This window comes from Ochotona princeps, chromosome 28 (genome assembly GCF_030435755.1).
Source record: "Ochotona princeps isolate mOchPri1 chromosome 28, mOchPri1.hap1, whole genome shotgun sequence".
NCBI classification, from domain to species: Eukaryota; Metazoa; Chordata; class Mammalia; order Lagomorpha; family Ochotonidae; genus Ochotona; species Ochotona princeps.
In genome coordinates this window covers 13,825,862-14,114,219 of record NC_080859.1, presented here as the reverse complement: position 1 = coordinate 14,114,219, position 288,358 = coordinate 13,825,862, and the positions used below count along the sequence as shown (strand labels likewise).

The 288,358-nt window shown below is 37.6% G+C and overlaps 1 protein-coding gene and 1 long non-coding RNA gene across 2 annotated transcripts; one reads left to right on the top strand and one right to left on the bottom strand.

Annotated features, from left to right (window-relative positions):
- Positions 1-76,478: 76,478 nt before the first annotated feature.
- On the bottom strand, positions 76,479-101,143 carry FAM174A (family with sequence similarity 174 member A). The gene is made up of 3 exons (XM_058656280.1): positions 100,628-101,143; positions 86,694-86,828; positions 76,479-77,005 (listed from the first exon to the last, which is right to left on the bottom strand). Exons 1-3 carry the CDS (start codon positions 101,002-101,004, stop codon positions 77,002-77,004), a joined length of 516 nt encoding a protein of 171 aa, XP_058512263.1. The 5' UTR covers positions 101,005-101,143; the 3' UTR covers positions 76,479-77,001.
- LOC105941880 (uncharacterized) lies at positions 101,132-274,730 on the top strand. The gene is made up of 3 exons (XR_009244339.1): positions 101,132-101,334; positions 104,660-104,776; positions 274,623-274,730. It is a non-coding gene; the product is annotated as an uncharacterized LOC105941880 (long non-coding RNA).
- The last annotated feature ends 13,628 nt before the right edge of the window (positions 274,731-288,358 follow it).

Genomic DNA, 288,358 nt, shown 5'->3' with positions numbered 1-288,358 from the left:
TACAAAATCTGCATGCAAACCAGAATGACATAACTTCACACCATCAATACTGCTGAGAGAGAAGTAAAAAAAAAAAATCTTACCCTGATAACTACAAAAATAGAATAGTAGGAATAAATTTAAAGTGATAGGTATCTACAATGAAAACTATAAATATTTGATGGAAGTAATCAAGATCACACAAAAATTAGATATTGCATACTTACAGATTAATCAAATTAAATCTGTTAAGAAGTCTGTAATATCTAAAAAACATCTACTAGAATCAGTAAAATCCTTATCAAAATATTAATGAAAATCTCTACAGAATTGGAAAGAAAGCCATTAAAATTCTTACAGACTCACAAAAGACCAAAGATAATAAAATTGATCTTCAGAAAAAACCATCAAGCTGTAGGCATCAGAAATACCTGATTTTAAAGCATATTATAAAGCTACAGTAATTAGAACAGCAGGGCACTGCTATGAACACCACAGCAGCAATCAGTAGCAGAGAATAGATAGACCACATACTAATATACATGCATACAACCACCTTCTTTTGGCAAAGTGCCAAAAACGTGCACCTGTGAATGCGTAGTCTTTTTAGTAAATCCATACTGACTGAACTAAATGCATGTGTGTAGAGAATGAAATTAGACCCTTATTTTTCTCCATATAACAAGTCATATCAAGATTTATCATACAAGAAAGAGCCTGCTGCTGTATCCTAGTGGCTAAAGTCCTCACCTTGCACGCGCCAGGATCCAATATGGGAGCCAGTTCATATCCCGGCAGCCCTGCTCCTCATTCAGCTTCCTGCTTGTGGTCTGAGAAAGCAGTTGAGGATGACCCAAAGCTTTGGGACCCTGCACCCATGTGGGAGACCTAGAAGAGGCTCCTTGCTCCTGGCTTTGAATCAGCAGTTACAGATGCTTGGGGGTGAGTCATCGGAGGAAAGATCTCCCTCTCTGTCTCTCCTCTTCTCTGTATATCTGACTTTCCAATAAAAACTAAAAGAAAAAAATAAATTTTTATCATTCAAGAAATATAAGATTAGAACCTATAAAATCGCTAGGAAAAAAACATAGGCTAAACAATTGAAGACACTGTAGGTGTAGGTACAGTAGAATTGAAAAAAGGGGGGGCACCCGACCTAACTAGAAGGAAGTAAGAAGAAATGCAAATGGTTATCAAATATATGAAAGATGCACAGTATCACACTAGGCATAAGGAAAATGCAAATCCAAAGCACGATGAGCTAGCACCTGATTCCTGGCAGAACGGTTATAGTCCAAACACAAAGAACGACAAATGCTGGTGGAAGGGAGCGCTTCATGCAGTGTTGGTGAGAATGTAAATCGCTACAACGATTGTATAAAAGGCTATGCACATTTCTTTTATAAAATAGATGTGGAACTGCCATATGGTCCAGAAATCTCACTACTGAGTATACACACCCAAAAGATGTGAACTCATCATATGAAAGAGGTTAACTTCTTCACCATGTTTCTAGAAGTACTGTTCGCAACAACTAAAAATTGAAAACGTGCATCTTGAGATGAGTTGATAAAGAAGTATGATACGTACATGGTGACATACTATTGGGCTATAAAAAAAGAATGAAACTGTTATTTGCAACAAACTAGAGAGTAGTGGATATCACAGTAATAAACAAAAAAAATTAAATTGATATAGTACAGGTTGTTAGTTACATCTGGGAGCTAAAAATAGTAGAAAATAAATTTTAATCTAAACATAGAATGCTAATTATTAGAAGTGGGGTCAGCAGGAGGGATAGAATGTACTTGGACTAAGAAAATAAGAACATGCATGTGATTAACTGTAAAGCATAATATGAGATAAAGGACATATCATATTACAATCTCCCAGTTTATTTTTTCTAAATTTAAAATAATGATTTAAAAAATTCTTAACATCAGCACAGTACACTTTCATTTATATACAAAAATGTGCACCTGTTTTTAATATTTTTGAGCACTTGCCACATAGCATGTTGATTGAAAGTAATGGTGATTTGGATATTTTTAAAAATCTCATATTTTATAATCCAGACACGGCATAAAATCTATTTGCACAGTCCACATATGCTGGACAAGCTATATGCATGGCTCCTCTCCTTTCAGGAGCCTAGGCAAGTGTCCGGCTCTCAGTCTTCGACCGAGCTGGATTCAGGGCAGCTTGGTCACTGTCTTGCATCAACTCTATTCTCTGTATCCGAAGCCATTATTATTCCCACCACACTGTGTGTCTGCCATAGGCTCACCTCTCTACCCCCATGAGTACTTCTTGAGCTTGTTTAAGTCAGTAGATTAACTGGTTCAACTCTCTGTATCCTGGTAACCCAAATAGGGTTTGATTTATAACACAGACTTAAATTCTTCCTGAATGAATGGATGGTTGAATACTGAGATATGCTTCTGAAATTCTGTAATCACATTGGGATATACTTCTGACAAGAACATGAAAGTGTGGAGCACCAATCCTAGCATAATAGAATGCATCACCCAGGAGAAGACTTCCAACTTGGATTTTGTAAGATAAGAGGATGTATCCTGGTATGCATTGAGACAGAGATCAAAGGGCTTCTAAGATGATTCTGAATTCCATCAGCTAAACGGCCTGGAGTGTCCAACCACAACTTACAGACAACATGTGAAGATAGAGCACACTGCTTAGAGAAATAGGCTCAAACAAGAGCATTCATTTTTCAACAAAGTAAGAATTTGGGGGGAAGTAAGCTAAGAGAAGTAGTAGACACAAACTTTTCCGTGAACATCATACTTGTGGCTTTCCAGTTGTTTCTGTTTTCAAGGTACACAGCTGGAATTTACGTGACAAGATTCATCATGCTTTGCGTTCTCACAGGGCACTTGTCTCTGACTCTTAAATTTCTTTCCCTTCTACAATTTTTCCAGATATTTCCATGCTGAGAGCCAAATGATGTGTGAGGAAATATTGCCTAAAAATAGGAGAGAGGCATATTAGAACATTATTATGGGCAATTTGACTTGGGTGATGCAAGAAAACAAGCTCTCCAGTGAAATAAGCTGAAATCACAGATTTATTGCACTTAATGGGAGCTTCATAATGATGAGAGTTGGTGGGTGTCTTGACACATACCAAATCTATGTTCTCTAAGTTAGCTCACATGTTTTGTATATCATAAATGTAATGGCTCTTGTAAATCTCCCTTATATTTCCCGGTTGCAAGAAATTCGGACTAATTTTAGTGGTGATCATTATAGGCCTGTGTACAGTCATATTTGATTCTCAAGCTGCATTATACCTTTAAAGAAAACGTTGCATCAGGTAAGCCACAGAAAGAGCACCTGTCAGTAGTCTTTTAGTGCCCACTTGCAGCATGGGTAGGAATCTGCCCGTACTCTTTGAGTTCCAACCACAGCTGAATTAGGTGTTTTTCAGTTACAGCTGCGATATTTTTAAAGGATTGAGGATCTAACACAGTGGGCACATAACAGGACAGCTACAAGTGAGACATATCTGAAAATCAAGACAGACAAGGACAGATACAGTAACTAGCTGGAGTTATCAAGTCTAGACAAACATAACTATGAGGACGGCAACTGTTGTCATGCGTGGAAGGAAACAATTCTTTCTGTGTTTTTTGTTCTGTTGTGGAAAAGTGGTATTGTATGACAAAAGGTGGAAGTTACAGAAGAATAGATTTCATTTCAAAGTGTATGGAACAGGTGTCAAGAGACTGTTTCATAGTAGGGATGTTTCCCCAGAGAGTATCCAAAAGGCTTTTTACATGTATTGATCTACAAGAGATATCTGAGCATCAGAGAGAAATTTTGTCCTGATGGCTTTGTAATCCCTTTGTACACAATTATAAAATTGACCAACCAGATCATTAGACAGATTAGTCATATTAATAAATACAGTATGGCATTGGGCAGGACTATACCATAGTTCAGTCAAATTGAAAAGACAGCACACAAGTAGAACATGAAACTATGCAAACTTAATTTACAATAAAGAAGCCCTACAGATAAATGAACAAAAATAAATTTTATAATATATTTTGTTAGAAAGGGTAGTTTGCTTTATGAAAAAGGTTACTTAATGGCATATGAAACAGAGAATTACATCAACATTAAATACTATAGCAATTCTATAAGAATAACAGACTGAAATATTGTAACATACCTTCATGATAATGGACTCTCAACAGCAAAAGCATTAAGTAAATCACCTACTTAATCAGATTACTTGAAATCAAGATGGCGTTTTCATAATAGACTCTGAATAAAACTAATATATATATAATAGACAAGGAAGAGAAACCAGAAGTGCATAAATGTCAGGGAAATTGAAGGTAGAATTCTTAAAAATCCACAAATGAGTCTAAATAGCAAATCTGATGAAGGAGATAAATAAAAATTTACAGTAAAAGAAAAGCTTAGGAGATCTATAAGGAAGTACTCACAATCATTGGCATACAGAGAACTACAAACTTGACAGCAATAAGAAATTATGTTACAATATTGGATGGCGAAATAATTAGAAAACTGATTAGTACAAAGTGTTGACATGGATGGTATATATGCTAAGTTCTGTGTGCTGCTGCTGAGAACACTAATTGTAATACACATTAGTGAAAACGGTTTCATTTCCTAATAAAGCAAAACTATGATTGCTTTATAGTCTAGGAATTTTACTCCATGGTATGCCATTCTAAAAAAATCGCATATAAGATACTAAAGAGGCATATATGTTCTCTGCAGCAATGCATTTTCCCAATTGTGTTTATTTTTTATTGAGGGGGGAGAGAGAGAGAGAGAGAGAGAGAGAGAGGCTCTCTTGCGTTGACTCATTTCCCAAATGTCTGGAGCATCTTAACCATTAAATCAAACTGCAGTCCTGTTGTAGCAATATTTTCTGGAATGGGCAGCTGGAGACTACCAGGGAATCCATTGCTAAGAAAGCAATAAATAAATAAATAAATAAATGAATAAATAAATAAATAAAATTATGTGGATTCACATCATAAAATGATGTGCCAAGTGTTGAGGCAACAGACTAGAGATCCAAAAAGAGGCATGAATGTTTTGAGAACATGACAGATAGACAGACAGACATAAAGGTAGACATATGAACAATACACAATAAAACACCATTTAAGTGCCTCCAAATACACAGGCAAAAAGTTGAAACATATGTGCCAAAATACATATGCAGAATAGATGCTTGACCATTTAGACTATTGACTATATGAATGGAATATGAGGATAAATAAACTAAGAATCAAGAGAAATACTTTGCATAGATCATAATGTCCCTTGAATTAGCACCTGAGAAGAAGAATATAAAATAAAATAATATGTATTGTGGGAACCTAAAGATTGAAGACTTACTAGTACACTGTATTGCACGTTTTAACTGTTATTAGTTCATATCTTTGCTCTCCATCTCTGGGGTGGTAAGGGCTTCACTTTAACATCATGGAAGGTCTCCATTTTTGCCTGTAAATATAAAATACAGGTCTGGTTAAGGATTCTCTTCCAGCTGAATGAAACAGCAGAAGAATTATCTGATTTTTTTCACATTGAAGTAGTTCTGAATTGTGTAGTAAAATATTTCAATCACTTTTAAAGGTTTCAATTTTTAATGCAAGAAAAGTTTAATTTGAAGATAATATGGAACTTCTATAATAGCTTATTAAGCATAAAAGATAAAAGAACTACCAAAGCTTCAAGCAGCAAACAAAAGAGCTGGTGTATGTCTAATGCATTTATTTAGTGTCTTCTAGTGCTGTCATGATAATATTTAAAAAAATTACCTGCAAATTCAAGTTATTCTTATGATTGGGATTTCTTTCTCCGCTCATTGTCAATGTCCTGCTTTAATCCCTGAATTTGAATCATCCGCAGCAGTAAACAATACGGTCAGAATATCAGACACCTGCAGACACTGTTGGCCACAAACTGACCCACTTCCTTACAGGAAAGCACACAGGTCTGAGTGGCTATCAGAGAATGCCAGTGGCCAGATGTGGTTGCCATCTCATCACGAAAAGAGAGGTCACAGTAACAATGTAGCTGTTCTCCAAATAGAGAGGATCTGCCCTGTTCCCATGGCTCCAAGCACGTCTGTGGGATCAGTAGAGTGATAGTTCCTTGACTTTACAATAGAGGATGCTTGGCATGTAAAGCCCTTTTTGTAAACATGCAGAAAGCCACACCGTTGTTCTGATGTGTGATTTAAATGCGGATTCACTGGTCCTGAATCAAAATCATTTTCTAAGATGATTTACCACATCTATCAGGACATAAACAACTTCTACAAGTTATTTTCTGGTTTGAATCTGAAGCCACACCTTTGCTGCATTAGGGAAACAGACAACGTCTACCAGGAGAAGGCAGGGAAGTTCAACGGAAATACAAAAACTTGGGACATGTATGATTTCAGTGTTAGTTCTCAGAGGGAACTGATATTGACTCGGTTGTCTTTTAGTATTCCTGGAGAAAAAAAAATATTTAAATATAAACTTAGTCTTAAACGAAGTATAAAATACAACATCGATAGGTTTATTAGTTCATACACTGCCTTGTTCTTACGTTGTTTATGTATCCCTTTCGGATGAGAGTGTAGAGTAGAAACAAATAAAAAATGAAGACTGAATAATCACTAAAGAAAATAGAATTGTAGCGTTGGATCCCTCTACAAATTAGGACAGCGTTTTCCATATCATAGTTTTGTTAAACAAGAACAAGGATTTATCAATAAAAGTCCACTGGTTGCAGACTTGTTTGTGGACGGGCAATTCTGGGTCTGTAAAAGCAGAATGTAAAGATCTGAAATTCTTTCATTAAGAAGAGTCTCAGAAATCTCTATTCAGAATGAAAAGAAAAAAAAAACCCTCTTATACACTTATCATCATTTATTGTTAATTTGTCTAATGGTCCTTCTCAGTAACTCCAAATTTCCCAGGGTGTCAGAAAGCCCTTTTAGAGAACATTCACAGCTTGGTGCTAATCATTTTAATTAAATTTAATCAAATTAAAGGTTTTTACCAATGGTTAATACTGGCCCACAAATGAGACTCCATGATCTTTTTTAAAGTAAAATTGAGGGACAATGCACGAAATAGAAAACTGATCCGTGGATTGCAAATGATATATCTGCAATCTGATCTGTGACATGTTGGTTTCAGTTATTTCCTGTGGAAATTTTTGTTTCTGCTTCGCATATAAAATGTACTTGTCATGTCTCCAAAATTTTCAAAGCTGTGGAGTCAGTGAACTTCCTGCAGACAACCCCAGAGATATTGGTGAAGGTGGCAAGGAAAAAAGGAAGTGACAGATGCAGTTGGTTTCTTTGAAGCTTGTAACTTGTGAAGACTGTGAGGACTGGGGACTCTGAAGACCTAAGGTGAAGAAAATTGGGTAAAAGAAATCTGGATTAGTTACTAAAGCTGAATAGTGTCTCCCAGTTTAGCTAATTCTCTACATTCTAGGTGTGCTATCCATGATCTGTTGTAAAGACAACATGGCATCATATGTATGAAGGGTCTTTTGAAAGGTTCATGGAAAATAGATTCTACAGAATCACCATGTGTATACTTTGAAATTTCCTCTCTACCAGTTATCTTTGAGAGATGGAGAAAGCTTCTGTCTGGGGGATGAGTCCTTCAGGCAGAATCCAGGAGCCAGGAACTTCTTGGAGGTACTCCACATGAGCGGCAGGGGACCAGACACCTAGGCCATCTTCCACTTTGTTTCCCATGCCATTAACGTGCCGGGTGGGAAGTGGAGCAACACGAGCCCGTACCAGGACACGTTTATTATGCCAGCATTACAGGCAGTGGCTTTACCCACAATTCCACAACCCCAGTCTTGAGCTAATATAATTTCTGTTGTGAGTATAAATGGTTCAAAGTGTACCTAATACACTTAGAATTTGCCAAATCTTTTACATTCCTAATCTGACCCACATCCTATTTATCAGGCTATAACAACTGTGGATGATAGCAAATCCAAGATGCTGCTGGAAAGGCTAAACCTCTCCCATTAATAATGCAGCAGCTGAACATTAAAACACTGTCACTGTAGTAGTTTATGATGTGATAAAAGTGCTAAAAGAACATTACTATGTAGCTGCATGGGTACAGTTGATCATCAACTGTGTTTTAAATACTGACAGGGAACTGAAATAAAATAAGGAGCAAGACAACTTTCATGAAAGCAAAAACAGCATGAAATGTTCTATCAGGTTGAATCTATAATGTGTCTGTGCATGGCCAGGTGTATAAATCTGAATGTGAATGTTCCAGGCCTTTGCTGAGTTCACCTGTATTTGTGTATGCTTAGACATGCACTCATGTTTGTGTGTGTGCCTTTACATGTTAATGTGGTTAAGAGTATTTACACTCATGCAGGGAGGTATATTTGTGTGTGCATGTGTATATCTATGTATGGATGGATGTGGATGTGTAGGCCTATATGAATATGTACAGGTGTTGCCTAAGCTTCCTGATTTGCAGATGAAAGGGCTTACCAGAGGGAGTCAATGCACAGAGGGAAGTTGTGAGAGGAAATGTACTCACTGCATGAGTACTTCCAGCAGCAAAGCACAGCAGCAAACCTCAATGTCCGATGTTATCAAGGAACTCCAATGTCTAGAAGTCTAGATTATTTGTAACACAGCACTGACTTAGAGAATATATATAATGCAAACATTTTATATAGCTGTGTATCTATACATAGATGTGTGTGATGTTGGGGAGGTCTATTCTTTTGGTGTTGCATGTTAATCTTCTGTCTCTAACACCAGCATCCCATATGGGTGCCGGTTTGAGTTTCTATTTAGTTCCTTACTAATGCTTCTGGGAAAGTAGGAGACAATGGCCCAAGAACTTCATCCACATGGGACATCCTGAATATGTTCCAGTCTCTGGCTTCAGCCTGGCCCAGTCCTGGCTATCACAGCCATTTGTGGAGTAATCAGTAGATGGACTGTTGTTTCTTTCTGTTTCTGCACCTCTGCCTTTTGAATGAATGAAAATCAATCTTAAAAACATTAAGTAGGGCCCGGCGGCGTGGCCTAGCGGCTAAAGTCCTCGCCTTGAAAGCCCCGGGATCCCATATGGGCGCCGGTTCTAATCCCGGCAGCTCCACTTCCCATCCAGCTCCCTGCTTGTGGCCTGGGAAAGCAGTTGAGGACGGCCCAATGCATTGGGACACTGCACCCGCGTGGGAGACCCGGAAGAGGTTCCAGGTTCCCGGCTTCGGATCGGCGCGCATCGGCCCGTTGCGGCTCACTTGGGGAGTGAAACATCGGACGGAAGATCTTCCTCTCTGTCTCTCCTCCTCTCTGTATATCTGACTTTGTAATAAAAATAAAATCTTTAAAAAAAAAAAAAAAAAAAAAAAAAACATTAAGTAAATAAAAGAATGATGTCTAACTAGTAACTGAGTTAGCTTTCTTTTACAAGAGAAGCAACCACCATAGTTGCTTTGATAAAATGGCCCATTTGTCACCTCACTATTGTGTCGCAAACTGCCTTCAAAGTCTTGGTCAGTCTGTCTGCAATCTAATGGGCCTCTTAGGAAGTAATTTTCTTCCAAACATATTGAGTTACTTGGCAAATTAACTCCTACCCACTGCATGACTTGTGGCAGTCACTGGCCATGGGATTCCCCAAATCTGTTGCCAAATGGCCTTCACCAAACTCACAGATTGGCTTATTTTTTTTTTTCAGGTTAGAGGTGGGAATCTATGTAACCTCTTGATCATCCCAGCTGCTCATTTAAGAGCTTTCATTTGATTAATCAGGTTCAGCAAGAGTAGTTTTTTTTCTGCTGATTAAATTAAAATAGTTTGATTGACCTAGAAACAACAGTAATTTCATTTGCAAAATCCATTTATCGTCCCCCTTCATCACAGGTAAGTCAGAGCAGCGATGACCGTCACATTCACACCTAAGATTGACGTCATACAGGGCACAGGCATGACAAACTCCAGAAGCAGAAATCTGATGTTTGGACTGCTCAGTGCCCAATCCAGTCTCTCATTGTTTATCTTTACTTAATCTCCTCCTCTAATTACTGAGGACACTTCCCCCCGCTCCCAGGAAATGATTTCAGATTTCACATTTTATACATTCTTTCTTTCAGTTTTATTTATTCCACTGCTTCATTTCCTGAATTTTTACTCCTAATGTTCCATGGCCGATACAATGGACAAACTTTAATGCGGAACTATTGGCCATGGCTTAGTGATTTCAGACAACCCTTTCACTAGTTGTGAAGTTTGTGCCACATAGATGAAGTATGGAGGAAAACAGACACAGAAAATGTGTTTGAATTCTGTTTCTCTTAGAATTTAGTCATAGAATTCCCTTTGTATTATAGGTTGAAGGGAAAACCATATAATACACACATTACTACACTGACAATATGACATACAAGGGGTCAAAACATGAAGATGTCTTGCCCAAGCCCTCATTTATGTTGGTTCTAGACCTTGCACTTCTCAGGCTTGGCATAATCACAACTTCTGTTTAGTGATAGTGGTTTCCTCTAGACCACATGTTAAGGGGGTTATTCAAAATCGTCTCATTTGATACTCTGCTTTTGGGGTCACAGACTCTGTATCGTATCTGCTATATTCTGTGTGATTCTGACCAGATTATTTGTATTTGAGGTACACCTCACTCAGGTAATCCAAGGGTAATCACTTCAAGTCAAGATACTTGATTTGATTCCATAAATAGAAATTAACTCTTTTTTTTTTCCAAATAAGGAACTTTTCACAACTTCCAGGGGTTGAAGATAAGAACACATCTTTTCAAAGGATGATCCTTCAGTGTATGATCCATAACAATTTACATAAGTGCTGCAATTATTTAAATTTCATTAAAGGAGTGTCATGTTTCAGAAGTTTATACTTACCATCTCTTGGCGATTAAAGGTAGGGAAGAACGGCTGCACACAAACACACTTTGCCTCCAAGATTGTGCCCTTAAACCTGTGGTGCGTTCCTCTCTGATACGGCCCACCAAATCAGCACTCAGGGAATCTCACCTTGGAGGACGCACCCATCAAGCAACAAAGAAAGTGTGACTCTTTTTTCCCCTGGTATGAGCTTAACTTGACTTTCTGAAACTGTCAAAAGTATATCTTTCAGTTAAAAATTAAACTAAATGTGGGAAGCAAATTTGAATTGCTTTCAATTTGAAGATGTCAAAGTGAGGGTCGAGTAGATGCCTTATCTTTTTTCCTTAATTAGAAGAACTCAAAGTTCTTTACTAAGAATAAAATGCAGGTTAAATCGCTTTACCTTCTTACTGTGAACTGTGCTTTCCTGCTGACCCAGCTCACCATACAGTGATGATTTAGAGGAAACATGTCTGGAAATTTGGAAGAAGTACATGTCTGCCATTCTTTTCCACCCCATATTTGCCTGTTTTCCAAACTACTTCTGCCTTCTCTAATCAGCATAAATAACTTTATACAAGCAACTATTACCAGAGCATCTAATAACAGCCATTCACAGTTAGAAGTCATGCATATAGAGTTGTACTTATCATTCATTTATATAATTGAAACTGTGTCATCTGTACTAGTTTCAAGGGAGAGACAAGATATTACCAGGTCTGAATCTCCAAGTCTTCCAACAATACCTTCAAGTGTACTTTTACTCCATATACTAGAACTAACTCCCTGAATTGGGGGATTTAGTACTGGCCCAATAATATTCTATACGCAATAGGATCAGAATCTGTCTCTGCAGTGATAAATATCTTGATGACCAGTACTGTCTCAAAGGGTTTCTTTTATGTGCGGTTTGGTGGGGTGTTATTTCTGGCCCAGGGAGAAAGTAACTACCGAACATGGTATTGTTGTCCAAATAGCAAAGATCAAAGCATTGCTGATCAAAAAGGATCTTGAAAACGTGCCTCTCATCTCAACTGCAAATAATGAAAATCTTCCCCTATAATCCCTCAATTAGCTCCGGAATTAGCCTAGCTCCTTGCTCTGGGCTTTTCCGTATATAGCTCCCTTGTTCTCCCACTCAAATACTGGTGACAAGACAATGGATCACACCCGAGAGCTTCCATGGCTACCTCTCCAGTTTTGGAGGATATTCTACATTGCAACTGTAGAAACCAGTGCACAAGAAGATGAACATTTTATTGGAAAGTCTTGGACTGGCCTAGCAAGCTGTGCCCTACTTTTTGGTTGCCAATGATTAACTGTGTGACCACACCTAAAGAACAAGATGACTTTGTACCTTCCTTGTTTGCAAGACGGAGAATTACTACTTCCTGATTCAAAGGACTTCTGTAAGACAAAATACTCAGAATATAGCAGTGTGCTAACTTCAAGACAAAAAGTGCAACAGAACACAAAGGGGATGGAAACAATCGAAATAAGCTGAAATCTGTGTAAATATTTGGCACTTTTCCTACATCAATGGCTTTTTGGAAGTTTTTGCCATCTGTTATAACCCTTGGCACTCCTGGTTCACCAAATTGGGATTAAGATTTCAGGGGTATTTTAACGTTGCTAATGAAATGTAAATTTGATCCCACTCTCCTAATAGAGACTTTGTGAATTCCAAAACAATGCCTTCGGATGTGCATTTATACTGTAGCCTCCCTTCTTCCCTTCTCCTGAATTTCCAGATGTGTTAGAATGCTTCCTGCATTTGAAAGCTCATCCACTCTCTCCAGGGAGCTTTCTTTCCTAGGCATTTACTTAAACCTAAGTGGCTAACTAGTAACCAAGTGTGTAGTCCTTTCTGAGAAGGTTAAGATGCTTGTAGTGAGAATGCAAGGCAGTTGAAAAGTATTTAAAATGGAATGATTTAGTGTGGTTGTCCAGGGACCAAAGGGACCCATGGTTAGTGAGTAGGAAAAAGATTGATCTGCTGTTTTCCACAGATAGCAGGCACTTAAAGCATAAAGTAATGAAGTGTTTTAATTCTGATCCCCCTGGTGCCTCTCCTTTCCACAGCACAGCAGGGAGAGTGAACTTAATTGGCACCATTTGGAAGGTTGAGTGCCTAAGGTTGTAGCAAGTCTTTGTTTGTACTTGAAAAATGACATTTGGGCTTCATATCCTGTTATAGCTTTCTCTATCCATTCCTATTCTAATTATCAAGCAAAAAGTTTTTAAAGTGCACGTTCAAAAAATCTTTCTCAAATCTTCAACAGCAAGAGAAAAGAGGATGCCATCTTTGAGATGACCCCTGTGTGACCCTGGCAGAAAACAAGGTGGGCATTTGTTTATTTTGTATAACATTCACATTCCAACAGGGCTAAGACAGGACTCTGCATTATTTCCATGTTTATAGTTTAACACATAATGTACAGATTGCAGCTATGCTCAGTTACCAGGAGTCACGTAATAACAGAGCGGATCCAGGGCTGTTGTTGTAGTTCAGGGTCTTAAACCAGCATCCTATATGCGAGTGAGTCCAGGCTGCTCAGCTTATGATCCAGCTACTTGTGAATGTGCTTCGGTTAGCAGCCAATAGAGCTCTACTTGCTTAGGCATGGTTCTAGCTGAACTGACTAAACACTTACTTATTAAACTGTACTAAAACCTGGGATTACTTGTTATATGATACTTTTTCATGTCATTGTATTAAAATGAGGAATGCCTTAAGTTTTCTTTAGTTTTTATGAATTCTGTAGTAGTAGTGATAGTAGTAGTAGTAGTGGTAGTATTAAGTGCGTTTCAGCTATGATTGTATCATGCATTTATTACATTTATTTTGTTCTCATCTATAAAATCCATTGTGATCTTATATAGCTATACTAATTAATGCCAACAAGACATGTGTCATATGAGTCTACAGACATGCAGACATAGAACTGGGTTCCACAATAACAAATCTCTAGCTCATAGGGTGTTAGGTCTGTAACCTCAGCTCAAGCTTAGAAATTTTTCAGTTTTTATCTATTATCTCATGATGAGTAAGCATTTCCATATAAGATATATTATGCATCACATAATTTCCTCAGTATATATGCAAATTATTGTGTGTTACAAAATAAGAAGACATAGAAGCCACCATTCACTGCTTTTACTCAAAATGGTGTAAAAGTCGTAGCTAGAGCAATAAAGCAAGAAAAAGAATAAGAAGCATCTGGATCAGAAAAGAGGAAGCAAAATTGTCTCTGCTTTCAGTTGATGTGTTTCTAGAGAAATTTTTCAACTTTAACAAATAGCAATTTTAACCTAAAAATTCAGTAAAGTTTCAAGATACTTAGCCAGTGTGCCAAAACAACCATGGTTTATGTTCATTTCCCACGACTATGTTGTTATACCTCATACTTATCTCCGTTTCTTATATGCTAGTATAGTGAATATGGAATCATTTCAAAATGTGGGAGGTTCTGAAACCCCAGCGTCTGTGCAATTAATTTTATAACATCATGCTTGTTACTTCCGTGACATAAAAATACTCAGAGGATAGATCTTAGTTATTTGAAGAATTTTATATATGTGACTATTTCAGATCATTTCTCTGTATATATTAAAACAAAAATAAGAAATGCCAGAGATTTGGTTGTCAATCATCTCTTTATTTTCCAGAATCAATGACAGCAAGAGTACTGGTGCCCAGCGTTACAAAGTCTTTATCAAATTCATAACTTCTTGGCAGGACAAGTCATTAATAAAACGATCATCTCCCCTTTGTCGCTACAGTTCAGCTTACACTAGGAGGAAACAAAATGGTTTAATTACAGAAATACTGTGTGCATACTTCTGAAAGAAACATAATGTATGGCCTGCAGTACGCGGCTCACAATTGTGTTGTTTTCTCCATTGTGGGCAGGATGTGTTTTATTAAACAACCACATGAGGTGTAAGATCGTTGAAGAGCAACCCTGTACGATTTTTTTTTTTCACAGCTGAAACGTTTGCCGGTCTGCTGAATGAGGAAGGAAATTGGGTAACAGTTTGTGTTCTTAAAAGCCATCAGCTCTGAACAGATATTATCCTCAAGAAACAGAAGTTACATCTATGAAACTCACGCTGAACCCTGTTCTGTTTCTCATTGCATGGGTGTCCTTCCTCACACAAGGAGGCTACAAAGAAACCCAAGTCTTCTTTTTGCATTGTCTATGAGACAGGCTTGTTGCAGTCTCTAAAAACTGGCACGTACAGAATTTCCTTAATGACAAATCATTTTTCTCAGCAGTTACATGTAGACAACGGTTGATTTGAAAGCACATCCTAACAGTACATGAAAGCAACCGACACATTAGGAGAATAATACCTATGCAGCAGAGAAAGGTCTACTGACGGATAACGTGATAAATCACAAGTGTAGAAGAAATGCAGTCCTGGTTTCTGTCAGATGATAATTCATCTGGGCCCTTAACAAATTCATTGACTGCATTCTCTCAGAGCCGAGTTAAGCACCCAAAAGTTAATACAATGCGTTCTTAGTAATGCTTAGAAATGATAATACCAATTTCAACAAGCTACCCAACTAAACTGAATAGGTCTAGTCAAAAGGAGAGAAAGTGGCCAGAGCAAAGCACAGTGACTTAAGCCACTGCCTGTAGTGTCTGTATCCTGTATAGACATGAGTTTAAGTCCATGTTATCTCACCTCGCATGAAATGTCCTGATGATGTGCCAGGAAAGCAGCAGAAGATGACCTAAGTGCTTGGGCTCCTACACCTACATGGGAGACGAGAATGAAGCTCCAGGCTCCTGGCTTCGACCTCGCCCACCTTCTGGTATTGTGGGCATTTGAGGAGTAAATCGACAGGTGGAAGGAATCTTTTTCTCTGTATTTTTTCTCTGTAACTTTGCCTTTCAAATAAGCAGTAGTTTTTTTGATTTGTTTTGTTTTGTTGCTAAACTAGAGCATATTTATACTAAAATACCCAATTTAATAAGTGCTTTCAAAGTCATTTTCTTTCATTATAAATATGGACTTATTGAATCTCAAATAATAAAAACCTCTCTCTGTATCAGCTAAGTGTATGCTCTGTATATTTGCACACCGAGTTTTCATCGTATTCTCTGATCTGCCATCTTAACTATTAAAGTTGCAAAGGCTATTATTTGCTGTAAATCAAGGCTTGAGCCAAGATCATCTCACCATTCATCTCTTCCCTCATGTATCACTGACACTACTTAAGGTCAGCTAATGCACTATGAGTCTCAAATGTCAACCACACAGAACCATTACTGGTACATTCTGAAGGAGGTTTTAGGTATGACATTATCAATACATCCCAGGTAAATTATCTTGTCAAATTCATCTTGTTTGCTGTTGTTGTTTTTAGCAGTTGTTATTTCTGAAAAGAACTCAGAGAGACAGACACAGGAAGAGAACAACTTTTCTTCATTAGTTCACTCCCCAAATTCCCACAGCAGCTAGTGCAAGGCCAGACATGAGTCAGGAGCCGGGAGCTCAGCGTGTAGTGTTCCGTGCAGTGGGATGCACCCCCGTGCTTGAGCCGACATCACCTGCGGCATCCCGGAACGTTCATCAGAGGAAACCAGAATTCGAACCAAGACAATGTTGAGTTTTTTCTTTTTTGTGTTGATATTTTTCATCTGAGTAGCAATATACTTATAATGTATTATAATAGCATCTCATTATTTAATGAAGTTGTCTGCAATCCTTTGTCACAGTAATTCCTGGAAAGCATTGTTGTTGAAGAATAAATTTGCAGTAACCTAGGTACATAGCCATAGAAAATTCCATTGCAACTGCTTCAATATCCTCAGGGGACTAATGTGTAGCTTTACTGTCTTCGGTCATTCAGGCAGCAAAGATAATGTTTAACCTAAAGCCACATAGTCCATTTGCAAACCTGCTGCTTTGTGATAAGTTATCGAACATTGACTAAACCCTGTCAAACTTCATGTGGCATATTCAAATGAAGAAAGGGATATTGGTTTAAGATCCTTGGAATTAAAACTCTCTGTTAGTCCCCAAAATGGACAATTTAGGGTTCATAGTTAGGCTCTAAATGAGTCACATAAGGATGATTACACTTTATGTGAAGCCAAGAAACAAACTCATAGGTAAACTGAGAGATAAATGTGAATTCCTTCCACAAGGAATTGACTAATATGATTGAGTCAATTGATTAGATATTTCAATACTGCCTGGGAGTCATTCAGAAGTTCCCCAATATGGGTTGGTTGGAAGGACTTACGGAGTTCATGGATATCATCAGATTATGCTAATGTCCTGAGTAACTAAAATGTATTTGATACATTCAAAGTGTGTGGAAGGGATGTCATGAATATATTATGATGCCTTTTTAAGACAAAAACCAGGAAATCACAACATAGCATTCGTTTTAATGATAGAATATTCTTCATTTACGTAGTCTTCAAGAAAAAATATTTAAAATTCATTTATGTGGACCTGTAGTCATTTCTGTCAGCATACTCAGTTGCTCACTAAAGATGCTACATAAATTTACTCAACAACATAAACACGCTGCCTCAGAGTGCTCTCATGAATTAAATAGCTTGCTTCCTGCAGAGGGAAAGACATATAGCACAAAATTAATAGTACAGCTACTGTATCTCAATGGGAAACTACCCTGAAGCCCAAATCATTGCAGAATTGAAGTTAACAGAGCTGATTTTAGTGAGCATGAGCAAGAAAAAGCAAGAGAACCCAAGAGAGAGGAGTGGGAGAGTTGATTTGGTAACATGTTGTTAATTAGCTAACTTAACAGAAATGAAAGTCATGTAAAAAGCCAATTTAGTGAAATTGATGTGCAGGATCTCCGTCCTCATTTTGAACACAGCCGATGCAATCTGTGAGCCAGGGACTCCAGCTCCACAGAATAGGTTTCCACGGACTGCATACTGATAAGAAGGGTTGATTTCAGCTGTTCTTATAGGTATTCCTTTCATGTGCTGGTGGTTAGCCAAGTCCAGCCATCCATGTCAATCCTGTCTTGAGAGACACCTGCTTTTTCGAAGATTGCCAGTCACATTAAATGTGTGAAAAACTTGATGCTGGTCTCATCTCTAATCATAACTCCCAGTTCTGTTTCAGAAAATGCTGTGAGCTACCATTGTACCCAAGACTGAAAAATCTAGACTAAAAATATTAGTATTGTGCTACAAAAAAAAAAATTATCCAAAGGTCTTCTTATTGAATTAAACCAGAATTCTATTCATTTAATCTCACGCATTTGAAAGGCATGTCTGAATGTTTATTTAAATGTCTCTAATTCAACAAATGTATGCGCTGGTATTCCATAAGGGTGCGGGTTCATGTCCTGACTGCTCCACTTCCCTTCCAGTTCCCTGTTTTTGGCCTGGGAAAGCAGTTCAGGATGGCTGAAAGCCTTGGGACATTATGCCCATGTGGGAAACCTGGAAGAAGCTCCTGGCTTCGTAACAGCTCAGCTCTGGCCATTGCAGCCACTTGGGGAGTGAACCAACAAACAGAGGATCTTTCTCTCTCATCCCCTTCTTTCTATAAATTTACCTTTCCAACAGAAGTGAATAAATCTTTAAAATACTTGCTATTTGTATCCTAAAGGTGGAACACAAGCTACTTTTGTAATCTTCATTTCTAAATGTTTGAAAATTCATTCTCTATTTTATTAGCTTTAACTTATTTTTATACTTTCACTGTTAAGCTAAATAATAATCAAAATGTCTTCTAATAAGTCATGTTCTATACAACTTGCAAGTGTTAGCCTAGTCAACTGTTTAGCAAATGGAAGGGAAGCACATAACGATTTTTTTTTTAATGAGGGGCGAAGAACTCTTCAGGACAAGAGGTCACCCTAAGGGGACAGCTGACAGCATGCCCGGTGAGAAATATACTCTGGAGGTGAAAGTGAGGGCAATTTAACTACAGAGGGATATCTGTCATTGAAATTTACCCTCTGACCCACTGTTATGGAGTTGGAATTGAATTTCAGAAATAGTTTAACTGACATAAAATGTCTGCTAAATATATTCGTTCAGTAAGATATTAAGGGTACCTGTTTTGAGCCACAATGATAAGCTTTGGCCCAGTATAGCTGCTGTAAAAATGATGTACAGGTGTGTAGAGATGCCAGGACAAAATGAGAGGATGAACTTGTCATAACAGCAAAAAAAATCAATAGATAGGCAGGAATCAGTTGACTCAGTGGGTAAAGGGGAAATTAAGGCTTAGGATGTCCAGAGCTGGCTGCTTGGCAGCAGAAGGAATCCTTGTCAACGGTCACGGTGGGCCCAGCAACTTTGTAATTTCACAGGACCCTTTCGCATGAGAAGGTTCTTCATGGTGAGTACTGAAAACAGATTTTCCTGTCCACATGCAAATTGTCTCTCGATAGGGTAGACTTTCCCCAAGATGAGAGGGATTGAGTAGGGATAACTTTATGATCAAAGTCAATAATTATAAAACATGGGAATATTATTCATTTTTTGTTATCCAGATAATGAAAACTGCACAGATACCTCTGGAGGAAAATAAAATGTAACTACTGATGTTCTTTTTGAAAATTAAAGATAATGGTGCTCCTGGTTCCAACTTGTAAAACCTAGACTAAAGTATATTAGGCATTGGTGGAATAAATAGGACATAGTCTACACACAGTAGCACATCCCTTTCTACTCAGATACTTTATTCATGGCTATCTGCTTAATCATGTGTCTTGTTTTATTATTGTTCTTTGATACAGTTTAGTTGACACTGGGGTCTCCCTTCTCCCTTCCCCGAGTTCCTTCCCTTCCCTTAACTCCTCCCTTGCAGTTGTACAATGGGTGTCTTACGTGAATTTTTCCTAAGTCCATCACGCTACCGCTAGGGTGTCTCCCAACCATGTAGGAGACTGTCAGTCATTTGGTTGTGAGTCCATTCTTGTATCCCAGGGTTCTAATGAAGATACAATGAGGAATAGATCTTCGTTATTTATTTGTCATAGCAATAACTCTGTTGAAAGACTATACAATTTCTTTTACGATTCAGGCACAGAAATTTTCTTATCTCACATTTGATGCTGCATATTATGGTCCATGCATACCATGAGATCAGCTCAAACTCAAGGAGAAAGGGAATAGATGCTACTTCTTGAGGAACAGAATCACAAGTGAACTGCGTAAAGGGAGAAAGTGCATGAAGGAGAGAATCTTGAACATTTTTGTTTGATCTGCCAATCTGTCTACAGCAAAATCCAATAATAGAGATATTAGATAGGGTGATGGAAAAAGTGAAATCCAAGAGGGCTTCACCGTAATGTGGAAGGTTGACAGCTCCAAGTCTCTAATCCCCAAATATGAAATCATACAAAGGGCCTTGAATAGAGGATTGAGATCTGCCATTGTTTCTGTGCACAGTAAGGTATATGAGACTCAAGGTTTCTGCATGTGCTATGGGAGATAAGGATGTGATCATCTTGATAATGTTTGCACTTTGAGACATGCTGTGCAATCACACAGCTAGGACAAAGTCATAGAATTGGGGGAGGTGGGAATACAACGAAACAAGGGTCATTTGGAGAATGTTACTGACACACAGAGAAGTTTGCAGCATTAAGAGGTAAGAAGGCACAACTTAACCCCGACTTGATGAAAAATAGATTTTGTGATCTCTACCTCGAAGATCTGCAAAAAACATTGAAGTGGAGGCTAAAAGAGACTACAGAAGCAATACACAGATTTTATCATTCTGCCTTCTCCTTCACACACTCTTCAAGGTTAAATGCACTACTCTACAGTTGCTGCGGAAGAGAAAGATATCCATCTTGTGGTTAAGTACTGTCAAAGTGGAAGACGAACAGTGGAGACCTAATATTCACTCAAGAGAGATTGAGTGTGTATGAAAAGCAGACAAATGCATCACAAGAGATGGAACTATCACTATGAACTTGAATTCTTATTATTCAGATCAGATTTATAACATAAACTATTTTTTAAAGAATTGAGTTGTTTGATATGGTAAGGGATGTTCTCACATCTAGCTTTGATTCTTGTCAAAAGAAATCAACGGAAGTATTATAGAAGCATGTCCTAGTAGCCCCACTTCCATACAGCTCCCTGCTTGTTGCCTGGGAAAGCAGTTGAGGATGGATGGCCCAAAGCCCTGGGACTCTGCAGCTTGTTGGAAACCCGGAAGAAGTTCCTGGCTCCTGGCTTCGGATGGGCTCAGTTCTGGTTGTTGCGGTTGCTTGGGGAGTGAATCAGCAGACAGAAGATCTTCCTCTATGTATCACCTCCTCTCTGTATATCTGAATTTCTCCTACTAGGCCTGCTTTGAACCTAGGATCTTGTGCCTGCCATCGGGTACTATGGCTCAGCCTAACATGACTTGCATCTGGTATTTGACTTACATCCAATATTGCCAGCTGGCGCTATTGCCTAAATCTATATTCTTTGAATAACAAAATCCCATCATTCTGAGAGACACACTTGGGAAATGCTGGTCTCTGGTTCTTGAAGCTTTAACAGAATATAGTGAGCACAGTACCTTCTCCAAATATCTAATCCTTGTTCTGAGGATTTCTGGATAGTGATATTTCTCCTCTGCCATCACCCCTACTATCCAGTTCTGCCCCCATGAGTACAGTCACTGCTTTGGAATGGCCCCAGTTCTCCAGATGGATGAGTCAATGTGCAGGTCATTGTTTGGTATCTGCTCTGATCATCTCCCTGAAGTACAATTCCTCCTCCTGTGTTCAGATCTTGTATGGATGGGTCTGATACAGCCCATTTCTCACAGTCTACAGCATCCAATGGCTCTTCTCAAGCTCTGGTTTAAAAGCAAGAAGACAGTTACCCTCCCACACCACTTCCATTCACTACCACCTTTCTCCAACATTACAACACAGTATCTCCATCCGTGAAGACACAAAGAACCAGCCCTTGGGTGACTGTCCCTAAGTTCACTTTACTTCTCAAGGGGGCACAATTGACTGGATTTTTATCCACATTAAACATTCTACTGCATGTGGCCTTAATGCTCTCTTAAAATCTAAACCTCTCATTCACTAGATTTTTCTTAGAAAAGTGCTATTAATTGGGTATCTTAATTTTCTTTCACAGTTTGGAATGTTTCTGTATAGAGAAAAGGATGAGCTTAATTTTATTAAAATCCTCTGGTCGACTTTTCAGAGTGGTGAGAAGATGCAGAACTATAAAATGCAACCATGACATTCACACAAACATACTTAGACACACACAGTTTATGAAATTGAAAATAAACATGAAATAATTATAAACATTCCACTGAGCAAGCCAAAAGTGAGACTGTCAACCTTACATGCATTATCTTCCGGAGGCTCCCAGTCCTACATTCTCCATGTGCTCTGTTTCATGAGCTATACTATGCTGTGTCAGTTTGATTGGCATTTAGGATAGAATATTTATCCCCAAGTAGCATATCCATAGGCTGTGAGATGGGCAAAGAGTTCGTGAAACCCTGTTCTTTACCATTGAGATACAGGGAAATGCTGGAGCTAAGGCCAGAAGGATAATCATGAGTTAGAATTAGAGCTGTGAGGGGTTCCAGGATAAGGCAGACACAGGAGCAACAGAAAGATATGAGGCAGAGAATTCACACAGGTTAGAAAAGGTGGAAATCTGGTCTCCGTGAGAAGAAGGCACAAGAGGCCAGAATCACAGGAGAAAGGGGCGTGGCGAGTGCCCCAGTCTGAGTACTTTCACTCCTAAACGCCTGTACTTTCTACCCCCATTTCTCGGAGAGCAATTCCACTTCCATTCAGAAATACCTGCTGCCATTGTTACTCTCCATCTGTTGTTTCATAACCACCTATTCTCTTACATGTGGTGCTTTGATTGAATTGCAGTTCTGTATAAGTGAAAGAACCAATCCAAAGAACTTACTACTGAAAGATTCTCTGCTTGACTAAATGATCCTCACTGGGAGGTTCTTCGGAAAAAAGAAAATATGCCTTCCTGATACAGTGAGATGTTACCTCAGAAATCTATTTGCCATGTCCAGGAATAATTGCTGAAAGTGAGGCAAGTAGCAATGTCTTCTTTTAAGTGAGTTTTTAGATTGCTACCAGAATTCTGAAGAAGAAAACACATACCCTAAAACTCTACTAGTCTCTCCCTGATGCAAACTGGACAGCAATAGCTATAGGCTGAAGGTTGTTATGCACTGGAGACAAATAAACACAGATTGCCTTTCCCATTGGGTAAGTCCATGAGAGTAAAAATGACTACTTCCTATATGTGAAATAGGGCTATTAATTGACTCATCCACTTATTACTAAATAAACATTCACTCTATTTCTAAGTTACAAAATAGCATGAAATGCTCATTTCAGGAAAAGCATCAAAATATTTCCAAAGAAACCTTTTTGTATATATGAATTTAACTCAGGCTTAGCATCTTGGTGGTACTGTCCTCTATGAACCCACAATTATATTCTGCAAATGAGTTGTAAAATCCTCTAGCATTGTTGTTTCCTGGAAGTAAAATGGGAATGTGCTAAGGTCACAGAGTTGAGCAGCAGAGCAAAGCCGCTGACACACTGCTCGGAGTCAGCTCGAATATGAGCCTGGAGGCGGGGGTTCTGTTCCCCTAATTGACCTGCCAGCTTGAAATTGTGCTTTGGTAACTGCTGCTTCCTACAGAGTTGAAAACACCATCCATCTTGAGCTCAGATAGCACATCGAGCCTGAAATGATGCAGTGTTCTGAATAAATCCCTTTTTGAAAGAGGAAATATTTTTTTAATAAAGGAAAAATAATAGCAGTAGATTGAAAACAAAGGATTCAGTATATATTCCCAAATAGTTGAATTGTTGTCGCCAAGAAAATGTTATTAATTGCATGCTATCTAAGAAAGTTTTTATTTCTATAACAATTATCCATGCTTACTGAATTTGTCATAAGTTAATGAGCAAATATGTTAATACAGCAAAAATTTAAAAGTCACAAAACAGATCTATTTTGTTTCTGAGTGCAATCATCCACGCTGACTCCATTAAACATCCTGACAGATAGCACTCTTTTCTTATTATATATTTGGCAACCACACTCCTGCTGCAACGCATGTAGTTGGCTGGTGACCGGCTGTTTGGGACTCCTGTCTTATCCTATCGCTGCCCGTGTGTGAACTCTCCTGTCTCTTTGGAGGAGCATTTCAGTCCTTCATGTCCTTTCTTCATGAAAGAGTATGATTTATAAAAGCAAACAGTTCCTTGTGAATGTTAGACACTCCTAGGCTAGGCTAGCCTAGGCTGCATTGTGATTTACAGGGGTTGAGATGCCCCCTGTGACATTGGCATCCCATGGAGTGGCGGTTCAAGTCCCCGCTGCTCCACATCCCATCCAGTCCCCTGCTCCCCCACCAGGGAAAACAGCAAAAGGAGACCAAGGTACCTGGGCCTCTGTTAGCCATTTGGGTGATTCAATGGAGCTTCAGGCTTCTAGCTTCAGTCAAGAACGTTCTCCTTCGTGTGTGTGTGTGTGTGTGTGTGTGTGTGTGTGTGTCCCTTTCTCTAACTACATTATTTCAATATTTCTTTAAAAATGAAATAATACTATATAGCAAAACCACAGGCATTTTTTAATTTGCTTTATATGCTAGTCCTCTACCTGCAGCCATACAAAAAACAGGTTTCTTATCCTAGTCATGGTGGTCTGTCTTTCTTTTATCCTCTCCTTTGGGTATCTTTTGTCTTTCCTCTAGTGATGCTTCTCAAGGTTTCTAGCATAATGACTACCAATGTCTCTGCCCAGGCCCCACGCTCTTCAGTAGCTCTGGGAGTGCCAGGCACTAGAGAGCTTCTCCAAGAGCAGCAGTTAGAACAAGAGTTTCCAATAATAATAAGAGTTTCATGGGACTTTCTAGCAATATCCATGGCTTTCATCATTTCTCTGTCTAGAGTTGGAAGAGAGAGAGAAAGAGAGAGAGAGAGAGAGAGAGAGAGAGAGAGAGACTTGGAGTTTCTGGAGCATCCCTCAAAATATGTATTGATATTCTAAAATGTCCCTTCTCCACAAGTCTAGGGCCCCAAACTAGACCTTCAAATAAGACTTAAAGGTCACCTAATTGGTAAACCATGAGTTCCTGTTTTAAAGGTCACTACTGACCAATAGATGAAAAGTAGATTATAAGGCCAAAGTGTCTGCGTCCTTCAAGTAGAGACTTCAAACAGGGATGGTACTACTGGAAGAAGGAGGGGAGGGAAGCAGGGAACCACAGTTTTTTTCCTCCATAACCTTAGGAAAGGCTGTAAGCATGTATGTAGCAAGTTCTTAGACCTCATGTCTTCATCGCTCCACCAATTCATGGCTGTGATTGGTCAGAGCTACTTCCTGCGCCCACTGAGGATGGAGCTTACTCTTCATCCTTCATGGCCGCAGATAAATCTCTTTGATTTTTCTCTGAGGGCATTCATGAAAACCCATAAATCTCTGAGTTGCGAAAGAAACTACCACAAACACTTGTCGCTGGACTTTTAAGGAAATTGTGGAATCTAGGATCAGTTCTAAAATTTTGGAAAAGGAGTAAAAAGAGAACATCTGGCGTTGTGCCCAGAATTGTAAATTGGACTTAGAGTCAGTGTCCTTAGTTGGGGGATACAGACAACGTAGCATTTATTTGGTCAAATGGTGGCAAGAAATGCATAATTCTATTTAATATGCTCCACACACAGTGGAGATTAAACTAGCAACAGTTACAAAGGAAACCCAGGGTTACCAACATCTCAGTAATGCCAGAGAGTCACACATTAGGTTATGTCACAAGTAGGAGAAGGCTTTGCCACTGTTACTTAGCCCTGGACCCATTGTCTCTGATTTCCACTGTCATTCTTGAACATGTGCACCACCAGCAGCACTGAGTCTCAGAGTAATTTCTAAAAAATAAACAAAAATGAATAGATTGTATACTTATTTAACATTAATGGCTTCACATACAGAAAAATTATAATCATCTGAAATAAATACAATTACGTTTATTATGCAAAAGGTTTTGTGCGGGACTTTGGGTCCATGTCACCCACATAGCAGAACTGGATTAAGACTTTTGTTCCCAACTTTCGGTCCATTTGCAGCCACTGTGGGCATTTGAGGGAGATTATCAACAAAGGAGGACTTTCTTTCTCTCTTCCCACTTCTCAAGTAACAGAAATATAGTACACGGACAAGTATGACATTGATTGTTTTTTAAAAATGAGAGGAATTAATTGTTCAGTTAAGTGGACTTGTATTATTCACAGCCCTATGATGTGCAAGATACTTTGCTATGTACTTTTAGGGCAGAAAAAACATGCTTAAGAGCCCATATGACTTTGCCCACTTAGTAGAGTGGTAAAGGTCATATCTAGCATTTGAGAGGAGGAGCAGTGACGCATATGACTTTTCAGGACTAAGAATATCCTTAGCCTCTAAGGCTTTTGAACATCTAACTGGAAATGGAGCTCGGAACTCTATCTATACTTAAAGGAGCCTCAAACTGTTTACATATGTATGCAAAGTACATTTGCACAGAGTTCACTTATATTGGATTTTCTACTTTAATATAGACTCAAAGGAAGACAACATTTTCATTTCTTGAACTTTACGAAGAATTATTTATCTTTCAAGAAATAACAATTCTGAAGGCAAATGCAGTATTAGAGCTGGCAAAATAGTCCCCACGTATGACTGTCGTATTTTCAAAATATGCACTTGAAAGTGTCCAATATTCTAAACAACTGAGGAGTTCTTAGAATATTAGACATTCTGTTTCGTAGTGCTGCCCATAAATTAAACCTACAGTTCCTCTGCCAAGATTATTGTTTTCTTAACACAAACAAAAATCACCAAAGTTAAGTGACAATTTAGTGATGAAATTTCTCGAAGTCACAGAACTCCTCATTTTTTCCAGTTCAGCAGCTTGTGATTTTTTTTGCTCTGTTTAGTGTTTATCCAAATCAGATTAGTTTTCAATTTTCTATATTTTATCTTAGGCTATCTGCCTGATCGATAACTACGTATCTTAACATTTATTTTTGTATTGGAATCTTAAAGTAGCTCTCCCCATCAATTTTTTATGTAGCTTTTGTACAGAATGGCTTCTTTATTTTCGGAACTCAAAACAGCTATTTTAACAACAAAAATTACTTAAGCTGCTTGTGGTGGTAATGTCTAAATGTAAATGAATTACTTCACTCGGTTCCATTTTTTTTTTTATCTTTAAACAGGAGAATGCCCTGATTAATTAGGCCTGCAAGTTTATAGCTTATTCTGTGAATTCAGCTTTGGGTTGCCACCGAGGCTTCACATAAAGAATTCCTTGAAGTTAACAGGCCAATGATAAGGCATATGCAAAATGTGTAACAGTAATTAACACATAACATGAAATAAATAAATATGAAAAAAATCTCAGGAGATGGCCACTTTTGATTGTATTAATGATATTAAAACTCACACAAATGACATGACATCCTGAAAAAAAATGTGAATTTTGAGTTATGATTGTGTCATCAAAAGGAGAGACAGAGAGAGACACCGACAGAGAGAGAGAGAGAAGAAAAAAAAAGAAAGAGAGTTTGGTTTTCCTTCACAAAGATATTGAGCTTTATCCATTGTCTAAAGCTTTAGTTGCTGAGTATAGAGACAGGATAAACATTAAAAAAAAAATCCCTGAATTAAATATCCCAGTCAAATATTCACGGAAAGAGAAAGAAAGAAAGAAAGAAAGAAAGAAAGAAAGAAAGAAAGAAAGAAAGAAAGAAAGAAAGAAAGAAAGAAAGAAAGAAAGAAAGAAAGAAAGAAAGAAAGAAAGAGCTGGATTGCCACAAAATCAGATGGAATAAAAATATTGTGTCAAGAGGAAGATGTAAATCGCAGATAGGAAACAAATCTATAGCAATATTTTCCTTGATGATGGTGTGATTGAATAGGTGTCTCCAGAAGGAAGCGGTTACTTGGCTGCAGACCCAGAGGATGATGAGAAGGAGAGTATGGTCAACAGGATGAGCAGCACTGGAGTGAAGAAAATGTTAAATACACAAAGAAAACTTTTTAAAAGTGATTTCTGTGGCTAGATCAGTGAATTCAAATAAACTTGAACATGTATGTGATTTGTCTAAGCTGATGCATGCCAGTTCACAAATCAGTTGTAAGTGAAAAACCATAAACACTAGTTCAGGCTGCTATAATGCTATCTTTAAAGATCTATTTATTTTTATTTTAGAGTCCGGCCCAGTAGCCTAGCAGCTAAAGTCCTCATCTTGAAAGCTCCAGGATCCCATATGGGCACCGGTTCTAATCAGGGCAGCCCTGCTTCCCATCCAGCTCCCTGCTTGTGGCCTGGGAAAACAGTTGAGGACGGCCCAAGGCCTTGGGACCCTGCACCCATGTGGGAGACCCAGAAGAGGCTCCGGGCTCCTGGCTTCGGATAGGCTCAGCTTCAGCCATTGCGGCCGCTTGGGGAGTGAATCAGCAGATGAAAGATGTCTTTTTTTTTCATCCTCTCTGTATATCTGACTTTGCAATAAAAATAAGAAAAAAAAAATCCCTGAAAAGTAATTAAATGAATATATTTAGATTAGCACAATTAGTATAATCCTCCTAAAGATTGTATTTAAACATCATCACTATCTTGTATATTTGCTTGGCTTTGATACTTTGAGGAAAACTTTTGATTCTCTCTTCAATTTTGATAAGAGTAATAAAAAAAGTAAGAGCATGCTCAGGAAGTTTGAAAGAACCATGGCGGCAAATGTAATAAAAAGTGCTTGAACACCTTTCATGATAATTAAATTTCATCAGCCAAGAATGGTTCTGGCATATAATGTGTGCTAAATAGATACCTTCATATGTCTCCAATGGATAATAATTTTGGAGAAACCTTAAAAATCCATTTATTATCAAATAATGCACCGTGATTACTAACCTGGTGTGAATAAAAGCAGAGCAGGACTTCTTACCACAGGTCTTTCTGACCTAATCCTTTTAGCAGATAATAATTAGTCTAATCAATGACAATCTTTGCACTTTTCTATAGTCAAATTCAATGGTGCTAAAAGATGTCTTTCCAGAGAAAATTGCTAAGGTTATCAAGTAATAATGCAGAAAAAGATAATGGTAATGGACAGATATTCTAACTTCTACAGTGTTAGTAGCAATGCTTTTAACCCTATGTCATAGATTCTGTACAAACTCGATCAAGACGAGGAAAATTCTGGTTTTCTCCAATGCCTTTACTCAAAACATCTGTGTCAATTTTCCTTTCTGGCTTTACAAACACTGATGGAAGATCTTCTGTGTCCCAGGTACAACAACTGGGGTGAACGAATAAATTGATGAGCTGAAACTATTCTGTAATATAGAAAAGAAAATGAATTTTCTTCTGTATTCTAAGTTCTATCTATCTGCAAAATCAGTATTGATTTTTCTGCCTGAAGAAAGATGAACTGAGAAAGGAGTGTCAAACCAGAGGAGCTGAAGAGAGGTAGCTCTTACACGATCTCTGGTAAATGGCACCTTGAGCATAAAATAAAGAACTGATTTATCTGAATACACATATATATATATACACACACACATATATATAAGATAGATATAAATATATATATTTAAATACAAATATGTATCTATATAGACATATTTATATTTTATTAAGTGAATATATTCATGTATCTACAAGTATTTATAGATATATGTATATATATTCAGATAGTTCATATTATATATGTACGTATATGCCTGTATACATATACCTGTATACATGCATTCCTAACATGTCAAACAAATCCAAATTGCTCAACAGTTTATTCCTCATAAACCCTCATGCTTCATGATCAGCATTTTATATTCTTAATATTTTTCCATCTATAGAATATGTAAAACTTCACATAAATGTCTTCGGAGCTGTGTATTTGAATGGTGGAAAGAGATAAGACAGCTTTTATTTTCCATTCAAGCAGAGGAAACAGCACTTGGAAACTTCATGCGTGAAAACTGATAAGAAAGTATGATATGTGGAGAAGAGAGAAAAAAGCAGAAACTCACTAGTGACATATTTCTGTCTGGAGTCAAGTGGTCTCTCCCCCTCTTCCTGGAAAGTTGGATGTTGCTGAGTCTAGTGCCACATGGGCACCATTGTGAGTGATTTATTACATTTCCATGAGCTGGACTGAGTGCTGTGATAGTTGGGGACCTTATCCAACTGTAGGTGTGAACCACGGTGCTAGTGGGAAAGATTCATTGAAATAAGCAACTGATTCTTAAATGCTGACATGAAGGGGAATATTTCCCACCATGATGACTTATTGTCTGGTCCCTCTCTTGAAATGTCATACTCTCGAACGCTGTATAATGGCTAGGAGTTTGGGGTCATAGACTCAATGACTATTTTCCTTGATTCCATTCTCCAGATCTCTCTCTAAAGGCAGGCAAAATGTCCCAAGATGTGTTTCTGTTCATCTTGCAAAAAATGACATGGAATAGGACAAAGAAATTCTTGTTTTTCTGGTAAGTTCTATTGCTTTTCACAAAGGTCCAGCATTTCATAGAAGTTTGATGAAAATGTGAAGATCTGAGATAGCCCACCTGCTCCTTTTGTGTGTAGAAATGTACAGACTTACAAGGGCATGATTTGGGTACTCTCTTCTAGCTCATTACAATATTGCCTTCTGACAGTATTACAAAATTTTATAATATGAGCACTGCTTCTTACAAGACAGATTGTATTTTGAGTCATGGTGATGAAGAAGTAAATAGTACACTTAGAAAATGCCTCAGTTCCCTTAAAGTATATACTGCTCAGATGTAAATGGAATCTAGTCTTTGGCAACAAACTGAATGCTACTGTAAACCACTATGCCCTGTGAAACAAGCCAGTCTCAAAAAAGACATATATCATATACCTTCTTTGATATGTAACAACTGATACAAAACAGTATAGAAATGAAATGATCACTTTTTGATATAATTCTCATTTTTACCAGTGTTTGTACTCCAATGGAAATATAGTCCTTCTGCTTTGTGATTTTTGATTATTATAATTACTGATAAATTAATCCTATGACTATAAAGTGGATGACAACTATATTCTTGGAAAAACTGGTACAGAGACGGCAGGGAAGCAGAAGTGTTGCGGAGAAGCATGCAAAATGAGGGAAGTTTAACTGTCTTCTTGGAACTTTACCTATGGTACCAGTTTTTGTTACATTAAAAATGTAAGACAAAGACTCTAATCTAAATATATACAAATCTTTTGATTTCTTTGAGTAGAAAATGGTAAATAGCAAGCAGAGTATCAATGACGTATGCATTTCATCCTTGTTTGCCATTGTGACTCTATTCTAATAACATCATCACCAATGTAGGTACTGAGTAGATAATAGTTATTTATATTACATTTTGTTCACAGCCATGGGTCATGATGACAAGATTAAAGATTTTGATAAAAATCTCCAGAAGAATGTGATTAGAGCCACTTTGATTTGCGCAGCCTCATGATGGTACATAATTGTACAGGAAGACGTTTCTAAGGATCCTGGTGCACATGTTATTTGCCATGGCGAAATGTGGCTCTGATGACATGCTACAGTGTTTGTACTCACAGTGTTTCATGTAGAAAAACATCCCAGATTTACCTGAAATGCATCATATGATTGACAAAATTAGTTGAATGAAATTTGACCCATCTGAGCAACTGCAATACTTTGCAAATGCCTCTGGGTATTCATTAATTAGTCAACATCCATATAACTGCATACTTCATAATTGATTCTGACAAAACATTCACACACATACAGACAGAATACTGACTGGTGCAGAATTTTGAAAATCATCAAATTTTCAGAAATAAGACCTGCTGTCACCAAACTTCTTTGGAAACTAACAGCAGTGTCTTTTCAGTTAACCAGTGTAGTGAAGAGGTTAAGGGAACTCTGTATTACTACTTCACAATTTTATTTTTAAATTTTAAGTTATCTAGAAATATATTTTTTAAGACAATACAAACTACACCATAACTATTTGAAAGGAAATTGAGTTCATCCAAGTTGTTTTAAATCAAATTGCTTTGCTTTTTAAAAAAAAGATACATTTATTTTTACTGGAAAGGCAGATTTGCTGAGAGAGATACAGAAGATCTTCCATCTGCTGGTTTACTCCTCAGATTTCCATAATGGCCTGAGATGAGCAAATCCTGATACAGGAGCCAGGAGCTGGGAGTCAGGATGCAGGAGCCAGGAGACTCTGCCTTGTATCCCACGCAGGTGCAGGATCCCAATGCTCTGAGCCATCCTCTACTGCTTCCCCAGGCCACAGGCAGAGAGCTGGACAGGAAGTGGACCAACTGGGAAGTGAACTGGCATCCATATGAGATGTCAGTGCTTACAAGCAGAACAATTAGCCAATTGAGCCACCGCATCACCCTTAAATTGAACATTTTTAAAAGAGACTCGATTTGGACCCAGATGTGTAAGTAATCCGTCAAGTCACAGTTGAAACAAGCCAAAGCTTCTAGTTGGCATGTGAACTTGGGGTGGGCAGTCTCAGGTTGTAGCCTAGAGTCTGTGAATTCTGAGGCTATTTCCAAGAAATTGTCAGAACTATGCTGATGCAGCGAAAGCCCAATTGGTGTCTAGTCCCTTGTTGTTGCTCATGTGGTAGACAAGGGGAAAACAACCTGTACACCTTGTGTCAGAAAGTGTTACAGCAATAGAACAGGAGCAATAGTTTGTTGTTTCCCCTCAGTTACCACAGTTAGAACAGTCTTGAGATGGTATCTAGGGTGATCACGCTAGAAAAGGAAGTGAGAAGTGTGACTTACACAGGAAAAAGGCAAAACAGAGAGCACTAGAGAAGATGTTGCATAAATGCGATCTAAGGAAAAAATGTTGTATTTACATACATATATATGCATTTTGGGTCTGTATAGTAAATAAGCAAATGTTTCTCATATCTGCAAGGTAAGCATGAGATTCAACAAAGAGAGTAAATTGCTTTTCCCAATACACAATATAAAAATAAATGTAATAATGGATATGCACATATATATGAAGGAAGTTATGAAACACTGCAGGGAGGACGCAGGAGATCGAAGTAAAAGTGAAGTCAGATATTATTTCTGCAGGTGAAAAACCTAAGATTGCAAAGGTACTGATTCTTTGGAAAATTATTCATTCATTTAACATAATCTAATCTGAATCTAATAAAAATCCAATAATATTTGGAAAAGAATAATTGGGTGAGATAATCCATGCCAGGTACTACTAGAGCTACAATGATTAAATGCTGACTCTAAGCTCAGTAACAGATAGAGGGTTCAAAGAAACAAAATACAACTTCCATAAAGGTGTCTGTGAGTATCTAGAATTCTGAAATCGCTGACTCTACTTTTGTAAGTTTCCTCTTTACTGTAATACAAAATACAATTTTTTTAGTCTCTTTACTATTTTAGTGAACTTAGCACCTTCAATACATTTTAAAGTCACTTTTATAAACATATCTGCTACTTATCCAAATAAACAGAGTGAAGGCTTAAAGGTTCTATCTTATGCACTGCAAAATGCATTCTCATATTTAGTTAAGACTAAGATATCTTTTTGTTGAAATATTTTCTGAATTTCTTGTTTTCTTCAATTCAACTTTAATTTCTGTGGCTCAATGTCCTTAAAAAATACTCACAAAAATTTATTCTGACTACCTTAAATCGCTCCTTTGAAGGCTTAATATGCTACTGCATTTGAAACTCGTTAGAAAACGCCTATGTACTCTAAAATGTAACAATACAAAGTCCTTTTGCAGTGCATAAGTATTAAATATCAAAAAGCACTTTTCTGAAGAGGAAGAACTTGATATCCAAAATCTCAAGCAGAAATGATCTTCACTTCAGCTGTATTTTGATGGTAGCAATTCAAAATGAAAGATGCTTTTGATACGTTTATTATAAAACTAATATCTGTGGAAGACTGGCTCAGCACTCAAGGCAAAAAAAATGGAAAATGGAAGGGAAATGAGTCTATAACCACTTCAACAGTCTTTACGATCACTTAAATATTTACTACTTAGTGCTGAAAAATAGGTGCCTGCGAGATTTCTGCATCTTGCAAATTTAGTTTCTGTTTCAGGAAAGAGTGAAGGTGAAGAGAAGTAGGAAGGGAGAGAAGGAGAAAGATTCATAGACAACACCTAAATATAGCTTTTGAATAAAGTACTGCATTTGATATTATAACCACATTAATATTTTTTTGTAAAAATAAAGCATTCTGCAATGAGTAAAATAGCATTTTTTAAAAATCATCTTAAAAATCATAAACAAGAATTATACCAGAAAATAACAAGGATATTAAAAAAAAACAGTTAAACTGAACCCTAAGACTTCGTCAGAATCCTAGTGAGTTATATTTACAAATATCACCCTTCGTGTTCATAATATGTGTCTATGAAGTAACATTAAATGGTATATCTAGAATGTAATGGTAAACAAGACAAAATCTCTTGACTTATATCACTTTCATATTTAGCTTGAACATAATAGGCATATGGGTCAGAGATCTGGAAAGAAAGACATACACACACATTGCAGTTTGTATTTTAATTTAAAATCTTAAATCTGGCAAATCTCTTCTTGATTTAATAAAAAGTTACATCTAGTATCAGCTATTCTTCTTGATGTCATTTATCTAGAAATATTACATGATCATGTGCTGTGTCAAATTAAACTCTGTAAAATACCTGCTAGTGTCATGATGTGGGTGACTTCAAATCAGAACCATTATACATATTTAAAGTTGAACTACTAGATAACTTACAGAATCTGAAAGCACTCACTCAAACATGATATTATAGTTTATTTTAATATTTAAATGCTGGGCGAAGAGCAAGGCAGACAACCTAACACAATATAAACAGTAAACAGTGTTGGGATAAAATTCCAATGATCTCTTCTAGCCCCAACATTTAATGATTGTGTGACTTGGCAAAATTATTTAATGCCACTGTGAAATTATTGGGTTGAATAGTATGTTAGATAATCAGAAAAAAATGTAGTAAATATACCACCATAATAGTTGTGGAATTGGCAAAGTGTTTTATTCAATGTGGTCTCATAAATCACCTAAGGCTCTTCCCTTTACACAGCTGGGGAGACAAAATTTTAAGCATGACAGCTATAATTAACAATGTATTTACTGTGAAACATTTAAGAAATTTGAGAAAGGAAAAAAACATACACCTTCTCGGAAAATTCATATTTACGGTACAGTTTTCCTTCAATTAGACTAAATGTAATTACTTTTCAAGTAAGAGATTATGACACACACATACATACACACACACATGAACACTCACGGAAAAATTTGCAGTAATTGTTTAATCCTTGCTTTATCTCTGAAATTCAGTGACAGGACAAAGAAGCACAACAGACCAAATTGCAGGAAAGAGACAGATGGGGTTAAGACCAGAAGTACACTAAATGTCATTAATCAGTGAAAAGTACCGATGGTTAAGGAGCGGTCACCACCACCCTCCCCGACCCCACCCTCCTAGATGTCATTACCAAGCGAAGAACTAAGGCTGACTTGGCAGTTCTGAATCTCTGGGATGGCAGAAGTATTTTTAGTAACAGATTAATTACCTCTGTATGTGAATGATGGGATAAAATGAAGAGAGGATTCAACAGATAACATTTATCAATCCAGAAACCAATGTTGTTTGTTTCATGAATAGAATATTAGGTTTTTCTGAAACTACCCTCACTTTCCAAACATGTGAATCGCAACTTTGCTCGTTTGCATGAGTAGTTTATGTCACTGATGTTGATACACGCTGGAAGGATTTATCACTTAATATGCTCATTTGCATTATAGAAAAGTAACATGAAAACAAAGTAACCAAAGGGCCAGATACTAATCATTATATCATATCTCAATTTCAAACCATCACCTTTTCCACAATTTGCCTTGGGGTAAAAATGTTTAAACAACAATTATTCACAAAATCATAATTATGAAAAAAAGTACCATAAATTATTGTGAGAACACTTTTCCATTAATTCTTTTCTATATCCTTTGCGCAAATGAAAATTGCAATCATTGCTTGCCTCCTTAGAAAAGATAGACAGTGGATTTCATAGTATCATAGGAGATAATCAACTTAGGAACTAAAATTTTCCCCAAAACAACATTATCCAGTTATCTGATGCTTACATTTGAGGAATGAATAGAATTGTGCAAAAAATAAAGATATTGCAAGATGAAGTAATGCATTTATGAATAGCTCTTGTCCACTAACACACTTTGTGATAAACACCACATTTTAAAAACTCAGAGTGGAAGGAATATTTAAAAGTTGGCAAATATGACTTTTGTGAGAACAAGAACACACCCAACACCCACATCCTGATAAATAACATTACTGAACACTGCATTACATGGTTTGGTACAGAATTTAGTTTGATAGATCAAGAATAAAATCCCAGTTTCTTCTTTTACTTGCTACTGCTCAGACTCTCAGAAATGCACCTTACTAGATTTCTTCAAGGCATTTGACTGCAAACGTTATTGTAAATATTAGGTGTGCCCCGTCAGCTTGCCGCTTTTCATCTTCTTGCTTTTTTAATTATTATTTTGTTTTATGACACATTTTAATAGACACTGGGGTTCCCCACGTCCAAGTTCCCTCCCCTCACCATTGTTTTCCCCTCCAGTTTTACAATGGGTGCCTTTCATGAATTTTCATAAGTCCATGAAGCTTGCAGCTTTTCTTAACATCTGCCTTGTGTTTACCTGGTATCCAGGAAATGGATCCTTATAATGGAACTCAGTTTGAAAGGAGTATTAAAGATCTGAAATCCAGAACTATGTTAGAATTTTAGAAGAACAACTAAAGAGAGAGTGTGAATACAGATGAATCCCCTGAGAGCTAAGCAGGAGATGCTATACCCTGATGATACTGAGCATCTTGTGATGAGCACAGGCATGTTATGAAATGCAAGCTAAGCTTCAGAAAAACGATTGGTTCACGAAATTCAGAGAAACTTGAAGAACAGAGGGTACAATCAGAAAATTCTTGGTTTTCTTGGATATGACGGAATGTAAGTAACAGCCCAGTTCTGAAGGGGAGTATAATAATGACCTATATGAACATGGCACATGAGAGGCCCTTGGGTTTATGGGAGGCTGCACACGCAACCAAGAGCCAGGAGTGACTGCCTCAAGTCTAGGAATCTTTTACAATAAAGTAAATTGACTTTTGAAGGTAGGACTTTATTCTAGCTGACTGCAATGAGTTCATGGGAAACTGAAATTTACAGCTGTTTATTTTGGCACAAAACACCTTGAAGTCTACAGACTTGTTCATAACCCACTCTTCCCATGAGCTTTCTGAAGAAAAACACTTGCAGATGTAAGAAATAAAAATTTCCAGGAATGCTTCAAAGGCAATATTTTTATTCTATCTTCCCACATGTGAAAGTAGAACTAGTATTCAGTTAATATTTTTCATAGATGCGGTTCTAGAGATAAGAGAAATAAATGTGTGGATAAACAACCACCATCATGGCAAGAGGTAGCAGTCACAGCACACCATATGTCTGAAATGTTACAAATGTTACAATGTGTCCAAATTTTAAAATGATTTTCCAAATTTGGAAAAATGATCCATATTTCAAATACCACAGCTGGACATAGCACGATAATCTAGTGGCTGAAATCCTCACCTTGTATGCGCCAGAATTCCATATGGGCACTGCTTCATGTCCCAACTGCTCCACTTCCCATCAGTTTTCTGGTTTGGGCCTGGGAAAGCAGTAGAGGATGACGCAAAGCCTTGGGACCCTGTACCCATCTTTCTCTGTCTCTCCCCTCTGTAAATCTGCCTTTCCAATAAAAATAAATGATTTTTTTTAAAAAATCCCAGCTATATTTTCAGTGGCTTTCCAAGAGGTAAAGTTAAATTATTTTTCTACTCTGATTAAGGCTAATTATATTATGAATTATTGGCAAGTAAAGTATTAAGAATACAACTAAAATATACAGGAAAACATGGCAATATGCAGGTCATCTAGTTAATGACTGAAAGTCGGCGGGTGCCTTTCCTGGATTTTGTGCTGTTTGGAGTGTGGAGGACAGGGGCCGCAAGCCAGTAACCCGGCAAGTCCTCCACGTCTTTGAAGGAGAAGCCCTTGTTTCTTCAGCTGCTGGAAATGTTGCTTGTTATTGGCCTTCCAATGAAGTATCTTGCAGGGACTCTTTCACTGATAATTGACAACAGCTGTGTTGTTGATCTCCTCCCACCCTGATAATCCAGAGACCACAGGGAATTCTCTCCAGGGAACTGGTGGTGTAGAAGTTTTGCCTCCTTGCACTTTGCCTGAAATGGGAATAGTGCCGATGCACCATACCAGGTCTTTGTGGAGCTTCTATGTGTTCAACCATGAACTCTGTTGCAACCAAAATGTAGATCAAGTTTTCTTTGGCTCTTTCTCCATGCTTCTTATCCAGCTATTGCTCTCTACAGTTTATACCTCCAAAATTTTCCTACACAAATTCAAAGTAATTTTATTTAAGACAATGGTATCTTTAATTTGTTTTAGTTTGCAAAGCTTTTAGTTCTGTTTCTTGTTGTAAGAAAATACGCATATGTAATTACACATTATTATATATTATATATTATATTGTATATTATATATTAATGTATTAATATATAATTTTATATACTATAATATTATACATAATATTATATATATATTAATATATTAACAGGATTAGCCTGTTATATCACCAACCTGGTCCCAGCTTGTATAATATTAATAGCTTTCTAACAACATGGGTTCAAAAATATATATATAATATAATACATTTAATATATTCTATATTATATATAAAATAATTTAGCACTATTATATATTATATATAAATTAATCACATACACATATTTGTAATATATAAATTCTATAAATATATTTATTATAAATTTGTAGCTATTTTTTATGCCTATTCAAGTATATATAAAATTATATAAATGCATAAATATATTAATACATTATATGATTATATGATATTAATATATTATATACAATATATAAATTGATATTATATATTATATTATATTATATTATATTATATTATATTATATTATATTATATATATGATTTTGCATCCATGTTATTAGGAAGCTGTTAAAATTATACAAGCTGGACCGGGGTGGTAGTCCCCTGCCTAAAGCATTCAGTTTGAGTTCCAGTCATTCTACCTCTGATCCAGCTCCCTGGAAAAGCAGCACCCTACAGCCACGTGGGAGATGAAGGAAGAAATTCCTGACCCACAGCTCTGGATTGGCTCAGCACTAGCCTTCGCAGCCTTTTGGGAGGTGAGCCAGCAGATGGAAACTTTTCTTTTTCTCCTCTCTCTCTGGAAAATCTGCCTTTCAAAAAAGAGTAAGAGAAATCTTCAAAAACGTGTACAAATCATGTTGAATTTTTTTTTATATAAAAAATGCACCCTATGGGGAAAAAAATGAGGCATGGATTTCAAAAATGTTTTGAACCAAAATTTGAGATGTGGGGCAGCAAGGACTGAGAGCTGTTGCTCTTGTGATCCAACTTCCTGCTAATATGTCTAGAAATAGCAACAGAGGAGGCTGTCCCAAGTGCTTGGGGCCCTACACCCTGTGAAAGATCAGAAGAGAATCCTGGCTCCTGGCCTTGGCTGTGCTAGTCCCAGCCGCTGCAGACATTATGGAACTGAACCCACAAAATTGTTCTCTCTCCCACCTTCCCTGCTTTCACCCCTTAATTCTTCCTTTCAACCATGTAGATACACATATCTTCAAATGCAAAAAAAAAAAAAAAAAAAAAAAAAAAAAGACAGTACAGTGTCAGAGAGAGATGAGAGAGACAGAGAAAAGCTGCAAATGAGCACAACTGCCATCATTGGGCCAGGATGAGTCAAGGAACAAAGAACCACACCCACGTCTCCCACAAGGATGGCAGGGAGCCAAGGATTGTGTCTACCATCTGCTGCCACTTCCAGACTCATTAACAGAGCTGCATCAGAAACAGCGTCTGGGTCTCCAGCTGGCACTCTTACAAAGGAATGCTGGTATTGCAAGCAAAGTCTCAACATACCAGGTCACAATGCCAATAAAATTTTATATATATATATATATATATATATATATATATATATATATATATATATATATATGTGTGTGTGTGTATAAACACACACACACACACTCCACGTTTCATTAATGCCTTCAAACCTGGATCAGACACTCTGTCTTTGAAGGAATAGGCCCCTGTGGATAGTACTCAAATAGGTAGCTGGCGATATGCTTCCGATGAGAGCACCGACCGGTGCCAGGGCTCTCTGCCTGAGGGCCAGTTGTCACCATATGTGTGATGCCCTCCACCTCTGCAGTGCCCCTTCTTCTGATTGTGTTGCAATGGAGGTTTTCATATTATCTGGCCTGACACCTCATAAGCCTAACATTGTTCAGGAACATTTTCTAAATCCCACAGCCGAGTGTATCCCATCATCCCCCCAGTATCTTTATAACAAGATTATGCCTTTTACCTGATTGTAATGTCTCTTTGATCTGCTTTGATTTCTAAGAATCCACTTATCTTTCATTTTCTTTAGGGCATTGATGTTTTTTACTCTTTTTTTGGTCAATTGTATTATAGAATATATATGGTAAGGACTTTTCCACTCATTTATGATAATTTTAAGATATTTAGGAAACTGTACTTGAGTCATCTGCTTACCTTTAAGCCATTTGAAAGAAATGTTTGTGATCACATTTGTTCATTGCATCACATCATTTGCAAGCAATAAGTTAGTTTGTCATGATATGATGTTCTATAACTTAATTAGCCAAATGTTAAGAAATCTGTGAGGGCCCAAACGAGTGTAGCTTAAAACCATGTAAATATCTTTGCACTGACTTTTGCACTCATAAGTTAGGAAAAAATGCCTAACTCCTCATTATATTCTACTCATTAAATACTTTTGACTACTCATCATGTAAGCCTGGTGAGAAAGTGAATTACACAGCGGGACCGTGCACCCTGTCCTATCATATACTGATCAGAGCTCAGGTGGCGCCTGCCTTGGCAGCTGTGGGATGCACTGGCACAGCTGATAAGCAGGACCATGTGATCCATTTACCACTGACCATTAGATCCAATGGTTTAACCTAAATGGTCATTAATTCCAGGTTGGTGCACTGCTTTTGGGCTGAATCTTCTTCCCAGTTAATTGTGTGCATCCACATGTTCCAGGAAATTTGTCTGCATCGCTGAACTTGTGGTGACAGTGTCCCAGCGTGTTTCCAAGTGCACCAGATGCCCAGGGCTGTCATGACAGCTGGGAACACATTTACCTGAATGGTTCTCCGTTCCCCTTCCCTTGGCCGACAGTCCTGATAGTGTACAAAAGCACACTTGTTTATTTATATGAGTTGGAAGTCATGTGATATTTTTGGAACTAGGATCCACAGTTCCAAAGAGGGACATTTCTTTGCCATTCTGTTGCCAGGTGGCAGACACTCACATAAATGTTAACGTTTCAGACCAGGAAAAAAATGCTTAGGATTAGTGACATTCCATTGTCTTTCCTCATCCTGCTGTACCTGTAGCTTCTGCTTTAACTGTCTATGACTACTGCTAGATTCTAGTTCTGAAATGTGTGTGTGTGTAATCTTTACATCCTCCAAATATTGATGAAGTCCTTGTGGCACTGGTTCAGGATTTCTTTCCACAGCACCAGTATTCTATACTAATTACGGTAACTGTGTTCATCATCACTGTGCTTTGTCAATTCTGAGGCAGCAAAACATTACAGGATGCAGGACTGCAGGCTTGACATGAAATATACCACTTCCAGTTGGTCTCATTATCTATTGAGACCAATCTAAAAGCTCACATTTAACATGAAAGTACACACTTTTTGCTTTTTCAAAAAAAAAAAAAAAACAAGAGTCCCAACCATAGTAATAGGGATACAGAAACATAGAAGCCTTCCATCTGCTGATTCACTCCCCAAATAATTGTTTCAATTGGAGCTAGACCAAGCTGAAGCCAGGAGCCAGGATTTCATCCAGGTCTCCCATCTGGTGGCAATGCCTCAGGTATTTGGACAATCTGCTGCTGCTTTTTCCAACTGCGTTAGCAAGAACTGGATCAAGTGGAGCAGCCGGAACTTGATGTGGAATTCCAATACCTCACAAATGGTAGATTACTGTGGTGGCATCATGCTAGTCCTGGGTGTTCCACCTCCTACCTAGCTTCCCACCAATGCATTTAGGAAAGTACCAGAGTGCTTGTTCTATAATTTTACATAGTGAATATTGTAGAATAATTTTTCCTATTACCATTTCTGTATCTTAATCCCCCAACTTGAGTTTCCATGTGTCTTTAAGGGAAAAGGGCAGACAATAGTAAACACTTCTGAAGTGTATTCTAAAAGGGAACACTGAAAGGGAAGTACTGATTGTCACTCACCTTCCCTGACTTACTCTCATTTGCATATTCAGTTATGTTTTCTTGTATGACCATATAACATACATTAAACCTTAGATACAAGCTGAAGAGCCAATGCAAATTTGCTATTCAGCTTGGAGACTTAACTCGGGGTCAATGGAGTCTTCACTTCCACTGGGGTCAATGGAGTCATCAACCTGCACTGTCCTTTTGTCACAACACAACAGCTCATTTCAGCAACGATTACAACAATGACTCAGCATCACTTGTGTGGGAATGATTTGCTGTCTTTCTTTCTTACGTGTTTTTTCCTCCTGTTGCAAAGCAATAAAACAAACCTAAAAGTTTCTCATAAGGAATCAAGGGAAAACTACAGCACTAACTTTTCATTCCTTTTTGTGTTTTTGTCAATATATAAACCTGGAGAGTCTTTAAAAATATATGAAGGCTTTCTTCTTTACTTCCGACTCTGATCTTAGCAATTGTGTCAGGGCACCCTAAAGGAAATGAATCAATATATACCTTACTGTGGAAAGAAGGAATTTAAATCTGTTTTGGTGGTGGGGCAAAAAAAAAATCGTTAATGCCTTTCTTCCCTAAAATTTTCAGGATACTTTAGATGCATGGATTTTAGCAATTTGCATCAGGATATGTTTATTATATTTTCCCTGAAGATTTTGAACAATCTCATCTGAGTGTAGGGGAGGAAGGAAGCAGTTTTCAGAATGTTCATAGGAAAATGTGTATTATACAAAATTTTTGTGTGAATTTTGAAATTTAAGCACTAAAATAAACTCACATTAACTTGTTGCATCACGTCTGAATATGATATATTGTGAGTAATCAAAAAGAATAAGTAAGTTTTAACAAGTGTACAGTCATTGACACTTCATGTAATTTTGGATGGGTAGTGTTCCCAATAATCATTGTATAATAAATGGACTATTCATTTTCCAAGTGGAGTGGGGGTTGGTGTTGGGGTGTGGTTGGCATCTAAAGCTTCTGCTTGAAGTGCCAGGATCCCAGACAGGCAAAGGCTCAAATCCCAGCTGCTCCACTTCTCATCCAACTCCCCAGTACTGTGCCTGGGAAAGCAGTGGGAGCCTGTGGGTCCTCATCCATATGGGAGATCCAGAAGAAACTCCTTCTTCCTTCAGTCTGGCCCTGATCTGCATTGCTGCTGTGTGGGGAGTGAACTCAGACAGAAAGTGTCTCTACTTTGCTCTCCGTTCCTTGATCTTTCTCATAACCTCGCCTTTCAAATAAATACATCTTTTTTTTTAAATGAAGGAGACTGGACATTGCAAAGAATGAAACCTAAAATCAACAGACCATTCTCATGAATTTCCACGGAAAGTATTCATTTTATTCATGCCCTAATGTAAATGGAACAATAACTATGGGCAGACAAAATACCCAACATCATGGATATCTTGGTTTGTTCAAGTCACACAAGTCTGACTGAAAGATTGATGTGAGAAAACTTTCTACTCAATGAATGCCACATTATTACACTTACCTCAGCTGCAGACAAGAGCAAAACTTTCGATGAAAATTTTGAATGGGTTAGATCCCCAAGCAATTTCCCAAGAACAGGAGCAGGAGATGAAGGATGGCTTTTCCAGCATGGTTCAAAAGACAATGCACATTCAATGCCACGACTACCAAGGGTTAGAAGTGGTCAGTCACAGCAAAACACCTCAGTCAAGAGCAAAGGTCATAGATTTGCAGTACTTCGGGGAGACATTGAAAGTGTTTTGCTTGCTCACTTTCTGAAGGACAGAAAACAGGAACATCTGCTTGTTGGAAGAGGTTTTGAGGATGTTCGGCAAAGCTCTAGCAGAAAAAATCACCCACAAAAGTTCAGCCAACAGTCTTTACACCTTAAGAACGCTGCTGCTCATCCCACACATCCAACAGGGGCACTTCAGGAAGTATTTCAGGAGAAAATCATTAGACAGGCCTCATTTGGCTCCTTCTGACATCTTTTGCTTCCTAATCTTAAAAAATCTTTAAATGTCATCCACTTTTTCTCACTTCCTAATGTGAAAAAGACTTTATTAACACTGCTAGATTCCCGGAATCCTTAGTTCTTCAGAAATGGATAAGTGTCTTGTATCTTCACTTAGAAAAACATTGAAATTGGTAGATGCTTTTGCTAAAAATGAAACTGGTATATTTTTGAAGTATAGATTTTTAATTTTTTATCTATCAACTTCATTTCCACAGACTCTGAATCTCACGCAGATGCTGGGTTTGTGTGTGCTTACACACATGCACACACATACATCCTTACTATATACACATTCATAATAAGGAAGTAGCTCATACAATTCTGAAACCTGCTAAGCTCCCAGATAGTCAGGATGCATCAGAGGCTGAAGATCCAGAGCAAACGGCCTTCTGATTTTCACTTCAGTGGACTGGGACCTCCATTCCAGTAGAAACGTAGGAAAAAGTCAGTGGCATGTCTGTTCGAAGGCCATCACGCAGGAATATTTTTCTCTCTTCTTCAGAGTAAAGTCAACCTTTTGATTTTTGTCAGCATTTGAAATTCTTTTTAATTACTTTTAATTACTTTTTAATTTGAAATTCATATATATGGAGAAGAAGAGACAGAAAGAAAAGATCTTCCATCCACTGGTTTACTCCCCAAGTAGCCACAATGGCCAGAGCTGACTGAGCCAATCCAAACCCAGGAGCCAAAAGCTTCTTCCAGCAGCATCCCACCGCCTTGGGTTGTCCTCTACTGCCTTCCTAGGCCACAAGCAGGGAGGGAGCTGGTAGGGAAGTGGAGCAGCTGGGATATGAACCTATGTCCATAAGGGATCACGGTGCATGCAAGGCGAGGACTCCAGCCACCAGGTTTCAGCATCAGGCCCAGCATTTAAAATCCTTGAACTAGAATCACCCACCTTGGAGAGGACAAGCTGTTTTACTTTGTCTATGCATTCAGATGCTAATCTCTTTGAAAATAAACTCCCATTTACACCAAAAATCGTGTTGCCCCAAATATCTGGAATATCTCATGCAATATCCCAGTCAAGTTCACAGAGAAAATCAACAAGCAGAACCATTCATCATCCCGGGAGAGTGCAGGTCACCAAACGTGTGTTTTCCAGAGAACTTGCCTTTCATTATGTTACATTTTTTTTTCCGTACTGTAACACATACAACATGGCAGTAAAAATGCAACAAATCTTGCATTCTTTGGATAATCATAAACAACATATTGCTTCACACTTAACAATCAATTTATTCTCATCTGAATCATGACAGAGAGCTTTACCTTCACTGTCAAATCCGTACGAGAAATGTGACGGGCTCCTCTGACTAATGACAGTCGATTCAACCAGCAAATAAAGCATCCTATGTAACATCATTCCTGACGGCAAGCCCCTGACTCGTGTCTTTATGTCAGAGTCATCTTATTTATCTGCATCAGTCTTTTTTTTTGTGAACATATGGACTCATATCTCAAATATTTTCATTTATACCTTTTAATCATCTATGGACAACAATTTTTTCCTCATCGATGACACAGTTTATACCTGAGACACAGAAATCTTCAGAAAATAAAGACTCCAAGAAAAGGGAGCCCTGTGTGCATTTTTACGGGCCACTGTGCCAGAAGTATGATCCAAGGGCGAAAGAGTATATTCTAAGCGTAATAAACTGAAGGAGAACTCCCCAAGATCATTCTCTTCAGATCCTTCTCTGCGTGTTACTGTCCCTCATTCCCCCTAGGTACAGAGATGGTCCCTTGGAAGGGAGCTGGATGACCTACTTTAGGGGAAGGTCGGAGCTTATTTTACAGCCAGCTTCAGGTGGAAGGGAGGGAGAGGGTCAGAAAGGCCTTTCTGCTGCTGACGACTTCTCAAATTCCTTTGGCTTAAAATACTCAGTAGGCTAAAATGCCATGATTTGGGGTCATGTCCCTGAACTCCATCATAGCCCATTCTAGTTTCTGAGCAAGGCTTTATTAAAGTTTAAATTTTTGGCACCCTAGGGGAAAATGTTGTAAAAAACAATAAAGGTATAGTTAAGCTCTTCGTTAATTTTGTATAGAATCAGAAAGATGAAAATGTGAAAAGGGTTGCCCACGGGAATGTTATTCAAAATCATATTTATCAATTCCCAGGGGTGTTTACCATTTATTCTGTTACAGTTTCTCATGTGACGCAGCAGCTGAGCCCTGGCAGAAAGGCAGCACATGCCACATTCCTCTGGATACACTCAAATCACTCTTTCTCCCTTATTTCATGCTTGCCATTATTCTTGTCTCAGCTATTGAGGAAACACATCTATAAGCTTAGCGAACCTTCCAGCAAACAATTGCTGAGTATATAAATATAATAAAGTGACCAGTGTAAATTTTTACCTCCTACTGTAATAATAATAGGCCCTTTTACTGGAGACTATTTTAAAATTGTATTACTATTATCTCCAGGAAAGAAATGCAAAATAACCCATAAAAGGGATATAGGATAACCTTGAATAATAATAGCGACTATTTGGCCAGTATCTTCCTCCTCCCAGGTACAGTTACACAGATGCCAGACCAATTGAAATAGAAAAGAATAATAAAAAATTCAAAATTCATTCTAGTCAGAGCTTCACTTTATTTTCATGGTAAATATGTTTTAGATTTAACAGACCAGGGGAATGAAAACGGAGAACACAGGGAGAAAACATGTTTTAACCTTCAAGATTTAATTGACTATTTTCCCTAATCCTATTTATCTGAAAACAAGAACAGCTGTGAAGACCATGGACAGAGTCATCCCATAATAAGAACAAAGCTGCATGAAGGATTCCCTCTCACTTGAATTCTCTTCACTTTCTTGAAAGGACACAAAGTGCACTCAGTGTAAGTGGCAGCTTTTCTGCTGAGAAGTCACTCGGATTCCTAGCAAGTGCTGGCTGGAAGCTGCTGCAAGCTGAAGTCTCCGAGCAGGCAAAAGCTGGACGGTAAAGAGGGCTTGTATGTCTGGTTCAGCAGTGCTTCTAGCAGCCAGGTGCAAAGGACGTGCAGCGTAGGAAAGAGAAGAAAGCACAAGTACGAAATGAGGTACTTTCAACTCCAAAGTGAGGCAGAATCAAAGTAGGACTCAGCAAATCAGTCCCTTCCCAACCCCACACGTATCCCCGCTGAAACGCATGTGTATTGCTGACCACAGCTTGCACCACCCAGCTCCAAGCCAAGCAGGGCAATGAATATGCAGACCCTGTGCAGTGTTCCCCAGCTCTGCATTCATTATGTGCCTGTGATATGTCATCACCCACTCCCCAAAGGATGCTGAAACCAGCAGCACTGTCACAGGCCAAAGGAGGAACTCCACCTGTGTGCAACACTGGGGAGGTGAGTGTAAAAGCAATGCCATCTGCCAAGGGGGACAGGTCAGGACTACGAAGCAGGTGCAAGTGGAATTTAGGCGGAATCACCACCCTTCCTCAGCCAAACCCCTTCACATCTGCCTTTATGAAGTCAGTGGAGTGACCCTGGAAGGCATCAGAAGAGGGTAACATCCAGAGGTTGTCAGTGGGTCAGTGTATTCAGGAACAGTCTGTAACAGAACATGAAAAAGTACCTACTGTGATATTTCAGGGATGACCTTGTGTCTCCCCTAGGTCTGAGAAACCAGCCGCAGTGCAGTCTCATTTCAAAGTCCTATGCAATGGAACCTACACTTCTATCCCTAGTATAACCATCTTAGAAAGAAGTGTAAGAATAGTACTTAAAAAAATACAATCAATTTACCATCCACTGTGTTGCAAAAAGTAAAAACAACAGAATTTCATTTCTTAAGGCTGAGTAGTAATCCATTGTGTACATACATCCCATTTGTTTATATAGTCGTCAATTTATGGACATCTGCGTCGACTCTACATCCTAGACATCATGACTTGTTTTAAAGATGGGAGGTACAAATAACTCTATCCTATGCTGAGGTTTACAGAAATGAGACAGTCCCAAAATACAAACACAGGATGTTTCCTCCGATCTGTGACAGTTAATAGACACAAAAGTGATAAAAATGAAACTGAAATCAAATGTTGTGTTTTATTAGCATTTATCTGTGTTCCTGAGGAATACAGTGGTCTGTCTGCCTTTCGTTTGAACATTATGTCTAGTGACTCACTAAAACTGTGATTATAAAGTGAATTGGAAGCACGTTATTACAAAAATTAAAGGGAACAAAAAAAATGAAGGGAAATTCAGACAGGGAGGGAAAGAGTGAAAAACAAATGATTCTGTTTCCTAGAATTATACCTGTAAAATACACTGTTCTCCTTATATTGATACGTTTTTAATTAATAAAAAATACGAACCATATTCCAAATTCAAAGCTAAACGAATCTTGGTATGCTTAAAACTATTAAACTAAATGCAACTGCTCAAAATTATTCCAAACATCCAGATGAGCTGGGATAACACCATTTCTCTTTAGTGGGCCATCTCTGTCTGAGTCAAATAAAATGAACATTAATTAGCATGACTTTCACCGAGATATAAAGATAGAAATTTAGTTTGTTATTGTTTCAAAAAAGTAATTATTTTTTAACTTTAAAATATTTCGAATGATACAGAAAAGAACAAAGAAAAGTTCAATAAGCACATATAGATTTATTTTTTAAAAAGATTTATACTTTTATTTGAAATGCAGCTTTACAGGGCGAGAACAGAGAGGGCTTCCATCTGCTCACTTTTTAAAGAAACACAACAGGCCGAAGTGAACTGATCCGAAGTCAAGAACCAGGAGCTTCCTTCTGCTGGGTCTCCCACATATTGCAACAGGCCTAATACTTGAACAGCCTCTGCTCCCTTCACAGGTGCATTAGAGGCGAGATGGATCAGAAGTGTAAAAGCCAGGATTCAAGGAGTGCCTTTATGGAATGCCAGAATTGCAGGTTCCAACTTAACTTGCAAAACCACAATGCTGGTCCCCAAGTTTTTCCTTTTAATCTCTTAAATCCAGGGCTTATTTCCTCTCCGCTTTAAGCTCATTCCATTAAGATAAGTACAGAAAGAGTAGAGTGAATGAAAAGTTTTGAAGTTAAGCCATTTTTTTTTTCTTTTGGAAAAAATGCATTAATAGCACAATTTTTTTTGTGAATTTACTTCCAAGCTTGCTCAATCATTTTACAATTTGGTAAGTATTTATTTTGTGCCAAATTCTGTACTAGGATCTGGAAGTGGAAACACGGACCTAGAGTGGATGATGCAGCACCGTGTATTAAGCTGTGACGTATAATGCTTTAACACAATATAAGGACTCAAGTTCTAACTGCTCCAACTCCCTGCTGATGCATATGGAAAGGCCCAAGAACAGCCACGGAATTGCACATCTGTCACTCACATGAATGGCCTGAGTGGAGTTTCAGGCTTGTGGCTCTATCCTGGGCTTCTTCAGGCCTTGTGGATATGTAGCAAGTGAACCAGCTGATAGAAGATGGGTCTCTCTCTGTCCACCTTTTTGTAATGGGTAAGAGACTGAAACATGGCAAACTGTTAACAGAAGCAGAAAATAACCAAAGAGAACCAAGCCATGAGCAAACTATATACAATTTTCCTGTTTATACACATCTAATTTATTCCAAATTCAGATTGCTGAGTTCAGTAATGATTAGTTTACTATATCATCTATCACTAAAGACACACATTAGCTAGCAAGCAACAAATAACACAACCCCCAAAAATAATCATGAAATCCTGATTTGTTGCCCTGGGCAAGTTTCAATTGGCTTTTCAGTTTAACATGTTTCAAACTTTCACATTTCATGCTTCAGTTAGCTTCTGTGAGGCAGATGAAACATTTAAAAAGTCTATTCTTATCTACCTATTTGCATTTCTTTATATCTTATAAGCTTGGTAGCTTTGGTTTGAATCTGTGACCACAATGTGTTGAAGTCTCATGATACAATATGACCATTTCTAAAAATTGCCTCTGAAATGTGTTCTTGTCCTGAGCATACAAAACATTAAAGAAAAGTACACAAAGGTATATTTAGAAAAGTTAAAATTTAGCAAAAACTCAAAAGTTACTTGCAAAGCTAGATTCAAAGCAGCATTTTTACATTTGCCTAAAAGGAAAAAACATGTAGAAGCTTAAGGTAGAATGACTGCAGGAATTCTAACAATTCACTGGGGATTTGGGATAATTATATAAAAAGATAAGACTGTATGCAGGTGAGTAAGAATCATTTCTGAGGTACTCTGTTCCAGAAATCTCAGAATAACCTCAGAATCGTAAAAATTAAGATATAAAATATACATCCCTATGGTAAGAACACAGATGCCATTTAGAAGTTTCCATTCAAGTAAGCTCCCTACAAGTGACTGACAACAGGGTGTACTCTGATTTTCTTGAGGTCATTTCCATCACTGTGAGATAGCAGACTGGAATGAAAATACTCCTTGAAAGAGAAAGGCATTCCAGTCCTGCACTCACTCATGGGGTGTTTATACACGCCACACTTCTGGAAATCCTGAACCAGGCTGGCGCTATTCCAGAGTCTCTGCTCCCTTAGCCGGTTCTGCTCAAAGACAACCTGTAAATGAGAAAGCAGCAGACGCAGCCCTGTGGAAATCCTGGGACAGCTCTGTGCAAGAGCACAGTTTAGCCTGCTCAGCCTCCAAAGCCAGGAGGATTTGTTTAACTCTAGGACTTTCTTCAAAGTTCTTGGGTCAGAAAAAGTTTCTTCTGTACAGTTGACTGCTGTTCTCATCACAAACCATCTTAGTAGAAAAATAAGACCCAAGATATAAAGGTTAAAAACACAGATGATATAATACATATCTAGACAGACCAAGGACAGATATAGATAAACATTATGTTCTTAATTTCCTACACTTAAAATATTTAATATGTGTATACAAAATACTATAAAGTTGTATATTTTATACTTGATTAAAATCTAATATATAAAAACACAATATTGCTTTAATATAGCTTGGATATTAAATGGTAACAAAGAATTGTATTGGTAAGTCTTAAGACAAAAACTGTATGACAATTACAAAGTGACCTAAGAAGACTGCATTGCACTGACAATTTTAATCAATATAATCCAGCTAGTCAATCATAGACATCTGAAAGAACTTATCAGTACAAATCACATGTTTCATAACTCTCGGAAATTCCATTTTACTAACTCATTCCATTGAGAAACTCTGATTTCAAGTAAAATGAGTCACATAATTAAGAGCCAATCTAAATAAATAGGTACATGTCTTTCGATATTCATTAATATATTCTTTGGTAAGTAAACATATGACACTCAATTGTTTTAATTTATTAAACAACTAGAAATCTGTTGAAACATCAGGTTTTCCTAGAAAAATAAATCTAATCACCTAGTATAAAATAAACTAAGATAAAACTCCATATTTATGTCAACACCAAATTTTCATAATTCAGCTAGACTAGTTGTGTATATTGTCTTATATTTAGTTACTATAAGCAAACAAGATTCTTATGCCAAATGGATTAGAAGCAACACTAAAAACCTTTTTTAGATGGAACCCTATCCCCTGATTTCATCAAGTCTAATGGATATGGTGTACTATTTTGTGAATGACCTGGTATATATGATAAGTCCTCCTCAGGGACAACAGCAGCATGTTATAAACAAAGTAGAATGATAGGAAACCCATTTGGCAATCTGAAAGCAACCTATGATGGACAAAGATACCTGACACCAAGACATCATTTCGAATTATGAGACAGTAGAGCTAAATCAGTACAAAATGTAAGCCACATCAATGTGCTCCCCGCCTCCATATCTGAAAGGAAAGCCTTGCAATGTGCTGTTTGTATATTCAGTCAGCAAGTACAACAGCTTCAAAGAACTACTTTGCGTCACAAATTCACATCAGTGTTTTTTTTTTTTTTCACTCTGATTGTTCACAGCTTTATTCTGTTCATTTCATTTCCCTTCTGAGCTACTATTACAGCTTCCCAACAGTTTCTATTTTTGCTTTTCCGGCTCTTTCTCATTTAAGCTGTTCTTCTGAACTGTACATTGGGTTATTCTCCCACAACTAAAAGTATTTATCCAGTCAATCTACTTAAATCATACACACACAATATACACATATACACACATAAAATACACACAAGCATGTAACACACACAATACACATAACACACACACATGATTTACTCACACATACCACATCAGCTAAGACTCCCTATGTCCCCATGTGATGTACTCTATAATCAGTAAGAGCTAACTTGTAGCTTGCATGTCATTTTACTCCACATATTTTGAAAGCAACCTCCAGCTCTGCATCATGTGCTTCTATGGCAGTCCTGGTAATGGTTATCTCACTGTAATTTCTTTCTGATCCTTCATCTTCTGTTTTCAATAAAGTATGGGTCTTCCAAGATTAGGGACTAAGAAAGCTATGTCTGAGACTTGGGAGGATCCATTCTTGCTATTTTTTTAACATCTTGAATGTGTGACAGGTAAAATATTAGAATTGTTTAATGTATAAAATGCAATATGTAAAATATCTGAGTAGAAATTAAACATCACTGAGCCCAGGGGCATTAAATTTTTTGAATAAAAAGGGGTATTTGCTTAAATAAGTTATTTATCGGGGTGTGTGCCTCTGAAAGTAGCACCAGCTTCCCTATGGGCTCAGGTTTGTGTCCTGGATGCTCCACTCCCTATTCAGCTCCTTGCTTGTGGTTTTTAGAAGCAGAAGAAAACGGCTCAAACCCCTGGGCCCATGCACCCTTGATGGAGACCTTGGAGAAGCTCCTGGCTCCTGGTTGCACATAGGCCCAACTCTGGCTATTGAAGTGTAGTGAACCAGAGAATGGAACAACTCTCTTTGTCTCACTTTCTCTTTCTGTAAATCTGCCTCTCAGATGAAATAAATAAATCTTTTACTTTTTATAAAAATAAAAAATTGTATAGGTGGTATTTCATGAAGAATATGACATTCAACCATGAGTAAAATGTCCATCTCTAATCTATTTAGATATTGTTGAGTAGAGTTTAAAAATGTTTCTTGGGCTAAAGAGTTAATGACAATATGACACGTGCAGCTGCATAAGGACTCTGAAAACAGAAATAAATTTGCATTCATTTTCTCTATAATTAAAATATTTTCTGAAAGCATAGAAGCAGAAATATCTTCACAAGGTCTTCAAATCTCTCATCTTAAAAGGGATGAGTACTTACAGGATCTAGAGCTAAAGGGCATGGAGTTTCCTATCTTCCCACCATGCTCTTCCTCATCTTTGGTTCCAGCATCTTTTACTGGTCAAATGAAGACTTTGTAAGGAAACTCGGGACTGCTGACACAGGAGAATTCTGGTGTCAAGAAGCAACTATGCAGAAAGCAAACAGGCCTGAAGACTAATAGGCCCCAAGAATTTCTCATTGCGAATGCAAATATGCATCTTAGCATAGCGAGTCTTCCTAAAATTAAAAAAAGAAATTTCCAAATACCATGACAAATTGTAACAGAAAGAATAAATAATTTACTTATACATTTTGGCCAGAGTTTTAGAGAAGGACTCTTTACAGTGACGTGATTTTTACTTAGGCCACATGAATGTAGATAGAAGGCATGAGATGGTGGATTGAAGCAAATTCCAAAAATGGAAAGAACATGCTTAAAATTTGCAGAAAGTCTGTGATGCTCACGTAAGTGAAATAAAGCTGATTTAGCTTTTCAAAAATGCATAAGAAAGATAGGTAGATGCCAGATTAAACCCAGAAACACAGGCCAAGACATTTCGATTTTCCTCTAACTTCAAGAAAAATTCTGAGAGTTTTATAAAAGGCATTGTAATTTAAAATTGCTATCTGACTGTTCTATGAAGAATGAACAGGAAAGAGATGTGTGTATAGCTGGGGGACATCTCAGCACCTACTGCTACCACTTCAATGACAAAACAATCGTGATGTAGAGATGATGAGAAATAGATGGGTTCCAGATGTGTATTACTGGCACGGTCAATAACACTTTGTGATGGATTGCTGTAAAAGATGAACACAGAAGGGTTTTCACAAAATCAAGCTTTGATCCATGACATGAAGAACATGAAGAGGATGAGGATACATCGAACAAAATAATGACATATGAACATATACTTCGGGGAGAACTCTTATTTTTATATTTAACTGATATGATATTTCAGATGCCTGTGAAATGTGCAAATATTTGATACTGAAGGAAGAGGTCAAAGCTGAATGTGTACACACTGGAGTTGCCACGATATAGAGTGAATCTGAAGTCTAGAGGCCAGAGGAAAATAATTAGGGAGGGATTAGAAAATAATAATGCAAGTAACTAGAACAAGAGATGTTGGACCACTCTAGCTTTGTCCTGCACTAAACAGATATGTGTGCAGGCTGGGCCTTTTCCCAAAGGGAGAGAAAGTCAACCCAAATCGATATAAAACATGGGACATCATGGGAACGTGATAAAAGGTTGCTAAGAGGGGATACTCTTGGCTTTGCTATCTTGAATTAAATTTGTGTTATAATCATAGCACAAGCTTTTATTTTAAAGAAAATGGAAATTGTGAGAAGAGTTTTAACTACAATTTTTCAAAATATGTAAGGAGATATTTTGGATGTAGTATACTCTGAAAGATATAACCATATGAACATATTTAAGCAGGATTATTTACTATGCATACAAATAATATATGTATGCATGTGCATATATAAGTAAGAAATTGATTAAATACATAATACTAAATCATAATATTAGTTAATTTTAATAGATTTCTTTGAAAAATCATACAATTGATAGATTGATGTGTGGCTTTCTAGCACCTCTATGTCCGGTTATTAATTACTCCAGGAAATGACAGCAGACTCAAGATTCAGAACATCAAATTTTGCTTATTACATAATTTATTGTATGCAAATTCAGCTATATGTAAATCAACCTAAATAACAACTTACTTAGAAAATTTTAAAAGATACATTTATTTTTATGGGAAAGGCAGATTTACAGAGAAAGAGAGACACAGAGGAAGATCTTCCATCTGCCAATTCATTCCTCAATTGGATGCCATGAAAGGTGCTGGCCCAATTAACAGCCAGGACCAGGAGGCTCCTCCAGGTCTCCCATGTGGGTACAGAATCCAAGCTGTGAACTACCAGACGGCAAGTGGAGCAGCTGGGACATGAAACTGTTTCCAAGCCAGCTCTTGTAAGCAGAGTTAGCCAGTGAAGCCGTCGTGCTGGCCCCCAAATAGAAACTTATTTTTAAGATAACCTAATTTCTCTACTTCTGCTTCTTCTGTGGCGTAACCCTAGAAAAGTGTTAGTATTAGAGCGTAGTTATGTTTTATAGCAAAATAAACTTACTGTAGAGAATTATACTCTTTGACCACTTCTTATTTGTCTAAATATAGCAAATGCCTGTCACTGTTGATATTTTTTAGAAGAATCTTACATTTTATTGAAAAAAAAAATTTGCAATACCCGCAGTAAATTCCTACACAAAGTCCTAAGTAGCTGAACTTCTATATGTAAACTATGTTATTCCAAAGTGTGGTTCTACATAGCTGCACATCTAAGTATTCCAGTTTTCTTCCCCACCAGTGACTTTCCTATCATACTCATTTACGGAGTTCTCTCTCTTTTTAATAATGTAGTCAGTAGAGCAAGCTTAACCACTTATTTGAAGCTCCAGCTATGTGATTGCCACTTCACCTGTCCTCACCACTGATAAACCCTGAGAGCAGAATGTTGCTGACAGTATTCTGACACTGCGTTAGGAAGAGTAACATCCAGGCTGCTTTTTGGAAGTTCACAACTCAGCATTGATGATAATAAGAGTGCAATTGGTTTTTTTTTTTTTTTATCTTTTATGAAATAAGAAGATCTGATTTTTAGAGCTTACCAGGCTGAAATGTTCATGAAATGGAATACTGCTTCAAGTCTCAAAGGAAACTTCAGATCACAGTTCCACTTTACAATAATGTACTTTATTCAAGGTGAAAGAACTTTCCATGCTGTTAGTAATCATGGGGAATTTGGGTTTATAAAAAGGATTTGCCTCCACAGGCTGCATGTGAGAATTCTAATTTCCACTTCTTCCGGAAGATAGCAGAAGTAGGGCAAGACCTTTGTGCCCACTGTCCAAGTTGTTTCTTCTCTCCATTGGTGAAAAAAAAAAAACACAACTCATTCTTAGACAAGTGCTAGTTTATCCCAAGTATTTATTAAAATCTATTTGTATTTACTAGAAAATGTTTTGGGACCTAGCTACCAGGAGAGCCATTCAGGCTTTCAACAGCCAATTTGTCCCTAGGATTGCATCGAAACATGGGTTTAGAGATGAAAAAAGATGATAAAATAAAATAATAGGAGAATAGAAGGTGGAGACTGCAGAAAAATGGCATGCTTGGAGGTTGATTTTGAATTTGCTTAGACTGAAAATCAACCAAAGTGGGAATGAACATAATGAACAAGCTGCTTTAAAAATATGGGATGTGTGTGTATGCATGTGTGCATGTGTGTGTGTGTGTGTAAGTAAGTAGTTGATAATATACTTCATTGTTTGACCAGTTTGTTACAGTAATGAATATTATTTTCAAGCAGGCATGATGGAGAAGTTGAAAAGACAAGAAAACCAGATGCCCCGGTATGGAAATTGAAGATACACACACACACACACACGAATAAATGCATTTGTATATATGGGTGTCTGGAAAGGTGTGTTTATGCACGTATGTGTTTAATAACCAGCTCTTCTGCTTCAGGCATTTTCAATATTTGTGACAGTCATTGACAAAAATTTGCAGAAATAGACAAATATGCAGTAATACACCCAAAAAAATGATTTCAAAATTGAATCTAAATATAGGTCACAATATGTGTGTCATTAGAAACCTTTGTATATTTATAAGTATTTTTGGAGAAATAATGGTATCCTTGATGCAAAAAACAATAGACACAATTTCCTTTAGCCTGCCACCCTCAGAGGAGTCCCTAAAAAAACAAATGATATATATAATTTTTATGTGCTTTTCTGACTATTGCAATACTTTTTACAAAGTGAACACTTACTGGAAAGTGGTAATTATTTCTTTATAAAACAAGCCCTCCAGAGCGTGATGTTTTAAAATACGTGTTAGTTTACTATTATTATATGAATGGTGTCTATATGAGTTTAACAAATACTTGCAAATAAATGGATTCAGCTTAATACGATTGAGTTGGGAAAATAATATTTCCCTGGGAATAGTCTGTGGAGTTCTGAGACAGTAGCTGCTTACAGTTTCGTAGGATGTTCCTTATGCAAAGAGGGAATGAGTTGAATCGGAACAGCTGAAATCCAGCATCCGTGACACACTGTGAACTCTTATCACAATATAGTTGTGTTTTTAAAAAAACTTAGCAAATTTTTTTGCAGCCTTCATGTATTAACGTCTACGAGAAGAATTGTTTTAAGTGAAGGTTTCTAGGCTTTTCAAGTGAAGACAAATTCAAGAATTCAATTTCAAATGTGAAATTTTAGACAGTTACCCTGTGTGGTTAATCTTTTAGAATACTAACATTTATTTTGTAACTGTGTGAAGTGGAAGATATGAGCATTTGATAGAATTTTTGGAATATTTTGTAATACAAAGTTTTCCATTGCTTAGCCAGCACTTTTCTCATTTTTCTCTGCTTGTTAAGGAATTTAACAATTATCAACGGTGTTCAGAAAGCCAGATTTATTGTCGTCATCAATAAGAGCAAACACAAAAGCCTAATGACGCACAACCGGTTGGGAAAACTCTTGTGGACTGTAATCATCATGCACTAACACGTGATAAAGGAATTTCTCACCCTTGCTTCTTTATCTCCCACCGAATAATAGCAGCAAGGCTACTGTGACTCCTAGTGGCTACAATAGCAACTTGTCCTTCCTGCTATATACCAATTTGTCAGATGTCTACCCCTTCTCTCTTTACACAGTTTTATTTCTTGGGTCAAACACATCACACTTTAAATGATCTCACACGTGTGCACGTCTGTATCTCCACTTGCTGGCTACACTCAGTTTTTTCTGTTAAACATGGAAAAATCCTTTCTCTTCTTTCTTTCAAACCGTTCATTGGAACACCCTTGCTTATCTCCAATTAAACCAGCCTCTTTAAGCAGACATCCTTGAAATGATTTTAAAGAAATGTACTTTTGATCAGCTTACCTTAATTTCTAATGCTTTACCAAGTAAATTTCCAATGTACTTTAATAACATTTTACAATTACTTTTAACTCTAAACTAAAAAGTTAGCATATATGTGTGTTGAACATTTCACGTAGGAAAGTTACATGCATAAGGTTTTAGAACCTTATGATAAAAATTTCTAAATAAAATTCCTGCATACAAGAATGTATATTCTCTATTTTTTTTTGTGGGGAGGAGATGAATAAAAACATGTTTTGGGAAAAATCATCAGCTGCACAAATTTTCAGCTCAAGTCTACTTATTTTGTGATTTAGAATGGGAAAGGTCAAAAGCAAAACAGCTCTGGAAAGGAATTGTATCTTTGTAAGATTTGACTTCGATCAGAGCCTCAGGGTTGCTACACATGGTGAACTTGGGACAGTTTCACAGTCATACTAATTTCTTTCTCACTTTTTTCAATTTATTTAAGTTAAACAGGGAACCTATTTTGCCTCCCAAACACCTGTCAGAAAACAAAACAAAAACCGAACAAATACACAAAACAGAAACTTTGTTTCCCAGATCTGATTCATTCAAAAAGTCAAATGTTTCACAAATTTTAAAAAATATTCATATATACAAACACCTATATATACACAGATGAGACATGCAAGATGAGATTTTAGAAATTAATTTCATTATTAGTTCTTAAAAGTTTATGAATTTATTTATCAGGCAGAGAGAGAGACAGAGCAAGATTGAGAATGAGAGAGAAATACTCAAAGAGAACTTGCAAAGGCCAGGCAGGGTCCTAGAGCCAGGAATGCAATCCAGGTATGCCATGTGCGAAGCAGCAACCTATTTCACGTTCATCACTGCTTCCCTGGGTCTGCATTGCAGAGAAATTGGAATCAGAAGGCAGAGGTATGAATCAAATTCAGAGCACTCCTTTATGGGATGTAGGCACTTAATAAGCCAGTTAAGTTCCCCCTCTATCATAATGTACAGTGAATGTTTCCATATGATGTCCTCAGGATGTCATATGATGCCTCATGAATACATTGTTCAAACTTCAGTTCAGAGAACATGTATCTCTTGATTAATCATCTCTTTTGATGGAAGAGGTTAAAAGTATTACTCATAGCTCACATAAAAATAGATAGTACATTATTTATACTTATAATCACTCTACTGTGCAGAAAAGTACCAGAAATTCTTTCCCTTATCTAAGTATAGTTCACTATCTATTAATAAGCCTTTTCCCTTCTTTCCCTCCCTCCTATTTTCCCAATTTCTGATGACAGCTGTTGTACTCTCAGCTGCGATGAGATACATTTTTAAGCTTCCACATGTGAGCTAGCTCATGTCATCCTTGTCTTTCTTTGGCTAGCTGTTTTCACTTCCCTATGGTAACAACTGGAGAGAGCTCGTCTCTTTTTAATAGTATGCCACTGTGTACACATATCACATCTTCTTTATCCATTTGTCATTAAACAAACTGAGATTTTGCCACTTCTCAACTGTTATAAAGAGTGTTGCAATGAACATGAGAGTGCACCTGTCATTTTAACAGCCTGATCACATTTCCTTAGCAAGCATACCAAGTAATAGGCTTGCTGGAACATGTGATGGGTCTTACTCAATTATTTCAGGATTATGCAAGGTATTTATTTTTACTTTTAATTCAATATTATGTGTATGTTATAAAATCATCACCATCAATCTGAAGATATTTATTACTGTACAGTCATCTTTCAGTATTCATGCATGTATGTGTGATATACATTCATATTTTCCATAGTATGTATTTTTCATGAACTTTTGGAAATTCCTCATATGTATGGATTTCAAAAATATTTGCACTAAAATGAACTTACCTTCTAATTCCATTAACTTTTGGAAATATTTCATATATGCATGTACATATAAATAATCCATTTATTGTATATTTGTATATGCATATGTGCTGATACTCATTACAGGTTTGACTAGTCATGCTGAACAATATTTTACATATATTTGTCAATCATTTGTACATTATTCTTTGGAAAAATGAATCTTTAGACCTTTTGCCCATTTTGCAACTTGAGTTGTTTTATTGTTATTGAGTTGTTATGATCCCTTACATAGTCTCTTTATTAACCCCTGGGCAGATATATAAATTGCGAATATCTTCTCCCGTCTTGGTTGTTTCTTCCTATGCTGATTGTTTCATTTCCTAGTTTAATACCATCCCAATCGTACACTTTTGCTTTTGCTTGCTGTACTTTGTGGGTTGCATCTATGTTTGAATTTTGAGGAAATGATCTGCAGGAGCAAGTAGGTTTGTGATAAGTTTGGGAAGACTGTGTTAGGGGATACAAGTGTGTGGCTGCAAGTGTCTTCGGCTGCTCATGCCACTGGTAGCATTTTCACAGCAGCAGGAGCCTGATGATTCTCTGTTCCTTGAGTTTCTGTCTGGGTGTGTAGCCTTTCCAATATTCCTTAGAATAGCTCCAAATATTCCTTCCAATAAAGTATGCAATAAACTTCATTGTTCATTATACTGTTCAAATATACTGTTATATTTGAGACCTTAACTGCAACATTTTTTCTCTTAATTTTTTGAAACATTTATTCATCTTTATTAGAAAGGCAGATTTACCAAGAGAAGGAGAGATAGAGGGAAAATTTTTCCATTTACTTATTCACTCCCCAAGTGGCCAGAACCGAGCCAATCCAAATCCAGGAGCCAGGAGATTCTTCTGGATCTCCCACACGGGTACAGGGTACCAAGACTTTGGGCCGTCCTCTGTTGCTTTCCTAGGCCACAAGCAGGAGTGGGTAGCAGAGCAGCCTAGACATGAAATGACGCCCGTATGGGATCCCAGAAATGTAAGGGGGAGGATTAGCCATTTGAGCCACTATACCAGGCCCTCTCCTAACAATCTTAAGTGGATTGATAATGCTAAAGGTCTTCATTTTAATATTAGCATGCTATCTTGATTTGTCATTGCCGGTGTAATCTTAATCTGCTGTGTAACAATGCCAACCCTACAGTGTAGTTTTGATAAGATGATAAAAACGAGGTGTTCTTGGGCCCGGCACAGTAGCCTAGTGGCTAAAGCCCTCTCCTTACATACGCTGCCCCGCTTCCCACCTAGCTCCCTGTTTGTGGCCTGGGAAAGACATGGAAGACAGCCCAAAGCCTTGGGACCCAGAACCTGCGTGGGAGACCAGGAAGAGGCTCTAGGCTCCTAGCTTCAGATTGGCTCAGCTCCAGCCATTGTGGCTACTTGGGGAGTGAACCATTGGATGGAAGATCTTCCCCTTTGTCTCTCCTCGTATCTGTATATCCACCTTTCCAATAAAAATGAATAAATATTTTTTTAAGTGATAACAGCCTTGACCTAGTGCCTAAAGGCACAAGGAGTGAGACAGTGGGTCAGAAAAACAAAAGATGGGAATTGAAGGGTGTCTCACTTCTCTGTTTTCACAGATTTTTTTTGTTCTGATAAGGCCAGCAAGTAGTACCTATCAGGGGCTGCATGGGGCAGACCAAGCTGCCTGCAGTCACAGGACAGGGCTGTGCACACAGGGAGAAAGTACATGGAGACACAGCAAAAAGACCACCACCACCACACGGGATGGCTTCTCAGCAGCGCCTCAGCTTGAACAATGGGTTTTTCTACTCCCCATTAGCATGGTTCCCTGGTGCTACACTCTCGATGATGCAAGTGTTGCTTTTAGCTGCCACACAGCATAGCAGAGGCAGCTGGCCTGGGACAGTCGGGCCACCTGCTTTCACCAGGGCTGTGCAAGCCTCTTCAAGGAGACACTGTTGATGGTTGAACACGTCTAAGGGTGAAACTGAACCAGAAATCAAGGGGATGTTGAATCTATGAAAGAACTCACAGATGACTGTTATCTGGGATCACTCTGCAGAGCGTCAGTGAGCGTTTATCCCCATCATCAGTGCTTATTGACATTAGCCTTTCAAATCATTTCTCCATGTTTCAAAGTCTTATGCCACATTTTAGATACTGCATTTGGTACTACAGGAATGAACTTTGATTATTGGTCGTTCTTACGTTTTTGTATCTTAAATTATCCTGCTTCGCAGCTGGCTAACACAATTTTCCAGAAACTGGATGGAAGTTTACTTCAGTTACATCAACATCTTTCCAGGAGGCAACCAAAGATAATGAAGAAAAATAAATAATTGTTAAATATATTTTAATTGAACTATCTTAAGTTATTCAGAAACAGCTAATTCCACAATGATAAGGATGATAACAGTAAGCTTACTAAGAGCATGATATGGTCATACATGCCATGTATGAGGTTAAGTCCAAAAGGTCATGGTAATGCAGGGTACCTTTTTTCCCCCTTTATCTATTTAAGAGGCAGAAGAAGAGCAACAGAAAGGGGAGGAGAGAGAAGGGGAAGAGGAAGGATGCTCCCAGTTCCTAGTCTAACTCCTCAAAATGTGTAAAACAGCCTGTGGTGCAGCTGAATTCAGGAGCCAAGGATGTAATCCAAGACTCGCACATGGGCGGCCAGGACCCAACCACTTAATCCATTGTCCACTGTCTCCGAGGATCTGCACTGGCAGCAAGGGGAACTGGGAGCCAGAGCTGGGAATCGAACCCAGGCAATTGCATAGAGAATGCAAGCAGCTCAGTCAGCATGTTACCTACCCATCCAGAGTCCATTAGCTTTACATTTTAATTTTCCATGAATTTGGAGTACACATGTGCATTTATTAAAGTACACAGTTTATACTTGTTACATTGGTTTGAATCTATATCCTCAAATGTTTTGTATGAGCAAAATGAAATGTACTTGAAGTTAATGTTCTTTTTTAGCACTTTTTGATAAGCTCCTTCTAATGTCATTTATTAGAAATGGAAATGTTAATTGTCTTTTTTTTTTCTATCTCTTTAAGAGGAATTGGAGAGAGAGAAAGAGAAAAAAAATGACCATTTTCCGTTAACTAATCCATGGGTTAATATTAATGACATATCACCGCGATTCCTATACTTAGCTATTGCAGAATATTCTTTAAATATTTCATTGAACATGGTTTTATTATTCATGAGACCCAAAATCATATGATTGCTTTTGATGTCATACTAAAGTTAACTCTGCAGGAGAGACAAACCCCATCTTGTTCAGTTTCATGTACCCACCACTAACAGTGCCCCTCAGATTCCTCAAATTTCTAGTGATTATCATAAATTATGCTAGCCGTGAAGCGGAAAGGTTGGCTCGATTTTTAAAACGAAGATTGAACTTCAACACTGTCAGAAAAAAAGATGTTGTTTTGACTCGTACAATGAGCCTATCTGTTATGTAAGGCAGATGGAGAGAAAATAAAGAACAGCAGAATGACATCTTGGTCCTTTTTGGACCAAGACCACATGGAAAACCCCTTCAGAGCAAAACTGTGAAATTAAAACACAAATTGTTGATTATTGTCAGGAAAGAAAAGTATAATTACCCTCCCATGTTTTCATTATTTGTGTTGGAATAGCTTTGGCATTCTGTAAAGAATAATTCAAGAGAGACCTTGAGCTTGAAGTGTCTGTCTGGGGATTGTCAGTCACAATGGTAGACATAGGTTGTCACTTCAGTTTCCACCAAAATCATCTACAAGTCACTGTAATACTATGAAAACTCTAGTTCCTTGCTTGCTAGACTCCCAGACACTACATTGTTTCCTAACTTAAGTCATAAGGGACTGGATCATGAAGATTTTCATATTAGATTCCTTCTGCTGCTGGAACAAATTGCTGAAGCATCACAGACCTATTATCCTACACTTCTGAAGGGCAGAAGTCCAAAATTGGATTTCACAGGGCCAGAATCAAGGTGTCGGCAGATTGTCATACACTATAGAGCCTCCAGGGTAGAATTCCTGCCTCTTCTAATTTCTGAAGGTCATCTGTGTTCGCTTGTCAAGTGATGCCTTGAAAACCAATAAGAAAGTATCTCTCTCTTTCTCTCTGTCTCTAACACACACACACACACACACACACACACACACACACACAGTGACACAAACACATGTATGCAATGCTGTGTCAATATATTTCATATTTCTTCTACCTCCATTCTATAAAGGTCCTTGTGATTGCATGTGGCTTATACTACCAATCCATGTTTTTAATTTGTATGAACATTTTCAGCAGGTAATTTTTGTTGTGTCACAATTATTGGAAAAATGTTTTTAGGTTTTGGGGGGTTATTAATTCTGGGAGTTTTCCTGCTACTTGCTTATAGCTTATGCCTTCATCCATTCCTTCATTTGAATCTGCTCATTTAGTAAAGGAGGAGAAAGGAATGACTTCAAGAACACATCTTGAAAGGGAGGTGAAGGTAAGTAAGGAGTTAGTTAAGTGTAAGAGTCTACATAATCTCATTTCATCCTGCAACAACCTAGACGTGTAGACAAAAGCTTTTCAATTTTGCAGCTTAATAAATTGAGGCTCAGAGTTTAAGTAATGTCACTGGGATTTAAAACAATATCTGAATGGCTTACAAAGCTCTTTCATTAAGCCTTGCTGCCAAATGTGGTGATATTGCTGTAAATCTGTTCAGTGCTATCCTTTGAGCCTTTTATCCTACCTAATCCAATTTAGCTGACCTGTCATGTTTTATGAATATTGAAAGAATTAACCTAAAATGAACATATTATAAAGTAAGCAACTTACATTTTAAACTACATACTCCTTCCCCCCCCCCATCCCGCAACACACACATTTCCCATTTCCTGGCCTAAATTTTTACACAGATAGGAAGTGACTAACAACCCACAAAAATGTTGAGTATTCAAACATAAGATCTGAAAATAACTGAAAGTCACTGGCTCAACCAAATTCATGTGACTTACGGAAAAATTATTATTCAAAAATACTTTTCTGAATGCAAAACAAAACACCCTTGGGACCAGTATTATGCAGGCCAGGTATGCACCTAAAGCACCAGTACCCTGCACAGCATTAGTTTGAGCACTGGCTGTTCCACTTCCAACCCAGCTCTCTGCTAATCGGACTGGTTAAACAGCAGAATAGGGTTGAGACACCTGGGCCCCTATACACACATGGGAGAACATAGAAGAATTTCCCGACTCCTGGTGTTTGCTCAGCCATTACACCCCTTTGGGGAGTTAACCAGAAGGTGGAAAATTCTCACCCTGTCTCTTCTGTTTCTGCAAATTTATGTTTCAAACAAATTTTTTAAATCTTTTTTTAAAAAAAAACCCTCTAAAAGTAAATGTAGCAAAAATTTTGCAGTAAAAGAAGTAATAAAATCTCAGGGAAGAAATTTTGCATTATGTATTGATTTCCAATTTTGTATTTGTGTATGAGCTTACAAACATGTTAGAGAAATATCAGTGTAATGCCACTTTTCTTCTTAGACAATGAGGTAAGTACAAAGCTAGCTTTGTGAAATGGGCCGTAACTTACATCTGCTGGATGTGAATATACTGGGAAATTGATTACGATGCCAAATTTCTATTTATGGAAGAACAAAAGAGACATACCGTGTTCGCTTTGTTCCCACAATTTCCTTGTGACGCTCAGCTCAAATAGCTTCACCTTCAAATGTCGCTTTGCTGCTCGCCCTTCTTTGAAGCACTCTTTAACGGATAACAAGGGTTGCTGAACTTTCCAGATTGCGGTTCTACTCAAAACTTCACCTCAGAATCATTTTCTGGGAAACCCAATCTCAGATGATCAAGACTGAAGCTTGTACTAAAATGGAGAATCCTGGGATAGAGTTACACAGTTGTAGCACAAGGAAGTCACCTGGGATAGAGTACACACTTGTAGCAAAAGGCAGTCATGGGGGGTGTGGGGGGTGAGAAAAGCAAAAGTTTGGTGTTAATTCTTCAAAACAGACCTACTTGTCAGGAATTAAGAGATGAACTCTGAAAGTTCACACAGCCATTGTATGTGAATATTTCAGTTCTCCAGTGGTCTGAACAGTTCAAAACATTCTCTTGAAGGTACAAAGCAAGTTGCTGCACTGTGTGCCTGCTGTCACAAACATGGGATTGTGGGGTGAGCCAGGATATTTAACCTTACAGCTTGGACTTTAAGGTAGCTGATTCCATCAAAATCTCGGAATATTCTGGAAAATGGGGATTAATTCATAGAGAAGGAATTTCTACTTCCCAAAGATTTATTTATTGAGTGTTTCCCTTTTTAAATTAAGTTACAGAATAGCCAACCTCCTTTGTTTTCAACAAATCAGATGTTATTTCCTTGATAGTTTTATCTTTTTCATTCATTTCTGCTTGGATATTTGTTATGCTAGTTTAGCCTTGTCTTCCTAATTCTTTGAGGTAGAGGAATATGCGGTTTATTTGTAAACTTGCTTTTTAAATGTAAACATTAATTATTATTTTCTGCATGAATATTGCTTTTGAGTATCCCATAGGTTTTATATACTGTATTTTCATAATCAATTCTTTTAAGAATTATTTACTTTTATTGCTTTTAAGTATTTTTATCTGCTCATTTATCTTTTTTAACAGAACAAGAAAGGAAGAGAATTAACAAGAAAGAAGGGAAGAAAGGGAGAGAGAAGCGTAAATTCCTTCTTAAATTCTTCATTGGTTTGTTCAGGCATGCATAGTTTGGTTTCCCATACATTTGCATTTTTAAAATGTTTTTCCTCTTAATGACTTTCAAACTATGCATGTGGCTGGAAAATACAATAAATACAATTTCAACTTCTTGTAGTTTGCTGAGATTTGTTTTTATGATCTATTATCTAGTTTACTCTGAGCAGTATTTCATGTATGGCTACTTTCACTTCATCTCATTCTCTCATTTTGAATTATAATTTAATTCAGTTGCCTACCTTTCCTTCAAACATTTCAGCCATCATCATGTTAGACTGTATCTTTTCTAATTCCCTCCTTTGCCACTCCCACAAATTTAAACATATACCTCTTGATTTTTTTCTCTACCTGTCCTAAAATTTTGAGTGATTTTCATCTTTCAGATTCAGATTTCAGTATATGAACTATAGGTTTGGTATTCCCAGAATATCATAGTTTTTCTACTAAGAAACGACTGTATCAAATACTGTGTTAATTCCAATATTTTAGGTTGTTGGTTTTAGCCTGTTCCCAATTAATACTTTCTATTCTATCATTAGCACCTGAAATTCCTGAATATCCACCTCTAGATTTTTAGTGAAAGCAACACACACCATTTCCAGATATGGTCTCCGAATTTTCCATCTGCCACTTCCTTTGCCTGTTTCCATTTTCAATGGATCTTCAACATGGTTGTAAGAACAACTTTTTCTTCATATAAATTTATTTATTTTTATTGGAAAGTCAGATATACAGGGAGAAGGAGAGCCAAAGAGAAAGATTATTCATCCGCTGATTCACTCCCCAAGCTGTCACAATGACCAGAGCTGAGCCAATCAGAAGCCAGGAGTCAGGAGCTTCTCCTGGGTCTTCCACACGGGTGCAGGGTCCCAAGGTTTTGGGCGATCTTTCATTGCTTTTCCAAGGCACAAGCTGGGAGCTGGATGGGAAGTGGGGTCTCCAGGTTTAGAACTGGCGGCCATATGGGATCCTGGCACATGGGAGGTGAGGACTCTCAAACTGGGCATAAGAGCAACTTTTGATCCTAAGAACTAAATTGAAAGAATTTGTATCATTACATTTTGTGTCATTACACGTGTCAAGGTGAATATCAAAACAACATTTCTACTTTATACTGTTAATAGGAGACAGAGGGCTTCTTCTACAAGTCAGGTAAATCACAGCTTGAAAGCTAATCTTGTCTTGAAATGTTTTACAAGATCATTTCTGTGTGCAGATTGTATCTTCCCAAGCCCAAAGATTCATAGCCCAGAAGTAGGTCATTTAAAGAAAACACTACATGACAATATTCTTCTCCAAACTAGGCTATGGCTTGGCTGATGCTAAATTACACTACTGTCTCTCTTTGCGCTCTGCACCTTCTAATATGTTTTGTTCTCCCTATTTGTAAATAAAACTTTATGAATTATATTCGAATTTCTTTTCTGTGTATGTGACCTGAGTAGCATCTCTTAACTTTTCTTTGTTCAAATACAAGGGTTGAAACCACAGACTCAGTTTCTGCAACTGAACCCAAGATCTCCCAGGCTGTGACTTTCACTTTCCATGATTTCCAAAATATATCTTGTTTCTGTATTTTTAAAATACTTTAGTATCGCTTTATTGTCTCAGAAGTATGGCTACATGTTTGTAGAAATGAGAGCAGTTAGCCTTCTGTATTTAGCCTCATGACTTCAAATACTTTGAAAGTGAGATCTGTTTTTAAATTTGTGCACAAATATAATCTTAGTCATCTTCATAACATTAATGTTCTAAAAGAAAATGAAATAGGTCTCTGACCACAAGTGTTTGATTACTATATTACACTACTCCACACTATATTGTATACTTAGTAAAATGTGATTAAGGTAAACATTATTGGTGAAGTTTAACAATGGGTATGTATGATGTAATTCAGACATGTATATGTGTGTGTTGACATGCTGTAGTATTTAGCTACATACACAACATTAAGCAATCAAGTATCAGGTTGTTTTAGATCTGTATGCTCTTAATTTGTAGCTCACTTAGAACAAATATGCATATATTTTTATTTCAGAAAAGTAAATAAGAAATTTTGTATTTCTGAAAGTCTATCACATATTCACAATGAAAGTAGACTTGGTGATAATTGGCAATGTACTTACAAACGTATAATGAAGAGATCATTTAGCATATGATCTGGTCATTCTGCTGCTTTTGGCACAAAAAGAGAACCTAAGTACCTATGCTTAGTTACAACACTCTAGGACTCAGGGCTGGGAGCTGAGCCTGCTGCTCATCTGGCATCTATCTGACAAACAGATGGATCTTCCTTCACGCCCTAAGGGCCAGATCACTTGGTCTCTTTCAAGCAAAGCAGTAAATTATTTGTTAACTTCCTTATGGTTCCATTAATGGCCTGACAGACCACAAATCAAAGAAATGCATAAAGTGTATGAAATTGGTGGCATATGGAAAAGTCGGTGACTGCACACAAGAATGAAATAAATTGACCAAAAAATTGGTAGAGAGAAAAATTTCCAGAATAAACACATACTATTAATAGAACTCTAAAGGAAAACATGAACAAATTAGAAAAAGTGGAAAGCAAGGTCAAAAAAGGAGACATCTTGAACCATTGGAAGACAGGTTTTGATCGTGTACATGTTTAGAAAATACTAATATAAAATATATGTATTAAAAAGAAATAGTTGAAACAAAATCTAGAAAGATTATACAACTGAAAACAAAATACTAGAACAGATTTTTAAAAACACTATGTATAGGGCCCAGAGCGGCAGCCTAGTGGTTAAATCCTCACATGGATCCCATATGGATACCAGTTTCTGTCCTGCCTGCTCTACTTCCCATCCAGTTCCCTGTTGTGGCCTGGGAAAGCAGTGGACGATGGCCCAAAGCCCTGGGACCTTGCACCTGTGTGGAAGACCCAGAAAGGTGAGAAGTTTTGTCACGCACAGAGTTTTACTCCCAGTTGAGGAACAGAACCATGGATCAAGGCTCTTGTCAGACATAGTATTACCTGGGTATACACAGCCAAGAAAGCTAGGAGAAACTCAACCACATCCTTGTTGCTGTTGTTTTCTAATGATTCATTTATTTTTGTTGGAAAGGCAGATTTACAGAGAGAAAGAGCGGTAGAGAAAGATCCTCTGTCTCCTGGCCGTTCCCCAAGTGGCTGCAATGACTTGAATTAAGAAAATCTGAAGTCAGGAATCAGATACCTCTTCCAGGCCTCCTGCGCAGGTGCAGAGTCCCAAGATTTTTGGCCATCCTCAACTGCTTTTCCAAGCCGTAAGCAGGGAGCTAGATGGGAAGTGGGAACCAGTGCCTGTATGGGATTCAGACACATGCAAGGCAAGGATTTTAGCCACTAGGCTATCATATCAGGCCCAAACATGTTCGTTTTAGAACACACAAGTTTGCAAGATGATGTCATAGCTCAACAGACTAATATTTCACCCTTTGGCACCAGCATCCCATATGGGTGCCAGTTCAGGTCCCTGCTGCTCATTTCTGACACAGCTGTCTGCTTATGGCCTGAGAAAGCAGAGGAGAACGGCCCAAGTCACTGGGACTCCTGCACCCCTGTAGGAGACCCAGCAGAAGCTCCCGGCTCCTATGGGAGCTGTTGTAGCCATTTGGGAACTAAACCAGTACATGGAAGACCTTTTGCCTTTATTAATCTCTTTGTAAATATACATTTCAAATTTTAAAAAAGCTTTTTTTAAATGAGTAGATCTCCTTTTTAGGTAACCATGTTCATTTTCAAGATATTTGACTTTGGAGGATTGGTCTCTGATTTGAAAAATCTTAATTTGTAACAAAAAAGTCATCTTTCCCTTCCAAATTGGTTTGTGGACATTAATACAGAGGAAGTGTGCTACAAGTTAGTATGAATGTTTACTGTCTTCATTTCTTCAAATACATAGGGCATGAGTGAGGGTTCTGTGTAGCTTTTGAGGATAAGATATAAGTTGATAAGCAATTTTTCTCTCAAAGTTTCTGTAGCACCCATACTACCTATTCAGCTTTTTCATTTTTTCCTAATGTAGGGCATTCCAGATCTGGAGATGCCATTTAGAACATACCACTCAATAAACTCCAAGTACCACTGATGCAGGGGCTCCCCAGAGAAGTCTGGAGAAAGCCACCTGGGTTTGAAGATGACTTCGCTTTCAGGGTTACAGTTAGCTTATCAAATCGTGTGGTATTATCCTGAGCGACAGGAGTGAGCCAGTAATCCCCTTGTGGTACCAGGAGTGACAGTGATGGGGTTGGGATGCCCAAGTGTGGACGTCTTCGCCCTTTTGCAGCACATTAGGGGATTTCTGCTATTATTTTTGGGTAAGTTGGTCCCTTTTGATAATAGTATTTAGATGATTTGAAAACTATGTCTTGCACAGTTTCATTTCCTCTGACTTTTGAGTCAGCAGGCTCAGTCCTAGACCTTGCATGTTTTGTACAAAGCTGTCAAAAAGCATTCTCAGGTCTGCAACCTTAGGGTGGGTGCTTTCCACAGATCCTGTCATGAGACATGAGGCTGCCAAACATCACGTCTTGTGGCCCTCTGTGGAGGGTGACACAGTCTTTTGAAGTGATAACTGCCCAGGGATCCTACATTAGGACCCTTTCTTTAGAAAACCTTTATACATGTTTCAGATTAGCACTGACACCACATCATGACTCCATCTTAGCTTCCCCCCCAACTTGTCTGTTTCTTTTATTCTTTTTCTTTTTTCTTTTTGAAACTAAACTTCGTCAATCATTTTGTGAAGAGGTTCTGTTGGCCATGCTTTGTCAGCTTGTCCTGGCTGTTGATCTGACCTGGTCCCACATATCAGGGGGAACAGATTGAAAACGAAGATGAGAGGTCGGTGTCAAGCATCCTTGTATTCACATGTGAGCAGCAAACGGTTTCAGCAGCAGAGGTTATTAAACTGTTTGCCTGGAATCTATTATTAAATTTATATTTATTCTGTGAGTAAAGGCCATCGTTCCAAAATGCTAGGGCAGCATTATCTTATTGGGATCTTTAGTTCTGTAGACTAACAAGAGAGAAGCAAAAAGTCCTGAACTAACAACAGAACAACAAATCAGGTTTTTATTTTTTAAAAAATAGCCGAATAGCATGCATGTTACAATATTAATCTCAGATTTAGGAAGTTTCCAAATTAGGGAGTTTAGCTAAGCTGCACTTAGACGTTCCTTTTTAAATTATGGTACCTAATTTTTGAAATCTTAACATCTATTGAGGGCACAGGTGTTGTTACACAACAGGTTAAGGTGCTGTTTGCAATGCCTGCATTTTACATGAGTTGAAGAGAAGTCACTGCGGTTCACAAAGTGATAAAACAAAATAAGACAGACTTCAAATTTAAAGATGAAAATTCTTTGCAAAAGTTTCATCCTACATTAATACTTTTAGTACTTTAAGTGAGCCTCATATTTTCTTTTGCACAGAGGATATGCAAGTTTTCTTTCTTTCTTTCTTTCTTTCTTTCTTTCTTTCTTTCTTTCTTTCTTTCTTTCTTTCTTTCTTTCTTTCATTTCTCTATTTATTTATATTGGGAAGGCAGATATACAGAGAGAAAGAGAGGCAGAAAGATCTTGATTCACTCCCCAAGTGGCTGCAATGACTTGAGCCAAGATTATCTGAAGCCAGGAGAGAGAATAAATGTGATGATTTTTCTAAGCTATTAAGTTTTGAGGCTTCTTATATGAAATGATACATGACTGGTATACCTCATGAAGGAGGCAGTTGCTTTTCTGTGTCTTTTCTTTCCTTCTTTTACAAACCAAAACATGAGGACTAGAATTCTAATATTCGTCTTGAGGTCAAAAGAGAATTTCAAGACAGTTTTTAAAAACCTTAACTGGAATTCTTTGAGATGTATAGAAATCACGAGAAGTGACAACGTTTCTGATTTCAATATCCCAGGCAGTATTATAACCAGGGATAACGTAACGTAAACACCCAATATTAACTATGTATAGTAAGTGTAAAGTCATGAAGCCCTTGCATCAGGGCTGGACTGGTGACCCATGTCCTAAGGCTCACATTCTGTTGTACTTTGCCTCAACTTATTTTGAAGAGCAAGAAACCCTGGTCGGGCCAGATCTACCCTCAAAGCTGTAGACCTCAAACACCAATATGACAAAACAGAGAAAGACTGTATTGTCATGAATCCAGTCACAAGCTTTAGCACATAACACCAGACAGGGATCCACTGTTCCAGCATCATTTTGTCACTCCACCATTGTTTTCCTTGTAGCCTCTACAAAACCCGAAGACACTTTTCTTTTTAAGATATACAGAGAGGAAGAAAGGCGGAGAGGAAGATCTTCTGTCTAATGGTTCACTCCCCAAGCGGCCGCAACAGCTGGAGCTGAGCCAATCCGAAGCCAGGAGCCAGGAGCTTCTTCCAGGTTTCCCACATGGGTGCAGGGTCCCAACGCGTTGAGCCATCCTCGAGTGCTTTCCCAGGCCACAGGCAGGGAGCTGGATGGGAAGTGGAGCTGCCAGGATTAGAATTGGTGCCCATATGGGATCCTGGTGCGTTCAAGGTGAGGACTTTAACCGCTACGCTATCGCGCTGGGCCCCCCAAAACACTTTCTATAGAGAGTAGTTCTTGAGACCCTTCCGTCATCTCTGAAATGTTCTCCTTCCTTCACTCCCAAACTTTATCTTATTTTAATTTGGCTCCAGAGACAGGGACCAATCTTTCAGTAATAGTATTTTTAATCATTCTTTGTTATTATTAAAGAGAGTGAGTTAGCTCCTAAACATTTCATCACTCTCCCTCGATATTCACAATAGCAAGAAGTTAGCCAGGCAGAATTCAGGAACTAGGAACACAACTGGAAGACAATCCGTTTCTATGATGTGGGTGGCAGAGAACCAACAACTTAACTACTTGAGCCAACATGTTTGCCTCCCAGGGTCTGCATTAGCAGGATGCTGGAATCAGGAGAAGACACAAGATCTGAATCCAGGAGCTATAAGATGTAGGTATCTACTGCTATTCTACATGTCTACTCTGTGACTTCAATATAGTAAGAAAAATAATCCACTATTTTTGTTTTTTTTTCATTGCCTTGCCATACAACGAAATTGATATAGCAGCAAAGAAGCAAATGTACAAAAAGCTATCATACAGTCTTGAACTTTCTTAGAAGGTGCTGATCTAGTTTTCAACTTTATGAGCAAAGAAACATAATGACAAAAGCCCCAGGCTACACAAAGTGAAAATCAGGCCAGATGCTGAATGGAAATCCAAATATTTTGATACTAAATTGGAGAAAATATTTCTCACCGATCCTTATAAAAAGACACAATATACTGTGTGTACAGCTTACTCATTAATAACAAGTTAAATATAACCTAACCTTTCACAGCTACATATCTTAAACCATCTCTTCTTAGCCATGGCATAAAGCCAGATAGTTAAAAACAAGGCCATAAGATAAAAAGTGCTGCTTTCATGTTGTACAGCTCTAGCAGTCTGAATTAATACAAGGCCAAAACTCAGTGTCTAGGAGCCCCGTTAGCCAGTGATGCTGCTGCCAGTATTCGCAAACACTTCTTGTCAGTGCACATGAGGTAAATGTGTCTGACGAAGCCATGCAGTGCAAATATCGCATCAAGAAGTCTGCAAAATCTGAGATGGAGAGAAACTAATGTTCACTGAGAAAAACTGAAGCAACTCAATAGGCCAACACTGTGGGATAAATGTCACCTGTGACATCAGCATCCTATACACAGGTGCCAGTTAGAGTCCTAGTAGCTCCTCTTCCAGTCCAGCTCCCTGCTAATGTACCTGGGAAAGCAACAGAAGATCCCCAAGCTTCTTGAACTTTGGCCCCTGCCAACCACTTGGAAGATCTGGATGCTGCAATAGACTTCCATTGGCAGAAGCAATATAGGACATTTACTGAGAAATGGTGAACATGCTGTGAATCAGGCAAGACAGAGAAAACCATCATCTGGGTGCAACCTCAGAGAAGAGCTGACCTGGCAGAAAATAGCTATGGAGGATGTTGGGGACAACACAGAGACAGGTTACACATATGGGCCACTGTGAAGGCAGTCATAGTGCAGTGCCAAGAAGAAGTTTGGGGTCAGAAGCCTCTCCAAATTGATGCCTTAGTGAGTTGAAAAGAGGGAGAACTATAAATATGGAATGTAAGCAACGAGGCTGTAAGTGTAGGGCCACCTCAACTACTGGGCCCAGGATGCTAGACAAGATGCTGGGGAAGTTAATGTTGGTGCTGCTGGTTCTCGCTCTTACTTTGGCTCCCTTTTTTGGAATGTAAATGCATATACTGTGTACTTGTCGCACCATTGTACCTTGGAAGTGTATGATTGTTTTTGCTTGTATAGAGGTTTACAATAAAGTCTCCAATGAAACGTAGAGTTTTGAGAAATGCTGAGACATTGACACTAAACCTTGGGCCCAGCGTGATTTCCCAGTGACTCAATCCTTGTCTTGTGTGGTCAGGGACCCCATATGGGTGCTGGTATGTATACTGGCTGCTCCACTTCTGATCCAGATCTCTACTGTGGCCTGGGAAAGTAGCAAAGAATGGTCCAAGGCCTTGGGACCCTGCACCTACATGGAAGACCAGGAAGAAGCTCCTGGCTTCTTGGTTTGGATTGGCTTAGTACCTCTCATTGTGACAATCTGGGAGTGAATCAGCAGATGAAAGATCTTTGTTTCTCCTTCTCTCTGTATATCTGTCTTTCCAAAATAAATAAATAAATAAATAAACAAATAAATAAATGTGTATACACATACACACACACACACACACACACACATATATATATATATATAAAGTCTACTTTACATAGACTTTATATAGACATGCATCTTTGTGGGCCCAATGCTATGGTTTGGATAATAGTTTGGATGTCCTTCAAAGACCTATACATGTGGGAAATCTGTCCCAACAGTTTTAGTGTGTGATCGATGGGCGCATTGGGAGATCTTTAGGTCATTTGAACATGCCATTTGCAGGTAGTTAGGAAAGCTGAGTTAGGTCTATTGGCTCCCTTTCCTTGTCTCTATCTCGACCTGTTTCTTTCTGGATTGTCACATGACCATTCATCTACCTTCCCCCTGATTCAACACATGCCAGAACCAGTGAGATTGCCCCACCTTGGACTGAACCCACAACTACAAGCTGATGGAAGCCTTAGTCCTGAGCAGCTGCTCGTATTTCAAAGTAATAGAAAGCCAACGAACGTGTATGTTGGCTGACCTTGACTGACTTTTTACATTTTCAGATTTTTCTAGACCATCATTTTGAATGTAGAATTTGAATTTGAATGTAGAATTCTGTAGTCTTCAAAAGTGCGTTATAAACATGCTGTCCGTACCACTTTAATCTTAAATTACATTTATTGTGCTGCATATAACTCAGAATTTATATATTTAAAAATTCAAATAGCATAATAAATTTGGCTTCCTTTTCCCCCCAAAAGTGGGAACTATAGCTCACTAAAAGAAAACTTAATTACTTTTACATTCCAGTTGGTTGTTGGATTTTATAGTTCTGGAAAATGCATCAGAAAAAAACTACTAGTAACTGATTAGTACACAAAACAGTTTACAATAATATGGGTAAGAAATAAACAAAAACTGATCAGGAAACACTACATGTTAAAGTAATTTCATAAACAATAGCAGTACAACTTAGCTCCAACAACGCTAAACCAAAATAACAAAATAATACAATATTCACTGAACAACAAAGTAAGTTTCCACAATATATGTAACTTAAATATCCCCTCCTCCCCAGATAATAGTGGCTTCTTATTCCTTAAGCATATAAAGTCTGTTCTTCACTGGAGAAAGATGAATTTCTCTCAACCAAAGGCACATTCTTATCTGTAAGAGAAAACATAATATCATAAACAACCCCTGGGAGCCAAGTTAAGTACATTTCAACAAAGACTTGGAAGGCAAAGAAGAAAATAATCATTCTAAAATAATTAGAATGAAATATACCAATAGAACACATGACTTCTGTCCATGCTAATTATTTCAGATATTATAATATCTTGAATTGTAGTTTGAACACTTGGAAGCAATTGTACAAATGACTAGCGTGGTAATTAAAGATTATGTCACATTCATAACAAAAATACATCCTCCTACAGTATTTTTAAATTACTTTAGGCGACTTAGCATAGAACATAGGATTGTTCCATTATTCCATAAAAAACAGTTCTTTGATTGATCCTGTTGGTAAACTTTCAGATATCAGGACTAATTACAACTGTAGGCCTGAAAGCTCTGCGATTCAAAGTACTTAGGTACTTACAATGTAGAAACAAAATCATTTATATGGAAGAATACCTTTATTATTATTATTATTATTATTATTAGAAAGGCAGATATACAGAGAGCAGGATCTGCCGTCTGTTGATTCACTCCCCAGTGGCCGCAATGGCTGGAGCTAAGCTGATCTGAAGCCAGGAGTCTGGAGCTTCTTCCGGGTCTCCCAGAGATGCAGAGTCCCAAGTCTTTGGGCCGTCCTTGACTGCTTTCCCAGGGCACAAGCAGGGAGCTGGGTGGGAAGGGGGGCTGCCAGGATTAGAAAGGGTGCCTATATGAGATTCTGGCAAGTGATAGGGGAGGACTTTTGCCTCTAGGCTACAGCACTGGGTCCTGGAAAACTCACTTCTTAATAAGCATATACCATAAAGCAAATTCGTCCCTGTTTTTTTCTCCTTGACTAGTGTATGAAAATGTAGTTATGTTTCCATATTAGAAATTCCATAGACCTTAATGCTAATTATAAAACCTTCTTTGCTATTACTTAACCTGAATCCAGGCTTCCCAAAAGTATTCTCGATGTTTTGGTTTGAGTCTTTTCCAAACTCAAACCCACATTTATAAGGTCACCTACTCCTCGTTAATGCCACTCCTTCATTCAAAAGCCTGTGGTCATCTGTGACCATTCCTACAATTGACAAAAACCAAATCTTTAGTACTTTTTTTTTTTTTTTTTTTTTGGCCGTCACCTTGCTGGTCTGGCTCTGATCCTGACATGTTTGCCACGAGCCCAGCACACTGGTGGTGTGTTTTACAAAGGCACATGGCATGTGCTTGGCTCTCGGCTCACACTTTCCCCTTGCTTGGCGTGGGACTCTGTCCTGTCCTGTTCAGAGGCTCTTACTTGACTGTCTTCTATGCCTTTTTCTTAATACTTGCAACTGAAACACAGCTGCTTTAATGAGTCATCCCAGAGAGAGGCCTGGCAGCACCGCCATTGTACTTGGGCACTGGTTCTAATCCCGGCAGCTCCACTCCTCATCCAGCTCCCTGCTTGTGGCCTTGGAAAACAGGTGCAGGATGGCTCAAAACCTTATGACTTCACACTCATGTAGGAGACCTGGCTGGGGCCCCTGATCAGCTCCGCTCCAGTTATCTCAGTCATTTGGGGAGGGTACTAGCGGATGGAAGATATTTCTGTACTTCTTTTTGTGATTCTGCCTTTCTGATGCCAGTAAAGAAATCTTTAAAAAGTAAAATATATGTTTTTAAAAAAACCTGTCTGAAAGTTTTATCATCTGTATAATGGCAAACGTAGCAAAGTTCCTTTAAGAGGATAAAGTAGAAATCATTCTTCTAGTAACACAAAACAGAACTTCCCCAAATATTTGAAATATCTCTGTAAATCAAACATGAGCCTGTCAACATGTCCCTGTATTTCATTCACTTCGAGCAATATTAGTATCTATTCTAACATGATGTTAGAGTCAACAATTGACACTAATGAAACATTTTAGAAATTAAAACTATTTCCAGTAGGTAAATATTTGCTTTCCGAGGCTGATATGCTGATGCTGTTAATGATCATGAAGTACAGGGTGGCCAAGTAACGGTGAGCACAAAAAGGAACATATTCAATGCACTATTAACTCTAACAAAGCAGAACAGAAGAGGCCAAAAAGCAAACTTAGTGCTCCTTAAAGTATATACTTCCTAGAAATGGCTGGACGGTATTTGAAGTGACAGAAGCATTAGCTTTCAGAGGCTTTTATCAAGACATTCAAAATGCCCTCTGGTGTACATCATCATGTTCAACAGAAGGGAAATGTAACGACAAGCAGGCATTGTTTCCACTGCTCCTGAACGCCATAACGCTCTTTTAAACTCGTGCTTCTGACACCCCTTACATTTTTTTCCAATATTTCACTTAGGAGAAGAGTGAAGGTAATTTTGGGTTAGTTTTGTTGCCTCTGATTCCTCATCAGGTTTTTTGGTTTTGTTTTGTTTTTGGTTCAAGGGAACTTAAAATTCTGCAACAGAGTAAGATTTGTTTTTTACTTTTATAATTCTTTATAGAAAAATGCTTCAGTGACTAAATACAAACCACCTGTAATATATAAAACTAGGAAAGCAGTGGCACATTCAAGACAAATTATCTTAATCAAGTGGCTCAAGATAGTTTCTACATACCTATACATTTTGTTCACCTGACTGTAGTAACATCAGCACATAACATGCTGGTATTGGGCACAGTAGGCAGAACACTACAGCAGCATTCCATGGGTACCAATTTGAGTCCCAGCTGCTCCACTCCCAATCTAGAATGGCCTGGGAAGAGAAGTGGAGGATGCCAGGGCTTGGGTCCCTGACACCCAATTGTGAGACCCAGAATAAGCTACTGACGCTTTGGTTCTGGCCTGGCACAGCTCTGGCTATTACAGGCATTTGGAAAGTAAGCCAGCAAATGGAAAATTTATCTCTCTCTCTTTCTCTGTATCTTTTTTTCTCTACAACTCTGCCATTTAAAAGAATTAAAAAATAAAATTTATTTAAAAACCAAAGTCCTAGCTATTGCAGTAATGATGGATAGCTCACCTATACCCATTCCTTCTCAAATCATGCTTCTGAGCTGATTGTGCAACTCTGATTTGCTTTTGCAGCTTTACAGGGCCTAATCCTGGCTGCTGACATTAAAAACAAACAAAAACTGTATTTGAGGGCTTCCAGGCTGATGACTTCTTCCTAAGAAAAGTCCACTCCCCAGTATTCACATGGGAGACCCGGAGGAAGCTCTTGGCTTTGGGTAAGCTCAGCTCTGGACAGTGTGGCCGTTTAGGGAGTGAACTAGGACATGGAAAATCTTCCTCATTGTCTCTCCTCTCTTAAATCTGCCTTTCTAATAAAAACAAATAAATATTTAAGATAACAGAAAACTAGCAAGTTGCGAGCAGACCGTAACTCAGCCTGTGAAAGCACAAACAGAAGATGATGGGCAGAACCCAGGGAGCCACACAAGAGGGGAGCCTGAATCCTGCAGTACTGACCTGCAGCTCACCCTATTCAGAGGAAGTAACAAATACAGCCTTTAGGAAATTTAGATTCAAATGGTTTCATTTAGTTCACTCTCACAGAAATGGTGAAAAAAATTATGCTACATCCTAATGACCAAGATCCACTGTTAATATTGATGAATTTAAGTCCACATTCAAAACAATTAGAAACAGGTGAATTTGGAAAATTATTATAAAGTTGAAAGCAAGGAAATCCGTTTGCCTCTCTGGAAATCAGTTCAGTATTAATGACAAAATGAGTGGAATTTAAATGCATTACATTTACAAATACAAAGCAAATGAGTGTTAAATGGAATGGAAATGAAGCAGGCGTGAAGTCTTAGTAACTCCCTCTGAGCCACACGGCCCTTTCTGCCACAGGTGGATGACTTTCTGTGACGCATCACCAGTCTGACATAGCGCCTCAGGCTGCATTTAAGCAGGTGTTCACCAACAAACAGCTAGTATACTTTCTCCCACTAGAACTGTGTTCTCATTAGGTCTAGGGCAGAAATAATCACTCCCTTCTAAGAAAACCTGTATCATTTAATTAGTCTTCTCTATTCTGACTTTCAATAATTGGAACATGCCCATGTTTGACAGAATAGAGTTTTTACTAACATGTATACATTATGAATGTTGGTGAAGAGATATAAGAGAGAAGTTAACAGGAACAAAAGTTAAGTCAAATTTAAAATGTAAAGATAACTGTGACATAGCTTAAGTAACTTCAGATGAAACATTTACTTCTAGAATAGAAGTGGCATTAAAATGGTTATAATGGGTTTTAAATAGTTCAGATTTAGAGATCTGAAGAATGGCATGATTTTTCATTGCCCTGAATTCAGCTTAACAATACATGCCACACTACAACATTGGGACATCCTGAGTTTACAGAAAATGGAACAAAATGAAAATCACATTTCAGTGTAAAATATTCTGCAATCCACACATAGCTTTTTGGCAATATGGAATTTCCATGAAAGACTGAGGTACCTTTGTGTCTCAGTGTCTTCCATCCATTAAGAATAATTAGCAGTATGTGGGGGCAGTTTTGACCATATATTTAGGATATTTTCATAGCATTAGTAACAGCCAGATTTCTTTAAACAAATGTTTGGAAGTAACTTCATTACAATCAACTTGATGGGTTTTTATGCTTAACCAGGCACACTGTTAAAGCAGTTTCTGCATTAAATTCCTTGGGGTTTGGTGGATTGACAATTTTTCTTAGCTATTTCTGTAACATTTATAATGCTTCTCTGAAACAAAACAAAAAAACAGAAACATCAGTGCCTGAACAGAACCTTTCAGTTTAATTAAAATTGAAAATGGCAACAGTTGTATGTTTCCTGATATTATTTGATGACTGGCTCTACTATGCTTTGGTTGACAAAATATTTGGCTAACAGACTCAGTACAGAAACACACACCGTATGCAACTATAGTCACCAGAGGATTTGCTGTAAAAATGGTTGTAAAGCCTCCCCCGGCTCCTGCAGGCTCTCTGTAGCACTTCTGGCTAGGGAAGGCAGAGTTATTTATAGCAGTGGCAACAGAAAAGAGGATTGCACATTTCTCAAGCCTCCTGTTACTTGCACTGTATCTTTCTCAAGATTAATGTAGCTATTAGAGGGCTTGGTTTTGAGTCAAAGGATTTGGCGCAAAAAAAAAAAAAAAAAGCAATAGCAATAGTTGCAGAAATTCTGCAAAAGAAAAAGAGATAAAAGGAAGGCAATCAAGTAAATAGTAAAATAGATTAATAGAAAAATACTGTTTCTGAGAAATTTGAATATGGGAAACACAACTGAAGTTATGGGCTTTCGTAATAAAACTAATTTGAAGCAACAGTAATATTTTTACAGTATTTGGCTATTATGTAACAAATACATTTACACACACACCAACTTTTATGGAAGTTTGTGTGTTAAGTCCCTCATTCCATATATTTTTTCCCTTAAATTACCTTAAGGAAAGAACTTATGTGAAGGTTACTCGCACAGTAACTTCAGTTAATTCTCTTACTAAAACCCAATGTTTTAAGGCCAGATTTTATGAAATCTATAATTGGTCAAGGATACAAGGACAGAAAACCTAAATAGCACAATCACTATTATAGAAATTAAATTTGCCACTGGAAGTCTTTCTCACTGCATAAACAATCCACTTCACGATGGATTCACTTATGAATTCTATCAAACATTCAGGAAAGAAATAACATCACTGTTGTGCTACAAATACTTAAAAAAAAAAAACCCAAAGAGATCACTTCCTAAGATACTGAATAAGAGCTACAAAACCCTAAAGCGAAAATGTGAAAAAAAAAATCCTTACGAACAAAATATAGACAACCATCTATCAATTCATAAACATATGAAAAGGACCTTAGAAATCAATAGAAAATTGAACTCAAAACTATATACAAAGGATATCACAATAAAGTACAATTTATCTCAAGAATGCTAGGCTGCTTTAATATCTAAGAATCAGCCAACGACTTTCACTCTATTCAACCAATGATCTTCCCATAATAAGTGATGACTGGAAAAAAAAATGTATTACTTTGAGGAAAGTGATTTGACAAATCGTTACGTTATTCATGAAAGAAAATCAACAGCAAATGGGAGGGAAGTTGTGCCAACCATGGGCACCTAACACTCACCCACTTGCAAAAAAAAATGACAGCTAACACTGTGATTAATATAAAGTTTAGCCCTACTGATATTAGGAACTAAGATAAAGCCATAGCAACCTCAACAACTTCAGGCTGGGCATTTAGTGTAGTTGTAACAGAGGCAGCCGCATGACACACTGGAGCACCTGGTACCCTATGCCTCTGCTTCCGATGGCAGAGCATGCAGCCGAGAAGGCAGCTCCTGATGGCTCAGCGCGGTGGGTCCCTGCCAGCTGCAGGCTGGACTTAGGTCCTGGCTCTCAAGTGCAACCTGACCCAGCCTCAGCTGTTCCACTCAGACCTTCAGTTTCAAAATACATTACAAACATACATGCAAAACCTTTTTCACAGTCAGTTTAGCAAGTATGTTCAGAGGCAAAGGTACCCCTCACATAACGACCTTATGAAGTACCCGCCCACAGGAACTAGTGCTCTGTCGCGGAGAAATGACTGATTGCATGGCCTGGGCTCAAAACAGACTCTAGGCATTTTATTAGACTAGAAGACAGGAAGGTGATTTTAAAAAAAATGGGAGCATGGCCCAAAGGCACAGAAGCCACCTGAAAGAGACTCTGCCTTCACGGGGCGACATCCATATACCAAAATACACAAGTACAGCAGTAAGTGACAACCCTTGAAAACAGCACAATCAGCCTGGTGCTGAGTCCTGGATGCACCCATGTCTAACGGCCTGTGAACGTGCATCTTGGGGTGAGCGCCGACTGAGCCTCAGACTGAGGCCCTGTCTCCTGTTTTGTGCCAGGTCAAGCTCCAGTCTGTGTGGACATTGGGGAATGACACGGGTGAGAGACATCTGACTCCTTCTTTGTCCTTCTCCAAATCACCCATTACTTCTCAGACATTTCAAAGCATGTCAAAAGAGGAAACAGGAAAATCCTGATTCTAAACTGATGGCAGACAGAGACTGACAAGAAAGAAATAATTCTTACAGGAGAAAATGAATGATGACTAGTAAAATCTAAGGAAGTATCAAGGTCAGAAAATAACTGTTGTGTAAACTATCAGAGTGAAGATTATATCAGAAAAGAAGCCATAGATACTGGGAAAAACTTTAATGAGATGTAGAGTATTTTTACAAATATTGTCAGTCAGTTATAAAGGGGAAAAAAACAGCAACATTTTGGAGAAACTGGAAAAACTGTTAAACAGGTGCATAAAAATTACCCTTGCTAATGAAGGACAGATGGACACCCTGTGTAACCAGATGATGCTATCCTTAGGAGACAGTGCAATGCATGAAGTCTTCCAGCTAAGAAGGCATAATCTAAATCGAATTATGAGCTGGCATCAGTACATCAGGGAACTTTAAAGTGCAGGAGGTGACTATTTTTGTAACCAGGCTCTAGAAAAAAGAACATGCAAATGAACAAATACAATGTTAAGACTAATTGTATCTGGGTCAGAAGTATAAGATTTTTTTTAGTGCTATTTTTAGCCTTAAAAATGTTTGTAACTTTGAAATTGTTTCTAAACAAACAGACTTTAGGTGAATATGAAACGTCCACCTGCCAGTCTCTGATGTTTTGTATTAGCAGCTAAACTTAAGCATGTCAAGATTAACTTTCTTCTGCTGTAATATAATCCCAGCACTCTGGCAGTGCTTAGCAATTCAAGAGACAATCTGCCATTCATTTATTGAAAGGATGAATCAATCAGTAAACAAATGACAATTGGATGAATGCCTTCTTTAATATACCTTAATTTATTTTAACAAAAAAATATTTATTTACAGGGAAGACAAAGTTACAGAGAAAGATCTTGCATCCTTGGTTCACTCCCCAAATGGCTAACACTCCATGGATGGGCTGCTGGACTTTCACTCAAAAGAGTGGGTGCTGGGGCCTCACTGGAGGTCAGAGTGACTATCATTTACAAAATCAAGAAAAAAAATACATATATATAAAGTTTGTGTATATATAAAGAAATGAGTAGGGTATGGAGAAAAACGCACCCTAATCCATTGTTGCTGGGGAGGTAAATCGGGACAACCATTACGGAAGCTAGTATGGAGTGTCCTCAGGAAACTAAAAATACGTCTTGCAAATTACTTAACTATCCCACTCCCGGGAATAAGCCCAAAGGAAATGAAATCAGCATGAAAGAATTAACTGTATTCCCAAGAAAATAGCTCAATTTATAATAGCTAAGATATGAAATCAAACTTAATGCTGGTAACCCCTGATAACTACATAAAGAAAATGTAGAATATGCACAGAGAAATATTAATCAGCCATAAAATAATCCTGACTTTTGCATCAAAATGATGCAATTGGAGATCAGTATTTTTGCAAACAACAGATTTTCTCTAATTTATGGGAGTTAAGATTTACAGGGAGTTAGAAAAATTTCTGTATTTAAAAGAAAAAAAACCTGACATGCTTTCATTAAATTACTTTATATTCTTTACACATGATTTTGCTGATTTTCTACTTTTTCCTATATGCTATGTAGCTACCATACGGATTTAAATTGTTGATACACTGGAACTTACTATAGCTCTTTTTTTTTTAATTCCTGTTTGTCTGGACTGAAAACTGCCTACTAAAATGAAAGTAAATACATGGATAGATATGATTGTAGAGTACATCATTATAAAATATTAATAAAATATTACCTTTAAATACAGACTGAATTTCAGAAACAAACACATCTTTTTGTTGTTGTTGTTATGTTAAGATTTCTTTCGGTTTTGGGAATACTTTTTGATATTTTGATTTTTGTAGGATGGACAAATTTCGACACAGATTGAAGATCCCAATGCTACTTCCCACTCTACTGTCCCTCCTACCTTTTACATTTTAACTCTTCTATCTCTATTTGTGGATTTCGCATAGCAATTACAGCATTATTCTACATTTGTATTATGAATTTATCCTTACCTATGAAATTTATACTTTCTCTGGCTCTCCATTTGATGTTTATGGTGCTTTGATTTTCATCTGAAAAAATCTTTAAAGCAGTCTCAAAGACAAGTTCAGCCATAATATCCTCTGAGTATTTCTCAGAGATGTTACTCATCATTATTACAGGATAATTTTGTGGAGTATACCACTCTGGGTAGGAAGCTGTTTTCTTTGAGCATTTTAAACATAATGCTCCACTGTGTCTTTGCCTGAAAGGTTTCTATTGAAAGCTACACTGGCAGCCGTATGGGTGCTCCATTACACACAAATCACAATCTCTCTATTCTCTTTACAAAAGGAGCAAAGATCTCCAGAATACAAAAAGAAAGTCACGTTTACTAAATATTTCACGGATGCACAAACACACATGCACCCTTCTGAGTTAATATACATCACAGGGTTGAAGACGCTAAACAGAAAAGCACTGCCAGAATTACACTAAAGATTTTGTTGGCGGAGAGTCTTCTATTGTTTACATCCATTTCAGGGAAGTGTCACGAATACAAGATACTGCATGAATAGGACCAAGAACTTTATTATAAAGAACCAAACAAAACAAAAACTGGTAAGTGAAATTCTCTTTTACTTCCCTCAATGTATTTGCAAGGGTTTGACTCCTGAGTCATGCAATTAAACTACTGAATGCTCACCTGCGAGGATGGTTAGCATCAAACAGTGTGTTATCCTCATCTTCATCATCTTGTTCTAAAGGTGTCAGTTCCATGTTTTCTATGTTCGTGTCCAAAACTCCGTATCTCCTGGTCTTCCGATTTCTTCTTCTCATCCTATCAAAAAGAACAAATCAACGAATAAACACTTAACATCACATGTTTGTCTGAAAATTCAAAACAAATTACCTTTTACCAATAAAGTTGGCACTCCATACCATAACGATTGCAATTCATGAAAGCAACTCACTCACTCCATAAGATTACTCTGATTCTTGAAACAGAACCTACTTCTACATGATTATGTGCCATCAGTATTTCTTCTGTCTGAAATACTTCGTTCTCTGTCGGTTGTGTTGCGAGCTCACCATCTGTCTCTCCCGTGGCTTGTACTTTCTGTTCGCACACCAATATGTTTAGGTTGATGCGTCTATGTCTCCTTTACTAAACTCCACACAGCTAACAACCATGCCTGTTTTACTCACCACTGTAAAACCACTTTATAGCACAATGTCCTGCCATTCAAGATGACTCAAGTATTTTTGAGGGTCTGAGTGACTTCAAGCTCCGTGATCCAAAACCATGATGGTGTAAGGCAATGCCTGAGTTCCCTCCAACACAACAGCCTCAATGCTACATGTTTCTTTCAAAGGGAGCTACTGGAATTTTCTTAGACTATTTCTGAGTATAGAGTGGTGCATCTTGATGATGCTATTTAAAAAAACGGTACAAAACTTGTAGAATAACTGGCATTACCTCCACTGGTTACTATCTCTAGATTGATCTATGTGTCCATTTAAAGGTAATGGAACAGGAAATAGTGGTTGTAGCTCCATTATTTAGTTAGAAATCTAACCAATGAAACAGATAATAAAAAAAAAAAACAGAAGCAGCAAAGTTGAGGCCAGCATGAAGCATAACTTTGTCTCAAACATTGTTGTTATTTATGTTCCTTATTTGAGAGGTAGAGAGATACATACATTAAGGGATAGAGAGGCAGACCCTCCCAGCCTCCGCACCATGGCACCAGCCCCAGCCCCAGCCCCATTCCGCTGGTTCACTTTCTGAAACAGCTGGCCTTAATCAGGAAAAAGCCATAAGTTAAAAACTCTTGCTGGGTCTCCATGTTGGTGACAGTGACTGTGTGATTGCGCCATCTCTTGCTGCCTTTCTGTGACGCTCCCAGGAAGCTGAAACGGGGAGTGAGCTTCCACCTGGAGCCAGACATTCCTGCCCAAGAGCCTGGTGTCCAAGGGCACCAAGCACCGCAGCCACATGCCTGCCCAATGCTAGACTTTTCTTAATAGTGAGGAGTTACACAGGTTTAGGCTGGTGAATCCATTTGCATGTGTATGTTCACATGTGTTTATCTAAGCACATACATGTATCTACAATTACCATGTAGGTCAGAGGAGCCAACCTCCAGAAAAAGGAAGATTGGCCCCTAACTTGAACTCAGTGGGCCGCTCATGGTCTCTGCCATATATTCACATGAAGTGTTTGTTTTGTTTTGTTCACAACACTTTAAAAATGTGGAAAAGCATTTGTAGTGCTTAAGCTTTGCCAAAGTCATCCCTCGGTGGCTGGGATCTGGCCTGTGAGCTACAGATTACCAACTTGTGATTTAGACTTTTATGACAGGAACAAGAACTGAGCAGAGATACACGGAAGCATCACCTCTGGACCATAAGGATGGAAAGATACAGCCAAATTAGTTGTGTTTTAGTACTTCTGAACCACATCATTTGCTAATATTTGCATGTCTTCCTTTGATTTGAATAAATGAATATTAGAATGAAATCATGTGGCAGGTTAAGTATATTGGGAGTCATCCTCTCTCTTCCTCATTATGTCACGTTATTCTCAATTTTCTAAACCCTATGACTTTTCAAATATCTTGCCATTTTTTAGTATGGAAAGACGAGTTTAACATCCTGTGAAATTATTTTTGAAAATATATTACATTTAGGAAAGAATCTTGATTGAATTTGAACTGTAATACTGCATCAAGGTAGAGGAATCCACCGGGGGGAGGGGTGTGGGGAGTGGTGGGGGGATTCCCAGAGCCTCTGAAACTGTCACATAATGCAAAATAATTAATTTAAAAAAAAGAAAATATATTACTTTTTTTTACGTGACCTACATCCAACAGTCAAATATGTTAATGACCTGACCATTGTCAATGACACAATTTGATGGCAAATCTTAATGCAGGCTGGCACGAACATACAGCTTATGGACTTCAAAAATTTACCTCCGCTCAATCTCCGCTTTTCTCTCAATGTGGCCATCACATCTTAGATGAATTTGTAATCTTTCAGTGACTATACAACTTTCCTCAACTGTTTATGGAATAAACATTTGATCACACTGGCGTGGGCATTTCATTAGGCATCCAGTCTTTACTGCCCATTAATAAATCTTTTTCGAACATGCATATAAGAACAAAGAGAGTGATTTTCAAATGACTAAAAATAAATTAAAAATTAAAAACTAAAAAAGAACATATGATGTACACAGAGACAGAATTACTTTAAGTGCTAAATATATTAGGGATCCAATTTAAGAAAATATCCTACTTTTGTACATGTATTAATCCAAACAAAAATGATTCTCAAGAAAAAATATGTCCTGTATATTATTAAATGGAATTTAAACTTGAAAAACAACCATTTAAAAGACATCTTTGTTGTATCCACAGATGTGCTTAATGATGGCTTTGTGGCAATGGCAGTTTTATGAATATAAAAGCAATAAATATTACAGTATACAAGTATTATAGTATGCAATGATCTTTCTCAAAGAAAGTAACAAAAAAATAATTGGGCAGGTAGATGTGAAACCGCACATGGATGAGTATGAAATACAACATGCCAGAAATGTAAGGAAATTTTAAACAGAAAGCCTATTTTTATCTTTGACATGCAGTGTTAGACTACTCTAAACAACAACAAAAAAATACAATGCACTTTATGACTTATACAATGTTCATTAAGCTCATGACAACCAAATCCTGCTGATACATACGTGTAATTATAGATATGCTCACTTTTCTACTAAGGATAATAAATGCATATAGAAATATGAAACCAAATTGTGTTGGCTCCTCATGATTTTAAAAAGTGTTTTTTTTTTTTCCTACCTACTATAGGAAGAGAAGGAGATAAAGAAAGGCTGTAAAGGCAAAAGAGAAACCTACATGCTTACTTATTGGATTACACTCACTCAAAACATAACAGGCAGAGATAAATGATCCTTATCAGGCACCTTCTAGGTATTCAGCTAATACTCAAATAGCTGCTCTAATGTGCCTGCAGATGCCTTAATGTTCTATTCTGCTTGGATTATTTCAACTCCAATATTATATCTCAGATAGCATATCAAAATGAAACTACTAAAGTAAGCCTGATAAAATTTTATGCAAAAATAAATGGTACCACATAAAATAAACACAATAGGATAAAACTCCATTTCCTTTTACTATATAAAAGAGAGAACCCTGATGAATGTAATATGCTGTTACTTGCTGCATCCACTTGATTCGGTTCCCCTTTTATTTCCTCTGAAGGTTGTAGGGAATGTATTAATTATGTAATAAGAGGGCAACAGGTTACACAAGTAACATTATTTCCTACAAGTACATTCAAAATTTGTGAAACACACTGTCTTCTATGAGGTTAGATACAATGATGAAGTGGTGTTAATAGTAATAAATAGGTAATGTACTGATACAGAATTCTTTTTTTTTTTTTTTTTTTTTTTTTAGCAAACTTGTGGTTAAGAATGAATTTAACCAATCAGTGACATAAATGAATCCGAAGCCAATTGGTTACCACTGAACGTCAGGAAATAAAAACTAGTGTGCCACATTTTAGCATTTTATAATTTTCATCAGGTAGCACAATTCGATTGGATACATGACCCATAATAAATAAATAAGTAAATAAATGTGGTTTAATAATTTGACATTTCTCTTTTTTAGTCCCCATTACATAAACTGATTCATCAGTTGTCAGTCCAAATGCATTCAGAGATAGGAAGCAACAGAAGCTAGAGTATGGTATGGGTGTAATTTTGTTCTCCACAAATGATGTTAACCTAACACTCAGTGTAGCATAGTGCGACTTTGTTTAGAGAAAAGGTCTCATTCATCCCTTACAATGGACACACTCCCTCTGCCATTGAATTCATGACATCCTGAAATCCATCATATTGTCATCATGTTCAATCCTAATCATCTTCTGCCCCTCGGCTCAAGTGTCTCTTCCTTCGGGATGCCTTCCCTGATCTACTTATCTGGGTGAAACAAACCACCTTTATCATTGGCTTCCAAGGTAACCATGTGTACCTCCTTTAAATCTATCACAAGTGCGTTTTTATATTTATGTCATTTATATATTTGCCTTTCCCACTGGTCCATTACTGTAATATGAACAGAAGCTACACCTCATTTTGCTCATCTGTAAGCCCACAATACTCAGGTTCTGCCAAATATCTATCAGTCCAATAAAGGAACTTAAATGTAAGGATCCAAAATGTTTTATTTCATATGAATATGAAAAGTACATAAATTTTCAGTATAAATCTTCTCCTTTGGAATAAGAGAAGTCTGAAAAAGATTACCCCATAGACATAGCAAGACGAAATGCGAGGTTAACTAGCAACTTTAAAAATATAATATGGATCTTTGAAGACTAACTGTCTGGCTCAGGAGTAAGTGCTGGAATATTTAAATAAACACGTACTCATTCCAGGATTTTAAGGCTCCTGCTCAGCATGTTGTAGGAACAGCCCAGGAGATTGTCATACTCTATGCAAATTAGAAGCAATAACACTTAGTTGGCTTTTTGCCTAGGAGTTGCTCCGTATGTTTGCCTTTTGGATATATAAAATTACAATTCCTATTATAATATATTATGATGCCTTACTCTAAATAATTGATGTTGATTCTTTCATGGAATCATACCAATGATGGAGATACATCTGCATCCCAATACAGAATAAAACTAGTTTGATTGTATTTCTTTTTGAATTTCCTAGGTCTTACAATGAGCTCCTTTGAGGTAAAGCAATAGTGCCCTCAGGTGCTACTGAAATGCATGTAAACCCCTGATGGAAATTCTCCATGTATCACGAGCTCGTATTTCCATGGGTTTCCTTTTTCAAACATTTTTCTTGGTTCTTTTCTACTGGTCTCTCAGTTACCATGCTCCATCACCACAACCTTGATCAAGTACATCATTGAATGGAATATGCCCCCCACAAGGTTTTGTGCCATGGTTCATCTCTTGCCAAATGCTCATTGTTAACTTCCAAACAGCAATAGTAACAATAACAATAACAGTATAAAGACAAGCATCTCTTATCTATGCTTATGATGTTACGAGATGCCTTTTCTATTGGACACCTTTTCTCACTTAGCTCTGTATAATTCATGCACAAATCAGGTTTTTAATTATTTTTTCTGCTTAAATTTATCTCTTTCTTGATGTTATTTGGTAGACATTTCTACATAAAAATAGGAGAAATTAAAATATAAAAGCAGTAATATCCTCTAATATATAGCAGTAGTATCAGAAAGAACATTGCAGTAAAATCTCCTGAAATATCTTAAAATTCTAGATACAATTTCACCTGAAGTAAAATAGTTACTGTTTAGTATACATTCACCTATACCCGTCACTTGGCTAAGAAGCTCGTATGCATTACCTAATATGATCCTCACAATGGTTTTAGGAGGTTTAACAAAAGCAGACTTTGGGACTGTTAAGTACTAGCCCTTGAGTGCCTGGGTTTACACCCTGCCCCTCTGTTTTGGGATTTCAGTATCCTACCAATACCCATTCTAGGACCATCAGGGGCTGGCTGGGGAGTTGAGGTCTTGCCACGCACGTGCGAGACGCAGACTGAATGCCTGTCTTTCAGCTTCAGCCTGGCCTATGTCTGAGACGTAAGGGCGTGACATAGATAGATAGATGACAAGTATATACATGTATTCTCATAGATGAACTGCATAAGAGACTAGCATACCAGGAAGTGACGATACAATGCAGTACACAATGCTAATTCTGAATAAAAAGAGCACTTGGAATGAATCAGTTAAATGTACCAAGACAGTATGACAGTAGATTTTCTACCTTTGTCTATACCTACAATACCATGATACACTTAAATGGTAAAACATTAAACTTGTAACTTTTCCTAAAGGACTAATCTACTATAATGATATGGAAGAAAATGGTGAAAGTGGAAAACAGGGAGGAAGGAAGAAAGGTGAGAAGAATAATTATATCTACAAAAGTATATCAGAGAATAACATAATAAAAAAGACCATAATGGAAAGATGTAATGGAACTATATAATTAATATCAAACAGAAAAAAATAATTTCATAATAAGTAGGGTTTGACTACAAGTCTTGAGCTTTAAAACTAAACTGTAGCAAGTGTTGCAACAAATCAAAGTAATTTTAACCAAGGTCACAAAATTAGTTGACACTCTAATCTTGTGAGTTCCATTTCAATGATCTCACGCTATACCAGACACGAATATTATTTTAAGGACAACCATAGAACGGTATTCAGAAAGTTCATGGAGAATGCAAAGTAAGACATATATAAGTTTCAAGTTATTTTGCCCTAAAATAATTGTTTTTTTCATTTTTCATGGATTTATTGTAGTACTCTCATTTTCGGATTTATTCTCCTGTTGTTTCAAGCACAATTAGACCCAGCCCTAATGTGTATTTAAAGATCACAATAATTGGTATTAATCAATCATGACAATTTAATTTTTCTTTTGCCAGCATGGTCCAGGGCTGAGGAGGTGAATGAGAAAGAAGGGATTATCTCTAATAGTGAAGTTTCTGGGAAATATCTGTCTCTCCAATTTAAAAAACAAAACCAAAAACAAACAAAAAAACCGGAATATAGGGAGAAAAAGCCTTCTTCCAAACTGTTTTTCCTTCTATCTGGTCAAGGCACAATTATTTGAGAACATGCTTAGACAGCATTCTACGGAGCGGAACAAATGGAATAATCCAGAATTCTGATATTTTCACAAGACACTGGAGCAAATGTGGACCTGCTTAAAGCCAAGCTTAGTATGTAACAAAATACACTCATAAGCTGAATCATCTTTAAATGGACACGCTATTACGTAACAGCTAAAATTACTGCTGCAATAGGATATTCTATTGCTTGTTGGTATTTTTTTTTAAGCTTCTCAGACGTGTTTCCGGCTTCATCACCTACATGTGTGGTTCCTACTGTGCTGATTCCTTTGAACAACCTTTGATGTAGGTTCTATTCACATACCTTCCACACAAACTAAAGTAGATGTTTTCTCAACTGTTTTTGATCTGAAATCAGTGTACCATAAAAAAGCCCCACCTTTCTATAGTTTCATTTACATTATTTTATTCTTTTTTAAACTCAAGGTAGTGGTCCCAAGTTCAACTAGTTTATATTTTTAAACTTTCCTATAGTGGTTCAAGTGGAAAAAGACACATATAGAGAGACACAGAGACAGAACGCATCCATCTTATTTTTTGCTCTCCAAATGCCAGTAATGCTGAGGCTTGGCCAAGTAGAGGGTCCAAGTTAAGCGCTGGGAACTCAGTCCAGATCTCCCATGTGGCTGACAGGGAGCAAGCTACTCAGCTGAGTTAGGATCTCCAATAGCACCTAACTGGGGTTAAGAGTCAATGCTGGGAGCTAACTTAAGCACACCATCCACTGTGGGACGTGAGCATCTTAAGTAACAGGCCACGTGCCTGCCTCACCTCTCCATTTCCATAGTGATCATTTTGCCTTTTTCATCATTTTATAGTCCAAATTAAAGAACACAGCTCTTGTCAAACTGGAATAACGGAGGCGCAGGTTTCCAAGAGGAGCAGTCAATCAGTGTGGTATTGTTTTTAGCTAGTTTATATATTGGGGGTCTCACTCTTAGAAAAGATGCAAGCCTATAATGTTAAGACAACATATATATGTACTGCCATATAACCTGTCATGTTCAACAACTCTAGCCTTTCCAAGAACAATTTTCCCACCCACAAATTGTCCTAGGTGGTCAGCAAGGCATAATCACATTTTCTATCCTGTATTCCACACTTCCAGCATCCACAACTTGCATGATTTTGTAACTTTTTGTAAACTAAGTCTGTCAATTTGTAGGCTGTGGCATGATCTAGGCAGCGGCCTTGTCTGTGAAAATTAAGACAGGCTAAGATGGACATCAACTTTAGGAAGTCAACATGGGGGAAAATGCATGCACCTAGACTCATGCAGCGGCACAAGGGAGTCTGCACGTGTGGCGAGAATTAAGGATTTATGAAGGCCTACACAATACAGTAAAAAGAATGCTGTAGCACAGTAGACCTAAACTGCAAAAAAGAAAAACATAAAAGAGTCAGAAATTGCTTCCTTGGAGTTGGATTCTCAAGTAGTGACACGAGGAGACAGACACACACGCACCATATTGTCACCACAGGAGTAGATCACCTAAGTGTTGCCTGTTCGCCACACCTTTTTCCTTAGCTTTTCTGATGTCTCAGAATTCTTCTAGTAAGTTCCTTTCAGTTAAAGCTTGCCAGAGTTTTTGCCTGTTTCAACCAAGATAGTATTTGGTGCCAGGAGTCACGTAATCTCTAACATTAGAAAGGTGCAGTGAAGGGAGGCTTGGGAAGAATGAGGCAGGTTATCTATCCTATTGAAAAAACTTCATAAAAGAGCTACTATTTTCCCTACCTGAACAATTTTTTTCAGTCTAATTAAGCCAATTTCATTTACCAAATATTTGGGTGAAAGCCCTGAATGAATAACAGCATGTCAAGGAGTCTCTGCTCCCTAATAACTGTCTTCTTCATTAGCTTCACCTCACTGATCCCCAACTTCTCCGACTGCCAGACTGACATTCTGACAGCCAGTCACAAACTTAATTCTTTACAGTATCTCAATGCATATAAAGACACATCTGAGGAAGATAAATTTCATCTCTGCAAAAATGTTCATTTGTTGACAACATGTACTTGTTAAATACATTTCCAAACTTCTGAGTCTCTCAATATTCTAAGCATTCAATACATATTGTCCCACTGAATACATCCTGGCAAAGCAGGACAATTTATACTTGTTGTAAAAATTTTACTGTATAACAATAGATGAGGGAACATGAAAAAATTCTTGAAAAATGGGATCATAAACACTTTGTGACACTAAATAGACTTGAAATTCACACACTGCTTTTTTTTTTCAAAGTATGTGTTTTCCATGCATTATGAAAATAACTTTCGTGACAAAAAGCTCATACTTTTATTTTTCCGTGAACTTTTTTGAATGACCATCTTTCAAACAACCAAAAGGGAAGCTGCAAAGGGAAGCTGCATATTCCTGTTTTGCCACTCTGAAACCTTATAGACAGGGACAAGTACCAGTACTAACACGTGCTCTGTAATACTCATTGAATTCACTTGAGTGACCACATACATGTATCTAAACAGCCAACATATTTCGTGTTTTTGTCTAATTGAATGAGTTTTCCCAGTGCCATTATTTTAAAGCTAATGCTAAAAGCATATGTCTTCTGGAATAAGAAAAATGCAATAAATTCCTAAAATCCTATTCTTCAGTAACCAGATGGCAGATGTGTTTGCCAATTCCACACTCATAATTCATTAATGGATTGCTTTGAGAGGAGTTAACACTGAAATATATGATCAGATTAAAAGATTTCTTTAAAATGTGACCCTTCCCTGTCTATGTGTACCCAATTAATGAACATATTCTCTTATCTGTCACTCTACCAGTCAAAGAAATTTTAGTTTTTTTAATACATATAAAATATTTTTCATTGGGGGCAGAATGTAGGGGTTCCAACAGAGTGTTAAATTATTTGTGCTTGGCATGGACATGATACAGTAAGTGCTAAAGTTGATTCATTTCTTAAAATGTAAAATCTGGAAAATTCAGCTTCCAACAATAGAAAAACAAATAACAAAGAGTACCCACTTTTTCTCCATAAACCAACTATTCACCTCTATGTGCAGTACCATTTGGAACTGGTTACCTTAAGCACTGTCAGCCACAGCATGATGATAAAGCATCTGAAGCAGGTTCAGGCAGAGCAGGTTTCGGACAGGTCTGATAATGTGCGCCATTGCATAAAATTATTTACACTTGTTCAGCCTCAACTTCCTCAACTAGAACAAGTTTACACACCTTGAAGGTTTTTGCAAGCATTACATTAGAAAATGTTCATAAGGTATGCATTGTTGTCTCTAACCCACAGTTTAGTAATTCATCACATCTGCAATCAGGATGGTGGGTGAGTTAAATGTGAAAGGTAAGGTTTCACTTACAAAGTAAGTTGTTTTGAAAGGCAGCTGTAGGCTTGGGTAGGTATCTGATTCAAACTGATTCTTTGTTATTTGTTATGCACAAATTATTAGTAGAACCTGAATTTCTATGTCTTTCCATAGCATCCTGGACATTCTTCATCATTATCTGTGTGGTTATGTGGTTAATGTTCCATTGCATCTTCAGTGTGTAAGTGCCAGGCAGGAAGAAATACTTTACTCACAACTATATTGCCTGTGCCCAGCATTAGGCTGGTGGACAAATATTGCCTGGATATATGTGCCAAATTTAATCTCCATCAGATCAAGTCACTTTTTAGCCCCATTCCACGGGAAGGATTCTGGAACTGGAGGCATTAAATGACGTACCAAAGAGTACGAGGCTAAACATGGGACTGAGTTCTGCTCTAAGCCCTGGTCTCCTGGCACAGCTCACCGAAATAACACACAGAAGAGGAAGGAGCATGCATGACAAAGAATTCCCTGCTTTTAAGACAGTGTCTGCTATTCAGAAATGTTTGCTATAAATTGCTGTTATATTAAGAGTATGTATGCTAAAAAGCCTCCAAAGTGATTTCTATTTTTCTAGCCTTAATGCATTTCACTGTAGAAATGATATAGTAAAGAGAGTTAAGAATCAACTGGGGTTGGGCCCGGCGGCGTGGCCTAGCGGCTAAAGTCCTCGCCTTGAACGCCCCGGGAACCCATATGGGCGCCGGTTCTAATCCCGGCAGCTCCACTTCCCATCCAGCTCCCTGCTTGTGTCCTGAGAAAGCAGTCGAGGACGGCCCAATGCATTGGGACACTGCACCCGCGTGGGAGACCCGGAAGAGGTTCCAGGTTCCCGGCTTCGGATCGGCGCGCATCGGCCCGTTGCGGCTCATTTGGGGAGTGAATCATCGGACGGAAGATCTTCCTCTCTGTCTCTCCTCCTCTGTGTATATCTGGCTGTAATAAAATGAATAAATCTTAAAAAAAAAAAAAAAGAATCAACTGGGATCGTTACACTTCTTGTTCTATTAGTAACTCATAATTTTTAAAATCCCAATCACCTCTCTATATAGCAGTATAAACAATTTTCTAAGACGGTTCATTCACGAGAAATCGCTCGTTCCGTGTCCACCATGTGTTGCACACAATGATGTTCAGTGCTGGGAACGCAACGGAAAGACACGCAGCAAAGCTTTTCTAAAAACTATGATGCGTTAGTTAGGAAACCTGCTCTCACTGCACTGCACTCCTTGCAGACGCTTCTCAGTTCCTACAAAAAGGATCTGATTGTTCTTTGGAATATTTCTAGATTCAAAGTGGGAGTTGTTCCTCGTGAATATTCATTAGGATTGAATAACATTGAAACAAAATAAATTGGAAGTCTCATAGATACCAATATGATGAAATTTCACAAGTAGAATAGTCTCTATGTCACCTCGCATTAATTAAGGAAATGAAGATTTGGACCCATTCCTCACCCTTGGTATAAACAACTAACACTGGTAATGCTGTCACAGGCTTTGGAAGCGGAAGTCAAAGTGAACATCAAAAAATGAGAATGAAAAACCATAATCTGGAAGCAAAATGATGAGTTCTGAACGTTGCCCAGCTTTGTTAACACCAATCAAGCTTTGGGTGTTGAAATGCAGGAGCATGTGAGATGCTGGGTAAAGACTCATTGTTATTAGCTGTAGTTCCACACTTTGGCTGTCCTCACATACTGTGTTATGGAGTCACCCAACAGACTCTGATTGAAAAGATTCCTTCCGAGTTCCATAACAATGAAGACTGAAATCAATGACCACAAATATTTGCTTGTCATATTATAAACAAGGCAGAAGCAGCGGGCTGACCTGCCACGTGAGAAGCCTAGTCTCTCCTATCAGAATGGCCAGCTGCGTTCTGGCTGCCACTTCCAATCCAGCTGTCTTCTTCTGCCTTTGGGCAAACGGGAGATCATGGCCCACGTACTCAGGTTCTGGTTGCCCCTATGTGAGACGTAGATGAAGTTTCTGTTTGCAGAATTTTGCTAAGCCCAACCTTGACTAGTGCATGGGGGAGTAAGCCGGCACACAGAGATTTGCTCTCTCCCTCTCTCGGTATCTTATTATCTTCATCTCTGCCACTCTGCCTTGCAAATAAATAAGCAAGCATTAAAATTGAGATAAGTTAGCAGTCCAAACAAATGAGGGGCATTGTCTCTCCAAATCATGACGTTACTCATATAGATGAGAATTATAACATGCAGCTTTTAATATATACCTCTAAAATGTTTTCTAATTTCCCTACTTCTGTAGGACCAACAGTATCTAGCTTACATAAAGCCATTCTCGACAGTGGCTCCAACAGTTTGAATTTTGTACATTTTCGAAAATTCTTCAGGATGCCTCAAGAAATATTATCTATGTGAATTATATATACATATGTTTATATAGTCAACTATATATATGTATATAAAATTAAACAGCTGTCGATTTAAGATAATACATACAGGGTAACATAACTTTCTATGAATAAATAGTGTCAAAAAGAAAACAATATGCTAATAAAAATGACATTCGCTTAGGGCTTTTCAAATGTTTACTCTCTATGTAAGGTGATAGAAATAGACTAGAAATGGAGAGAAAGCCGATTTCCATATTTACTTCTGTATTCAATAATTTGCAATTGTTTGATTGAATGCTGTGAAGAAAATCTAGATTCATATTAGACAGCAACTTGGAAAAGTGTTTTAACATCCTCTAGAGGTACCAGACATTCTTTTATACTCCACCAAAACTTCACAAAAGGGAACTTCTGGAGTTGCGATGTGATACTGAAAGGGTACCTATGCATAAACTTTATCTATTTTCAAAATAATTGATATTCGGAATGTGTCCAGAGACCACTACGCAGTGGTCCCTGCATATACAGGGCACCTGAGTCAGTATGGGGGTGTAGGGTAGGGAAACAAAACCCACTACAATCCTGCAAGTGGACCTTCTGATCTTTACAGAGCAGGACCAGAATCCACAGTGAGCCCTAAGCTCTCCTCCGGCAGCTCTCTCTAGCGAGGAAGCCTTGCTTGTTGATGTCTGGCTTGACAGAGGCAGCTGACGGGCAACTTAATACACACCTGTTACTCAGATGGCAGATGAACGGCCCGTCCTCAGAAATAGCTTTAAGACCTTTCTGTAAGATATTCTCTCTCTCTCTCTTCCTCGCTCTCTCTCTATATATGGAAGCATACAGACATATAAATATATATACTGCAACTAAGTGGCCACATCGAACAAAGAAGTTTTAAACGAACTACTACACAGGAAGGAATCCGGTCTGAATATAACGGGCAAACTCTCAGCCAGGTGTACACACTGGAACTTGTACGGAGTGGCAGGGTTGAAGCAACTCAAGGCAGTGTGAACGAAAGGGTACGGTCCATCACAGACAGGGTCAGGGTGCCCCTCGAGGCTGGGGGAGGCCACGAAGAGAGCTGGGGTGTCCCACTGAGAAACGAGACCTTGCCAAGCGAACTGGGGCCATCAGCCATGGGAACCTGACCGGGGAGCCCCATGGAGGCTGCGCCTCACCTGACCGTCCTGACTACGAAGTACACCAGCACCGCTCCGCTCACCACCATCAACACGGTCAGCGCCCGCTGGGTCATGGGCTTGTCGCCAGGGCTGGGGCTCACGGCGAGGCCGCCGCCCACAGAGGCTGCCCCGGCCTGCCCCGCCACTTCCGCACTGCTGCCATTGCCGCCCTCAGGGTCCCGCGGCCTGGCCGCCTCGGGCGCGCCTGGGCCGGGCTGCGGGGCCGCGGTGGAGCCGGGCGGCGAGGTGCGCGGCCGTGGCTCCGGAGGCCCTGGACCCGGCGCGGCCTGGGCCGCCTGCAGCAGCAGCAGGAGCAGCAGGAAGGCCGGGCCCAGCAGGCACCTAAGGCAGCAGCAGCAGTGCGGGGCCTTCATCGTCCTGGGATCGCCCGCTCACCGCGTGGGAGCCGCGGGGCCCGCCGCCCGGGCCGCAGCAGGGACCATGGGCGCGGCGCAGACGGAGGCCGGCAGGGCCTTGACAGGTGGCAGCCGCAGCTGCTGGGAGAACCGGAAGTTCGTGCATCTCAGAGGCCGCTGCTGCCAGGGACGCTTGCGGTTGCTATCCTGGAGGGGTGGGGCGCGCTCGGTGACGTCAAGGCGCGGGGTTAGTGCGCACGCGTCCTAGGGGAAGCGGAACGGGTCGGTCACTGGAGGTGCTTTTGCTAGGTCTACTGTGGCGCTAAGTATAAAGAGGCGTGGTGTAAGGTGGGTAACTAGAAAAGTAAACAGAGTTGTAGCAATTCTACTTGTGGAACCTGAAAAATGGCAAGTTGTTTGAATTCTGTGGTGCAAATCTGCAAAAAAGAAAAAAAAAAAGATAAAAATCAGTTTGTAACCAAGATGAACTTTCAGAAAACTTCCCCTCACTCCACTTAATTGCAACCTTTCAAGAGACTCTGGTCTTGCCTCTAGGACCCCTCAGCCATTTTCCAGAGAGGTTTTAGTTGTTGTTTTGTTTTTAAGATTTACTTGTTATCAGAAATGCCCGGTGGGTTCTTTCCCCAGCTTAGTATAGAAAAAAAAAAAAAAGCGGGGACTCTGTTGCAGATGAAAATGTTTATTTGCGAAAGGACCAGGTGAGCAGGGAAGGGAGAGGAAGGGGAAAGCACCTCCGGAGAGAAAGCCGGGAGGTGGGGTGCTTCTGAGAGACACCAAAGGTTTGAGGAAGGGTCTTGGGATTTTAAGCATTCCCTGACTCCTCCTTGTTGGGCGGGAGCCTACAGGTAAGATGTTCCCCACTGGTGGTGTCTTAATCAGTTAGGAAATGGGTGGGCAGTGCTGAAGGTGTGACCAAGACCTCACCAGGCCTGGATGGCCTCATCATTATTGTTATTGGAAAGGCAGGCTTCCAGTCAGAAAGACAGGCACATAGAAAAGATCGTCCATCCACTGGTTCACTTCCCAAGTGGCCGAAAGGCTGGAACTGAGGCGATCTGAAGCCAGGAGCCAGGAGCCTATTCCAGGTCTCCCACTGCAGTGCAGGTCCCATGTCTTTGGGCCTTCTACTGCTGCTCCCCCCCCCCCCCCGCCCATAAGCAGGGAGCTAGGTGGGGAATGGAGCAGCTTGGGCAAAAAGCGATTCTCAATGCATGTTGGCACCACAGGGTGGCAGAGTAGCCTATTTTGCCATTGTGCTGGTCCCTAGAGAGTGCTTTCTATAGAAAATTTACAATTGTGAAGTCTGCCTCTGCCCCTTTAGGGTGTTTAGCCATTGCCTAAGTTTTTTTTTTAATTTTTTATATTTATTTATTTATTTATTTATTTTATTGCAAAGTCAGATATACTAGAGGAGGAGAGACAGAGAGGAAGATCTTCCATCAGATGATTCACTCCCCGAGTGACCACAACAACCGGTGCTGTGCCAAATCGAAGCCAGGAGCCAGGAGCCAGGAACTTCCTCCTGGTCTCCTATGCAGGTGCAAGGTCCCAAGGCTTAGGGGCGTCCTCAACTGCTTTCCCAGGTCACAAGCAGGAAGATGTATGGGAAGTGGGGCTCCTGGGATTAGAACCGGTGCCCATATGGGATGCTGGTGGGTTCAAGGCGAGGACGTTAGCTGCTAGGCTACTGCGCCGGACCCTTGCCTAAGTTTCTTATCAACTCTCAGGACCAATTCAGAGTCTTCTCTGAAATGTAACCTTGTTGAAAGATAGCATTTTGAGCTCCCAGTTTCTCTGTGTGCTTGGGCGGTGATGGTGGGAGTGGATAGGGCTGGGAGGTGGGACTCACAGCTGCTGGGTGTCTGTCTCAGATTGTAAAGTAACATCCCATGAAGAAACAAGGGAAATGTTTACTTTCCTTTGGGGAGTATCGGCAAACAGACGGCCTGTGAGCCAGTCACCTAAGCTCATACAAATTCCCCAGCTCTCTGTTAGCACAGTTGTTCACTGAGATTGGCCCCTCTCCCCCGCTGTACTAGTCTACAATAAAGCCAACTTTGTCTGTTAAAACTTTGGCATCAGCAATAACTTCAACAGGGGGAGTTATAAAAGAAGTGAACACCTAGGTAGGAACAGAGTTTATAGTTTTTAAAATTTATTCATTCAACAGATTGTGTCGAGTCCCCGTTCTGCTTAGTTCTATGTTAAATTTTTCACACTGGGACTTGGGACTTGGTCTCATAAAGTTGGGTTCAAGAGGGTAGAGAACAAGTCACACTTGCTTTGAATTCTGAAGTCTAAAGGTGGAAAGTACAAGCTGCCCTTGCTTCCTCATGCTCGAATGGCAGAGACGGAGAGTCTCCATGCTGGATTGCAGGGTGAGGAAGCCCCTTTGTGAAACTCTCCATGCACAGCTTCTAACCGGGTCGCATCTGCAACAAAGTGCCATTTGTTATCTTTCTTTTTCCTTACTTAGAATTTTATTCTAAACCGTGCATGGGAGATCGTTGGCGTACTGTGTCACCATCTCTCACTTCAAGGAAAGACCAACATTCAACAGAAGGAAAAAGCAGCTGGGGTTTGATGGCTGTAATAGTTCAGCTGGCTGGTCCTCTGCCTGTGGCGCCAGCATCCCAAATGGGCATGTTTCTAGTTCCTGCTGCTCCACTTACCGTGCAGCTGCTGTCTGTGGCCTGGGAAGGAAGCAGAGGATGGCTCACGTCTTTGGGCCCTTGCATTCACATGGGAGATCCAGAAGAACCTTCTGACTCCCAGCTTCGGATCAGCTGTTGCACCCTTTTGGGGAGTGAACCAACACATAGAATAACTCTTTCTCTTCTACGGTGTATGTAAAAAATCTGCCTTTCAAATAAAAAATACATATATATTTTAAAAAAGGATATTAGTTACTATCCTGCTGTTTACTGGTCAGTGTGTGCCGTTACAATTCTCTGACATGCTCAGATGGAAAAGTGCATAGTCGTTTGTTTCCTGATTCCCCATCTGTAGCCACCTTTCCCAGGAACGAGGATGTGTAAGGACTGATGCTCAGATCTCAGAGTTGAGCTAATGCTTCCAGATGATTACAGGGGACTTTGTTCTCTTTCTGGAACTGCAGTTCCCAAACACATGTATCAGAATCAGAAAAGGATTTATTCTTTTCTTTTTTAAATTGAAAATATAATAAAACCATTCCAGAAATTCTGAGACAACAGCTTTGGGGTGGAGGCAGAGACTGTATAGTTGTTTTCTTTTAATTTTTATTTATTTATTTTATGGTTATTTTCTTCAGTAGGTTCGTTCCAGGAACTTCCTTGAAGTTGCCAAAAATCCCGGGGTCTTAAAGTGTCTTATATAGGGATAGTCAAGTATTTATATAGAACCTAAGCACTTTTTCCTGTATGCATCAGATCACATGTAGATTACTTATAATACGTGATGCAGTGTAAATGGTGGTTCATTCCATATGACAGATATACTGACGGGATTTTAACAGTCAGAACAATAGGGTGATGACAAAGGTGAATTCTTCATTACTACTTCATATAATTTTGGTTTGTACATTGAATATTAGTGTGAAATAAAATGTGTAGCAGTCATAGTTGGTATACTGTGTTGTTTATAATATCAAGCCTATGTCTGTTTAATACAGATGTGATTTGATTCTCAGCTGATGTTTGTGCACAGCTGATTGAATCTGCACACGAAGCTTGCAGAAGGATTTGGAGGACACTTCACTTCATGGAAGGGGACACGTCTCTCACACGAGGTATTGTGTTTCTTAACAGATTGGAATGTTGATGTTCCCCTGAGAGTGCTGGTGAATTTATTCACTGGAAGTTTCTTATTTGCAGATTATCTATTCTCTCTTTTTACTTATTAATTAATTTATTTATTTATTTGGTCTTGGGTGCTTACACAATTGTCTTCAAGTAACTGAAAATGAGGAAATGAATAATTATAATAGTACTATTACAAAAAAATTAAACATCAGGGCCAAGCAGAGAGGCTTACTGGCTAAATCTTCACCTTGAAAGCGCTGGAATCCATGAGAACACTGGGTCATGTCCTGGCTGCTCCATTTCCCAGATCCCCACTTCAAGCAGTGGAAGATGGCCGAATGCTTTGGGACTCTGCACCTGTAGGGGGACCGGGACAAGCTCCTGGCTCCTGGCTTCAGATCACCCCAGCTCTGGCCATTTTGTCTGTTTGGGGAGAGAACCAGCAGTTGAAAGATTTTTCTGTTTCTCCTTCTCTCCATAAATCAGATCTTTCTTTACGATAAAAATAAATAAATCTTTAAAACAAAATTTAACAATGAATTATAAACTTAATTTGATAATTTGCACATAAATATATTTCTCTTAGAACTGTCATTTAATCCTGGTTAACGTAAAATCTTCTAGGAAAATATTTCTTCATTCCTAGAATTCGCATGAATCTGTCATCATGGCATAGCACCTTATAAAAAGAAGATATTCTGCGAATAACGTAAGGTTTCCAAGTTTTTTGCCAGTTTAAGATTGAGGTTGTTGAGCACTGGGTAATCCACTTGATTCTGATATGTTAGTTCAAAAGCTGTCTGAACTTGAAAAATCTGTGTGGGCCATAATATACATATGGATGTGTCTGTATATAAATGGAGAAAGTGCTGGGAGTGAGAGTCAAGTAGGCTACTACACAGCCCTGGTATAGTACAGTTGCTCCTTCATATCTGTAATTTCCTTATTGTTGGATTCAGCTTACTAGAGATTAAAACTAGTCTAGAAGAAAAAAAAATGCATGTGTTCTGAACCTGGACAGATTTTTTTCTTATCTTTACTCCTTATACAATGTACTGTAATAACTGTTAGCATAACAGTTACAGTTTGCCAGATATCATGTGTGATTTATAGATGATCCTGGAGAATGTGTATTGATTATGTACCAATATTATGTCACTTTTTATAAAGCACTTGTCTGTCTGCCGATTTTGGTATCTAACGCAATACTAAGGGGGCTACCATGTACACCTAAATGCTGGAATGCTGAGTAAAACCTGAGCTTTGCGGTCTTAGTTCTAGTAATGATTGTGAACATTAGTTACATGTCTTCATGTCCTGATGTACCAGATGCCATACTGCCTTGGTTAATCCTCAAAATCTCCCGTAACTGTCTATGTTTTACACTAGAGGAGACGGCACCGGATGATTAATTTAGCCAAAGACATGTGATTAGAAGTAACAGGGGTGGATGCTAAACTCCAGTGCTCTTATATCAATGATGGGTTATTAACGGCTGTGCCATTATGTATTCCTAATTAACCATTTTCATCGTTCAGCTCGGGCCTCTTTTCTCAGTCAACTGTTTCCACACTGATAAAGCCTAACCAATAGCCCGAAAACTCCCGTGTCATGCAGCTAATTTTCCTTCTCACACATCGCTGCCCGCCCTGAAGCTGACTGACTAAGCCTGTCTGTACTTGGTTCCAAGCCACAAGTTTAGTTTCAGCCTACTCCAGATATCTCCCACATTCTTGTAGGAGTATAGGGATACCTAGATCATGATTTTTGACTATAACCAAGATTTGGGGAAGCCTGGGGGTTTTAGCTTATACAAGGAAATATTCTAATACCCAACAAAACTCTGTTCATGTTAGCAGGAAAATAATTGATAAGCATTCAATAAAATCTACAGGAACACAGAATTTAAACATTCCCTGGTTTCAGCATCTTTGTTTATGAAGGATTAGTCTCAGCTGTGATGTTCCTTTGTCAGGACACCAGGGGTGCAGGCGGCTCTGCTTGCTGTGCTGCAAGGGGAGCCTCAGAGTTACTGTTAAATGAAGGAAGAATGGCAGTGTAGTTACAGTCACCATTAGAAAACAATCGGAAAATGCATATCTAAAAAAGAAAGATGCAAATGCTACAAGGAAACAATCCTTTGGCACTTCAGACAGTGGATGGTGATAGCGATATCTTCTTGATGATAATAGTGACACAGCGAGTTTGGAAGCTGGTACAGAAAAAAGATTTTAAAAATGTGTAATATCTCAATATTATGTGGATGTAAATTTTACTTATATTTGAAGAAATATGGTTATATTAATTCATACTCTATATAGGAATTGTTTTGTCTAAATTATCTTCATAAAGATATATATTTTTGACTTTTTTTTGGTTAAAGTTTGGGTGTCAGAGAGAGAGCATGCAAGAGCAGGCAGCCTCCTATGTGCTGCTGCATGCCTCAAAGCCCTGCAGCTCTGGGACCTGGGACAGGGTGCTGCTTGGAGAGCAGCTGCTATCAGGGTTTTGGGCATGGGTGACAGAAACCCGATAACCTGGGCACCACCTGCTGCCACCCTGTCTGCATTAGCAGGAAGCTGAAATTGGGAGCAGGGGTTGAGCTGGAACCCAGGCTTTCTGACATGGAATACCAGCGTGCCAGCAGCGCAGTAAGCTCTGCGTCAGAAGACCACACCCTGATCATGAGTTTTAATGGTTTACCATATATTTTTCCATTGGGCTATTTCTATCTGTAATACTCTATTAAATACACTCTGCTATTTTATTTAAATTACTTCTCTGCACCTCATCCACTTAATTATTTGTTAAAGGAAAACATGCCACTGATCTCATCTTAGGACACTGTGTGTCTAAAGGCTATCTTGGAAATTTGTTTGTTTTGTTTTTAATTTTAAAAAGTGTCGGTTGAAAAGGAGAAGTGGATATACTGAGACATCTACTTAATGACAGGTGGCTCTCATTGGCTGTATCTGAGCAACCAACCCACAGAACCATATCTGGAGAGTCAGCTAGAGACTGTGGTCGGAGCATAGACAAGAGGGTACAGCATTTCAAAAAGGAAGACACAAAAGATAAAAAAAGAGGGGGGCAAAAGTAGTCACCAAAAAAAAAAAACATTTTTAGAAAAGAAAACTTGCACTCACTGATTGGCAATGGGAAGTTGATGAAATACTGAAAAGCCATGAGGGCGGCAAAGTCATGGTGCTTGTACGAAGCAGATGTGTTTGAACCTGATGTCTGTAAGACCTCTTCTTTGCAGTGCTAAGGTTTGGTAGTTGGTGAAATCAGGAGGAAGTAAAGATGGGGGAAGAATTCATATGTTAAAATCTAGAAAGTGGATAGGTTCTTCAGCAAAGAAAACTCAGATTCCTAAGGCAGTTGAATGTATACATCTTTGCAGATTGTCTAGTCATTTCTTGATTGAGTGAGACCCAACTTGGAACTTCTTGGAAACATCATGTGTTTTAATTCTAGAAAGAACATACTTGCATGGCACATAGATAATGATAATTGTATTTTTTAAGAGACTTGTTGCTTGATGCTGCATGTGAGAGAGTGAGTGAACTAGTGTATACAATGAATGATTGCCGATTATCGCAGCCTACGTTAATTTATTTGAAAATGTTTTATTTGAAATATGTAGGGCACAACATTGAAAATGTGCTTAAGGCTATTTACTGAAAAACTCAGTCTCCCATTCTTACTTACCAGACACGTGGTTCCTCCCTGAAAACTTAATATTAGGTGCAGTTTCTGTCCTATCTTCTAGAGTTATACATGGACACATTAAATATAGGAATCAACTTCAAAAAGTGCATAAAAATGTTCGATTGACTTTTCTATTTCACCTCTGCATATAAAATACTGTTGCATGAAAGCTGTGCGTAGTGGTGTATTGTTTAAATATACACCAGGGTTTTTTTTTTTGCATGTGTGTTATTGTTAGTGTTTACAAATATCTTGAACATGAACCCATAGCAGTACGCAATGAGAGCTGTCTCTATTTTATTTAATGTTGAATTATAACTTTATGGGTATAGGCACTTCACATTTTTCAAACCTCACCTCCAGAAAAATGTTGAACATTATTTATGGCAATGTAGGTATGCATTATAATGCAATCTGCGATGGATTGTTTTTTATTCATAATTACTATATTTGTTTATTCCTTGGATTTAAAAAAATTTAAATGCATTTTCATAAGTCCCTAGAAATATTTTGTATGTTAGAATATATGCCTTTTGTCTCCAGTGATAAATCAATTTTATTTTATCACTGCAGTTTTACATTACAAGGGACAAAACTGGGCCCAGCTCGGTAGCCTAGCAGTTAAAGTCCTCTCCTTGAATGCACCAAGATGCCATATGGGCACCAGTTCTAATCCCGGCAGCCCTGCTTCCATCCAGCTCCCTGCTTGTGGCCTGGGAAAGCAGTTAAGGGTGGCCCAAAGCCTTAGGACCCTACACCCCCGTGGGAGACCATACTTGGCTTCCGGATCTCGGGCTCAGAACGGACCAGGGATCTTCTGGGTGGCCAGTAAGGAGAGTTCTCTCCTTCAGTCTCCCTCTTGACTATGTAGTAAATAAATTAAAAAAAGAAAAAAGTAGAAATGGAAACTGCTATTTTCAGTCACTTGGGTTTTTTTATAAGTAGAATCAGAAATCCATTTTTATTAAAATCACATTTGAATTGACAAGTAATAAAAATAAAAAGCAAGAAACACCATTCATTCAGCTCTCATATGTTGAATAAGCTCAGAGTCTAAGCTATGGAATTCATTGGTGGCAGTGTAAAGCCTGTTTAAGCCCTGTGGGGACAGGGATTGCCAACTGCCTTCATTATCAAACAGAGCAGCCTAGCTTTTAGTTGGTGCTCAAGAAGTTTTGGTTAATTTACAGAATTAATAAGTATATTTCCCATCTTGAATTAGGAACTTACTCATAATGTTTCTTTTATTCATGTCATGCAATGCTGTGAATAATATAAAAGACGGAAAATATAAATTCTTCAGGTTAAACAACTTTCATATTTAAACAATAGATTTTTGTGTATTTGGTGAAGTATTTATATCAATAATAAATATGGGTAAAATGTAACACTTTAGATTTTATAGAGGGGGATGGGGATGACTAGAGAATGTGTAAATTTTCTGTTGCACAAAATGCTACTTAAAGGTGAGACTGAACTCAATGTTCCAGAATTTTAAAGTAGGCCTTTCTGGAATACGAGGTGTTTTCTAATTGACCCTAATATATACTTAAACAGAAAATTAGATAACTTGGAAGTAGACCTTGATATGCATAAGGTATTTAGATTAAAAATAAGTTTCTACTCCTTTCCATAAGAAAATAACTGGAAATTGAAATAATTGGGCTGCTATGTTGTAAAGTACATTAGTACAAATACATATTTAATTTATGCAAAGACATTTGATTGCATATGAACCTCCATCAAAAGTATTTTACATAATAAAATTTATAATATGGTTTCAGATTATTTTTGTCTTGTTTAATAATTACATGGCAGTCGGTAGTTTCTGTTTTGAGAAAAATGTTTGTTGAAGCTGAAAATGTTATAGTATTTCTATAAAAGTTACTCAAAAGATGACAAAAAATTTCAAAGGTAACCAGATGAAAATATGCTTATATTGTTTAAGTTAATGTTTTCCTTTAAAAAATCAAACATTAAATTTCATAGTTAAAAATTACAGTTTCTGCATAATTGAGCAGCTTTGCTAGTAAGATTCTGGCTTATTGCTACTATTTGTATAATCATTATTCTTATCACTTATTTACATTTGTCATTCATCTTCTTACACTCATGATCATCTCCAACATTCTGCCCTGACATAAAAAGAAGGAAATAACTAGTTGTTACCAAAGGCGTATTTCCCTTCACGAGTTCTGTTGCAAGATCCTTATTTTTGGTTTTGTAGAAAGAGCACGGTAAAGCAAAACAATGGTGGCAAACCATGTGCCTTTTGGGGTGAGGGTGGGGAAATGGAGGGATGATTAGACTCTGTGTAAGACTACATAGAAACAACTGGCTCTTTACACATCTATGCACAGCAGAACACCCACCAGCCTTGACCCATAATGCGGGTCAGGTGTTTCCTGTCTCTGTCTCGCTTCTGGGTTTGCTCTTGCATTGCTTCCCTTAGGTTGCTCTTGAGGATGCATGCCCTGCCCTTGGCTGGCATCTGGGCCTAGGCCTCTGTCAATTACAGGAAGTCTAACTATTAGCTAGAATTTTCTGTCTACCCTGTGTGAGAAAACCTCACTCAATTAGAAAAATGGTAAGTAGGAGGAAGTAGAAACTGGAATTCCAGAGCTCGCATCTGCGCAATTCCTGTGCTGTTTACAGATATCTCTATTCAACACGAATCCCTGGAGAACATGGGGTAAATACAGCAGTCTTAAAACAGAGACTGGACATCCTGTTTGTGCAAACTACATAGTCTGTCGCAGTGAAAACAAATAAGACGAAAGCCAGCTTGAATGCTTTAAAGACTTCCTGTCGAATCTGAAGTCATGATTAACCTATGAGGACAAGAAGGTTCAAGTTCCTTCTTTTACAAGCTGGGAGCAGTTTGAGGCCAGATGCCCTCCAAGCTTCTTGGAGGAGATTCTTACTGCTAACCTTATGTGGACCCACATTATCACAGACTGAGAAAGAAACTTAATAGAGAATGGCTGAAGGCCAAGGCTAGGTAGAAACTGAACCTGTGTCAAATTTGTATCCCTATAAGGACAGATTCAATAAAATGATCGCTCCAGAATGCACGTTTTTCTCATGGTCTTTGGAAATCCTGCTGTGGGAAAAAAAAAAAAAAAAAAGGACTCAGCAGTGCAGTGCTGCCTGCGCAGCTGCAGGGCTTCCAGGGTGGAGAGAGCTCACAGGTGGAATTCCTCCGTGAAACCGAAAAGCTTACTGGGTGTAGCATCAAACCTCCTGCCTCACAAAGTGCAAGTAATGTAAGACAGTTATTTAGCAATGTCGTAATAGTTGCATCTGAAATAGTCAAATTTCACTAACAAACGTTTGACCTTCATTTATGTAAAACTATACAATGTAATGGTAAATCTTTCAAATTTATATTCTGTTATTGAAACCTAATTTATGTAAATCCATTTGTGGTTGAACATTGTTACAATTATTATATAATCTAATAGACAATCAGCCCACATCTTCAAGATGATCTAATTAAGGTTTATCAAAATGATTATAGATTATTTTTAAATGCTCAAAATCAAAATACAATAGATAAACTCTTTTAGGATAACTGAAAAAAATGAAATGTTTTTCATTTCTGTTTGTAAGGAATTTATGCAGACATATAGTCAGGCTCCTGGCTTTGGGTCAGCTCAGCTCCAGCCGCTGTGGTCACTTGGGGAGTGTAGCAGTGGACAGAGGATCTTTCTGTCTGTCTCTCCTTCTCGCTGCAAATCTGCCTTTGCAATAAAATAAACAAACCTTAAAAAAAAAACGCAATGAATCCTGAATGATGAATATTTGTGTTACTTGTTTTTAAGATTTATCTGTTTGAAAGGCAGAGCTACAGAGATAGAGTCAGGGAGAGGCCAAGTGGGCTCTTCTGTCACATTCTAGGTGTCTCTGTGGCTGCAGAAGAGCGTTTCCAAAACCAGGAACCAGGAGCTCTTTGGACGTTGCCCACATAGTTTCAGGAACCTAAGTAGTTGGGTCATCTGCTTTCCCAGGCGTATTAGAAAGTAGCTAAAAAAAAAGTGGATCAGCTGGGCATTTGAAATGATGCCAGTCTGGTTTACTGGCACCATAGGCAGCGGCTTTACTCACCACTCCACAGCAGTGGCCCTGGATACTTGTGTTTCTAATATTGTGATTAGAAGAAGCAATTCAGTAGTAATATTCTGGCACTCTTAACTTTATACCCCTAGTGAAAATTAACTGCGAATTTTTCTAGAGGCATATATTTGCTTGGACTGCCCTCATTCTGTGGGGAAGTGCCCAGGTTCAAGTGCGTGGGTTCAGCCCCTGGGTCTCTCCAGATTCCAGCTTCCTGTTAATACATGCCCTGGCTGACAACAGATGATGGCTCTAGAAGGTCATGCCCTGCCACGTGCATGGGAGATCTGCACAGAGCTCTCGCCTCCTGACTTCAGCATGGCACAGCCCTAAGTGTTGCAGACATTTGAGAGACAAACCAGAAGATAGGACTTTTTTCTGTTTTCTGTCTTTCAAATAAATCAAATGAATAAATAAAAGAGCTGTTTCACTAGAACTTACAAGGTTTACATATGTATGTGTATTTTGCCTATGTATGTGTAGATTTGTATTCTATAATTTGAAGACATTTTTCTCTTGTATTTTGATTTCATTTGTAAGATTTCATAACATACAAACCTCGTAGGACCCAACAATTTGAGCAGTCCTCTGCCGCCCCCTTTGCCCTGCTGGAGCATCAGCAGGGAGGTGGATGTGAAATAAACCAATGCCCATTTCAGATGCAGGTACCACTGACAGGATGAATGTGCCATGCTGGTCCCAACATAAAGAGATTTTAGGATTCGTTTTTAGGATTTGTTTATTTTTTATTGAAAAGAGGGATTCACAGAGAGAAAGATCTTCCATCTACTAGCTCATTGCCTAAATGGCCACAGTGGCAGGAACTTTGCCAATCCAAAGCCAGGAATTGGGAGCTTCTCTCTAGTCTCCCATGTGGGTTCAGGGCCCCAGGGGCTTCCCCTGCTTTCCCTGGCTCACCCACAGCCCTCAATGGTGGGTAATTCAGCCCAGTCCAGCCCAGCCAGATGTGGTCCAATATTAAATACCAACATGTATTTCAAAGGATACTAAGGCCTGGCCCAGCCTAGCCTGGCCCCATATCTGGTCCACACAAATACCAGGGGGTACTGTAGCCTTACCTGGGATGGCCCACCTCTGGCTCTGTTCCATGTGCAGCCAGAGGGAGCTATGGACTAGTTGGAAAGTTCCAAAATTCTCCCATGCCTGTGGCCAGCTCCAGATGCTGTGCATACCAGCCAGCAGGGAATGATGCTGTTTAGCCTAGCCCAGGTCTCCTACATGGGATGGTGCCTTGGCCTGACACAGACATGTGCTCAGGTTGTCCTCTAAACCATTCCATCTCAGTTCCCATTCCTGCCTGTGTGTGCAGTGCCCCAGTTTGTAGAAGAACAAATAAATTATTCTTTCCCTCTCATCAGTCATGTCCTCTGCCACTCCTTCCCCTAGCAAGCTGCAGCCTCCTGGTCTGGGGTCCATGGTGTGGTGTCCTGGCCAGGAGTTCCCTGCTGTCCCATTTTTTTTAACTTTTAATTTTATGATACAGTTTCAAAGGATGTCAGAATTCCCTCACCCTTTGTGCAGATCCCACCTTCCACCGATTTCCCCCATATTATTTCAATAGCATAGTCCTTCGTAACAGTTGTAAGACCATCCTTCTGCTATTTAAGTCTATCCTGACATTGCAGATATGGATAATGGCAGTCATTGCAACATCTTGTTGTCAAGATATATTTAACAGTTTCATGGGGTGTCCATCTTTGATTTGGAAGTAGATATGCATGCTGCATTGTATCTTATCTTTAAAAAAAATAGAAGAAACTATGCTGGCATGCTGGTGTAGTTAACACAAGTTTAGCATAAACCATGCCCAGAAATCCCTCCAGCTACTGGCTGCCTTTCCCTCAGCAGTGTAACAGTTGCCTAGGTACAGGGCAGCCCAGGCAGATGCTTAGAGCTGGGATCTAAATGCCATTCTTTGAATTAATTTGAGGCGTATGCAGTTGCATTTCCAGTGTTCAGCTAAAGTGGTATGAAAATTTTCACTTCCATATTCATATCATATTTGGTCAGTAGCCAGCAATTGCCAACAGTAATGAAACACCTATAAAAAGTTCCAAGTCAGTAGGAGAAACAAATCAGAAGGCGATGAAGTGATCTGTGATGAGCAAGTAAAAATCAATAAAGCAGGGAATAAAAAGAAAGCTCTTAACAAGGAGGGACAGGCAGGTGTTTGAACCAGTTGTTCCATTCAGGTATTTAGCTCTGAGCATTACAATACAACAGACAACTACTTTTGCTTGTGCTAATTCTCTTGATGATGACCCTGGTTTTAAAATTTTATTTGTTCCTCATGACTGGACACACACTGAAAAATATTGATTTGTTTATTTTTTCTTTGTTTATTATCCTTATTTTCCATGATACAGTTTTGTGCATATAGGATTCCCCACCATTGTATTTAAGGAGATAAACAGGTCAGAGTCATGCTGTCTGTGTAGCATGGTTAGCTGAAAATTCTGCTTGTAATTCTACACTACATCATTTCCCCCAGCCTCATTGTGGTAGAATAAAGAACATGTATGAATTGTTGCCCCTGGTGTGCAGTTAAGCCTCGGAGCTACCTCACTGCAATGTTCTATCTTGAAGCATATAGAAAATTATTAAGGAAAACATCAAAAGAAGGTTCATAAGCCCTTGAAGAGCAAAATTATTTCATGGATCCCCAGAAGACAAATGCAGGCTTTGACAAGAATTTGAGAATGTGGTACCTCAAAGGTGTAACTACAATGATCTACTCTATTCAACCTTTTCAATTATGTAAACTGTCTTAACTTCAATATAAGAGTGAATAGATCTTTCTGGTAAAACTACTGAAAGTGCCCAAAAACATAGAAAAAGAGTGTCTAAAAGATTTAAGAATTTCAATTCCTCTCTGATACTCACGCATACTATTGCTTTGTGTCTCTCAAGGATGAGAAGCAATCAGGGGATATCTAATATCGCCCAGGTAAACAATAAGTCAAAAATGTGGTCATCTTATTTAACACAGCTCTTTAGTGGCGTTAAGGAAAAGGTTTTTTTTTTTCCCCTGAATTCTTCTACAAATGTCTTTGTTAAGACTCAGATCTTGAGGTGCTTAATCAGTGATTCTGTATGATTTCTATGTGAGGATGTTGGGCTTTGTACCTTGCAGTCCTTACTATGCTTTCAACTGGGGTTGATGTCTGCGAGCATCAAGTGCAGAAGAACAGGTGCCATGTCACTTCTGAGCTTAAGTTATAGAAGACCCTATTGGGTTCCTCTTTGTTTTAAAACCACTCTACCTAGTAGGAAAAGCAGTGTAAATTGAACTGCGTTTCAAATAACTAATACCTCTTACTAACACCCACACAAATAAGTTTGGGAATAGTTTCTTCATCCCCATAAAAGTCACAAAGACAGAGTCCATTTGAAAACCAGAAGACAGCCACATGTGAAACTTCAAGCCAGAAACATTTGCTTGAGAAATAATGGGAAAGTTATGCTGGTTCTTTCCATGTTTATTGGAAAACAACTGGTTTTCCTTGCAAAATAGTGCTTCTTAAAAAGTGAATTCATGAGTTTTCTATAAATTTTTCAGCAAGTGAGATCTCTCTGTGGTGTGAAGGGACAGTTCAGCATATTTAAGTCAATGAATGTGATATGTCACAATAGCAGAATTAAACAATTAAAATTGTAAGGGTGTTTCATTAGCTGCAGAATAAGATTTTTCAAATTCAAGATTCTTTCACGGTAAATATTCTGAACAATTAGGTGTAGATGAACTTAACTCAAAGTAATAAATGTCATTTATCAGAAGACCTCAACTAACAATGTATTCAATCGTAAAAATAGAAGACTATTCATTTATTTGTTTGTTTATTTATATTGGAAAGTCATTTTTATGGAGAAAAGGAGAGATGGAGAGAAAAGTTGAAGCCAAGACCCTTTTCTGGGTCTCCCATGCATGTGCAGGGACCCAAGGCTTTGGCCTGTCTTCCACTGTCTTCTCAGGCCACAGCAGGGAGCTGGATGGGAAGTGGAGCAGCTGGAACATAATGCAACACACAGGTGCCCAGAGGGAATCCTACACAGGCAAAGCAAGGACTTTAGCCAGTAAGCTATTGTGCAGGGCCCTGGAAGGCTTTGGTTTAAGATCAGGAACATTAGAAGAGTACATATTTTCACATTTCTTTTTAGTGTATTACTCGAAGTTCTTGTTAAAAGATTTTTTTAAAAGGGAGTGTATCTTCATCTGAAAGGGAGAAATAAAATTATGTCTAATTGCAGATGGCATAATCCTATATCTAGAAAACATCAGAGACTGCACCCAAAGCTGTTAGAACTAATAAACAAATTCAGTAAAATCATGAGCTACGAAATCACAATGCAATGCAAAAATCTGTTGTATGAAGTAGACACTAGCCGTTGTGGGTAAAATGTTGGTTAGGCAGCGCATGAGCCACGTCAGAGTACATGGTGAGACTCCTGCTCCTCTATCCTGACCTCAGCTTCCTCCTAGCATGAACCCAGAGGGATAGGAATGTACACTCCAGCAGCTGGGTTCCAGTAACCCAGAGGGGAGACCTGGACTGAGTTCCTGGCTCCTTGCTCTGAAACTTTTGCTAATGTTGACTTTGTAGGAGAGAAGCAGTAGATGGGAACATACTTTCTATCTGTATGTTGGAAATGAATTTTGAAATATTGAATAATCCAAAAGATAAAGACTTTCATGTTTCTATCAATTAACATTGAACACTCTCAATGATAAGTTTGGAAAAAAAATAACTATAATCATAAAACAATAAAAACATTAGGAATAGACTTAGTAAACGAGTTGAAAGATCTTTACACTGAAAACTAAAAAAAATACAGATAAAGGAGATTTATGAAGACACAAATGATTGGAAATATTAATGTTAACAAAGTATCATTTCTGCTTGAAGCATCTTATTGATTTGGTAAAAGCCCTATGCCACAAATTACTGGTATTTTTCACACAAACGTAAAATCAATCTTAAAATTCATGCATAGCCACACACACAAAAAGTAATATCTCACAATTAAAGCAGTGTTAACATGACGACCAAATCAGAAGACTCATACATCCTGATTTTGAAGTACATTTAACATTATAGTAATAAAAATAGTCCAGTGCTGACATACAAATAGACACATATACTAATGGAAGAGTGTAGAAAACCACCAAATTAATTCACTCATAAACCATAAGCAGTCCGTTAGTATTCAAGTAAAGAACCAAGAACAAATACTAGGGGAAGGGAACACATTTAAATATGTGGTGGTAAAAGTGGTGGGTAACCACATTCAAAACCCTGAAATCATAACCTCATACTGCACAACATAGTCAAGCAAACATGTATTGAAAACATACAACTTGTAGAATAAAACATCAATGAGAATTTCTCTGAAATTGGACAATTTTAATATAATAGAGAAAGCAGAGTCAGCTAAACTTGAATTGAACATTTGATGCTACATCAGCCTAGAAAGTTTTTGCATAAAGAGGAAATCTCCAGTCATGTAGAAGAGGAAAAAAATATGTGCACACTATCTAAAAACGTGTTTATATCCAAAATATGCAAAAATGGACACAATTCACTGCAAAACTTGATAAACCTAAACAAATAAAACTATTATGAAAATCAAAAGTGGATCTCACTGGTATGACTTTGAAGAAGATACAGAAATGACCAACAAGAATATGAAAAGGAGCTGTACATCACTAGGAAACAGGAAAATGTAATGAAGTATTCTTGTATACCTGTTAGAATGAATAGAGGAGCAGTCATTTGACCTATCAGCTGAGATTCCGGTCGAGATCCCTGCAAAGCCCACAGCAGTGATCCTAGGCTCAACTCACAATTCCAGTTATGATTCCTGATTGCAGCCTCCTACCAATGCACACCTTGAGAGACAGTGGGCAATGGCTCAAGGGGTTAACTTCTGATACCACGCTTGGGAGATCCCCACCGAGTTCTTGGCTGCTGAACTAGCCTGGCCATGCTCTGGCCTTCGAGAGCTTTGGAGCAGAAAACTAGTGGAGGGCAGTTCTGCTATCAGTCTCATTTCCCTGTTTCTCTGTCCCTCAAATTAGTACAAATCAGTGTTGATGAGAAAATGGAGAAAAACAATGTGAATACCCACCCATGCCCCAAAATAGAACTGCCGTATATTACAATAACCCCACTTTTGAATATACATCCAAAAGAGATAAAATTGGTTTCTGAAGAGACATCTGCAGCCTTATTCCAGTATCTGTATGTATAAATAAATTATGTGTTCATCAGTGATGACATGAAGAAAAGATACAGAATGTATACAGGATCGACTATTATTTAGAGTTAAACAAAGGGGAAAATCTTGACATTTTTCATAACATGAATGAATCTAAAGGATACTATAAGTAAAATGAACCAGACTCAGAAAGTTAAATATTAACATCATCTCATTTGTGTGTACAAGAAAAATCAAGTTCATAGAAACAGAAGTGAGTTTATCAGGTTTTATTACTCGTAATATTTTTATTTCTTTAAAAAGTTTTTAAACATATTCTGACAGATATTTTAAATATATATCACACTAATATAAAAATAAAATATAGGCAGAGAAAGTTAAGATATCCCTAAGTTGTCTTTATACTAGATCTTGGCTGAACTACTTTTTTTTCCTCTTAGAGTTGTAAATGTACATTTCTCCCCCATTAGTAGCTATTGAAACCACAAAACAGCATTTCTTAAAAGCTTATTTTGTAATCTTCCCTGAGAAATTCTTTTAAGATACAGGTACATCGTTTTGAGTAACCAGTATGTTAAAAAAAAAAAAACAAAAAACAAAAAAACAAAACAAAACAAAAAAAAAGGATACAGGTACATCTTCTGAAATTTTTTGATCAATAAGGCAAGTCAGTTACGTTATCTCATCAATAGGAATGATAATATCTATTGCAAATTCAAAGACTTGATTACAGCAGAAAGGATGAGCATTAGTTACTATGCAGTCAGGAGACAGCACTGCTACATGGAAATACATTAAAGACAAAGAATTACAGAACCCCTAAGAAAAATGTTAAAGAGCTTAAAAGGCAACCCAAGCTTAGCTACTTAGGGAGATTGTTCCTATGTCTGGAATGGAAGGGAAGCAGGGATGTGCATAGTAATTGGTGCACATGGCCAAGGCTGTCAGGAGGACCCTGTAATCGTGGTGAGAGCTTAGGCAGTGGAGTGTTAGAAGCTGCTGGCCCTGCTTGTGGGGGGGGGGCAAGGTGTTCCTACTGGAGATGGCTTCTGCAGAGAAAGAGAAAGAGAGATGTATCTTACCTCTTACTTCCTCTTCCCCAATGCCGGTCTGGTTGGAAAGTAAAGGAAGACAGCTGGCAAGAAGCCTGGGAGATAAGCCAGGTGGACAGAGCAGGGGGAGAGGGGATGTGCCTGAGTGTCGATGCGGTAGCGGTCAGCATAATAAGCTTTTTATTGGGTTGATCGCTTTTCCTGCTTCCACAGTGTATGCCACTGCATGCCAGCTTGTTACCCAGTTCTCACATTCACAATTCATCTTCCATATCTGTGTCCATCTGTCTAACAACATTTTTTCTTTCTTTATTTTGGGCAGCATGGGAATTGTTTTGTTTAAATTCAGTTTATTCCAGAGTATCACCAACTTTGTGCATTTCTATATGGCTCTAAAAATTTATATTGCTTTTGTGTTTTCATTGCATAATGTACTTTTTGTTACCATCCTCATAAAAATACAAGCCCCTCAGAAATTGGCTAGAATAAGAAAGCAGGTACGCAAGTTAAAATTTTTCTGAGGAATGCCATTCATGCGTATGTTTTCATTTTAGAATCATACAAAAGTTTTCTGTATTCTTTAAGGACACATGCTAACTACTGACTTGTTATTTCAATGAGTTATCTAAACTTTGAATGTCATTTTTTTGCCCTACCATTATTGGACATGATTGAACATATCTGAATTTGGAAAACAAAATGTGTGTTTTTTGTGCAAAACACTATGATGGCAGGGAGACTGTAGGAGATTAGGACGACTTTCAGTTAACTTCTGTCAGCTGTTTCAGTGACAGCTGGTCAGTGACTGTGTACTACAGAGAGCATATTTATCAATTACATTTTCCACTAGAAGTTTCCTAAAGAAATTAATGGAGAATAGTGATCTTGCCTCTCCCTGAGAATCAGCCTTCTTCAGGAAAACACCTGGGCTGAGAGTCATACAGCCAGTCTATAAGCCCACACAACTTGTTGATGTACTTCTTCCAGTGTTGTCAATCTGAGACTTGTGGGACAGTCAGTTTTCTTATAATCAAATTACAAGCTTTTGTGGTGCCCATCAGATACAGTAAGTGGAATAGATGAAGCTTTAAAATGAGATACAACTCTTTGCAAATGAAAGATAAGCACAGGATTATGTGAATTGTTGCTAAAATCAGACCATTCATTTACTTTAGTCAGTCATAGTAAGACAGAAAGCAGTTGTTGATTATCACATTGCAAAGTATAAAACATGCAAGGTAATACAACTGTGAATAGCTTTATGCCTGAATGATTTTCATGAGAGCGTATACTCAGTGGTATCTGTGGCATCATCATCTTAGTTGTCATGAAAAATGTTGGGCTAGGCCTTTTGAACTCTTCCTGTTTGACAACAAATAACTATGGTATTCTTAAAGATTTTTATAATAACACAAACTTTTAAGATTTATCTTATCCACAGTGAATTGAACTGAAAATAATTGGAACTCTGAATCTTCCAATCATGAAAACCAAAAACCTAAAAGTAGAATACTTTGAGTTCCCTTGGATTTAACAAAAAATGATTTCTTAATTTAGTATGAATTAGACATAGGTAAGTAGTAAAGTTTGAGTATAATAATTCATCATGGAATTCAGTTTGGAGAAATGCACAATCTAAAGTTGATAAGCTGAATAAATAGAATTTTACACTCAGATTCAAATAATGAGGCTATTTTTGATGAGCACTAAATCAAAACTATAAAAGTGCTCTCTAGATGTTTTTGCAACCTGTGAGATTAACAATTAGTGGGACGAAATACCTGGGCTGAGAGTCAGAAAAATGAAAAAAAAAAAACATGGATTAAATTGTACAGAAACTCGCTGCCAGTTTGATGAGATGCTGGGGCAGGAGTTTACGCTAAATTGTGCTTTTTAAAATACAACCTTTAGTGTCGTTTGACATCCTCCCCCCCAAGCAAACTAAGATGTGAAATTTAATAATCGTTTTTGACAATTTTATAAAAATGAGCTGCCATGGCTAATTGATGAGGAGACCCTTCGTCTTCTACCTGCAGACCTTTGCTGTGAGTTACTGGCACAGGGTTCACAGCCTCATTCCGTCACATCTCTGACTGCATCTGTGCTGTTAACCTCTGCCTGGCTCTGGGAGTGGCACTGCCCGGGCTAACTGGCTGTCAAGTCAGCTGGCAGCTGGACCTCACATGTTCCCTTTCACTTTCACTTTGTCTCCCAAGGTCATCTGAACAGACGCTTTTAAAAATGATGCAGCCAATTACATTGTAGTATCTAGAATGTACAGCATTTCTCTTGAAAAATAAACGCCAGGAGAAAATACAGTTTTAGAAGATATGCATACTTCATTTATTAGAATCCTTATCGTCAAAAGTGCCTGAGAGGTAGAGCCCCAGGTGCTAATTTCAACCCAAACCCTGATACACTTTGCGCCGTAACCTCTCTAGACCTCATTTATGAAAATGAAGAAAAGCATTTCCAGATGGGAGGAATGAATTTTCCTTCGGCGTTTGTGCCCACTGTTTATTTTGCTCATAGTGTTTACCTACACAGCTCAGATCAATATATGGAAGTTTTATGAAGAAAGGAAAAGGAATAGTTTTTACCCCCTATTCACGTCCCCTCCTCACAAAAGAAAATTTGGCAGGAGTGAGGGTGAGATTATACTACATTAGCTTCACAAAGAGTCCTGGTATAGCCATCTCAGTGAACTCCCCTATACAAAAATCTTTTTAAAGATTTATCTATTTATATTGCTAAGTCAGAAATATAAGGAGAGACAGGAAGATCTTCTGTCTGATGATTCACTCCTCAAGTGATTGCAACAGCTGGAACTGAACCGTTCCAAAGCCAGGAGCCCAGAGTCTCTTCTGCGTCTCCCACACAGGTGCACGGTCCCAAGGCTTTGGGCCATGCTCAACTGCTTTCCTAGGCCACGCTTGCTTAGGGAGCTGGATGGGTAGTGGGGCTGCTGGAATTAGAGCTGGTACCCATCTGGAATCCCGGTGCGTTCAAGGAAAGGCCCTTAGCTGCTAGGCTACCGTTCCTGGCCCCGTATACCCATGTCTTAAATGTATGTTTCTTCCAGACATGGGCTTTATGACTTGTTGACAAGAGTGACCCTATCAACAGATGCTGGCTAACAGGAGAGTTCAAATGATGTATGCCACTTCTTTCAGATAAATGCCTAACAAACGGTGCTGGTTGTACATTTTTTCATCTTCCAGTTTTTACCATCTAAGAAATGGCCATAGCTGGAAATGGCAACATCTGGGAGACTTAGAAAAAAAATGTGTTCCTTAAATCTACCTTAGCTCGCTCTGGATTACCCTAGGCGTGTATATCTCTCTGTGTTCCTCTTCTTTCTTCCTCTATTTGTTTCTTAGTGGAGAAATAAAGCTGTATCTTTTGTAAGCCCATGGATATTTGGGTCTCCTTGCTCCTATAATTTTGAAATATAAATACCTGCATCACGGCATTTCCGTAAGGGCTAAATGATAGAATGTGTATAAAGTATCTTCATGTGGCACTCAACAAATACTCATTCTTTTATAAACTGACTTTTATTTATCTGTCTTGGGTAAAGAAGTAATCTTAAAATCAGCAGAAGTATCTTAACCTTTAACATTATGGCTAAAAGTATGTAATTATTACTTTTTAAAAAAAGAATTATTTGGCTTCACTTTAGAATGTCCATGGAAAAGGCACTGCCCCAAACTAGCTCATTTATTTCCATGTTTATTTTCCTTTATGCATGTCTGGGTGAGTTCATGATAGACGTAGAATCTATGGGTGTATATTAGGTGTTCAACATATTGTGATAGCTGCAGTTTCTCTACTCTTCTCTTTCTCACTCTCTGTATTGGAGGAAGATGCTGAATGCAGGAGCTTTCAATGTCACGTAGTGCCCTTGCTGTTCTTTCAGAAACAGTACCACCTGAATGAGTTCAGTTGGGACCTTGGTTTATTATTCTCTGTTGTTCACAAACTTGTGAACGTGATGAAAAAGTTGGAACGTGATGAATCATCCTACCCCAAACTTCTTAGTTCCATCCTTCCTCCTGATTTCTTATTTTTCTTTTAACTTTTGCAATGGCACAGTTTCAATTTACTTTATAATCACAAGCTTAAGCCTCCAATAAGTAAAGAATTCAATAAGTAAATGGAAAAATCACCATTCCTCAGGAATACAGACAAGGGCTACAAACTATAATCTGATTTCAAAATGTCAATCTTGCTCATATGTATTATATTCACGTTGTATTCTGGGCATTAGTAACCACAACTCGGAGAAAACATATTTGTCTCTCTTGAATCTGCCTTGTTTCACTAAGCAAAAGGGTCTTGAATTGCGTCTGCTTTGTTGTAAAAGACCAGATTTTCATTTTTTTGTGTGTGTGACTGAATAGTATTAGCATACACACACACACACACACACACACACACACACAAATATATATATAACAATTCCTTCATCCAGCCACAGAATAATCTAGGGGGCATCACACATAATCTTCCCAAGAGATCTGAGGACCAGGGCAGTAAGAAAAGCAAAGAATATTTTGAATACTAGAAGAAGAGTTCTCGCAAAGCTTCCAGTAGCTGATAGTTACAGAAATGTGTTCCATTTCTCTAAAGCTTGATTAAGTTAAAGAGAACCAAGCCCCAAAAGCAAGCCCTGCCATCAGCCAACAAGTGACCTGCAAAGGATTCCCTCTTCCTTCCAGCCTGGCACATCCCAGCACTCCTGGCCTCTGTCAATATCCTGTATGTGGCAGCTCTCCTGAGAATACCCTCACCTTGGCAGTGCATGTAGACACTGGCTTCGCGCTGGTGGTAGTGCTCTTACTCCCAGGAACATGATGTTTCTGGAGGTCATTGAGTTAACTGTGCAGTATAGTATTGACTGGGGTGTAGCTGAGCATGGCGTGCTGTCTAACCCCTTGCTGGCAGCTTTTACTGTCACTTCAGGTCTCGACTGTCAGACCTGAGATTCGCCTGAACCCCAGCACAGTTGTCTGGTAAGAAACATCCTTTCCATTCGTGAGGCAAGCCCTCTCACAGGTGCTGAATTCTATTTCCTAAATGTCAGCCGTTCACAGACTTACCCGTAGGGATTGTTCCTGTAACACCATTTTTAATTTTATTTTTGTAATTTGTGTAACAGAGGCACATACTGCTTTTACCTGTCCTTTGGTGTGTCCTCTAAAGCCATGGCATCGCCACCTGTTTGGCCAGGAACATTTATTACCATTTCCTTTCCTCATTTCCTTACCTCCGTGATTAAACAATCTTGCATATTAACTCTGCCTTGAGCAAGTCAGAAATTGCCATTTATTGGGCAATAGATAGACAGCTTGTCCTACAGCCTGGGGACAGTTATGTGTTGGCAGGGAGGACAGACTGAGCAGATGCTGTGCACTCAGAAAGATCCAGGTTTACATTTGGCTGTATCAGGGCAGGCATTTCACATGCAGTCACACAACACTCCATACCAAACTCTAAAACTGTCCTCTTCTCCTGACCCATTCCCTGCTAATGTGGGCCCTGGGAAGTCCTCCGGTGGTTTCTGCTATGACATGGGAGAACTGGATTGAGCTGGTGTCTTTCAACTTGCAACCCTAGTTACATTCTTGTGGTCATTGGGAGAATGATCCAGTCAGTGGGAGGTCTTTCTCTCTGTCTCTCTGTCTCTCTCTCTCTCCCTTTTGAATACATTTTTTAAGATAAGGTAAATGTGGTTCTGTCAGTTTCTATTCATATCACCCTATGTTTCTAATTTTCTTTATTTTCACCATCTGGAAAGTTACAGTAGCAAACACACCTTGTGGAAAGTTTAGTGACTTATGGTGCTCATGATCCTGATGTCTACTACATGTATTGAGAGTGTTCAATACGTGGCGATGATTAGCTGTGATGGAGATATCGCTAATATGAATAAATAACCAGCCTGCCTGCCTTCCTTCCTTCCTTCCTTCTGTCCTTCTGCACGCTCTCTCTCTCTCCCTCTCTCTCTTTTTTCTCCTTTGTAATGTCATCCATTTCCAAATAAACTCACTTTGTGTGAACAGGTCTGGATTTGATCACGAAGCATCACCTTTTTGTTGTAGTTGTTGTTTTTGTTTTGGGGTCCTTGGTTCTGAACTCCAACTTTTACCTGCAGATGGATTTCAAAGGAGACAAAGTTTGCATTCCTTTTCTTTCAGAGGCTCCACATCAGTTTTGCTTCTTGTGTTTGAAACAAGAAGTAGCTTAATATGGGGGATGTAGAAAACCTTAAGGCCTGGAAAAGATAAGGTTAGGGAGGCCACCTATCACTTAGAAAATCAAGAAGCATTTGAACCATGGTAAACCATTGGTCCTGATTGATTATGCACTGCACCAAACCCTGTGAGCACACCCAGAAGCTGATGAAGAAATCTTAATGTCGATAGGCTGGTGATTGCTAGCCACAGTCCACTGAGACATAATCTTGATGCTTCTTTCATGCCTTCCAAATTTACATTACTTTCTTCTCCTTGGCAAAATTAAACCCAGGATTATGGTGGCAAGCCTTTTTGATAATGTAATTCCCAGACTTGCAGTCCCTGTTCTGCAAGCAGACTAATAGAGAGAAACCATGGCGGGAGTTACTAACAGAATTTCATGTAATGTAGAGCACCTCTTAGAGCAGGTTAGTCATGGCTACTTCTTAGAACCAGGTCACAGCTAACCTTTTGGGGAATATGCTGGATGTGTATTCTCTGAAGAGGAAAATATTACTTCAGAGAAGACTTTAGTAGAAGTCTGTCATGGTAAGTTAAAGCTATCCAGCGTTGAAGGACAACTATCATAACACCAAGGGCATAGCAAATCAGCGCAGGAGACATGTGTAGGATCATCAAGCAGAAAACCAGCAATATTTCCATGCTTCCCTTACTCCAGACAAGTTGTTTGAAATTCAAAGTAGGGAAAAAGAAAGCACTGCTTTTCAATTCCTCCTGAAACAGTTGTAGTAAGTATAGTTACATTTCCCTACCTAGGGAGGTAGCTGTGTACAGTGTAGTACAGATGACTTCTAAGCAACTTCAGATTAACAAAAGTGTAGATGAGACTACTTAGAAGATTTTAACATAGAGCAGTCCTGCAAACTGCTGAGTGTGGACAGTAGAAATGAAAAACAATAAGCTTTGAGCAGGAGGCAAACAATAAAATCACAATGTCTTCACTCTAAGGTATCCTACTGGGTAGTCCTTAAGGAATAATTTCAGCTAGATATAGTACTGAGATTTGGGAAAAGCTGAAACCACTGTAATAAAATCATTGAGCTTTACCAAGCCATGATCAACTTCTTCAATTTTATGAAATGTCAAGACTTTTTTCTTTATTATTTCTGGATTTAAATTTGAATGTCTCAATTTTTTGCTACTCATTTCTGCCATAGAAGTATTGGAAAGCAAGTCAAGTAATGATCTTTGCAGGAGCCTCATTTAATCCCTGTTCAGGGAAAAGTATAGATTCTAAGGAGAAGATAGCAGTTGTAACAGGATTGTTGTTGAAATTTAGATTCATGGAGAAGGACATGGCTGATTTAAAACACTTTTTAGTCTTAAGAGAAATTAAAATTAAAAGGCTGTGCTTCATGCTGCTTGAACATCTGTCTTAGTAAAACACAGAGTTTAAGACCTCTGAAAGACAATACCTGCAGCATATAAAACATGCAAATGGCAGAAAAGGAATGGCAATGTTTTGGAGCAGTGGGTTAACCTGTTGCGTAGGCTGTGCACATCCCATACTAGATTCCCTGTTAGTTCATTTCTCATCTAATCCCCTGCCATGCACCGTGAGAGGAAGAGTTGAAATTAAACAATTAAGGAACCAATGAAGGTTAGTTTGCATTGTAGTACAGTGGGTTAAGCCAACAATTATGACTGTGGCTCCCGTATTGGAGCATTAGTTCCAGTCCTGGCTGCTTTACTTCCAATCCAGTTCATGTTTAATGCACTTGGGAAGGTGATGGAAGATGACCCAATTGGTTGGACTCCTGACACCAATTTGGGAGAACATATTGCAGTTCCTGGTCCTGGGTTTGCTTAGCATAACTGCCTTTGTGGCTCTTTGTATTTGAGCCAGCAAATAGAATATTTTGCGTGCTCTCTCTCTCTCTCTCTCTCTCTCTCTCTCTCTCTCTCTCTGTCTTTGATGTTCTGTCTTTGTGAACTGCAAAAATGTCTGAAATGAAAAGGAAATGTGTATTATTTTCTGTCTCAGGTATACTCACATCCACAAAAAGATGGACAACTTTTACCAGAACTGTGGTTTTTGCTTTATTTAGCAATAAAAGGGATTTTTAATTTTTTTAAAAAAATTACTTATTTGAAAGACAAAAAAAGAGGGGAGAGAAAGAAGGAAAGAGGAGGTAAGGAGGGAGAGAGAGAGAGAGGGAGGGAGGGAGAGGGGGAGAGAGAGAGAGGGAGAGAGAGAGAGAGAGAGAGAAAGAGAGAGAGAATCCCTTATCCATTGATTCTCTCCCCAAATGCCAGCAACAGTTAGTGCTGGACCAGGCAACTGTCATGGACTAAGAGCTCAATCCAAATATCTCACGTGGTTGACAGGGACCCAATTATTTAAGTCATCACTGCTCTTCCCCAGGATCTATATTAGCAGGGATATAGAACTAGGAGTTTATAGGTCTTAATTGCTAGGCTGAATGTCTACTACCCAGTACAATCTTTTAACAAGATTATGTGTATTTTGGTAAGTTTTTTTATATTTTCATTAATATTTTGCATTATGTGACAGTTTCATAGGCTCTGGGAATACCCACACCCTCCCCCTCCCCTCCCCCCGGTGGATTCCTCCACCTTGAGGCAGCATTACAGTTCAAATTCAATCAAGATTCTTTCTTTGCAAACATATACCAAGCATGGAGTCGAGCTACTTATTGTCCAGATGGGTTGAACAGTTTCTTGGGGAGACCATTTCTGGTCCGAAGTTAGAGCTGGTATAATATCATCACAGTCAATTAAGAGTCCCAATATAACATTAACAGCAATTTGCAATATTATGGAATTGACATGGTTTTGAGTAACCAGTATGTTAAAAACAAACAAACAAACAAACAAACAAAAAAACAAGTCCTAACCACAACCTGTGATTAGCTCATTGACATCTCAATTTTAGTTTATATACAGGACTGGACCGGCTGCTATATACCTTAAAATGGCTATAGGGTACCATTCAGCTGTCTCATGTCTATTTCATTTTAGTATTTAGCCATTTGTTGTGTTGAAATATAATTTTGTTGATCTTGGCAGATTTTGGGATAATCTAGATTGGCTTGTAACTCTAACAAGATATTTGACGACATTTAAGGTGCAGAACATTTTTTTTTTGGGGGGGGGATGTGTGCAGGAAAATCCTCAACACCATGGTGAGGAGTGACTAATCTTTGTGTCCCACCCAGCAAGGCATGAGCCAATCCACGCCAGCTCTTTCCTGTCAGATTTCAAGCTCTACTTTCTGTTGTTTGTCTATTTATTTTAGGTTTTTTTTAGTTTGTATGATTGTTTGTTTGCTGTGAGGGGTTTTCGAAGCAATCCCGATGGTCATTGCGAGGGAGGGCAGGGGTCCAGGTAAGTTTTTATTTATAGTTTTATAACATCTAAGATGAATTAAAATTAAATATGTAAAAATTCTGATAATCCAAAACTGGTTAAACTTTTAACATATTGGTTACTCATTACTATGTCAATTAATTCCATAATGATGTAAATTTTTGCTGATGGTATGTTGGAGCTTTCAATTGACTGGGATGATACTCTGCTGGCTCTGTCATCAGACCAGAGAGGGTATACCTAAGAAGCCGTTGAACTTGACGGGACAATAAGATGCTGGACTCTATGTTTGGTATACGCTTGCAATGGGGAAATCTCAACTGAACTTGAGCTGTGGTTATGCAGCAAGGTGGAGGAATCCACCATGGTGGGAGGGTTTGGGGAGGGGTGGGGAGAACCCAAGTATCTATGTAACTGTGTCACATAATACAATGTAATTACTGAAGTTAAATAATAAATAATTAAAAAAAAAAAAAGAAAAGAAAAATCAGCATAGAGAAGCATTTGGTCATGTCTTGATTCATGATTAGAATATCTAAGGAAAAGGGCTTGTTCATGGGAACAGTAAAGATTAAAATATCTAGAATTGTGAAAACATACACTGCATTTATTTATCAAACGACAATTGTTACTTGTCCTAAAAATTTCTTCAAATTCCGGATTTTGATCATTACCTCCTCATGGTACAAATGTATTTGGTATTCTACCACCTGTATTTCCTAAAAGCTAAATTTTGCATGTAAAGGTTTAATATTTGGCAATGATGTTAATAAATGGTGCATTAAGGTGTTAACTTGATTTAATTATAATAAATTTAGATTAACCCTTCAGATATAATTATAGTACTTATTGGTGACAGTGAAGACCAATTTTATTTCATTCTTTATGTTATTTCTTTAAACACATGCTTTGAATTCTTAATTTTCAAAATTATTTTTAATTGACAAGTCATAATTGTGTATAGTAAGTGTAAAATATATTTACATGTGCATACAGATGACCCATTTTGGACTTATAACTCAACAAAATCATAAATTGAACATATTGTCAGCCAAAAGTTATTTAATACATCCTACTTACCAAAGCTAACTCTAGCCTACTTTAAAACATATACGTAACACTTATATTAGTTTTTTGAAGTATTTATTTTCATTGATTTGGAAGGCAGACTGACACAGACAGATTCAGACACATACACACAGGCCTTTCACTTAGTGTTTCACGTCAACACCCTGTCTGGGTCTCTCATAAAGGATACCAAGGACCCACCTGCTGAGGCCGTTGTCTGCTTTTCTCAAGGCCCATTAGCAGACAGGTGGATTAGAAGTGGAGCAGCTGGGGACTTGAACCAGCACTCAAATATGGGAAATGTGTGTCCCTAGAGAGAGTTTATCCTTCTGAACCAACAGTGCATTACCCCATTTTCACTGGGTTGTAGTTAGGCAAGTTAATCTAACGCAAAACCTACACACATTTCATATTACATATCTAATGTAATCAATGAAGAACTACATCCAGAGATAAAATGGTGACAATATTGTACATAGGGGAATATTTGTTGATTTACCCTCACACTCACATGGAGTATTGGAGCTGCAAACCACTCTTGTTGCTGAGTATCTGAGTTCCCTACTGCTGTGCATAGATAGCCCAGGAAAAGACTGCTATGCCCAAGTGAGCTCGTACAGAGCAGTGCCGCACAACGATAAGATCTGAACATCTTATTTGTCACCAAAGTTCTCTTCACCCCAAAATACAGAACAGCAGCAGGATTTATAAAAGCAAAACCACAAACTGGGAGGAGTTCAGGGGGACTGAGGTAACACCTTAGTGATGAAAAATTACAAATTCTGCAAGCTTTTGTTGTTAAGCTAGTTTAAACTCATTTTTTCCTAGTTGTGCTTAACAGTCCTGCCAGGGGTTTGAACATTGTTGCCAGGAAGGATGTGGTTTTCTTTGCCAGGCCACAGTTCCGTGTGGAGGGTGCTACCTCACCTAAGGTGGACCCCAGCTCCACATGGAGCCCCTCATGCTAAGCCTGTTAGTTCAACATCAAAATTCAAAATCTAAGTGATATGAATGCATGGCACTTTAATACCATAACAGCTGAAAATAAGAAATTGTAGGTTGAACCATGCTGATTGGGGCACTGCCTGGTTTAAGACCAGAGGCTACTGTGAAGGGTGCAACATGCTGACTTCTATTCAATGGCAATTACATTTTATTTTTCTGAACAGTGTTTACATTGTGACCAAAAGTTTCCATGTTTTCCCTTTCCTTGATGTTGTATCCAACATTTGTCTTATATAGTTGATACAGTCCATTTAAACAATGACACAAAGGTACAGATTGTGGTTTTCATTTCATTCTCTATGATGCATTCTCTATGATGAACATTTTCTCATGTATCTGTATGTCTTCTTTTGAGAAATTTTTATTTAGGTCATTTTTTCACTATCTCATTGGGTTATATTTTGGACAGTTCCATGTTACTACAATAAAAACAATGAGGCAACTAGCCTGTAAAAGAAAAGTTAACTTAGATACAATGTTGGAGATTTAAATTATTTTGTTTTCTATACACTGTCATCATTACTTACAAACTCATAATAATTGAATTTAACTAGTAACAGTCATGTTATTTTGATTGCGTATTACACTTTATGGCCCTTTATCCCATGTTTTTGTCATTAATGTACATATTATTCATTTATTGTTTTTAGCAGTGTATTTTTTTAAGCAGTGTATCTTTTAACCTTTATAGCAGAGATGTAAATGATTTACCAATAACCAATTTTTATTAGAGTGCTTGAATTTAAAATGCACTTACATTAACCAAAGAGTTTTCTTTGTGTGTATGTTTTAAATCTTAGCTCGTTTGTTTGGTGTGGGTCTTTTTAGATTTGTGTTATTTGATTCTTTGGCCCCTTCAGTGTAGTGGGTTAGGTCCATATGGTTTGCCAACACATGTATCTTTGTATTAGTTTTATGTTGTATCTTAGATGTTGAGATCTTGGTGTACTTTGTGTTACCATCTGCCTATTAGGAGAACCAAGAAGTAAACAGAAGTGTGTCTGTGTTGGGGGAGGAAAGGGGATGTGGAGGAGATGGGATATCTCATGTCTTTATGACCAAGTGCAAGCATTGACGTAAGATTGGACTTGTTCCCTCCTTTGTGACCAACCCCTTTTAACATTTTATAGGCACATTGGCTTGTGAAAATTTATTAACTGACAATAGAAATTTCATATACCATATTTCTTTTACATTTTATCTTTAGATGTTTTCAGTGGTGGCACTATGCTAGAAATACTCATACATAGTACAATGTGAATTTGATGTCACATTAACTGCCCTAGGGAGTGTATAAAAAAATAACAGCATGACTTAATGATGAAGAGCAGTAGAGGCTGTGTGGAATCATTAGTTCACAGGACTGCTGGTGCCAGAGACTGAGGTCAAACTCTGCTGGTAATGGTCTGTGAGTGGGCAAAAGTCTGAGACCAGGGTCTGGATCTTAGTGTGAGAATCCACATTTGGCAGTGGCCCAGGGCTACAGAGCCGTGTGCTCCAAGCTACGCTTGAGACAGTCCTGTGCTGACTTCTGTATTCAGGTCAGATTGTTGCTGCCTTCTTATCAGACATGGGCTGGTTAATGTCAGTATGGGACGTGGCTGTCAAAGTTGGTGCCACAGCCATTACAGTAAAAAGTAATTTGACTTCCCTGGCAGTTCAATAAAAGATTGAGGAATAATCCTTCTATGACAGTCTCCTTTCTCTGAGAAAGGGACTTCCCTCTGGCCACCTGCTTTTGTAGTCTGTCTCTTTGGTATTTCTGAGGTCAAACTCTGCTGGTAATGGTCTGTGAGTGGGCAAAAGTCTGAGACCAGGGTCTGGATCTTAGGGTGAGAATCCACATTTGGCAGTGGCCCAGGGCTACAGAGCCGTGTAGTTTGACCTCTTTTGTGTTTGTCTCTTTGGTATTTCTTCAATTGCACATCACCTCCCTCTCCAACCTTGTTTATGCCATGCTGTGCTGGTCACAGTATTATCCTTATACTAATAACTCTAAAATTTCTGATTTCATTTGCATTATAGAACCATGTAATGAAGATGATTCTGGTCTCAATGTGATATTGAAAAAGATTATTAGTTAAAAATCACCTGAAAACTATTAAGCAAATATAAAAGATAAGATAGACAAAGTATAGAAGGAAGAGCTATCTAGATTGGTTTGGAAAAGAGAGGACTTAGAGTGGTATGGATACATTACTCTTAGTATGAACCATTCAGAATTTTGGCAGATGTTTTATTGTTAGAGTTTCAGCCAAAATATATTGTTAGAAAAATTTGAATTTCAGATAAACATAATTTGTTTTGTAGTATAAGTGTTTCCTATGTGGTATTTGGTACATACTTACAGTGACAATTATTTTAAATTTTAATTTATTTGGCAATTTCATTTTAAATTTTTCTTAACCTAGCAAATCTGCTAATCTTGAAAAAAATCATACACATAAAATACATTTTAAAAATAATATTAGCGAAATGGAAATCTTTTAATACATATAGTTGACGTTTCATTTTATTCCTTTTTGTAATTTGACTTATGGTATATCTTATAATCTATGACATTTTTAAAAAATGTATTGAATTCATATAAAATGAACAAATTTCACATATTTCACAATACAGTTTGTCTGTGTTACCCATCCACATTGTATCTATTTTTATATAAGCATTTCAAGATTTATAATATCTGTTTAATTGGTTAATTGATTTTTATATTTAGTTGGTTCACTGACAGTTGCTTTGGTAAGTATATATTTAATGAACTCTTTTTGCAAGTTAAAATTTAACCCATGCTATAGAAACTATTATGTGTAAAATTTTGTCTTGTAATGTATTGTGATATGAAGGAACAAATAGGTGCATTTAATCTCAGTTTTTGTAAGGAGGCTGGTGTGGAGATCCTATGAGCAGACGGAGAGGCTGCTCTGTTCCTTATATGTTCTGTAGCAGTAATTCTGTGGGTTCCTGATACTGAAAGACTTCTCATTCATGACTCCAGATTGTATTTTGTGTAAATGTGAATGGCTTCCAATCCTTAAAGTAATTCCAGATCCTAATAACGATCCTCCAAAATTCTAGTGAATTGAAGATGTATTTAGTTCTTATGGTCTTGCATGTATCTTTATTTGAATCTTTATTCTGTAAGCTAAATTTCAATTTAAACTTAGTGGAGAATAGTTGCACACTTCTGAACTACCTTAGTGATGGTGATAGTCACAAGAAACTGGGTAAGGAAGAGTTTCCGGAATCTTTAGAAATGGACTGATGTCCTTTAGAAGTGCACTGATGTGGCTGCTTTGTAACCATAGGATTCTTCAAAGTGAGAAGGTAAGTCTGAATGAACTTGCTCTGGGGTTTATAGCACAGACTTATAAAGCATAACAAATGTACTCTGAATGCCAGCATGGAGCAATGGATGGCAATCTTTATTTAAACATTGTGATTTCACTCGGATGAAAATGATCAAAATATTCTTCCATATGGCAATAACGATTGGAGTGTAAAACTGAGTGATAAAATTGGAGCAATAATCCAAATGAAACTACTAAAACCATACACAAATGAGCAACTAAATTTCTTTTCACCAAATATATATGACATTTGACTCAAGGTGGCTCTTATTTACAGGCTATTTAAAAACATTCATACCACTTAAATGTTTTTATTTTCCATTCTCCTTTTTCCATCTTCCAAATTTGTAATTTTATTATGAAGTTTTATAAATTAAATGCAAAGCATAAAACAAATTTTTCAGCATAGTTGCCTCATGGAAATATTTCCATTTAAGAGTAGGCATGAAGGTGAGCACAATAAACGATCTCTATTTGTGGCCTTCTCTGTGTTATCATATTGCTGTGAATTGCCTGCGGTTTCTTTTGGAATAAAAAAAGAAAAGAGGATTGCGGACTTTCATTTATGACTACCCAAATATTTCAGATTTCCTATTTTCAAAGGTGAATAAAAGCCATTCCTATAAAGGAAGAAAGATAATGTTGACTGTGGTTAATTTATATTTAGTGCCATTTTGATTCAGCAACAAGACCATCTGTATTTATATCAAATAAATAGAGCATTTGTTCCAAAATCAGATGTATTCTTTCAAGTCATGTCAAAGGGAGTAAAGGCCTACAGCAGTAAGAAGTCACTAGGTTTAAGACGTGTTTCTCAAAAATCACTTACGGTTGTGTTGGTTGCAGTCCTGAACACACTTTCATGTGTTTGTAGGAATTGATGTTGAGTTTCTCAGTAGAGTGTAGCTAGTAAGGATATAAACCAATAAGATGAATCGTTTGTTTTAATTGTAAAATATTTCTGAAATTATGGGACCTCAGAATCCATTTATGTAATCTGTCTCTCATTTTATACCATGTAACACCAAAACTAGAATAACATCCAAGAAAGTTGTATGAGATGTTCTGTAAAACAAAAAAACAAAGCAAAAACAAACAAAAAATACCTAGGCTTGAGCTTGACCTTGTCTGTTAGAGATCTGTTAGTTTTGACAAATTCATTGACACTCTGAGCTCAGTATAATATGTTAAACTGAGCTTAACTCGGTTTAATAATATGAATGGGGTAACAGTAGTGTGTCATGGCTCAGAGACAGTGCATCACATTTTTTTAAACTTTTACACGTAGTCTAACAATCTGAATAAAAATGACAAAGGAAAAGTTAAGAGATGATTGATAGCAAACATGCCTTCAAAAGTTGAGGTAGTGTTGTTTTATTGGAAAGTCAGAGATATGCAGAGAGGAGAAAAGACACAGAGGAAGAACTTTCATCTGTTGATTCACTCCCCAAGCTGCAGCAACAGCTGGAGCACTGCTGACCCGAAGCCAGGAGCCCAGAGCCTCTTCCGGATCTCCCATGTGGGTACAGAGTCCCAAGGCTTTGGGTTGTCCTCACTGCCTTCCCAGGGCATGAACAGGGAGCTGGATGGGAAGCAGGGCTGCTGGCATTAGAACCAGTTCCCATATGGGATCCTGGTGCAAGCAAGGTGAGGACTTCAACCGCTAGGCTACCATGCTTGGCCCTGTTTCAAGATATTTTAAGACTTATCCCTGGGAGGTGCTTACTGACGCTGCAGCATTAAGGAGTTGGATGCCTTCCCCCACAGTCCCAGGACAAGATACGCTTCTCTCACAGAAGGAAGACTCTGCTCTTCTCTCTCTTTCATTCTCTCTGCAAAGGAAGGCAGTACTAATGTCTGTTTACATCCCAACTCTGATAAATATGGGGCTGCTACTTGGTGCTGTGAGTCCGCTTCAAGCAGAGTTCACTTCATGCTGTCTCCATGTCACCCAGTGAACTGGAGCTTGGGCAACATGCAGTGAGCTGCTTTGTGGTCTCATCATGCTCTGATCTGTTAGTGAATCCAGAGAACTTGTGCTTTCAGCGTATATACAATCACACACCTCTTTTCCTTGGCATAAGGACCGAGAATGTGTTCAGTAGCGAGGTCCACCCTTGGGAGACAATTCCCATTTTGATGGAAGGCACAGCCTTAAATGCCTATGTCAGTGGCTAAACATGGGCCAGCTAGAATTCAAAAGATTAAAGGGTTAGTCTGCCAACACAATATTATTTCTATGCAATATTTCCTTCCTGTATGAGACTGTCATATTAAGAAGGTCATTTTTCTTCACAATTCTTGGTATTTTGGAACTTGTCACATGAGGATGCAGTGAATTAATAAATGGCAGAAATGTTACATACATTAAAAAGGAAGTCTGAAGGAAGAATTCAGCATGCTGAGGATGGAAGGGCAGACGAATGGCCATTGATAATATTACTGTTGACATTTTTCAGTTGCCACATGAAGCCCGACTCATTCTTCTGAAACTATTTTTACTGTGTGCAATAACTGTTTCATGCGACCCTTGTTTTAAGTTTTCATTTCCATAGAACTGAAAGCATTTTAAGGCAAGAATTTGCCTGAACACTTTTTAAGATTAAATGAAATGAGAGATAAGTAACCAGAACATAATCTAGAAAATGATTTAAAAAATAGATGTGTGTGTATGTTTTCCATTTTTTTTCTGCTGAAGATGGAGATTGTCTGTATCCTACCCCTGGTAGTCTGTTGTCGAATTGTTAGAGCTCCAGTCCGGGCTAGTTTGTGGGGCCTTTTGATGGAGGACCTGTTAGAGTACCAGGACAAATATAATGTTCTGTTACCCAGAGTTTCATAACTTTATAGAAATGACTAAAACAAGCCAGTTATGAAGGAAGGGAGTTTATTTTGGCTTATGGTTTTAAAATTTCACAGTCCAAAATTAGAAAACCTCCTAGTTTTAACTATTGAATGAAAATTGCAGATAACTAAGGTGGAATATGTGTTAAGGCAGGCACACATGAACCAGGGGCGGAAGAATGTGGGTCTTCTTCTACTGCTTTCCCCAGCAGGGAGCTGGATTGAGTTTAACAACTGAAACGCAAATAGCCACCCACTTGGAATTCTAGTACTGTGAACGCCAGCTTAACAGTACAGACCCCAATGATTTCTTTTTAAAATTGTATTTACTTATTGAAAAATTGAAAGAGGGAGAGATGGAGACAAGCACAAAAAGACAAACAAGGGGAAAGAGTTATAGAAGGAAGGAGCACCTGTCGCTTTCCAGATGCCGTCAACAGTCAAGCCTCGACTGTGCTGAAGCCAGGAGCCCAGCGTAGGTCTTCTTGCCGGGGTGACCTAGACCTACCACGTGGGCTGTTTTATGCAACCACACAGTGTGTGCATTGGTGAGAAGATGAAATAAGGAGTCAGAGCAGTGACTGAGCCTAGCAACTCTCCAGTGAGATACAGGCATCTCATGTGACATTTTAACTCTATGCCAAAGCGCTATTCCTCATGATTTCTTTAAAGTTAATTGCCAGGTAAAAACTGAATGCATAACAGCAAATATTTACTATAAATATGACTCTATTAAGGTTTTATGCTTCAATTGCTATTGCCAATCCATAATTTGGTAACATCATAAATTGATTTGAAAAATACCTATCTTCCAAAAATGGACCCATACCATTATCGTATTTGCTGTCATCACTGATACTCTCATCAGCATATTATTTACATATTCAGAAGTTGTCAGGTTCATGGTGGCAGACATACATTTTCTAAAACTCTAATTTTGAAAGCTTGAAATTTATCATTTTGACCGACGTTTGTCAGTTGTTTTCCTTGAGATGAGAGTTTCACTTCATTAATTTTTGACACAATGTCTGTCAAACCCATCTGAATAATTATGGTATTTCTGTCAGTTGTGTTTTCAAGTATGAATGCTGTTCCACTAACAAAATAAAACCTCATTAAGCTTGCATATTCTTAATTACTAAGTGTTTTACTCTAGACAGGCATCACACATTAAAAACATCAAAAGTTTTTTAATGTGGCTTTCCCATTTATTTCATACAGTTTTTAAAAGGTAAACAGGCAGGGATCAAAATTTAATTGAATTGGGAGTAGGGTTGTGTGATGTGGTGGATCAAGCTGCCACCTGCAGCAATGGCATCTGATTTGGGGTCCAATTCTAGGCCCAGCTGCTCCACTTCCAATTAACTGATGCACTTAGCCAAGCAGTAGATTACATAATTGTTGGACTCACTATACCCCCATGGGAAGAACCTAAGAAATCCTGGTTCCTTTTTTTTGTACATGTATATAAAGATTCTTTTTTTTTTTTTTTTTTTTTTTTTTTTTTAGTGGAAAGGCAGATCAGATTTGTAGACAGGAGCAGAGATAGAAAAAGATCTTCACCTGCTGATTCATTCTCAAAATGGTCACAATGGCCGGAATTGAGCTGATGTGAAGCCAGGAGCCAGGAGTTCCTTCTAGATCTCCCATGTGGTTGCATGGCCCCAAGACTGTGGGACCTCCTCAACTACTTTCCTAGTCCATAAACAGGGAGCTGGATGGGAAGCAGAGCTGCTGGGATTAAAACTGGTGCCCATATAGGATCTGGTATGTGTAAGACAAGGACTTTAGGTACTAGGTTACCGTGGTGGGCACAAGATACAGTTTTGTAACATTTACAACTCAGACATTTTTGTGGTCAGAAAGTACCGTCTGGTGCAAGGCTATTACTTTCATTTACTTATCACAGAGCTTTCAGTTCACGAACTGCTGACATTTGCTCTTCTTATCCCAGGCTGAGGGAAATCACATGCAAATCCTTAAGATCTCTGTTGATCTGACAAGGAAAGTCAGTGTGCAGTCTCCAGTAGATGGAGAATGTGCATTTATCCAGAGAACACTATTTCCACTGACATATTCCAACATTTTTTTTAAAGATTTTTTTTTTTTTTGAAAGACAGAATGACAGCGAGGGAAAGAGAGATGGAGAACAAAAGGCATTTCCTGTTTCACTGCCTACATGGCCACAAAGGCCAGTGCTGAGCCAGGCTGAAGCCAGGAGCCAGGAGCGTCATCCAGGCCTGCTCAGTGGGGGGAAAGGGACCCAAGTACTTGGGTTATCTTCTGCCGTCTTTCCAGATGCATGATCAGGCAACTGGATTGAAAGTGGTAGTAAGCAGGAGTTGAACTTGTGTTCATGATGGGATACTGATGTCACAGAAGGTTTCTTAGCCCACTTATACCACAACTCAGCCACACTGACATCTCTTTGGAATGTTAATCATGATATATTGATTTTTCTACTGGAGATAGTATTTATTTTAGTTTTACACACAAATTTCCTTCCCCTCAAATCTACTTCTGTTTAGTGTTCTATTATTAGCATTTATTGTCATGAGAAATTGTACGTTATTTTAAAATAACTTATCCTATAAATAAGCCCATACAAAAAAGAAAATGCAAAATAAATACAACAAATTCTCAAAATCACTCCCCTGATGGTAGTTTCCAGAGATCTTCATTTGCTCTGGATTTTTTCTTTGGATGGGAAATTTTAGCAAAATGTTAAGTGTTGTAGCTCTGGTGATTGAAATGTAAAGTTACATGTGCAAGACTATGTGTCTAATAGCTTGTGTGACCCCGAAAATGAAACACACTGTAGCTTGTGAAAGATAGGACACAGATAGAAAGATAGATAGGACAAAGTGAAATAAGTGAAGCAGAACTACAAGGACTCCTCAGGGAATGAACTCATGGGACATGAAATTCTGGTCAACATTCACATGCGACTTCTTGCATGCGAGAATAAGCAGAAAGCACTAACATATTTTGGACAATTCATCTTTGGCACACTATGTGGGAAGCCATTGCAAAGGGACAGCTTCCTTTTCTATCAAGGTGGAATGGATAATACTTTCTTTTTTAAAGAGTTATTTATTTTTATTGGAAAGGGAGATTTTACAGTCAGAAGAGGAGATAGAAAATTTTCCATCTACTGGTTCACTCTCCAAGTGGCTGCAACAGTTAGAGACGATCTTATCTGAATCTAGGGTTTTTAGGAACTTCTTCCAGGTCTGTCAAATGGGTACAGGGTCTCAAGGCTTTGGGCCATCCTCTACTGCCTTCCTAGGTTAGAAGCATGAAGTTCGAACAGAAGTGGAGCAGCTGGAACAAACACTAGTATGCATATGGAATCCTGGTACTTACAAGATGAGAACTTAGCCACTGAGCTATTGCCTCAAAGCCAGAATGGATAATATATTTTTAAGAATTATGTATTTTTGAGAGATGCAAATGCTTGATTTTAATATTTCAGAGTTCGGTGGAAATCTTTTGTAAAGACTAAACCTCTGCTTCAAAAAATTGTTTCACAAAAGATGTAACACCCTCTGTATTGTTGATCACATTCACCCAGGTGTTGCTTTCTTGAATGTAGAAACTGGAAGTTTTAAAAATATAATAAATACAATTTGTGAGAGGGTAAAACAGTTTCAGAAAAACAAAAAAAGAAAAAGAAAATAGTGATTTCTTCCAAAGTGTAAGAGCCTGTTCTACTTGGTCATCCATATGGGAAGAATGAGGACTGTGTTTTTCACTCTGGAAATTTCTGAAGCGCACTGGCTGCACACAGGATGGGGCCCGTGCCTTGCTCCGTGATTCTGACAGCCAGTGAGTGAAATGTGACATCAGAAAAATATGCCTTTCTTCATTCTTTGTAAAGATATGGTATCTGGAATAAAATGTGGACATTAAGAGATACAATAGTTCTTCACATTAATATAAAATCCAATGCTTTTTCTATCACATATGCTTTCCAATATTGTGGCCATTGTACAGAATGCGTTACAACATGTGAATGAGAGATTTAGAATAAACATTTAAAATCTTCCCTGATTTATTAGAATAAAAAAGCTGATTTTTTTTCTTGGTAAATGCTCCTACTCAGTGGTGTAAGTGAAATTTCCTGACTCTATGATAACTTATACTAACTCCGTATGATGCCAGTTAAAGGGAGAAGCGAAGTTGTGCTAGTTGCCACATTCTTCTGTAGGACTGACTTCACTTTGAGTGTGGCTGCAGCCTGTAGTGAAGTCATGCAGGTGCCTCACGTGCAAAGAGAGGCACACGGGGAGCTCAGCACTGCACAGCTCTTCTCACATCGATCGTTTCTTGTCTCTGTGAAACCTGAGGTGAGATTATTTGTGACTAGTCTTACCTGATGACCTGCTTCTCTCTGCTTGGACTATGGTATCTGCAAATATTACATACTTAAAATTAATGTAATGCATTAATACATTAATACTCCTGACTCTTTGCTATCTAAATTTTCACACATCATTATTCTGGCTACATCCTAAATAAGAAGGAAATGTGGACGTTTCAGCAGTGAGATTGCTAAATTTTTTTTTACTTATTTTATACCTGTAGCTATGTATTTACAAGATATTTTACTAAACCTTTACAAAAGCAATTGACATAATGTTTTTAGATTTTGTAAAATGTGTTTCAGATTCTGTCCTTTGTGCTGTAATGTATATGTATATCACACGGGGGAATATTTTCCCCGAAGCTCCAACTGTGTAGTAGAGTGGACTGCGGTTTTATGGTTTAACTTTCTACTATCCCAAAATAACAGCAGTTTGACCTGATCTTCCATCACAAATAATAGTTGAACAGTTTCCAGACGTTGGATAATGCTTCACCAGCCTCTGAACACTGACAGAAAGGAAAGAATGTGCATTAGCCACATGGTTGCCCTGCTTTTCCGCCTGAGTGCTTGTTACTGACTGCAGTTGAAGGGGAACACGCCAGGGCTGATCTCACCAGGCTGAATGGTAAAAGCCGGGCGTGTGAGCCTACCCAGGTGGCTAGAGATTTCACAAGAGAGCACCAAAGAGAAGGTATCTCTGTGGAGAAGGAAGTACAGAAATACATGTGCGCATTGCCTTGGACCTTGCCTGGAATGCTAATTGAACACGTGCAGATTGAGACCTCTAGAGGCCAAGGTAAAGAATAGCCATTAGGGGGTCAGTGCCATGGCTCAGCAGGCTAATCCTTGATTCTACCAGACTCACATCCCAAATGGGCACCAGCTCAAGTCCCAGCCGCTCTGCTTCTGATCCAGCTCTCTGCTTATGCTCTGGGAAAGCAACAGAGATGACCCGAGTCCTTGGGGCACTGCACCCACTTGGGAGAGCAAGAAGAAGCTATGATCTCCTGGCTTCAGATCCGATTAGCTTGACAGCCATTTGGAGAGTGGATCAGCAGATGAAAGACCTTCTCTCTTTGGCTCCCTTTTTTCTGTAAATCTGCCTTTCGAATAAACATAAATAAATATTAAAAAAAAGTCAGAGGTGGCAAAGACCTGTAGAGCCACGGGCTTGTCAAAGAAGAGGTGGTTTGATTGCAAGCAGACTGCTGCCGTTTAGTATAATGAATAGTAGAAAGAGAGCTCTTTAATGGTAGATCCATTCTAGTACTCAAGCAAAATTTTTTCTTTATTAAGAAAAATAATACATCAGCAATCAAACCAATATTCATGATGTCCATTTTATGATGAGAAACAGACATGCAGGAGGGAATTAAAGAGACCCATAATTAGGACAGATACCAATCAGACATGAAAATGTCAGAGACACCAACATTGGCAAATAGCTTCTTCATAGCTGTTCAAACCAATTCAAGTTTTACAGCAAAACTCAATCCTAACCAGGAAAAAATGAGGGGTTCTCAATAGAGAAACAAACATAAACACCAAAAAATATGAAAGTCTAAAATGGAAAAAAAAAGCAGTGAATATTTTTTATACCAGATTAGACACTGTAAAGGAAAGGGCAGTGAAGTGGAAAGAAGCAACACAAAGCTACACAAATGGAAACAGAGAGAACCAATGCTGCATAAAATGAGGGCAGAACTCTTTGGCAGGTGCGCAATATAGTAGCAAGAGGTTACACATGTCAGTAACTGGAGTGCCAGGCAAAAAGAAAAAAAAAAACTGGGTCAGAAAAAAAAAAACTTGAATAAATATTGGAGATATTTGTTAAACATAACCCTAGGTTCTTTAAAAATATGAAGGTACAAAAGTAAGCATCTTAATTAAAAAAAGAACAAACTACTGTAAAATATATTCATAAAAATATATGCATATGTTTTCTTTCTTGATGGGGTACCTGCTAAAATGTTTGATTTTGATTTTTTTTCTTACTTGAGACTTGAGATTTTTTTGTATACTCTTCATATGTCTTTTTACAAGAATTATCTGATAGAAAAATTTGTCCCTGTCAGTGCCTTGTCCTTTTGTGAACTGTTGTTTGAGTAGAAGGTATTGAAATATATTTTATCCTTTGTTTTTTAGTGGACCAAAATTGTGCTGCAATAGTTAAGAAATTGTGTTTTCAAAAGTTTCAGAAATTTTTTTTTTCTTCTGCAAGTTGAGAGTTTACTTCTGAGTTCATTTTTGAGCTACTCTTGTGTAAGCTATGAAGAAGAAAGTGTGCCACAGCTGCTTCTTCATTTTTAGCTCATTTCTGTACGATTTTCCCGAAACCGCTTGGGAAAGACTTTTCCTGTTCAATTGTCAATGCACCTTTACTGAAAATCAAGTCATCATGTATTTAAAAAGTTGTATGCTTAACCTTTTTGAGCACATAATAATAGTTTTTTTCCCAAATTTGAAAAAAAGCATGAATTGTTCCTGATCAGTGGTTTATCTGAGACAGTGTGTATATATTGAAAATATTTACCAACATTTATGTTACCAATAATAATTTATAACTTTGGGGTTTATTTCATAAGTTCTAGGTCTGTGTCATTTAAAATCAGTTTACAATGTTTCTTGACAGACTTTAGTGCCACTCTAACAATTAGTGAAAATTTTAGCTTTTTTATGTCACTCTTGATATTAGAGAGTGAATAGAAAGCCTACTAGTTATATAATAGAGGAGAAACGAGAATAATAGTGATGTTGCTTTCTAAATTTATGCACTGAATTAATCTGTATGTGTATGCTAGAAAGATAATGAAATATGAGAATATTGTTGCATCAGTCATGGGAAGGGTGTGCGCCCCGGGTGTGTGTAGTGAGAGGCGAGAAGCTGCGGTTTCCTTAGCTGCCCTGTTTGCCTCATTCTTTGTCAGTGTTCATGTATTATGGGATTGTGATTTATTCTCTAACTTAGAACTCTACAATTTCTTTTTTTTTCTAAAAAAAAAAAAAAAACATGTGGCTTCACAATATAAGCAAATTTATCTGGAACACATTTGCATAAAATGTGATCAGAAGCAGTAAAGGGTAATGAGAATTTTCAAGGTCAATTTGTACTTGAACAATGTAAGTTTCTGGGTAAGATGAAACTGTTGCAAATCTCTTGTTAAATAAATCGAGAATATAAACCAGTAACTCATTACCGCAGCCATATACAAATATTTATTCTGTCCTGGTAAGTGAAGTGCAGAATATTCTGCATGGAGGACAGAGGAAACTGACATGCTCTGTAAGATGGGTTTTATGGATAATGTATTCGAAACAGTGAAACGTTAGATGGTTATTAAAGAGCTATTTGGCATAGGTTTTCAAATTGGACTAATGATTTGATTTAACTGCAGCCCAAAGAGCAGAGATTAATTGAATATCTTGAGCCATCAAGATTTTATATGTGAAAATCTGGAAAAATTGTGTCTTGGATTTCTGGGAACCTTTTGTTGTGGCTGCGTATCAGAAAATGATACCCATATGTATCCATTAGAGAGTGTGTATGAATGCCTTAAAATTAAAACTTGTCATAAGATACCCTCTTTCTCAGTACAATACTGAAAGCAAAAGAACATTTTCCCAGTTAATGCCCATGATTGTGAAATCCAGGCAAATTAATGAAATAACTTTCACCCAAAGCTTAGAATCATCTGCAATAGGACAGGATATAGTCATTTTCAACAGTAAATCAATACAAATCTCCTCTGAATTTTTTCTATTATTTTCCCTTTGGGGTCTTTTTAAAAATTTATTGTAAGGGAGTGCAAACAATTTTAGTTTTGATAGTTGTTGCATCCAACCCAAGTCTCTCCCCGAGAAGTGCAATCCAGACAGTTCTGCTAGGAAGCCAAGTTTATTGAAGAGGCAGGAAGACCAGCCAGCTGGAGTCAACTCTCCTTTCCTCCAGAGAGTGACCCCTGAGAGAGATGGTTTTTATGGAAAGAGTGAGTTATACAGCCATGAGAACCAGGTGAGTTGGGCAGTCACAGGCAGCTGCCATGGGGACAGTGGGTGGGCTTGGCCAGTCAGAGGAGGCAGCCATAGGAACAATGGGCGAATGAATCATACCCTGGAGCCAAGAATTGCTGGTAGGGCATGTTGCACCTTGTGATCTAGCCCCAGAAGCAGGAAACTGGCAAAGCATTTTGCATAGAAGCAGAAAGAGCAGGTTAGCAAACTTAGGTACGTTTTATTCAGAGTGATTCCATTTTGTGACTAGAATTCATATAGTGATTTCATACATGTTACTTCATACATATTGAATCATACATGTTACTATTATACCTTTAATTATACCTTTAATAGTCATGTATTTCAAGTTAACTAAAAATTATCTTGAGGTTTCAAGTTATTATACATATCTGCTTACCTGTTTGATTTAGGATTTTACCTATGTCCTATATCGCATAAGAGAAACAAAACAAAATCAGGACCTGGTGCGGTAGCCTAGCAGCTAAAGTCCTTGCCTTGCATGTGATCTCCTGACTTCGGATCGACTCAGCTCCAGCTTTTGCGGCCACTTGGACAGTGAATCATGAAACAGAAGACCTTTCTCTCTGTTTCTCCTCCTCTCTGTATATCTGACTTTGCGATAAAAAATAGATAAGTATATCTTTAAAAACAAGCAAACAACAACATCAACAAAAATGCAGCAATATCAGATGTTAGATTCCTGTACAACGGCAGCTGTGAACTGGCCTTTTCCCCTTTTTTTCCCTCTCATTCTTTCTATCATTCTGCCTTTCAAAGTAAATGAATATTTTTTAAAACGTTGCTACAGAGGAGTGTTGTGAAGAAGTGAAGAAGCTGACAGTCCAGTTTCAGTTTAAAGGCTTCCCAAAGTAAAAGTTAAAAGGAGAAACAGTGTAATGCATCTAAGTCCAATTCTGAACTGCACAGTGTTATTAATATCGTTCCACTCATGCTAAACCATGAGTATAATCACCACAAATATGCCCTGTTTTGAAAGCCTCAGTCCATGATACCGTTGCTGTTTTCTACATGTTTGGACAATCGGAAGTTGGCAGCAATGATAACATGCCCCTACTTAGCCAGTCAGAAGATCTGTGCTCTGTTAAACACAGCTATCAGATCCGAGGAAGCCATGCCGTCACCTGGTTTCCTTGAGAAGCAAACAGGCCCAAACATCCTGTAGTTTACAGCTGGTCTTAACCCCAGCTAGTCCCTTATGTGGACAAAACATGAAGAAATGTAAGTGAAAATAACATAGGGGTCAAAGGTCTACAGTGAAGATGAGAATTACTAAATCATTATTTTAAGCTACTGCATTGTGATGGCAATTTGTGCAGGACACTCCTGGCAGGGCAGTTTCTCTGTGTTGTCTGTCTCACTTAGTTCAGATTCCCACATGTCATATCCACTACTGTATGGTTTGGTGAATAATTCATACACGTTTAGGTTTTCTGGGGCATTTGAAATCATCAGAAAGACTGGCATGGACTTCCTTTGTGAGAGTGAATGCCCACTGAGTTGATATTCAAGTTAGGATTCAGCTTAGTTCTCTGGTAGAAATAGCATATGATGGGGAGAGATATAAACCAATTTATAACAATAGCTAACAAGAAGATACTCACTGGGCCATTGGATGACTTTGATCAAGCTCTTTTATTCCTTTTAGATTTTTCTTTCCTCAGTTGTTTAAAAAGAATTTGAAGACATGTAAGTTGCAATTTTTTAAATATGTCCTCATATTTTTTTTGTTTGCATGCTTCCAAAGTTAAAATTCTGTCACTTCCCTTCCAAGCTATTGCCCATATTTCTTTCTTTCTTTCTTTTTTTTTTTTACTTAACACAACATGCAATGGCTTCATCAAAGTTACAAAACGTTACCACAGAAAAGTCCCCACATGCTTAAGTGGAAAACATTTTGACGATTGGAACAATTTGTACAACAAATTGCCCATTTCAATAGTAATTTTTTTATTGGAAAATAAGATATACAGAGAGGAGGAGAGACAGAGAGGAAGATCTTCCATTCAATGATTCACTCCCCAAGTGGCCAAAACGGCAGGAGCTGAGCTGATCCGAAGCCAGGAGCCAGAAGCTTCTTCCAGGTCACACACGCGGGTGCAGGGTCCCAAAGGTTTAGGCCATCCTCGAAAGCTTTCCCAGGCCACAAGCAGGGAGATGGATGGGAAGAGGGGCTGCTGGGATTAGAACCAATGCCCATATGGGATCCTGGAACATGCAAGGCGAGGACTTTATCTGCTAGGCTACTACACCAGGCCCTCAATACTAATGTATAATAATGGTTTATTCACACTAAGATTATCAGAAATGAAATCAAAATTTAAATAGATGAAATATAATCTTTGACACTGAAACCCACAAATTAAAGCTATAAATAATGAGTAAATAAATGAGAGCAAGAAAAATATAAAACATTCATTTTCATTTGTCAAAAATATATTCAGTGGAGGAATCCACCAGGGGGGAAGGGTGTGGGGAGGGGTGGGGGGATTCCCAGAGCCTATGAAACTGTCACATAATGCAAAATAATTAATAAAAAAATATATTCAGAGCCCAGCATGGTAGCTTGGTAACTAAAATCCTTGCCTTGTACATGCCAGGATCCCATAGGGGCGCCAGCTCTAATCCCAAGGGCCCCGTTTCCCATCCATTTCCATGCTTGTGGCCTGGGAAGACAGTCGAGGACAGCTCAAAGCCTTGTGACCCTGCACCTGCCTGGGAGACCTGGAAGAGGCTTTGGGCTCCTGGCTTTGGATTGGCTCAGTTCCGTACGGTGCAGCAGCTTGGGGAGTGAATCAGTGGACAGAAGATCTTCCTCTCCATCTCTCCTCAGCTCTGTATATCTGACTTCCATATAAAAATGTGAACATAAATCTTTAAAAGATACCATATTCATTGTGGTAGAAAGTCTCTGTCACAAGCTTATGCGTGTGACACTTTGTTCACTTACTGCTGGCATGCTAATAAATCATATTTTGACATACATGGCAAGTCAATCAGGGTAGAAAACAGAATTTGCCAAGGCACTTACGCTATTCAGTCGTAAGATTTGTTTGCCAGGAAATAAAATCAGAAATCTGTAATGTTGAAAATTTGAAGAAATATGTCATTCTTATGCTTTGATCTTCTCTTTAATTACTAAAACGTCTGATGTGTAATTCAATTTATAAGGCAAAGAATCACTCTGGTATTTACAAGGGTTCATTTATTTTATGTTTCTATATTAATTTTGAATTTTCATTGGAAAATTCAGAGTACAAACAACTTTAGGGTGGTGAAAACTGCGATTTGTGATGTTGGCAGATAATTATTATGGTGTCCTTAAACCATTTAAAAATAAATTCTAATGTATTATCAATTTGGGATCAGAGTCATATTATCTGCAAGTTCTTCACCTTCAAATCGGTCTGGGTCGGTGCCTGGTGACAGTGATACCTTAAGTGTGGTTCATCTTAGATGTGGAGAAGATGACGAAGAGACCATCTCATCACCCCCTCAGTGAACCTTGGGCAAACAGTAATGTGCCACAGGATTCAGAGACAAGTTGATAAAATTCTGCAGGGGACAAATGTTAATGGTTCTTGACCTGAAGTCGGTGTTGCTGTATGAAACTTTAGACTTGCCCTAGCATCAGGCAGAGGCCTGTGCCACAGTGGGCTGCACTTGTTCTGGCATGTGTCACGGCTAGTTCCACAGGGGCTTTTCACGGCCCTCCAAGACTCTGCACTGCTGAGTGACAGCAAAACCCAGGTAGGACCTATGAATGCCCGACTAGGAAGCTAATGGAACTGTGTTTTAGGATGCAGTACTGTGCTAGAATTATCCAATATTTGGCAGTTCATTACCGTGTCTGCCTGTAAGCTAGTGGATATCGAAGGGGCCTATGACGCCTGTTGAGTATCCTTATTTCCCATGGAGGGCCACTGTTGGGTGGCAGGAACACCTTTGGGTTCTAAGGCCTCATAAGTGGCAGAGAGAAGATAGCAGAGAGTGCTTCAGCCTTCCACCTTGTGCTGGTCTTGGAGGGCTGTGATCTCCAGATCTGATCTAGCAATGTGTGATTATTAAAGACTAGGCATGGGACCTATACCCATCTTAGGACAGGGCTTATAGGAATAGGTTGCTCCTTTTTCAGATATTTTCCTAATTTATACTGAACAACACATCAACTGCAGCCCAATTCAGAAAAAATGATAGGAAGAGACTAACCGGATAACAGTTTAAATGGGAGAAAGAATAAGTGATATCAACCACTGGTTCTCCCCTCAATGGCTTCAGTCGGGGAGAACCTGGGACTGGACCAGGTCAAAGCCAGAGCTTCATTTAAGTCTCCCACATGAGTGTTGTGGGCCAAAGACTTGAGCCTTCTTCCATAGATTTTTCACATTATGCATTTCCTGGACTCAGGAAATATCTTTTCATACAATACACTTCAGATTCAAGAAGAATCCTATTTAGCTCTGGAATCAGAAGAATTAATGGAAACAATTTGAAAAATGTTAGCTCCTCATTGTGATACTGTATATGAGGTTACAACCTTATTCCAAATTTGTAGGAAATGCTTGCTTGCTTTTTCGTTTCTTAAAATACTATTAATTTATGTTGGCCAATCTCTGCTAGGTAGTTGTGTATTTAAACTTTAATGTATACAAGCCATTCATATTTTTATATCAAATATATGGGTTCTGTTTGACTATCCAAGATCATTTGGGTGGAATGATGGGCTAGAGTCACTTTTTCCTACTAATCCTAAGAGATTATACATTGAGAGTCTTATAGAAAATATTGGCTCATTTCAGTTTATCAAAAATGTGGTTATAAATACTTGGCTGTATTGTCTCCCAGCAAATAATCAAGGGAAAGCTGTTCTTAATGTCTTTATTTTCATCTTCTATAAGTGTGCTCATTTTACTGTTGTATAAAATGGGTATCAGTTGATGAAAAATCATTTTCATGTGATTTTGACATGAAAGCATTCTGCACCACTACAGACAGTCTTGGGATGCTGATGTTAATGGGTTCTATGTGCAGTGAAATAAGAGAAATACTTGGCAGGGTGAACTGAGTGTTGTGAGGATTAATGTTGCAAGCACAGCCTGGGGTTCTGCTGTATTAATGCAGGACTCCTTGAGGCAGATCCTGATACTTTGGGTGAGGCTGGGTTCCAGCCTTACCTTTCTTCCTGATTCTGGCATTCCTGACAGTGCACATTCAGGGAGGTGGGAGTGGGGTTGATGGCACATGTAGCTCCTGATCCCTCTATGGCACAGCGTTGACTGTGGCAGGCACTTGAGGAGTGAACCAGCAAATAGAAGACCTGTCTCTCTTGCCCCTTCTCGCAACAAATGAAACAAAATAAAAGCTTAAAGCTTCTGACTCTATTTTTAACTGGTTTTCTAAAAGTAACCTGCTGTATCAAATGGAAATTTCAAAACCAAGTCCTGTAATGCTATGGATAACAGAGGTTTAGACAAGTTGAAAAGATGCATCTGTTTCAAACAGAAAAAATCTGTAGCCTCCCAATGTTGCTTGGGAGAGAATAAAAGCATGAGGAGCAAGGGACAGACAGTGTCAGTCACTCATGTCACAGGTAGCTGCAGCAGTGAAAACTTCCTTGGTTTAATTGAAGATATTGTTTAAAGGTTTTGTTGCACAGGTACATAAGAAAAAAGGGGGCCTGGTGCAGTAGCCTAGTGGCTAAACTCCTAGCCTTGAATTCACCAGGATCCCATATGAGTGCCAGTTCCAACCCTGGCAGCCCCACTTCCTATCCAGCTCCCTGCTTGTGGTCTGGGAAAGCAGTTGAGGACAGCCCAAAGCCTTGGGACCCGGCACGCGCATGGGAGACTCGGAAGAAGCTCCTGGTTCCTGGCTTCGAATCAGAACAGCTTGGGCTGTTGCAATCACTTGGGCAATGAGTCATTGGGTGGAAAATCTTCTCTGTCTCTCCTCCCCTCTATATATCTGATTTTGCAACAAAAATAAATAAATCTTAAAGAAAGGAAGAATGCAGATTAGTTTGCAACCATATAGGTTTTCCCCACAAATGATGTGATTTTCAAAATAAACTGTCTACAAAATAAACAAAATGATGAATAACATCAAGTGTTGTGCCTGGAAGGAGTTTCCACGAGCTTAAGTAAGAATCAGCTCTGTCAGTTTGCATTTTCCCAAAGCCTAGAGGGCTGATTAGACAGAGGGAAATTCATGATTCTATTACATATAGCATTCCACATTCTCATGCATTTTTTCTGGGTCATTTACTTGAGAGATTTCAGCAAATGCCAGTGTATCTTGTTCCATTTAGGATGCCAGCATAGTGTGGCATTTTGCATTGGACATAGTATTGGTAGGATAACACAATTCAACACTTGGTAAATACCATTTTCGTGGCAGAAATTGAATCGTTTCGAGAGTTATAAACAGAACAAAGAAAGCACATGCACGGTGAATAGAGTGTTCACTTTCTTCTTCTTTTTTTACTTTGTTTTGAAATTTTATTTTTAATTTTGAATTTTATGGTACATTTCTGTAGCGTCTGAGATTCCACTCCTGCCCCTAACGTCCCACCCTCCAAGGATATTCACTTTCAATGAGCAATAATTTGAACAATCAACATAGAGGACCTGAGTTCTACAATTGTCATCAGTTCATATATCCTAGAGCCATTGGCTTTTTTTCCTGTCCCCATAAGAAAATATTTACACTGGTTGTTTATCTCAGAGAAACAGCAGTGTCTTTTCTGGAAACCTGATCTCTCCCACCCATGACCATTTTCGCTTCTTCATATTTTTTTTGACACAAATTAAGAAATTACTTGGCTTGGCTGAGAGGTCAGAAGTTGACTAAGTTCCCAAACTTTGTGATTCTTCTTCAAGTTAAACTTTAAAGTGCAACAGCTTCATTTATTTGATAACAGTCCATTAAGACTTTAACCTCCCAGGCAGTCCTTGTTGTGAAGCTAATGTGCAGCTTCTTCACTGATTGAATTAGTTTGTGAGATTCCAAACTTGTAGTAAATGTGTACATTAACTGTTATGTTAGTATTTCAAAAGATTTAACTTGTGTGCAGAGATACCAATCATGAGCTGAAGCAGGCTTTGTAAAAAATTAATTTGCTTAGTTATTTTCGTTTTATCTGAGACACACACACACATATACATATGCACAGAAAGAGAGTATTTCATGTACTAATTTACTCCCCAAATGCTTACAACAATCATGGCTGGTTCAAGCCAAAGTCTTCAGCCAGAGACTCCATCCGCTCACCCATGTGGGCAGTAGGGTGTGAGTGCATGAACCATCATTTGTGAAGTAGATTTCTGTGTATTCATCCTTCCAAACAAGGGTAATCATACAAAAAAATATAATTAACTTCAGTCCTTCAAGATCTGTCATCGTTAATTGCTCTTTGTACAAATCAAGATCTCTATATGCAGATAAGGGCGTGTTCTGAAGATGTAGCACAGTTTCATTTCAAAAAAACGTAACATGCAACTATAGCTGCAGTTATACTTTGTAATGCATAAAATTTACACGTCATGTATTTCATAAACACACACACAACCCACAGGTTAAACAAAATTCAGAGCAGGCAGTGCATCAGGTAATTAGGACTAATATGTTGTTTGGAATTAAAGTCATTTTTTTTTTTTAATTGGCACATCTCAGTGGGAATAGAAATACAAACTTGTAATTAAGTGATTGGCCTGATAATCAAAGCCTCATTGACACAGATTGTGCAGAGAAAGTCATTTTTTTTTTTTGCATTAGTTTCTCAAACAAATGTAATATGGGAGATGCACTGGATAACTATAATAGGGTGTTAAGGTTACCTATAATGAACGGATCTGTACAAAATGGGTAACCTAAGCCAACCAAAGCCAATTAACAGTTGCATGTAAATGAGAGTCATTATATTGTATTCAATTAATGTCAGAGGCTAAGAAAGGGAAAATAAAGAGGCAGATAAGAACTGATAGAGCTACTCTCCACTGGCTTACTCTCCATCTCCAGATGCCTGCAATGGTCTGTCACTGTGTCTGTCCCAAGCCAGGAGCCATGACTCTGTCCAGGCCCACCCTGGGCATGCTTGGGACCCAACTACGTTAGCTTTCACCTGTTGCCACCAGGGTGGCATTATTAGAAAGGAAGGATGTGCAGCCAGTAGAGCTTGGAAACAAATCCAGGAACGTACATATGGGAGTCTAGTCAGACATGATAAAGAAACAAAATAAAAAACAAAAACAGCTTTAGACAACTGCATAGGTTATATTGAACCTAGGCAAGTGTTACACTGCTGAGAGAAAAAAACAGCCAATAGCTGGTGGTCATTCTAGGCTTGGTTAATGCCAGATCTGTGTTAACTATACCAGTGTGCCAGCATTGCTTCCTGTTCTATCCTTTTAAATTTATTTCATTTTGTTATTTTATTTTCAAGATATGCAGAGAACTCTACATGCTTCCCACAGGGTTTGGGGGATATGGAATGGGACATGCCACCCTAGGCCTCAGGAAATATGTGCACCTCTGTGCAGTTGGGGCAAGGAGGGTTTCAGATTGTCTGGGGAAAGGCATTTGGGGACATGTTGAAATGGGGCCACTGAGAGTATGTGTCTGACAGGTGAGGAGTGACTTCTGGGGAGCTTCCATGGATACAGTCATTATACTTACAGGTAGCAAGGTTGGCTTAGAGGGAGGAAACCACATGGCATATCTGGGTTATGCCACGACACTCACCCATGTGGAAGACCTGGGCTGAACTAAATAGCATTACCTGCCACATGCTGGCACACAGGAAAGCTGGAACTTGGGGGGAGGCATGCGTGTTTGGGCTAAACCACAGTACCTGCCCACCAGGGTAGCAGCAGCAGGTAGGACCATGTCAGGCTAGGTTGCAGCACCCACATAAATGCAAGAGAACTGAATCTGGAGGCAGATTATTGAGGTGATTTGTGGGGTCACCTCCGTGAGACTGCAGCACCCACTGGTTTGTTTGAGGTATGGATGGTGATGGGCCAAACCAGGCTGGACCATGGAACTCAATGACAGTCACAGGAGCCAGGTATAAAAGAGACAGGACTGGGAAAGGATGCGGTACCTTCCTGCACATGTGAGACTCAGGGCTGGGAGCAGCCTGGTAGAAGAAATTGGAGAATTCTCTTACTAGCCAATAACTCCTGCTGAGGAACAGCAGAACCAGGTCTTGGGTGGGCCAGGATGGGCTACGGTGTAGCACTCACCAGCAAGAGCCAGCAAAGGTGTTGGCTTGTCAGACTAGGCAGCAATACTTGCCAGTGAGTGCCAAATCTGGGAGCAGACTGCATCAGCATGGGCTACAGAACTTTTCAGCACACATGATATTCAGGCCTGACGGTGGTCCTGGAAGGGGAACTTAGGGTACTTCTCTGCCAAGTCTCAGATCCTGCTGATGAGCTTTATGGCCAGTGCTACAGAAAGGCCAGGCTAGGCTGGGCAACAGCACCCAATGGCATATATGTTGACTGGGTGTCGGGGTAGGCTGTATTAGGCTTGTCCACAGCACCTTCTTCTTCAGGACCACAGTGGCAAGTGAACTAGGGTAAAGCTTTCTTGGGTCACCCAGTGCTTTTGAGGAATAGGGGACTCAACCCTTTCATAGGCGACCAGCTTCTCAATAATCTGCCAAGGTCCAGCAACTGAGAAAACCTGTTCTGATTATTCTGATTATGTTTAATCCATTTAGTGGCATTTCTCCCTCTGCAGTGTTTGTGGTCTTTGTTGATTTAATTCAGAAATCTTATTTTCTGTTCTCTAAAACTTTTTTTTTAACTCTGCCACTGTTTGAACATTATTTTATACTTGTCTTGACATTCTCCTCTGTTTCTATTATCAATGCTATCTCAACTGACTCCACTTCTAGGTTCTCGACTCTTTGATGATTGTATTTTTCTTTAGATTACTGCACTTACAATTTGGTGTTCGCATAGCACTCATCTTGGAATGTTGAGGTGTTTCAGGTTCTTGGAAACTAATAAGTGAATGTATTCATATATTTTTGTTATTGTTGCACAAAGGCAAGTAACAAGCAATTTGTAAAGTCTTTGCTAAGCAGAGAGAGAAGACTTCCCACTCCTCAAGCCTTCTAAGGAGCTGTCATCACCCAGACAGTCTTATCAAAGTAACAAGGACAAACTCACTCAGTGTGCATTCCCAGACAATTAAGAAAATCTTATATCACTCCACAAAAAGAGCTCACACTACAGCCATTGCACCCTTAACTTCTAGCTCTGACACTGGTAATTTTTTTCCCAGTGTTGTCTTTTCCTAAGGAATTTGGCATAATAGCAGTTTCTCACAAGAGGTCTTGGCTCATGAAACAAATAGTGCCTTTTGCATGTGAGTATTTTGGTCAAATTATTTCAATAAGTGAAGACCTCAAAACCAAGGCTACATGCAGATAGACAATTGCATTATAGCGGAAGATGCATGATAAAATGTGTTTGAAAAGCAGAGGATAATTTACCTCTGAGGACGGATCAGAAGTTTCTAGGGTCCAGCTCAATGGCTCAATTACTTAATCGTCCCCTGTCAAGTGCCAGGATCCCATATGGATGCTCATTTATGCCCTGGCCACTCTACTTCCGATCCAGTTCCTTGCTTGTGGCCTGGGAAAGCAGCAGACAATGGTCTAAAGCCTTTGGACTTTGCACCTGTGTAGCAGACCTTGAGAAAGCTCCTGGCTCCTGGCTTCTGATTGGCTCAGTTGTGGCCATTGTCTCCACTTAGGGTGTGAAACAGCCAATGTAAGATCTTTCTGTATGTCTCTCTTTCTCTCTGTAAGCCTGCCATTGCAATAAAAATAAGTCTTAAAAAATATTTATTTATATATTTTTGAGCTGGAGTTACAAAGAAGGAGATACAAAGAGAGAAGAGGGTGAGAAAGACAAAGAGTAAGATCTTTCTTTCTCTGTAAATCTGCCTTTGCAATAAAAATAAGTAAGTCTTTTAAAAAGATTTATTTATATGTTTTTAGCTTGAGTTACAAAAAGAGAGAGACAAAGAGAGAAGAGATTGAGAAAGACAAAGAGAAAGATCTAAGAGAGAGAGAGAATCTTCTATCTGGTTAGTTCCCCAAATGGCTGTAATATCCAGGGCTGAGCCAGGTTTAACCTGTGGGTCTAGAGCTCCATCCAGGTCTGTCACATGAGTGATAGAGGCACAGACTCTTTGGCTATCACTTGCTTCCTTCCCAGGTACATTTGGAGGGAGCTGGATTGGAATTGGAGTAGCCTAGGTGCAAACTGGCGCCCATATTGGATCCTGACATTCCAGGCAGTGGTTTAATGCAATTTACCACAATGCACCTGGATTTTTTTTTTTAATTTGAAATACACACTATCAACTTCTTCCTCTTGGCTTGTGGATCATCTACAGGATAATAATGATGTAGATTATAACAAGAAAAGTATCACTAGATAGTCTTCCATACTAAATTCAGGCCAACATTAAAGACTATGGCATTTTTATTTGACTTTGATAGTTCTCTAAATACTTCATTATAATTGAATTACTTGACTTTGATTAATTCATGCATTGTTCTGTACAGGGCACTCTTACGCCTATCCTATGTAGAACGATTTGTAAATTTTAGGTTATATTTAAAGACTCAAATATTTCTCTTAGTTGCTGGTTGTCATGTTTTTCTGGAAATAACAAGAGATCCCTGCAAACAGAACAGTTTTTCCAATTCCTTCTTCTATGCAACTGTGGCCCAGATTAAAAGGTATAATGATGGCACACCTGAGTGTGGGGTGATGATGGGGTTACAGGGTGACCTGCTTCTCTTACATGCTCGTGCACCTACACAGCCTAGGATATGGACTCTTAGTTGTTTTCATTCCTGTGGAAGAGACAAAGGAGAAATTATCTTTGCTGTGCTGTTTCAGAGCATGAATCACACTTTACAAGCCATTCGTGTCAGACCATAATAAAAACTAATCTCCTAATAAGACACTGTGTCCTTCCACGTAGTTCAGTGAAGTGCACAGTGGTCTGGGCCTTAATAGAAAATGATGATCTTTTCCTGAGGTGACCTTTTAACCCAACTGCAGTTCAAGTTCATTTGCACATTTTCTTTTATATCTATTGATATTGTTTACAGTAAGGCAGAGGATTTTATATAAAGCGCTAGTGCCTGATCTCCACGATGAAATGATACTCTTTATAATATTAATAGACTTGGACTGCTAGGGGAGTCAGCTGAGTGATTGGGGTACAGGTAGCATCTATCTCAGTCAGAACACCTGTCTTTGCAGCATAAACAAAGTAAATATGACTTTATACTTCCTGTGCTTGTTTTTTTTTTAGAAGTGAGTCCTCTATGGTCCCTTGAAAATGATAACGCTACCCTTCAGTGTATTTGACAAAGAAAATAACTTGCACTCACTGTTTAATTTCATCCTCCATGTTTTGATTTAATCCAATTCCTTTATAGAGCATAGAGCTCCTTATTTGTAAGAAAGGTAGTTTGAATCAAGGCACACACACATACACATACTCAAGTAACGCGCAGATCAGCCATATATAGTAACAAAAAACAGAATATATAAACCACATTTTCAAAAGTTAAAAATAACTCCTAAATAGCTTTGGAATTAAATGCAAATGAGCTTCCAAAAACGCTCAAGATAGTATTTTCTCTTAAAAATTTCAACAAGATTTTATGGGAGGGAAATGGTACTGATTTTCACAACTCATTTTCCAAAGAACGAATAGCTTTAGCTCAGCCCCCAATTGGTGTTACCACAAGTTCCTAATAAAGAAAGTCTGAATGCTGTTCATGGAGCAATTGAGTGCTTCTATGCCACGGTTTTTAAATCCGTTTATCTCTTAGAGTTTTTGTCTTCATTTATTTAGGTCTGTATCTATTGAAGTCTTCATTTCTGCTCTCAGTAACACAGAGAGGAGTTGAGGGAAAGAAACTAGCTAGTACATGTGTTTAAATAAGGGCATAAAACGTTCATGTGACAAAGATGCAGTGACTTATCGATTGTTTGTAGCTGTTTATCTTTGAGAGGTTTTCCCTGCTATGCTTTTTTTCCCCCACATTTGTCTAAAAAGGAGAATTTTCATTACTGAACTCCATTTGCCTACGCCATGGATAATGTAACTGGGCTCCCGAGCATACGCTGGAGTTGAAGTTGCTGAGTGCCTAATAATGATAAACCAAATCAAACTTACTTATTGGTCAAGTCCTTAGTTTGGTAACTTTAAATGATTCCAAATAAATAAGAGAGGTTATTTCACTAAGATAACAGCATTCTTTTAAAATATATTTATTTATGAATTATTTGAAAGAGTTACAGACAAGGAGAGACAGAAAGAGAGGAATCTTCCATCTGCTGGTTCACTCCCCTAAAGATCGCAATATTCAGAATTGAGCCAATGTGAATCTTGGAGAGGCAGTTTTTTTCCCCAGGTCTGTCATGTGGATGCAGGATCCAGGGGACCTGGGCTGTCCTCTACTGACTTCCCAGGCATCAGCAGGAAGCTAGATTGGAAGTGGAGCCACCAAGACTCAACCGGCACACATATGAGATGCTGGTGACATAGGCAGATGCTAGTGCTGCCCAACAAATAGATGCATTTTTTTTAAAGAGGCCTTTTAAAAGTAATAATGGAATCAGCATAACACATGTAAATTTGATTTGTTTATTTGAGAAACTATTTCTATAATTTCATTGAAAGTCTTAGCCTGAAATGAAGTTCCTTAGCTTCTTATCAGCACTGATTTTACATGAATAATGAAGCAACTGTGCTAAATCTTTATTTGTCTCAACTCATATCATTATAGATTTCAGAAATACAGTTTAATTAATACTGAATTAATTAAAAGTCTGCTATGCTCATTTGTATATGTTTATTTATTTATTTATTTTTGCCTAGACATGCATGCTTAGATTCAATGTGTTGCTCTTGGCTCTGTGACTTTCAGAAGCAAATAGGCATTTACCACTTAAATCTTCTTTTCACATTTCATTCATCCTTGAAACAATTTCCACTTATTGATTTCTCTGACCTGCAAAAACGCTATGTTGTGAATGATTAGAATGTCATTTTGGTCTGTGTGGTAATTCATTCAGTTATTTCTTCAGTGAGCTTTTCTTTAAAGTGTTTACCTTCCAGCCACTCTGCCAGACATTGGCAATGTATAATATGGAAGTGACTTATGCCCTGTCAGGGAGAGAGCATGTGTATTTGACCCTGTACTTTCCTTGCTCTTGGGTGCAAACATCTTCTTTTGCATGAAGCTATTAGAATACTTTCTGTGTATGTCAGCATATTTCACTTTCTCCTTTATATCTCATAGATTTGTTTCTAACATTTTAAAATCAAAATTGCAATCTTCTTTGCTAAGAACAATGAAGTTGATTTCCAATTTTAATATTATCATTAAACGATCTATTTTGAGTATGGCTACTAAATTGGCATCATAAATTTTAAAATAAATAGATTCAAAAAGCACATATACAATGAATTGCAGCCCAAGGATTACATTTTCCACTTACATTGGAGCTGTAAATTTACCTACTTACACACACAAAAAAGACACTTCCTACCACTAGTAAGGAGGAAGAACTCTGGAAGCTCACTGGATCAGCCGTTAACTGTACTGCTCAGGGAACTGATGAGGCACAAACATTAAGAGCCATTTTCCGGTTTCATGGTAATCAGCTTGATCAGAAAACAACAGCATGACCCAAGTACAGAAGCTGGTATGCATCTGTCTCAAGGGCATCCTGAAAGCACATAGTTCTGTGGCATTGGGCCACTGCCCACCTGCTGAACCCTGCCCACTCGGTCCGTGGTCTCTGGTGGCAACAACTGTGTGTGCACTGCATATCGTAGGCAGAGCCTGCCCTGCTCTTTGTCAGGCAGTGCTGGCTTTTGTAACCTGGCTAAAACACGGCTGGTAATAACCGACAGACAATGGGAAGAGTCAGGATTATTAGTGCTTTTTGAAACTTTGCAAAAGCATGACAGCAGTGTATAGGAAAGTTTAATAGATAAAGAGAAGTGAATAACTTTATTTATTTTACAATAGGCAGAATGTATTGTATTATTTACATAGCATGATATTATAGATGTAAATGATGAGATGTGATATTGGGCCATTATTTAGGAGGTCACAGATACTTGCATTCAGAACACTTTCCCCTGAGAGACATTGAGGGAGAAAGATAAATAAACAAAAAAATTGAACCAAAACAAAACCAAACCATAAAGCTACCAGAAATACAATACAGATCTCTGGAAATTCAGACCCTTCTGAGAAAGTTAGAAACATTTTTTCCTGAAACCCCAAGTGATTTGATATTTAAGTAGGACAAATAGCCATGGTTCTGAAAGCCTACGTCCACCCTGCTGGCTCTGACAGCTGGCAATAATGGAAGGCTGCTGGGGGCAAAGCCAAGAGGGCCTGGGAAGGAGTTACGTGTCCACGTCAGGAGAGTGGCCTGCCTCACTCCCTGTAAGGTCAGTGCTGATTGCTGGATTGTGGAGAGTGGGAGGACCACCCCCTACTGTGCAGACTTCTCTCTCTCTCTCTCTCTCTCTCTCTCACACCTGTGAAAGTCTCACTCACCCCATGTGGTTCTAGGTCCTTAAACTTGCAGTTTCTGTTTTTGAACATTTTATCTCAGAGTTATAAACATAGAAAACAAGCATTGTGAAGTGGTAATAAAGAGGAGTACTCCTGTACAACTCAATCCGTTTCCCCTGTTGGTACCAGTAGTAGTGGAATTGTTACATCATAAGGCCTTTCCATCTCTGTTTAAAGATATTTCCATACCATTTGCCATGTGTTTCCACTCATTTCTTCTCCTACTAACCATGTGTTACCCTTTCTGCAGGTGCGTGCCAAGTGTTTGTTGTTGTGCCATTCCGGCGATAGCCACCCTGGCGGGGGTGAAGTGATGCTTCACTGTGGTTCCTTTGCATTTTGCTGATGGCTAGTGGTGCTGACCGTTTCCTTCACATATTGGTTGGTCATTTGTATTTCTTCCTTTGAAGCCTGGCTCTTCAGGTTCTTTGCACATTGTCTTAACAGGATGATTTGTTTTTGTCCATGTTGAGTTTTTTGAGTTTCTTACATATTCTGGATATTTTTCTCTCCCTTTCTGTCACATTGGCTTTCAAATTAATAAATCTTTAAAAACAAAAAAATAGGTAATAGATTGGCTAAAATATCTCCATTCAGCATTTATATATTGATACTTCAACATATCTTGAGTATTTGGCATTATATGTTTTTTGGATTGTAAATTAAGAGGTTTTAAAAAAAGAAGCATGATCTTAAAGAACTCTAAGTTAAACAAATATTGCATTCCATATGTTAGAGAATTATTGATAAATATAACATCAAGCCTGACATATTGGGAATAGGATAATTAAAATAATAAAAAGAATTGCTAAAAGACCAGCATTTTATTTCATTATTCTGATTCATAGTCTCTGACAGCTTGTTCATGAAATACCAACTACAGGCATAAAAAAATGATGAAAAAACTGCTATTAACAACAACAATCAAACATTTGCCAGAATTCTGAGAATCTGCCCTTGGTACAAGGCACTGACTACTGCAGGCATGTCGCTGCAGCTGTGTTGGAATCAGAATCTTGCTTTACTGATAAATGAGAGACCATTACCTCCCCAGGGTTAGGCAAGCTATTCAGAAAGCTGACATGCACACTCTATACAATCGGAGATAATTCTGATACTGTCTTGATTATTTTCTTTACGTAGAGAGAAATTAAATACATACTTTCAGATTACCTTGTGTGTTAGACAATGTATTTGTTACTATCTTTGTTGAAAACAATATAATTTAATTCACAAAACCATGTATTAATAATAGGGAAAGGGCAGACAAGTAGATGAGCAGTTGCAATGCTTTTGTTGTTGTTTGAGAAGGGGATGGCATTTTATCAAGTTAGTAAGCATTAGAGGTTTATTCATTCAGGAAACGTCTCACACACTCTCCATCCTCTTAAAGAAAAGAATTTCTAAATCTGGACTTTATCTGATACAATTGTGCTGATGTTTTCTGGTTGGAAGCAGGGGAGACATAATCAAATGTGTATTCTAGAAAGACTTGCAGTGTATCACCAATCATTGAAACACCATTAATCTTATTTATAATTAAGAGTTTAATTCACAGTATTGCCACCTTACTTGCAACAACAAAAGCAAGCACACAGGTAAACAAATGCAGTGATTTTCAGATACTTTGTATGAATTTAAGGCTTTTTGATTCTGTTAAGATAATAGCATTGTGACCTAAAATATTAATTGTGATTAGATTTTTCTCACATCTGTTATAGCCATATGTTCTGTTTTGTCTGAATAGTGTCTTTTGGCCCCATATTTTTTTTAATTATTTGTTTTTATTGGAAAGGCAGATATACAGAGAGGAGGAGAGACAGAGAGGAAGATCTTTTGTCTGATGATTTATTCCCCAAGTGACTGCCATGGCTGGAGCTGAGCCGATCCAAGCCAGGAGCCCAGAGCTTCCAGGTCTCCCATGCAGGTGTAGGGTCCCAAGGCTTTGGTCCGTCCTTGACTGCTTCCCAAAGCCACAAACAGGGAACTGGATGGGAAGCAAGGCTGCTGGGATTAGAACCGGCGCCCATATGGCATCCTGGGTCATTCAAGGCTAGAGGTTTAGCTGCTAGGCCACCACGCTGGGTCCTTGGCATCAGATTTGTGGTGGCGTTTATAAGCCTTTATAAACTTCCTGATCACCGCGGATGAAAGTAAATACATTCTCCATTCTGAGTTGAGTCGCAAATCCGGAACTAAATCAGACGTGAACAGGCTATAACACTGTTTAAACAAAGTTATCAAGAATAGTAATTACAGGTAGCAACTAAAATCATCGAGACTGGCTAATTGTGGTGAAAATGCCTAGTTAATACAGTTCAGTAACAGAGATGGCTCCCCAAGAAGATGAATATTAGGCTTAAGATAAAGGGGTGTGAACGTATAGGTGCTGTTGTCTCCAAGCGTCTGTTATGGGACTGATCCTCCCTACGTTGCAAAAAATGTAAATTTAATTCCTTTGCTCGCTGCAGAATCGTACACTCAATTGCTACTCATTTACTGGCACACCAAAGTGCATTGCAGTAAAAAAAATATGAATTATTTTATATGATTTTTTCAAATGTGGCACTGTGCAACTGCTATATGAAAAGATCAGAATCATTAGCTATGTTTTTCTGTTAAATTGCTGAGTAAAAATACATAATTTAGGAATATGTTAATCATTGGATAAGATATTATGGAGCAAGTAAATACTCATAGGTCTCTGAAGCTAAGTTGTTTGAACGGTTTTTCTTTTGTGAAATTAGCTTCAACGTAACAGATTGAAGCACATAAGCATGTCCTTTCACCACATTAACATTTGCTCTGCTCCATTTTTACTGAAGACTTAACATTTGTACACACATAGATCTGCCTCGAGGTGTGCCATGGCCACAGCTCATTGGACTTCCACCTTGTGTGCAAGCATGCTCACGTGTTTCACTTTGCACGTCCTTCAGGCCTCAGCAGAGCACAAAGTTCCATGTGACTTCCAAAGGTTTTCTGCACTCAGATCAGCTCTTTGGGGCGTGGAGAAGAGAAATGAAGCGACATCAAAGGTGCAATGAAAGTTAAACGCCAGCCTCCCCCTGCCCGTGGCTCAGAAGCAGAGCTGACGGCACCTGGGTGTCTGAATCTCCAAAGTTCCTGCAGAAAAAGCTGGCGAGCAGTGAAGTCAGAGGATGAATAGGAGCTCATTCGCTGCACTCGGGATATTTTTCCTAGCTGATGTAGCAAACATTTCGTCATTATTATTATGGACATATTTCAGCTCTCACCTTTACGGAAGAAAACAAATAAGTCAGTGATAAAATACAAAGAAAACATTTCACAGCATGCAAAAAGTGTTCCGCCTATGTTACTTAGTTTAAAAACAGCCTCCTCAAGTTCCAGTACGGTTCTAGCACCTGAGAAACATTTGAAAGATAGTCTGTACATTTGCTTGTGTCCATCTCTTTTCTAAGTTTGATTCTGGAAAAGGGAAGAAGATGACTGCAAAATAAAGCTTTGATGTTGATGTTAGGTCCTCTGAATGAGACTGATGCCACAACTTGCTGTCAAGAGAAAAACAGAAAATGTGATGTGTTTACACATGTGTTACTGGGGAATAAATCATCAGACAAAAGATCTTCCTCTCTGTCTCTCCTCCTCTCTGTACATCTGCCATTCCAATAAAAATAAATAAATCTTTCAAAAAAAGATAACATATATGATAAGAGGGAAATTTTAAGTAGAAAATATGAAAATTGCGTTCTAGTCTAGTTCTCTACTGAACAAATAAATGGAAAGAAGAAGAAACGGAGAAAAAAGGAAAAAGGAGAAAAGTAAAAAAGAAGAAATGTTGGAATAAAGGAAGAGAGAAAGAGTGAGACAAGGAGAGGAGGAAGGGCGTGGTGGGATGCTGTAATGTATGATCACTATGAGATAAGGTCGAAGTGGTCCCAGCAACCTCAGGAGCGACAGGAGTCAGTCAACCCCACTGGCATCCATTTCCAGATGTTATTTGCTAGCAGTCTTGGCACAATTATCAACAGCATTACTGGTGCTACCAATACACGCAGTACAGATACATAAAAGCAGCCCATTTTGCAGATGCTGAAAAAAAATGCAATCATTCGTGTCAGCATGATAGTTTTAACATCTAGTTGTAACCGAAGAAAAAGATAAATGTCAGGTGACATAATTAGGAATAAATTTTGGAGCACAAGAGCCTATAGGAGCTTTCAAAACTGGCGATACGCTAAAAGACACAATTGGAGTTCCTGTAAAATGTGTAGGAATGGGGTGAAAAGCATACCATATTGTAGGATTTGTTGTGTCTCTATATTTTCTTCCTGTCCTGTGTACCTTAGGAAATACACCAGCTATGTGAAATTTGACAGTTAAATAGTTTGTCATTCTTGATTTTCTCTCTGTGATGGGACCTGAATACTCAGCAGGATTTAATTTATCTGGTAAGTGTGAGTGGCTCGAGTTGTTAGATTAGTCATCTAAATTCCTCCCATTCGGTGATCCTTGCTTCATGTTATGATGGTTAATACGAGGCATTTCCTCATATTCCTCAGAAGAAATTGCTTTCATTAACACTGATATTCTTCCTGATTTCCCGAAATCTGTATGCCACAATCATTTTAGTATTCCTAGCAAAAAAAAAATTTAATTATTTTGACACTTTTTTATTGTAAATTTGTACTCACATGTTTTGAAACTCAGTATATTTTGGTGTTCTAGATCACTAAGGTACGAATATCCTTTTAACTTTCACAACCAAAGTAAGAGTTGCGTCTCTTGGCTCGCAGTGGCAGCCTCTTACAGTCTCCTGGTCGCCTTAGGATCTAATATTTCTTTAATTGCTTCTGCTTATCTTTGCTAGATTGACAGTTCCTCAGGCTGGAAGAAGCATTTAGCATAGCAGTTATTCCTTGGGATGCCAGTTTTCCATATTGGAGTGCCTGGCATTGAGTCCAGTTCCCAGTCCCAGCTTCCTGCCAATGTGTACCCTAGGAGGCAGTAGGTAATGCTTCAGGTTGTTGAACTCTGCAACCTCACGAGGAAGACCAGAAGAAGATTTCTGGTTCTGAGCTTCAGACTGTCCTGGTCATGACCATTACGGTATTCAAGAGAACTATTTGGAGAGATTCCTCTGTTTTGTTGTTTTGTTAAGAATAAATAATTTAAAGATATTTCTGAACCTAATTTTGACATAAAATAGGAGAGACACATTCCAGTTCTCTATTCAAGAATAATATCATGTTGACTATTGTTTTAAGTTTAAAGTTTTGTCTGACTTTTGTGATTGTTTAAATAACTTGGTCTTACAATATTTTCTCTCAGTTTAACCCATTACTGAGTCAGGAAATAGAATACAGATTCAGTAGAAATAACAAAATAATAAACATAAACCACTTTTGGTAAGACTACCTACAAAGTGAAATTGTAAACTTCATGAGAAAAAATATAATGTTTACTACCTCACTTTTAATTTTCATGAAACCTTTATTGCAATTTCAAATTTTAGCTTTAAAGATGCAGATTTGTAAAAGCTAGAAAGCAAATTTGTAACTAACACTTAAATGCATTTAGTTGTAAATAAATTGAAGTCATATAAAATCAAAGTACATATAACATGAAGACAAAGATTATGTGTGGTTTGGGGTAAAAGTTATGTCATCCATATTTTAATTTATTTTTGTCTATAAATGAGAGTTGAATTGCCATATTTTATGGAAGACAATGGTTTTCAATCAAAATTTGTTTCTTTTTCTTATTTATTTTATTTAAGTGTTTGGGAAAGCAGGAATGCATGCAGGTGGATGTGAAGTGCTTGGGACTGGTCAGTGGGATGGGGTGGGTGGACTTGGCCACAGCCTGCAGGGAACCAGGGACTTCAATCAATAAAAATAAAAATTTAAACTAAAAAATAATTATTACCTGAAAGCTTTATCCACTGCCATTTAACAAGACCGAGTACACATCCAATAGCTGTAGAAATCCCAATGTGCAGTTTACAGCATCTCTTATGATTACCTACAACTCTGTCCTTGCCTGTGTCAAACTGCCTTACAAAGTTGAATCCATGTAAGCATTGTTGGTACTGTGCTTTATGTTCTAGGCTGAATTCTTAGGGTTACAACAATGGGTTAAGTATATGTATATACTTATATATATGTAGATATACTTGTCTATATTTATATAAGCATATAAATATAGATACATATATTATATAAGTATGCATTAATAACAAAGACATAATATATAAAGTATGTTATATAATATATAAATATATATATATTTAGAGAAGTTAACACTTGCCTATTTCCTGCCTAGATGCAAAAACTACTATAAGTTTTTCAAGGTTCAAGTGACTTGAAATGGTTATTGGTTAACATTCTATATATTCTGCAAAAATATATTTTTTGATTTAGATGTGTCAATGATAGACAAGATTTGACTCCATGGAAACTTTGAAGTTAAACTTGCATTTCACTATCCTTATAGCCTGCTCCTACATGCTATTCTTTTTATTGTTTCTGTGCCTTGGAACTGATAGAGGTTAGCAATTTTATGCAATCCAGAAAAGTTGCACGTGGTCCATTGTCTTAATTGAGTTTAATTCCCTGAAAATGTTGCGCCTTTTAAACGAGGTAACTTAAACTGATATAAATCTTGTCCATAATCTTAAACCAGACTGCTCAGATCTAACATTTACTCTGATGGATGTTTAAACCTGACACATCTTTCCAAATCTAAGTTCTAAAACTCAAGTATTCAAATTGGGGTTTCCAGATGAACCCATGTGGTGTTAGGTTGGGAGGGATTATAGCTGTCGTGTGTTTTGTTATGTACACTTCAACAATACTAAACCTTCAAGCTTCAGGCCATACCTCTTGACTTCTACCTTCTACTGGGAAACCTCTGAATCGACCTCCATGTTGGGGGTACCTGTGAAATTCATCCTATATCTAAATAACTAATATTCAGATTTCTAGTAATGGTACTGCCCACAAGTGCAGGTTTTTCCTCACATGATTATTGACCACCTTTCTTTTACATTTTATATCACTGAATTAATGGAATAAGAATTTTTATCATAGCACTCAGAGGTCCACTTACACAATTTAGTATATAAAGACTGAGAATTATAATTAGCATTTCTCCTCAAAAGCATTTGAATTTTCCTGAATTCAGCCACCTTGTGCTAGTGTGGAATAGGAGAACTATTTCATCCTCTGAAAATAGAGTACATTTAGAGACCAGGAAAGAAACTGCTCCCCTGGCAAGCTCCCTCGGGCTGACAGCCCAGCTTCATTTGTCTCTATTGTTTAGTGCTAATTTGGTTCAGCTTTATTTGCTGCCAGTACAGTGTCATTTGAAATCCAGAAAACACAAAAAGAAATTATACCCTAGTAATTCAGTGGGTTTGACCCTTGGGGAATACTAGCCTCCTGGCGACTTGATAATCTATTTCTATTTATGATACAACCGGTGGGAAAATAGTATTTATAATAGAAAATAATTTGAATATATCTCTGTGACATCTTCCACAAGATAGTAAATGCACATCTGACTCAGCACAGACACCATTTTTAAATCTTCTAATGTGGAATTCTGAAAAAAAGGAAACTTTACCAAATATACACTTACATAGAAGTAATTCTGTTTTTATAACTTACTATGGAAACATATAAGCACATAATTATTTTGGCAAGGATTCTACAATAGATCTCTGTGAAATACATATAAAAGAGATACCACTAGTAAAATCCTATTCTGTACATAATTGATGTATAAAAAAGCAAAAATATTATTATAGCAGTGTTTTCACTAATGACCTGTTTGGATTACTGCTATATGAGAAAATTCTATTTGGGGCTTTTATCTCAATTGCATGAAATTTCATTCACAGTTGGATTTCTTGTTTAAAAGTTTTTTGAGTAATAAATATTTTAAAAGAAACTATCATGTAAGGGCACTTTCTGATACTAGATTTTACGTTAATGTGATATGAATACACAGAGAATGAATTTTGTGTAGTTCACAGATGCAATTCTAAGAATATATCCCCTTTCTCCCTATCACTTCCTTCTTATTCCTTCCTCTGCTTATTCATTGTTCCCTCCTTCCATCCCCTCTCTTTTTCTTTTTCTTTCTTTCTCTCCTTTTAAGATAGCCTATTTTTATTCAACTTTCCAAACAGATGGCATCCATATGGGTGCTGGCTGATTCATGTCCTGTCTGCTCAACTTCTTATCAAGTTCCCTGCTAATGCTCTTTGAAAGCAGCTGAAGAACACCCATGTGTTTTCACGTGGGAGACAGGGATAAGTCTCCAGACTCTTTGCTTTGATCTGCTCCATCCTTGGCCATTGCTGCCTTTTGGGAAATGAACAAGAGAAAGGACAGGTCTTTCTCACCCCCACCCCCAGCCTCAACATGTAGCTCTGACTTTCAAACAATAAATCAATGAGTTGTTTTAAACAATGGCATATCCAAGCAACAGCCAACAGAGTTCTCACTCAGTTCTTATATGTTGGTATAGTTGAACTTTATAACATGCAGAGAAATTGGATATTTTTAGAACAAAGAAATATACATTTGCCTCAAAAGATAATTTGCACCTCTAGCACATTCACAACACAGAAATATCAATATATGGGCCTTAATTCATATACATATATATATATGTGTGTGTTTGTGTGTGTATATATAGTCTTTTATGCACTTTTGAATTTAAAATCAATCCTTTCAAGAGCTCTTAAATGTAGATGATAAAACCACTTTAGAGTTAAGTCATTTTACAGTGCAAGTCAAGAGAATGGACACAGAGGTGTTCCAACACAGAAGTAAATGTACCGAATCAGTGTTGTCCAGGAGCAAGAGCAACCATGAGTTCATGACTGGGGCCAGCGTTGTGACACAATGGTTTAAACCATAACCAGCAACGCTAACGTTCCATATGAGTACTGGTTTGGTTCCTGGAAGCACCCGTTCCTATCCAGTCCCCTGTTAGTGTTCCATGGAATGTGACAGCAGACTGCCCCCTAAACGTAGTTGCCCCTGACACTCACACGTAAGACCTGGAGGAAGCTCCTACATCCTGGCACAGCACATGTAGCTTTGCTTTCTCTGTTTCTCTCCTTTTTCTTTCTTTCTTTCCCTCTCACTGTGTGTCTCCCCATCTGTAATTCTACTTCTTAAATATTTTTTTTCTGAAGAAGAGTTCATACTGAGCTTAAAGCTGAAATTAGAATTATTTAATTTAAGAATGCATTACAAGGTGAGTAACAAACAGATTACTGATTGAACTAAAAGTTAGTTTAGGGGCTAGTCCTAAGTGCAACACAAGAACAGTGGAGAAGGGAAATCATGGTAATCTTGTTCATTCACGTAAGCAGGACTGTACTGATAGCTTTAAAATGCTACCAGTAATTTCACAATGAATGGCTATTTAGGGATCTCTAAAAAAGTGGATTGTCAAAGCAGAAATGAACAATGAATAGTTGTCTGTATGGATATTGAATGTAGAAAATTACACATGATTTGGGGTGAAGCATTTATTCCAGTAGCCTTTGGAAAAGGTAAATTGCCAAGATCTAAAATATTTACAACCTCTTCTGGGATCCAACAGAAAAAAAATGACTTTACTGCTTTGGTGGGGATACCTTGTAGATTTTGTGGCCTCTCCCTCACAATCCTGTTCTTAGAAGTGTGAGACAGGGAAGAAGAGATTGAGCAGTAGTCACAGAGAGTAGCACAATCTGTTCTTGCACATGGCTGGGATGGTCGTAATTGCTATTCCTTTGGAACTGCTGAGAAGAATCATGGGGGCTCTACCTCCTCTTCATCCTTTCAACACAAACTCTTTCCTTTTCAAAATTTTACTCAGTATGTCCATCACTTTTAAGTTAAGTCACAGCATCTTCTGTGTTCCTTTAGTCACTTTTTCTTAAAAAAGATTTATTTGTTTTTATTGGAGAGGTAGATCAAATTTCCAGGAGAAAGAGAGCAAAAGATCCTTCACTTGCTGGTTCAATCCCCAAGTAGTCACAACAGCCGGCACACAGCTGTTCCAAAGCCAGGAGCCTAAAGCTTCTTCTGGGTCACCCACATGCATGTGCAGGGTCCCAAGGCTTTGGTCCATCCTCTACTGTTACTGCTTTCTCAGGCCATAAGTAGGAAGCTGGATGAGAAGTGGTGCAACCAGGACATGAACCAGCAACCATATGAGATCCTGGTAATTCCGAAGTGAAGATTTAGCCACTGAGCCATTGCACTTGGCCCCCTTTAGTCAAGTTAGGTTCAATATTATGTCTCTCATATGTTACCTAAGAATTATGCTTGTTTCTCCCAATATTATAAATTAGCAGGACAGTATTTTTTTTTTTGTTACTGCTATGGGTATATCCTGCTCACTGTGATAGTACTAGATATAAATTTCTGTTGTTAAGATTTAAATATGAGATAGTCAAACTTAAATTACATTAGAAGAAACCTTGTCAGTTACACCAGACACATCTCAGGTGCCCAGTAGTGTGTGGCTGGTAGCAAACTTTGGGAGGGAGAAGTGGAACATACCCATTACCAAAATAACTTCTGTGGACAGTGCCTATCAAGGTTTTAAATATATTTTTACAAAATATAATACCTGTGAGTCAGTCTCACTGCAGTGATTTCATTTCTCTCAGGAATGGAAAAAATAGATAACATATATAACTGCAGATACATACTTAAAGTAGTTATTGAACTTCAGTTTTCCTTTCACGACATGGTAGTAAAATATAAATAAATATAAATAAAGTGTAATCGATTTAAATTCACAAAATATATGTTAAAACTTGGGGTGAAATATGAGAGCATTCTTTTACATAGAAATGGTCAATGCCCACATGCAGTCATAAATTGTATTTGGGAAAAAGGTTTTTGTTTGTTTGCTTTTATTTTCTTTTTCTTTTTGATAGTCTGGCTTGATTAGTTCCTATGATAAACTCCTGACTTTTTTACTTTTTTAGTGGTAGTAATATGGATTCTTTTATACTCCATGTGAAGATAATGCAATGAGAGGGTGCATCTGTAGGAATTCGTACCATGCCAGACTTTAACTGACATTACACTGAGATGTAGCATCATGTTCAAATCTGTTACCATCAGCTCAAGTGATAGAATGTGTTCATGTGACAGAGCAATGACACCACAAAACCATGCTGAGAGTTACAAAAGAGCTTCTCAGACCCAAAGCTCTCTAAATTATGCAAAGGAGGCATGTACGTAATAATGACTAAGGAGGGTGATTTTTTAGTGCTTTTATTTTTAGCTGTTCGAAAAAAATTGCAGAAATGATCTTTTAAGTGATTTTCCTCATTGACCCAAATAAGTAAGCCAATGACTATAAAGCAATGGAGGGAAAATGCTCATTACTCTTCAGTGCAACCTCTGCTGTTGTTCAATGACTCAAAATGTGTGCATGTTGCTTATTCAGCTAGCGAATAATCACAGACTCTCAATTCTGATAGAAAGAGAGAAGAAAAAAAACACATATGCCTTCAAAAATATGATAAAGAAAATTAAGTATTGACCGAGGAAGAAAATTTCTAATTGGATAGGAAAAGTTAATTCATTGTGGAACACAAAATGAGACCGTATCTCAAAATGGGTTCGAATACATGAGTATTCACAATATTTTTCATGATGGATTGCTATGCATGACAGGGTACATATTTTATATTCCCTACACAGATTCTTCTATTTTGCATGGATTTTCTCATGTGCTGACACTCTGTAGAAACCATAGTTCCAGTTATAACTGAAGAAAGCAACACTCTGTCATTCAATAACCACACAAGCGAAGCATTGCTTTTGCTCACACTTGATGGACACTCACACATTGATGCCTTTTTTTGCCTCATGAATTTTCAACTCTTATTTTTTCCTTTCCCTCTCATAGCTTGCCTACTTTTCCAGTTATATCTACTGGTTTTAATTTTAGGCTCTAAATTATATATTAGTGGACTAATATATTAGTGAACTGAACTATGTATTAGTGAACTGAACTATATATTAGTGCTTAGGCATAGTTTTGAGTCCTGACTGTGTGTGGCAGGGCTATAAGGATTAAGATATTTGTTTAAAAACTATACACTAAGGAAAAGGGAGTGATCAAATTTGCAGACTGAGGCATATCTGTGCAGTGTGAGGTGTTCACATGATGTGTTCATGTCCACCAGGAGGCATTCACTTCACAAGTCTCCACAACCAAGAAGGCAAAATGTCCAATCAAGTGACCCCAGTTCCTCTGTCACTGGTTCTCTCAATGCTAATGCAATGCGATGTGCATGGGGCAGCCATGGTGGTGGTTATCAATGATACATTTGATCCAGTCAACATACATTCTACTGAGTCCGATACACCAGAAACTAGCCTCGAATAAAAGGCCAAGGCCTTGACAAAGAAAATTTCTCCCTCTCCCAGCAAATTTGACCACTTAATGTCAAGTTGATTATATATTTGTACCAAGGAAGGCTCAATGAATCATGAGAAACAAACAAGCAAAAACCTCATACTTTTACCATATGCCATAAGTCAGCTTTTTTTGCCCTGAACATTTTAGCCAGTACTGCCTTTATAGGCTGACATTAAAATGACTGGCACTAGATCCTGCATAATATCATGTCAGATAAAGATATCTAGTATATGCAAAGAATTTCTAGGAAAGAAGCCCTTGTTAACCACCTTCATCATTCTACCTGCATGAAAGAGTATTGAAAATGTATGTTGGAGACCCAAAAGGAGAAAGCCTGGTGGCAATATGTCATGCTTCACACATGGTGTACCTGAGGTAGTTATGTGGTGTTCCTTGGCTTTGCTATCTGAAGAAGAAGACTATATCACTCCAGTAACCCAATGAGAAACACTCTTACTTTCATTAGCAGCAGCTTCACTGGTTGGTGCAATGGTGGACAGAATATCCGAGATGTTAAAAAGGAATATTTTCCCAGGCAAAATAACAAAAACTCCATTGGATTTTATGCTTAAATTAATACTTATTCACTCTGTCAGATGAACAACCAAGACATGGAGGCTCTGCCATTATAAAGGTTATTGACTTTGATCACCAAGTTTAGGTAAGGCTACAAACACACAATAGAACGGTGAAGGATGTTCATGGAACTCACCTTATCAAGTTGAGTACCTCTTTACATAATCCTGGATTAATTTTAAATGAAAAATTATAGCAGGCCATGGAAATGTCACAGTGATGTGGGGCTCAATATCTTCTGTGACATTCCATTAGACAAACCACCAACACAAGCACAGATGGTACATGAGGGCATAGAGCTACAGGAATGGATAAAAGAACAAGAGTTGTACCAGCAGTTATTGCGTGAGACAACTGTAGTAGCAGGGCCTCACTCAAAATAGTCTTTTCCCAGTAGTTACAGCCTAATGCTATATGGAGGAAAAGTTCCGTATATAATACAATGGGTGGAGTATAGTAATTGTGCCAAGGAGTTACCACCACATCCTCTTCCACACGAAGATTGTTGTCCAACAACCTGGCATGCCATCCAAGTTGTAGCCCAGCTGTCATGTCCTGAGGGCTGTCTCAGATACAGAGAGCAGCTAGGCTCAAGGTTGCACACTTCTTTCATGGTCTGCCTCTAGTGACACACAGGCTGAATTGTAAAGTTATGGCCACTTTGCTTTAATGCACGGCACTTGTTCTAAGATCTACTGGCTTAGCGAGAGCTTGAGTGAGCCAGCATTCCCAGTTCAATCCTGTTACATTCAATCCTGCTGCACACTTCTTGTTTGTCTATATTTACTTAATAGATGTTGATCACTGATAAATGCCTGAACTTGAACGTCTGTTACTGTCATTTTAAGCAATCTGTGTCAGCATTGCTAGTATTCTACCTTTTCGTTTTTTAAATTAAAAAGAAATTAATTGGAAAGTCAGGTATACAAAGAGGAGAGACAGGAAGATCTTCCATCCGTTGGTTCATTCTCCAAGTGGCCGCAACAGCTGAAGCTGCATGGATCCAAAGCCAGGAGCCCAGAACCTCTTTTGGGTCTCCTACATGGGTACAGGGTCCCAAGGCTTTGGGCCGTCCTCAACTGCTTTCCTAGGCCACAAGCAGGGAGCTGGATGGGAAGCGGGGTCTGCCTAAATTAAAACTGGTACTCAGTTTTATGGGATCTCAGGAATACAAGGGGAGGACTTCAGTAGCTAGGCTACGGCACCGGGCCTAATTATTTTACCTTTTCTAGGTTACATACTTTTGGGAAGATGAAGGTGTATGGTTTACTATGTTCCCTATATAAATCAGCCTGATGTACAGTGCAATGTATTATCTGGATAAAGAATAAAATATCGTGAATTAGTCATGCAATGGACACATGTGTCTGTAATAATTAAATCAATACTAAGCTAAAATTCTAAGAACAATTTAATGTAGGAATATTCACAGATGTAAAATTAAAATCTCTAAGCAGCCATACCTCATAGATTATTTTTTGTAAATGCATGTTACTCTGATTTTCTTGAGTATGTAATGTAATTGCTTAAACAGTAAGTTCTGGCAGGTTTTAATGATGTCCCTGCTATAACCCTGCTTTTTTCTTTGAGATCATTTGCATTTTTAAGTACTTTGTGGAAGATGGTGTTCAAAATAAATTTTTAAAAAGATGATAAAGTGATAACATTACTTGAAATTTTTGCATTTATTTTAGGAAGACTTACCATTCTAAAATGCTTAAATGTATGGCATTGCAACTAGAAAAAGAACATCTTTTATCACTGTCAGCAAACCCAAATTTTTTTCTTTGGATTTGGATTTATTTCTAACTGTAATTCTGCATGATGTGGCTTACCAAAGCAAAATTTCTTCATATTAGAGAAAAGCAGGTACTGCCACTCTTTGGTAATTTATGATAAATTTATGAGAAAACTAGAGGTTTATACATTTTCTTAACAAAATCTCCTGGAAAAAAAATGTTCTCTGTACCTCTGAAAAAGTACAAGGAATATCTATTCTGAAATAGCCTGCTGTGCTTGGAAAACACAAGTTCTTTCAGTATGTGGATATTTAAAATTTTTTCAAAATCTAGGTTTTCTTATAATGCTATGCTAAAGGTTTTTTAATGAAAACATGAAGTAACCTTTGTATGAGTATTTATATTTATTCATTATTCAATTGAATATATTGATAGGATTTGGGTATTTCAAACAACAGTATATACATGCTAATATGAAAATAGTTCATGTAAAAGCAACATGACCAAAATATAAACACACAGTAATTATAAGAAAAAAGAATTATCCTCTTTATAAAGGTTTGTATGGAATAAAATAAAATGTTTTTTTTGTTTTTATTTGAAAGGCAAATTACAGAAGAAATAAACAGAGACAGATGCAGAGTACCCCACCTGCAACATAACCTATCAGAAATATCTTTTCCTGATGCACATACCGTATACTCACAGTACAAAGATACTTCAGACGTAAGAGGCCCAATCTTTACCCTTAGCAACTCTGTATATCACTATGATGTCGTTACAATATAGTGGAGAAAGCACGGCTTTCGGTTTTCATGTGAAAGAAAGAACACAAAGGGTCATGCTCTCCTCTCCTGAGAAACAACCAACTTCTAAACATAGCATTAGAAGAAAAAAACCAATTTTTCTGGAATCAGTCTTCACCTGACTATACGTAGCATAAAAACACATGTTTGAAAACTATTTTTTTTTTTCAGCTTCTTTTTTTCCCTCTTTAATGGATTTCTTTTTGTCAAAGCGCAGCACACACAAGTAGGTTTGTTTCTTAACATCTATTCTCGGCCCTTGACTTTTGTCTCTTCACATTGTTGTGGGGAAAATCCATCCACTCCTAGTCTTTATTGCTATGTATATACCGATACAGGTCAATGTTAAGTCCCCAGGTCGGATGTTTCCTTTGACTTTCTGCGTTTCCTGCTGGGCACATTCACCTGGTAACTCTCACAGCCATCTCGAATCCAGCCCATCATTTTCCAGATTTCTGTTTCCAAGGAACCCACAGTACAGCCACTGCTTTCTCAGAACCATCTCCCTGAATCAAATTTTATCCTAACAGGTTCAGTAGGCAGGCTCTTCCTACACTGTCCTCATCCATACACTTTCTTGGACAGTCCAAATGCCCTCCTAGAGCTGCATCAGCTATGTAAAATGAAAATCAAATTACAACTGCTCAAGTCCTAATTTTCAATATGCCCCACATCCAAGAATAGATTTATGTCCCCATTAGTTTGGCAGATAATGGTTTATGTGAACTGGCCTCTAATGACATCAGCTGCTTAATACATTCTCTCTCTTTCTGTCTCTCTCTCTCTTTCTCTCTCTTTCTTGTGTGGTCTGGTAACACAAGCTTACTGTAATACTTCAGTTTTTATCACAGACCATATTGATTTATGCCTGTGCATTTGCCTGAGCTGTTGGTTCTGTTGATTTATCCTTTGGGATTCAATTAAAACTTCTAATGTTTCAGGAGACCTTTCTGTGTGTTTAAGCTGAGCTTTTAGTGTCTATCAAATTTAAGATATTTATATACTCAATGTCACTCTGTTTTACACAGGGCTGTTTACAGTACTTAAAGGACAGTTAACTTCTCTCTATCCTTTTTATTTGTTTGATCCATTGAGTGTCCAGGAAAGAATCGGTCAGTAATTGGTAGCACTGGGGCTCTAAGACCATGCTGGAGTAAGGGGTTTTATTCAATTCCATTTCCATTTCTTCCTCCCAAAACTAACTCCAATAAATACATAAATTGAATGAAAACCAAAAATACTAGCCTGCAGAGAAGTGCCTTACATTCCACCTTCAGGCAGAGTATTACCTGCATACTCTGGATAGAGTACCTGCTAATTAATTAACACGATTTATAGTTATTTAAAATACAGCAAAAATGCTTCAGATAAAATGAAATTGTAATCTTAAAAAGGCTTGTTAAAATCATAATTGCGTTACACCGAGATTTGCCATTGCTTAAAATACCAATTTGTTTCTCATCATTTTGTAAAAGCTAAGAACAGTCACTATACAAAGTAGTAAGACGGTTTTCTACTCAGCATGCTTTTGCACTTCAGACATATGTTAAGATGTTCCTTGTTTGTGATTTACATCCCGGTCTACTGTCACCAAAATCCCCCAGCATACAGATAAGAACATAAGAGCACCTTGGAAGGAAAGTAGAGTTTAATAGTCTTAGAACTCTAATCACAAATTACTTTCTTCTAATATTGCTGTTGATTCACTATAATTGTTTTGGTAGAATATCAGTTCACTTTAAAAAATAAACTTTTTGCTACAATAGGAAGCTAAACAGGTATAGTCAAAGTTTAAATCAAAATATATATTGCTTCAATATCACAGGATATCAAAATGAGAATAAAATAGCATCTGTTTTTTTTTTTTTGAGGTTATTTTCTAATGTCTTGTCAAAAAGAATTTTGCAAAGCCTTAAAACTTTCTAATGGGCTATTTTATCCTACTAAGTATTATCTTTGCATTTATAGAACACTTTTTGAACCTGCTGTGACCTTTTAAAACAGCCCTAAATGAATTCACAACTTGCACCGAGCCCATCACAGCTGTTCTGAGCAGACACTTGTTACAGCACCCACCCTACCAAACAGGTGACTCATGTACCTGAGGACCCCAACTGTAAGAAGATGGCAACTAGAATCTTCAAGTCAATTACTGCGAAAAAAAAAAAAAAAAAGAGCAGAATAATTTTAACAACAGAAAAGAACAAAAGAGGAAATAATTCTTTTGGTTCTAGAGGTTTTATCTTGATTTTAAAGAACAATATTTAGCTCCTCTGTGTAGTGTGTCTTGCTTACATCTAATGGAAAGATGTTAATGTATCTGAATTATGGCCAACACAATCCTAGTGACATTGAAACAAATGATGATTAGTCAAAATTAATGGATCTAGGGCCCGGTGCGATAGCATAGTGGTTAAGGTCCTCACCTTGCACGTGCCGGGATCCCATACGGTTGACGATTCTAGTCCCAGCGGCCCTGCTTCCCATCCAGCTCCCTGCTTGTGGCCTGTTAAAGCAGTCGAGGATGGCCCAAGGCCTTGGGATCCTGCACCCACATAGGAGACCCAGAAGAGCTCCTGGCTTCGGATTGGCTCAGATCCAGCCGTCGTGGTCACTTGGGGAGTGAACCATAAGACAGAAGATCTTCTTCTCTGTCTATCCTCCTCTCTGGATATCCACCTTTCCAATAAAAATAAATAAATCTTGTAAAATAAGGAATCTATTGGAGGAGCCATTACTTGATTTCACAAAAGAGGTGTTGATAAAACTCATCAATGTGTTTATGTAAATAATTATGATAATTTTGTACTGAAAGTATTAAAAATTATGTTTTTTGTTACAACCTTCATCAACAGTTACACTTTTCAAAATCTAGGTTAAAGTTACAAATGAGGATTAGGACAGTTGTTTAAGAAAGGCTGTATAATCTACAAGGAATGATTTCAAACTTATTTCTGAAAAATCAAAAATCAAATGATACAATTTAAAATGCTAGGATTTAGATATATAAACAAGATTTTTGTAAGCCATTATACAAAGTAAACTTTGTTATTTAGAAACTTTGTGAAGGCAGATGAGCTAAAATCATGTTCCATAAGTAAAAGGCTTTTTATTGACATGTTAATGTGTCAATTGCACAAAATGAATTTAAAAGGTGTATATGTGGGCTATTGCTTTTTGTTTAAAGCTAATAAAATGCTTTCATATTTTAAAACTCTGTTGCAAGTTCCACTGAACTCATCTGTTCAATTACATAAAAATTGCAGAAATCTATATAAACAATGCTGATGAAAGAAAAAGTCATATGTGTGCAAATGTGTGTGTTTATATGTATATATGCTTACACACACAGCTTTTCAGGAAGTCTTCAAAAGTTCCATGAAAATTCATTTTATGACCAAGATAAAAAAGTATGCATAAATCTAACTTGTTTAAAAATTTATTTGCAGCATAAAAGCATTTTAATTGTTTTCTCATGAGCATTTTATATGTATTCACATATATGCTCAGAATTCTTTTTACACATCTCCATGGTTTTTAAATATTTAAGTGGTTCCATTAATTCATTTTTCTCTGAAATTATTTATTGGAAAGGCAGAGTTTGAGAGAGTGAGGCATATGTGAGGCAGTGGGGATCTTCCGTCTTCTGGCTCACTGCTCAAATGACTGCCACATTTGGGGTTGGCAGGGATGAAGCCAGTAGCCAGGATTTTTTTCTGTGTTTCCCCTGTGTGTGAATGGGCCCAAGTACTTGGGTCATCTTCTGCTGTTTTCCCCGGTACCCTGGAGGGGGGCCATATTAGCAGCAGGGACTTGAATTGGCATCCGTGTAGTGCTGCGTCACAGCTTTAGCCACTATGCCAAAACACCTGCCCCTAAATCCAGATTTTTTTTTATTTTTTAAAAAGATTTATTTATTTTTATTGAAAAGGCGGATATACAGAGAGGAGGAGAGACAGGAAGATCTTCTGTAACCGCAACATCTGGAGCTGAGCCAATCCGAAGCCAGGAGCCAGGAGCTCTTCTGGGTCTACCACGTGGGTGCAGGGTCCCAAGGCGCTGGGCCATCCTCACCTGCTTTCCCAGGCCACAAGCAGGGAGCTGGATGGGAAGCAGGGCCGCTGGGATTAGAACCAGCATCCGCTTGGGATCTTGGCACGTGTAAGGCGAGGAGTTTAACTACTACACTATCCTGCCAGGCCCCAGATATTTTTAAAATGGAGCCCTGGCATAACCAGATGCCCTCAGTCACTACTTCTTGGAGACTTCCTTGCTTGCCAGTCTCTGTCCTAGTTTCTTAGTTTTTTGTTTTGTTTTGTTTTTCTTAGCACTTTATACTGGGTAAAATAATAAAAATTTACTTATGTAGCTTTGTTTATTTTATTTTCTGGACTCTCGTAAAGAACATAATTTAATCGAGTGAAAATTTTTATTTATTTGTCAGTGACTCTCTAGCACCAGAACTAGGACACATAAGAGCAGGGTGCTCAATATATCCGAAATGAAGGAATGTAGTTAAATAATTTTACTTATCAGTTTATTTGGAATTACATGCATGTGTATACTAATATGTAAGTGTATATGTTTTTATATATATATATATTTCTATAGTATCTGAGTTTCCTGCTTTTGTCTGTTCTTCTAGTTGCTATTCAAAGGAGAAAAGGGAGACAAAAGGGACAAAAATCAAAACTTCAAGAAGTAGAGTACTTATGCAGATAAGTGCTCTTTTGGGGAATGTAAAAAAGTCAAAACTATATTATTTGAAGAATAATTATTGAAACAGAAGAACAAATGAATTTGATATATTTGTGATTAAAGCATAATTGTGAGGAACATCTATGGGTAGAGCTGAGTTATCACAATCCCTTTCATGAAACACTAAGTGGTCTTCCTTGATGTGTGCACTGTGTGTTTGAATCTTCCTGAGGGAGAATGTGTAGCTTCTCCCACCCACCCCCAAAAAAGCCCTACCTCAGGACAGTTGCCATTTTGCAGAATCCTTCCCAAATTAAACTATGAAATTACTTGCTTTACAAATACCCTTTATGTGTTAACAGAATTAAAATGTTATGATGAATAATGTCAAGGCAGAATCACAGGCTGACCTTTATCCGCGTACATGAAAAAGACGCTGCGTGATGCTCTTGCTAGAACATGTTATTTTAAAAGTTTAGTGAAAACTTAGGAGGCTCCTGCATGTAAGTCACTGTGATAAACCCTAGGGAAGAATACGAAGATGAACACCATATGGTATGTCACCAATAATAACAGCATCACCATCCATAACATTTGTTACTCAATGAATACCTACCCTATGTCAGAGACAAGATTAAACACATTGTTCTACACATACTGACAGTTCCTAGAATATTCCTTTCAGCAGTGTATCATGAACATCATTTCACAAAAGAAGAAACAGATTCACAGGGGTGATTTTTCTCAAAATTATCCCAATATACACCTATTTTTATGAGAACTGTTTTCTCACCTTTAATTTTAATGATTCACACTGGGATGATTGTTAACACATGGACTTTCTCAATTACAATTTGTTGGAAGGAAATAGACATTGGAATCCATCTAAGGGACTGATAGTCTCTTAGGAACTGGAAGTTGTATTGAGAATCTGGTTCATTTGCCTGGAATATTAAAAACTGAAATAATATCAGGACCTATTACATGACATCTCATCTCCAAAGAGAAACATAAAGAATACACTGATAAAGAGAAGAATGAAGGATGTAGAGCAAAGAATAGGCGATCAACATTCTAGGAGGATTTGTCAAGTAAGGCACTTTTAATACATCTTCAACTGGCCCAGTAGCTCAGTTGGCTAACCCCCAACCCCCAACAAATGCTGGGATCCCACATGGATGTTACTTCATGTCCCTGCTGCTCCAGTTCTCATGCAGCTCCCTGCTTGTCACCTGGGTAAGCAGCAGAGGATGGCCCAGGCCTTGGAACACTTTACCTGTGTGGGAGACCCCGAAAGAAGCTCTTGGCTCTTGGTTTTGGATAGGCTCAGCTCCAACCATTGTGGCTATTTGTGGAGTCAATCAGTGGGTGAAAGATCTTTCTGTCTCTCCTCTTTGTAAATCTACCTTTACAATAAACATAAAAAAAAGCACCAGGATCCAGTATGGACACTGGTTTGTGTCCTGGCTGTTTCACTTCTCATCACATTCTCTGCTTATGGCCTGGGAAAAAAGTGGAAAGTGTCCCAAAGCCTTGGGGCCCTACACATGCATGGGAGGCCCAAGAAGAAGCTCCTGGCTTTAGATCAGCTCTTCTGATCTAAAATACATAAAAATGAATACATATTTTTAAAGTAATTATTATATATATGGGCCATTTTCTATTGATTAGAAAACTTAATGGAAGAAAAATATATTTTAAAATGCGGCTATACAGAAGATATAATGTCACAAGATGTGTTAGAGAAGTGCGGTTGAAATCCTATCATTGGGAACTGGTACTGTTTTTCAACAGTTAAGTAGCTAGGATCAACTTCCAAACAAGCTCCTAATTCTGTTACTTATCTTGTCTTATCACATGGTAAAGTTACCATAGCTCTGCTATTTCCATCTAGGGTTTCCCAACTTGGTTCATCTGTGGTGCTAGCATATTCTGTATGGAAATACCTCTGGTTACTGTCAGATGCACTCAATGTGTCTTGGTTGAGGCCAGTATCTGACTCTCCAGTGAACTTGATTGCATGACATTGCATGTGAGGGATAGAAAAAAAGGACTACCTTCAAAACCAAAACATTTTTTACTCACTCGCTCAAATGACCAACTTGGTACCACTAAGTTTACTTATAATGGTACTTCCCAAATAGAAAATGTTTTTACATGTCAGTGAGAGGTATATACTTGGATGTATTTAGTATTGCTGAGTGTACTGTAGTTGGTAAATTTAATGATGTCAACCGGTCGATTAGGTGACTCTGTCATCAGTTATATAGGCTACTAAAACTCTTCCTTAAAAGGAGTACACAGCATCATTAACTATGGAACAGAGCTGTTCTTTTCATGGGAATGACTGTGAAACATATTGAAAAGTCTCTGGAATCTGTCACACCAAATGCTTACTTTGAGAAGAATGATAGAAGATTCAAAAACATTAACATATATGTAAAACATACTAAAATGATAATAATTGTTTAGAATATGGCCATAATTAACACATGGATACTGTCATGAATAAAAAAAAACTGTGCAGGAAGGTTGAAATGGTAGACATTTCTGTTTATAATTGATATCATAGCATAATTTATATGATTAGCCATGACTTTGCAATTGCCAGAAATGTATATTCCTTTAACATTTTAATTTGAATGGTAGATGCTTACAGTACTAATAACTATACGATTAGAATGTTATACATTTCTGGGAGCATGCTCATCTCCTTAATTTCATTTCCACATTTTAAGAATTCTAAAATTATACTATCAGAAACATTTTCTTAAATCATTTCAATAATTTGCTGAACACCAATCAGCAGAAAACAATCAAAGCTACAGACCACCTCTCCAATATTTCTGCATTTAAAGTCCCCAAGAACTGTTTTTAATTAACAGCCATTATTTTTACAAGTCTCATTCAGAACCTTGCTTCAAGGAAATCAAGACAACATTGTTTCTAGGTTTTTAGTCTCATTGAGGAAGAAAAAAAAGTAGGTAGAAGATTCTAAGATGCCAAACAATTCGTCATCACAGGCTTCATTATTCCTATGTCCAGATGTGGAAATTGTGACAGATGTTTTAAGTTACTTGTTCATAATTAGAGTCACACGGAAGGAAGCAGGAATTCAAATCCAAATGTTTTAGTTTAGTGTCCCCTAAGCAGTGGAGTTGTGTTCCTCATTTTGGGGTGGTCCAGCACAATGTGGAGTATTTAGGACATGGTGGTGGAGAACAAAGGAATGTGGTCCTTACACCCTACTCAGTAGTGACAGACATTATGTTTTTCCCTATTTCATAGATCAGAGCAAAACCCTGGGCCACATCTCATTTCATTGGCATAGGGTTCCTGTGTTGCTCAGCCAAGACAAACGCGTAGTTGTGGACACATACATTGTTTCATAGATTACAGGGACTTCAAACTTGACACTCTCATCTATGGAAACTATCTTGTTATCATCTAACGATACAGTGAATAAAAAAAAGAGTTAGCATAATGGCATTTTAGGCTAACTCTCTAACTGTGGCAGTGACATCCCACTGGGGTGTCCTTTCTAGTCCTGCCAGCTCCACTTCTGATCCAGCTCCCTGCTAATGGTCTAGAAAAGCACAGAAGAAAGCTTAAGACCTTGGGCCCTTGCACCCATGTAGGTGGCATGAAGAAGCTCCTGGCTTCACGTTGCTCAGCTCCAGCCATTGCTGCCATTTGTGGAGTGAATCATCAGAAGGAAGACCTCTTTCTTTGTCTCTTCATCTCTCTCTGTAAAAGTCTGCCTTAAAAAAAAAAAAAAAAAAAGAAAAAAGAAGGAAATTAACGGAAGTGGAAATCCTTATTTCATAGGCTGTGTTTCTTTTGGATATCCACATTTCTATTCTCAAATGTTTGCACTGAGCTGATGTTGGCAGCTAATTTTCTTCTTTGAAGTGCCAATTCTTTTCACAAGATTCTTCTAACAGTAAAAGATGCCCAGGTAAGGCTGGATTACAGTAAAAGAAATGAAGGTTTTCTTCTTTAATAATATTCTCTATATCAAAATGGAATATTGCCTTTGGAAGCTAAGAAATCTGTTTATGTAAATGTGAAAAAAATTATAATAGTTAATACTATATATGAAGAAGAAAAAAGGTGGGAAGATAGAGTGTGTATAATGAACACCAAAGCAAAATGGATGGAAGTAACGAGTCTGATAAGATGGATACAGCTCACCACGAAATATTGCACTGTTCCCCATAGAAATGTCTAAATTTTATACATTGATCAAAATTGTAAGAGAAATTTAAAAATAAATTTGCACACCTGTAGTTTTTGTTATTAAATATCATTTTATTTTTATTGGAAAGTCAAATATACAGACAGGAGGATGAATGATTTTTTTAAAAGATATTTTTTGTTTATTGCATTGAATTCCATTTTCATTTACTTCCTCTAATTAGTCATTCTTTATGATATTTGAGGAGGGGACGTGATCCCTCTGAGGACTCCTAATTTAGGGTGGAATTCGGCACGTACTTTGAAGGGCCAACTTCCCAGATCATATGTGAACCTTGTTTTTGTCCAATTAGAAGAGCAAGTTGAAACTGTCATCTAATTCCATGAAAAAGAAAAGCATATTTATTTAATAGAGCACTGCAAGCTCTGGGTATGTGGTTTCTTTGATCATAAAGTCAATCTGTTGCTGCAGAGAATTGTACAAGTGTGTGAAGTATTAGGTGTCTGCAAATGGAGGCACAGGAAGATAAAAACTTAAAATACTTCAAGTTCTGCTACCAAAAAAAAGCCACTTGCAATCTAAAGGTCACTTTCTCAATATTAACACTGAAATGTTTGCATTTAGTTAGTCTTTTCAGCCTTCTCTTTATGGGTGCTATATGGTATCAAAAAAAGATACACAACAAGCAAGTAAAACCAAAGAGAAAACCACGAGGCGAGAGAAGAAATTGTTCGAACACAGAACGGAGATTTCAATAATTAATTTTATAGTGTTTTTGAACTTATATCTATCAAAAATCTATCATTTTTGTAAAGCCACCTCTTAAGCATAACTTAACATTATGAGATTTCCTATTATGATTGAACACAGCATAAGCAACCAGATAAACTTAAAGCAACAATGAATCTCTTAACATTAGTCCAGCTGTGCAGAGTATTTGGGGCCCGCTCCTGAAAGTGATGTGTGTTTACCTAGCTCCTGGCCTTGCCAACCTATTTCTCTACATTTCGAGGGGCAGGGGGTTGGGGGAAATAAACACTCATGTAGTACTAGGAATGAAGTTGCATGGAGAGCCATAAAGCAAACTTCTTGGTGATAAAGCTTCTAAAAATGAACCATTAACGATGAATACATGGAATCCAAACTTTCTTTAGATAGAACACAAAGAGCTCTCACCTATGGAGAGATAGAGTATCTTTAGTGCCTTTGTATGTGCTGCAGCGGATGGATGTCGCTGTTTAGCACACTGTTTATTGAACATTCACCAATGTTCCCAGAGGACACCTTTTGCCCTGTTTTTCTTTTCAGGCCCCTTGGACCTGGCTTTGAATTCTAACTTAGCTATCATGTGATGTACTAAAACAATCCAGAACTATGGAACACTTCAAAATGCAGCTGAAGTTATATGTTCAGCAGTAATGAGATATTAGAAATGGAATGTAAGTGTAGCATTTATTAGAGTGTACTTTCATGTTATTAAAAAAGTGAAGCTTTTTAATTCCGAAATTGTCAGCTGGTAAAGTATTTTATTACTTGCTTTGAAAAGAGTTTAAAGTACTTCATATGTTAATTAATAAAGACGTAATTCACATTACTCAATTCTTTGTTAGTATTTATTTTTATTTGAAAGGCACATTTTACAGAGAGTGAAGGGAATAGGAGAGGACCTTCCGTCCACTTGGTCATAAGCCAAGTGTCCACAACTGCCAGAGGTGAGCTGATGCAGAACTGGGAGCCAGAAGCTTGCTCTGGGTCTCTCATGTGGGTGCAGGGTCCTGTGGGCTTTATCCATCCTCCATTGTGGGCTTTATCCATCCTCCATTGCTTTTCCAGGCCATAATCAGAGAGCTGCATTGGAAGTGGAACAACTGGGACACAAACTGATACCCACGTGGTATATCTATAACACCACATGGTGGAGGATTAGCCTGTGAGCTATTGTACCAGCCCACTCATTATTAAATTCTAAAAACAAATTACCTATGGAATCATAAAGCAAACAAGCGCGTAGACTTTTTTCAAAGTACGTTGGATGTTAAAGTTAACATTGTTTTTCTTAAATAGGCTAATAAAAATATCCCCGTTAAGTCAATATATTTACCTGACACTCTGTCTCTGTTTCAATATTTGACATGCTGCAGCCTGCAAACACAGGGCGGTCCCCAAAGCCTTTGCTTCTGTATTTCCATCAGTAAACTGAAGTCATGCATGCTCACACCAACACACACCTCGCTCTGAGAAAAACAGGAGCAAATTGATTTAAAGGAGAACTGAGTCTCTATTAATGCTAAAATAAGATCTTTTTGCAGCAAGTTTTGGGATTCATCTTGCAGAGTTAGGGATCCTGATTGAAACTGAATTGCTATTCTACCAATCATGAATATGCAAAGTAGGTAGACATCCATTGTAAAGAAAACTGAATGAAAAAGAAAATCAACATATTGTTGAAGGCCAAGCGTTTTGCTGCTGGACTCTACTCTCAGTCCATTGTGTGTGTGTTTAAAGTTTATTTATTTGAAGGCCTATTGGCAGAGATACTCCTTGTACCAGTTCACTTCCTAAATGACCATAAAGGCTGAAGCCAAGACATTGGAACTCCATACAGATCTTCCACATGAGAGAGAAGAGCCTAAAAACTTGGGCCACCTGCTTCTATTTTCCAGCACACCTTACCAGAGAGATAGATCAGCAGTGGCATAGCTGGGACTTGAACCAATACTCCCATGGGATGCCTGTGTCACAGGTGGTAGATAATATGACTGTGCCTACAATACACAACCCCCAAATTGTTTCTACCATGTCTTACATTATGTTATGAAACTGTACTCCTATTCAATGATTACATTAATATAAAATATATACAGGCAATAAATAATTTATCTGGCTATTATGAAAGAAACTGGCTTCTATAACAATGACTATGTATTGTAATGATTTAACTACACTAATCATGACTTAACTCATTGCCCTGGCATAATAAACAGGCCTTTAAATATTGCATAAATTTAAATTTAAATAAATTGCTTATTATCTGGGTTTTACTGGGCTAGCTTAATCATCTTTATTAACACAGATAATGTGCAGTAGTGGTTAAGGATGAATGTAAGTTACCCAACTTTTTCATCATAAATACTTAACCAGTGCTTTAATTGAATCTTTCACTGTAATGGTAAAAGGGTAAATGTATAATTATAAGTGTGAAGATAACAAAAATTAAATAATAGATGATTTGAAATTCTTTAAAAATATTTAATTGAATTAACTCGCTGAGAAATTTTTAACTATATGCTTAATTTCACACTCCGAGAAATGATAAAAAGCAAATTAATAGAAACAACAACAACAAAACCCAAGGGAATAACCTTCAACTACATGAAAATCAAGGCAAGAAGTGGGAGTGAGGTGAGAAATAGAAAAAGCAATGTTTCATTGCTATTAATCTGATGTGCATTTGGGCGGGAGAGGGAAAGAGGGATAGACACCCAAGAGCAGTTTGCATACAGATGAAACAAATATAAGATGCTTCATCTTTTTAATACCGTTGGCTTTAAGCAGTACAATTAATTCAGGAATCAACTAATCTTCCTAGGATAATATTTTAAATTGATTTTTATAATTAGAATTTATTGTATTTACAGCATGAATTTCAAAAGAGGGTGGCAGGTGGAGTTCAATTGAAGCATCTCTTGTAATAGGAAAAAAAATTCTAATTGAAATAGAAGATTGCCATTGTTATTACAGATTGGTTTTTTTCCCTCCATATCTGGATTACGTACTAATGACAGCTTAGAATGTCAATAGGGTGCTGGTATTTTGCCAGATTGGATTAAACTACTGCCTGCAACACTGTTGTCCCATATGGGTGGCTATTTGATTCCCCGCTGCTCCATTTCTGATCCAGCTCCCTGCCATTGCACACAGGAAAACAAGGGAGGATGACCCAATTGCTTGAAACCCTGCTTCCATGTGGGAGACCAAGAGGAAGCTCTAAGCTTCAGTCTTGTCCAGCCCTCGCCGTTGCAATCATTTGGAGAGTGAACCAGCAAATGGAAGAGATCTCACTATCTTTCCCTCTGTCTTTAGCTCTGCCTTTCAAATAACTAAAATATTTTTTTAAAAAACTTCTTAAAATGCAGTAAAATAAGCTAAGTAAAAAGTTGAGATTTCCTCAAAGTTATGTTAATGGCCTGTACAATCTTTATAAGCACTGCATTTTGTAAAAGTACCTCATGAGATTTTCTAAATACTGTCAAATATGCTTCCTAATTTTATTGAGACATTTATATATGTTTGTTTACCCTTGTTTTTATGTATCAATTACTTTCTATTATTTTCATTTTTTACATAGGAGACTTAAAAACACATATTCTTTTGTCATATAGTATTCCATCTGAGTGGAAGAACTGGGAATATAGTAAAGAAAACTAAAGACATTCCTTTTGCTGATCAACTTTATACTTTCTCATTCACACTAAACCAATTATATGAAAATAATTCCATTCATAAAGTTCCCCTCTCAACGAACCTCTTCCCTACTCTCACATGGCATTATGAAACACATGTTTATGTAGCACATACAGCATATCACTTTGGTCTTCAGAACTATCAATGTTATATCAAGTTGAAGCCTCATTTCCTCATATTTCACTAATAGAAATTCTGTTTATTGTTTTCAAATAATTTTGTTTTATGATTAGAAAAGCTAGAAAATGTTGCAATATGTATTATGGTTTGTATATGATACTTTACTCGTATAAACAGAAACACTGGAGATAATTTACACTCTTTTTAGAAAGTTGCTTAACCTGGATTTTATGGATGGAATTAGCTACTCTTAGTTGTGAAAGAGTTTTACATTTTTATTTGCACTATCCTCCAAGTGAAATTCAGCATTTCATTTAATTATAAACAGATCACAAACCACAGTAGTACAGGGTAAGTACCTGAGTCCTTCGTATCTTTTGGTTAGGATGGATTCATTGAAATATACTTATGATCATCATATTCCCACAGATATTCACATTCTCATGTGACTTACAAATGCAAATATTAGCTGCTCGATAATTCTGGATGGAGGAATTTAGAATGTTCCTGCAAAGTGTGTATTGTGAATAAACTATGAAAGGATTTCAACATTTTTGGCACCAAAGTCAACTGTTTTAATTCTATTTTTCCAGAAAAAAATTAGAATACCTATTATCTGGGGTTTCTTCATGGTCTTTCTGTGGGTTCAGGGGCCTGATGGTGGGGCCATCTTCCACTGCATTGCCAGGTGTATTAGCATGGAGCTGGTTTGGAGCTGGAGTAGCCAAGAGTCCAGCCAGCACCCATATGGGAAGCAGGTATTGCAGGCGGCAGCTTAACCCTCCTTCGATGCCTTGAGTTTTTTTTTTTTTTAACAAACTGTAAGAGTTGTTGCTAATATGTTGTGTAGAGATATTAATTATGCTCCATGCTGTAGCATCTGAATGCTGTTAAATTTTCCTCTTGATTTTTTTTGTTGTACAGTGTGTTATGAAACAGTGTATTGAGCAATTAATGTTGTACATAATAACACTGAAAGTATTACACACTTTAAAAACAATGTTAAAAATAGTGGCCTGAATTTTTACGACCTTATGACCTGAGTTTTAAACAGACAACGATAATGAAAATGTGTTGAATGACAAAAATATTTTGAACAATAGCCCCTTTAAATGACTGATGATTTAGATGAGTTAATCTTCTCAAAGTTCAATGATGCAATGTGTCTGATACAATAAATAACAATTGATGAAAAAAGGCCATAACAGTAATAAATGGTAATGTGTTGGAAAGCTTAAAAGACAAATGAGCACAGCCTGGGTTCTTCAAACTTTGACTTTTAGCCATATAGGTGTTTTATTGGGTATGTTTAAAATATATTGAACTATTATTCTGAAAAAGGGGCTTGCTGTTTACTTTAAGACAGCTCTTCGAAAATAGAAAACATAAGGGCTGACATCTAATAACCATCCATCAGGTTCTAATGTGACTATCATTAAAACAGACTTACTTTGTGTTATACACAGTTTAATGATTCAATTATTTCCAATTACCAAAGAATGTCAGGCAACCAGTCAAACATGTTCAAACACACGTGTTTTTTTTTTATTCATAGTAATTTTGGTTCTTAGTGTCAATTAGAAGTAAGGAGTGTAACTTTCTCAGATTCTACACAAAGTAACACAATGTAGCATACGTATAAATACTAAAGGCAGAATAGCCCTACTCAGTGATACTGTGCTCTTTAAGCAAGTTACGATAGCCAGGTGGGTTGCAGTTGGTCTAGGGTTACATTCTAACCAGACCTGGAATTACATTACCCAAACCACTCTAGGACCACACTGAGCATTGATGTTCTTTTATATTGGAGAAGCAAATTACTTCTTGATGTAATTGATTAGATGCTTCTAAGGTTGGCTGGCTAACTCCCTTACATCAGTGAATACCTTTAATTCAGGACAAGGACACCTTGTGCTAAGAGAGGCAGACAAGAAGCTGGGTTCTGCTTATTTTTATTGTTTTCTCTATAGGGGAGGCGGTAGTTTCAATTGGTTTCTGACTTCAGTCTGACCTCGGGAAAGATTTTGAGCATTTGAGTAGTGAACCAATGGATGGAACATATTCTCTCTCTCTCTCTCCGTGTGTGTGTGTGTGTGTGTGTGTGTGTGTGTGAGAGAGAGAGAGAGAGAGAGAGAGAGAGAGAGAGAGAGAGAGACTCTGTCTGTTTCTCTGATTATCAAATAGATATCTGCTAAAAACATTTAACATAATTATGTCTGTTTTTTTCGTGTGTCAAATGCTGATGAGTGTACCCATTACAATTTTGATAAATGTCGAATATCTTAACATCTAGGACATTATGTGAGCCCATTAAGATGATAGAATGTTAACAGCCTGCAGGGCCAAGCTGAATAAAAACCAAAATCAAATTTGATTCTACTTTTTTTGTGTGTGAAAGAGATGGGGAAGAACAGGCGAGAAGACAAATTGTTGCCCAGGGCTTGTCATGGCAGCCATGGCGTCATGATGTGCAGAATCACTGCTGGTAAGCCTCCTCTTTCAGAATGATCATGTTGGAGAAATTGTCACGCTAAGCACTTAATGTTTCCCCGTAGCCAAGGCAGGATAAGTAGATTTAAAACTATCTAAAACCTGTTCTGTGTGTTCTATAGCTGTCCCCCTCCCTGCACCCTGCCACGGGTTCCAAAGCCACAGATTCAGTTGTGGATCAAACATATTTGGAAAGAATACATCTGTATGAAATGGATATATCCTTTCTCATATCATTTTTCCTACAGCTACGTGCATGCATGTTCATTGTGTTACATACTGCAAGAAATGTAGGGTCATTTAAGATATATGGACAGATTTCACAGAGTATTTATAAATACTGAAATATATAAGCAAAGTTAATACGCATGGATTCTGGCAAGGTTTTCTTTTTAATTACGATCTTTAAAATCATCAGAAACAGTGACAACTTGGGCATAAAATTCATATGTCAATCCTCTCCTCTCCAGCTTTTTCTTTTGTTTTTGTACTTAGCATAGTTTGCAGGAAAGTGCTTGACTTACAATTAAAAAATGACCAACGAATGGGGTGAGCACTTTGCTTGGCAGTTAAAATGCTGGTTAGGGTGTCTGCAAACACGCTGAAGTTTCACTTTTGGTTTGGCTTCTATTTCTACTGCTTGCTGATGTGGAGTTGGGAAAACATTAAAAAAAATACTGATACTTGTGTGGAGACCCATGTACATGTGGGACACCTGGAATCAATTCTTGCCTTGCTTTAGCAGGCCTAGTCATTGCAGGCAGTTGAGGGGTGGAACAGCAGGCAAGAACACAGTTTCCTCTCTGCGGGCTTGTCAAAAAATGAATAAGTTTGAAAAAAAAAATAATGACAGAAAATTGAGGTGATTGTCCAGTATATTTGCACTCAAATTTCATCCTAGAACAAAGCACTGATTTTCCTTCTGTATTTAAGGATTATCCTCCTAAGTGACAAATGATTATTAACGTGATGAGTTGAAGCATTACAATTTTGCTTGTAATGAACTCGAAGAAAACGATTCCTAATTAGAGCAACTAAAGATTTTACAGTTAGCATTAATGCCAAGGAATTCTGAAAAGTATATGATTGCCATGTCCTGCAGTTTCTCCCCGTGCATCCTCTTAATGATCAGATACACTAATGGGCACCTGCTCTACTAAGCTTGAATTACTAAATTTCCCTCAATGCATGTTAAAGACAAGGTCCACAGTATCTAACTATGATATCTTCATTCAAATATTCAGGTGGCTATCAGTCAGCATAACGCTTCTAAGTATCAGAATTCCAGCATTATTATTCTCCTTGTACTCTTGCATCTGGGGTTTATTTTGCTATTTTTCAAAATACAAAATATTTCTAATTTTCCAAAATTGAACTTGCACTATGTCTTTTCACATCAAAGACTATATTCATTTTGTTGATAGAAATAAACAAGAAGTTAATGACCCATTTTTCTTTGGCAAAAACAGATTACATTATAATAGGAAAGTTCAGTGAAGGCAAAAAATGTCAGTCTTTGGTCAAGAAATGTATGATGATTTTGAAGGTGTATATATCAAACCTTTAAAATATATGTGTTGACCATGTAATAAAATTTGATTGTTTTATTAACTATCTTATGGGGAACTCATTTTTACATCAGTCTTCTAGATCAGGCACACTATTCCTAGGTTTCTTATAAACCACAGTAAATGACCAAAAATGCTTTCTCACTAAACTTGTCCCTAGCCACTAACTTTAAAACAGTGTTTGAATATAAATTCATACACAAGAGTCATATATTTGATGTTCTCGGGCATGGACAATTCTATTTAAGGATTTATTTCATCAGTTTCCTAAATACCTTAGTAGTCTAAAAGAATTAACTCTTTTTTTTAAAAGACTTATTTATTTTTATTGGATAAGCAGATTTTTGCAGAGAGGAGAGACAGAGAAAGATCTTCAATCTGGTTCACTCCCCAACTGGCTGCAATGGCCCCAGTTGAGCTGATCAGAAGTCAGAAGCCAGGAGCTTCTTCCTGATCTTCCATGTGGGAGCAGAGACCAAACACTTTGGGACATCCTCCATTATTTTCCCAGGACATAAGCAAGGAGCTGGATGGGAAATGGAGCAGCGGGACATGGATGGAAGCCTGTAGGGGATGCAGGCGCTGCAGGCATTCGATTAGCCAGTTGAGTCATCACATAGCCAGAAATATGATTTTTGATCAAAGCATTGACCAAAACAAAAACATAAGTACTGTGCCAGACACTCACCCCGCCCCTCCTTTTGACATCATACGGTTTGCCCTATGTACTTGATTCTAGTGAAAATTCCAATCGTCAGTGCTCTGACATGCAACAGAGATCATAAGCAAGTTGAGTAAAATGTCAGATTTGAAAGATAAAATAATTTAGCACCCAGAAAACAAAGATGCCTTCAAATACTAAAACATTGAATCATTAATGCAGAAAAAAAAACACTGTGAGATTGACATCGAATGTTGAGATTCAATTCAACATAGTTAGCCACTGAGAAGGTAGGGGATTTTTCATGTCTAAGATCCTTCAGATTTAATCCAAATGAAAACTCAGACCCTATATCATATGACTTTCTTACTTTCCTACCTGCATGAAGGTGAATTTTATGTATTTGGTAACTTTTATGATAAAGTTGAAGAGTATGTGTATCCTTAGCCATATGTAATGCTGTGACATATTCACTCATGTAATCTTGAACATCATTTTTACTTTGTTTTTGCATTTGACTTTCACCAAAATAACATTTGTTCATACCATCAAGTAAAAGCTTTCCACTGCTCAAAATCCTCATCGTGGACCCAGCCTGGTGGCCCAGCAGCTAAAGTCCTCACCTTGAACGCGCCAGGATCCTATACGGGCGCTGGTTTTAATCACGGCAGTCTGGCTTCCCATCCAGCTTCCTGCTTGTGGCCTGGGAAAGCAGGTGATGACAGCCCGAAGCCTTGGGACCCTGACCCATGTGGGAGACCTGTAAGAGGCTCCTGGCTTTGGACTGGCTCAGCTCCAGCCATTGCGGCCACTTGGGGAGAGAATCATTGGATGGAAGATCTTCCTCTGTCTCTCCTCCTCTCTGTATATCTGCCTTTCCAATAAAAATAAATAAATCTTGAAAAAAAACCCTCATCGTGGAGATTCTTCACATGTTTTGGATACAGTAATTGGATCATGTGTAGTAAGACTTTCATATTGTATATAGAACTTCTAGGTGTAATCATTTCAGGAGGGATCTTAGTTGCTTATTGATCAGATTCATTGGTTGGTTCACCCCTCAAATGGGCCCTACGGCTGCCATTGGACCAGGCTGAATCCAGGAGACTAGAGCTTCCCTTGGGTTTCCCACGTGAGGATCAGAGGTCCCAGAACTTGACCATTCTCTGCTGGCTTTCCGGTCACTTGAATAGAGATCTTCAAAGAAAGCAGAGAAGCCAAGGATCAAACGATACTTTGATAAAAGTGTGACAGCATTTTAAGTAGCAACATAATCCACTCCAACACAAGCCAGGCCCAAATATTTCAAAATAAAAATCTAAAAGGATAGTCTAATAATTCTCTTACAGATCCACGCAACATCCAATTGTACATATGCCTTTCTTTCGTTTGTGTGGAACACAGTCAATAGATTATTTTCGCCTCTGTAAGAAAGGGCAAAACAGATTGTTAATTGAAGTCAGCTGACTCCAATAATATAATAAATTACTCATACTGTTACAGAGCTAATAGATGTGCTTGGAAGACTATAAGAATGAGATCCAGTAATTGTCTACCAGGCTGCTCCTGAACAGAATGAGAAGCCTGGAGTGCTAGTTCCTACATAATGAAGCTCAACAAAAGCCAAAATTAATTATAAAGTGTCACATTACATATTCCATAGTCAAAACTCTTTCTACCCTCAACGTTATTTATGTAGGTTTAATGGGTTTAGTTGAAAGCAGGATGATAGAACGACTAAAAATTTTTAAAAGCACAGAAGCTTTTCCCCAGAGGTATAAGGGAAACATATGCAATCCCTGTATTTGCATAAAGCTTTTACAAAAAGGATGAAATAGAATCTCGTCCAGAGAAAGTCATTAGCCCTGGAAAATTCACGCACACAAAACTTGTGCGATCAATATGTCTATTAAAGTGAGTTAAATCTGCTACTACAAAAATAATCACTTCAGAATCATTTTCATTTTTAGAATTTTTTTTGAATAGCCAAACTATATGAATTTTTGCATGCTGTAGAATTACATAATAATTATGTTTAGGTGGCTGACTGCTTCCTACCTGTTCCATTAGAAAGGAGATTCCTCCTCTTCTGTCCACCTCAAATTCGATACAAAATATGTTATCAAAGAGAATTTCCACATGATTAGGAGGGACACTTCTCTGCAGGCAGTCTTCAGTGGTAAAAACAAAATGTCACGAGGGAAATAAAGCCATGAAGAGCAAAACAGCAAAGAGGAAGGAATCAAAACTCAAGTTACGGATCATTTATAAGATGGATAATGTTATTTTCTAATTATAGTCGAATTTCAAATTTTGTATCTCTGGATAGAAATGAACCGTGAATTATAAATTTGAACTATCTTTCTTAATCTCAGTAATAGCATGCTTACAATGAAGTGTTTTAAATGAGACTTTTTTTTCCCATTTGATATCATAGCATAAATATTAATATCAAGAATTGAACCCTACATTTATCTAGTGTCTTTAATGTCAAAACATCAGAAGATATTACAGACTAAATTGCCTCACCTGTGTGGTAGAAATTCAAAAGCAGAGTACACTGGAAACTGATCTCATATGTGAAGCAAAGTGTATAATTTATATTTCAAAATCAAATCAAGTTAAACTGGCCAAGTTAAAATAATTACATAAAGAGCAGAATTGGGTGTTTGTTGTGAATACATACTGAGCTCAATATGAGAATCACTGTGTTAGATGCATCCATTTCTTATTTTTGGGATGTCATACAGAATTCTAATAGGGTTCAGAGCCCTTACCGCACAGCTTTCTGGCCACTACCTAGTGGTGTGCAGGATGACCAGTGCTAAGCTGGGACTGAGATCTTGCAGTTTTGCCTTTGACACACAACATGAATTACCTTGTTACACAGTAATTTAAGCTAATAGGAGAAGACTTTTGAAAAAAAAAATTCTTATCTTTGTTCATTTCAGATAGCTCCAAAGACATGCAACAGTTATTGATACAATCCAAAACATGTTAGACTCAAGCTCAGTCTATGTGTCTTCTCACCTCCTCATCTCTTCCTGTTAACGCTCACCTTATTCCTCAGCCCTAACTCCCACCCAAAACACTCTCTTGTCTGAAGTCTTCTCCCACTTCCCAGGTCAGGACAAAGTTCTTAATCCATAGTGCCCATTTAATACTTCCTCATTGTGGGGAAATTTTCTTTTTTTGGGGGGGGGGTGGAAACAATTTTTTAACCTTGGTCCTCTTCACTCAAATCAGTTGGGGACAAAACAAATCATGTATTAATGCCGAATACTCTTGTTTCTGTTATATATTCTCTTTATTTTTATTTCCTTTGAGAAGAGTGGTGGAAAACCTCCTCTTATCTATGAAACACTGATAAAGTACAAATACATTATTTTATTGCAAACACTGGTGAATAATATAATAGCTGTGATTCAGATGTACTACCAAATTTGTGCTGCAAACACAGATGGCAAACTTAGAAACCATTGCCTGATCATTGATTTTGAGTTCTAATACGCTTGAAACCATATTTGTGAAAGCCAACGTTAGCCCAGTTTTCCTGAAATTTCCCTCTTTTCTTATTAAAAAAAATTTTAAACTCATAATTTAGATTCTCTCCTATCCTTACATATCCAATTAACCAAAAATTAAGTGATAATTTTGAATATAATGATGCTCTGAAGTGCCATGAATACATTTGTCTTTTGCTGGTTTTCTCAGTTATCATTTATTATGGGAAGTGCTCATTGTTCCAAGCTCATGCATTGTGACACTACAGCTTTGCATTAGACTTCTTTCTGCACATCTCTGTTGTCCTCTTGCTGCCTTCCTGGTGACTGTAAGTCTGCATACTAAAGTAAAGCATCTCTGGAAATGATTCCTTGAAAATTTACTTACATATTTATAAAAATATAAACATGAAAATATTTTTAAAATATGTGTTTTAATACTGAAGAAGTATTTTTAGTTGCAATCATATTGATATATTTCATAACTTTCAAAATTTAAGCAATGGGTAAAGATATACCTATTTATGGAATACCATGTGATTTTATATTTACATGTAAATGTATTACAATGTCCACATAAGGATGTGTGTATCTATACTTCCAAATGCTTATAATTTATGAAGAAACAATTAAAATCCCTTTGTTCTCACTTTTAAAAATATATATAGCACATTATTTGTTTGTGTTATCACCCTATTGTGCCACAGGAAACTAAATATTCTTACTCCTGATTGACTTTGTATTTTGAAATTCAATTGCAGACTTGTAATTACATGATTTACACCAAAACACTAGTGTCTCTTTTACTGGCAAAGGCACCAAAAATGGATTATTTTTTTCGGGGGGGGCAGATGTTAAGGGTGAAGATTTATTTTCCTTAGCAAGTAGTAACATTTCATAACTAGCAGTTGAAATGCTGTTGCCTTTTAGCCAATATAAATCTTGATAACAGACTTCTACCCAAAAAAGCTTAGTTTGGCATGGTTGCATAGAAAACTACTCTGATATGTGTTACACACTGTATGAAGTCTGTATTTCTGATGAAAATTCATTTGATACAAAAAATAAACATTTAACAGAAAACAAAAGTCCCACACAATCTCTGAATAACAATCAGCAGTTGCAAATTCCATGTGTTTTTGTGATTCAGAATCAATTAATTGTCAAAGACCCTAAACTCACTGTCTCTAGGACTTCTATTTGGAAGGATAATTTTGAATCTCCAATTGTAGTAGGTAGGTAACAGACAGCCCTGACCATCAGTGTGAAAGTTACTTCCAGATCCATAGGTCTGAGTTAGATCAGGTGAAAAAGAGCCTGACGCCAGCCTCTGGGTTCTAGACATTAATTCTTTCATTTTCATTGATTTTCCAAGGACAGTCACTTTTTAAACATCTATTTTTAAAGGCAGAGTTACAGAGAGAAGGGGAGAGACAGAGAGCAAGCTATGCCAGAACAAAGCCAGGAGCCAGGATCTGCTTCAGATCTCCCATGTGGATGCAAGTGCCTAAGTGCTTGAGCCCTCTTCCTCTGCTTTCCCAGGTGTATTAGCTGTAAGCTCATTTGGAAATGGAGCCCCTGAGACCTGATTCACAATGTGAACATCTCGAGCATAGTCACCACCTGCCGTGCCATAGTAACAGCCCCTGATATTGCTTTTTTAACCAGAGCACGTTCTGAATAAAAAATGTCCATTGTTTGGTCTTTGATTTTCTTCCTCCATCATGCTTCCATCAATATGTAAATATTACAGATGTGGTGTTCTTTTCTGCTGGTTCAATAGTCATATGTGGATTGCTTTTTTAATCATAAACTATAGGAAAATAAATTTTTTTGGAAGTTCACTATTTTCTGGTTTTTAAAAATTTTTATTTGTTTTATTTTTATTTGAAAGATTTATAGAGAAGGAGAAACAGAGATAAAACTCTTATATCCAATGGCTCACTCTCCAGAGGTCAGCCACAACTGACCAGTCTGGAGCCAGGCGCTTCTTCTGTGTCGGCCAGGTAGATATAGGGACCCAAAGACTTGGGCCATTTGCTGCTGCGTTCCCGGACCATGACCAGGAAGCTGGATTGGAAGTGGAAGCAGATAGGACACCAATCAGTGCCCATATGGGATGTCCATATAGTACTTGCAGGTGGATATTAGCCTGTTGAGTCACTGTGCCAACAATATTGTTTTAAGTAAATATATTAATTCCTATTTGAAAAATATCCACATGGTAACAAAAATAAGCACCAATTATTATCAAAATAGGAAAACACTGAAAGTGTAATTTTAATATATAAGAGCCAATATACTTCCATTGGCTTTGTTAAGGTTTATCATGGTTTCAGGAAAAGAAAGACACAGTAGCTTTGTTTAGAGACAAAGTTAATGTTGGTGCTTGACCCACCACGGAGAACTAATTGGAAGTTAATACGGTGAATGACAGTTATTCACTGCAATGATCTTAGGTATTTTGAGAATCTTCCAACTTGTTGGGAAAAAATATTATTTACATTTGTTGCATATTGAGTGTTTGGTGCAGCAGAAAAGAAAAACCAAAGTTCAGAGAACCAAGAAAATTCTTGCAAATGCCAGTTTATTAATGGGAATCACACTGAGCTTCTTCTTCCAAAATATCTGTTATGCAGGATGTTTATAATGTTTAAAAATTTAGACTTCTACTCACTAGTATAGCTATATATATAGATAGTTAATTTCCTGACATATTGAGTTTTCCTTGGCATATTCTTTAGCATATTGCACACGTTGAAAGGCATACAAAATTGCTTGTGTGTTGTGGTACAGCCAAGGAAGTCACCACCTATGAGGTCTGCAGCCCATGTGGCTGGGACTGAGTTCTGCCTATGCTTACAACTCAGCTTCTTGTTAATGTTTTTCCTGGAAGTCAGCAGATGATGGCCCAAGCACTTGGGTTCTTGACACCCACGTGGGGGATCCAGATACAGTTCCTTGACCTGCCATTGACATGGCCCAGTACCAACTGTAGCAGACAACTGGGGAATGGACCAACAGATGGAAGCTCGCTCGCTCGCTCTCTCCCTCCCTCTCTTTCTCTGTTTCTCTGCCTTCCAAAAATGCAGATACAATATGACATAGTATTTCTTTTTATTAAACTGGATTACGTTTTAGAACATTTACATGTATAATTGACACATAAATTTTTTTTCATTTTTTTAAAGATTTATTTATTTTTATTGTAAAGTCAGATATATACAGAGAGGAGGAGAGACAGAGAGGAAGATCTTCCATCTGATGATTCACACCCCAAGTGACTGCAACAGCCAATGCTGCGCCAATCCAAAGCCAGGAACCCAGATCCTCTTCCGGGTCTCCCATGCAGATGCAGGGTCCCAAGGCTTTAGGCTGTCCTCGACTGCTTCCCAGGCCACAGGCAGGGAGCTGGATGGGAAGTCAGGCTGCCTGTATTAGAACTAGTGCCCATATGGGATCCTGGCGAGTTCAACATGAGGACTTTAGCTGCTAGGCCACAGCACCGGGCCTGACACATAAATTTTTCAAGAAAGAAAACTTCATGGAAGCACAATAAAACAAATTTGTAATTATCATGCTACCACATGAAAATGCTGAAAAGAATCCTTTGCATCTCTCTTTCTCCATCTCTGCCTTTAAACAAAAATCTAAATAGTAAGTCTCCAAATAGAAATATAATATTGAGCCTTTTCAAATAAAACATCTTTGATATATTTTCACAAACCTTCAGATTTTTTAAATATAAATTTACACAAATAATCAAATGGTACCCATTTTCTCATTAGTTATTCCTAACAGAAAAATGTTAGTCACAACTCATAATTTTCTATGCAGTTAGAAAGACATGTGGAAGCACACAAATTGAACAAAAAAGAAATTGCTAAACAAAAGAACAAAGTTAAATTGATTACTGGTAAACATGTTTACCTTAAGAGATCTTTGTAAGTTTTTTTTGAAGCGGTGTATATATTAATTAAGCCCCTTGACAAAAACTGGTAAAATGCAATAAATTTTAATTTCAGTTAATATAATCAAATGGTATACTTCCCTACAGTTTTCTCTCTATTCAAAGGTTTAACTTGTTTATCACTATACCCCATATATAATTCAAACTTTGATCTTTTAAAGAATCTATATTAAACAGTGTGGTAAACAATAGTTCCCTGGAGAACTATGACTAAACTATTTCAAAGATGCCTCGTAATTTTGTGTAATGAATTCACTTCGGTTTACATGTGGTTAGATTTAGACATGTTTTAAGCGTTTCTTATCTATTGTTTCCATGCATTCACTGTTGTTTTCTGTATCCTTGGGGCAGAAATTGTCAATAGAAACAAAATAGATGCCTGAGAAGGTATAAATGTGCTCAATCCTCAGTGAGCCATCAGTCACACCAAATGTCTTGGCATCTATGTGAGGAAAATATTTTTTAATGACAGTGGGTTTCCTGTCACTTCCCACCCTCTCGGGAATACAAGAGCTGAATATGTAAGTGTATAAACCTCAAATGTTTGATCTTTTTTTTTTTAAAGAAAAAGTTAAGTAATATCGGGGGATAATATATTGATGTTACATATTTACACAAGTGGCACTTTTTTAGGCTGTGCCTTGGAACACCTGTGTACCATCCTGTAGTGTACTTATCCTCATGGCCCCAATTCAGATACAGCTTCCTGTTAGTGCACACTTCAGGAGTCAGCACTTGATGGGGTTAAAAACCAGGGCCTGGTGATGGGGCAAGGGCAGGAGACAGCTCCCCCATTAGAATTCCCAAATGCAGTCTCCCTCATGACCTTTGCACTACATATCCATAGACTGTTTACAAATGGCAGACATTTGACACGATCCTGTTTAACCTTCCACCTTCCCAGGGCTAAAACCTATCAAGTTTGAAAATGTGCATGAAAAACAACTGTAGCCCTTGTCCACTTTCCTCTTTTCCTAAAATTTACTCATTCCCCAGATCATCACAGGAACCTAAAATTATGAAATGCCCAGCCTGCTAAAAAACTTAATAAATAAAAATAAAATGAGGCCTTTTGCCACGTGCCTTCCTGTATGTGGGTAGCTTGTCACCTCTTCAGATTTGTTTCTCTGATATTAAATCCAATTTGACTGTGAGTTGGCTCCCTGTATCTTTCTCTACAATACTCTTCTAACACCTGGGAGTGGTGTAGTGCTCATCAGGCTAATCCTCTGCCTTGCAATGCCAGCATCCCATTCGGACACTGGTTCTAGTCCTGGCTGCTGCAGTTTGCATCCAGCTCCTTTTATGGCCTGGGAGAGCTGCAGAGGGTGGCTACAGACCATGGGCACTTGCAGCTGCATGGGAGACCCAGAAGGCACTCCTGGCTAAGGAACAGCTCAGTTCCAGAATCACAGCTTAGGATCCATTCAATTCTGTCCATTGTGGCCATTGTGGGAATGAAGCTGAGGATGGAAGATTCTCTCTTTGTCTCTTTTCTTTGTAGATGTATCTTTCTAAGAAATAATAAATAAGTCTTAAAAATAAAGGACTAGATCTTTGCAATTCATCTGGGTCATAATTGCAAAGTAACTTGAATCAATATTTCTTACCACATAAAAAGTTATGTGTTTGATTAATTAAAAAACATTATCAATTAATGAATTAACTTGTTATGAATATCAAAAAGTCAAAAAACTAAAAAAAAAATTGTCAGGTTCTCTTCCCTCAATTCAAGAGTGTTTGAGTCGAAGGATTTGCATTTCAGAAGAAAATATGGGTAATAGTTTATTTTGGATTTTTCTGGTTTTTAGTAATTCAAGTGCTGTTGTTTAGATGAAAGGTTTTATTTTGATAAACAACATCGATAGAGATTGTAGAATGGTTAATGCATGATGCAAGTAGCAATGGTTCTCCAGAGAAATTATCTGAATTTATTAAAAGTTTACCTAGTAATGGATTTCTGTTGTATACACATAATTAAAATCTACCTATTCACTTGCCTCTAGCAATATATCTATTTATATGCAGATTTATGTCATCAGCTTATTTGAAACAGAATTTGTGTTAATTCAGATAAATGGACAATCCTCAAGAATATATATATTGTATATATGCGCATATTATGTATATATAAATGTAGTAAAAAAAATCACAGAAATATAAAAACAGTAACAACAATGATAATGAAGGAGCAACAGGAGAGAATTTCACTGCCAATCCAAGATCGTGTTGTTTTGTACATGCTTAAGGACAACTGTAAAATGCCTGCTTTTTTTCTGTTTATTTTTCTTTTTGATTAGATGAGGCAAAGAACATGTCAGTTTGATTTCCGTAAGATGATATGTTTAGGACATCAAATTACCACCTGCAAAAATTTTATGTTTTGAAGCCTCATAAAGGGCTATACAGAATTCCCTTGCTTGACTAGAGCTGGCACTATGGTATCATGAGTTAACTGTCAGCTGTGATGCTGGCAACCTAGATGAGAACTGGCTCAAGTCTTGACTGCCTTGTTTCCGACCCAGCTCCCTCCTGATACCCTTGAGAATGCAGGAGCATATGGTTCATGTGTCTGTCCCCTACTGCACACATGGAAACTCCAGATGGAGAGTAGCTTCTGCTTTCAGCCTGTCCCGGCATTGGATGTGGCAGCCATTGTGGAGTGAACCAGCAGATGGAAGATCTCTTTCTTCTTCTCTCTGTCACTGTCTCTTTCAAGTAAATAAATACATTAAAAAAAGAGAGAAGTCTTCAAAATGAAAAACTGTGGGTCTCGAGGCAACTACACAAGTAAGGTGCCCAAAATAAAACCAGTAAGTTGTCATGACAATGTCAAAGAACATTTTAAATGAGTTATTAATAGATTGTTTCAGGATAAAATTATAGAGTTAGACACAAAACAAGTTAATGTCCAAAATACACATGATGTACATCACAAGGTTACTTACTACTTTTGAAGGAAAATATTTGCATCTCTTCCTGAAAAAAAGAAATCCAGAATTTGATGATAGCCTCAAGGATATGTAAAGTACCTCAGCAGATAGAAACATCAATGTGGCACTTCACCAAAAATGAATCTATTAGCCTCTTAATAAATCATTACAAGCTTAAGAAAGCATCAAAGGAGATTGTTGATGCCATTGGAAAAGTAAAAAAATAGATGAAGATATTGTGGAATCAAGATGAACAACAGCTAGGAATATACATAGACACGTACAAAACTAATGAAAGGGGTAAGTGGACAAGGCACTTTGAAGTAAAATATCCTTATCTCTTTTTTGTGAAAAATTGTTTTATGTTTAAAATTTTGCATATTTAATAGTTTATTGAAATAAACAATGCCTGTGAATCTTAAAGAAAAATTCATTTAATTAAACGGCTCCCATGCATAAAGTAATTTTCTTAAGTAAAGAAATACGGAACTGAATATTTAAAAATTCAGAGAGTTATTTTGGAGCTAATGATTTCAAATCCCTTAAGTCATTTTGGAAACTCTGATTCACAATTATGTTTATTCACACAGTGCTATATTTGTACTTGATTTTAAATTAAATGCATTTAAGTGCATGTCACAAGATATTGAAAATGTTAGTCAATAAGTATACGTTAAAAAAGAGTAAAAATGAAAGATTAAGTGGGAATTATCAAAGCCTAAGGAATCATGGGCCAACTGTCCTGGTCTTACAGTGGTTCAACCTAGTGCTTTCTCCTGTTACCAATGGCATATAACCAATATACAAAATATTTAAAACATGCTTCTGGTGCAATAGCCTAGCAGCTAATGTCCTCACCTTACACTCACCAGGATCCCATAGGGGCATGGGTTCTAATCCTGACAGCACCATTTCCCACCCAGCTCCCTGCTTGTGACCTTGGAAAGCAGCAGAGAATGGCCCAAAGCCTTGGGACCCTTCATCTGTGTGGGAGACCTGGGTTCCTGGCTTCAAATAGTTGCGGCCTCTTGGGGAGTGAATCAGGGGATGGGAGCTCTCCCTCTCTGTCTCTCCGCTTCTCTGTTTATGTACTTTTTGCAATTAAAAATTTAAAAATGCTTCTAATTTTGAATTTTAATGCTTGTCTAGACTAGCAGTAGTAGCACAATACTCTCTTGAAATGCCTATGACCAGCAGTGTGCCACATCCTCCAGGTATAGAATTGCAAACTTAAAAAAAAAAAATGATACTTAGCTGCATGGCTAAGTTGTGATATTTGGAAGTTAGGTGTATTCAATGCATTTTTAATTAGCATTATTTTCTATTTATGATGGGCTTATAGTTATAACCTATCAAAGTTAAGAAGCATCAGTGTGGATTTAGATGTCTATGACACCATTCTGTATGCAGATGAAAAATTCTGGAATTGAGCATTTCTGGGAATGGCTGAGTAGGATGTAGCCAATCCAACTTCAGTTCTTCTGGCAAATGAAATAAACAAATAAAGGAACACATTTCCAGTATCCCAGCTGCTGAAAATATCCAGTGAAGAAGTAAAGAAACAATGAATGACCATCGGGATCGCTTCGAAAACCCCTCACAGCAAACAAACAATCATACAAACTAAAAAAAAAAAAAAAAAAACCTAAAATAAATAAACAACAGAAAGTAGAACTTGAAATCTGACAGGAAAGAGCTGGCATGGATTGGCTCATGCCTCGCTGGGTGGGTCACAAAGATTAGTTTTACTCCTCACCATGGTGCTGAGGATTTTCCTGCACACTCCCCCCCCCAAAAAAAAAAAAAAAAATGTTCTGCACCTAAATTGTTGACATATATCTTGTTAGAGTTACAAGCCAGTCTGGATTATCCTAAAATCTGCCAAGATCAGCAAAATTTTACTTCAACACAACAACTGGCTAAATACTAAGATGAAATGGACACGAAACAGCTGAATGGTGCCTTATGGCCATTTTAAGGTATAGAGCAGCCGGTCCTGTATATGAACTAAATTGAAATGTCAATGAGCTAATCATAGGTTGTGGCTAGGACTTGTTTTCCTTTTTTTTTTTTTTTTTTTTTCTTTTTAATACACTGGTTACTCAAAACCATGTCAATTCCATAACATTGCAAATTGCTGTTGATGTTATATTGGGACTCTTAATTGACTGTGATGATATTCTGCCAGCTCAAACTTCAGACCAGAAAAGGTCTCCCCAAGAAACTGTTCAACCAATCTGGACAATAAGTAGCTGGACTCTATGCTTGGTATATGTTTGCAATGAAAGAATCTTGATTGAATTTGAACTGTAATACTGCATCAAGGTGGAGGAATCCACCGGGGGGAGGGGAGGGGGAGGGAGGGGGGGATTCCCAGAGCCTATGAAACTGTCACATAAAGCAAAATAATTAACAAAAAAAAAAAAAAAAAAAAAAAAAAAAAAGAAACAATGAATAGATTTAGGTATAATATTGTCTGTATATATACATGTGTACTCCACACATATCATACATAAATATATAGATGATAAATGTCATACATCACGTGCAACCAAATTGGTATTTATGAACTGGTCAGTTAATTGAAGACATGACAATGAGGCACATAGAATCTGCATCAATATACTTTTGATATAAGTTGGTATAAGTGAAATAGACATAAATAGTAACCTAAGGAGGCACAAGGATGTAAAAATCAAAGAGTCAAGAGACAGATGAAGTGAACAAATAAAAGCCTACATGCAACAGGTAGAAATTATATGAAAAGAAATGGGTACATTGATAAGGGCTGCCAAGGGTAGTAGTGCCCTTGTGTTGTACATCATTTGGCTTCCATTACTAGGCATATTCTGTTTTAAGCTGATTTGTTTATTTAGAATGACTTAAATCAGAATGCACGTGTTATCATGAACTTTGAGTTCTTAGAAATACCTTGGGTGGATATTTGGCTCACTAGTAAAGATACCATTTGGTACGCCAACATTCTATCTGTTTTCCTAAGTCCTTGGTCAACAGCTGGTGACGTCTCAAATGGTTGGGTGCCTACCATTAGCCTGGAACTTAGATGGGGCTCTCAAATTTTGGCTTTTCCCTAACTATTGTAGAAATTCGGAGAGTAAACCAGAGGATGGGAGAGAACTGTCTCCTCGTCTTTTTCGCCTTTCAAGTCACTGAATATACCTAAGTTAAAAAAAAAACTAAAAGAAAAAATAAACACAACCAATTAGATTCTCATGAGTCAACATCAGACATTCCCAGATCACTCTTTCTATGTTTAAATAAGAGAAATAGTGTCTAGATACATTGTCAAATTTACATGCTACTTGTGTAAATTGCCTTTGGTAAAACCCTTCAGATTTTTTTCGTATGAGCAACATAACTGCAAAAGATATATAAAGGATGAATATCCTTTTTAAAATGCCAGCAGTGAAAGATGGGCCAAGTACTTGTCCTTATCTCCCACACAGGGAAACCAAATGGAATTCCTGGCTTCCGGCCTCATCCTGGACCAGCTCTGACCATTGTGGCTATGTAGTCAGTAAATGGGAGAATGAAAGATCTCCCACCCTCTCTCTCTCTCTCTCTCTCTTACTCTGGCTTGCAAACAAATAAATAATTTTTAAATAAAATTAATGAAATTAAAAACAAATAGGAGACAGACATATATTAGAAAGATACTCAAAATGTAGGAGAATGGTTTGGGTTAAATAAAAAAATACATGTTTACATATATATAACATTTTAGTTATATCCTTTTGTGCATATTTAAAGGGAGTTTAACAGTAAACTAAAAGTTGGCAAAGTAAAAAATGTGTGTATCTCTATTCAGTAAACACAGAAGAGTGTCACATGGATACATTTGTGATTCATTATCTGTATTAAGATCCTCCTCTAGTTGTGATCCACCCCTGGTTTTCAATGAAACTGCCTTTTCAGAGAATAATTTATTTCATCTTTTTCCATAAATTGGCAAGTACATCAATGACGGATGATTTCCTTTACATCTGAGCTGGTGACCTTGAGTGAGAATGCTCAGCATCCCATTATAAATCAACCTCCTGAATTTCCATCTAGCCCATTTGGGTTTTGTTGTTTAAGCCACTATTATGTGCATGCCTGAGTACTCTTATTTAAAGTTACATTAGTGCTCTTAAGCACTTACTACCAAGCAAACCCAGCCTCTCTCACTCTCTTATTTCCAGGAGGATGTGTATTAAATATTTACCATTCGAATAGGAAATTTACTTATAATATAATTGTGATTCTCTTAAAGTAAGTTTTACCATAAAAGTGCCATAAATCATCTGCTAGAATTCAGAGATTGTGATTCTTTTATCTCCAGGATAAAAGCAAAAGTATCAATTTAAGTAGCACTTTTGAATGTTATTTCATTCGAGGAACAAAGAATTTTTTTATAACTTAGCTAAGTCAGCAAGGAAAAATATAAAATAGTTTTCAGAGTAAAATAAGAGCATCTAACTTTTTTGAAAAAAGTACACATTTATTCACCCATTGATTCATCCATCTGAGACATACTTGTTAAACTCTATCATGTAGTAGATGCTGTTTCGATGCAAGGGCAAAACTGGTGTGTTCATACAGGCACGTGGTATCTTCCATAAATTCACTTTTTCCTTGATGAGATAGTAGATTTGACTGTTCCTTCCAACATATAGAATGCTAAATGGCATAGAATATTGTATATTCTGACTCTATTTGATTTTTCTCTCTATGTCTTCTACTACTCCCCTGCCTCTTTAATGTATCTTAAATTTCCTTTAAATTTTCTTTCCTGTCCTTTCTTTTATTTTTTTGTTTGTTTGATTTTCTTCTTTTTGGTAATTTGGTTGCTGTTTATGATGGTGTTAACTATGTTTGTAATGATAGATACTATCTTACATTCTTAGCTCATGTTGGTCTCTTTCAATTAGGTATGGTTATTCTAAATTGAGTTTGCCGTAAATCCTGTTAACGCCTTAACCAAGCAGGGAGCAGAGATGGATGCAGGACCCGATTTGTAGTTAGTGTTATATTTTGTTTCCTCCTTAGCTGGGGAAGAACCATGCCACAGAATTACTCTGTAGTTCTACTAAAGCTTCAGGATTGTAAGGCAACTGGAACTCTGCCTTGTATAGTGGGTAGCTATGCATCTTCAGTAGCCTCCTCTGACAGCAGGAACGTGGATGATTATTTTTGGTGTTTCTCACATTTACCTAACTTGCATGGGCACATTGATGGGAAAACTGGCAAATAAAGCTCCTTGGAATAACGAGATGGATGCAGAGCTTACAGCTGTGACACATAGCACATTCCTTCACAGTTCTGTTCGTTGCAGCCCTCCAGGTTCCAGGTGGGACTAAAGTTTCCCTTTCCCCCATAGTTAATGGAGAGATGGATTAAAGACGCAAATATATGTACTTCACCCACCTTCTCAGCCCTCTTACGCCACAGTGGCTGATTTTCGAAATCTCTTCAAGCTTAAGAAATATAAACCTGCATAAGACCGTATAGATTTTGTATTTTTATATTTTAAAAAGAAATCAAAGTAAATTGCCATTAAATATTTCTTTAAAACAACATAGTATTACTGAATTTGGTACAAATTTTATTTGATTCTTGTATTGATAGAAATACGTTTGAGAACACACTGAAAGAGGTACAAAACCCATTTTGAAATTGGTCCTGAAAGCAGACCTATTACATGTGAAATGAAATTCATCAATCATTTTTAGGGTAACATTTTCCTGCAGAGACTATCTCAGCCAGGACTGGGAACCATATGGCCTTTGATGGTTTTATTATAGAACAAATAGAGTGATTCTTCTATTTCTCCAAATGAAGCATTTAAAATAATTTCTTTGGCGTTGGCATTGTGGTTCAGCAGGTTAGGATGACATTCATGATGCTGGCATCCTGTATCAAGTGTCAGTTTCAGTCCCAGATGTTTCATTTTCAATCCAGGTGCCTGTTAATGATCCTGAGGAAGCAGTAAAAAAAAAAAAAAAATAGCTCAAGTACTTAGGCCACTTAGGCCCACAGGAGATGAAGATGGAATACCTGACTCCAGACTTGGGCCTGGCTGTATTCTAGCCATTGCATATATTTGGGGAGTGAACTGGGTAGATCCCATTTTACTTCTCTTAGTCTCTATCTCTCTCTCTGTCTCTCATTGTACCTTTTAAATACATATAATGTTTTTTAAATTTTTATATCTTCAATACCTATTACATTTAAAAACTTTAATAGTTCTCTGTTTATACATGCATTAGAATACATTAGTAACATTTTGATGATTAGCTACTGGGTATATACAAGTAAAGCATGAAGTTAAAATATGATTTATCATTTAAAAATAACATGCTAGACTTTCCTTCCTTTTGTGGTGTTTTGAAAGAATACTTTGAAGAATAATATTGTATTAGGCTATAAATCTTATCACCTACTTTCAAAAATGTAACTCACAGATGTTTAAGTCTTGTTTCCATTCTAATAGTAAATTGAGTTCATTTTTTTCACTATCATTCCACACCCTTTCGTGACAATATTCTCTGGGCTGATTATCTAGCTCTGCATAATTTAGTTCTGTGGAAACATCAATCAACTTTAAACATTAACTTGCAGCAAAGGGGATTCACGTTTTAAAATTATTGACAAGAGCATCCATTTTTGTTGCCGGCTTTAGAGTATGCTGACTCCAAAGGAATATCTCATCCCACTTTTAAGACAACTATACATGGTTCTTGTTGTCAGGTGATAGTTTGCATTGTAAGAATACGATCCCCACCTGAATCTGTGACTGCATGTTTAAATATTCCAGTATGCTTACAGGTAAATCAAAACATTGAAAAAATATTAGTGCAAGTCTCAAAAAGTTGTTTGGAGAGAACTATATTTAATAAATTAGATAAAAACACATATTTGAGTAAAATCTAAAACAATGTCTAGACCTTTTTCAAATGCTTCCATACTCAAGGGGGTTTCAAAAGTTCATAGAAAATGGAATGAAATAATGGTAGATGTTGGTGCATTATGATTTTTAAATCCAGGCATTGCTTCCCCCCCCCCCCCCCAGGCATTGCTTTTTATACTTCATGTCTGCCTTGAACTGTTTGAGGATTTCTTGTATTAATATGAAATAACTTATATAAAAATATGAATAGCAGGATTTTTCCATGCATTAAACCTCCCATTTGTTAATCTAGCTTCTAGGGTAGCCAAATAAAAACTTGAATTTCTTTTAAGTTAGTATTACGAAAATCAGAATGCAATCCATGACCACTTCAAAAACCTATCCTGGACATTCCTTTTCTCCCTCTTCCAAAGGCCTAAGGGAAGTGGAATGCCAAATTAAAAACAGTGTGGGTCTCCAAATTACATGATAAAAAGGTACCACATCTTGACAGCTTTTTCTTTTCTTGACTGCTGTGGCACTGCAAAATAATCTTGTGTTTTATTTTAACCAATCTGCAGTTCAGAAATTTATTTATTAAAATAGTTTAGTTTACTCAGATGAATGCAATTTCACTTTGAGGAGAATTTTCAATTTCCTTGAGTTTTGTTTGTTTTGGTACTATTCTTTGCAGCAATACTCTGGCTTTTATTTCCAACTTATAGTCTCACAAGTTGACTTCATCATTGAAAACCTTTGTTGAGTATTTTGAATTTACTTTTCTGGATCTTAAATAACTATCATACTTTTTGTCTTTCATGTCCTGACTATTATATAACTAATTAAGTTTGTTGTTGTTTTCTACAGTTGTACATCTCAGTAACCCTTTCCTCAGTGTAGCCTAGCTTTACTTCAAAAAATATATATTTGATTTATTTTAATGACAGAGCTACACAGAGAGAGAGAGAGGGATGGAGGAAGAGAGTGAGAGAGATATTTCATCCTCTGGTTTACTTTCTAAGTGGCAACTAACATCTGGGGCTGGGCCAGGCTGAAGCCAGAAGCCAGGATCTTCTTATCTGCCATATGGGTGCAGGGGATCAAGCACTTCAGTCATCTCCCACTGCTTTTCTGAGCTCATTCGCAGGGAGCTGGACTGGAAGTGAAGCAACCAGGACTCCAACCAGAACCCACAAGAGATATAAGCATCATAGGTGGCAACCACACCTGCTATGCCAAGTGCTGGGCCCAGTCTATCTACCTTTATGTCTCATCTGTATAATTATACCCAAGGTGATCTAATAGTCTGCTTTTCCAAACTTTGTGTATATGATTATGACCTCTAAACCACCCTGTCTCAGCACCCTTGCCTACCTGTGAGTGCAATGGCCCAGTGAAAGACCCCAGAGCTGGGGCTGGGAGCAGGCCAGGCCAACCAAGGCTGCAGCAGTTGTCAGAGTCTGTGTGTACACAAGGTGTGGGGATAGATGGAGCTGGATCAGGCCTTAGCACCCACTGGAATGTGCAAGAGCCAGGACAAAGTGTAGGCTGCACCTGGCTGGGCTGCAACACTTTTCAATGAGAGCAGAGACTGCCTGTGTGCTATGCCAGGCTGAGTCGAAACAGCACCTGCTGGCACATGCAGTTACCAGGGGTGGGATTGGCCATAGTAGGGAGATTCAGGAACGTCTTTGCTTGAGCATAAGAAATGACACAGAGTCAGCTAGACTGTTGTACTGCTGGCATACAGGAGAGCCGAAATGGGTGTGGGCCAGCTGAGTTAGGCTGCAGCACCAGCGGGCAAGTGCCAATATATATGATTCCATTCTATCCCAACCTGTAAGCATTCTGCTAAGAAATATGCCATTCATCCTGGGAGAAGGCTAGTCCTTATATGTGACTTGATGCTTTTCACTTGGCATTGACGGCAAGGATCCTCAGCTTCTGAGCTGCTGTCAATGTATACTGGAAACCATAATTGTGTAATCATCAGTATCTGGGGGTCTCTTAGGTGCCTGGCTGGGTCAGTGAACCTGGGCAAAGCATGCTTCAATGTTGGAGAACAGCACAGTTGCCTATGTGATAACTAAATGGATTGAGCCACTCATGGTTGGTTAATTACAGCCTCCTGAAGCTGTGCACATGTCAGTGGACCACACAATAATGTTTTCTCTGAGGAAATTCAACAGTCCTGATTCCCAAGCAGTTCCCTAAGCTGTGCACAGGCCCTATGAGAATTAACAGATTTGTCTAACAACACGCGCGTCAGGGATGTGCAGCCTTTTACTGGGACTGTGTGAAATCCAGGCTGATTCCAGCCAGGTAGAGAGAGGAGCCAGTAGATGTTGTGTGCTTTGTTTCTTTATTTAGAATGTTATTCCAAGTCTCAGTGTCCCAACCTCATCTAGCTGTTATTTTTTATTGGTGTTTTGTGTGGAAGAAAACATAGCAGACAATTATTGTTAACCATTTGTTCTAGTCCACAATAAAGCCAAAATAATAAGAGAATAATTTGATCGTGTCCTGTTTATAGCAGGGATAGTTTAGAGCTATACAAAAAAGTGTCTTAACATTGATTCAGATTTTCTCAGAAAGATTGCAATGAAAGTTTTCTTCTTATTTAAGTGCAAAAGCAAAGATGCAATGTTGAGTATAAATGACCTTATTTGGTCAAAGAATATTACATTTGTGCTGAGCATATTAAAATGTACATGTATACATTATTACATATTTGAGATTTTGTAGGAAGATTGAATCTAGAAACGATAAACTAATTTTAATGTGAGTTTTATGTGTTAGATTTCCTGTTATTATGCAACAGTGAAAACTGTAGTGTTTTAAAATACCACCATTTATTAAATCACAGAATCTGTGATGAGTTTGGGCTTGAATTGGCTGGACCCTGTGTTCGTTTCAACGGGATTCAATACAGGTTTTGCATCTTCTGACTTTCTTTTCTATTCTTTGGTTTTGTCTTAGATGTGGTATGATTATGGTCAGAAATACTAATACCCAGTGTGATGACACTGGGAGAAGAGGCCTTTGGTGTGGTACTAGTATAGAGAGTAGAGTCTTGTGGAATGAGTGGCTTCAGAGGAACTGAAAGAAAATTCCTTCCATGCCTGCCACGTGAGGATACAGCTGCAAGACACTGTGTTTAAAATAGAAAACAATTCCAACCAAAAGCTGTCCACGGTGGCAACATGGCCTCAGACTCTGAGCGTACAGAGCTCCAGAAATAATTGTTTGATACTTAAGCCACACAGTTTCCAGTAGTCTGCCACACTAGCCCTGCCACGTCATCCATCCTTGAAACTCAGCCAGAGATCATTATGCTGCTTGTGCCTCATTTAAGGCCAGGCATGGAAGCACGTCAAACCCAAGCCTTAGCTTGGGGCACAAGCAGGAGAGATTTCGGTTCTATAAGGAATTTGAAATTGCTTTAGGATAGATTCCACACAGATAGAAAATAAATGTCGCAGAAGAAAAACTGGCCAGCAAAGGGAAGAATGTAAAGTAGAAGGCTCCTGGGAGAAGGGACAAACACACAGAGAATGAAAATGACAAAGAGGTGTACGTGAGAAACCATTAAGAAGTGAAGTTATGGAAGTGAACATATTAAAGCCACAAACAAGTGCAGCTCCGGCACACAGAAAGAAATGAGACATGAATGCCTGCATATCTAGGCAGAACCACAAATGGAAATAAATTTGGGAAAGGCAGTTATTCCTGAACATGTATTCAAACACTCCCCAACCCGCTCACATTAGAAAATAAAACACATGTCTATAAGATTTGGAATCCTACTCATTTCTGCTATACGAGGGATGTTATGGGAGAACCTGAAATTGGACAGAAAAATAAATACCTGAGGTATCAATGTGGCAAAATAAAGTGCATCAAAAATACTCAAAGGAGTAGTAAGAAGATACTGCTCAAACATATAACTCTCCAGTGGAATGTGTATGTTGTTTTCAGGAAAGAAATAGTGCACATGAATTTCACACTCAATTGTCTCATTGAATACAGAGTTCAAATTAAATTTCTCTTCATGATCGAGGTTAGAAAATAAAGGAAAGATTAGTTAAAAAAATACGTTTACCTCTCTTGCGTTTACAGTGCTTCCTAAATGCACATTGTAATTTTTTTTTATTTTCCTATGGCTTATAAATTTTATTAGTTCTTTTACCATTTTGCTTGAGACAATTTTTTTCACATTATTAGCATCATAATTAGTGTCACTTTTTTTCAGTGTTAAGCTTCCTATAATTCTTGCCTGTTTACTTAACTATCGCCTATCAGGAAGCCAGCTAATATTTATGTATATTTGTTTTCCAATTCTATTATATGTATACATACATATACAAATATTTATAAAATATCTTTTTGGTTTATTTATCCTTTAAAATTGTTTCTTATTTTGGAGCTGGACAAGAAACTTTCAATCCCTTTACCCAAGTGTTTAAGGGCAAAATTTAGGAATTCCCTGGGTTTAATGAAATTGTCTTACAACTGAAAGATTACTATAATTTACTACATTCCATGTAGTGCTTGTATACAAACCAGCTAAATTCTTATTTTAAGGGCTAAAAAAATTGATATGCTGGATTTCTGATCAGCTAGCTTTCTAATCTAATAACATCCCTTTAAAATCATACACTGAAAGGTAGGCTTTCAACCGAGGCTTCTCTGTTAAGGGAACCAGACTGTTGGAAATTTTCACTGAAGAAATGAGAATGAAAAAGGAAAGTTCCGTGGATCAGAAGGAGAGAAAGAGAGAAGACCAAGGCACTGCTATAGCCAGCCATATGGCACAGCCAACTGCCAGGTGGCTACCCCCATAATGCCACGAAAAGAGTAGGGAGTGAGACAGTGAGGGGTGAGAAGGTGAGGTTTGAGCCAGTATCCTCACACCTGCTGACAGTAGAGGAAAACTATCATGCCCAACAGGGGCCTCAACTGGGACTCCTGCGCTGTAGTGGAACACTTACCAGAACGCCCTGTGCAGGCGTAGCATGTGCCTCTGACTATCTACTGCAGGAGCAGACACTCCACTTAGACACATAGGCATACTGATTTTAAAAAAAAGAGTGATTTTATTATTATTGGAAAGGCAGCTATAGAGAGAAGAGACAAGAGAGGATGATCTTTCGTCCATTGGTTCACTCCCCAAATGGCCTCAATGGCCAGAGCTGGGCTGATCCAAAGCCAATAACCAGGAGCTTCCTCCAGGTCTCCCATGCAGGTGCAGGGTCCCAAGGCTTTGGGCCATCCTTGACTACTTTCCCAGGCCACAAGCAGGGAGCTGGATGGAAAGCCGGGCTGCCGGGATTAGAACTGGCACCCATATAGGATCCTGGCAAATTCAAAGCGAGGACTTTAGCCATTAGGCCATGGCGCCGGGCCACAAGACATTTTTATAAATGTACTGTATAATGGACACTAACTTACTAGAAAGTGAATATACATTGCAGCAGACATCTCTACACCTAAATAAACAGAGGACTCCCATTAAAACAGATAAATATACCTTACCAATATGATACTAGAGTTTCTATTTCTCCCTATACCTACAATCCTATGATGCATTCTGTGTTAACGTTAAGAATGTTAAATTTGTAGCTATTACTAAAGGAATATGCTATTGCAATAATATGGGTGGAAATAGGGGGAGGGACAATTGAGGAGGGGGGAAGCTCGTGAGGAGAGGGCAATCCCTACACCAGCAAAACTGTATTTTGGAATATAATGGTAATAATAAAAAGGATTTTTAAAAAACCATATTGAGCAATGTTTCTAAGTAATTATTTTGCTTATCTACATAGATAATTATATTTTGTATTTTATGTGGACTATTAATATACTTTATGGTATATAAAGGATAATGTATATGATTGCTTATAATTCTGGGAAGTCTACATGCTATTTTTGACTACAGCATTCAACTTATCTCATTTAAGTTGTCTGAATGAAATTTCATTCCTCTATACCTCTATTTCCTCATGCATAAAAAAGAAATTTTAACACATAATACTTTGAAATTCTTTAAATAATTAATATATTTTCATAGCACATAGCATAAGAAATTGCCCAATTTATAAATCATTAAAAGGTAGCATTCAGTCATTGAGTTGTATAGCAAAATAATAAGGCAATTTGACTAAAGGTTGGGAACATTCCATCCATCATAATATTGAGGTAAATACTGGAGAATTTTGCAAACTGGGAGGTAGGCCTGATGGACAGAAGAATAAATAGAACCGACAGATTTGAAACAGAATGTGGAATGCATTTCCGACAGAACCACCCATACTTGGCGGACAGTACTAGAGTGTCAAAATTTGTGCAGAATACCGTTTGTGCCACAAGACTGCATTTGTGTGTATTGATTGAAGTATCCTGACAACCATGAGCTGTTCTGTTGTTGTTGCTGTTGCTGTTGTTGTTTTTTAATTGGACCAAACTTGAATGTCAGCAAATGTGTGGAATTATTTGCCTTATAAGAGTAATGAAATAATTCACTATTTTTTATAAAAATGTTGAGTTTTCCTTTTCTGTAAGCAATTCATTTATGGCTGTATTATTTCCTATCCTTTAAGATAAAGAAAAGGCTACATTTAAACTTTTCATTCATTATCAATCTTTTTCTGTCATTTTAAAGTTCCCCTTGGCCATGTTTTAAGATTTTAATGAAATATATTTTGAAAGGTGAACTTTGTCAGAAGTGAGAATTAAGAACATAATATTTCTTCTAAACAAATTCTTAAGAAATTTGTAATCTCATTGGAATTGATAAAATTAAGAGAAGAGGTATGCAATATTTCAAAGACCTGATTTTTTTTGTAAAAGGAAAAAAAAAACCCTTCTATATCTGTATAGCTTAGACCCACCTCTTAACTCCAAAGCACTCGGGTGTTGCACAAGTTGTAAAATGCTAAATATTGATAGTAAATTGGGAAGTATTGATTCATCCCAGGCTTAGAGAGAGTAGCTTAAAACATAAATTAAAATAATTACATTTTACATCTCCATTGCCATTTCTTGAAATAATGCTTTTTAAAAATAAAGATTAATTCATTTTTATTTTAAAGGCAGTTTCCAGAGAGAAAGGAAAGTGAGAGAGAGAGATGTATGGGAAGTGGAACAGCTGGGATGTTAACCAGCTGGTTAACATCATGGGATACCAGTGCTAGCAGGTGGAGGATTAGCTTTTTAAGCAAAGAGCTAATCCTTAGAAATACTTCTCAATGCAGACTTCAGAGATTGGCTTATTAAAAAATAGGAACGTAGTATATTATACTGAATTGGTCTTCTATGTTTATAGAATGTTGAAAATATTTGTAGTGATTTGTAATTTCTACTTAAATGTAGTTTGTATAATGCGTGATGATCAGTTGTCAATTCTGCCTAAAACTGAAGCTGTTTTATTCAAACTGGCCAAATCAGGATGGTTGGCTACCCTAAAAGTGTTGGACAGAAAAATAAGTAATGTACACAGGAGAATATGTTAGTCATAAGCCCATGCCTTCCCATATAACCACAGTTTATGAGTCAACAGCAAATACTTGAGTTTCATAGATAACATTTTAACTTTTATTCATGAACATGTCTCCAAAGAATAACTACTGTTAGGATGCAACTAACAATCCTCAAAGAAAACATATAATATCCAAATAAACAATTATTTATCATTAATGATAATTTTAACAAGATAATTGCTGTTTCAATTAGATAGGATTGTGATTTTACTCTATAACATTACAAGAAGAAACGGATAAATATTATAACATGAAACAGGCGATGGTTGCTCACAGACACTACCAGAAAACTTTGGGGTAAACTTTTTCTTTTTAAATATCAATTTCATTTCTAAAGTTCATTAAAATTTAAGGTAGCAATTTAGGAAAACCCGAGACAATCAGATGCTAAGCTAGAACAATTTGTTTCAGCTGAAATATTGATTGATCCATGCAATATTTGTAAGCAAATATTGTGCATTATTTATAAGCATTAGCTGGGAAGCAGTTTATGACTGCTGCAACTGTATTATGGAAAAGCATCAGCAACAACAATGAAGATATTGTCAGGAAGTTCTGGAAGTCACTGGGGACATATTTTTCCTACATGAAACTCCAAAATATCCCCTTGCCATCAATTAATTATCCCAAAATTACTCAGTTGCTTTCATTTCTTTGTATACATATACTTAATTTTTCAGTCTATCATACATATGTGCATGTATGTCTAGTTATTAATTTTTTCCAACAACTTTAAAAGAATGCTCAAATATAGCAAAATATGTGTTAACACCTTAACATTTACCATGAAGATTGGTCTTAGTTAGACAAGTTCACAGATTCAGGTAATTTCTATCTTTGGATAAGCACCTGCTTGATTTTTGTCTGGCTTCAAATGGTAAGTAATTTGGACTAGAATATCTCAAAGGTACATTAGAGATCTACAGACTACTTTAAACTTTTATCAGTTGGTATTTTAGATGTGTACATGACCAGAGTTTTAGTACATCTTCTGATATCTTAGTACGGAATTCAAGGCTGAAACCTGCCATTTATTGTAACTACTCATGCCAATGATTTTGATGGTACTGTACCAAACAATGCAAAAATTCAGTTCAAATGTTTCCTTACTGATAGGAATAGTTTTTTTAAAGATTGCTTTTATTATTATTAGAAAGGCATATCAAATTTAGAGAGAGGAGGGACAAAGACCTTCCTTCTCCATTGGTTCATTCCCCAAATAGTTGCAATGCCCAGAGCTGAGATGATGGGAAGCTAGGAGCCAGGAACTTAATGCAGATCTTCCATGCAGGTGCAGTTTCCCAAGGGTTTGGGCCGTCTACTGCTTTCCCAGGCCACAAGCAGGGAGCTGAACTGGAAATGGAGCAGCTAGGAAACAAATCGGTGCCCACATGAAATTTTGAGGTGTGTAATGAGAAGGTTTAAACACTGAGCTATAGTGTTGGGCCTGCATCTTGCCTATATATTAAAAATAAATAAATAAACACAACAAACGATCAGTAACTTAAATACAACTAAAATGTGGCTTCCAAGGGAATGACTTTTGTGGCAGCAGTATTAGTCCTAATTGTTTAGATCATTCTGTAATTTTTTTAAAGATTTACTTATATTTATTGCAAAGTCAGATATTTAAAGATAGAGGAGAGACAGAGAAAAAGATCTTCCATCTGATGATTCATTCCCCAAGTAACTGCAAAGACCAGAGCTGCACCAATCCAAAGCCAGGAGCCAGGAGCCAGGAGCCCTTCCTGGTCTCCCATGCAGGTACAGGGTCCCAAGACTTTGGGCCATCTTCCACTGCTTTCTCAGGCCACAAGCAGAGGGCTGGATGGGGAAGGGGATTGCCGGATATGAACCGCTGCCCATAAGGATCTCTGCATGTTCAAGGTGAAGACTTTAGCTGCTGTGCCATTATGCAGGGCCCCATTCTATCATTCTTCGTCACACACTGTTGCTTTACTTTTGGTTGAAATTAACCCAATTAAAATGAATTCAGTTACTAAGGTGCTGATTCCGTGACCTCCCTCCTCTCTCATCCTCACTGAATGTAAACCCCGTGTAAGAAAGAAGTATGGAGACATTGCTACATATTGCCCAAGAGTGGGGGAAAAAAATAAAAGGAAAATATACATAGCAAGAGTAAATCTTTAACTGGACCATTCAGAGCTTTCTCCTACAAGCAAAACTAACACAATGCACAAAATAATCCACTTTCAGAAGACCTTTATCCCAGAATGTGATTTTCATATCTGAAGATACGATGTCACGCACCATTTCCCTTCAACTTAAATTGAGAATATTTTTTAATCTCAATGCTATCTGTTGTAAATACGCTGCGATTCAAATTACAGTAAATATCTTAATTGAGCAATCAACTGAATGAAATTTCCTTGATCACTCATTCCTCCATTAAGATGTTACACCTGATAAGAATTCCACTCAACATGAATAATGAGAAAAACTCAAGTCATATCTAACCTCTTAGTCAAAAACCTGGAATCTCTGAATAATGTGATAAGGATAATTCTAATTAGTAGCCTACAATTGGGAATTTCTACCTGCAAAGACTCCATGTATTCCTCAAAAAGAAATACATATCACTCTCTGAACATTTTCCACAGTCACTCTTTGTAATGGTTTCCTTCCCTGAATCCTGTTAGAAGGTAAACTTCCTGAAGACATACAAGGGGTCTTTGCACCCAGATGAGAGGTCTGTAAGAAGCTCCAGCCTTCAGATCACTTCAGCTCCAGCTAATGTGACCATTTACAGACTGAACCAGCAAATGAAAGGTCCCTCTCTACACAAACCAGCTTTTCAAATAAAAATAAATAAACCTTTAACAACTTAATGATCTGTGTCATGGAGTTAAAATAGGGCAAAGAAAGCTTATTCCTATTATTTTAAAATTTATTTATTTATTTGGAAGTCAAACATACAGAGAAAGAGGAAGAGACAGAAAGATTTTCCATCCCCTGGTTCACTCCCTAGATGACCACAACTGCAGGGTGAGGCTAGGCAGAAGGCCAGTGAGGATCTTCTGGATTTCCCATATGGGGTCCAAGCATTTAGGTCATCTTCTGCTGCTTAATCACATTCATTGACACGGAGCTGGACTGGAGGTAGAGCAGCCAATACTTGAATGGGTGCTGATCTGGGATGCTGCCATCACAGGAAGTGGCTTAACTCACCAAGTCACAACACCAGCCACTGTAAGACATATTTTCTGTAGATTTGTGAAGCCTTCTCACATAACCATACCTTACCAATAAGAAATTTTTGTTATTTATTGTCCTGATTTTCTCTTAAACATATTAAAGATGTAAGAATGAATACGTAAGTAGTAACAGACTCAGAATTCTTTGCTTCATGCATTTAGTTAAAATAATAAACTCAGAGGAGTCATTAATTTTGGAAGCATACTTGAAATATTTTAACTGTGCTAACATTCTGTCAGTGGTTGGACAATTCTTTGCTCTTATTCCAAATTAATAATAGCTATCTAAACATATCTGAAACAATTAAAGATGATTATTTAGGTTATTTATTTTCACATTTAATTAATGCAAATGTCTAATGCCTGTGTTTACTCCGTGTTTATTATATGTTCCTATTATTTTGGTTACTTTGAATTTCCATGCAAAATTTCACTACAATTTACATTGCAAAGTACATGATATCTTGTTAGAAAATCAACAACCAAAAAAGAAATTCTGTCCTTACATTCTTTCACTTATTTGATTAATTCTACTTATAAAATATCTGTCCTTTCTTTCTGTTTCATACTTTCTCAGGGTAATATAATTTCCCTTCCCCCAAAGGCTATTTCTACAGATATCAATATAATCAATATCTCCACCTTCTCATCTTACTATTTCCTTTTTTCTACCAGCAATGAAGTTTATTTACCAACTCAATACAAATATTTAATAAACTCATGATCTCTTTTTGTAAAAATTTCAGAAAAACCTTTTCTATCTTATTCATTTGTTATCATTGATCATTCCAAATAGGCACTGATTCATGTCATGCCTGCTCCACTTCCCATCCTGCTCCCTGCTTATGGTCTGGGAGGGTAGAGGGTAGTAGAGGGTGACCCAAAGACTTGGGACCCTATGCCTTCACATGGGAGACCAGAAAGAAGCTCCTGGCTTCAGATTGGCTTACCTCCAGCCATTGAGGACATTTGGAGACTGAACCACCGGATGGAAGCTTTTTCTCTCTGTCTTTCCTTCTCTGTAAATCTGACTTTCCAATAAAAATAAGTAAATCTTTAAAGGAAACAAACAGGTATTTGGAAATGAATCGACATATGGTAACACTCTCTATTGATTCTCAAAACGTTCTTTGATTTTTCATTATAGATTGTAGTAAGTAATTGTCACATTTTCACCAAATCTTCATATTCCCTACATGGACAAATCTTAAAAATCCATGAGGGATCAAAATACAAAAATAAAATAAAACAACATCCAAAGAGGGAAAAAGCAATCAAGAAATTCACATACATGTATAAAGACACAGAAATGAGCATTTGAAAAAAAATCCCTTGAATTCTTTCACTGATCAGATTGTTAAATGTGGAGGAAAAATCACTGTTATGAATTCTTGATGAGAAGCCTGTTGCTACTATTCCTAGAAGGATAATACTGAATGGCGGCTGCCTTTATATGAAATACTGTATATACCCTCCTTCTTCCATAACACTGAGTGTTTGAATCTCTATCATCTTTCACATACTCACAACTGCTCCCTTAATAAAAATATTTAAAGTCAGATGGGGTGAGAAGTTAAACTGGTCTAAGATAGACTATATTAAAGAAGAAAACTACCCAACTAAATAGCCATGGATGACAAAACATGTTGAAGGAGTTTAGAAAGACAGAAATCGAAGTACAAAATTTTGGGAAAGAATATTTTAACTGTATATTTTTAAGGATTAAGTTTAAGCAAAACTATGCAGATACTAGTTAACTGGTGAGTTTCTTACCAGAGAACTCATTTGTAATTTTGAGATATTTTTTATGTGTATACAATCTATGTATTTAAGAATATTACTAATTTCAATGAACATACGTTGCTTAGAGACACTTAGGCTTACCGCTGTGAAAACATTTACACATAGGGAAAAGAATAGGGTTAGGATCATCTTTGCAATGATATGTTAATATGAAAGCTATTAGTGTGATCTTGTGGTCAAACACACTCAAGCAGATGGCTAGATTTGCAAATATGTATAGATGTGTGAGTGCATTTGTTGGTAGATGATGTCTAATATTAATGTGCACTCTCGCTCTCCAAATCTTTATTTGGAAATAGCATTTTCATATCAGGACAAATTTAGGGAAATTGGGAGATGGTTTGCACGGCATAGCAAGGGTCAGATCAGCCAGAAAGAGCAAAAGCTTGCAATCAGGAAGCAGACGCAGATGGAAGCGTTCGGTCTGGGGAACCAGCTGGCACTCTGTCCAAGATAACAGGATCCGAGGTCTGCTTTCTCCAAGTTTTTATTATCAGTAGTGATTTGAGAGGTCAATCATAAAAATAATGTGCAGTTTCATGAAAATAGGATCTTGTGATGAACAAGTGAAAACATAGCGAAACAGGGAACAAGAGGAACTTTTGTTGCCCACAAAGAAGCATGTTGGATACACGTTATACTTGATTAGTAACTAGTAACATTGGGGTGTGTTTTCCTAGCTAGTCCTTCATTGGGGTAAAACACCCCTACTGGATGTTCAAGGGATCCTACTGCACTTCCCTATCTCTACTGTCTATATGTCAACTGACTGTTGCCATTATAGGCAGTTACTCGATCATCTGCCAAAGCAGCTCAGCCAGTTCAGGACAAGTTGAGGTCTCCCAAGACTTAGGACCTCAACAGAATTTAGGGCATGCGTTGGTTGCCAAAAATCAACACAACTCTAAGGCAGGCACTGGTGCATTCGTTTAACATGCCAGTTAAAATGGTCATGTATGCCTAGGCTAGAGTTCTAACTCCATTCTTGATTACAACTTTCTGTTAACATGCGCCGTGATAGGCAGCATTTGACGGATCAAGTACTTGGGTCTCCAATAACCAAGTAAGAAATCCAGAAGGAAGTCACAGCTTGTGGCTTTCACCTGGAGATTTATGGATAGTTCATGATAAATTATGACCCAATCTCCAGTCCATAGGATAAAATAATTATGTTCCATCTTATAATATGAATAATTGAATCTATTTAAAAAGGAGAATATATCTTATTTAAAATAAAATTTCAATTAAAAATGTAGACGGGATAATAAAAATAGAAAATTATATTTAGCAACCCCCCCCAAATACAGATTTCTGGCAAAATCCATTAGTTAGTTGTTGCTAAAACTAGTTGGTGAATGTAGGATGGGAAACAGATTATCACATAAAATGATACTCAGGGATATGGAAAAATCTATTGAGAGAAAAATGAACAAGTCAAGGTTCAAGTAGAAGATATGGATACAGTGATTATAGATAAAATGTTTCATCAATGACATGATACTGAATTAATATAATCAGGCATAAAGTTTTTGGAATCTTTAAACAAAACCCTGGAAATGCTCTCCATGGGAATACTGTCTAGCAACAGCTGTATTGTGGGAGGGATTGATATGAAATCATGACAGATGTCAAACTATGAAAAGATCACAGGTTTCCTCCAGTGAGCACCTTCATGGTGAGCTATGACATGGTAAGTATGGGAAACTTAAGGTCAAGGGTTCATCCTGTACTATACTCTGAGATGTGGACATTCTATTTTAATTTCTCTGTTATTTTTTTTTCAGAAATACAACTATGACCTAGGCATTTTGATGCTGCAAGTGAACACTATATATAAATAAATATTATATATATGTGTGTGTTTTACATATATACATATTTAATTGTTTTCATTTTCATGAGAAAAATAAATTAGTTGGAATAAAATTAAAGAAAGCACATCTGAGAGTTTAAGACTCACAGAACATTTTTCTTTAAAACACACACAGATGATTTCATATTCAAGAAACAAAGTAAGAGAATTAAACCCGGAGGTCATGTTAATGAACTTAACTCACTGTCTCAAGACAGGACAAATGAAATAGAAATATTCAGCCTGTATTTGTTTGATAAAATATGTTTTATTTGTTTCTATACAGATACACACTGATAAATGACTCTAACTTCAAATAAGCTTCTGTTTTACTTTAGGTCAACCCATATAGTATGATACAATAAGAATAAATGTCAAAAGGCTTGGAGGCCTAGATATCTATAAACGACTATTACTCTTAAAATAATTAACTTAATTTTCCAAAGCACAATCCACTGAGCAGGAATCTCGCAGAGCATATGAGTAATAGAACCATTTTTATGAAATTCAATTACAAAATGAACTGAATTAAAGCCAAATGGAGCCATATAAAACATATATTGATGGGGATAAGTGTTTAGATGGGCAATGAGGACATTGGGTGTGTTGTCCACATGCTACATTCGAGTGTCTGGCTGTGAGGGCTGGATTTGCTCACAGTTCTTGCTGGTTCGAGGCAGCAGATGGTGTCTCAGGCTGTTTGGTCCCTGGCACTCATATGGAGGACTTAGGTCAGGATCCTGGCAAACCTTATGTCTGAAGGAGCTAGAAAAACTACACTAAAGTAATCTGAATTTTAACAGAAAAACAAAAGAAAAATCAAAGAAAGGGGAAAATAAATCAAATAGAGACCAGAAAAGCAATACATATGATCAGTAAACCAAAGAGCTGGTTGTATGAGAAAATTAGGAAATAGATTTCCTACTAGCCTAACTAATTAAAAAAGGAAGAAGGTATGAGTCAATAGAATGAGACAAAAAGAGAAACATAGCAACAGACACTTCACACATACATAAAATAATCAGGGATTTTAACAAGCAATTATATGTCAACAACTTGGAAGACCTGGAAGAAATGGATAGATTTCTGGACACAGGCAATTTAACAAAATTGTATCATGAAGTAATGAAAAATCTGAATAGAACTATAACAGAATATATACTGCAACGATGACTAAACCCCCACTGAAAAAGGAATGCCCAGAACTGAATGGTTCTTTCTTGAATTCTACCAAACATTTCAAGAAGAACTTACCCCAATCCTCCACAAGCTTTTCAAAACTATCAAAAGGAAGAAATCCTCCCAAGATATAAAAAGCCATTATCCCATTATCACCTTAACGTCAAAGCCAGATACAGAACACACAAAGAACTGCAGACTGATATCCCTAATAAACACAGATAAAAAAAAATCTGCAAAATCCAACAAGACGGGTCCAGGTGCGATAGTCTAGTGGCTAAGTCTTCCACTTGCATGCACTGGGATCTCATATGGGCGCTGCTTCTAATCCTTGCAGCCCCACTTCCCATCCAGCTCCCTGTTTGTGGCCTGGGAAATCAGTTAAGGACGGACCAAACCTTGGGACCCAGCACCCACGTGGGAGATCCAGAAGAGACCCCTGGCTTTGGATCGACTCAGCAGCTGTGGCCATTGTGGTCAGTCACTTGGGGAGTGAATCAATGCATGGAAGATCTTCTCTGTCTCTCCTCCTCTTGTATATCTGACTTTCCAATAAAAATAAAAGAAATCTTATTTAAAAATGCAACAATGCACCAGACAGATCATTCACCCAGACCAGGTGGGCTTTATCCCTACCATGCAGGAAGGGTTTAACAAACACACATCAGTAAATGTGCTATGCTACATCAAAAAAAAACTGAAGAAAAAAAAGTTATATAATCATCTCAATAGATGCAGACAAGGCATTTGATAAAAACCAAACAAACAAAAACAACAACATTTCATGCTAAAAGCCTTAAGGAAGATTGGCTTAGAAGGATCACTGTACAACACCATCAAAGTGATATATGAAAAAAAAAAAACTATTGTCAGTATCATACTGAATGGGGAAAGCCTGGGTGTTTTTCCACTCTGATATGGAACTAGACAACAATGTCTACTCTCACCACTGCCCTTTAATAAAGCATTTAAAGTCCTCACTAGAGCTCTTAGAAAAGAAAAGGCTATTCAAAGAATTCAAATTAGAAATGAGAAATTAAAATAATCCCTGTTTCCAGATAACATCATTCTATACAAGATAGAATCAAAAGATTTAATAAAGAAATTATTGCAATTTATGAGTTTGGCAGGTAGCAAGATACACTGAGAAGAACTCACAACTGACATTAAAACTATTAGGAGAAATCAATATGAAGTTAATAGATGAAATGATAGGATAGGGAAAGATTTTGTCAAAATAATCTTGCTGTGTCACTTGGAACACTTTGAAGGGAGTTTAGGTAAAACAATGCTGCTTGTGTCTTGTGGAAGCTAAATGTTTAATTTATTTATTCAATTTTTTTATAATAATAGCTAAAAGTTAGAAAAAACATAGATCAATATGTAATTTAGAATACTGATGAGTTACAAGCAACCAAACAGTGATTTCATCTTAATGCTGTAGTTCAATTCAGCTAGTGCATGAATTACGCTTCCTCGACTAAAATGCAATTAGCATCCATGAAATTATACAATTTTCCATTTGCCTTTGCCCACCTAGAATAATTGTGGCTAACGGCCATCTAAATTATTCATTTCATATGGTGAACAAGTGATTATTTTTAAAACAGATAGATCCTGTGCTCTTTTAAATTGCTTTTCCCCTTCTCTAGTTGGCCCAGACCATTACTGAGTTAAATGTTTTTTAATGAAGAATACTGCCTCACTGAACTTTGCTTTGTCTGCAAATTAGAAGAACAATTTGAGATTCCTTAAGTCCAGAACCTCCTCTCAAAGTGTGGCAGTGAAATGCTTAGATTTTATCTGTCCGCTCTGGGCTTTTTAATAAATTATGTAAATATATATTATATGCATATAATACATAATTTAATATATATTTTAAATGATATATAGTCTTAGAAATAATTTACTTGGGGTTTTATATATATATATAATATATATATTACTTGGGGTTTTATATATATATATAGTTTTTAAAATAATTTATTCCCAGGGGCCATATTTTAAATCTTTAGCCCTGGGTGCAAATAATGTATGTGATGACAATCCCAAGAAATTTGACTTTATTAAATTAAGTTATGGACAGAATTTATACAGTTCTTAGACACTACTGCATCAAAGGAGAAGGGCAAAAGAAATACCAAACTGTTGTTTCTGCCTCTTTCTCATAGCCTTCCTTCTGGCACTTTGTATGAAGTGTGGGAGCTACTGTCAGCAAGAGGTGTGAGTCCATGGTTTTGATAAAACTATTCTCTGTGTTATTTTCAGAAAAAAATATTGATTTCTTGCATTTATTTGAATGTCAGAAGGAAAGAAAAGTACTTAAAGGGAATCATCTTCCACTGTTCACTCCTCAAATGGCCAAAACTGCCATCTATACGCAGACGGAAGCCAGGAGCTCAGAACTGTGTCCTTATTTCCCATGTGTTTTGTAGAGCTCCAATAGCTTGAACCAGTAACTGCTGCTACCTGTGGTGTAAATTTAATGAAACTGGAACCAGGAGTGGAGTTGAAACTCCACGTCTACCCCGTAATTTGGGATACAGGTGTCCCACTGTGCTAAACCACAGATCCATGACTTTGTGTTTTATTTTTCATTGACTTTGTGTAAATACCCATACTTATGGCTGTCATGATAAACTTGACTGTTGCTATTTTGTTTGTGCCATTACTTTGATCAAGCAAGGGATACTGTGAAGAGTGCAGAATCAAAGTTTAAGAAAGAAAAGAACATCCTGCAGGACTCCATGTGATATGGTGGATTTGGGTCACTCACTGATGGTGTGCGATTTTATTTCAGAGCCCTCTCTTCATGTCAGGGAGTGTGTGTGTGTGCATGCGCGCACACTCATGTGTGCCGCCTTGCAAATATCATCAGAGGTCTAATATTCCTGATACCATGGATGCAAATAAAGCTATCACAAGACAACCTTAGGTCTTCAATCTACATGCACACCCTGAAATGACAGATTTTAACACTAAGCTTTTCTTTGGATTTAATAGCTGAAATCCAATTTTTGCTTTATGAAATTATCTCAGTGAACCAATAATTATTCTCATACATGTGAACCATCTCAAAGCCGACTACATACTTGATGTGCACTTCACAAAAAGAAGCAGGACGCAAAACCCAGGAACATTTACTTTTATCTCACCTGAGTTTGTTCACGTTTCTGCTTGACATAGCACGTCTCTAAGATATGGAAACCTCTTCTCCTTTGACCTCTCCAGGTGCCAACAGTTGATTTGGCATCCAGCAGGAGCATCATGCCCAGCTGTGTCCTTTATTTCCATTTTTCTCTTGACTTTCCATTTAATTAATCAGAAAGCAATCACCTAACCTCAACAGTGTTGAAACTGCAGTGTTTCAAATGTCTCAGCTATGCACCTTCAAACTTTCACAAATCCCCGAACTTGTAATCAAATATTCATATACGCCTAATCAAGTAGGCACTCATTTAGCTAAACCACTACATATTGGATGAACAACATAATTATTTTAATGGAAAGCTTTTTTTTACTATAGTGCTAACATAAATACTCATCTAATATTTAAATATGATATGAATTTAATGAAGTACATATGTATATATTGATGAACAAAACAGATCAATTTACCTTGGTCATACGATTTTTTTTAAGAAAAAATTTCTTCCCAGTTTGGTCAGAGAGATGATGATTTTAAGCACTGTTTAAAGTTGGTAATATAAATTATTCAGTGACTATAAACTTAGGTTTATACTTAATTTTTTTTGTCTATATCCATTCTCACATACAGTTAACCATAGAAATTTCTTAAGAAAACATACTGAAATTAATATTTTAGTGACCTGTATGGGTACTAGTTCCAAAAATCCTGTGGTGGCAATATTGTACTGTTTCAAGAATTTTGTGGGCCTAAATGTGGTAAGGTGATCTCCAGAGAGTTTTCTAAATCAAGCTTCGTATTCAGCAGGGTATGGTCAGATGGGAGGAATAGATCATGGCAATGAGAGCCTCAACCAGGAAGTCTCAGGCAATAAAATATGACACCAAATAAGTTTTCAACAGTGTTTCCTGTATATATCTTCTGATTTTCTTTAATTCCAGAAACTATAGTTTACAATAGTCAGATAGCCAGCTGAATAAAGAATAGTCAGGAAAACACAGTTTGGAAATTTTAGATAGGTCAATCAATTGTATAAGACAAGATTAAATTCATCTTTCTGGGGAATTTCAACTGGGAATGGCTTGTAGAAACTGAACGTTTTTATGCATTACTTATTTGTTAATTGTCCACTCAAGATCTTTTAAACTTTCTCTATAGTCTGCCAATTAAATGTAGATTATTCAGTATGCTCTTCCCTAGCCCCTACACTGGCAGCTTTAGCCTTATTGAAGTCTTCCCATCTTTCTCCCTGTGCTGTTTACTGCTTTTCTGTCTTCCTTCATGCTGGAAGTAGCATGGTCTACATCAAGTACTTCAGAAAGGATTTTCTCCCTTGTCCCAATTTGAATTGAAATTTATCTTCTCATTCTCTGAGAGGAAGGGGTTTAAGAGAGAGAGGGAGAGAGAAAAGAGAAAGAATCTTTGGTCTACTTGTTCACTCCTCAAATGCTTACAAAATCCACGGCTAGAACAAACTGAAATCAGATGCCCAGAACTTCATTCCCCTCGCCTACATGTATGGCAGGGACCCAAGGATTGTGTCATTTTTGTCTGAACTCCCAGGTGCATTAGCAGGAACCTGAATTGGAAGCAGAGAAAGCAGGAATCTCTTGCTCTTATGTGGTAACAGTGGGAGCTAAGCCAACGCTCACCTGCTGGTCTTTTCTTTTTCTATTGTACCAGGGGATACTTGTTTCCCACATAACCTTCAAGTCAGTTTCCTCAGTGATCTTATGGTTGCCAGAGTATCCTATAGAAAAAAATACCTGCACCTATGCATAGATTGTACCTCTGATATGACCTGCCTGACTTTGGCTTAGAATATCAGATGTTCTCAGTGCTGTAGGTATGACAGAAAATAAGAATATAAGAGTATGCTGATAATAACACAGGACTAGGTGTGTGCTGTCGTGACTGGGGAAGGGATGCTTTGGATGGACCTTAGGTTTATTCAAAACAATTGGGTGTCGAAGCTTTAAAAACTGATATATTTGTCAAGCACTATTAGGAAAATCATGCTCCAGGCACATGTGCTATATTGTATTCATTCATGTATTACATGCACATGTTCAGGTGGGAAATGTTTGTTCTTTTGAGAACATCATGTTATCCTGAATTCTTAAAAATGAAAAAGCCTGAAATATTCCTTTAAGGTGTTATACAAAATTATGAAAAATACACGTTTTTTCTAATAGTGATGAAAAACTGTTATGCCTGTTATTATTTATGAACAAGGTCTTATCCTATGTACTTGATGCCAGTTCTATCTGATCCCATCAGATGGCACCATTTGCTTCCAGGCTGGAGTCTCTCCATCTCTGTGAACAGATGCTAGAATCAGATTATTAAACACACATTGGTCCTGCTACTCCTCCATTCAAAAACATCTCATGGTTTCTCATGCATTTTGGTCCTGATTCTAGCTCCTCAGCAAAGCATTGAACAATATTTGTATTCTGAGTCCAACCTATCTCTCTATCCTCATTTCTCCCCTACAGTCCCACTTTGCTGGGTGAACTCCTGACCTTTTCTAAATTTTTTTGAAGCTGTATCAATCAGTGTTTAATGCAAGAAAAAGAAAGTCCTATAGGCATTTTTAACAAAATAAGTCAGTACAATACATTTATGTTCTATAAACCAATGGAAATACTGAAGGCCAACCAAATTCTAAGTGGGGGTCCAGTAGTAATTTCCACAATACAAACAACAACAACACAAAAAACTTACTCCACAAGGACAGCCTCTGTTTCCGAAATCACTGTGGGAGCAACCTCAAAATCAAAAGCTGTTCTCAAAGCTGACACCCGACTCACCAAATGCTGAGGCCCTCAGAGGTGTGGAGAATGTGGGAAAATGGGGATGTGTTTAAAAGCAAAATGAACAGGAAGAGTGAGATCAGAAATGAGGAAACTCAAGACTAGAGGCATACCAGACTGACTCTGCCTTGAAACTCCGTACTGGCATGTGCACAGCTGCTCCTCACCAGCATACACAGAGCAAACAAAACAGGATGGAAGCCACTTGTGATAAATACCCATCAACACTGATAGGATTTAGATTTTTAAAGAAGATTTATGTATTTTTATTTGAAAGGCAGGTTTACAGAGAGAAGGAGAGACAATGAGAGGGTTCTTCCGCACACCAATTCACTCCCAAATGGCTACAACGGCCAGAGCTGAAATGATCCAAAGCCAGCATCTTCTGGATCTCCCACATGGGTTCAAGGGCGAAAGGAGTTGAGCCATTTCTCAGGTCATGAGCAGGGATTAGAAGTGGAAAAGCTGGGATTGGAACTGGCACTCAAAGGAGATGCCGAAACTGTAAGTGAAGCAATAGCTTGCTACACCATGGGACGGGCCCCAAGATCTAGGTTTTCACGAAACAAGCTAGAGAGCTCGTTAAGAGTGCTCTTCCTCCTTTATAGCAACTAACGTATAATCACTATATTTATTCTTTGGCAATAAGATGATAAAGACATACAAAAATCTCAGACTGTGAAATCTCGTGAGATCTCAGTAGTTTTGCTCTGTCTACAATCTTTACTTTGATTGTTGTGTCTGGTCTTATAAATTATCAATACCAGGACACAAGACCACCCATCTCACCAGTTTTCCCTCAAGTGAGTGTGTGTGTGTGTGTGTGTGTGTGTGTGTGTGTGTGTGAGACAGAGAGAGAGAGAGAGACAGAGACAGAGAGATAGAGAGAGAGAAAGAGATTTCTCCATGATTCACATCTAGAGTGGGGCCGTGGTGAAGCCAGGAGCCAGGAACTCCCTCTTGTTCTTGCACATGTGTGGCATGGCCCCAGACATTGGGTCATCATCCAATGTTTCCTAGGTGCATGAACAGGAAAATGGGTTGAAGGCAAAGTGGCATTGACTCAAACTGTCATTCCAATACAGAATGCCAGGATTGCAAAGTGCAGTTTAACCAATTGCACTACACGCTGATCCCATTTTTGGTTATATTTTGTTGTTGTTGATGATGATGATGATACAGCTCTACAGGCTTAGAGATTTCCCCTTCATTCTCCCCAGTAACTCTCCCCCATAATGTTTTCCTTCAGCAAGTCACAAGTCCATCATTTCTGTTTAAGTGTCATGACATTGTAGGTCTAGTCAATGGCAGAGAGTCCAGCATCTTATTGTCAAGATATAGGTAACGGTTTCATTGGGAGTCCATCTTTTTTTCATAAGTAGAGATGCATACTGCACTGTATATTTCCTTTTCCGTTTAACCAGTCACTTCACTTCTACTACCTTGTAGGGATCCTTATCTCAGTGTACTAGCTGAACATTCATCTCAGTGAGATAAGAGTTGCCCAAATTGAAATAGGAAATGTCAACATTCACATCGAATTCTGCTTCCAAAGCTCTCTCAGTTGTAAAGTAACACTTTTTTAATTTTAAATTTAATGTTAACAGAAAACATTAAAAACATTGTGGTTTTGAATTGCTTGAAACTGTAGGAAGAGTGTAAAATATATGAATATGTTTCAGCTAGAAGCAATAAAAAATTAGGTCTAAGTATATATGACGGACAAAGTATCATATACATCATCTAAATGGTTTGCAGCAGATTATATGGCAAATATTCAAGCAATTCTCAGTTAAAAGAAATAGTATTTCACTTTGTGGACAATTATTGGTATAATGTGTACTCCCATTCCTCTTTAATTATTGAATGTCTCCTTTTGTCACATCTGCACAAGACAGAATAATTAAAGAACATTAACTGTATTGTGAAAAGGACATTTGGTTTTAATTAACATTAGACAATAAGAAAGGCAATTTGCTGTATTACTATTCATTATTTGATGCATAGAAACACATATACACAGAAGTTACACAAAGAGCAGAAACCATACAAAAGGCAGCTCTCACTAGGGTCTACCTAAAATGCACCAACATTTTATGCATATGAATTCTTCATTTAGACATCTTAGATAATTGTATAGCATTCTTACACAAATAAGCTTTTAAAACCACATGAGAGTCTCACAAAGCAAGGGCTACCTGTATTGGGAAGAGGGTTGGTTTGCCCTGTAAAACAGACTTGCTTCAGTGACAGGCAGAATTACACAGTATAAACATGCACTTTTTATTTATCGTACAAGTTAATTTGTTTCTAAGAGCTGAAGATACTAACCAGTTGACATGACACTGTAAGAAGAGAATAAAACTAGGAATTGGGTGTTCTGGGGTTTTCATTTAGACTTTGCTTTCAAGTATGCTTTGTGTTCTTGGGGAAATCAATTTTCATTAAAAGGATGTAATATGTGAAAATACTTTGTTAACACAAAAATTCTTTAAAAAACTTGGCAGGTACATTCACATAATGTAAAATGTGACAATGTAAAACCTTGAGAATAAAATAAAAATTAGATGATACTAAAAAAAAAAAAAAAAAAAAAAAACCACATGAGAGACCAGCATTGTGACGCGGCAAATTCAGCTTCCATCTTAGCTGCTGCCATCCCACTTACACACTGGTTTCCAGGCACGATCCATGTGGGCAGCCTAGACTGAGTTTTAAGTTGCATCCCCAGCTTCAAGCTTTGAGCTCCTGCCCTGGATGTCCAATGGGCATGGAAGTGAATCAGAAAATGGGCGCTCACTATCCCTTTCACACTGTGTGTGTGTGTTCCCTTGCCATTCAAATACAAATAAGACAACTACGAAATAGATGAGCAAGATTGTTCCCAAATAACCAGGCCCCTGATGCTCAGTGCATACTTAGCCAATTCACCAGAGAGGAATGCTGGTAAGAGGAATTGATTTCAAGAAGTTGGCATCCTGGGGAAAGTGAGATCTCTTGATCCGAATGTGTTCTTTTCCTCCCAACATGCCAGCTAGAGAGTTTTTAAAGGATCGAAGTAACTGGTGCAGGAGGTTAGAAGCGAAAAAAATGGATCTGTGTAATTGGTAATTATGCTGGTGTTCAGGCTTAGTTCTGTTGTCTGGGGCTTCCTCCAGGTGGAGGTCTCATGAAATTGGGGCTCAACGTCAGGTTAGTGGAGGCTCCTTCGTTAGCTGGGTCAAAAGTCCTGCCTTCTAAATCGTCTCCCCTAAGGAGGCTGCTGAAATTGCTATGCAAATGTTAATATTCCCCAGATGAATCACAAGTAATTCATAGTAACAGTTTTGGTGTTCATTTCATAAAACATAGAGAAGAAGAAGGAAGATGCCTTCATTAATAGCTACAAAATTAGTATTTGGGTTAGTTGAATTTATATGTATTTTTAAAATATTATTATAATTGTGACAAGTAAAATTCAAAGGGCATTTAAAAACAATTAGAGAAATGCAAATTAATTTTCAACTATATTTATAGTCGACCTATAAAGCTATCTGAAACCTCATGAAGGGCAAGATAGTATGTTTCATTTTTAAGGAATATGCAGTAAAAAATGTGAAACTGAAGATATATTTTCTTTGAAATTGTCTCTTTATCATTTCTGCTTGCACATGAGAAAGAAAATCCTGTTTCTCAGGCTAAGGAGATGGAGATGAGGTTATGAGAACAAAGCCAGAGGGAGAGATTGCAGCTGTATTAGATTTTCAGGAGACTCTGTGAGTGTTATTGTACCTTCCCAAGGTGACTAAAATCCTCAAATAAAGATAAAAGGAATGAAAGGGTATATTAAAAGGAGTCTTTCCAAACTTGGATTTGCTACCCATCAATAGCCAACAATAAAGCTCACTGAAACTCAAAATTTCAAATTTACCAAAAGTCAGCATTTAAAGTTTTTCACCAAATTATTTAGAGTAAATAGTAAGTATATATAAAATATAAAATTGATCTTTCTGATTTTTGTGTGTGTGGATGAGATTCTTCTCAATTTCATAGCATAGACAAGGATTTTAAAATGAATTATTTCTATTCAGTCTTGTGCTGGCCTCAAAGTGCCCAGTAAATGACCATGTGTTATGCAGATGGTAGTATTTCTCCCACTCAGTGGAAAACTTTTGCGCCCTTTTCATTTCCATGAGCATCATTGTTGGAAGACCTTCTGTCCTACAGGGTCAGGTATTATCTGTTGGCTCCTACTTTCAACAGGACACTAATCTGGAACTACAGTAGCTAGGGCTGGAAATTAGAATTCCAATATGAAATATACCTGACCCAACAACAACAACAGTGACTGTTCCAAATATCCACTCATGAATAACTGACCTTGAATTTAGGTATGCCAATCTGGAATGTAGTGTACACAGTACTAATATTAGATGTGGTGAGGGAAGTGGGGTCAAGACTTGATACGTACATTTGAAATCACTTAAGGTTCAATGTCTTCCATAATGAACGTTGATTTATTCTATTCTGTTAACTAATTTCACAGCCACTAAACCATCTGCTAGTCTTATGCTATAATCTTCTCTGTGGAGTTATCATTTCCAATACTCTAATATTATTCTGTAAGTTTTCAGAATTTCTTTAAATTATAATTATGACAAACTAAGCCCTTGGGAAGTGGAGACTGCAATTTAATGGATCAGTGAATGCTGACCATAAAATCTATTTTTTGAAATTGCCATCTTGAAGGCTTTTTGAAAAGTTTATGAGACCGTGTCTACATGTGTCTGCTGGAAAAATGAATGTTTTCCTGCCAACCACATTTTGACTAACTGACCACTTTGAGACATTTCTGCATTCCTTGATTCTGTATTACCTTCAAATTATTTGACCTTTTCTCTCATGCCAGTTAGAAAAAGTTGTTGCTCTGGATTCCTATAGAATGTTTTAAGACAGTAGTTTCTCTATTTGCATTAATACCGATATGCTATAATTATCTGTGTATGTCCTGTCATTTGTTTCAGAGTTAACATGTTAAGGGGAAGAGTTAAGTGGAACATGTTACTCTTTCTGCATGTTTAAGTTATAGCTGAACTGTGTGTAAAAACAAGACAGTTCTTTTTGAAAAGATTATTTTATTTATTGGAAAAGTAGAGTGACAGAGAGGAGTACTGAAAAACAGATCTTCCGTCCATTGGTTCACTCCTCAAGTGCCTGAGATAATTATGTAACTATCCTTCTTCAAGTACAGAGAGCAAGGCTTAGAGAGCTTACATAAATGTCTGTTAGAATTTTTGACTGGGATTTTTGAACAAAAGGAGCCTACAGTCGTGTTAGTGATTTAGGTTATGTATGAAAGAAAACTGTTTCTCTTTCAGGTAATATTCAGAATCTCAAAAGAGACCCGTTTTCACTCATCTTTGTTTAGTTTTATAGAATTGATCATAAAAGTAAATGCACACCAAAGAGCCAACCTGCTGTCATCTTGATTTTGGACTTCTGGTCTGTAAGACTACAAGACTCTAAATGTCTGCCCCCTAGTCTGTAGTGCTTTGTTAAGGCAATGCTAGAAAATAAACACAATAATGCTTTAAAAAAATAAAAGTAAATGCACACAGGGTCTTAGTTTTTGTTTTTTGACTAAGATGAATGAATCTGATTATTTCTTAAAAAGCAAGGTGTAACACAACTGGGATATTGAAGTGTGGTCTCTTTCTCATGAAAGGATTTTATTAAAGACGTGAAGATATAAAATAGGGTTAGCATCAAGGAAGAGCCCCTGTTTCTGCTGCTTTCACATTCTCTAAGCAACTTCAACTACTGAAGTCACTCCAGACAGCCATCACATAACGACTACGCCACTCTGCGGCTGTTCAAGGAACTAAACCACATAACCACTCTGCTCTGACTAAATGTTTGGGGTTTACAGCGCTTTTTGCAATAATATGTCTTAATATTTCTATCCAGGTTTCCAGCAGGGTACTTGTTAGAATGTAGCTGAGAGGTAGAGCTTTCTGAACTATTTAACACTCATGCCCTTTAATCATGGGAGTTAACATGAGTGTCTGACTCTTTGCTCCTGGATTGTCTGAAAAATTAGAGTCAAAGAGATGCTGGGTGGCTGCCAGATCCTAATGTGTTGGAGAGCACAGGGGCTTCTTATGCTAACTCTAACTTTATTTTGAAGGGGCCATTTATTGGCGTTGATCGCTGTCCTTGCTGCTATCTGTACAAGTCTACCTGAAAGAAGGTCATCTGTCGCTGTGCCTATAAACTGCAGGGTGAGGAGGCACCCATTTGTGAACCAGCCTGACTTTGTGGTTTGGAGGCTGATACTGCACAGCATTGTATTGAGACACAAGTGTGGAACTGTTGACTAGTGTAGCCAAGAATATCTATATGACATTCATTTTACCCTGGTTTTCTATTATACAGTTCTTAGACTAATGGTTTTTCTTAAGGCAGGTGGGTAGCTGGCAAAATCAAAGATGCACAAATACCCATACTCGCCAATCCCTGTGCCAGACCCAAACCTCATCCCTTCCAGTGCCTACCATAGCTGCCAGGGTTCCATTGCTTAAAAGCTGGTGCCTCTTTAGAAATATCCTTTATAGCTCTCCCATGATGACTGTCATTGTAACAGCATGATCATGGTAGTTACACCCACTCCCATCATATTCCTGAAACCATGGTTCTTCTGAGATTTCCCCATGTGCACTGCAGTCCCGTAGAAACTCTCATCACATACCTGACACTGAAACTTTCAAGAGATTCTGAGAAAGGGCACAGAAACTGAGGGTACTTCAGTCTTGCCTCCAGACTTGATCCCATTTGAATGTTCAATTCAGCTTCATTTCAGATACCATCCTTTTGCCTAGACATCCCATAAAGCAGTGATCCTAAATTTTGCAAAGGGCATCATTCTCCTTTGAAGATACCAATACTCCCTCCAGACAGGGCACTTCCCCTTTGCTTCTCTGCTCACTCTTGTCCAGGTCTCTTTCTGGAATTCTTTTTCTTTTGGGGTCAAGAACCGGGTCCAAGTGTCACTGGGAGCCATACTCCTAAAATAAAAATCCCAGTGACATTTCAAAATCCCAGCTCTGTGCCAATGACTATTTGTCATTTATCTGAGAATAAAAAGAACTACAAGAAAATGCAAGTCCCGAGGCTGCAGCCCACCTCTGTGACTCGAGCGTGGATTCTTGCTCTTGTGTCTGAGGACTCTCAACCTGTGACTTCTGCACTGAATTCCATTCCTGTCCAAGAAATGTCTCAGTCTGATTCTAGAGCACATGAGAGACCAGGATGGAGTTACTCCCGTTTGGAGGCTGAAGTGTTAGATAGAAGATGTCTTTATCTCTTTGTATCTCTCTTTGTTTAACTCTGATTTTCAAGTAAACAAACACACACACACATACAGTAAGCACACAGAAATAAATCTTAAAAGTATTCTCCCTTGACCTCACATTTCTTCTGGAGACACATAACATTGCCCTGTCCCTTGGGACCTGTGATTTCTGAAAAAGAGACTTTTAGTTTCAAATTTCTCCCAGCCCATTCTGTTTTGAATATTGTTCCTAATATTCATCCCTCTTGTTTTATTGCAATTCTTGTTAGCAAGGCATTTAATCATCTTCATTTGTTAAACATGTATCCAGTTCTCATAACTCATTTTCCTTCTGCATTAGCAGTGTTTGACACAAGAGATCAGCATTTCCTCCTGAAAATGTTTCCTTAACTTGACCTCCAGGACACTGCAGTTAGTCTTTCCTCGTGTAACTAGTTACCCTATAATGTCCATGATGTGCTGCTATTCCCCTCATCTTTCGCAAATTATGACGTTGAAATCCTCTAGACTGGATCTCTGATATTGCGTTGGTGACTTCAAGCAAGCTGGGGACAGGCACATCATCTGCTTGTGACGACTTTTAGAATTATATTGTCAGTCTGGGATCTAAACGTTCACTCTGAGATCCAAATGTAGTTTTCTCATGAGTGCTTCCTTATCAGAGTGTAGCAATCATCTCAGACTTCACAATCCAATTCTTCCCCTGCTCAATTCCATTCCAACCAAATATTCTTAACCGCAACAAATGGCACATGAATAGTTTCAATGTCTCACTTTAAAAACACTTTATACAGCATTATTTTTTCTCTTTTACCTAACAGAATAAAACATTTCAACAAATCCTGTTGATTTTGCCTTGTGGTGATTTCTCTCCATTGCAGCTGATATCATTATAGTGAATTATTCTTTATTTTTATTGCTGCATTAGCCCCTCTCACTGCTTTGCTGTGCCTTTTCCTATACTCTGCATATGCTAGGATGGTTATTATTGCCATGCATGTGACCTGTGTTTAAAATCCTATAATCAGTAAGTCAAAGCCATTACAATTGTGTTTATACTCCCCATTTTAAGATTTCCTGTACAAATTGGCCAGTCCCTTATGCTCTCAGGTGGCATTTCCTAATTACTCCTTTGTTGTTATCAGTCTAGTCATGTCTTTATTCCATGTTTTTGTCACTCTGCCCAACATGTTCTTCTCCCAAATGGTTGCATGATTTGATCTCTCAGCTTTTCAGCTCTTTGATCAAACTCCCTCAGGAGGGAGGCCTTCGCTCACCATGTGTGGCACAGTGGACCTCCACATTCAACCAGTACTCACTCTCCCTTCACCGCTTGAGTTTTTTTCCTCTACAGTACCCTCATCACCTGAGCTCTCCCATATATTTCTTTGAAAAAACTCATTAATTTTTCTCATCTACTATCTTCAGAAAAGGTAATCCCTCTGAAGACAGGAATTGCTTTTTTATTTAGTCTGTTTTCATGGTTTTATCTCCAGCAGTGTGCAGAGTATGTGACTCATCAGGAGTGTTCAATCTGTTCAGTGAATAAGGTGAGCAGATTTCAATTCCCTGCATTAATTCATCAGGGGAAAACATGAAAGTCTTTTAAAGTCTTGTATCTATCATCGCAAAGCGTAGAAATGTTTTCAATCCGTCTTAAAATTTTATAAGTGTAGAAGGCTGGGCATTCAGCTGATGTGGAACATCAGTGATATTTCACAAAAGAAAATCAGTACTGAAATTTGAGAAACTTCTAAAATAAATCAAGGCAATTCTTAATTTTTAAGTAAAATATTATGGTTAAAATGTTCTACAACTATTTAATCTTCAAGCAAGATATGTATCTTTGTCACCGCATCTCTCTGGGAGAGAAGGGGCTTAAGTTTGAGAAACATTCTGTCTCAAGCTGCAGCACTCTCCCTGCTTCTGCAGGAGTGAGGTTTACTTTCCTTTTATACAAACCAATTAGCAAGCAAAGATGGCCTGTGACTGATCTCTGCCACCTCAGCTCTATAAACTAAGCCTGCCCTTTGTTTCAGTGGAGCTGAATTTGGTAACATTCTGTTCACACTCCACAATGTCAGTATCCTTAAACAAGTTTTTCTGTCTCTTTAACTTTCCTGGTGCCATTGTGCAAGTGGTTTTAGAATAACTATAGATAACATGAACTGACTCAGCCTGGTCTGCCCCAACCAGGCTGAGTCAGTTCACGTCATCCACTGGCAAGCCCAAGTGCTGAAACTGTGTGGGGGCCTGGCCGTGTTTGGTTGCGAAAAACAAAAAACAAAAACAAAAACAAAAAAACAGTACAAAACACAAAATGCCAAGGTGAAATGGCCTGTGCTAGCAGGGAATGCAACACCCGACCAGCACTCCTCCCACTGGTTTAGGTGAGGGACGAGAGTGTGATGGGCAGAGCCGGGGAGAGATGCAATACTCATTGGTTCCAATAGAGGTCGGGGCTCAGAAGAGAACCAACCTAGGGGTTAAAACCATCAGCTGATCGGAGTGATGGACTGTGGCGGGCACTGTGCTTACTAGTAGTACATGTAGGAGCCTGGACTGGGAATGCCTCAAAGTTTTTTTTAGGGGGATTCCCCTGAACAAAATGGAGGAATCAAAGCATTAATCAAAAAAAGATGGAAAATGGAGTAGATGAATCAACCACCTCAGCTTTATGCTTGCAGCGGAAAACTGGACAAGGGGAAACCCTAAGACGGACTATCAGTGGACTCTGCACCAGCCTCATCATACCTGGACTGTTGCTGATGATATGTTGGTGCTTCTAATTGATCGAGGTGACGCTCTGCTGGCTCTGCCTACAAACCTGAGAGGGCCTCCCTAAGAGGCGGTTGAACTTGAACTGGACAAGTGGGATGCTGGACTCTGTATAGTGTAAACTTTTAATTAGGGAATCTCAACGGAACTTGAGCTGTGGTTATGCATCAAGGTGAAGGAATTCATGATGGGGGAAGGGTTTGGGGTGAAGGGGGGGGAATCCCAGTACCTATGAAATTGTGTCATGTAATGCAATGTAATTAATGAATAAATGAATATTTTAAAAAAATTAAAAAAAAAAAAAAAAAAAAAAGAATAACTATAGATAATTGGGGAGCAACTTTATGGAGAAAGGAGATGGGGATGTGATTAGTTCTGATTTCATGAACTTGTGTGTGACATTGAGTTACTACTATTTTTAATTCAGTTATTAACAATAAGGTTTCACTGATGAATAAGAACAGAGCTAGGAACCAAACCTGGATTGTTTGACATTGACACTGATTATCTCACTCTTCAGACTTTTTATTTTAAAGATTTGCTGATCAATCTCTAATGACTTCCTTGGTTTGGCAGTATGGCCCTTCTATTTGTCTAACTCAGCATGTTTTCCATTAATTTTAAGAATTTTATCATCTGTGAATCTACTTATTTATTTTGTACTTGTGAGGCATATTGTCAGAGAAAGAAGTGGGAAAGAGGGAGAGACAGAAAAAAAAAATCTGTTGCCTCACTCAGTGGGACTGAGCCAGGCCAAAGCCAGGAGCCAGGTGCTCCATCAAGCTTTGCCTTCCAGTTACATTAACAAGGAGCTGGATGAAAAACATGGCTGAATCCCAGACACTTTGATGGGTTCACCCTCATCAACAGAGCACCACCCACCCTTTTCGTTCTCGTCACACCCCTGTCCCACCTGTGCACTTCCCTCACCCTTTATCTCTGCCCAGCTTTGGCTTCCTTATCTCCCATCAGCTTCAATGACTTGATGAATTATAGTTTACGATGGACATAAAATACTGAAAATAATAATAGGAACGTCAGAAGCAATAAACAGGGAATTTAATAAAAACAAAGAGTAGTCAATGAAAGAAATTTGACTTTAGAATTTGAATAGGAAGGTATAAAGTTCTGAAATATTTAAAGTTATGAGGTCAGAAATTCAAGAAGGATTTTGACAAATTTTGAAACTTAGAGTTTGCATAGTATGTCAAATATGTGATGCTGCAAGAAATGTTTCTAAACAGATTTTTTGTCATCCTTGCTAGAAAACTGAATTATATTATGGGGGGGTGAGAAAGGCAAGGGTTTTCCATTTGCTGGCTCACTATTCACATGGTTGCAGTGGCTGATGCTGGGCTGGTTCAAAATCAGGCTATCCAGTTGGGTCTCCCGCTTGGGTGGCAGGGATCCAAAGCCATGGGCCATCTTCCACTGCGTTTCTAGCCCATATCCTGCAAAAAGGACAGGAATTGGAGCATCCAGGGCCTCACTCACTGTGCCGCCATGGTGGCCCCCTATTTCAGGATTTTTGAACATAATTATGAGGAAGAGAAAACTGGAGTAATCTGTTGAAAAAGGTGTTAAGTGCCTGAGGACAGAAAATCACACGTTTAGTGAGGCGAATCTGAAAGTTGAGAACTTGAAGGTTAGGCTCCAAGCTAACACAGAAGCCAGTAAAATGGGCAACGCAGGGAGATGAGAGGAAGAAAACCAACACAAAACATACAAAAATAGCTTTGTCTGTATTTGGAATTTAATGCTGGCAATGAATACTTTTATATTGCATGCAATGATTCCTTTGTGACTTGCTTAAAATTGAATCAATTGCAATGAGGATTTCTCAGAAGCTCAGTCTGGTAAAGAACATTCATTAAGTTCCAAGCTGAGAAAATATTGTGTTTTTGCAAAGTCATCTCCTTCATAAAGTATATCTGACTTAAAACTGTTATCATTTCTCAGCTGAGCTATTTGCCTCTTGCTCATTTTATTTTCATTTTGGCACAAAAATATAATATCCAGAGATTCAGTGTTAATGTAACTGTGGACATCAATTGACCAACCATTTGTTTAGTCATAAGGAAAACTAACATAACATTGAAAGAGTAATATGGATCACAGCAAGAGGGAGAACATTATATGACTCTGAGAAAACTCATTATATCATATCAGGAAGATTAAATTTCTACAAGTTAAATTGTTTTTAAATATCCTAATGGCAAGGAAATAGTCTCATTACTTATTATATATAACATTGGAAAACAAGTATGATTTATACTTTGTCGTGTATAAAATGCCTTCATTTGCATCAGACAGACATTTGAATCTGTGTATCTTGATAATTTAAACTTCATTTTTACACTGGCAGAAGAAGCTTTCATTTTCAGTAATATCATTAATGGGGAAGGGATTTGGGAGAGTGGTTATCATTCTCCTTGGGTGCCCATATTCCATGCTGTGTGTGGGTTTGAGTCCCGGCTCTGCTTCTCATCCCGGCTTCCTGTTAATGCACATTCTGGGAGGTAGTAGGTCACGGCTCAACGTGTCAGTCTGTCACCACTCAACCCACACCACTCAACCCACATGCAGGTTCTCCCATTGGTGCCTCTTTCCTTAGAAACCTGTAAGCCTCTTGTTCCTCTCCTCCAGTTTTCAGTCTCACCTTGAGCATCTGTCACTATTCTTGTCATTAAAACTATCTTGAGAGATGGGGAGAACACTGTAAACAAGTATGTCCTCTCAGTAAAGTCTCCATGGAGTTTGGTAAACAATTTTCCTACATGTGTGTCTGCACCTATCTTCTGTTACCATTCAGTAGTACAACTCACAAAGACATGGAATAAATTGACTTAGTTCTTTACACATGTTTGCTGTTCATCTGCAAACATGTCTACTCTTTTATATAATTCTACATTTATCACAAAGTGGGAGTTCTCAGTGCACTCTCAAATGCATGGAAGCATTGGAATTTGAGAGTCTGGGCATCAAGCAGTGGTAAGAACCTAGTGCAAACTATTAGCCAATTTTAACACATTTGTTAAAGCCTTTATTTCTTTGACAGGCAGAGTGACAGACACTCTCACCTGCTGATTCACTATCCAAACGCCCACAACTGGCAGAGCTGGGCTTGGCTGACCCCAGCAGGCTGGAACTCCATCCAGGTCCAGGTGGGTGGTGAAGGGACACACCTATTTGGATAATCATCTGTTGGCTTTCCAGGCACGTTAGTGGGAACGCTGTATTGCAAGCAGAGTGCTGGGGATTTGAACTGGCACTAGGAAACGGGGTGTGAACATCCCAAATTACAACTTCCCCTGTGATACCACAATACCCACCCTGTAAACTGTAATTTCTAAAGCTGTTTTGAAACAGGCACATTTAAAACCATGTCATTCTGTTAATTTGTCTAATGAACAACTCTGAAATGTTTTCAGTTTTCTCAATGGCTCATCCCTCACTCAGTCTCTTTCGTACTTAGGAAAGTTACAAAGGGGGCGTTTTGAAAGTGATAGGTTGAGAGACGATAAAAACAATATCCTGAGAGGAAAAGATATTTCAGAAGTATATTTAAGTTGAAACAGTTATACTTCCAAACTAAAAAGTAGAGGTGGGAACCGACAAAGGCAAGCTTGCTACTCATAACTGTCAGACCCCTTTTACACATATTAAAGATCAGCGTGACGTGGCCCAAAGAGGGTGACCAGTTCTTTAAGCTCAGAGGTAGCTCCACAAGTTAAAATAGGTATTTGCGCTAGCACTTTGTTGAAGGATGTACAGGAATATCATTTTTTTATTGTGACATAATAAAAGCCATGCAGTTAAAAAACCAAAATCCTCACTTGTGTGTACCAGAAAGGTCTTTATTTTCAGCAATGATGCTGTTAATTGAATCAGCACAGAGTGGGGCATCTGGCTTTCTTGATACACCTGCTGAACTCAACCACCATACTTGAAACTACTTCAGACATTCCTTTTTCAGAAACCAATACATGTGTAAAATAGTTAATAACCACTAGTAAGGTTCTCCTTGTCATTGGAGTTCAAGTACACTGTCAGATGTTAACTGAACATTCCTTATGCTTTTGTATTATAAATAGGGCTGACTTTGGTCTTAGAATAGAAAACTTACACAACTTTTTCAAGGTTATATTTGATAAAGCAATTTACTGCATGAAATGTGTCACATTTTAAAAAAGCACAGAAAAAAAAGGATACCTGATTTTAAAATTTGATTCCGTGTTACCCAAATATGAAACTTCTGCAATTTAGACTATCTGTGAAAACAGGTCCAGATAATAACATAACAGATTTAAGAGTAAATAATTGCAGAGGTAATCCAATTTATTGGTTCACTTCCTTTAGTGATGTGGGCAGGCTTAGTTGCTGTGATTGCTCAAAGAGGATTAAGAGAGAAATATTATCTGACTCAGAGGAGAGCAAATGAAGTAAGATGGCAAATCGGAGCAAAAATAACTTTGATTGCTCATGGTTTAACTGCCATGTGTTTTCATCTATTTTGACCCACTTAATACTCTCAAAATATGCTGATGGTAAAATTTTCTTGAAATATGAGAGAGCGTTAATGGTTTTACAATCTCAGACACTGTATTATAGAGTGAGGGTACACGCAGCCTTTTGTAAAGTGGACTTTTGGGTTCACTGCTTTCTGAAATGAACTTGAGGACTGTCGTGGATCTCAGTCAGGATAATTTAATCCCAGGACATCTGAGACATAGATAATGACAGCAAGTATTTACTACCTGAGTGGTTAAATAGATATTTAAGGCCAATTTTCTTTTCACAATGTTTCAGCAACAGCAATTTATAAGGTGTAGCCATTGATTAATGTGAATCGCACATGTCAGTTTGAGCAAGATATATTTTTAAAGCTTCTAACAATGAGATCTAAAATGTGACATGATCATGTAAAGAAATAAAGTAGATCATACAGAAAATTACAGGTATTATCAATAGAAAATAACTTCTTTAAGAATCAGAATCACTCTTAGAAGGTTCTAAAAGCCATACATTTCAGTGAGATTTCCAAATTAAAAACAATGGCAAATTTTCATAGTAAATGCATAAGCAGTCTGAATATGTTTATTTCTTCTTTTAAAGTGTTTTAGATGAAAGTCTTTTAGACATATTATATATATATATTTATATGTACACCTATGCATATACATTATTCACATTCTATGAAGGCATTTAAGTATTTTTATTATTACATTTATATTCTTTATGTAATTATTTCAAAAAACTGTTACTGACTGTTCTGCTAAAATTACTTGATGCTATAATTGACATTTGCATTAAGTATTGAATTCTTAATTGGTAGAAAAAAATGAATTCCTAAGCCCAGAAGTACATTGCTGTGTGTTTTTGATTGCTACTTATAGCTAAACACACATCCTGGACTATAGATAAACTGAGTCTTTTTGCATTTACTCATTATAGGCAATGCAACTTTGACAAACTTTTGCTTCCTTATTTTATTATGATAACTAAAATTTTCCCAATAGATATATTAGCAGCTAATATGACAACAAAATTTAACATGGAGGAATTTAAACATATCATCAAAATACATCATAATTTTCATTGTATAATTTTACAGCTACTTTTTAATAATTTGATTAATTGACACTGTTAAATATTCTATATTTCTAGTACTTGACATATGAGAAATTATTCCCTGATTCAGTAATGAGTTCAAAGACGATATGTGAAATACTATAACAAGGATATCGGATTCTTTACAATTATATACATTACAAATCACTGTACAGAAATGATAGATGAAGAATACTTTGATAAATGAAATTCATGAAAGTAATTAACTGGTGACAATTTCTGACCCTTATTACGATCAGCCACCAAATGTGGTTTTTTTTCTTATTCTTTTTTTTTTTTTTATGTAACAGGTACATACCTGTCTCTGCTCATTGATGTTTTCAGTAGTTCAGGTTGTATTTGCATTCTGCTCTATCTATGTCCATGTTTATTTGTCTAGCTGTTTTGCTGAGTTTAGCATAGTATATCTGTCACTATAGTACCCGCAGATGCTCAATAGACAGACTGGGTATTAATCAACCAACAAAAATTTTCTCCAGTTAATTCTGTAATGTGTAACGCTCAGGAGCCCTTTTAGTAAACATGTGTCTCTACATTTAGTCATGGCTTAACAAGACAATTTGTAGGGATGATCCTGATTGATTTGGCCTAATTGCTAATAATCATACATAGGAAATAACTATTATTGTATAAGGAATAGAATAAGAGGTGAATATATACACACATATATATCATTAGATACTAAGCTCTTTTGATGACCTTTAATCCAATTAAACTATCATATTTAAGTCCACATTTTCAAAAGTAAATCAAATTCTGCACAACTCATCCAAAATAACAAGAACAACCCTGAACTTTAAATGAATGGTTATTGACCTTTTAACATAAAAATTACCACTCTGAGGGAAGTAAATGTGACAGAAATTGAAAACAAGATTGTATTTTCCAAACACATTATCACAAATGTTAGCCATATTTTTTGAATACCAACCGCAAATTTTGTGACAAAGCTAAGCAAAATTATTTCTCTTTTCATATTCTGAAACAAGGCAAAAATTCACTTATTATCTAATAAAACTAATGTAATTTTTGGAGACATTTTATTTTACAAAACATGTATAGGTTTAAAAAAAGGTGAAAAAAGAAACAAACATGGCAATGCTAAAAATCTACTTAAAATTAGCTGATTATAGGGCCCAGCGTGGTGCCTTAGTGGCTAAAGTCCTCACCTTGAACGCACCAGGATCCCATATGGGCACCAGTTCTAATCCCGGCAGCTCCACTTCCCATTCAGCTCCCTGCTTGTGGCCTGGGAAAGCAGTCGAGGACAGCCCAAGGCCTTGGGACTCGGCACCCACATCAGAAACCCAGAAGAAGCTCCTGGTTACTGGCTTCAGATTGGTGCAGCACCGGCCGTTGCGGTCACTTGGGGAGTGAGCTATCAGATGGAAGATCTTCCTCTCTGTCTCTCCTCCCCTCTGTTTATCGGATTCTCCAATAAAAATAAAATAAATCTTTAAAAAAACTCATTTGGATATTTGTGGCATCATTACAGGCCAAACAAAATTATCAGCTACAAAATTAGCATGTTGGGCCTGGTACAGTAGCCTAGCAGTTAAGTCCTCCCCTTGCATGCGCCAAGATCCAATATGGGTAGTGGGTCTAATCCAGGCCACCCGGCTTCCCATCCAGCAGTCTGTCTGTGGTCTGGGAAAGCAGTAGAAGACAGCCCAAATCTTGGGGACCCTGCATCCGCATGGGAGACATGGAAGAGGATTCGGTTTCCTGACTTCAGATCGGTGCAGCTGCAGCTGTTGTGGCGACTTGGGGATGGAAGATCTTCCTCTGTATCTCTCCTCCTCTCTGCATATCTGCCTTTCCCATAAAAATAAATACATCTTTTTTAAAAAAAATAGCATGCTATAGATTTATTGAACTTAATGTTCAGCAGAGCCAGAGCAAATGATTTCCTGGACATATGTGGCCTGTGGGCTTGACATTCCTACTCCAGACAGAGAAATCTTGACTCTTCACATTTTCTTGTTGAATCTCCAAAATTAGCCATGTTGTAATTTCTTTTGGTTCTTAGACAGTTGAGTATCTCAGTCGCCACCATAGCAGTTGTCTATCAGCAACACAATCTCTAGCACCGAAGTGACAGAGAATAGCTCCGTGTGCTTCTCAATGGTCATGGGTTGTCCAGGATCGGCAAGTTCTGCTGACACCACCATAGTGATCCAAGGTGCAGTGAAGCAGAGAAAATAGTTCTTAACACATTTAGAAGAAAAAAATACATGTGCATCATATTCCACTTTCTAAAAAAAAATTTCATTGATTTCATGCAGTGGAAAATTATTTTTAATATACACACTGTTATACCTAGTATAAAAAGAAATTTTTTGAAGATGAATATATATTGTATTCATCTGTGCTATGGATAGTAATGGGTGGACTCTGTATGTATGTTTTATGTGTTAAAAATCAAATTTAGGGCCCGGCGGCGTGGCCTAGCGGCTAAAGTCCTTGCCTTGAACACCCTGGGATCCCATATGGGTGCCGGTTCTAATCCCGGCAGCTCCACTTCCCATCCAGCTCCCTGCTTGTGGCCTGGGAAAGCAGACGAGGAAAGCCCAATGCTTTGGGACCCTGCACCCATGTGGGAGACCTGGAGGAAGTTCCTGGCTCCTGGCTACAGATCGGCACAGCACCGGCCGTTGCGGTCACTTGGGGAGTGAATCATTGGACGGAAGATCTTCCTCTCTGTGTCTCCTCCTCTCTGTATGTCTGACTTTGTAATAAAAATAAATAAAATCTTTTAAAAAATCAAATTTAAATACACGAACCACAGCCTAAAGACATGCATGTTTAAAAAAAGGGTATTGTATAAATATTTTTGCATGACAGTATTATAAGAAGCACTCATAAACCGTACTGATATAATATCGTTACATTATTACTAATATAAATGTATTTTGTGAGTTTTAATTCCATCATTAATTCCTATGTTGAATGTACAAAAAGGTATAGAACTTAACATCCAATTAAAAACATAAATTAATCTCTATAAACTAAGCAATAAATTAGTAAAGTGGGCAGTTTTTACTCCAAAGTGTTCTTTTGTATCTATTTTCACAGAATTCCAGTTCAATTTACTCCCCAAGAATAACCATTTGTGATCTGTAATTGCAAACCAAGTTTGCATTTTTTGAGTTTTATATGAGCTGAATCATAGGGTATGCAATTTGTTTTATCTATCTATCTATCTATCTATCTATCTATATCCATCCATCTGTTTATTGTTCAATATGATTTTCTAAGGCTCATTCCTGTGTTTTTACCAGTGTTTTATTTAGGCTTTAATGTTGACACACTTTCTATTATATGATACCATAACTTATATTTTGTTGACTAGCATTTATTATTTCCAGTTCATGAACAATGCAGTTATGCAGATTCTATTCATGTCTTCCAAGACAAAACATCTGTCAGTGAACTTGGTGAGTTATGAAGAAGATGCATCTTCCACCTGGTAAGCAAAGATTGGCCAGTTCTGGGCTCAGCACCATAGCCCAGTGGCTAAAGTCTTCACGTTGCACACACCAGCATCCCATATGGGCACTGGTTCAAATCCCAGCAGCCCCTCTTCCCATCTAGCTCTCTGCCTATGGTCTGAGAAAGCAGTCAAAGACAACCCAAAGCCTTGGAACCCTGCACCTGTATGGGAGACCTGGAGGAAGTTCCTGGCTCCTGGCATCGGATTGGCTCAGGTCTGGCTGTTGCAGCCACTTGGAGAGTGAATCATCACATGGAAGATCTTCCTCTCTGTCTCTGCTATGCATATATGACTTTGCAATAATAATAAATAAATCTTAAAAAAGATTGTCCATTTCTCCACAGTGATTATGTAATTTACATCTCCACCAGTGATATTAGCTTAAATTGCTATAAAGCTTCACAAATTGAAGTGTCATTTGGTGTTCCTTTATTTCAATCATTGTAATTTTAGTGTAGGTGAAATTATGCTTTATTGTGGCTTTAAGGTGCAATATCCTGATAAATGAATGCACTACACAATTTTCCATGTGTTAATTTTCTGACACTTTGTAGAATTGTATATTCGTTTTTTATTTTGATAGTTTAAAAAAAAATAGAGAGAGGGAAAGATAGACTGAGAGAGAGACAGACTTCCCAGTCTGCTGATCCATTCCCCCAAACAACTGAAATGGCCAGGGCCTAGGCCAGCCACAGTGGGCAACCAGGAACGCATCCTAGGTCTTTCAGTGAGGACTCAGTATCATCACTGCTCTCTTCCAGGATGCGCATTGGTTAGAGCTGCAGTAGGAGCAAGAGCTGAGATTCAAACCTGAGTATTTTGCAATCAGAAGCAACCCTCCCATTCACTAGGACAAAGATCCACCAACCCACTCGCCAAATACCTTTCTTTATGGTTGACATTTTCAGAATGCCCTGATGTGATCCCTATACTACCATTCTGTTACAAATGCATACCTTCAAATTATTTTCTACCTTATGGTTTATCTAATATTCTCTTTTCAAAGGAATAGGAGGCAGAATTCTAACCTTACTTGAGATACTTGGCACCTTCTTTACCATTGAACCATCCCTGGATAATCTTCAGAACTCTGACTTTGATGGATTTTATCCCATGATTATTTTCTCATTAGGTAACACAGTCAACCTTAAAATAGAGAAAATATTTGAGTGTGACACCTAATCATTGGAGTCATTTAAAAGCAATTTTTATTTTAACAAGCCTTTTTTCTTTTTCTTTTTTCTTTTTTTCCTGATGGCAGAAAAAAAGAAGCTAAGGGATTCAAAGAATGAAAAGGTTTGGATATCCCATTGCTGACTTGAACGCGGAGGGGGCCACTGAGTGGTAAATAATGCATGAATTTAGTTGCTGAGAACAGCAGGGATTTCAGTCCCTCTCCCACAAGGAAATGAATTCTGCCAAGAAGAAGAATGAGCTTGGAAACTGAATTTTCCCTGAAGCCTCCAGACAAAATCCTCAGTCCAATCAACTTCTTGATTTTGGCTTTGCTTACTCTATGGATAAAACTCAATCACAGAATCAAATTTTTCTGACCTATAATAGAAGTGTGAATTAATAAGTGGAGATTGGTTTAAGCCACTAAATGCATAGTAATAAAATCTTAAAATATCATAAGATAGTAAAATAGCAATAAAAAGTAATGTGTAATTGGTACTAAAAGTAGGGTACTCTCATGATAAAAACAAGAAGTACAGGAATGATTATACAATTGGTCAGCAGAAGTCTGAGATAAATTTAAGAATGGTTATCTAAAAGTTCCCCTTTCCTTGAGGAAACTGTTAGTAGAAACATATGCATTAAGGCAATGCTGGTTAGAGTTCAGAAAGAAGTGAGGAACATGGTGGAGATATTGTAAATTACCTCTCCAGAAGATGAAATCTTTAAACTGACATTTATTTGAAATCTGGACTTTACAATGCTCCTCAAGAGGGCCCTGAAGGAACCAAAAAAAAGAAGTTATTGAAAATTGAAAGAAAGAATACACTGTATGTGGTAGCAGATTCCTTGTCAAATGTGTCCTGCAGTTTTGAGAAAAGTACAACTTCTAAGTGATGAATTGAATGTAGAGCTAAGGAGTTTTCTGATAAACTTTTGCCGGTACTCCCTCCTTTCTTGCTGCCCACAGTGATCAGCGAGAAGAGACAGATTGAGGCAATAATCATTAAACGAAAAGGGTTCAGGAAAAAAAAAAAAAGATACAAAAAATAAGCCTAAAGCTTTAGCACTGCTTCACAAGTGTGATGTCCAACTGTAGTTGGAGACACAGCTTCCATACTGCATCACTGCAACTGGAGGACTTTGGGAGGGTAAAGAATAATTGAATAATTGAATAATTGGTCAAAGTGCTTTCTAATCTAATAGAGTCAGTTCCTGTGGAATCTATATTTCTAAAGAAAACTGTGCCAGCAGAAACCTTGTCTTTATGGGACAGAAAAATGAATAAGAGGACATGAAATAAAGGCAGATGTGAAATCCACAATATTTTATTGGCACAGTGATTTAACTGTTGTAAACTTTTCCAGCCTTTAATGCAACTAAAAGATTGGCCGGGGTGGAACTGGAGCCCCAGGATGAAGCCAAGATCCCAGACAGCAGGAAAGGCAGCTGTGGAAGATTATTTTCAGGACTTGAACTTATTCAAGAACCTCTCTCTTCCATTTGCCTACCTGAATTACAAAACCGTGTCTGAGCATTGACTATGTTTTACCTCGCATTGTCCGTATTTTTGAAAACTTTCTTCCACAGTTGTCTTATGACAGCCCATTGTGTTATATTAAATGTTTTGGGACAAATGACTTACATTCCACAGGATGTAGATATCAACACTATCGGAGTTGTACATAGTGGACTGTATCCAAAGGGATGGGACTTGCCATTATCCTTTCTTATATTTCCTTGTAATTCTCAATCTGAAACCTATTGATCATTAATCAGAAACTTTCCTTTAAACTATTCATGAAATGTACATTGCCAAAGAGATGCCTGTCAGAAAAATCCATTTGAGAATATTACAATGCCCTTATCAATAAGTCATTAATAATTAACAAATTGGAAAAGTATTTCAATGAGCAACTCAAAGTAGAGGGTAACTGATGGGGCTCGTCATTTGGCCTAACGATCAAGACATTGATTGGCCCATCCATAATCTATCTCACAATTCTGAGGTTTGAGTAACAGCTCCACATCAATTTCAACTTTCTAATTATATGCACTTTGTGAAAGTTGTGGAGATGGCTCAAGTGTGTGAAGCTTTTACTGGGTTTCTGACTCCAACCTTCAGCCTAGCTTATGCCTGGCTGCTTTAAGCTTTTTCTGTATAAATTAGAAGAGGTTGAGCAAACCACATTGAGTCTATCTCAAATAAAAATACAGTATCATTCCTTTTGGGGAACACATTCAGATTTTAAGCTGATTTTCATTAAAGATACTAGTCTTGTGAATTAGAGTTTCCAAAATTCACATTGTGGTGGATTTTTTAAAAAATTTAATTATTTTTATGGCAAAGTCAGACATACAGAAAAGAGAAGAAACCAAAAGGAAGACCTTTCATCCACTGATTTCTTCTCCAAGCGGCTGCAATGGCCGGAGTTGAGCCGATCTGAAGGCGGGAGCCTCCTCCGAGTCTCCCGTGTGAATGCAGGATTCCAAGATTTCAGGTGGTCCTTGATTGCTATCTCAGACCACAAGCAGGGGGCTGGATGGGAAGCAGGGCTATCAGGATTAGAACTGGCGCCCATATATGATCCCAGCATGTGCAAGGCGAAGACTGAAGCCTTTTGGCTACCACGCAGGGCCCTTGGTTTTTAACCAATGCCCTAAGGACTGTTACATGGCACCACAAACCTAATAATATGGCTTGAGAGGGTAATAGGAATTTCAGAGTGAATGAATGCCACCTCTCTTGAGAGAGATTATCTGAATTGAAATATTTATTTAACTTGGGCCAATGACACTAAGAAAAAAACGTTATTTGGCATTTTTGGAAAAACAGATAATGAACTTACAAGTGTTTATTATTGCATGTTTGAGCTGTTAAGACAATAAACCTGCTTGAATTCTTCATGTTGAATAGAAGCCAGGGAGCAAATTGCATGTCCCATTTAATCTATTTGAAAACTGCTACTTACCTGTCAGGTAATCATGACTGTTGTCACTGTTCATAATAGCCACATCCTTTCACCTTTCCCTGAAGAGTTCCACAGTAAGTCACATCAAATGTCAAGCTCTTTTCAATGAAATAATCCCGGCATCACGTTAGCTGAAGTGCTTTACCTGTTCTACATTCATTTGCATATTTAGTTCATGATCACACATAATGTAAGTCTTGTCTCTCATCTTTCTTATTACTCAATTACTGTTGCCAAGCAAAGGATGAACAGAAGACAATAGCTAACGAGTCTGTTCCTTGGGAGAAACAATATTCAAATGCACATTTGTTGAATTTGTGGAAGTTACACAAAATTCCTCAGCATGAACTATACATGAAAAGCTGCATGTTCCAGATGAGCCGGGGAAAGTGCAGGATAATGAATAACCAGGGCTTAGAAGATGTAAGTGCAGCAACATCCCCCAAAATTGATCAAAATAGACATAGAGTATAGATTGTGACTTACTGAGCATATGAGAATACTAACAATCTGAAGCTTTTTTTCCCCAAGCCTAATTTGAACCATGACACCCATTGTAGGTTTTGTATCTGCATATACCAAAATATTTCATGTTCCTAAAAGCTTTATCGCACAAAGCCTCAATATTCACTACTAAAGAAGGTTCTCTGGCCAAAGATAATTATAACTTGGTCTTCCTAGTTTTAATCCTTACTTTCCCATTAGTAGTTAGATTTATGACATAGAAAATTTAAGTCTCACCTATCAAAAATAAAATCACATGCATTCTCATATAAATAGAATGACGTTACTGCACAAAGTTCTAAAATCTAGAACAATACGCCAAAAAGACGGGAGCATTAGTTTCACTTTAGGCTGGAACCAACATCTCTTAATATATACTAGGATTTCTTCACAATCTGAGCTATTTTATCTTTCATTTCATACAGAGTGATCGATAAGGAACAAAAGCAGTATTTTGGTGTATAAAATAACATCAGTTTAGTAACCTATGATAGAGAAATAAGGAACTAAATTGGTTTTGCAAAGAAGTAATACCAACATATTTTAAAGGAGAAAGTAAATTTTGTGTTTATTTTTAAAATTGTATCTAAAGAGTTACAATATGCCTAGGTTTAGGATGGCATTTAAAATAGTAACAGTGATTGCATTCCATGATTCTCTGTGATTATATCAAATATTAAGTGTTAAAGTAGATAAAAATTATGCCGACATACCAACTAAACATCAGTTGATTGGTGGATGTTTTATTTTTCAGAATTTTAAAGATAATTAGTCTCAATTAATGGACCAGCTAATTCTCTGTTTTAAAGATTATAGCACCAAAATGAAAAAATATATTTCTTATGATTATGAAATTTTTCAGTTTCTGTTTATGGATCTGTAGAAAATATATGCTGGTGATGTAATGAAAAGTCATCTATGAGAAGTACTGTTCCTTAAAGATACATGAAATAATCCTGATTTAGTTTAGATCTATTCATGTTAAATCATCACAATAACATTTGGAAAATACCTGTTAGTAATTTTGTATCCTGCATAGGGAAATATAAAGTCTGTCAGCCTCACAAAATGCATAATATTCAAAATAATCACTCCTGGCCCAGCACAATAGCATAGTGGTTGAAGTCCTCGCCTTGAACGCTCTGGCATCCCATATGGGTGCCAGTTCTACCCAGGAGACCCACTTCCCATCCAGCTCCCTGCTTGTGGCCTGGAAAAGCAGTCAAGGATGTCCCAAAGCTTTGGGACACTGCACCCACGTGGGAGACCCAAAAGAAGCCCCTGGCTCCTGGCTCCTGGCTTCAGATCGGCTCAGCTCCAGCTGTTGCGGCCGCTTGGGGAGTAGACCATTGGACGGAAGATCTTCCTCTCTGTCTCTCCTCTTCTCTGTATATCTGACTTTCCAATAAAATAATAAAATATCTTTACATTTAAAAAAAAAAAAATCACCCCTGAAACCTGTTACAGATTTCAGTGTAAGGCTATACATTGCTTTCTACTGTGCTTACACCAGCCATTATTGCAGAATTGGCTATGTCTCTCTGATAGAAGAGGAACACGTTTTCAACTCAGCGTCACACATAGGAAAAGAATATTTTCCAGAATCAGACGATTAAAATAGAAATATCTGCACTCTATATTTTAGGTAATTAAACATAATATTCTCACAAATCCTGTCTCACTTAGTAAGTGGGATTCCTAATATCACAAAATAAGAAAATTTTGGCCACAAAATGCTATTTTCATTAAAGCTATTTATGTGCTTTGGACCTAACATTGTCTAAAATAATCCAATTCTAAAGGAAAATGGGTGTATATTAGGATTTTGAAGCTGCAAGCTAAAGGTGATAGAGAAACATGTATGCCGTCAGAAGAGACATTCTTATTGAGGAGCTGCCAGTGAGACTCCCAAACCACCCCCTTTTTTTAAAACTTAAATAGAATTTGTTAAGTTGGAAGATGCCTTTTATCATAGCAATCAAGAGGGAAGTTTTTATCAGAGAAAATACCCAAAAGATCTGGCTGAAGCAGAGTTTTTTTAAGGACTATTTTATGGGGGAGAAAAAAGCAAACAGCCAATTATTAGAGTGTTCACACAAAACTCAACAAAGGGCTAGAACTGTTACCTTGTCTAGGTTGTTCAAAATAAATCCATCAGAAGGTTGCGAAGGTAAACTTTTAGCAAAATTTTGGGCTGCCAGGAGTATATGGCATTTTGAAGAGCCATAATATAAAAGATAAAGTTCTTGGGCAGTTATAACAAAAAGGAATTATCTGAGTCAGCATCTGTGTACGTGGAGTGACAAACACACAGACCTTAGTGTCTGGTCCAAGCCTAGGATGCTGGCTGGAACTCAGGACCGGAAGAACAAGAGTATCTGGATGCATTTGATGGGAGGTAAAGAAATTAATAAAGGATAGCACAAAATCTGGATACATGAAAGTTATAACACAGAGAAGAGCAGAGATGGAACTAGAAAAAGTACTGCTGGCCAAGAAATATTTCAAGCAGAGATGCCAAGCAAGCTATGTGGTGTGCATTCATATACATACATATATAAAACATCATATAACACACACATATATATATGTATATATATGCATATATAAAATTTGGAAGTTGCCAAAATCTAGCCTATGCTTAAACTTAAGTTACAAATAAAAGAGAGGCCAATAAAAATAGGTAAACCATATCCTAAAAAGTGAGAAAATACAGGGTACAGAAATTAGGAGGAAAAGAACTGAGTAAATGAAAATGTGGAGAAGTAAATCAAGTTGGAAAACCAGCATGGTGTTGTGATCTACTTATCCAGGCTGTATTTGAAGAACCAGGCAGTGGTCAGCCATCATAAATAACTGGAATTTGAATACAATGACAACCAACAATTGCATAGTATGAGTTGAGTGCTTATGGAGAAACAGCACAACAAATGTAAAAACGACAGTGAGAGAGGTGGGTCCTGAAAGAGAAACAATGATAAAATTCAGTCATGTGGATATCAGATGACTCAAGGCTTTGCTAAGCCAGGAACCTTGAATAACATGATTAGGTCGGACATCTTGCCTCAATGTATATCTTCTATGTGAACACAAAGGAAATTAGTAGGAACAATCTGAAATGCACAATGATTGACAGTTTTATTTGTAGACCCTATCTATATTCATCCCAGGTCACAGGTACAGAGATATCTAGTTCCCATGTTACGACCCTTCTAATTCATTTTAACCAGTGACCTCATATTGGGAGTTCTCATAGGAACTGATCCTTGCCACCATCATTCCCTTAACTTGCTTGCCAGAGTCTAAAGGAGCAGTGGCGTTCCTGTGCTCAAACATGATTTCACAGGGCAATACCAGAGAATCAGAGAAACTCAGCAATGATCAGCTTCAAGTGAGCTTCAGGGAAGCCTCCGCCCATCAGGGGCTTTGGGGAGAAGAGTCCAGTAAGCCCTGCAGAACAAATCAGTGGTATTGTCCAGAGTTTTTCTCAGAAGACTATTGGAGATGATTTTTTAAATTGAAATTCATAAGATTTGTTAGTCCATAAGAGAATTAAAAGGCAATTTCTGCCTAAACCGTAATGAACCATCACATGCCCTCTGTGTTAGGATGCTTTCCTCATGCCAACAATATTATGCATTAATCTCCTTCACCAGTAGATCTTCATTTCTTAGATTGTCTCCAGTTATGTGAATACATGCTTAACGAACTCATGAAAGGTATGATTACTTTTTCTTAACTTAAATTTTTTGAGTATAAGGAAATTTGATGAGACTAAAGTAAGTAGAAGCTTGAATAATTTAAATTCATTTTATTATATGGAACCATTACATTATTCCCTGGTCCATTTCAGGGTTATCTTCTGAGAAGTAAGAGTGATTTATCTTTCTCCTAAGTTGGACTTTCAAGTTTGTAATAAGAATGTAAGTAATATTTATAGCTTCTCATGCCACTGTGCCGATAGAGATATCAATAACTCGAATTTATAGCCCTGGTTTAATGACAAATTTGCTATTTTTGAAATGAGATGTCAAAAGAGTGGCTTGGTTTGTATAACTTCTAATGTGAGAAAAATGTGATAAATAGCACCTCAGCATTGCTCTCATATAGTCTTCAGTTTCATAATTACACATGAAATTCACTGTTCGCACTGTTTGGGCTCCGAGGACTCCTGTAAAAACATATAGAAAATACACACATTCCTAAAAATTAAAAAACCCTTTGGCTTCTATGTATTATTTTGTAGAACATCGAGTTGATTCTGTCCAGCTCTAAGTTTGAGTGCTCTGTACTGAATACTTTTACTGCCTTAATATTCTTCTGCTGTTATGGATACACTTGGAAGACTGAAAGTTTATTTGCATAATATGGAAATTTTGAATTCATGTTATTAATTGTGTCCAACCATATTTTTAAAAAACATGTATTGTTTGTATTAGAAAAGCAGATCTACTGAGAGGAGGAGAGACTGAGAGAAAAAATCTTTTGACTGCTGGTTCACTCCCCAAGGGGCTGCAGATGCCAGGGCTGAGCTGATCCCAAGCCAGGAACCAGGAACTTCTTCTGGGTCTCCCACTCAAATGCAGGTTCTCAGTGGTTTGGGCCATCCTCTACTGCTTTTCCAGGCCACAAGCCGGGAGCTGAATGGGAAGTGGAGCAGCTGGGATAAAAACTAGTGCCCATAAGGGATCCTGGCACTTGCAGGGTGAGGATTTAGCTACTAAGCCATCGTGCCAAGCCTGCACACACATTTTTAAGATATAAATTCAAGGCAGAAAATAAAAAAAATGAAATGATCTATTGTTTTATTAAAAGTATTTCATCTCCGAAGGATATTTGTGGATGTTATGATACCCAAGTTGAATATTATTTTATGTGCACTAGCAATACATTAAACAAGAATAACGCATTTCTACCAGAAGAGAATAATTCTATCATTCTTTCCCAATCTTCATAGAAAATTCATTTAGTGAGGAAATTCATTTAATTTAACAGCTAAAATTCTAGTTAAGGCACCCGCATCCCACATCAGGGTACGCATATTTGATGCATGCCTTTACCTCCTGACTCAGTTTCCTTGTCATGCAGACCTGGAAGGCTGAGTTGTGACTGAGTAATTGGGCCACTGTCACAATGTGGGAAACACAGGTTGTTGCCCCAGCCCTCCACTATTCTTAGATCACTATTCTCCACATTCTCAGATATGGTGGACATATGGGGAGTGAACCAGCGGATGCGGGCCGTCTCTTTCTGTCTTTCCGTTTATCTTAAAGTTACTCCTATACAATGTATAAACTTTCATTTCATATTTCACAATAACTAATAAGCAATTAAAATTCTTAGTTTCATGAATTAATCATAACCACAGTCTGATATGTAGTAAGATAGGAATGTTGGATAGGAAATAATGGAGAGAGAAGGTTTCCTTGACTTGTGATAATTTAAAATGGCCTACCACACCCAAGTATTTAAACATGATAATCACATGAAATATTTTAGGAAATTTGGAGGTTTCTTACTCTTTCATTTCACAGACATTACAAAGTTACTGATCCATTATTCTTTCTTCAGCTTGTTAGCAATTTCTTTATTGATTTCTGCCATTTTAAGTTCTTTGAGATTGATAAAAGATTCTTTTCTATATGATTCCTTTAAAACCATTGGGCTCATAATTGGTTATCTTACTAATGCTACTATTTCCTAAAGCATTGTAAATTTATCAACCAATCTCTTTCACCTATGTTACCATGGACCAATGTATTATTACCCTGTTCTTCAAGCATTTACATCAAAATAAGTTTAAAGTTTCTCATTAAATATGAGAGGCAAGTATTACTCATTCCAGGTTATCTCATTGATACCCTTTTCACTTGAGCTAATGTGAGAAAGACATATACATTTCTTTGTGTTAGAAGATGTATTTTCCATACATGTTTTTAAAAATATCTATCATTTGAAAAGTAGAGTAATGCAGAGTTTGACAACACACAGAAAGAGAGAGAGAGCGCGCATATCTCCTATTCAGTAGTTCACCCAGGAGAGTCTGGAGCTCTGTCTTGGTCTTTCATGTGAGTTCCAGGGACCCACATGCTTGGGCTGTCTTTCACTGTCTTTGTAGACACATCAACAGGAATGTTGATCAGAAGTGCAACGGGTGGGATTCAAAATGTCACTTGGATATGAGATGTTAATGCTGCAAGTTGGTACTTCAACCTGTGACACATACTGACTTCTTTAATGTTTGCATATATTCAAAGTTAGGGAGTGATTTCAAGAATCATTCAAGTAGTTCTAAATTCCCTTTGTAAGTTTGTTCATTTCGCATCTCACCTTGAAGTTTTACATGCATTTTACGGCACCTATTTAAACTTCAAATTTGACATTGCGCCCAATAGACTGGCACATACCCAATCATTTGAATCAGTGTTGCCTTTAATTACAATCCTTACTTCTACCCTTCTAATGCTTCTAATGCATTACAGTTTAAAATAGAGTGATCTCATCTTAATTTTGTTATACATCTCAGTCATTTAAACATCATGATGTAAACATTAATACTGAAGATCATTAAACAGCTGGGAAGTATGTAGCAAAAATGATATTTATTATATAAGGTAAGAAGCTGATCTTAAGCCACTTTAAGAAATCTTTTCAATTTTGCTTCAAAAAACTCCAATTTCTGTTCACTAATATTTACGATTCATTACATATTAAATGGTGGTGGGATTTTTGCAAATAACCAAGAAAGCAGAAATTCCCCTCCACCCCCGGGAAGGTTTCCAGTGATGCTGTGGATGAGATAGCACTTTGAAATTGTATAATTTAATTTGTTGCATTGGGAAAATGATTTCTTAAAAATCTTTCCAATGTTTGAAAACATGACTTAAAGGTATCAAACTCTGAATACAATCTACACCGCAAAGAGCAAAAGTCCAAGGGGAATTTTAAACATTCCTGTCTTTATGTGGATGTTGCCCATTCTCTAAAGTTGATCCTTTTTGTGAGGCTGTGGATTCGACAGCAGATCAATGTTTTCTGAGCAAAAAACACATTTGTGCATTGCCCATGGATAAGGCTTAAATACCTTGTCTATGATTGTGTTATTTTTTTTCACTTTTTTGTGTTTTCCTGAAGATATTTTATAAATGGGGACAATCCCAACAAAGGTCATGGTTTGTTACAGAGGAGTTTTCTACTTTATAAATAGTGTTGTTTCTTTCTTTAAAAGTAAAGAGGGAATAAATATCTCCGGAATAACTGATTTTTTTTTTGGTAGAGAACAAAATTTCATGCTTAATGTAAAAATTTGGATGGAATCATAAAATCATATTTAGACATTCTGACTCTTGGTATATATGAAATCATCTGAGTAATTTGTTTATTTTCTTATATGGGGTTCCTTAAAGCAATTACATGTTTACTAAGCAATGACAGGCTGTAGATATGAATATTTAGGATGTGTGAAAATTAATTAGGTAATTTTTAAGTGCATATGAATATCATATTCACTTTAAGTTATAAAGAAGAAAAATGAAGTATAAATGGGATGGTGTCTAAAATGATGCTTTTAACAAGATTAGAAAATTACTGAATTATGAGACACATGAAACGATGGTTACTAATCTTAAGGTCCTATCAATCTACAACCAAATGAGTCATTTGCAAAGTGAAAATTCTATACTTCTAAAAGGTTCATTTAACTTAAATATAACTTAGCAAGCTGCTGCATTTAAATTTTTTTAAGGGCACAAAAGTGAAATCATTTGTAGCTGCTTAGAATTAGACAGTTTGGTTTTCTGGCTCAACAAAAATCACAGTAATGATATTGTTTTTGAAATATCAAAATAGTTTGCCATTTCAGGTTTATTGCAAAATAAAAAAAGTTTAAATTAGATGTTTTCACCTCCAGAAAAAGCTCCAATTTGCCAATTTGATATTTTTTCTCAGAATCAGGTACCAAACACATTTTAGGCAATAGTAAAGGAGTTACTAGTCTATGCCTAGCTCTGCTAACTATTGAAATTATGACAATGAGTCAGTGTTTTTACCACCAAGGAGGATTCACTTAAACACTGAATTGTAGATTGAAGTTAGAATTGAATCAGGGTAGATACATTTTCAGTGTTGTGAATAAAAAACACACCACTTCAATCAGGTGTCCTTTCCTTATTGAATAATTTTTTTTTACCTTTTAAAATTTCACATACTTAGTTTTTCTGTTGTATTAAAGGAGTTGCTTTATACAATATAACAGATAAGGCAACAGCATTTAGTATTTTAAGGTAATATGCAACATGTGCAAGAAGGCATTCCTTGCAAAAAAGTTAAAAAATACTATGATACTCAAGCGTGCCGATTTCAGTGCCTCCGACAGCTGCAGTCGAGCAGAGGAATCACTGTGCTGCCTCTCTCAACCTCGCGGAGAACTGTAGAGGAAATTCTGAAATACTACTTCTCAGATAATGATCCTTCACATTGTTAGCACTTAATCCCATGATGCTTTCAAGTTTCAGTAAATTGTCCTTCAAGCAAAGCCTGTAACCTGGTTCTTTATGCATTTGGGTATAATTATCCTTCTCAGACGTTTCCGTTTATAAATACTTCAGCTGTTCCCTATAGTCAAGTGTTCTCAGATGCCCAGGTGATTTGGTGAGGGGAGTTACATACATGAACTTTGTTACATCTGTGCCGAAACACTTATTTTGATTTCTGTTCGAGTCTAGAATAAATTACACCCATTTCAATACACAGGTAACTTCAAAGCAAAAGAACAAAGGCAGACCAACGCAGGAGGTATTTTCTTTATGTATTCTCTACTTAGAACAGTTAATACTTAGATACTTTCCTCTTTTAAAATATTTAACAGCTCGATTTAGATTAAATTCTCTCCTTGCCTTCTAATTAGATTTTAACTTTCATTAATATACATAGAGTACAGAAAAAAAAACAAGAGAAAACTGAAGTAAATGCAGAGTTTTCATAAGCATACTCTGCTTTATACAAAAATCACATTTGATTGTTAATGACAATATTCTAGCCACACATCGCTTATGAGATATTCTGGCACAGAGTTATATTAAAGATTGCCGGCTTCTGTGTCAACATGAAATCTGGTAACAAAGTAAGTGGGAACAAAATACCCAAGAGACTAACATACAAAAGTGATAAAAATTTTGAATTCTTTACAAAAATGAGGAGGGTTCTTGTGAATGACTCTGTGTGTGGATGTACATGAGTATGTGTATAAATCTGACACTCTTAAATTGTATTTTTACCTGATTTCTTTATGTAGAGTTACTGTGATCCAATAATGAGACTCCATCCCAATGAGCTTTTCCAAATCCACAAATCACTGGATTCTTAAAGATCACATGTTCATATACTGTAATTTTAGTAATTTTGCATGTTTAATTATTGTACACTAATGTAAGACTTGAGGGATCAAAGCTTTAGTACACACGGGTTATTGTGGGCACCCAATATTCAAGCTATACCACATGGGTAACCTAACCTCTCTATCTCACAGATGAGTGGAAATTTTTTAAATTTGCATGAATATAGCCATGTAAGGAAACAGGTCTGTGAGGTGAGAAAGTCCTTTGCACCTTTGATGTAATCAGAAACAAGGCTAAACGCATTTAAGGGTTAATGTTTGCAAGTGCTGTTGCAAATCAGATTTCTGAAGGAGCACACTTGGACAGTTTGGCTTCCAGGCTGTTTGTTAGGGATTGCACTTGAAATCAATACTGTACAAAAGAGGAAGCAAGAAGAGACAGAAGGATAACTCCAGCTGAGATGAACTCTAGTTGACTTCTATGGACCTGAAATGCAGTCCTGAATCCAAAGGTGTTGATCACAAATGCCCTGAATTAGCCCAAATGACCAAGTCTGTGCAACGTTGTTCAACCCGTCACAGTGTGGGAGTCACATCTCTGATGATGTGACTTGATCCAAATAGCTGTATGAAGCCGAGGAAGAAACTGAAGGGTGCAGTGACTGAACTGTGGCTCTCTCTTGACAACACTCCTAGCAGCTGGAAGATCAACCTCTTTATTCTATAAAGATTTGGAGCATGAGTTCATCCCATTGGGAAAAGGAATGGTCTTGAACTCCAACACTTGCACGGAGTTCAAGGATGAAAGGATTCTGGAGGAGTTCCTCAAGAAGGTGGCAGAAAAAGAAGCATTTACTTTGATAGGGATGCAAGCTTGTTCTAGGCATTTCAGTTTCAGATCCTTTGAATTTGATTCAACTCGTGTAGTTCATGAATACAATTCTAAGACTTCATCTGAATTTCAAATTTACATTTGCTAAGGCTGTTAGAGTTCATAAATGATGTTTCTATGAGACATAACTCCGCAAATGCCAGTTAGTTTGTTAGATACATTAGTCATCCTACTAAAATATACAGGTTAATAATGCATAGATTGAGAATGAATGTGATCAAAAATGAAATGTATCTTGTTTACTGGAAATACAAGGCTAACACACATACCACATCTGGAGACGATTCAATAATATCTATATGTGCAAAATAATGCACTATTTATTATAAAAATTGATATAAACATCCATGCAAATATATCATAATAAAAAATGCATGGGTATAGAAGGAGGGAGAGTGAAGACACGGAGGAGATGTTGGCTTTTGTTCTTACACTTCCACCTATGATGTTTTCTTTATGTTAGTAAAATTAAAATAAAAAATTTCCTGTATTAAGAAATTAATTAAAGGTAATTACAAAGAATATTTCTTTTGTTGTTAAAAATACAGTTCACTGAGTTTTGGGTTAGGCTCTTGATTCTTACAAAAATATTCTTCAGGAATCTTATAAGAAAAGTAACCAATTTTTAGTGCTTTTCCATGATATTTCATGATATTTGGCATGATACCCTATAATAACTTCATTTTCCTCACAGGAAAAAAAAATGAAACTACTGCACAGTGGGAATTTGCAGTAAATCTCACAAGTACTCAGCATCTTGGCATTTATTGCCCCTCGCTTCCTTTTGATTTAGCAGGTCTGCCCTTCAATATTTCTTTTCTCCAACTACTTGCCCAAGTCTGCTTTTAAAACAATTCATACTGGCAGCACATTTTATAACCTGAAGTAGTTTGTGGCATATGTTATTATGTCAGAATGGTCCCACTATAATCTATTTGGAGAAACTTCTAGACATCTTTTGGTAAAACTCAATTAATTTAGGTGTCCATATCTCCAAGAAACAAAGGCATGATACCATCTAGTATTATTCCAGGAGGGAAGTTTTGTTTTATCTACTGCTATATATTTCACTGTTCTGTTTGAAGGAAAGCAGTATCTGGAGATGGACTCTTTTGAATTTTTATTTCTTCTGCTTTGAACTTGTTGAATAGCATATGTGGTAAACCAGAAAGGCATGAGTTACAAAAGCAAAAATGTACTACCTAAACATATGCAAGTTTTGCGTGCTAACTCAAGATTTGGGAAAGCTAATTTGAAAAGTAGAATCTAATAGCTTCATAATCAGCTTCAATTCTACATTTATGATAGGGTCTTTTTGTCTTAAGTGTATTATATATTGCAGTAAAAATCTAACTTGTTTTTGCAAGTTTCTGCATACTTCTTCCTGAGTGTATATATTTTTTTGTAGTACTATGTAACCACTGAGTTTTGCTATGTTTACAGTGAATAGATAATTGGTAACTATCTGAGACTTTTACATTAAGCTCTATTGAAATTAACCTACTCATAGACATTGGTTTGATCTTTTTTTAAAAAAGACTCAATTGTTACAGAATTTTATAATGGACATAAAATCACTGAGAAGCATTAGCTAAATACAGAGAACCAAGTGCACATGTTTACAGCCAATCATCTCTCATATTTGGAAAGGAGTGGTCATCTTTAGATAAGTCAGAATAGCAAGAGCACACCGTGCAATTATTCCATTTCAAGTAGAGACAAAACGAATTGGAAAGTCTTAAAGGCAAAATAAGAATAAATATTGATTCAAATGTATTATTGGAATTTGAAGGGAATCAAGAAAGACATGATAGAGAAACAATACTTCAAAAAAAAAAAAAAACCTTTGGTGAACTTACCAAATAAAGCATACGAGAGTATGAAAAACAGAGTATTGACTAGTCATTCTTCTACTCAATCAATGATTGTGTCTTATGAGAATTGCAGAATGCCTCGTGGGAAATGCAAAGAACAGACATAGAGGGATTTTATTCACACATCAGTTTTCTAAGTCATATCTGCTAATACACATTACACACATGAACTTGCCATTCTTCATAACCGTGTGAGATCATTCAGTTTCTCATTTCTATCACTCTCTCACACTCTCTAAACACACACACACAGAGTTGGTTTTATTTCTATGGAGAATCCTAGAGAACCTTCAATTGATCATTCTGAGAAATTATGGTATACAAAGACTGATCCTAACAAGTCAGTATGTTTCATCACTGCAAGTACTAGCAACATATGTATAGTTATTTTAATACAGTTAGCAGGGGCTGATTTTCTGTTATAATTATGTCTGTACATAATTATATACATAATAATTATCAAATGGGATAGAAATCACCTTGTTAATACTTAACAAAGAGCTATGGGAAAGAATTGCATGCACAAGGTGTTTAATTTCAGTAGGTCCAGAAAAACACACAGTTGATGGTAATGGAAATGTGATAGAAAGGACCAAATTGTAAAGGTTCTGTAACTCATTCTTTAATACTCTGTTGTTAACTGCCTTTTCGAAAATGATGTACCGCTCATGCCAGATTATTTCCTTATTTGCTGGAGATTGACTTGTACTATATTTTTATGAACAAAGTTTTTAATGCACCATAAAAACAGATCTGCACAGTTTTATAGGATTAGTTATTGTGTTTCCTTCAGGCAGTTTCCCCCTTTTTTATAAAGAGATAATTTTGTTTTTATAATTTGCTTTGATTATTCAATGGAAATGCATGCCCTTTGCTTTGTGAAGATTTCTAGTTTGATTTATTTCTACTTTGGAACACATTCTCTCTCCACTATCACATTAATCCTTTTGATTCAGAAGCTTAATGGGAAGTGTAGATATTCTGACTTAGGCACAGCAACGATGAAGTAGTCTGGTGTTACAAAATCAATCAAGAAGCCAACAAATCACTTCAATGGCTTTCATCTTCCAAAAGGCTAAGTGTGTAAATCATGAGACTGTGGTAAGCTTATGCACTTGAAAGAATAATAAGGATTAAAGAGCACAAGAGAAAAAAAAGTGCTATTCCATCTTGCTGAGACAAGCTCTTCAAGGAACTTAAAGACTTTGAGGAGCAAGTAGATTATATCATCAAAACTTGATCCAGTGTACTGGTTAAAGTAGTGGTTAAAGTCCTCGCCTTGCATGCGCCGGGATCCCAATGGTCGCCGGTTCTAATCCCGGTGGCCCCACTTCCCATCCAGCTCCCTGCTTGTGGCCTGGGAAAGCAGTCAAGGACAGCCCAAAGCCTTGGAGTCCTGCACCTGCATGGGAGACCTGGAAGAAATTCCTGGCTCCTGGCTTCGGATTGGCACAGCACTGGCCATTGTGGCTACTTGGGGATTGAACCATCAGACGGAAGATCTTCCTCTCTGTATATCTGACTTTCCAATAGAAATAAACAAATCTTATTTTAAAAAGATTTTATTATATCATTGGTTTTTCTATAATGTTGATTTTACCACTGTGTTTTAAAAAAAATACCCAAATGGGGGTTGATGCTGTGGAATATTGGGCTAACTATCTGCCTGCTATACTGGCATATCTTCTGGGACATGTCTCGTGTCCGAGCTGCTCCACTTCTGGTCCAACTCCCTGTTTGTGGCCTGAGAAAGCATCGGAGGGCTGCGAAATTCCTTGGATGCCACCACTCACATTGAGACCTAGAAATTCTTGGTTCCTGGTCTCAGAGCAGCTCAGCTCCAGGCATTGTAGCCATTTGAGGAGTGAATCCACAGACAGAATATCTCTGTCTCTCTGTCACTCTTCTCTGTAAATCTGCCTTTCAAATTAAATAAATAAATATTTTTAATACCCAAGTACATAGTGTTACTTACTAAATTTGATATTTTCAGTGGCTGGGATGGATTAATTTACTGTTGGGGACATGTTTGTGATGATCCTAACACAAACATTAAAGTGATGATATTCTGAAACTACAAGTTGTGGTGTCCAACAGACTACACAGTAATTAATCACACAATTAGAGAAAGCATTCAAAATCACAGAATCAATAAGTTATTAATTATTGCCATTAGTATGAGTTAAAGAGTATATTCAAATGTGGCTAATCAAATTTCAGTGGACCATCTCAAATAATTTTGTGTTCCCTAAAATAAAAACACCAAATAATATTTTTTTTATAAAAGCAAACATTTAAGTAAACATGTTAGTGTTGGAGAGATACTGAAAAAAGTATATTCAAAGTCCATTCTCACTAGAAAGACTGTAACAGAAAGCTCTGTCCTTCATTAAACATTAAACAACTAAAGAAAAATGTCGTACCATAACGAACACCTGCTTGCTTTAGTAGTTAAGGAAAGATGTCTGCACGTATTGCACTTATTATTAAAAGTGGAGCTTTAGATCAACTCAGCTCCAGCCCTTGTGGTCATTTGGGGAGTGAACCAATGGATGGAATATCTTTCTCTGTGTTTCTCCTTCTCTTCATATAAACAATCTGGATTTCTGGATTAATTAATCACTGATTAAATCCTTAAAAAAAAAAGGAAGTGGGGTTTGGTTTGATCCCCCATTGCAATTCCTGACGGCAGTTTCTCATCAGTGAAGATTTTACAAAATGGTGGGGATGGCTCAAATCATTAAATGTCTGCTATGGATGTGGGGCATCATGAAACCAGGCTCCTGGCTGCATCTCAGTCCCAAGTTCTGTGAACACATGGTGAGTGAGACAAACAGATGGGCTCGCTCACTCTTACTACTGCACCCTTCCCCTCCCTCCTTGTCTCCTTCCCTCTTAAATAAATAATTTAAAAATAAAACAAGTCCAACATTCTCCCTTGCGAAATTTTAGAACATTTTTTGCAGTTAGCTCATTAAACATTTTTAACAAATATTTTACTGCCCCAAGCATTAAATATCATCATGACAATATTCCTCTGAGAAAAGCAAAGTTAACATAACATGTGATGTAAATACAATATTTAAAAGTGTTCTTACAATATAATGGATGGGCTGCTACCCATATTGGACTATCTTTGTCCTTGACCAGGAATGCTCACTGTCCTCAAACATTTGTAACAGGCTGTTACTGAAATGTAAAAGATACCAGCTGCTAATGAGCAAGATTATAGTATAGCCAGCTGATTGTTTTGACAGTTTTAACAAACAAAATGAATTGCAAAACATGAGCATAATATTACCCATCAATCAGATAATGGATCTGAGCTATATATGTTTTCAAGTGAAAGTGCAAAGCCAGATGGACAAACCAGCCTCATTTTTCTGCTGTTAAGTGTAATTAACAAATCCAGTAACATATTTCCACTCCACACAGCAGAAACAGATGTATGTTTGACACACAAATGCAAAATAGTGAAAATGCAGCTTGATAATTAGGACATCGTGCTAATTTAATATTGCATTGCGTCTTTACAATTAGGCACTTTTGCATCTTAATAAGTAGGCATATTCAGGAGGGCAGAGGTGAGAGAAGGTGCTAACACACCCATTACTGCAGTCCACTGTTGCTTTAGATACACAATGAAGCAATGAGCAAAGTTCATTCCAAGGCCAAATGGGGACTCACTGCTCCTAAACATTATATTAGATGGTCACAAAAACTAGTTCTCATTAAAGCAGGCTATCCAGTGTCCCTCTTCACTATGTATAAAATGTGGGTGAGCATACAGCTTTCATCAAGGCTCCTAACGATTAGATTCCATTGTTTGCTTTCATCTCCATTTTTATATTTTTCTATTCTTTTTTAAAGATTTATTTTGTTCTTATTTGAAAGACAGAGTTACAGAAAGGAAAGACAGTGGAGACATCTTCCTTCTGGTGGCTCATTCCCCACATGGCTGCCACAGCCAGACCTGAGTTGGTCCAAAGCTGGGTGTCAGAAACTGCTTGTAGGTCTCCCAAGTGGGTGCAGGGGCCCAGGACATTGAGCCTCTGCTGCACTCCCAGTGAATAAGCAGGAAGCTGGAATGGATGTAGAGCAGCCAGGACATAAACCAGCACTCATATGGGAGATGTTAGTACTGCAGACAGAAGCTTAGTCTACCATGCCATGACACTAGACTCCTTATCTTTTCTGTTTTAATGTGCAAGAATACTAATTATTGCTTCAGGGACACCAATAAAGCAGAGAATTCTTGGCAAAAGCTACAACTCTTTTCATTTGAGTAAACTGAGCTCTTCTTATTTCTCTATTGAAAGCATGAGTTTCTCAACAATTAGGGATATTGTGACTTATGCATGTGGCATTTCCTATGCATATTATAATGCAAGTATACACTAAGTTCCATAATTTCATGCACCTTCATGTGCTTTTTGTATTCTGAATACTAGAGCAGTCAAAACATAAATGGCATTTTGAGCATTTGATTTTAATTTCTTGAAATCTATAGATCACCTTATTGTCTTTACGTTTTAATCCTCCAAATTTAATCTGATATATTTGAGAGTTCTGTGACATTGCTAAATGGTATATCTTACCTTCTTATATGTATCTTATTGAAGATAAGATATAGATGGCTAGAGGTATTTATGTTCTACTCACATCACTCTTCTCTCCTTCACCCTGATCAATGGAAATGCTTAGAGATCAATAGCTAAGTTAAAATACAAATTGTCTTGATGACTAGCAAAGTACTGCTGCTTCTCTGTCACTCTCTTAATGGGAAATGCTCAATGAAGAAATAGCCTGGGGAAAGGATTCTAAGACATGGCTTTTGGCATGGCAGAAAGCAAAATACTTAACATTCTCTCTCTGTGGCCCAAATCTTCATTATGGAATTATTGGAAGCATTCCCACTCACCCTCCACCTGCCATTTTTCATTTTAGTGAATGAAACCACAAAGAGGAATAAAGGGACTGCATGATGGTGAAGTGAGTTAAGCCTTCCCTTCAAATGCAGGCATCTCATATCAGAGTGCTGGGCTTTACTCCCTCTTATTGTGCCTGGAAAGCCACCGGAAAGTCTCCCTCCTACTTGGGACCCTGCCACTCAGGTGGCAGATAGGATTGCTGGCTTATAGCTTAGGACTGTCTGAAATCTGACTGTTGTGACCTCTGGAGAGTGAACCAGCAGATATCTCTCTTCTGACTATCTCTCACATGCTTTCATGTGCTTGCTCTGTCTTCCCATCTCTCTTTTCGTTGTGTCCTTAAAATAAATAAATAAATGGATACTTCTTTCTTAAATAAATAAATAATGCAATACCAAACATGGTTACCTTAACAGGGAAGAATAGATAAACCCAATACAGTACAAATTGTCACTGCTCCATATGCATTGGGAAATAAGGCAGCGAGATGAACCCAGCTGTAGAACTGAAACACAGAAATGTTTTACTTAAGAATAAATGTCAAAAACAAGAAGGCTAGAACATGGGATTATTGCCCTGTGTTGATGGTCAGATGCTCAGCCAAGGTGAATTGCATTTGTTTTTTCATTCTTTGCATTTCATCCTGTCCTATAATTTTGGAAAACCTGAGTAAAATCATTTCTTGAAATTCAAGAAGATGGTGATGATGTTAATTGACAATATGGATCTTGCTGAGTGGTTATGACGTGCTAAACAGAATTTTCATGATGGGAGAATAGAGCTTTCCTCAGCCTCAGCGTTGTGCAAGTTTCTGCCTTACCAATCTATCACACATGAATATTCATTTTACTTAAGAATCATATCAACCCTATAATTCAGTTTAAATCCTACCAGGACCACATAGAGACTAGAGGCTCCACTACCCATGTCAGTCATCAAAGACAGATCTTCTGACACGGTATCAAGTGGAAGCTGTGTCTTGGCAAGAGAGACAAGTGTTTCATTTGGCATGTCACAGAGTTCTTAAGTGCTTGGCAGACATCTGTCAGAGAATTCAGGGCTCCCTGCGTGCACAACTCACACACAACCCAATTTAGTGCTAGTCTGGGTGGCCAAGGGACCGTCTTAACTGATGCGCAGAGAAAGGGTTGAGACTCCAGCTGCTGGGGTGTAGGACATCAAAATGAACACAGGACTATAACTTGGACCTAGAAAACCAACAATTAGATATGAGGGAGCCTGTAGTAGAACCACTGCATGTAAATAGAAGCTTTGAGGCTGTCCCAATCCCAGGGAGAGAGCCTTGGCCCACTAGTTGAATTTTTATTCTGGACTTGAAACATCCATAGTTACATGCAATGGCCATAGATTACAAGTTCGTTTTAACGTGGCACATCATTCAGGGTGAACTCTAGGCCTAGTTGTAATCTAGAATTGCAACTTAAGTGGTAACAAGACTGCTTATTGCATTCCTCCCTCATCCCTTCAGAGTGGAGTAATTATCCACTTGTAAGGATGAAATTTAGGTTAGTACCAACACACTGTTTTCCCCACAGAGCACTGTCACAAGCAGGCCATGTAGGAATGGCGCACTGGCAGCGCGAGCCTCTGACTTTCAGTTGTTACTTAGATGCATACAGTCTGCTGGGACTATGAGGAGCACCCTGTGTAGCCACTGAGAAACGTGATGACAGCATCCAGCTGTAAAGTCAAAATAGCCCACCCCGATAGTCTATCTGAAGGTGCACCTTCAGGAAAAAAAAAAAATTACTTCATCAGAAAAGCTACTAGGTAATAGTGATAGAAACTGCTAACCCACCAGGTGTGCAAACATCAACATAGAAACATGGAAGAGTCAAAAATATGATACGTCAGGGAAACAGGGTAAAAGAAAGGAAATTGATCAAATATCCATAAAAAATCAAAGATGATAAGGATGTCCACATAGATGCAGGAGAATATAGATAAATGAAATCAGGAAAGCGATAAATGACATGATGAGAAATTCATCAAAGATGGGTATATTGAAATATAACTAACAAATACTAACAATAAAACAAGTCAAATAAACAACACAGTTGAAAGCCTGAAGAGCAGGCTAGATCCAGAAGAATCTATATCTGAACTTCAACCCCGGGTGGTTTTCTCAAACAAAAAAGGTATAAAGGTGGAAGGTAGCCCTAAGATGTGTGGGACACATTTAAACAAATACTTAAATTATTGGGGTTTTGAAGTGTGAAGGGAGGAGAAAAGATTTAGTAAAACTATTCAATGACATAGCAGCTGAAAACTTCCCCAATCTGAAGAAAAACATGCAAATCCAAGTGCAGGAGCTTAATAAAACCCTGAATATAAATGAGCAGAGAAGATACTCAGTTTGACACATTATAGTCGTAACCTGAGAACACATGGTAATTAAATTTAAAATTAAAAATGAAAGTTTGTTTCTTTTAAAGAAACCTCTATTGGATTTTTTTTGAAAGGCAGATTTACAGAGAGAAAGAGACAGAGAAATAGATCTTTATCTGCTGATTCATTCCCCAAATGTCCACAAGGGTCGGAGCTGAGCCAGTCCAAAGCCAGGACCCAGGAGCAACTCAGAATCAACACTTGGGTGCAGAGACCCAAAGACTCAAGCCATCCTCCACTGCTTTCCCAGGGTATAAACAAGCCGCTAAATGGAAAGTGGAACATTCAGGAATATGAACTGGTGTATGTATGGGATGCTGGTGCTTGCTAATGCCTGTGCAGTCACCCTTTAGGCCCCAAACCTCCATTGCATTAACAGCAGATTTTTTTCCCTTTTTTCAATTAGAAGCCTTGGAGGAAAATGGGTTGCGTATTCCTGGTTCTAAAAAAGAATAACTGCTAACCACAGATACTTTATCCAGAGAGGCCATCTTAATAAAGGAAGAACTAAAGGTTTTTCAAGAGAAGCAAAGGCTGAGGGTATTCACCTGCACTGGACAAGTGGAAGATGAATAGATACATAGAAGCCGAGGAAAGACCAACAACGACTCAAGGAAACATGTGAAAATGCAAAATCCACTAGAAAAAGAGGCAAACGTAGTATTTAAAATAGAGACTTTTTTAAATGACCGGGATTGGAAATAACCTTTAATATCTAATTTAATGTAGACCTACTACATTTGCCAATTAAAATATATACAGTGGTTATATTTACTTAAAAAGAAAACAAGAACAAATGTTTGCTGACCTCAGAAAATTCATTTCACCAATACAGATGCATGCAAGCTGAAAATGAAAGGGTGCAGGAAGATGGTCCATTCAAACTGAAGTGTTTTGAATCTGAGTGCCTATGCATGCATTAGATCAAATCTACTTTAACAAAAAGCCGTTTCCTTAGAGAGTCACTGTGTCATGACCAAATGATCAATTCAATGTGAAGGCACAATGACAGTAAATGCCTATGGATCTAATGACAGAATATCCAAAAAATATGTATAAAGTACATTTTTGAACTAAACTGAGAGCAAGAGTAAGAGACTTCAACAAGTCACAGATTCAAATGGACAGGTCATCCATACCCTCCCCACCCCCTAAAAAAATCAACAGTGAGACATGTGAATTGAACTATATTATGGACCAAGTAAACCTATTTTTGTAAATGATTCCATTTAACACTTAAAAAATACACTTCGAAATTTCAGCGCATGGAACATTCTCCAGGACAGATCATATTAAAAGACAACACAAAAGTATGAAATCATAAAAAATATGTGTTGTTGCTTGGCACGGTGTTGTGGCATACTGGGTAAATCTACCATCTGCAATAAAGGCATACAATACAGGGGCCAGTTCAAGTTCCATCTGTTCCACTTCCAACAGAGCTCCTCGCTAAAGCGCCTGAGAAGTTATAGTACAGCATGTCCCCCACCACCCAGGCGGGAGACACAGGAGACGTTCCAGGCTTCTGGCTTTGGATTGGCCCAGCTCTGGACTTTGCATCCAATTGGAAGTTGAATCAGAAACTAAGAGCTAATCTCTAACTCTGCCTTCGAAATAAATACATAAATCTTGGTTTTTTTAAAGTGCTGCTTTAAATCACAATGAAATAAAGAATGAGTTAATGGAAATTGAACAATATGCTTCTCAATGAACAATGAATCATTAAAGAATCCAAATGGGAAATTACAAAAATACCTTGGAGCTAATTAAAATTGAAAAATTCATACCCAAACCTATGAGATATAGTTAAAGTGGCAGCAAGTGCACAGCGATAAACATCTACTTACAACAGAAACATGTCAAATGTGCACATATTTTAAATGAATAGGTACATATTTAAATAATATTGTTATAGTGTCCAAATAGAATTAACTATGCTTGTAATAAAACCAAAAATCATATCTGACCATAAATAAAGTTGTAAACACTGAATTAAATGTGAGATAATGTACATTTTATACTTTTATAAATCTCTGTTGTCATCTATAACATTTACTTGGTTGACACAATCTTCATTTGTAATTCAGAACAAGATACAAAATATCCATGTGATTATTATGTGATTATTTCAGAAAACAATATGAAGAGTCATCAAAAAGTTGATGAAAAAGTAGTACTGTGAAAAAATTGTGTAAGAACTTCAAAAAATTTCATGTTAAGTTAAAATTATCTTTTATTTCTATTTTATGTGAACTTCCTGACTACAATATTAACATTTTTAAATATTTATTTATTTTATTACAAAGCCAGATATACAGAGAGGAGGAGAGATAGAGAGGAGGATCTTCCATCCAATGATTCACCCCCCCAAGTGGCTGCAACGGCTGGTGCTATGCCGATCTGAAGCCAGGAGCCAGGAACTTCCTTCCAGGTCTCCCATGTGGGTGCAGGGCCCCAGTGCTCTGTGCCGTCCTTGACTGCTTTCCCAGGCCACGGGCAGGGAGCTGGATGGGAAGCGGAGCTGCTGGGATTCAAACCAGCACCCATATGAGATCCCGGCGCTTTCAAGGCGAGAACCTTAACCATTAGGCTATCGCACCAGGCCCATTATTAACATTATTTTTATGCTGTCACAAACTTGCAGTGAGTCACCAGGTTAGAGTAGATGGTGTTGGTGATAGTAGAGTGTTTTAATGTCAATTTTCCTGAAGCTTTGTAATAAGAGTCTGGTGCAGACATATATTTAATTCTATTCAAAACTTTTTAGACAATTTCAATAAAGCTAAATCCAAGCACTTCCAAATGCAGGTAAAACATCTCAGGCCCTTAGCACTGGTCTAATCAGTGCAAGGAAGCAATTCAATAAGTTTTTTTTTTCTTTATCCATTTTCATCCTTGCATTCCTTTATTCTAAAATGTCAGCAATTACAGTTCAGCTGATGTTCAAAATAAAACAAAATCATGTTTCTTCCCAATTGTGCACAGGAACACCTTAAATACACTTAAATACACTTTTCCCCATTTATCTACATCTGCGTTCCAGATTATATGTGTAGAGTCATAAATTCAACCATTTTTCATTCTGGATAACATAGTCTTACCTGATACTAACCTTGCAGGTATAATTTGAAAGAATTTCATTAACATTTAAGCTTAGTGAACATATAAGGAAATACAATTTGCTTTTGAGAAATATTCTATTTTCAGTAAACTTCCTATCCTATTTTCTCTGTAGATTTCTATCAGTGGAAACATATATTATTGTAAAAGCACAGTGATATAAATAGTTCCATGTGGTCCAAATACAATCTTCTCTGTTGGTACTTGCTAACGCAGCTAAATGAGTCTATATGCCACAAACTCCTATAAATAGTGTATCAACAGTTTATAAAACTTGAAAATGCAGCACAATTTTCATTCTGATTTCACTTTGCAAAGCTTGGGCTATTTGAAAGTCACAGGATAGGAATGGAGAGCCAGAAAGAGAGAGAGTCTCTCCCATTCACTGATTCCCTCCCCAGTTCAACACAACAGCCAAGGTTAGACCAGGCTGCAGCCATGCACTCTGTGTGAGTGGCAGGGGCCAAGGAATTAGGTCAGCTTCTGCTTCTTGTCTGGATCTGGATTGAAAGCGAAGTAGCTAGGATTCAAACCAACTTTTCACTTGAAAAGCTGATGTTACAGGTAGAGACTGGAGGCACTGCACCAAAGTACAAGCTTTGAGGCATATTTATTTGAATGAGTCAAGCATACTTGTGATAAACCTGTAGTCAAAGACCAGTTGGAGTAAAGATCTAAATTTGATTTGTTATAACAAAAGCTATTTATTTAGTACCTTTGAAATAGCCTCACTTGTAACGGTGTATACTTGACATGTGTTCTTTAGGACAGTTAAGAATCTCCAACTGAGGGGTTCGACATTTAAGGTACAGTATCTGCCCCATTTGTCACATTTGTCTGAGCAGCCAGGAGAGGCAGCTTGGAAAGTCCTCCTCCACGGAAAAAAAAAGAAAAAAGGAATTTTTAACATTCACAACAATGCAAGGATAAATGCCACTATCAAACAATGCAGGAGTCTATTGACTTAGCAGAATGAGAGGGGTTCACCAAAAGTTTTGAAGAGATGCTAAACTTGCTTTAGTCGCAATAGCTCAATAGCTAAATCCTCAAATTACAAGATATGGGTGCAAGTTCATGTCCTGTATTCTCCAGTTCCTATCTAGTTCTCTGCTTCTGACCTACAAAAGCAGTGGACGATGACCCAAAACCTGGGTATCCTGCCCCCACAAGGGACACCCAGAAGAAAGAAGCTCCTGGCTCCTGCCTTTAGAACAGCTCAGCTCCAGCCATTGTAGCCATTTGAGGAGTAAACCAGAAGATGGAAGATATTTCTTCCTGTCTCTCTTTCTCTCCATAAATCTGGTCTGCCTTTCCAAGAAAAAATAAATTAATGTTAAAAAAAAAAGTAAAAAGAACATGTCAAACTTAATGGTAAACATTCAACATTGATCAAATACTGAAATATGTAGGTTCCTTTTACGTTGTCAATTGATTACAATCATTACCTCTAACTATATGTTTATCATTTGTGCCTTATTGGCATTTTTTAACTTATCAGGTTATTTAATTAGCCTATTTGCTAATGAAAACCCATCTTGTAGCCAGAAGCTGAAATGTAACTCAAATCTAAACTTTGCCTAATCTGGTGCCTACGACCCTCAAATTATCACATTATCTGTCTTTTCTCTACAGTCCAACATTCACAGTGTCCTTTTTTTGTTCCAAAACATGTATATGTGTGTGTGTGCATATATAAATGCATATGTATATATACCTAATACTTTATAGAAAGCGCCTAATACTTCATGTCATGATTTTGTTTTATCTTTTTTTTTTTTTTTTTGGTTTGTTTTGTTTAAGATCATGTTGGGAAGATTCATCTGTATTATGACATGTTTACAAATCTATTTTGTACACTGTTTCGGGATAGGATACTTTGAAATTGCAGCATATTTTCCATCTTCAATCTCACGTTTGGGTCACTGTAAAACAAAAAGTTCCATAAGTCTAAACAGCAGAGTCTCAAATGTCTGACAAAGATTTTCATTGCTATTTTGAATTAGTGTAACCATACTGGAAAAGGATGCTGATTTGTACTTTTAAAATAACACAAGTATATTGAATTTTGAAACCACACAAGAGTCTAATATAATCTTAACTGGGCATCTTTTACTCATTTTAAAAAGTAGGACTACAGTTTTTTTTTCAACTATTGCTTCTGCAGTTTTGTGCTTCTTTTTGTTTTCCTTTGGTTTCTGTGCTTGTGATCATATGAACGTAAAACATTTGTTTAATTTAGTATATATGTGTGTATATGTCTGTATAAGTGTATATTTGTTAGTGTGTGCATATATGTATGCATGTATGTGTATATATATTTATATTTATATTTCCTGAGATACAACCACTCAGAATGAGCAGCACATCCAGGCAATTATCTTTCATGTATTTCTAGCAAAATACAAATATATACACAACAAATGAATTTCACATATACCTTGTCATATAACAGACTTCAGTTTTCATGGTGACTTAGCCTCCTTTTATCGATTGTGCTAAAGTTATCTACACTGTCTAGTTAACTTTAAGCCTGGATAATTTTTGTGCTGACAATAAGGAGTTTATATTTTTTCCAGGTGATTTGGGATACAGGCAACCTATGATTTATAAACATTGTCATCCATATATTAACTCTAATATGTAAAATTTAAAATCAATCTGAATAAATGAAATTGTACAATTAGGTGAGAAAATTAAACCAGGATAAGTCTATTAGAGAAAATTATGAAGCCATTACAAGTTACCTTACTGTTTGTATTGATCTTTATTGATCTGTCTAGTAGGATAAAGTTTTGCACATCACATGAGTTCATGAATTTTCATTACACACCAGTATTCATTTTAGTCATAATTCTCATTCTATATCTTATCATGCAGAAGATAAATATAACATATCTTTTAAACATCAAGATATTTAATAGCTATCAGATCCATATAGATTTTAGTCTGCTCTTCACAGTTCAGGCTTATCTGAAATTTTCACGCTCTCTTATAAGTTTATAATTAGAACATTGACTCCATTTTCTGTCATGTTCCTACAGAAGATATCCCTTTCTGTTTCCCATACTTAAATCATTGCTTCCCACTTTTGGCTCTGTTTAACTTCCCACACCTTCTCAGTATATTGCAGTTTTTTCTTTCTGTAGATAGATTTTGAATCAAATTTTTTTGTTGTTTTGGTTTTAACTGTTATCCTGGGTCATCTATTATAGGTTATATGATGCCTGCCTTTGTGAAAGAACAGTTTAACAGCTTGTATAAAACACAGCTGAAGCTGAAATGTCTTTAAACTCTTAGGTAGATTGCAAAAGGTTCTGAGAGTGTCCTGAGAGACGCGTTTCTGTTTGACAGCCATTGATGTTAAGGTTTAGTGCCTTGAATTGCAACAGACTTACATTTTTAAAAAGAACCCGCAATAATTTGAATGAATTTTATATATCAACACGGAGCTGGAAATCTCATCTGTGAGAGAACAGGTACATATATGTGAGAGCTGATTTAACTGACAGAATGACCTTTTTATATTATGTGATTTCCACTGCTATGTCACAAGATATTCTGTAACTGGACCATGTATACATGCTTTGCAGGTCTCAGAGCTTGGATTTTAATACAATGCATGTGTCAGGTGTCCAACCTCCCTCCAATGAAATATCAGGATGGGATTGCTTCACTCTTTATAAAATGAATCAATTTCTATATAACAGAAGTACATGATCTATGAGTTGAATAACTATTATTGATTTATATTGTAAGATAAAATGAATGTGGATGAGTCATAGTTTCCAGAGTATACTTTAATGAAACATTTCTCATATTTTCTATCAGCAAAGATGGATTTAAACTTTTATGTGATTCTTCATTAGACAGAATATCATTAGATAAATTTCATCAAATCAAATTGGAATAATTTTGCCATTGCTAATGCATTTACCCCTTGAATCAGATAGATCAAATGAAAAACAAGAACAGTATCACATGACACTGGGTAAGTTAAGTATTAGAGCGTTAAAACCACTTAGCAGATGTGGCAAAAATCAGATTTACTGGTTGCCTGGGAATATGCTGGAAAGGACAGCTAGGAAAAGGAAAGGGTGGTCAACAAAGGGTGTAGGAACTTTGGGGAGCTAAAATTAAACGGAAAAAAAGCAAGGAGGGGAGATTGCGGGAATAAATATAGTTATTTCTAAGAACTATATCTATGAAATGTGTGAAACCTGTTTTCTTTACATAATAAAAAAATTTTTAATAAGTATATTCTGATGTCAGTACTTATCAAGGAATAATGCAAGAACATTCAGATTTTTCTATGTTGACTGCACAAACATAAAACCATTTTGATTTTTAAAGGCAATTTTAATGCTGTCTAACAAATACCTTGATAGGAATATCATCAGATAACTATAGGAAAACATAATTAATGTACCATGGTAAGACCTGCTGAATTAAATACTACTTGAAAACGTTCCAAGAAAAGACATTGAAATGAATATCAGTTTAGAGAAATTCATTCTCAGGGATCAGGTAAGAAAAACAGCGAGATAGTAAGACACAAGAAAATCACTTTCTATATAAGAAACACATCCTCAAGGATTTGTCTAAGATAAAAAGGCTAATTTTCTCTGAAAATTACACAGAATGATAAATAACCCTGAGATTAAAATCTCACTGTTTTGTTAAGTGTTATCTTCAGACTTACATGATGAATCAGATTTATTTATTGTTGTATGTGTTTATATTTTATGTATAGATTTTCAATATTTAGGAGGATTTACATTTTCACACATTATACATAAGCCTGTTTTATCCAGAAAGCAATCCATAAAGTATTAATGTCCACAGATGGAGCCTGGCACAATTAATTTGATATTTCTACAGCAGCATTCTGAAGAATGCGTTCTAGGAAATAGGGTAGGAATTAGAGAATTTGGTCAGAAGCCTATTGTAACACGGTGGGCTATAACAAAGGCATTGACGGACATACAGGAATATACGGGTGGATTCAGGAATGATTTTTATACTGCATGAAATAATATGCACTGATGGACCTTACATGTATGAGGAGGCAGAAAAACAAGTAAATACCTTACTTGTTAGATAGCCACAGTTATCTTCAGTAGTCTAGCTGGATGTGGTAGATGCTAGTTCGTTCCTTCCAAAACAGTTCATTATGGCAATAATATAATTTTTCCCATAGAGTCCACTAGTAGCTACTTCCCATCTGCAGTTATGTATGTTCAATAAAAAAAGATATAATAACTTTAAATATCACTGTTTATATTTTAAAGATAGAGGCAGGAAATAGGGATGAGCTCCACATCCTGGAATGTTCCCCAATACCCCTAAAACTGGGACTTCCATTGAGTTTCCCATGTGGTTGGTAGGAACATGGATGCCTATGGGGAGCAGACCCTCAATTTCAACATACACACTGATATGGAATGCAGGTGCCAGAAGCAGCACCTTCACTAACAGGCCAACTCCCATCCTAAAGTACCTCTGGTTTTCATCTGATCCTTTCTCCTGTGGGGAAGCGTTACACTTCCCACATTGAGGAAATCATATACCTCAAACTGTTCTTTTAAGAAATTTACTCCACAGCTATTGATACTGAAAGTCATAATCTTTTTTTGAAATCTTCTGTCCCATAGGACTTCTTACAATTTATTATTTCATAACCTTTTTTTTTTATTTTAATGTTATACTCCTTCTAACTAAAAAAAAACTTGGTGGCTTTTAAATCCCCAGTAAGGAGTTTCTGTAAAAGTATTTGTAATCAGATTGTTGTTTAATTTTCATTCTTGAAATAAACCTAACAGGGTAAAAGAAACTATACGTAGAAACTAGAATTCAAATCTAGTCATCCTAAGCACCATTTTAAGAGACCAAAATAATTTCTTGAGGATCAAGAGCTGTCTCTGTGTCAAGGAAGACTATCTAGGGATAGGGGGCATCAGCTGACAGCTTTAATTTTTCCCCCTCGAAGTGTGAATTGTGCTACGTTAATTGGGACTTGCCGGCCTTTAAATAACTTCCCTGGATGACAAAAATTATCTCATTAAAATTGCTCATGTATTTATGAAATATATTCATGTATTTCTGGCGGCTTCCTTGTAAACCAGGACTGGGACAATCCTGTCTGAATATATTTTTTCTATTAACCTAAAGTCAACAGATGATTACCTTGACTTTGCTGTAATTTCTTTAGCTACATAATGAGTGAGAGCTCATCCTAATCATATAATTTGCCTGGACTCAGATGAAGTATTCCTGAATCATGTTTCACTCCTTTTCTGATACACCCCTCAGGGTGAAAAAAACCACAGGTTAATCCCTTAGAATCTGTCCAAAAATGATCATCACATAATGACCTATGTTTCCTACCATCGCTTGATGGTTGAAAAGAGAGGACACCTGTTCAGGAAAGTCATCTGGGTGATGTGAGAGTTACACAAGTTTCATAACATTTTAAGGCAGTCAGTTCTGACAAAGATTGTGAATGGTACGACTACACACTTCAAATGTTCACCATGAGATGTGGAGGGGATTCTCCAAGATGAATCTAATTTTAGAGTAATTCATCCAAAATCTCTCAGATAATTCTGTTATTGTTTGGGAAGAAACTAGGAACAAAATGAGGTTACAGGCGTTGTAAGGAGGCAAGGCTGTTATTGCAAGAGATACGTGTCAGGAAAAATGATAAATACCTTTGAACAAAGCCTGATGTTGGATTTTTGTTTTTTGTGTCCTCCAAGATCAGTCAGATAAAGTTTACAATAGTTTCTAAATTAGCTACATATGGAACTTATTTTTCCCCATTAAGATTCCATAGCAGAACCCAGGGGAAACCAAAAGATATGTGGTCTAACCTTGAAATTCAAATGGGCTTCCTCAGTTGCTGGTGCCTGTGCAATGGACAGCATGTCCAATGGACAAAGGAGACATGACAGCCAGCTCATCCAGCCCAGTAGGGCACATCAACTGCTTAATTAAACGATGAAAAGCAGTACCTGTTGGACAATTTTGGCCGTGTTTTACAGCATGCTGCTGGGTCTGCCGAGACATTAAGATGGGCTTTGTCAACCAATAGACCTTGGAAAGATTTTCTGAACCCTGGAGCAAGGAAACTAACAACTTCTCAGGACCATTAAAACTACTCAGGTAATACCCTCAAAACACTCTACCCTCACATCAGGGTCTCTAACATATCAAATGAGCATCTCCCATTACTGGGTGCTAACGAAGTAGGAGCAGCCCTTTTCATCTTCTGTGGGGACACATGAAAAAAAAAATCCCTAAAACGTTTGTCCCACCCACTTTGTCCCGCACCTGACCAGAAGGATTAGAAGGAAATCTCTCCACCTTAGTCCTGTGGTTGATTCCTGAAGTGCTATTTCCAAGTAGCATGAAATTGCAGTAGATTATCCTAATGGGTGCACACTATTACAATTAATATTCTTAGCTTGAAACTCCTTCCAGTGGTTAGAACAATTTTCATATTTCCCTC

What these genes read in the sequence shown, in the direction of transcription:
- FAM174A (XM_058656280.1), bottom strand. Translation starts at nt 101,004, where the DNA reads ATGAAGGCCCCGCACTGCTGCTGCTGCCTTAGGTGCCTGCTGGGCCCG. An exon ending in TTCGTAGTCAGGACGGTCAG is followed by an intron (nt 86,829 to 100,627) that starts GTGAGGCGCAGC and finishes TCTTTTTGATAG; the next exon opens with GATGAGAAGAAGAAATCGGA.